The 238,183-nt window shown below is 36.5% G+C and overlaps 5 protein-coding genes across 13 annotated transcripts; 3 read left to right on the forward strand and 2 right to left on the reverse strand.

The window, feature by feature from the left end:
* Positions 1 to 2,718: 2,718 nt before the first annotated feature.
* On the reverse strand, positions 2,719 to 19,555 carry LOC140153269 (N-alpha-acetyltransferase 20-like). Its single transcript, XM_072175972.1, has 6 exons — positions 19,409 to 19,555; positions 16,071 to 16,095; positions 13,681 to 13,771; positions 12,717 to 12,852; positions 5,218 to 5,354; positions 2,719 to 4,142 (listed from the first exon to the last, which is right to left on the reverse strand). The coding sequence occupies exons 1-6, from the start codon at positions 19,459 to 19,461 to the stop codon at positions 4,057 to 4,059; spliced, it is 528 nt and encodes a 175-aa protein (XP_072032073.1). The 5' UTR covers positions 19,462 to 19,555; the 3' UTR covers positions 2,719 to 4,056.
* Positions 19,556 to 23,675: 4,120 nt separating this feature from the next.
* Positions 23,676 to 29,053, forward strand: LOC140151888 (uncharacterized). The gene is made up of 5 exons (XM_072174206.1): positions 23,676 to 24,001; positions 24,586 to 24,763; positions 25,329 to 25,663; positions 25,928 to 26,101; positions 28,462 to 29,053. Exons 3-5 carry the CDS (start codon positions 25,523 to 25,525, stop codon positions 28,489 to 28,491), a joined length of 345 nt encoding a protein of 114 aa, XP_072030307.1. The 5' UTR covers positions 23,676 to 24,001; positions 24,586 to 24,763; positions 25,329 to 25,522; the 3' UTR covers positions 28,492 to 29,053.
* An 8,095-nt stretch (positions 29,054 to 37,148) lies between these two features.
* Positions 37,149 to 64,808, forward strand: LOC140153267 (dihydroxyacetone phosphate acyltransferase-like). The gene is made up of 14 exons (XM_072175970.1): positions 37,149 to 37,362; positions 38,362 to 38,538; positions 44,407 to 44,536; positions 45,432 to 45,635; positions 48,286 to 48,437; positions 49,566 to 49,696; positions 57,656 to 57,879; positions 58,574 to 58,846; positions 60,575 to 60,654; positions 61,351 to 61,491; positions 62,075 to 62,180; positions 62,622 to 62,715; positions 63,762 to 63,859; positions 64,446 to 64,808. The coding sequence occupies exons 1-14, from the start codon at positions 37,192 to 37,194 to the stop codon at positions 64,523 to 64,525; spliced, it is 2,061 nt and encodes a 686-aa protein (XP_072032071.1). The 5' UTR covers positions 37,149 to 37,191; the 3' UTR covers positions 64,526 to 64,808.
* Positions 64,809 to 89,813: 25,005 nt separating this feature from the next.
* LOC140153254 (forkhead box protein N3-like) lies at positions 89,814 to 188,924 on the forward strand. 9 transcript variants are annotated; one of them, XM_072175952.1, is made up of 8 exons: positions 89,814 to 89,942; positions 135,694 to 136,309; positions 154,405 to 154,562; positions 156,910 to 156,971; positions 172,875 to 172,961; positions 178,144 to 178,212; positions 179,174 to 179,342; positions 180,565 to 188,924. In XM_072175952.1, exons 2-8 carry the CDS (start codon positions 135,713 to 135,715, stop codon positions 181,019 to 181,021), a joined length of 1,599 nt encoding a protein of 532 aa, XP_072032053.1. In that variant the 5' UTR covers positions 89,814 to 89,942; positions 135,694 to 135,712; the 3' UTR covers positions 181,022 to 188,924. The 9 variants fall into 9 exon arrangements, with proteins under 9 accessions (XP_072032053.1, XP_072032054.1, XP_072032050.1 ...); XM_072175953.1 differs by lacking the exon at positions 89,814 to 89,942 and adding an exon at positions 98,872 to 98,954; XM_072175949.1 differs by lacking the exon at positions 89,814 to 89,942 and adding an exon at positions 106,632 to 106,833.
* Positions 188,925 to 194,916: 5,992 nt separating this feature from the next.
* LOC140153257 (serine/threonine-protein phosphatase PP1-beta catalytic subunit) lies at positions 194,917 to 229,114 on the reverse strand. Its single transcript, XM_072175957.1, has 8 exons — positions 228,979 to 229,114; positions 224,760 to 224,891; positions 214,269 to 214,499; positions 213,384 to 213,488; positions 207,963 to 208,034; positions 202,908 to 203,059; positions 200,021 to 200,155; positions 194,917 to 199,413 (listed from the first exon to the last, which is right to left on the reverse strand). Exons 1-8 carry the CDS (start codon positions 229,025 to 229,027, stop codon positions 199,315 to 199,317), a joined length of 975 nt encoding a protein of 324 aa, XP_072032058.1. The 5' UTR covers positions 229,028 to 229,114; the 3' UTR covers positions 194,917 to 199,314.
* Between the last annotated feature and the right edge of the window lie 9,069 nt (positions 229,115 to 238,183).

A 238,183-nucleotide genomic window follows, 5' to 3' on the forward strand; every position in this document is an offset into this window, starting at 1 on the left:
CCACTAAGTAATTAGGCATATTGCATTTTCACAGATAAGCTCGTATTGTATTGTATTGTGGGAAGTAATTTTTGTCAAATCGACTTCCGGAGGACAAATCCATGAGCTCAATTGAATCTTCAGTATCATTGTAGCAGGTTAGTTGGGTATGAATTAGAGAATAAAGTTTTTTTTTTTTGAGCGTCTACTGTAATATCATGGAGAATTGGCAGGTTCAATATTTTGAACAGTGGTTTACTGATTGGGTGTGGATACTGCATTTCCTGTTATTTCTTAATTAAACTTGCTTCAAAAAGGAGGATAGACAAGCTTGCATGAGTTTATCTATTTTCTGCAATCTACACATTTGAAAGACCTCTTTATGTGTGCTTCCATGGCTGATACCTGGGGAGAGTAGCACACACCAGGTACCATAAAAGTTATTGCACTGGTAGATGAGTATGGAAGTCTCACATGCTAAGACGAGTGAGCATGGGAATTCGCTGGCATAGTACATGTTAGAATATGACTGTTGCTACTTTAACTGGGTCACACTTTCTTTGTTACGAAATACTGATCAAAATGATCACAACACAATGCCCATAGTATATCATAATTCGGAATAGGTGTATAATGAGCCTAGGCTTGAACCAGTACCAGTGGATACTAATGTGCATTATGCCAGCGAATACCAATTTTTTAATGCTCGCTAAGTGGGTCCCGAGAAACTCAATCCTATCAGAAGTGTCTTTTGAAAATTTGTGAACATGTCACATCAAAAGGGAAAGTGTAATAAATAATGAGTAACTTCATGAGTAGAAATTTTTTCAGCTTCATTTTGAAACAACACTTCGACTGCTCAGCGCCAGAAGTGGTTAAGTGCAATAGCTGCCATGTGTAGATGAGTACAATATATTGTTTAAATTGCCAATGAGTACAATATATTGTGCGAACACAAAAAATGTTTGTGTTTGTGTAAATTGCCTATTGCACTTAAGGGCTGGGGTATGAACGTTTGGACAGTATTTATTTTGGGACATTAGAGCACATCAGACATATCGAATTGCATTCTGAATACAAAGAATGTCATTCTGATATCAAATAATTTTGAATTTTTGAAATTCGCAATTTAATACACATTTTATGGCAAATCATTAAATATTGATATTTTTGATATTTAACAGTACTTGAAGTAAATCTGATGATTTATACTTAAAGTGTATGTAGGTGGGTTGAAAAGCCGACGATCAATTGAAAATTTTGACCTTTCGTATTGAAGATATGGATTTTTTTCCCCAAAACACCAAAAAAAATTAGGTCTTTTTGGGAAAAAAAATCCATATTTTCAATATGAAAGGTCAAAATTTTCAATTGACCGTCGGCTTTTCCTCCTGCTACATAGACTTTAAGAATATATCATTAGATTTATATAATTTACTTCGAGGACTGTTATATATCAAAAATTCGAAAAATATCAAATTTTTATAATTTGTCATAAAATTTGTATTATATTGTGATTTTCAAAAAATGAAAATTATTTGATATCAGAAAGACATGCTCCGTATTCAGAATACAATTCGATAGGTCTGAGGTGCTCTCATGTGCCACAAAAAATACTGTCGAAACGCAATAAACGCTCATTTTAGATCCCTTAACCACTTCTTGCACTGCACAGTCGACTTGTCAAAATTGATCAAGGCATTCAGATTTTACAAGTAAATATAAGTCATGATTTCTATTTTTTTCATGCATGATTTCATCATTAAAAAGCAGTTTACTGCCAAGTGTACACTTTTGGTGTGACTAGTCAGATTTTTTATCACACATACAATATAAAAATCTAGAAGTGGGCCAATATGAAATTCAGTTTTGCCTCCAAGATTGAAGAAGAGAATGTTGCTAGGAAAGAATTTCAATACTGGGATGTATTGTATACTGTTTTGTACATGTATGAAACAAATAAATTGCTATTTTACATTTGTAAATAATTGTATCTTGTGTGTTTATTACAATATAATGTAAAAGTTAATGTTAATTTAAACACTTCACACTTAAAAACGTATTCACAAATCAAATCCAATTTTTTTATAAAACAAACATTGATTTTATTTCATGTATTACCTTACAAAACGAAGTAAAGCATAAAAACAGCTTCCAGTTTTGTCATGAATCATGATCCATGTAAATTGTCATATACTATATTACACAATGCCGGTACTTGGTAGGATTTTTGCTTATTATTGGCACATTGAGAACAACAAGAAATTGGGCACAATGCTATTTTTAATAAGTTTTTGGATATATGTGACATGATCAAGGAGAATGAGTCACATGTCGACCCTCGTTGAAAATGAGTTTTGCATATTTTTCTAAAGAGGATATTCAGAGCTTTCAGAAACTGAAAACCCTGTCTTGATACAACTTTTCTTTGTAAAGTTACATCAATTGATCAGTCGCTGAGAACAATAAAAAAACAAAAGAATTTCAACACTTTCTTTGCCAATATCTCAAAATCAATATTAGCAACATCCGACTCATTTACCTTGATTGTGTCACATATTTGTGATGAATCTAAAAAGAACTGCGCAACATCATGGTAAATCCGCCATATTGGTTTGTTACGATAAGAGACCAAAATAATGTACAACCAGTATTTATTGGCAAAAGAAGCCTGATACTGAATGATAATTTCCATCTTTAAGCTAGAACGTTACTAATTATGCGCACCTTTTTGCAAGAATTTTGTAAACAAGCACACTTTTAATTCAAAATTACCAAGCAAAATAAGTTGTGCACTATTTTTTCCTTCATGAGCGACACAAAACATGGCAGAGTTTGTACTCAATTGGGTCTAATCTCTTTGAAAGTTCGCATGAATCGGTAGCAGTGTGAAAAGCAACAAGTTAGCCTATGAAGGTTTCTATGTAGTTCAAATATAACACATTCTAAGCAAATTCTGGTTTCAATATATGCCTAAAAATTATACTTTTTGATGGCTTAGCTTCAATACAGTGATATAGGGTCATTTTTGCCAGCAAAATAAGATTTCAATTTTGACATCCTTCAATGAAAACAAAACCTACCATCTTTCAGTTTCACAAGATCAATTCAAGGAGAAAGGTGAATATATTCTAAAAGGGAATTGCCTATGTACAGACTCTGTCAAAATGATTGGTATCCATCAGTTTTGATGGTTATTGAAAAGCCAGCTTCTTCTAAAGTTTGTTCGGCATATATAAGGCGGACAAAATAAGACTCATAACACCGTGTATTGATATAGAATGGCATGCACTCAGTTGGGCGCAATGCTTACGCTAGTTATGCGTTGCGTAATGCGTGACTGGTGCATGCCTAATATAAACCGAACAAACTTTAAATGCAACATAGGGTCTTCAACCAATAGCCAATAACTTTTTACATACAAATCATTTGGAAATCTTATGATGATTCAGCTGAGGTGTTGTCAAGTTTTGCTTAATTATGATTACAAAAACAGTTTTTTAGGGAGAGTAACATTTCGTGAGAGTAACATTTCACTTTCAACCCATTTAAAAGGAAGCTGTGGCATCATAGGGACACATATGGCGATGTCAACCCAATGAAATTGAAAATTACGAAGCCTTTGCTCCCGACTCGCATGGCTCAAGCTACGTTTCTACAAGAAAGTTTTTGTGTTATAGCTCACCTAAACCTAAATCTCACTTCCTTATTGTACTTGTTTCAAATTTGAGTGTTCAAATTTACTATAAAACTCAAAATACAAATAAAAGCACCTATACTATAATCACCTACAATTTCCCTGATGAATCCCTGACAATAGCTGCCATAAAGAGTGCTAATTAATGCATTATCATTCCAATTCACCTTGTCAGTAAATCCCATAAGCCATTGCGATTTAACCTTACACACGTCACAGCGATGCACACATCGTTACTGAGCATTTACCGTGCACAGAAACGATGGTCCATAAATAGCAAAGGCTTATGGGATTACTGAACAGATGGATACCGTGTATGCAAACTAAACAGATTCCAAGGCATATATGGCAGCTATTAACAAGAGTTCATCAGCTTAATGTCATTCAACGTCTTCAGGGCGCACAGGATCTTTGAGTGGTATCACCGATTTCTTGTCTTTGTCTCGACTTAATGCTAATCTCATGTCTGAAAAGAAAGCAAACAAAAGGAATATTTAATAGCTTAAATAATACAGCATCCATCTATTACTACCTGTTATAAAATGAACATGTCTGAATACCGCTATTCGCAATAAAGGCGCCGCTAGCGATGTAATCGTGATGTATCATGGGAAAATCGTGATGTATCATGGGAAAAGGTCGACATCAAGTCCAGCATAATCTGAATATTACCATGCTATTACATAGGAACACGTGACAACATTTTTAGTTTGTCAATATAACGGTATTACACGCAAATCGATAGAGAAAAAATTAATTGTGCACATTTCAAATCACATTATTAAGTATTATTGAGTATCGATTCGCGTGTAACACCTTTATTTTGACAAAATAAAAAAATATTGTCACGTGTTCCTATGTAATAGCATGGTAATATTCAGATTATGCCGGACTTGATGTCGACCTTTTCCCATGATACATCACGATTACATCGCAAACCGCTGGCGGCGCCTCTTATTGCGTAATAGCGAGAATTCTAATGAAATTTAGGGGTTATCACTACATGTACTATTTTAGCAAATCATTGACAAGGAGATCAAGGGTAGATTTCCAAAGATTTTGTGAAAATTATTTTGCAAAGTGCAATTGTAAACAATATCTTTACGGTTAGCAACTATTTTAAACTGTTGCGATTTGGTATTTCACAGCATCTTGCGAATGGTAGTGAGCTTTGGCAAAAATTGTATTGATCATTTCATAACAAGTGTGTAGAAGAATTCAAATATCAGATATACTTTTGTAGGGAGAGTGTGGCCTAATGGTTACGGTACTTGCCTTCAGTGCATGAGGTCCCGGGTTCAATGAATCATGAAAGTACTCCAACCTTCGGAGGGGACGTAGAGCTGTCGGTCCCGTGTACAGAGACCGATACCCGTATATGAATCTCGCAGCCAGTTTTGAAAAGAGTAGGATGTTAACCCCTGACTGTTCCCAACCTGCCTCGGTGTTCAAATGGACCCCATTGGAAATAAGCTTCAATAGAGGCTTGGGTTATCCAGGTTGTCAAAACCCGAACAAATCAAATCAAAAAAAGAACTTACCAAATGCATCTTCATCAGGATCTCCTGAATAATATTCTAGAACTCTTCTATATACAATGTATCCTAATGCTCTGTACATGTTGACTGCTATCTCATTGGAGACACGAACAAACAGGTCTACAAAGAAACACGATTTCCTGTAGAAAAAAACAAATGGTACAACATAGCAAATTAACACAATTCTGTGAATTCATTTCCCTTATCACAAACAAGTTATAGGAGTATTTCGTGATCCTAGCATCCTCTTTTTATGACATTTTTCAGCAGATATCCACGAAAAAAGCTTATTCCCAAAATTTCAGTTGATTCCAATTTTGATTTGCGAGTTATGCATGATTATGTGTATTAAACTGCTCCATGATAGACAATGTGTTGTAATTTTGTTCTGGTGTACCAGAATGAAATTCAAATTTCACAATATTTTTGCTGAATGAATTAATCTGCAAGAAATTTTTTGTACATAATCATTATGTAGCCAGAGATTTCCAGTGGTATAAAACTCTCGTCTTATGCCCTTACATTCATGCTTGGATAGCTCGCCTTATTCATGTATACCTGTGGCTAAAAATGAGCATAGCAGAGCAATCATATTACAGGGTGTCATAAAAAGTGGGTTCTAACGAATCGGATGATATTTTAAAATGTGTTTTCAACCATCATTCAGTGTTTACGAAAGCCACATCTTTCTATGCAGAAAACCAGAGCTCATTTGATACAACTGATTTGAAGATGTGGTTTTGGATGTATAAATGGTTGCTGGCTAGGATACATTTTGCAATTTTCTGTTGACTCAAGTTACACCATACTGTTTGATTGAACACGCAATGGAGAGTTTTTGGAAACTTACAATTATCTGTGGCTCAATTTTTTCAATTTTTTCAAGTGACCCATGGTTCTTGAAGGAAAGGTGTTACGGTTCTTGAGTTATGGGTAAAAATTTAAAAAAACTGTAAGGTCTCTATATTTTAGCCAATAACTTACGAACAGACCATCAAAATTTGAATGTCATTTTTTTAATTTTCTATGCGATACACTGCAAAATTGGTCCTGCAACCATTTTTACATTTGAGATAATATCTTTAAAACTGTTTCAACACATTTCGAAATATCACCACATTTGTTGAAACCCACTTTTTATGAGACACCCTGTACAAGCAAAAGGAAAGTTAAATGTTCAATAAGAAATATTCTCTAGACATTTGAGCATGTGTATGTTGAGATATCGGTCTGGTATGTCGCTAATTTAGGGTTGATTCAGTTACAAAAAGGAATCGAATAACGTCTTGATCTTGAATTTAGAGTGATTTATTTCAATGATCAACTTCTCTCATCCTCTCTCTCGTGTACCAATATCTTGAATGGTGGGATCGCACTGACAGGATCGGTGCGATCCAGCATTTATTTGGGGCGCCAAATCCTTCACCAAACAGATTAATCTGCACCCAATTACCATTAATCAGATAAAAAGAAATGAACCGGCAACACCAGGACATAACAGTGTTGTGCATCTATGCGTGATGATACTAGATAATACAGATAGAGATCTATATACAACTGATGGTTTCTAATGAACAAAAAACTACAGAAAAATTGCAAGGCCAATGTTCCAAAAGTTGCGCGATTAACTTTGGTTTCTATGGGGCAGGTAAGGATCAAAAGTTTCATAATATTGAATCGGGTCAATGTCAAGGGGAGGAAGTGGTGACAACAACTTCTTTGTTTCATATCATAATTTCACTTCTACTTTCACTTCATTTAGTCACTGTACTAAGGCATTTTCCCACATTCTCTAAGCATGTTGAAAAGAGCAATATTATGAAACTCATTTCTTCACAGAGATGTAGAGCTTGCAGCAGACATAAATCCGAGTCGGCCATCCACATATTCAGTCAGGAATACAGCCTCTAAAAATCTACACAGTATTTGAGGCTTAATTGGATTAACAATTCTACTACAGATATAGAAAAAAAGTACTAGCTGCAGCAACAATATGCATGTGAATAACTCTGCTACCAATGCAACAGACACATCCTTGCCAGTTTACATCTTGAATGTCTCTTACTGGGAACAAATTCTTGTTGCAATCCTTCAAGGATTGGTAGCTATCGCTGGACTTATTGGGAACTCCATCATAATTGCTGCAGTGGCTTTCTCAAAAAAACTCCAGACATCTACTAACGCATTTGTGATGAGTTTGAGTGTAGCTGATCTCTTGACATCCTTTACTCTTATCTGGTACACTGTTGGTACTCTTGGGAAAAATGAATGGCCAATACCTGGGGCCTACTGGATTTGTCAGATTACTGCTTTCATGATATTTGCCTCCTTAGAAACTAGCATGTGGACTATGGGTGCCATTGGTATTAATCGACTAATCCACATTGTCAAACCCATGTGGTACAAAAAGATATTTACATCCTGGAAGCTTGTTATTCTTGTGATGATACCATGGGTCATCCCTATAGCTGGTCTTTTTGTTGCTCTTGCAACAGGTGGTGTAATTTATGGGTATAACAAACCCATTTTAGCATGTGCTGACAGTAAAAATAAAGAGGAGACCATGATTGCTCTAACTGTACTTGGTTTACTACTCCCATTCCTCGCAATAGTTGGAAGTTACAGTTGGATCTATGTGTATGTCAAGAAACACTTTCGGGAACAAAAGCAACATTTGTCAAAGTTTTCTGCCACCTCTACGACTGCATCAGAACTATCAATCACTGAAGATGGCCATGATCCCAACAGTGCCATAGCAGTTTGCAGACGGAAAAAAATATCCAAAGAAGAGATCACAATAACCAAAAACCTCTTCGTTGTTGTAATTGGATTTTTCATCTGTTTTGCTCCATACTTCACCTTAAAGGCACTTCGCAGTTCTCTCAGCACCGAACATATCCAATTTTATCTCAAGGTTGGAATTTTTGCTAGCAGCGCCATTAATTTCATCATATATGCCAGCAAGCATCCTGATTTCAAAGTTGTACTGAGACATATGGTGAGGTGTTCTTATGCTGATATCCCACAACCATCGCCAATCCTGAAATACCTACTTTCAAGAAGGAACTAAACACCTGACTCAAGATTCCTCAATGAAATATCCATTTAAAAACACCTCCGATATTAGATGATGGATAGGTAGACCTGATAAGTTAAAATACCAGCTTCAAAATACTGTAAATATTGTATGTAAGTCTAGATCACCTATGAACAGAAAGTTTATGGCATTGCAAACATGGTGGTTCTTGAACCACAAGTAAAGTATCCATGGATATAGAAGCTAAATAAAATGGAGCAAGTTGAAATATTTACCGCTGTACAGCCACAAATGTAACATTTTACCTAAAAATTAGGTTTATTGGCTAAGATGAGATTTAAACCAATTAATTGCATTACCATTAATACCATACAACTTAAGGGGGGTACTACACCCCTGTCCAATTTTGTGCCTATTTTTGCATTTTTCTCAAAAATCATAGCGCATTGGTGACAAGTAAGATATGTATATTATAGGGGCAAGGACTACAACTACTGCACTGGAAATTTTATATCAGCACAGACAACAGTTGTGGAGTTACAGTCAAAAATGAGGGAAAACCAGTATTTGATCAATAAATCAATAACTACTTGCCTTGAGGTGCTGAATTTTCAGTGCAGTAGTTGTAGTCCTTGCCCCTATAATATACATATCTTAATTGTCACCAATGCGCTATAATTTTTGAGAAAAATGCAAAAATAGGCACAAAATTGGCCAGGGGTGTAGTACCCCCTTAAGTTTAGAAATAAGAAACTTGTGGTTCCCTGTATAAAACGCCTTCTTTAAATCTAAGAAAATTGAGCCTGTGACCATTGTTTATGTTATTTAGAATTTGATCCGCTGCATACAAAAGAGGAGTGTTAGTACAATGATTTTTCATAAAACCTGATTGATATGAATTCAAAATATTTTTACATGTGATAGGAAAGGACCAAAAGTTGTAGAGAAGTCTTCTAATTCGGCTAGCAAATAGCAGCTTTCATAATAGGCATCCCTTCAATATATTGTTAGTCAAAATTGGGTTTTGCCTGGTGTTTCGCTGAATGTTATAAATAAAATTTAAAAAATAATACTGAACCAGGTCAATGTCCTGGAAGTGAGCGAGACCCTGGGAGGAAGTGATGGCAACAACATGTTTTTTCACAGCTAAATTTCACTTCATTTAGTCACTGTACAAAGGCAATTTATGATATTCTCTACACATGTTTACATGAGCAATATTATTTTAACTCCATTGCTTCAGGGAGTTGTAGAGTTTGCAGCAAACATAAATCTGATTGAGCCATCCACAACTTAAGTCAGGAATACATCATCTAAAAGTAAGGCTAAATTGGATTAACATTGTACTGTCGATATAACAGCTGCAGCAGCAATAATTATGAATGTGAATAACACTGCTACCAATGCAACCGACTCATCCTTGCCAGTTTTCATCTTTAATGTCTCATACTGGGAACAAATTCTTCTTGCAGTCCTTCTAGGATTGGTGGCTACTGCTGGACTTATTGGGAACTCCATGATAATTGCTGCAGTGGCTTTCTCAAAAAAACTCCAGACATCTACTAATGCATTTGTGACAAGTTTGGGTGTAGCAGATCTGTTGACGTCCTGGACTCTTGTCTGGTATACTGTTGGCACTCTTGGCAAGGGTGAATGGCCAATACCAGGGGCCTACTGGATTTGTCAGTTTACTGCTTTTATGATATATCAATGCATAATAACCAGCATGTGGACTTTAGGTGCCATTGGTATAAATCGACTCATCTACATCTCAAAACCCATGTGGTACAGAAAGATCTTTACACCCTGGAAGCTTGTTATTCTTGTAGGAGTAACATGGGTTTTCCCTGCAGCTGGCCTTTTTATTGCTCTTGCAACTGGTGGTGTAACTTATGGGTATAACAAACCTGTCTTAGTATGTGCCGACAGTCAAAATAAAGCGGAGGCCACTCTTGCTCTAACTGTAGTTGGTTTCATACTCCCACTCGTAGCAATAGTTGGAAGTTACATTTGGATCTATGTGTATATCAAGAGACACTTTCGGGAACAAAGGCAACATTTGCCAAAGATTTCTGTCAGCTCTGTGACAGATAATTCACAGAAAAATTCTGCATCAGAACTTGCAATCACTGAAGAGGGCCATGATCCCAACAGGGCCATAGCAGTTCACAGACATAAAAAAATATCTAAACAAGAGATCACAATAACCAAAAACCTCTTCATTGTTGTAATTGGATTTTTCATCTGTTTTGCTCCATACTTCATCTTACTGGCATTGCGGAGTTCTATCAATACTGAACACGTCCGATTTTATCTCAAGGTTGGAATTTTTGTTAGCAGTGCCATTAATTTCATCATATATGCCAGCAAGCATCCAGATTTCAAAGTTGTACTTGGACATATGATGAGGTGTTCTTATGCTGATATCCCACAACCATCACCAATCCTGAAATACATTCTTTTAAGAAGGAACTAAAAACCGAACTCAAGATTGCTCAATGAAGTCCTTGGAAAGTTATAAACACTTCCTATTTGAGATGATGGGTATAAAAGTAGCAAGTCAAATTCTGCTTTCCAAAGAGCGTAAATATTGCATTTAAGGGGGTTCGAAACGATGTTTCTGGAAAACAGAAACTGAATTTAGAACCATTTGAATAGATTGAATAAGTTAAGCTAAATACACTGAGCAAAATATTTTGTTTGAAGGAAATCGGACATACGGTTGTCAAGATATACATGTTTTTAGTTTCTTTGTATTCTATTGTTTTTGCCAATATATTGATGAAGTTAATGAGGAAAATTGGCAAAATGTGCTCATGAATATTCATGTTTACCAAATATCTTATGAATAAACCTTCATACTACTTTTATTTTATATAATTTTGACATGAAACTTTGCCAATGTGTTTTTATGGCCTAAAACATTAACATGTGATTTTCCCGCCCATCTAATTTGCATATTTGCATAATTAATTAGCATTATAAGGCTAATTAATTATGCAAATATGCAAATTAGATGGGTGGGAAAATCACATGTTAAAGGTTTAGGTCATAGAGACACATTGGCAAAGTTTCAGGTCAAAATTTTAAAGGTAAAAGTAGTATGAAGGTTTATTCATTAAATATTGGCAAAATATTGGCAAAAATTAATATTAATGAGCACATTTTGCCAATTTTCCTCATTAACTTCATCAATATATTGGCAAAAACAATAGAATACAAAGAATCTTTCAACAGCAATATCTCAAAAACCGTTTGTCCGATTTGGCTCAAATTTTAGAATTAAGATTATTTTGCATATCTCTCTGCAACAAGTCTATTTTAACCTCAATCAGAGCAACTTGATTTTGCCTTTCGTACCACCTTAAGGACTCTCCCATGTACCCATCTGCTGGTAGGGAAGTTGTTTTTAAAAGGAACATCTACAGAAAATTATGACTAAAAGTGAGCGTGATAGTTATACATAATGTAATTTGCTCTTTTATACTTGAAAAAAGTTAACAAATTTTTAATTTAGAATGAGCCGGAGGTGGGTTAGAACCCGGGACCTTTGGGTCAGTGTTCTATTTACTAAACTAAAAATTTACTGAAACTAAGTAAATCTTTATAAAGGTAATGTGATGTACTAAGCTAAGTGTATGTAGCTGGGATGAAAAGCTGACAGATATACATGAAGATTCCTAAAAGACTGAAAAATCATAAGCTTTTAATAGCAGAAAAATATTCATATTTACTGACAACAGTCATAATTCTTAGCAAACCTGGCCGGAGATTCTTCATAATCATGGCTGTTAAATGTCAAAAATGGCCATTTTTAATAATTTGGGGCATGGTCAAATTGTTCATATTGCGTTTCTACCTCACATTGAAGCTTGTTCCAAAATAGTCTGATTCCAAAGTTTTGAGTTCCTTTAAACAGAACAAAACTGACGAGAATTGTTCAGCGTCTTTTTTGTCTGTACGCACATTATGCAATTTGCATATAACAAAATTTGTGTTGCACCTCGGTGCACTGTTCAGTATTAATTTGCATTGTTATGAGGCCCACCTATTTGGTAGTGATTAAACTGTGATATAGGTTGAATACCGTACTGAATAAACTCCCCAAGTTCAATCCACTTTCTCTTTATTATCACTCTGTGAAATCAAAATTTAATCCTAAGCATCAAGTTTCTACAGGAAACTTGATACAGGAAACTACAGGAAATCGCAGTGGTAAATGTTGCAAAATTACCCAATTTGTTATGAACCATTATTGGTTTCTATAGGGCAGGAAATGGTTTTAAGTTCCAGGTGAGAATCTTCAACCATTACAAAATCATCACATAGTACTGCTATGACCCAAGCTTGGTTGCAATACGATTTGAACTGTTCATTTGAAGCCAATTTAACCAAACATCTTTTTTTATCTTTGTTTTGAATGATTTCCATTTTCCCAAGTTAATCTATCTACAAACCTACTTACTTCTCAGAAATCTCTTCCAGAGCATGCATCATCTCTGCTGCCAAACCCAGTCTTCTGAACTCTGGTGCCACGGTAACTGCTGTCACATGACCATGCCACTGTTCCTGTGGTACTGAGCCCTCTGCTTTTCCCATGACTAGTAAAATAACAAATGAAAGTATAAGATGTTCAGATATCATATCTCAGTTCATGAAGTACTACCCTTTATCCTACCCTTTCTGCATAAACGGTCAATACAATTGGAGGTCCTGGGTTCAACTATCTGAAATTCCACCAAATGATTGCTTTTTGAAGCTCTTATACTTCCATCACATCTTAACTAACCTATAGACAAATCAGTCCACTTCTATGACTGGAGGTCAAAATATACACCTCAATTTGTAATCCTCCCCTCCAGAGTTTGTGGATAGACTGAGCCGGGTCATTTGTGGTTTTATTTTTTCAAAAAGATTTAAAAATAAATTGTATCTAGAAAGGGCAAAGTTAACATAGATTTTACGCATTTCTTTATTTTTAATAGATTATGAAGTGAACACAAATTACATATTTGCCCTTTGTAGATACAAAATTGCAATTTTTATTAAATCAACAACACCACAAATAATCCTAGCACTTGGCTCTAGGTCCAGTGACTCACCAGAAAAAAAACCTCTTAATATAGACATAGATAAATAGTCATGCACATAATTGCTGTAGATGACCTATGGACTAAATTGCTCACATACTCTGACTACAGCAGTTGTCTCAGCATACCAACAACCACAGCTCCCTGCAACAAGTATGCATCCACCCGTTACCATAATCGTAGTGTCAATCTTGAAAAACATAAGAGTTACGGTCAAGAAAGCCCCATTTGCAATAGCTGCTCTTTGTTCTGAACAAGTGCTTAACATACCAAATTCAACATCTGGCAGCTATTGTAAATGGGGGCCTTCTTGCACTCAACACCTCAACGTGTACTTACTGTATCCCATGATTTCTCCAGTTGGAGACTCGCACACCTGGAAATACTCGGGCCAATGAGCCAAATACTGCAGGTAAAATGGTACTCCATACTGGATGGACAACCAGGTCAAAGAAATTTTGAATAGTATGCTGGATACAACTTCATGTTTAATTTTGTAATAAACAGATTTGTACTCATTTTGTTCTCCAGACTCCCCTACAATTTGAATACCCCACCGCCATCACCACCATGTGGCGAAGTATGAGTTATTCGATTGGGAGCATCAAACCCACTTGAGGGGTACTGGCTGTTTGCAGCCATTTTTGATGGGATTTTTCACTTCAATTAGCTGCACATGGACCCCCCTGCCCCTATGGTGCTACACCATGGCGCCCTTCAATTTGAATGCCTAGATGCCTACATGTAGTCAGACAAGTAGAGCCTGGTCCACATCTACCAATGGTTATGCCATTTGCCATAATGGTGTGGGGCATGTCCCAAACTGGCCTGTGGTCAGTAGACTGTATGGTAATCAATTTTCTTTTACTTTGAACAAAAAAATCTAAATCATTTTAGTACAGTAATAATAAAATTCCCTTTAAAAGGGAAAGCCAGCCTCAATGTAGAAGAGGTCTTGTAATTAGTTTTGGTCAATGTGAAAGGCATTTTAGGATCACGCTTACATCTACATGACAGTCCACCAAACCATCAACGATGAGAACATGCACACTGAAACAGCAGAAAACATTAATTCCTAATCTCATGTCAACTCTTTTAATTCATTACATGTACTCCAAATTGTTCTGGTCTGTTTGTTTTGTTGTTGTTGTTGTTGTTGTTGTCGTTGGTTTTTTTTGTCTTTTCAGCTTTTTACCCACGATATCTCAATTTCCAATTTTGTAATACCAGAACTTACGAACTCAATATCTTCGCTTAGGAATGTCCGATTTCACTGCTTTCGATATATACACTGCGGTTTGAGTTAACTTACATGTACATTTTATTTTAAAATAACTTAATTAATTCGCAATGTATAGTTTAAGCCTACTATATTATAATAGATAGTGGCCAGCACATTTATAAAGGACTGGTTACTCACTACAATCTTCACTCTTAAACTGTGTTTTTCTGAATGTGCTGATCATGTTGATTGCTAGTCGGAAACTCCCTGCGAAGCTATGGACATGGCATCTTACATACTCCATTCTATAACAGTCTGCCTAGTGCCTTGTGTGTTTTCTCTTCAATCATTTTGTTGAATGTAATTTTATGAATCAAATAGTTATGTGTCATTTTATTTATAATAAAGAAGTTATTAAATTAATAAAGTAAGACAATTTATTTATCTATAAGTGCATGTCAAATGGGGTACATTGTTCAATACTATATGCATAAATTATGCCCATATTTATAATAAAGAAGTTATTAAATTAATAAAGTAAGACAATTTATTTATCTATAAGTGCATGTCAAATGGGGTACATTGTTCAATACTATATGCATAAATTATGCCCATATTATAGCTAGGCCCTAAAAACTTTATTTTGCATCGGATTTTTCCTGTTGAAAAGACAAAACTGATGTTTATGATAGCAACCATTTCATCAATAACATTTTGAGTCATTTTTATCCATAAAAGCGACACAGGATATGATAGATAACTACTTTCACATCAATATGGTCCATATGATCACAGATTGTTGAGAATCTGTGATATGATCCGAGGATATGATGAAGATTTTGATTCTATAGATCTGTTATCAACATGATATCACGCTGTTCAGTGGTCAAGGAGTAAGGACCCCGGTCAAGGACACTGATATGACATCATAGGTGATGTCAGATTTTCTTCTGCTGACCATATGATGCTATATATATTAACTATTATTGTTACATTTAGGCCTTTAAACTTTTAAAGTCATAATTAATTAGTTCAAACATAACTTTGGTAATACTCACTCGTTTTCGTTCGTTGAAGCGGCAAAACATACTTACTTTTCCTAACAAATCGAATTAAAATATTTTTAAAAAATTTAACCACAAAAAGTAAAAAAAAAAATCATTCCAATACCACTAAAATATAATCTCTTGAGTAAACTGACCCCAAACCTGAAACAGGTACCAGCCCGAATGGGCTGGCGAAAAACTAAAACCCAGTAGCTCCCACTTACCACTACTCTCTGAATCCCCTGGGACTCTATCCCTGCACCAAACTGGCAGCTAAAATTAAACTACTTTGCCCCCACTCCACAACACAATGAATGGACAAATGAAAGTGTCATCATTTTGTCTAATGTTATTACATGTATCTACAGGTGTTAATAGTTTATAATACCATCATTCAAATGTGAAAAAGTTGCACATTCATCATGAATTTTCACTGAAGGTTACTTATGTAAAAAGGATACAGTCTCAGTCAGTGGATCCAAATTTCTGGAAAATAATGAGATCAAATGAAAATGTTAAGATAATAAAAATTACCGGTAATAGCAAAAATGAATTTTAAAAATATATCCATTAGGCCCTTCGCACTTGATTATTAGTTTCCTATTAAAGATTTTGAAAAAGGGACGAGGTGACTTTTAATTATTAATTATCTTTTATTTTCTTTATTTAGTTTGAACTATTACAAGCAACCATTCACTGGTTTTGACTAGAGCGGGCATTTAATTATTTCACAACAATATTTGATTTTATAAATAAGTGAAGGTGGAGTTGTACTCTTTGTTCATTCATCATTATTGTTGAGTCAGAAAATGGCAAGTAGAAGTAGTTGAAAGTCATTTTAAAGGAGAAAATTAGAAATAAAAATAAAATAATTAATTATTTTGAGATTTTCAATTTTGGACGCGGGCGGTAAACAGGAAACTAATAATCAAGTGCGAAGGGCCTTATCCCGTACCGTACATGAAGACGTTAGTAGAAGTGCCCTCGGTTTCAGACATTTTTGCATGAATAAAATAGTCCAATATCTACATACCGGGTAGGCAGCCCTACAATTTCTTTATGTACCAAGGCGCTCTTCAATTATGCACTTCAATTTAGAAAAAAGTTACTACTGAGAATTGGGTATAGTGCAGCCTCAAGATTTACCCGGTACAGTCTTATGCATAATGTCCACATTTTGGGGTTTGTATGACCTTTTGTAGTCCTGCAACACTGTGCTCCCTTTTGTATTGTGGTTTTAAAACACTGCATTCCTATGTACCGCTGCAAGACTTCAGGTCTGTAGATGTCAATATGTTTATGATAAAGACTGAAGTCTTGCTGGCAGGACTAATACGCGTTTGACTAATATTTCCATAGTAATAATAAACGGTCTTATTAAAACGGTTTATTCAAAATCTCAGATTTTGACAAAACTACAGCACTTAAATTCTTGATTTTTGCAGTCCTGATATAGTTAACGACCAGAATAAACAAAATATTGAGGGTGTCCTCCGCAGCAAATGTTACAATATGGCTTTAACTTTCTGTGTGTATAGGACAATCACCTGAAGAACTTCAATATTTACTGTGGACACCACATCTAACTCAAGAAGTGTAGCTTCCAATTAGCTTCGTTTTCAAAAGCAAGAAATTAATGAAGCATGACAAGTGATGTGTAATAAAGCAATGTCCAGTTCAGAAACTGTATAAACAGAGCCGACTGATCACAACGGGTGATCATTAAACATCAAAAATGTTGCTAAAATTGTACTTTAGGCCTACATTCAACCTAATTGATTGTACCAACATAATTTTAGACTGTTCAGAATATTTAAAGCAACCTTTGCTCTAAAATATACAACCGATTCATCAAAATAACTTCCATCCAAATTTAAACATCCACAGAATATTTGAAAAAAAATGTCCCCGCTAATCTATCAAAAAGGTAGCTTAGGACACTATGCTTTGCATTGCTATACATGTAAGTTGATTTAATTCACAGAGCTCGATTTGTGTAAGCAACGTCCTGCTTGTTTTATCTAATCAAATAATTTTAATTTAAAAGCCTATTTGGTGATTTTCTCATTCAGAGAATTGTAAAAATTATCAAAATACTATTTGGCAAACTATCGCAATAAACACAAAAACATTCCCAACACGTAAAGCAGAAGTACGCTGTGGGCGACTTCTGGTGAAATTCGAACTCGGTGTAGAGAAAATCATCCAACAACATGTACATTGTAATGTATAAATAATAATATAAATAACCAGACTTATCACCAAAGCAATTAAGGCATCAAGGTGCTTTACAGAACAAGATTTAAAATTGACCTTAAAAAGAATGCAACAAAATCTACAAAACTTACACTACATGTACGGTACCGTCAGGGTCTTAGCTAGCCACCCGTCTGGCCGTCATTTTAGACGGGGAGTTTGCTCCTGGGACGGGCAAAATTAATGCCTTTGACAGGTGCTATATTATAAATTGTATGTTTTGAAAAGCTAATTGACCTTTTTAGTAGACCCAATTTGTAGAATAAGGCCATATCAGCACATATTTGAACTCTTTGAACCCCCAATGGGCTATAGACGGCTGGTAAATGTTTTAAAGGTCAAATTAGGACAGGCAATTTTATTCAAATGACGGGCAGCCCTCAATTTCTAGCTAAGACCCTGGGTACCGTACCAGTACCTTAAAAAGTATATCATTAAAAAGTATGCAAAAAGAACAAGCCTTACATTAAGCATGTCAAGACCAGGAGCCAAAAAAATTTTTTAAATAATTTTTACATGGTAGACCAATGCTTGAAAAAGAACATGATAAAATAGTCACCATAAACATAAACACCATACATGTACAAGAAAACGGCAATCAGAAAACACTTATGAACACTGATTAACCTAAACTAGTATGCCACGCTGCTCCCTATTTTTTTAAATTGAGCAATTTAGAGAATCTTGAGTTGCACGTATACATGTAGAATGATCTGCGTACTGTGCATTACTCGAGAACTTTAGCTTCGAATTTGCACACGATAGTTACGCATTCGATGCTAGAGTACTTTACCATGGTTTTTCGGTCGGACAGTGGTGCAATTTTTTACACCGGAGGTTATTTATTCTGTTAATGTTGAAATTTGGATGAAAGTTATTTCGATGCGTCAACTGTAGGCCTATCTTTTGAGCAAGATTTGCGTGTTTTGGATAGTCTAAAATTTAGCTGAAGTGTAATTTTAGCAACATTTTTGATGCAATCGCCTGTTGTGATCGGCTGTGTTTTTTTCTGAACTTCCATTGCTTTACACGGTGTCATGCTTCAGCGAATCTGACTAGATTTTTAATACAACAGTCTCTAGCCTAGAATGTGAAGCTATCGGTGAGCAAATTCTTGGCTAGAGTTCTCGAGCAAACTGTGCAATGTGCATGCGTAAAAAATACATAATATAATTTAGCGGTCAACCGTTGACATGTACTACCGTGATGTTGGAAAGTCGGAGCTAACAACAGTGCAAAGTTCATTCATAAATTTCCATTTGTTATGCTTGGGCATACATCGCCCAAGCGCTCAAGCAGCAGGCAATCAGAGATGTGGCTTTTCAACGGCGCAGTAAATAGTATGCGGCGCGATGTACGCATAAAATACGCTCTCATCAAAAGTTTACAGGAAAAGATTATAGCCCGGATTATAGTAGGCCTACATTTAATGAATCATGATGATGATGATAACAAAGTCGTTGAAATAGACTAGTAGTACCGTAGTACTAGTAGATATAAATAAGCTTATCAACAGACAAAACGAATTCATGGGAAAACTCACACATTGTTGAATTTGAATAAATCTTCACAAGTGAAAGGTCTAATCGTTGTCATTTTCGTCTGATTCAGAACTACTCTCTTTCATAAACGGGTCACTTTGGTTTAAAAAAACCTTTTCTCACATGCTATATACCGGGGCTATATACTGCAGCATGCACACAGGACTTCTCTTGTTGATATTCTACGACCTTTCACCTGCACCAATAATCAATTAAGCGTTTCTATAGATAGTTGGACTACCTCAATTTTTTGGGCAAGTTTTCAATATATTTTTTGATAATAATTTGATACTCTATAAAACACAATGGCTAAATTGGTTTTGTATTATTTGCGGACATTAAAGAACGTTGGTCAAGTTTTCAGCATTTATGTCAACAATTACATCCCAATTTAGTTACTATTTGTATTTTCCCCGAAAAAAACACATCTAATCGGGTACCTTTGTGATGCGGCAAACTGTGCAGTTACACAAGATTCGGGAAACGGGTTCCCGTTTGGAAATGACCAGGGGGGACAGAGGGGGAGGCACTCCCATATCGGCCTACGTGTTTAGGCCCTACGCGTTTATGTGTCACCTATTTTAGACTCAATCCCCATTGCAAAGGCTTATAGACATCTTGTCCCAACAAAAAAAATCCCATGGTAAATCAATGGCGTCCCATTTTACCCCAGCTGCGTTATCTTGACCCTGCTTCTTTACAGCAACAATTTTGCATGGGGTAAAATGGGACGTCTTAATAAAAAAATAATGAAGCCGGAGGCCGATGGGTAGGCCTACCATTTTTTTGTGAAACGTATTAGGCCTGACTCTTATTTATTTATTATTTATTAAAACCATATTTATACAGGGTTACCCTTCAGATAAATCTGCTATTACAGGGGCCCTGTGTCATGTCATAACTTGAATATGAGTACATAGGCCCGAGTAATTGGTAGAATTATCATCATATTAGAATGAAGTTAAAAACACAAACATCCAAATAGAACCATAATATCAAAATAGGCCTACATCAAATATCAAAAGTCATTAAAGTCATAAAAGTAAAAAACTTTGGCTAGTTATTTACACTTCTCTGCGTCATAAAATATAATGTAGGCCTAGGCCTATACATAAAATATAGCCTAATTAATAACACAAAACATCCAAACATATATCAAAATACATTAAATAATCATTAAAATTATAGTAAAGACCTTGGCTAGTTATTTACATATTCACTGGGTCATAAAACATAATTGGCCTTATGTAAAATAATTAATAACACTCAACATTCAAAATATAGAAGCATACATCAAAATAGGCCTAGGGGCCTACATCAATCTTTAAAAGTCATAAAACTTTGGCGCATTTACATTTTTCATAATAGGCCTATACATTTTACAAAATATTAAAAATTCAGAAATTATTGTGAAGTGCCCGTTTGAACAAGTTTAAGTTGTAATTTATTAACCTTAGGCCTATATGTTGTCTCGGGCATCTCATTCCACGCTGTAACACCTCTATAAATGAAAAGTTCTTTTTCCTGCATAGACCTCACGGAGCTTGACTTTGTTACGTAGGCGTGGTGGATGTTAACATAGGAAACTCTGGTGTCCCACAAGTTGCCCCCAGGATTTTGCCCCTTAGGTGGACCAATTTGCCCCACTTCCCCCTAGGCCTAATAGGCCTATGTAAAGATGTCCTTCTAGTAAAGGGTGTGAGTTACCAAACTGACAAATCCTAGTCAGGTCACTTTTTCATCCTTTTGAAAATCCTAGATGTGGTAGCATTCACAAGCATGCTTACACACCTTTGTATATGAGCCCCCCCGCGATCACCAGTGGATCGATGCACCCAGAACTAGGGTCAACGAAGATATCGCCCACCCCTATAATTTTGAGCAGACGACAAAATGCAACAACAATAAACAGCTGATTTCTTCGAAGAAAGCTTAAGCCGTGTTTTTCAAGATAATAAGAAACCAAAGTGAGTAGCATAAGTTATTGTAAATTGAACAGAGATGTTAAATGAAATGTCATTCAAATGTTGTATTTGTGGCGTTATCAGCTGCACACTGGCATGACTGACGCATGGACGTGATTGTAAAATCATGAAATCTGAAATTGCATTTCACTCACACAGTCTCAGTGCATGCAAATGCATGTGTATTTCTAATGCAGTAAAGTTTATTTTTTTAATAACTTCCGTGGTCGTGCGTATCGCGTACACTAGCGTAAATGCAAAAGCAATAAACAATCACGCTGATTGGCTGATCAACGCACTTGCCAACAAGCCGGCTGAACCATTGGTCTTCGGCGCGGCGCGTAGTAGGCGACCTTGTCCTTGTCACTTCTACGCGATCGCAATTCATCAGCGCGTACCCGGACCACGGAAGTTTAAAAACAACAACGGTAGTGGGGTTCTGTTTGGCTGATTCAATCATCTGATCATCATCATCAACAAACCCATAATTTATCTGTACTGTAGGTAATTAAAAATTTGCCTTCATCCTGCACCCGCATGCCGCATCCATGCATCATTCTAAATATATCAAATTAAAGCCCTTGAGTAAAAAAGCCAAAACCTTTTTTACAGGTGGCGCTAGATAGAAGATATGCCAATAACCTGCTGCCCCAGTTACTGCGCATATTAAACTGCAAGATTGGGAAAATTGAGGCAAGCAGCGTTATTATTAAAATCCTGCTTTTGAAGGGTTCCAGTGCCTAGAAAATCGATGATGAAATGAAAGTTATCTTCGGTGGTGATTGTGATATGTCACTGTTGCTTTTTGGAAAAGGAATTTTGATTTCATCACAGATTTTCTGGGCACTGTAACCCTTAAAATGGAACTTAATCATATACTCGGGGAGCTAGGACCACTTTCTGTGCACCCCCCACAGGACTAAACCAAACCAAATTTTTTAGGTTCCTAAGATGACCCTAAAACATAATCAGGATGTTCCCAAAAATGTAAACTGGTCAAGGTCAATAGGCCTCAATGGTAGGGCCTACTTGACCTATTTTGCTGTGTTACCTAGGTAACGAAGCATCCAAGATATTACAATCCTATTTTTATTTGATTTGTTTCATCGAAACGAACATTTTGACACCTCTTGTGGCAAAATCGGAGCACTTTCATGTTTTCAACCCCTATAGAGGCAAAAACGTGACCTTTGACCTTTTTAGTTATAGCTCAAGAACAATACGTCCTAGATAGGTCAAACTATACATTTTCTGAATCCTTGTGGCTAGGGGAATACATTGGAATGGTTTTTAACACAATTTGAGCAAGTTTAAAATTTTGACCCTATGCAAAGTTCGATGACCTTTTACCCCCCTTGGGACCAGTTTATATTTTTGGGAACATCCTGATTATGTTTTGGGGTCATCTCAGGAACCTAAAAAAGTTAGTTTGGTTTGGTCCTGTGGGGTGCACAGAAAGTGGTCCTAGCTCCCCGAGTAATACTACATGCCTCAATTTTCTCCATTTTGCTGGTTATGCGGTTACATTGTCATAGGCAGGTACTGACATCTAGCGCCTGTAAAAAAAGTAAACATACTTATGAGACCATTTTTGCACCAAAGTGTACATAAGAACCAGTGATTGCACTGACAAAATTTCATTGATATAGCTCTTTCACTTCTGGGCAATTTCAAAAACTTTTTGATACCCCTCGTACGTGGGTCAATGCTCCGATCCCCTTAATAATGGTCTCAATTTGTTTGTCTCTGACACTCTAAGTTTAGGCATGTTGTAACATTTCCTTAAAAAAATAGATTATCATTTTGCATAAAGTGCATGTTTTTGGCCCTTATTTCAACAAATTTGCCATATGAAAAATTGAAATTTTAATTTTTAGTTTCAACAAAAGTATTATAGGTTTGATCTATGTTTTATTTTACAGCATTGTGTTTCTGTGCTGTAATTTTCTGGAAATTGGGAGTAGGCCCTATGCATATATATGCTTAGACTCTAGCTCAAGGTAACAAGCTGCTTTCTGGTATGTACAAACCCTGTTCATACTTTCCAGAACATTTTGTGATTCATATTTCATCAAAATGATAACAAAAAATTACAAGTAACGTTAAAAAACATGATTTTTCTTCATTTTCCCTATACCCTGTGATCGCACATCCAGACCACCGGGCATTAACATTGTTTATGCCCGTCTCTAGAAAAATCATGTGCGCTGTTACATAGCGTGTATGTATAAACATGTGTTGATCCCACTTTTCTTTTTAATTCCCCTATTCATACCTAATTGGTTTTACTTTTTTATTCCAGGTTTTACAATTGTCCAAGGCCTACCACAAAGGGTCAATGAAGGAACATATTGGCATGAGTTTCATCAACGAAAAACGTAAAAAATTTGCCACAGCTTTAGAACGAGCTCGCCACACTTGTACCTCTAGTGTCGATGAATTCAACACAAGTTTGTCTTGTATATCAATAGATAGTCTGGATGCATTCTCTGACCCATTTAGTAGTGAGGTTAGCGAATGTGGAACTATTTTTGATGATGAAAGCTTTGGAAATTTGTTTGATCCAACAAGATGGTCATCTAGTCCTTCTGCGGTTGATTCATTACCAAGTACTCTTGAGCTTTGTGAATGGTATGTTGTACTTTTTGCTGTGGTTTGTTTATTATCGGGTTTTGAAGTGTGGAACAAATAGTTTCATTAATATCAATATAATATTACCATCATTTTCAATCCTTTTCAAAACTGATATGCATTTTCAAATGCTCAATCCACAAGGCCTGTGTTTTACAAGGTGGAACGTGCAGACACTAGAAAGATTACTTATCACACATTCAAAACCAAATGTGATGTGATCTAATGATAATAATTATTTGTAAACCTGCTACACCTGAGATATTAAGTAGGTTATTATATCGTATAATGATCAGTTCTTCATAATGTCTCTGACAATACTCCTATAAATCAGTTCTTCAAGTACCCCGAACCTGTGTACTCTTTTCTTAAGATCCTACTTTCAAAAACACACTGCAAACACACTGCAGCATCCTCAATACCATAAATATAGAAATGAAAGTTAAGTGCCACTGCCTCCCCAAACAAACAACTGCATACCTTTTGTTTAAAATGTTGGTTCTTTCTACCATACACACCTTCAAGACCTATGGTGGCAAACTGCTCATAGTGGATAACATAAACAGCATTATCTTACCTTATAGGGATCTTGAACAACATCATGAAGATCACTGGCAACCGCAGATAGAACAAAATTCTCTGGATCTATGCTGTGGGACAGATGACTTTTAGCTACAGCTGAAGATACATTGGATGTATTATCAAGAATTGTTTATGAAACTGACATTGAGAGAACTCAAGTGGACCTTATCGATATGATTGGTAAGTTAATACATATTCCTTTTTTTACACTATTCAAAATCATATCAGGCTAGCCCAAGGCCTAACCCTTCCCTGACCCTTACTCACAGACTTTATCTAACCCCAACCTTTACTGTTAGAGGGATGGTAGAGGAAGTCCATTAGATAAATTTGCATTTCCACCTTTCCTATACCATTTTTTCACCCTGATGTGGCAGTGACATCAGTACGTATTTCATTAGGTGCAGCTTCAAGTAGCTAGTGGATACTCAAAGTGCTGGCATATGCACGCACATGCTTAAAGATCATCTGGCATAGATGCGCGCGCTAAACAGCTGTCTCAACATGATGTCACTGCCACATCAGGATGAAAAATATTATAGTTTCCCCCCAGTTAGGACAAAAGAAAATCCACTTTTTTGGGCCATAATTGCACAATTTTAGGAAAATTTTCAGATTTTTCACCCAAAGTCCCACACCTAAACAAGTTCACTTCATTTCCCCATCCCCTTTTCATAGCCTTTGAAGGTGCTTTGTCAATTCATTTTATGCCAAAAGATTTCTTTTAACTTTTTTCTTTATGCAGATAATCGCCAAAGTACAACTGTGGAACATGCATCAGAATATCGCGATATCTCATTCTTCTATGACACAACTAAAGACATATTTACCATAGTGCCTACAGAAATTAAACCTACAACACCACATCCTAGTGACTAAAAAAAAGATACCTGGCTCTTTGATGGATCAGGAAATGAAGTAAAACATTCACCACATCTCATGTTGATCAGTCCAAAGACTAAGTGCTGTGTGATAGAAGAAACCAAGATTACACATCGTACTTCATATGTTTCAACTATTACTACCACACCAAAGTCATCAGTCATGAGAGAGATTGACACTAACTTGAAGGAAAACCAGGTATGAATTTGACTTTTTTGAAGGTAAAACTGAAAGCTACTAAAATTGCATTATTGTGGTGCCAATTTCATATGTACACAGCAAATTGTCTTGACAAAAGGACATTTTTTTTCCAATTCAACTATTTTGTGTCAACCACACCTAAAGTCTCATTCAAAGACAGAATTAAAAAGACTACCGTATTCATTCCATTAACCACCCAGGGCGCTTAACAAAGTCACAAAGTTCAATTTCAATTCAGGGTTTTATTTATTTTATTTTCAGACAAAGCAAAGGAAAAAGCAAAAGAAACACAAATTAACACCTGAAGATATTTTCATGAAGAGGGAACAGAACCGTTTGAGAAGCAAAGCGTATCGTGAAAGAAGAAAACTCCAGCTTAAAACTCTGCAAGAAGAAGTTATACTAGCAAGATTAGAAGCAGATATTGCAAAGAAGGTAAAGAGCATTTTTGTTTTTGAGAACTTGTTACCAATAGATTTTTGAACTCTAAGAAGTTGACAATAATAAATTATACCAAGTGGCAGTGGTGTAGCTATGGGGGAAGGGGCTGGCTGTATGCCTTTTTTGTACTTTTTAGCCTATTTTTGATAATTTTTTCAGCCAAGTTACCCCCCTCTTGAAAAGCTTTGAATATTGCCTTGCCCCCTTTCCCTTCTCCTGAAAATATCTTGGCTCATGATGCTACTGCCAAGTGGCCAGTACTCAGGAGAAAAAAAATGTGCTAACCAATGAGGATACAAACTTAGGCCCTTGGATTTCCAGTATACAAATGACAACTAAGCCATTGAGTGAGTAGTCAGAGGAGGGATGAAAGCCTGTAAAATAACCTTATAAGAAGGTCCTGTCAGTAAACACATTCTCACAAAATCTGTATAATAATATTTCACAATTTTACTTTTTGAGATTTTAATATAGCTGTCAAGATTAGAATAATCTTTAAAATGACAATTGGTTTTTGTACCTTGTACATAGTTTTGAAGATAATGGAACAATTTTGTTGAGTGTTCTCATTGTAATTCTGAAAAATTGAACATTGAAGAGACCAAACCTTATCATTTTGATTATACTAGCGGTTCCGTCTTTCGCGATCAGGGTCTTTCGCGGTTGGTAAATTTTGTTATATTTTGTGTACATGTAAATGTTTTATTTAATGTGATTATATGGTATGAGAGGAGATTATCATTTTGAACTTAGAAGTATAATATTTAGTATCTTTTCCATATAAATCAATGGCTTGAAATTGCAATTAGATCATGATCTAAGCAAGTCTTCTTGCCACCATATCATATCCACCGTGAGATGTCTTGCCCCTGTGGGATGCTGGTCGCTCTGCTATTTAAGATTTTTATGCATTTGTTTCTACAGTACTTTTTAGCCCATTTTGGACAAATTTGTTGTACCTTTTAGCTCATTTTTTATCATTTTAAGTTTGTCCCCCACCTTGAAATGTGTACCTTGCTGCCCCTGCCTCCTGCAAAAGTCCTGGCTACATCACTGAGCAGATGAACACAATTTTATTCACATCCCTCTTGGACCCTGTGGCCTGCTGGCTGATCTGATATTTTAGATTTCTATGCATTTGTTGTACTCTTTATTTGTTAGCCCATTTTGGATAAATTTGTCCTACTCGTTAGTCCATTTGTGACAACCCCCCCCCCCCCCATTAAATTTGCCTTCCGGCCCCCCCCCCTCCCTCTCTCTGAAAAAGTCCTGGCTACACCACTGTGCAGCTGAAACAATAATATTCACATTTCCTTACACTCTATTTCATATAAAGTTATGATTTTTTTTTTGGCAACCCTGATTAATTTGTCCTTCAAAAGTTTCACTTACAAACTAATTCAATAAACAAACACTCTACTGTTGACTATCCCAGTGGGTTCAGTTTGTATTTAAAGGTAGGACGTATGACCGTTCCAGGATTTGAAAATGACCCCTATTTCACAGGGAATCAAGGACATTTGCAGCAATTTTACCCCCTATTTTGCGCGAAATCAAGGACAATTTGCCCCCAAATACCTCCCCTATTTTTATCATTTTGAGGACGCATTTTCATTTCACCCCCTTATCACAAGGAATCAAAGACATTTTTCCGAAATATATACCCCTATTTCAAGGACGCTTTTGAATTTTACCCCCTATTTCACAGGGAAATGAGGACAATAACGAAAACTGTAGCAGTAAAACGCGGACGAAAGTCTTAGAAATACACCCTATTTTTCATTTCAAGAACAATTTTGCTCCAAAACACCCCTAATTTGGACAATCGCGAACAATTTTGTCCTCGAAAATTCCGCGGACATTTCTTGAAAAGTACCCCTAATTGGAACCATCATGCGTACACATTGTCAGTGAAGACTGAACCCACCGGGATTGACTATAGGTTCTCCATAAAAACACAGAATACATGCTAATGTTGATAAATTAGTTGAATAAACAATAGATGTTAATTGAGTTTCTACTGTGTCATGTAATAGTTGAGACTACAGGCATAATATCCTCACACCGATGACAGGATCAACATTAGTGTATTGTGTTGGCATGAAAAGTTGTAGCATGCAGGTGCTCTGGTAGTGGCTTTGAAACTAATTAACATAATTTGACACCATTAACGTAAACAAAAACAAAATTGGATGTTTTATTGGGGTGCGGACAACTTTACTCTACGCAATGCAAAAATCCGTTTTCCGAAATAATGTAAAACGTAGAAGTTTTTAGCCTTACCAAGTCGCCAAACTCAGTAATTTATTATAGATGGTGTTTTCTTCTTATTCTTCTTTGTATCCTCTTTTCAGCAAGCAAAGATGTCATCAAGAAGGCGATGAACAATATACTATTTGTGCTGAGGCTCAGGGATGCCATCTTAGTACTACAGTGGTAAGGGATGGGCTGCCTTCCAATCACACAATTGTTTTTGTTAAATGAATGCCTTCTACATTGGTACACTACATTTACAAAATGGTGAATCCCATGAGCAGATTTGATTAGAAACTCTGTGTTCTGTTTTACCTTTTATGTACTTTTATGGGTAATTCTTGTTTCTCTTATGGCTTATGTTAAGTCTTGATGTACGTATGTACGGCACATTGGCATATAAATTCTGTAGGGTCAGACATTGACCAGAAACTCCTCACTCTAAACACCAGCCATATCAGGAATGTACCGAACATTGATATCCTTCTGAACGGATGGATATTAGTGCACTATAAACAGTTGACAATAAATTCATTAGGCAGAGGTGCCCTATTTAGCGTAAGCTTTGGATATTTGATTATTTTCTTTATTTTCCATCCGACTTCTACAGGTGAAAAATCAATAAAATAATTAAATGTCCAAAGCTAACGTTCAATAGGGCACCTCAGCCTAATGTAGTACAGTATTGCCGAAAGTGGTAGATATAACCACATGATAACACAAATGCTTTTCAGTTGTGACCTTGGCATATGGCGGAGGCCATTCAACACCTGAGAGAAAAGATTGTGTGCGGTAAATATCAGTATCACTACAAGAACTGGATTATACGATGTGCAAACTCAATACTATAAGTTGAGTGTCCTGTTCTATTGTAATTATCATATTGGATTTATACAAACTACTTTGAAGCCAAAAATAATTGTAAACATGATTACTACAGGCTTAAGTTGACTTTTTTTATTCTAACCCATGGCAGTTTATTCATTTATCGAAACAATAGTGCAATTCTGAAAAGCTGTAAATACATTGACATAATATCACAATGAAACATATGGTGCAATTTCATAGACTTGTGCAGATAAAATGAAGTGAAGTATGTTATGTCTGCCAGATTTTGTATTCAAACTATATTTAGGAAGAAATATAAATCAAACTAAATATTTTTGTGAAAAACAGCATTTGCAACAGTAGAAATGTTAGTTCTGTGTTTAAAATTATTCCATAGTTGTTAGGGAAAGGAAGTTTATAATTATATTACTGGTAATGTTTATAAAGGTTCTTGAAGTTGAAATTATAACAATAATTTTGTTCAGTTATAACTAATTGCACTCCATCACCCTGTGCCCTTCTCCCTGGAGGGCTAGGTGGCTGCTTAATGCACACTCTTTGCACTATTTGAGGGCATTACAATCAGAAGAACTGAGCCAACCCACCCGACAAAGTAGTGCTAGCCTATTTTCTACCAGATTTCTTTAATATATATATATTCAAACTATATTTAGGAAGAAATATATACTGAATTAAATATTTTTGTAAAAAAATATCTTTTGCAACAGTAGAATGTTAGTTTTGGTATCTGCTCTAAAGGTTTATTCCATAGTTATTACGAAAAGCAAGTTTTTATATAGATGTTGATGTAGGCTACATAGCATTATTTGTAAGATAGGAACAAAAATTGTATTTCATATAATATTTGTGACCTAGTTGAATTGAGTAGTACTTTTTGTATAAAAATAAAGAACTGTGAGTATATATCTGAAACTTATGAAAGGTTTTTGTTATAACCATAATTTTGAAGTTATAACTAATTGTACTCCATCACCCCGGGCCCCTCGCTTTGGAGGGCTAGGTGGCTGCTTAATGCACGCTCTTTGGGCTATTCGAGGGCATTTCAATTGGAAGACTGAGCCCAACCCCCACACAAACCGGGACTTGAGAAATGTTTATTTTGCCCCCTGCCCCCACGAAAGCTGGCTATGCCCCTGATCAGTGGCTGCTTCGTGGCGTGCGCTATTCCAGCCTATTCACCAGCGAAGTGGTTACATAACTCCCTGGTAATGGTAGTACATGCCATAGACTTTGTGTTGTGATCATTTCGATCGTGATGCAGAATCCAAAGCGTGATCTATTTGACATAGTGATAATCGGATTACATGTAACACTTTGCTGGTGAATTCAATTCAAGAGCATCACAATCAGAGGAACTGAGCCAGTTCTCAGTTCTAGTGCAATGCTGAAAAATAATGAAAAACACAGTGCAATCATCATAGACTTATGCAGATAAAAATATCTGGAAGTAGTGCTAGCCTACCAGATTTTATTAATATATATAAGTATATTCAAACTATATTTAGGAAGAAATATATACTGAATTCAATATTTTTGTAAAAAACAGCATTTGCAACAGTGTTAGTTCTGGTAGCTACTTTAAAGGTTTATTCCATAGTTATTAAGAAAATCAAGTTTCTATATTGATGTTTGATGTACATGTTTATATCACTCATACATACATTCTAGACATTTCATTGCTTGATTACCATTTATCATTTTTACCATCAACCTCTCAGTGTGATAGTCTTTACCATCATAGTGCCTGCCGTAGTGCGCCTGCGCCAAGCCGTGCGCTGACTCTTAGACTCGCTGATTTAGTTATGGGGTGGATCCCAAAATGTGAAGTATATCATGGCAAAACATGGTGTTATGTTGATGAATAAATGTATTTCCTACCTTAAATAGTATTTTGGTAATAGAATTTATGTATGGGTGATATAAAACAAATATTAACTGTCTTAAATTCGTGTAATGGTCGAAATATAATCACTTGGTGAAAGATGTATCATTCCACTCGCCATTCTGGCTCATGGAATGGAACAATCCATCTTTCACCTCGTGATTATATTTCGACCATCACACTCATAGACAGTTAATATTTGTATAATAGCATTATTTTTTTTGTAAGATAGGAACAGCTGTTGATGTTTAAAAAATTGTATTTCATATAAAATATGTCACCTAGTTGAAATGAGTATGGTAGTATTTTTTATATACAAATAAGGAACTGTGAGTATATGAAACTTATGAAAGGTTTTTGAAGTTATAACAATAATTTTGAAGTTATGATTGTAGGAATCTTGAACCTGTTATGTGTTATTTTAACAGTTGACTAGTTTGCAAAACAGTGTTTAATTGTGCTTTTAAAGCATTAATAGTGTATTCATATTATTTGGTAGTATGTTTTTGCACTTTATGCAGAATAATACAGGCTTGAAAAAAATGGTATTCAGGATTTTATGACAAGCAGTGGTATGTTTGCTTTCTTTAAAACAATAGACATTTATATGTTAAAACAAAGCTGAACTGAGTAATGAAAGAGAAATAAAATCAGCAATAATTAACTATGTTCAAGACAGTTGTCTCATCTGAATCATTCAATGGTCGAAATTAGTGAAATATTGTTACATGCGAGACAGATAGAGGGATGGAGGAGGAGGAGAGAGAGGGGAAGGGGAGAGGGGGGGGCACAGACTGGTATGGTGGGCATTAATATGCAGTCTACAGTGCTCAAAATAAGCCAAAATCTTCAAGGGCCATTTGGGCTTGAAAATTGAAATCTAGGCCTAAACTCAAATTGTAACAGTTTAATGTTACACTGGTCCACATTAGTGTGACACTTCAAGTGTAAGACAATATTTATATTTGCAAATCAACAACACTGAAGTAATACCATGGATTGATGATGGAGTTGAGTCCATCTTACAAGTATATCAGCCATGGCCAGGGGACCCTAGTCTCGGTACCAGCCGGTTTGTAGTGACGGAGGAGCACAAACCGGCTGGTACCGAGACTAAGAGGACCCATGCATCTAATTTTGAGCATAGTGGCAGTCTAAATAGTTTGATAATCCATTATACCAAATCATTGGCCATGATAAACTTCATCTGTTCTTTTTTTCCCCATAAAATATCATATCAATTAAATAAGATATTGTATTGATGTGAGCACACTATGATTGGTTCAGATGATGTAATGGGTAGGCCTACTCCGGGAACTTGAGATTCCGCAAGTTAGCTCCTCCTAGTATTGTCCGGTGAATAGGTGTTTTCATTTTGCCCACCTGTAAATATCCATTCCCGATTTGTAAACACCCGGTACCCTTATCAATTAAAAAAAAGATGGCAAAATTTTAATCAACAAAGTTTTAAAAATTCATTAATTAGCCATCAGTTATTTCATTCACATATTCCCTGAAATACATTATGTAAACGCCAATTTAGCCTTTCTAATTAATGTTTACGCCCTCTGTTGGCGGTGTGTGCAAAATCAAGATGGATTCGACCCTGGTCTATTTACATTAATTTTACCATGAAAACACAACAGGTTTTACATCATTAAATCATCTTTAAATCATTTGTTATGAGTATCAAATGGAAGAAGATAACAATAACAAGATTCTACCAGCAAAAGATCAAAGGTGATGTCATATCAAGTTTTATAAAGGTGTTTCTCATGCGTCAATTTCATCACACGTAAAAGCCTTACGAGCCGTATCCATCCAGGTGGGGATTGTCGTCTGCTAGACCAGAACTTAAATTATGCCCTACACATTATATTCAATTTATTTCAGATTCACAATCGGCAGGTCAATTCAAGTCAAGCTAATTCAATCCGAGCTGTATGTCTTTTGCTTTAATAATAAAATGAAAAAATTTGATTGATAAGTTATGACCTAACTGGCTTGCTATAATGTGTCTTTCCAAACTGTTTGTTCTGTCTTGTTAATGACAAGTTATGGCCTTCTTGGCTTGCTATCATAAATGCCCCACTAAAGAATCTGCTCTGCTGCCCTCATATCCTGATTAGCACAACAAATGAGCCTATCCCGATTGGCGCTTGTGCTGAATCCTGAAAATCGTGCGATTGGTCCACACGCGAATCATCCGATGTTTGTAACTGTGCAGGGGAGTGTCGAGGTAGGGGAATTCTGCAGATAAATAACAAGGTAAGCTTACTGCTGTAAAATTAGAATTTAGCGGTCTGTACTAAAAACTTGTTGCGTACGGTAAGTGAAATAGACACTAAAGAACAATCGGTACCGTATACATGATTAGACTGCGGAACTCAGTCCTCAATGTTAGTCAGTCATTTATCTTTTGGTCGTTATATGACTATCATTTGAGGGACTGAGTTGTTATAATATATCTTCCGAGGTGCAATTTCAGACAATAGCTGGGGATTAGTGGGGCAGAGGTTATCTATTGAATCCTTTCATGACCACTGAAGCATAGTCAAGTCTGCCAAGGTCACTCGGCACAAATTGAAAGACCATGTGAACTCTCGACAAAAGAATGCATGCATGTCAGGTCATCGACACCAATTTGGTGTTTGTTATGCACCTCGAAATATGTACCTTAAAGTCTGTGTCTAATACATGATGTAGCTTCACTAGCTTTAGGTTTGAGAACTGAGTCTTTTATCTTGCTCGAGAAACACTAGCCACGAATTTGCTCACGGATGCCCTCGCATTCGTGGCTAGTGTCCCTTCGCCCGGAATATCGGTCGGTAAACAAATTACGTAAGCTTTAATACCGTTACGTAATGTCATTGTAATAACAATAGGCAATTCTGAAATACCCCCTAAATACCTCCTTGTACATAGCTTTACCTACCAATTGGTTACTATGCGTGTTGCTGACGTAATTCTCAGTTCTATGTGTCATTCCAGGTGCATTTAGGTAGATATTTCATCACTATTTCTAGAGAAATTGCTCCAATATTTTCCGGTGATCGGCTTGCTTCACCATTTTGTCACGAAGTAAGGTCAGAGAGATGCAGGTGGTGACGCGTGCATTCTCTAAATTCAGTAAATATCCTTTGTCAGCCGTGTAATTGAATGGGATTATTTTGAAATTTAAAAGCGCTTAAAATATCACAAACAAATAGGCCTATGTTAATAAATAATATTAATACAAGCTAAAACCGTTGGGGTTCGATAATGAACCCCACAAAACTAACCTTCAAATTAATTAAATACTATAAAATTTGATTTTACTGGGTGAGAGTCGCTCTGGCGTAATTACGCCCGTGTTGGTTAGGCTCCGATCACTCAGTGTGCCAATTTAATGGCGGCGTACCAGTGATCACGGCAGCTGCGAAATTCATTCCACTTGTGTGGAAAGTGCCATCATGTGCACGTATGGCTGAGCAGTTTTGCCGTCTCTTTCTACCATGCATGTCATTCGCCGCCTGACTGAGGGCACCAGTCTAAGGTCAGGTCACGTCATCAAGTAAGCTCACGTGATAAGATACTCTCATCTATAGAAGCTGTTAGCCTATGACCTCCCAGTCATTATTCATGAACATTTACCTGCGTCAAATGCTCCCACATGTTGAGGCTAAATTTCTACCATCTTTTCTTCGGCTGTGCAGTCAGCAAAAATCAGCTTATATTTGCTTCCAATTTTTAGGATCGTAAGTATCGAAAATGTAAAAAGGTGCGGCTCAATACATGCAATAGAATAAAGCTTATAGTGACACGCTTATGAAGTGTGTTTGTGAACTATGAAGCATGTTTACGTCTCGGTACAATTTTATGCATCGGACTATGCACAAGGATTTCATAGCAGCCATCTCTAACGCAAATCAAAGATTTGCATTAGAGTATATGCTCGAACAACTTTTATCTAAATTATTGCATTTCAACAAACAAATTTAAAATTAACTCAATGTCAATGATAAGTAATCTTTTTAGTTTTACTCAAAAGATGCATTTAACTCATCAAAATAACTTTTATCCAGATTTCATCATTGACAAAATAAACATCCGTTGCAAAATATGTCAACGCTGTCGCTGACCAACCGAAAAATAATGGCAACGTAGACTAGTCCAGCACCCGGGGGCCGGGTCTAGCATCGAATGCATTTAACTATAGTATATCACTATATAAATGATGACCGAAATTGTCAAGATTGTGTGCAAATTGAAATTCGAAGCTCACAATTGAATAAACATAGCTTTCAACAGCTGTACACGTGGCAACTGTGACCATATATCGCATATTTCAAATAAATTACAACATGAACGTATGACCTAAAATAAATTATATTATAGAAAAATTAACAAATTTGTGTACATCGTGGAACATTCAACTACGCTTGTTACTCCGCGACTAATCATGCTATATACACGAGCGTACAACGCTACAGCCTACTCTACCAGCCCTCGAATTAAGGATCTGAAGGGGCACAGCAACTTTTTTAGGGCAAGTAGGTAATTTGCCTTGGATTTTCACTGAAAAGGCAAGGCAGCACGGCAGTTTGTAAAATTTCAAGAGGGCATCATGGCAACTGTTGAAAATTTGAGAAGGGCACCAAGGCAATTTCTCAAAAGTGAAGAAAACACACTCAAACAGTCTGATAGATGATTTTATGATGAAGGGGCGGGGCAGGGCAGGGCACCGACGGCAACTTCATTAGAGGGCACGGCGAGTGACTGCCTTGGGTAATGGACATATTTTGAGGGCATTACGGCAATGGGGATGGGCACCCACGGCAAAATTGCCATGGTTGCTGTGGGTTAATTCAAGGGCTGTACTCTACGCGTCCATATGCGAGGTTATCTGCGTACAATGTCAGCTTACTACGCACATAGTTCCAGTAACTGTAACTGTAACCATAGGCCTACTCTCAGGTCCGTAGATGTCATTATGTTTATGATAAAGACTGAAGTCTTGCTGGCAAGACTAACTACGCACAGCCACGCAAAGAGTATGTTCCACGATGTACACAAATTACATGTAAATAGTTTTTCTATACGAGTGTGTTAAGGGGGTACTTCACCCCTGGCCAATTTTGTGCCTATTTTTGCATTTTTCTCAAAAATTATATCGCATTGGTGACAAGTAAGATATATGTATATTATAGGGGCAAAAACTACAACTACTGCACTGAAAATTCAGCAACTCAAGGCAAGCAGTTATTGATTTATTGATCAAATATTGGTTTTCCCTCATTTTTGACTGTAACTCCACAACTGTTGTCTGTGCTGAAATAAAATTTCCAGTGCAGTAGTTGTAGTCCTTGCCCCTATAATATACATATCTTACTGGTCATCAATGCTCGTATCATTTTTTAGAAAAATGCAAAAATAGGCACAAAATTGGGCAGGGGTGTAGTACCCCCTTAATGGTTGGATTCACTTCTGCTTTACACATACAAAGGTGCAAATTTAAAACAAACTCATATTGACTATAAAAACATTTGAATATCGCATTCCCGGGTGCCAAAATTGTCTATACCATTCAGCAAATTACTTCAGCAGTGGCCATCTGCCCTGTCTGATTATCACATAAAACGAACACGGACGTACGTTGCTATGCAGCTTGACCAGCGAATAAGGTGCCGATGTGCAGATGACATGATTCAATTAGCCAATCAGAATCCCACTTCCGTATATGCCATAAACTGTGCCAAATTTACAGACCCGCTTAAGTTCTCTGCTGAAAACTATATACATGTAGTACAATGACGTCCACTCCCAGTATACAATGAAGGCTGACGACAAGAAAAGATGACACCGGAAGGGTATCACCATCATCATATTACATTATCGTGATGATTATCAAATAAAAACACTGCCAGTATCATTAGGAATTGGTCATATTTACAAGAAATATTTATGTGTTCTTTTTGCAATACTGGGAAAGGGGTGACATTGTATGTTATACATACGTTTCAAAGAATTTGATTCAAAATCAGGTCACCTTCCTTTAATATTATTAATTAGTTCTTATTTTTTTCATTCCATATATAAGCTACAAGAAAATCTACTCAGGATGGAGGGGTATGACGATATACTGGCCCCTAGACGTCAGGGCCTTGATATTTCATTTGCTCTCCAGAAGAAGGAAGACTTACCAGAGTACAAGTATGTCCATCATCAACTGCCAAAACAGTTCAAGGAAGAAGTGCTGAAATCACAAAGATTAAGACACACTATTGACCAGGTATGTCTGGAAAGTCAATATTCATGGCTTTTTTGATATCTTCAATTGAGCACAAACACACACATTTTCAATAAAAAATGCCAGGATTTTGTTCTTATGGGAAGACATCGAATATGACAGATTTGAGCCTATTTAAATTCCAAATTTTCCCAGTAAGGAATTAACATTTAATTCCCTTATTTGTACAGGCATAGTAATTTATGTATGACTTCTGTTGTTCAATTGAGGATGCTAGTTCTAAAATAAAAGGGGGTTAAGTCACATTGAGTGCATTTTTCATTTTTAGATACCATATTTGTCCGAGTATAGTCCCACGTTCGAGTATAGTCCCCCCCCCCATTTTTCGAAAAATTCCAGAAAAAAAAAAATTGAAATCATTAATATGACAGAGGATGACATGAATACAAATTATCAATTTTCATATTAAAAACACAAAATATAATGCAATTTTTTTTAGGTCAACCATGAATGATCCTAGCATTTAGGTCTAGGTCCAGGGACACTCCAAAACCGAAAAAATAACTTTAAATTTTTTTTTTGTTTATATTCGAGTATAATCCCACCCCCAATTTTGAAAAAATTTTCACCTAAAAAACGGGTGGACTATACTCGGACGAATACGGTAAATGGCAAAGAAGGCTGATATGTCCAGGTACTTTCAATACAAGGTGGTAGATGATGTTTCAGTGCTCGACCACATTATTTCAGTATGAAACTTGCAGAGGGTGTAAATAACTCCCTTGTAGCAGAAACTGACACTAGCTCCATTTTCATGATTTTGTGACACGTAACCCTCTTTTAGAACTAGTATCTTCAATTGTTTATCATCCTTATAATACATGAACTTGACATAGCATTTTATTAAAGGCTTGATGAGGCGTGGACTGTAACCCATTTCCTCAAATTTAGCTGGAATCAGTTTGAGATAACTACCTACAATACATAGTTTGTGTATATTTTGTTATTTAATTCACCTGGTCTCAAATTTGATTGTTCTAGGTTTCATCAGAATCGGGTCGTAGTAAAGAGGAGCTGATGGAAGAAGCAAAGCAGATCGTAGAAGAGATGGGCCATGCATTCACAATGAAAAACATACGTGTACTGGGATACTTATTCCCCAAAGTATATAGAAGATTATATGATCATATTTACATCAACAGAGAAGGCATAGATAAGGTAAATATAGATAATGTTCAGGATGTTTTGTGCTCATATCCCTAATCCCAGGGTTGATTTGGGTGGAGGTGTTGTGTGTGTTACCTGTCACCATCCCCTTCTTCATTCTTTTTGAGTTTCATAACTAATTTGCCACATTCAAGTTTAAACTCAAATTTAATTAGCAAGCTTCATATATATCATTTTCTCAGTAGTATTGCAGTCATTTGAAAATATTTTTGTTAAATATTATTGTTTTATTAGCCCATCTTAATTTAATAGTTCATCTGAATCATCTCTAAGCCCTTCCCAGGTTAGGGCCGTCCATAATTTTCGCCATTTTCACTTACGTACAAAGCGTACATACGTAAGAGGGAGGGAGGGGGTAAAAATCCTGGGCATGTGTACGTAACAAAAATGGCGATTTATTTGAGCAAAAATTATGGCATTTTCCAATATTTTATTCATAATTTACAACTAATTGACCTAAAATTGTTTAATTCGTTTTAACAATTTCTATAATTAATAACATGCCATGCAAACAATAATTTTCTCTTTAATTTTGAGTCTAATATGCACAGTTGTCCTATTTTACATTATGCTTCATTTATTTCATTTATTTCATTTATTTCATATCAAAAAACTTACAAAAATAGTATTTTGTATATGCGCTAGGATCAATGGCAGCAAAGGCTCTAGTGCGGATTGTTACTGTTGCGACCAAAGACATGAAACCCATAGTTTAATTGCAAGAACATACACCAAACATGTCAAAGGGATGTCCCCCTGCCCATCCCCCTATTATGATGTGATCCCGGGGGTTCTTAGTGGAAAAGAGAGGATGTTCAGCAGATTTTGGAGTGCATTAGTAATTAAGTTTAGATTCGGGCTGCATTTTAAGCTATATTTTAATTTATTGATGGCTTTCGTTTTCATGAAAATATGGTTTTAAAGGGAAGTTTTTTTCAGCATTTCTCAACTTATCTGTAAAAACATAAATCCAAAACCAACTGTCATCATGGAACACTAATATAACCCTAACCCTAAACCTAACCAAACCTTTAACTTAAGAGGACTTGTCCAGGAAAATAGACTTATTTTTCAAATTTGTGGCAAAACGCAAAATCATCAATTTTCTTCATATTGTGTCAATTAATGATACTTTAGGGTGATGTATCAAAATAACATTTATAGTGACACCAGCTTCTTGTTGCCATGGAAAGCGGCTAATTGTTCTTTTCCCCTTAAATTGAGTGATTTTGGCAAAATTATGTGTAAAATTTTCTGTCAATTCGATATCATTCTGGAAGAAAGTTAGAGCGGGTTCATTCAAGTTGGTGAGGGTAGAATTTAGGTCCAGGTCTTGTCTGTGTTTCAGGACCTAAATGGGAACTAAGGGCCTTTTGATTTGGGAGATACCACTTTTTCTAAGAGGGGTGTTTTTATTATTTTAAAAAGTACATAAAACCTGTATGGTTGAAAGCGGTTGTAAGTATCATGCCAACGCTTCCAATTCAACAAACTTTTGTCTCCTGGAAGATTAAAGTATGCTTTAAGAATTTATAGAAAAAATGGTTTGGGAAATCATCTGTATGCTCACAGTGTTTCTAGAAATTTCCCTATTTTTACAATCTCTTATTTGTCTATTTAGCCTATATTTGTAATATTAGCATTGGGAAAATTACAATTATTGGAGATTGTAAGCCTAATGTATTGCAAATATAACTATGAGATTACAGAAATATCAAAATGCTGAAAATACAGTGTTTCTATAGTATTTTGGTTTTAATCATTCATTTTTAGTTCAAGAAAAATTAGTTCAGGGATAATCTTACTAGTAGAGACCCATTTTGCATAACAAAGTATTTTGGTAGCATTTAACAATTTATAAAATATTAATGAATAACAACTTCTCCAAAAAAGCAGTGTTTCTATTTTAAAAAATTGGAAAATTGCATTTTAAGTATTTTTATTATTATTATTTTTTATTATTATTATTATTATTATTATTATTATTGTTGTTGTTGTTGTTGTTGTTGTTGTTGTTGTTGTTGTTGTTGTTGTTGTTGTTGTTGTTGTTGTTGTTGTTAGTGTTATTATTATTATTATCATTATCATTATCATTATCATTATCATTATCATTATCATTATCATTATTATTATCATTATAATTATTATTATTACATTAATTGAATTCGGAAAAAAAAATCATTTTAATTTACCAACAGAAATAATGTAACCCCCTAATTTTTGATACCATTATATTTGATACCAATGTATAGCTATGGGTCTCCTCTACACAGTAATACCAAAAATAAGTACAAATATTCCCCACACAATGTTGCTATGATGTCATAATGTGAGGGTGCCCATGAAAATTTGGGAAATTCTGCCCATGTACAAAAGTATATACGGTAGGAAAAATTGATTTTGGGCTAAAAATTATACAAAAATTTAATTTTCAGTGAATATTCTCCTCAATATAAAAGGAAAAGACACACTATTCGCGAAATGAAAATCATTGATTTTACTGTACAAACCAATGGGTGCCTCACCAACCCCACTCTTTAGTCATCTTTGACGATCGGTTCTACCCGGGTTCTACCCGGGTAAGAACATTTTATCACTAAAATGAGCGCAAAGGATGGATCTACGACTAGCTTAGGTCGTTTGGGCGCAGGCACATGTGTTTTTTATGACGGATAAAAAATGTTAGGAGAGGGGTTGTTTTTTCAGTAGTTCTAGCTATAGGGTTAAATCGGTTTTAGTAGATAAACGGTCAAAAACTAAAGGTAGATAATTGGTATTTAATTCAAACCTTGAGTGTTTTACTCAAAACATTTTATATTTCAAGAACATAATAACAAAAGTTTTATGAACATTCGGTAGCCTACCCTTGAAGGGAGCACACCATTAAATCAATGCGCCATTTGTGTAACCCTAATGAGTTCCGGTAAAATACAAAACCTTTTTGAGATATTTGGGCTGCCCTTTATACAAATAATCAGAGAGAGTAGCATTATATTATATCTCAAATAAAGTGTAAAGCCTATGCATGAATTTAAGTCGCCAAAAAAGTTGCATTTTTATAATTATCGAGAAAATAGGTCCGCGAAATAGTCTTGAGAGCATATCAAAAACAGTGAGGCGCTGTTTAGTGCCTCGTACCTGGAAAACGAGGTGGAACTTCAGGCTACCCATACATTGAATCATATGTTAAACTTTCATCGATTTGCAATCGACTGGTTGTCATAAAATATCTCAAAAGGTGTCCAAAAGGCCTCAAAACGAGCAAAGAAGACCGGAATTTTTACACATATTTCAAGGGGGGGGGGGGATTAAGCCTATGAGAAACTGATATAGAACTTTTAACTGTAGATATTGTAAATACAATCCAAATATTATTATAATAATGTCAATTTTAGTTGTATGCAGCTATTCATGACAAGTCAATAGGGTCAGTCCATCTCAAATCACCTAATGGGTTGGCTGGTCACCCTCTCAGATTTTGTTTAAAATCACTTATATCATAGCCCTATGTGCCAAATGAACACGTTTCAAACGGTAGGTCTCTACTCCTTGTCGTTTCCGAGAACCGGCCTATTGAAAATTGGGTCAGACCCCCCCCTTTTTGGGCACGTGTGTCGCGACATTAGTTTTCTTCCGAGTTTAGGTATCCATATCTTCCCCTAGGGGTAAACTACAGGGCTACAAATTGGAATCTAGGGTGTCTTTGACCCAAATAACCAGATTCTGGACTCATAAACAATGTATCTCACCCCATTTGCTGATATAGACATATAAAAATGCATGTTCGTGCTGGCCACATGACTAATTCCTGTTTTGACCCCCCTCCTCTTATCCTAGATGTCAGACATCATCTATTTTGCCTTTAGTAGGCAATATAGGTTCAGGTGTGACCCCCTATAGCAGGGTAGACCACTCATTGGCTTAATAAAAATTTCACAGGGGCTCAAAGATGACTCCTCAGCCAAAAGACCCCCCGTTCGTGACCCCATTTGACCTTGTGTGAAATAATCCACCATAACCAAACTCACACAAATTCAAAATACTTGCATGATGTTCCTCTGTACCAAAAATCTTAGTGGTGTCAAGCCATCTTCATGGTTAAATTAGTGTTTGAATCTCTCATTGAAATACACAGTAAATTGATGAACTTTGCATTCTGGGAATTACAACATTACTGTGTATTTCAATGCGATCTCCAAACAGTCATTTAACCATGAAGATGGCTTGACACCACTTTGATTTCTGGTACAGAGGAACATCATAGAAGTATTTTGAATATGTGTGAGTTTGATTATGGTGGCTCATTCCACATAATAAAATTTGGGTTGGTATTTAGGACAATTTTGTGTGTATTTCAATGGGAAGTGGACAAATTGCGTCAAAAACATCAAATATTCAACGAGCCATAACTCTGAAACAACAAGGAGTTGAGACCTACCGTTTGAAATGTGTTCATTTGACCCATAGGTGTATGATATAAGTGATTTTAAAGAAAATCTGAGAGGGTGACCAGCCAACCTTTTCTGAAAATTAGGTGAGTTGATATGGAGCGACTCAATATCAAAGTGCGGTTTATTATTTATAGTTCATCATGAACACCATCAGTGTTGCAAGCATCGTTTAACTTTTTACAGATGTAGTACATTTTTTGCCAAAATGGCAACACTTACCTCTGGAATGGCAACTCTGCTATTTTTTTTATATAAATACATTATACAAAGTACACTAAACTATTGTACACGATAATAGTACAATTTTATACAAGTATTCTATGCGAGAATCAGCTTTATGATGCACCTAAATCCATTTACAAAATTGAAAGTATGCAACATTTTCTGGCAACACCCGTTTACCACATGATTTTCCCCAAACTAATTTCTTCCATTTTCAATGTAACAATGTCCCATCAAGTCAACCCTAAAATGACAAATCAAATGAAGCGTTACCATACGGGGTATGAAGCCCAGAAGTTAGGTCTAAATGGGAATATTCAAAATTATCAAAAACACCCCTATTTAAAATAAATGGTATAGCCCAATTCTGACCCCATTCTAATTTGTTATGCAATGTATTTGCTACTAAGCCTTCCATCTATATCGGAAAATTATAAGAAAATATTAAGAAATTTTATGTGTGAGGTACAATTACTCTAATAAAAGGGTATTTTACTGCTCGAAAGTGTGACAATTGGTTAAATTGGCTAATAATGGATAAAATGTCCGTTACTATGGCAACAAGATATAAATTGTCAAAATAAAACCACCAGTGTTTATATGAGACAAAGGCCTCTTACCACTCAACTTATAAGGAAAATCTATTTTTGGCCGTTGCCACCCAAAAGTCGAATTTCCTGGACAAGTCCTCTTAAACTCTAACCACAACCCCAACCCATCTCAATTTTGCTATTAGTAGTAGGCCTACTCTTGGAAATCCTTCGCCATTTTATTTGTACGTAACTCGAGGGAGGGAGGGGGGTAAAAAGTTACGTACGCTTTGTACGTAAGTGAAAATGGCGAAAATTATCGACGGCCCCTTAAAAGACCACCTTTTCATCTCTCACAGAAGTTTCACTGTAGTCAAGATGAAGAATATTTGTTGAGATTTATGATTTAGGCTATTTTGACGTCTGGCGATCTCAGATGTGAGATTTGCGTGTGGTGGATTTGGAAAAAAAAACCATCAAAAAAAACCTGGATAACACGCAAAAAGTGGATGATTTTGCTAATGTGTGCGTGGGCTTTGAGCCGAACTATTAAATTAAGATGGCCTTATTATTATATTTTATTCTTAATTATAATTTATTTTGTTTCATTGCACTAATATTAAAGTTGACTGGTTTTGTTGTTTATTTCATTTCAGTTGCATAATTGCATGAAGGAGACGCCAGTTATCTTGTTACCCAGTCATCGGTCCTACATTGATTTTCTCTTGATGTCATATATTATGTATCATTATGACTTGCCAATGCCATATATTGCTGCTGGTGCAGGTATGTAGAAGGCATGTAGATCTATGTGACATCAAAACTTGTATCTCACATGACCATGGTTGTTGTTGATTACTTTGAAGTATTACTGTATTAAAATACAGTTGCCCAAGTAATTTAATAATATTACAAGCGGCAGCTTTTTGCGGGTTACATTTTACAGCTCAACTCTTTATGAATCTATCATAAATTGATTTTCTTTGAAAAGAAAAACCTTGATTGAAGGAAAATCAATTTCTGACAGATTTATAAGATTATTGGCTTTTCATAAATCTTAATGGAAATGATCTGCATTATTTGCTCAAGTGTTTGAAAGTCATAAGGAGTCAAAGATCAAATAAGGATAGAACTTGGTACGCAGGGCGCAGCTTTTTGCGGGTTACATTTTACAGCTCAACTCTTTATGAATCTATCATAAATTGATTTTCTTTGAAAAGAAATAACTTCAATTGAAGGATTTCAAATCAATTTCTGACTGATTTATATTAAAGATTATTGGCTTTTCATAATACTTGATGGAAATGATCTGCATTATTTGCGCAACTGTTTGAAAGTCATAAGGGGTCAAAGATCAAATAAGGATGGAACTTAGTGGAAATGATCAATATTAATATACCAAAATTTACAAGGTCATTTCAAGGTTAATATGGATTATCAATGCTCGACTTTGGTAACATACTACATGTATGTAAGATTTTCAGGAATTTGTAATGAATGCAAATTTGTTTAACTTGAAATTTCAAACATGGTTATTAAAGTGTGGGTAAATGAATAAATTTCAGATCATCTCATTGCAAACAATAATAAAAAGTTTACAATGTTCTTTGCCAACATTTGCTGTCATATTTACCAACTTGACTTCAAATTTCATTTCATCAATTTGGGTTTCTTTTGCCAGATTTTATGGCCATGAAATTTGTAGGAACTATACTCCGCAAAGCAGGTGCTTTTTTCATGAGACGGTCCTTCGGATCAGACCAGCTCTACTGGTCTATTTTCACTGAATATGTGCAAGGGATGATCATAAGCGGACAATCGCCCATAGAATTCTTCTTGGAAGGAACAAGGAGTCGAACTGGGAAATTTCTTCCACCAAAATTAGGTAAGCTTAATGAATTGTCAAAGACCATTTGCTATTTAAGAGTAACATGTTCCGAGAATCCACATACTCCTGGTTTCAAATTCTGTTCGAAAAACTTCAAAGCTATGCTATTTTTTTATCTTGGTGAGTAACCAATGACATCAAGGTGCTGAGGCAGCTGTTTGTGCACATATATGTGCTTCATAAACTTTACATGCATGTCTATGCCAGTTGTCATCACTTCAAGCGAAGGCTTGTGATATGAATGTGTTGATAATTTTAAATGCTTGGGTGTTGTAATTGATCATCAATTAAAATGGCATAAGCAAGTTAATAATGTTGTTCGAATTTTTGTTCGTAAACTTGCTTTGTTACGTCGTGTTAAACCATATCTTAATGTTGATACTTTAAATGTTCTTTATAAAAGTATGGTTCAACCTCACTTTGATTATTGTAGCTTAGCATGGTATGGTCGTTTTAAAGAAGATTGTCATAGACTTGATGTAATACAAAAGCGATGTCTGCGAGTGATCTTAGGTGTTAATTACTACACTCCATCTAATTATATGTTTCAAGAGCTACGGTGGTCACGGCTATCAGATCTTAATGATTATTTCAAAGCTCTAATGATTTATAAATGTCTTAATGGTCTTGCTCCACAGTATTTAAATAATATGTTCAATTATGTGCGTGACAATCACGATCGTGTTACGAGGCAAGCTGCAGCTGATTTGCTAGCTCTTCCACCTATTGTTCATGGTACTGACATTGAGTCTTTTAAATTTTCGTTTAGCTATAGTGGCGTTAAGTTGTGGAATAATATTGACCCGCCTACTAGAAATGCTGTTAATGTTCAGTCGTTTAAGACAATGTATAAAAGTAGCCATCTGAAGTAGATTGCATATTCGCATGATTTGATGTTTTTAAAAGTTGTATATACCTATGATTATATGAAATTACGTGCCATAATTGTTTGTATATCTAAATGTGTTTTTATGTATTATAAGGTTTCTGAATGCTTGTCAGGAAGAAACCAATTTACTTAAGCAGAGAAAGGTTATCGCCCTTTTGGCGACCTCAAAAAAGGTCATCTTGCTTCGACCCGGTGAGATTGTCATATGACCTGTTTGGCGCGTGTGGGCTCGTGTAGGTTGGTCCAATCATATTGCGTGTGCTGGTCGGGTCGTTGTGTGGACCAATGGGGACAGGCCTTTCAAAGAAAGGTCGGCTCGGGTTGTCTCCTAAAAATCACATCACATTCAGATTTCATCCGATAAGGATCCAAAATATTTATTTTCCCACCCGCCACTCCCAAAAATTGGTGTTTTGTCATGCTCGGATCTCGTGTTCATTTTTTTAAAGAATGGGCAAGTTTAGAAGTGGCGACAGTGGTTCATGAGGAAGTTTTCGCATAACATTTCAACAATGTGAGCGAAAAAATAGCATCTTGTAATTAATAAAAATTATTCTTTACAAAGGACAAGCGCTTATATTTGTGTTAAAAGGAGTAAAATGGTAATTAAAGCTACAATTATTTTCTCATCTTCCTTAAACAAGACATTAATTATAGTAGGCTTCTTTCGTTAGGTTTTCCTACAATGACGCTTGGGAGTCTTGTCGAAAGCTCCAACCATTGCATAGAAATATTTTTGTGTCTACTTAATGTGCAGTTTAAGAATTTGAGAGGAAAATGATGTAGCAAAAATCAAATAATTTATATTAAAAATAGCCATATAAGGCGTACATGATGGAATAAGATGAAAAATAGTAAATTACAAATGTTTATTTTATACATGTATTCATTTATTAATAATATTTTTCTAAATATAGACAACTTGGTCTTCAAGGATGCTCGGGAAAACTTCTCATGAGCTCCAGCCAGTTGCAAGGATGATCGTGAAAACTTCTCGCGACCTCCAAGAAATATTCAATTAATTAATATGCTTCTAAGGCTTCAGCTTTTTGCTTATTTTGCTTTGCTTGTAAGCAGGTTCCCTTACAGCTTCTAGCGTAAATCACCCTAGTCACACATATGCATCACTTTTAGGCAACTCGTCTGGGAGGATTTTGGGCAGCTTTTCCCCCATTATTGTCTCATCATCATGTGTTTTGTGCCATCTATTAATATGCTTATTGCTTGCTTGCTGAAGCCTTAGACAATTTTGCTTGATAATGTTGTATTAAATATCTTTAAATGCTTATTCATTGATGATGTATTTGATTAGCATAAGCAAAATAAATGCGATCCTATTGGATGGCTGATATGTGTGGCAAATGTGATTTCCGTTTGGTTTTTCCTTTCTCTGTCTATGGGTAATTACTATATTTAATATGAGTGTCTTTTAATATTGATGTAACTTAATTGTATATTGCAGGGCCCCGGTTAGAACAGCTTTAAGCTGATTCGGGCATACCCTGGGTAAAGATAATAAATAATAAATAATAATAAATTGAATGAAATGCACACTGACATCACTGATGCGCTAATGACAATCTTTTTCAGTTATGACTTTTCAGTTATGACTTTCAAAACATGCATTTTCACAGTGTGGACAATATTGTCAGCTCTGAATTCAGAACTGTAGAAATCATGAAAGATTCCCCTTGCAATATTCTGCTGTACCTGAGTTTGAATTATTATCATTGTTGTTATGCTTTCTCCCTACTTCAGGTTTATTACGTGTCGTGGTAGAACCCTTTCTGAATGGCAAATTATGGGATGTCAACCTGGTACCGGTCAGTATGACTTATGACAGGACATTAGAAGAGTTGCTCTATTCAAGGGAGATGCTGGGAATCCCGAAACCAAAGGAATCAACATCAGTAAGTCATGGCTGCATGCATCATCATGGTATTAATTAATGTCTGGATGACCCAAATATTTTCCGAAAGAGTTTTGGTAGAGATATTCTATTTAAAATGTTTTACATATTGTAGATTGTCACAGTGTAAGCTAATAAACAAGTTTTTTAACTTCAAAAACTGCTTTGTTAACCACTGAAAGCTGATTTTGGAATGCACTTTGTGCTTCTTTGTCAATATTTTTGCGTGCTTAAATATGTGTATGTTATGGGATTTATAATATTTACATTGAAAAATGGGATGTGTGGGAAGGTTTGGGTGTGTTCATACATACAAATTATATGTATGAACACAGGTTAACCTTCCCACACATCCCACACATCAATGAAACTAAAAATATTGCAAGTCTTCATTTGAAAACATGCTTTCTATTGTCCAAACAATGATGTTTTTCAGCACCCAGGTAAAACTAACACCTGTACATATCATCTGGTTTGATCTCAACATATATTGACTGATAGGAAGATAACATTGACATTGCAAAATTCAGTGATAACAAGATTGCTCAATCAATGTTATTGGAAGGTTACACAACTTTTTGGTCTAGTCTGTGTAAATACTTACCATGCTTACAGGTAAATTAAGTAATTCTTGGCCAAGCTCGAACATACCTGCTGCGTCAATGTAGCGTATTAAGTGTATACGCAATTATGTAAGGCATGTGTATGCTTTCTTCTGTACCGCGCTATGTGCGTGTATGTTTATCGTGGTTCAAACTTGGCCAAGAATTACTTAATTTACCTATAAGTGGAGGAGACTTAGCATGTCGGTACTTAAAAAACCGTGAATCAATTGTCATGCTAGTTGAAAGAATTGTAAACAGTTTGTGAAAAGTCTGCTGCTGCATGCAACGACCAGTTTCATAAATTAAACTAAAGATCTACATTGTATTGTAAAAAATGCCAATTCATGAATGTTATTCACTGCCACAATGAATTTTTGGAAAATAGTTACTTCACCTGAATTACATATGTTAAAGATGAATTATTGTTGATCAGCGTAAAACTGATCATGTGGCCGATTCATTCTGTCAATACCGGAACATTGATCTTTATCTTGGTAACATTTTGCTTTGTGTTTTTTTATCAGGGTCTCATCAAAGCCAGAAGTATCCTGAATGACAACTATGGCAACATCACTGTGCACTTTGGTGAACCCATTTCATTAAGAAAACTGAGCACGGGCAGATTAGATAGATCCATACATAATCTAAAGCCAAGGTGAGGAGCACAGGCAAAATGTGTGTGCAATGTACATATGTATATCCGAATATTTGACATTCTAAAGTACAGGGTTATCAATGACAATGACTCAAAAGGTGTATGAACTTTTTTTGCCTTATTCAGAGTTCCCAGCCACTCATGGAAAATGAAAGTCCATTTTGGGACAACTTAGAGAATTTGAGAAAACAGCCAATACCAGGGAAAACTCAGGAATTTGAGTGGCTCAAGTTGTATAATTTTTGCATACACATGTCTAGCATATATAGTATATGACTCCAGCATATTCAGTTATAAAATGAGTTTATATTTCATACTATTGGAAAGAATTCTCATTTCTCCTTCTGTAGGTAGTCGTTTGAAACAGTCATGCCCTGATACAACCATTGATAAAGTGGAAATATTTGTGATGGAATTTTGGAATTTGTCACGGAAAACTCAGGGAATTTGTTTTCGTGAAATGCTTGGAACCCTGCTATGTTTTGGTGGATACTTGGATACTTATCATTAGGAAATTGAAATGTTGCAGTTAATTTCTCTATGCATAATCTATCACTTCACAAGGCAGAAACTAATAGTGTGTCTCATTTCAAGATGATAGTAACACCATGTTGGATTTTGCAGTGGTAGATCCAAATCAGTGCGTTTGTACGGTTGATTAACCAGTGTACAGACAAATCACCCTTCTATGTGTGTGTATATGCCCCATTGGATTAGGTTAGCGTGCGCGATTCATATCTGCCACTGTGAAATCCAACATGGCGTTACTCTCAACTTGAGACGAGATGGATTATAGGAGCACTAAGCCCCTTGTCAATCTTCATTTGAACCACTACTTCTACTTTTAAATATAACATTTAGACTCAGTACACCGGTCGATCTTACCGTTTCCGATGTTGATTAAGATACTTCTTGCATCGATCCCGAGATGCGGAAAAAACCAATAGTCATTTTGTCCCACATAAATGAATAAATAACAAAAACCCCGATCCCCGGTGGACTCACCCAAAAGGTGACGTCACACCATATGATAATCCCTTATTCTCCTTGGTCTCCGACTGACACAGGCGTGCCTATCGATTGTTCATAGCACTGTGTATCAATTTCTCGACCGAGGCGAGATATCTGGTTGTAGTTTCACACCTTAGGTAAAACCAAACCGGTATTGTTCGGCTGAGGATAGTTTTGACGGCATTTTCTGGCGAAAAAGTGACAAAAACGATCCAAAACTTAGCTACATATCGTGCCTCCGTTTGTATCACGGGACACACGAGCAATTCAAAATGGCCGCTCGTTGGCGCCATTCATTTTGTTTCCCACGTAAAACAACCATTGCAGCCTGTAAGTTACAATAGATGTTTGTACATACACATTGTATTTCATGTACGGTAGGTTATTGTTGCTATGTTAGGGTGATTACTCTATCGTTATGTCTTCATTACCGTCCAATAAAGACGAGTTAATCAGATATTCATACGGTGGGGATTGGTAGGGACCCGTCTGACATTTTAGTAATAAAGTTAGCCAGTCCTTACTTTTACCACTAACGTTAGCGACCAGCCTCCGTGCTCAGGTTTGCTTACTGGGCTTGAGTCGGCGTGTTGGGGGGGTAGTGCCCCCTCCCTTTCTCCTCGCCGCCTCGGCCCTGTCGGGCTTGCCCTTCCCTGGTGACGGAGGCGGGACCCACACCGCTCTGTTTCACCCACAGGGAGTGCTCACGATCTTCTAGATGTCTTTCTTTTGCTTAGGACTCTCCGAGTTCCAGCTTGCGATTGGGATAGGCTCCGCCATCGCCATAAGACGAAGAAGAAATCTACCAAGGGCACTGGTAAGGTCGTCACGGTGGATTCTGCTGTGACAGCCCCTATGGGTCATGGCAGGTCTGCTTAAGGGGCTCCGGTCCCCGGACAAGCAGGCGGTTCCTTCGGGACTGCTAAGCGCGTCCAAAGGCTCAGCAGCCAGCGAAAGCACTGACTATACGTCGGAGCAAAGTAGCAGGCAGCAGAGCGGTAACCACCAGCGAAAACCCTAGCGGGTTTTGCAGCAGGAGGATACCAGTCGACACGGTAGATTCTGCTGTGACAGCCCCTATGGGTCATGGCAGGTCTGCTTAAGGGGCTCCGGTCCCCGGACAAGCAGGCGGTTCCTTCGGGACTGCTAGCGCGTCCAAAGGCTCAGCAGCCAGCGAAAGCACTGACTATACGTCGGAGCAAAGTAGCAGGCAGCAGAGCGGTAACCACCAGCGAAAACCCTAGCGGGTTTTGTAGCAGGAGGATACCAGCCCTCTAGCGAAAATCCTCACGGGTTTTAGCAGGCGGACACCCGTCTGTTGCAGGCATGTCTCACGGGCTCAAACAGCCACAGTAGTAGCCAGCGACGGGCAGCATGCAAGGGTACCCGGGCTTGCCTGGGTTGAACCCTAGCATGCATGGGTTCAACAGAGACGATACGCGGCTAACGCTGTGGGTGTAGTCTTAGCAGAACCAACTGGGGTTGTCACTGCGGCAGCGTTCCATGGCGGGACCGCCGAGTGATACCCTGGGCCCTAGAATAGCTGCTGGCTGTCCACAGGGACTGGCTGGCGATTATTCAGGGGTTGGGCTCGCAGTCTCTCACGGGACAGCGACCCAGGTGCATTCGGTGGCAGCTACAAAGGCGAGCTACGGCTTGACTTCAGTGGTAGCCGCTATGCACCCGCCCATAGCTGCCGTGAGTGGTCCGCCACACACAGCGACCTTGGGCGAAGCTCTAGAGGGTACAGTGAGTAGCTTGAACAGCCTAGCTGATCAACAACCCACTTATGTCCTCGAGAGCCAGCGGGCGTGGGTGATCCATTACCGTCAATGGGTCAATTACCCTCTCTTGATCGATCACTGTCAAATCAACAGGGCATAGCTCCATTGATTGGCGCTGCCTATTCAGGTGGCGAGGTGATTGATCGGGGTATCTGCGCTCAGCTACCCGTGGTACTAGGCAAGCTCCCTCTAGCCAAGGGACAGCCGGTATAGCGGGTACCCATACACATGGCTTGATCCTTGCGGGGAGCGCAGTGAGGCATGGGTACAGTGGTACACAGCCGGGAGCCCTCACGGGCACCTACGCTAGTACCGGCGCCGGTACCACGCCAGCACACAGCTTGATCCCCAAACAGGGGAGCGCGGTGTGGCGAGGGTACAGCGGTCCACAGTTGGGAACCCTCACGGGTACCCACGCTGATACCGCACCGGTACCGCAGCACCCGCCTTAGTCGCCACAGTCTCTGTGGCAACAAGGGGGGGGAGGCGGTGCTGGTACTGCAGTACCATGGGGTTACCCTGGTGGCGGATCCTTTCAGGGTCAGCTGCCGGCGGGTATGCCCCGTGGTAGCCGCCGGAGGGAGTTTGTTCAACGGCCTAGTACCGTGGCAAGTGTCGCCTAGCGATGGCCACGCAGTACCAACATCAGCTGTTGACCAGGCCAGCCGGCATGGGGCTAACCCAGATCTTGATCAGGGTAGGCCCGTGCTGCTAAGCGCTTAGGACGACGGCTGCGAGAGCATGCGGACCCAGTGGTGCCATGGCGGATACCTCAGGGTCTTGCGGGAGTACTCCCTCTTCTGCTGGCAGGTAGTCGGCGAGCCACACAGTGGTTATGCCTTCTTACCCGCTTTCAGATGCCCGTCCTCAGTTACCGTCATCATCGGAGCACGCCAATCACGGATACTGTGGGCGAGGAAAGAGTCGGAAGCTGAGTACGGTAGTGACATCACTACAGTCTCCTTCCCCGCTGCCCGCTGAGGGGAGCAACAGCACTGATCTTCCTCCGGACACCCCTAAGGGGGGGAGTCCATGGAGGAGGACCAGGGATCCTTTCAGTAGGATGCTCAGCTGCTGCTTCCTCACAGGGGCGCCTGCACTCTCATTCCCGGCAAACCTCACGGGTAGATATCGTAGGGCTGTCGAGCTCAGTAGAGCTATGGCGCGCGTGCTTGCTGCGCTTCCTCTGCGTGTAGCGCGGGAGGACCACGAGACCTACCTGAGGGGATCCGAGAGGGACCCAGATGTCGTCAAGCGTATCACGCTCAGACAACATCTGAGCTCTTCCGCGAGGTGAGCCTATTAGCGGTGCTAACAGCTAGCCTCAACGAGAGCTCCATGGGCCTAGCCCATAGGGTGTCCACTCAGCGCCGGGGAGGGGCCTGCCACTCCAATCGCTCAGCGATGGAAAGGCAGGGTCCTTTTTCTCTTTGGATGCTTCTGCGCCACGGTGGAGGACCGTGCAAAGAAGCTACCAACGAGGAGCACTCTGAAGAGGTCGGAAACTGCCCTTACCATGGGTAGGAGCTCCGACTTCAGCAGGCCGTGCACCACCAACAGTACCCGAGCCCACTACCTCTGCAGCACCCATTTCTGGGAGGCGCAAGGGCAGCACAGGAACAGCTGGCAAGCCCGAAGAAGAGCAAGCGCTCTTCCAAGGGAAGCTAGGCAGAGCATTCCTGGGGGCTCAGCAGTTTTTCCACAGGGGATCTCCCAGTGGACTGACCGCTTATGGCTTTCACCCAGAGGTGGGAAACCATCTCTTTGGCGCCTGGGTATGGTCAGTGGTGAGTGGGGGTTACAGACTGGCAACCCAGTCTCCCCACATTCGTCTGCACATTTCAGAGGTCCACAGTAGTGCCGTCAGGCGGCCCCCAGCGTCGGGCACTACTGACAGGGATCACACAGCTTCTCACGAAGCGGGCGATTGTCCCGGTCTACCCCGTTCTACGGGTGATCTTGGAGCCATTGGCTCCAAGGAAGACCGGCGACGGGAGCCCCATCCGGAACCGCAGGCTGTTGAACACGTTCTTCAGGCCCAAGAGGTTCAGAATGGGGACTCTCGCCTCGGTGCTAGCCTGCTCCATCAGGGGCATGGGAACAGCATCGCTAGATCTCTCGGACGCCTATCTGCATATGCCAATCGCCTCTCAAGATCGGAGGCATCTGCGCTTCTAGGTACAGGATCAAAATTACCAGTTTTGATACCAGCCATCCGGCCTGTCCATCTCTCCCAGGGTGTTTAACACTCTTGGTCAGAGCGGTGGCAGCGTACCTGAAGCACAGGGGTGTCAACATCAGTTGCTACCTGGACGTTTGGCTCATATACGGACGCACTCCACTGAAGACTACGGGTCTCATGGGGTTGATAGTCCGTGGGGTGCGGGACCCTGGATTTTTTGATCAGCTCAAAAAAGTCCAGCGTGGTCCCGCCGCAAACACCACTATTTGTAGGGGCCCAGATCACCCTCACGGAGGGGTTCGCGGTGCTCTCACCCGAGCGGGTGGCGAACATGGTGCGGTGTGCCTGACCCTTGGCCGAGTCTCGGGCAAAACCCGCTGTGGCATGGATGAAGGTGGTAGGCCTAATGGCCAGTATGGTAGACCTCGTACTGTACTGCCGTTTCTCGTTAGGCTTACCCAACTACACCTTCTAGCCTGCTTGCAGGCCCAGTCGTCACCAATATCCCTCGCGGTTCCGTTGTCGGAGATCGCGCGAGAGAACTCTGGTGGTGGACCCATCAGCCCAATTTGACCCAGGGTGTCAGGTTTCCTGCACCCCGGTATATCACGTAGTGGCGACCATAGCGTCAAAAGCGGGGCTGGGGGTCCACATCCTGGAGACTCCGTCTCGGGCCTATGGGGGCCATAGAGACAGAGTTTCACATCAACCTCCCTCGCTTACGAGGAGGTGATCGTGGAATCACATACCGTTGTCCTGACGGATAACACAACCGTGGTAGCCTACCCCAACAGACAAGGGGACTCCGGGCCACCACGATTGAGCCTGCATGCACGACACCTGATAGGGTGGTGCAAGTTCAGGCAGATTACGATGAGAGCGATACACATCGCAGGGGCCACCGGCATCGTGGCGCGCAATCTGTCACGAGGAAGGAGGGCGGGACCCGCTGAGTGGTCCCTTGCTCCGCAGGTCGCTCAGAGCGATCTTCAAGGGATGTACCACCCCTCGAAAGATCTGTTCGCATCTCATCGCAATCATCCACTGCCGGTGTACTGCTCAAGGGTCGCGGACCCCAAGCATTCACCGTGGGCGCTCTGTCCATAGACTGGGGAGGATGACAGCTTATGCAGTCCCTCCGATCTCACTACTCATGAGGGTGGTGGCCAAGATCGGGTGGGAAGACTGCATTGTCATTCTGCTAGCGGCAAGGCGCTGGCACTCCCAGTACCAGATCTACTCCGGATGCCCGGAGCGGAGGTACCAGTCTATCACTAGAGCACCTGCAGTTAGCTGCATGGCCCTTACCAGGGAACACGCAGCGGAGGATACTTTTCATCAGAAGCTGTTTTTCTCATCGCCGGGGCTAGGCGGAAGTCTACCCTCCGCACGTATAGCCAGAGTCTGGCTCCATACTACGCTTGGTGCAATGAGACAAATAGCTCTCCCTAGAACCTCTGTGCTGCTAGTTCGGAGTTTCTGACAGAAAAGTTCCAAGCAAGACTTCAGCGGGCCACTGGGGCCAACTATAAGTCAGCTGTCCTCTCCATTCACCGAGGTTTGAGGCGGGTCGACTATCATAGCCGATGGTTACCTTATTAGTCTACGCCTCGACGGTATGTTCAGCAGTGTCTACCAAAAGGAAAGTGATCCTCCTAAGGGATCCCAACACAGTCTTAGATTACTTTAAGGGTCACCCTTTTGACCTTCCGTCCAAAAGCGGCGCTTAAATACGTAACTCTCAAGATGGCTTTCGGTTTGGCGTTGGCTTCGGGGCGGCGGTGCTGAGTTGCACACGGTCTCGAGGTTAGCTTCCGTGTTCACAAACACTGGAGCGACACTGTTTCGGCGCTCTGTTCTCGTGACTACGAAAGGGCGCGGTGCATACCGACATTCGTCCCTCTCCAATCCCCAGGGTTGGGCAAGGTTCGGCTGAAGCCAAAGATAGGCCGGGGTGTCCGATACGGCGCTGCAGCACTATTTCTTCCGAACACAAGCCTTGCGAGGACTCACGACCGCATTCATCACCCTTACAGAGCCTTTCGGTCCAGCCGCTGTCGCGATGGCTGGTCCAGGTGTTAGTGGGGTCCGGGGGATCGCGAAGGTTTGGCGTCTCACGACCCACTCGACACGAGCTATCTCATCATCTTGGGTATACCGTTCGGTTGTCCCTTGAGGAGATCTAGCAGGCGGTGTCCCGGAAGCCACCTTCGCCCTTCTCTACGATACTTCCGTTTACGTTAGTAATCAGAGACAGGCGGGAGGTTTACCGGGACATTGTTGGCGATCATAATACGGTGGTGTACGGGTACCAGGTTTTCAGACTATACAGAATACTCAGCATGGTAAGAACCAGTGTCGCTATTCTTAACCACCAAACTTATTAAGTAAGGAGGTTTATGTCTGTGATCGCGTGGTCTTTTTTGTTTCCGACCGTTGGGGAAAATATTTTCTGACCTCGCGAAAACCATCGTTACCGCTCCCGATCCCTGATCAGATGCTGACCAATCTTGTACCTCCATCCGTCGGTTACTTGCTAGATCGATCTTTCAGATGTTGATGCAAGAAGTATCTTAATCAACATCGAAGCGGTAAGATCGACCGGTGTACTGAGTCTAGTCCCAAACAAAAATGTTTGGTAGACTCATAACGGTGCGATCTTACCTTTCGATATTGATTATCCCGAGACCCCGCCACCCTACAAGTTTGGTCCGGTAGGGGATCCCAAGTCGGATAAGGGGCGATCATATGGTGTGGCGTCACCTTTTGGGTGAGTCCACCGGGGATCGGGGGTTTTGTTATTTATTCATTTATGTGGGACAAAATGACTATTGGTTTTTCCGCATCTCGGGATCGATGCAAGAAGTATCTTAATCAACATCGGAAAGGTAAGATCGCACGGTTATGAGTCTACCAAACATTTTTGTTTGGGACTAATTAGTAGCATCTGTTGATTGTCTGGAAATGCTTCCCTTGTGACAGGTTCATATTTTCTTTGAGCGATGAAGAGCAAGAGTTTGTACGTGACATGGCCTACACCACACAGCTCCAGCAGATTAAATACATGGTGGTATCACCATGGATACTGTGTGCATCTCTCATCATGCAGAAAACACAGCAAGGTATTAGCTTTGATGAGCTATGCAAGGATGCTGAGTGGCTCAAAGGTGTTGTGGTTAGCATAGGAGCACATGTCTACTGGCCTAGTAAGTGTGTTAGGAGATTTTAAATGCTACTATACATTGTTTGACTTATTTGTGTTTTTCTTGCTATGCATGATGCAAAGTGCGACTAATGTAGATGCTGCGTCTACCTATATGCATGCCATTCTATATCAATCCAAGGTTATGAGTTTTTCCATGTATCAAACAAATTATGATGTGCCTGAAATCCATCCACCTCAGTTCTTGAGACAAGAAAGATACAGAACTTGCACTAAAACTTCAGGTAAACTTTTCAAAAACAGCAGAGGACAAACAGCTCTATACATTTCAATAGTAATCTTGGTCTGTATTTCATTTGATGTGTGTGTGAAATACATGAAGATACTGAAATTTTTATGTGTTCCAAAAAGACAAGTTCCAAAAGACACAGGTCCATGCATACTCTGTGATCTATATATTTGAAATTCTGTGCAAATATATTGATATGATCTGTCATGTTGTTAATAAGTAACAAGAAGTCCAGTAAGGTATGAATGCAGAGTGAGAGATCTAAGAAATCAAACTCAGAAGTTGCCCAATAATAAGAGTGATCTCTGTGCTGCTGAATGATGTTGCCCTTTCTTTTCACACACCCCTGTCAAAAAAAGTAAAATTACAAGATTTGTGCTAAAACTCTTCAAGTAGATCAAGTAGACCTTGGTCATAACATTAATAATTTATATTTACCCCACTACAGCTGGCAGGTCTGTGCAGTCAATCATCAAGTCAGCCCTACAGGTTCACCATCCCATTGCAAGAGTCACCAAACAGAAGCAAGTGGTTCTGTCCTTACCATCTAATCCCCTTGGTAACACAGAAGCAACTACACAGATGAGAAGCAAAGCAGAAGTAATGGAAGATGCTACCATTTACCTAGCATTGGCATCGTATCGCAATCAGCTCATACCACCCATCATACAGGCTGCTGTTGTTGCCACGGCGTTTGGTGGGTTTGGAAAAACAAGCAGAGGTAGGTTTGTTCAATGGCACTAATTTGTAGCGATGACACACAGCACACGTAAATCGGTGCTGCTATTCTGTAACATGTAAAAACTTGCTCTCGGAGAATTGCCCTAGTTCCATTAATACTTGAAATATTTTGCTAGAATTTAATGCTAGTGTAGTTAAAAGTATGTTTTAACTAAATATTAATTCAAATTTTGAATAAAAGCTTGGAAAAGTTCCGTAAATAAATTGTGAATTTAGTGGTTTGAAAATCGCGATTGTTGAAATTACCACAAATGGCGACCTGTGCACATTTCCGGGTCTCGCATTGCATTGTGGGGGTAAAGCATCGGAAATAATCTAGAAACGTTAGCGTAAGCAATATATTCCCCAAAATGACAAAAAAAATGGTGAAAAAAGCTTTAAAATTAGCCAAATGGCTTGGAATTGTGCCATTTTTAGTGTAATTTTACTTATTTTGACTTTGTGAGCCATTTTTAAGCTTAACCCCCTGATGATCTTTGATGATTGTGATTTTTAGACATATTGGAAGGTCCTCTTTGCAATGATATCAAACACATGGGGCTACGGCATTACGCATTTTTCCGCATGTAGGGTTAATGTTGGCAGGTTGAGAGCATTTTGAAGGCTTTTTACAGATTTTACATAGTGCTCTATGGGAAAAGTATAGTGTAGAATAGCCTATGAACTTAAACACACCTTGTATGCTAATTATAAGATAAAGATAGCATTAATTAAATATTTCAATTTTAAATCATTTATTAATTTTATAATTACATAAATAAATAGTTTTCTTCTTCTAGAAGACTAGATAATTATTTTTAAAATCATAAAATAACGAACAAATAAAGGAATTTCCCAGTACAAAAATTGCATATATAGTGAATTCGCTTAATTAGCAATTAATTAGCATATTTAATCAAGATTAATACCTTAAACATCTTTTTAGGGTTATTTCATGTAAACATTAAACAAACTTAGCTAAAAAATACAATTTGACTTTAATTTTTATAAAATTAGTAAAATACTTCATCCGACAGACAAATTCGTTAACTTTGAATATTTAATTAGCGCTAATTAGCATACCCATCATTAATTTTAAAATCCTGTTACTTCATTATGTCCGCAACATCATAAGCTTCAAAATGAGGGGTAACTTGATATGTCTAGCATGTGTGACATCACTATAATTTGTTTTCAAGATATTTATAAGCTGTTGATTTGATGTCATATCATCCAAGATTTATAGGAATGATTGATTTTCCAATTTGCCACTAGTCCGCCTTCCTGATAGCAAACAAATATGTGCACATTAATAGTTGAACAAATTGATCACAGTTACAATTAATGCATTTTTTTCTTTAGTTGTTTTAATTACTATTTCTATCATGATAATATTTAGCCAATACTTCCAAAAATATGTAGAAATGTTATTCTCATTCTTTTGGGATGTTTTATACATTATGTGTCTTGGAAAAAAGTGTAATTGATTCAGCCAATAGTTTAGAAATTATTATCTTATTAGATTAGAGGCTATTTTTGTTTGTGAGCGTTATGAAAAAAAAAAAAAAACGAAGTCAAGAATAACATATTTGAAAGAATAAAATGTTTGTCCTCTGGGTGATTTCCAACACCTGCAGACATTTTCTTCAGTTCTTCAAATAATGAGCATTTTCATCTTTGCTGTCATCATTAGTTATTTTAGGATTTGTTGTCTCACTCTTCATTTCAGATGACTTATTCAGCAACTATCAGTTCCTTGTGAAACTTCTATCATTTGAATTCACATTCCATCCTGCAACAACAAAAGAAGTAAGTCAGAAGTTTTTTTATAGAATATCAATGACATTAACTGTTATTTGTTTATTGAAATCAAAAGTTGATCAATCATTTTGAGAAGGACCTACTTGCTTGTCTCAAATGAATCCTACGTAGTCAGTCAAAATGTTAAAACAGATATGGGAGTTGAAGTCTAATTGTTCAAAATGTTTACCTTGTTAGCACTATAGTATAACTGTTTTCAAATCAAAGTTTTCTGAAGACAGCTGTCATTTGTTTTTGATGACCCTAATTTATAATTATATTCCAAGTCATCATGCAGTTGTTGGATGCAGCACTTACGATAGTTATGCTTTGTGTACCGGTAATGCATGTCACTGGCGAGCGCTTATATGAATTTACGCAAGCGTAATGATGCTCATGTACGCTTTATTATGCTGTGTATGCACTTGTTGCATGGGACCTGGCTTTCCTAAATTTTCTTATGTTGATTTGAAAAGGTCTCTTCTAACAACAAATTTAAATCTTTTATGACATTGTTGTGTAGGCATTGCCAATCATACTATCTGCATATGTCATGTGTGTAGTAAAACATGAACTCTTATTTTAATTTACCAATCAGATTGTTATATCTGAGAAACTTTGTGTTCCATATTTTTCCAAAAGCTTTTTCCATGTCACCAAAAAGATTGAGGTATAGCTAAAGGTATTTGTTTCTGTCTCTGACAGGATTTCAGAATCATGTTGAGAAAGTTTGAGACCAATTTCATAGTGACTGGTTCAGATGCAGCAATAGAAATCACTCAACAAGGCCGCAGCACCATGTCGTTCTTGGCACAAGTATTACAGCCTTTCCTACTTGGATACTGGGTAAGTAGGTGCTCTCTATTTGCATATAAAACTTGAGGGAGTTAGCACGGAGAAATGATCTGAATAGAGTGGTTATATAGTTATGTGTATCATTTGTGACCTGCTAGCATAGCGTGAAGTCACAAGTTTGTAGTTTCAAGACGTCCTGGCTGCTGTTGTTTGTTTCCAACATACCTGTTCAAGCCAAAAGTATGTCTGTATCCTTTGTGAATGGGGACACAATGGCTATTCACGAAGGACATACTACTGGCTTGGGACGTTTTGTGGTAGCAGGTCACATTTGAACATTCATTTGGCATAATTATTTTATGCAGGGTGCATGTTCTGTTCATTTCAACATTCAGAAGGCAGGATTTAGAAGGCAAGATGGGGGTATTTTTTTAGAGAATATATGGTAGGTTACTACCTAATTATTTTTATTTGTAATGTGTTGATCTAAGTATTTTATGCATCAGCCATGAAATGATTTAGCCGTTTCATGGTGATGGTCCTAAACAAGATGCTTTCTATTGTATCCAAACTGAAATAGTATAACAACAGTCCAATGACTCTCATTATGATACTCTCATATATTTCTCAACAGTTTGTGTGTCATTATCTAATGAATGTCCCTGATGTTATGGAGCCACTGACAAGGGCAAGACTGGGCAAGGACATCCAGTCTGCAGTTGTGGGATGTATTGCTGATGGTAAGCAGTAGAAGTTCCAAATCATTGTGTTGTCCATTTCAAATAAATGTTGGTATTTATACACCGCCTTTCACATGTGCACATGTACCAAAGCGCTTTAAAGCACAACACCAAGAACACAACACGATGGCACCGCCGGGGCTCAAACTCGTATTCCACAAGGCAGAGCTTGTACCGCTGCACCAAATGATGTCATATCGTTAAGATATTTACACAGGCGATATGTTGTTATGTGAAATGGAAAATGATTTGTAGAATAATATATTAATAATGTCAATGTCATAAAAGCATTTAAAGAAACTTGACAGTTGGAGCAGGAACTGTTAGATTGTAAAGGAGTCTATATAATTTCTGACACCCTAATCAAATCTTCAGAATATGATGTTTGTATACTGCCTCATTGCAAAATTCTCACCGACTATTTACCATTATTAATTTCAGGTGATCTATTTGAATATGATCTGCTCTCCTTGAACCTGTTAGGCAATGCTATCAACGCAGTCGTTGAATTCAGAGGATTGAACAGAGTGAGAAGGTTAGTATTACTGTAAAGATATGTTTATTTTGAGCTATGAGAACACACCCATATGCAAAGACCTGTTGGAGTGCCCAATTTGGCGCAGTTTATGGCGAAAATATGAAGTCGGGTTCTAATTATTGGCTAATTGAATCACGTCATCATCACATCAGCACATCATTTACCGCTCAATCTGTGTAGCATCACGTGACGCATGCATGACCTAGTTCTTTTTATGTGATTGGTTGGCAGCAGTGCAAAAGGTCTTTGCAAAAGCTTGTAGTTTGTCCTAATTTTGTCCCCTGTCCCAAGTATGTAAATGAAAAGATTTATGCTCTCAAATTTGGATTTGTTAGGTCCAAAATTTCAAATAAGATCTTATCCGGTCATATTATACGAGTAGATGTTTACTGATTTGTTACATTTACTTCTATGTGATCAATAATCAATCATAGGGCTTTTGCTGTGCGCTTTTACAACCAAATTGTAAAATTGCGAGTGGAACAGGCTTCGACTCATAATTTGAAGGTTGCAGGTTAAAGCCCCGGCAACATCATTGTGTTGTGCTCGTGAGTAAGGCACTTTATCTCGATTACTCTTCTCCACCCAGGTGTATAAATGGGTACAGGCATTCTTAAATGCTGGGAAGGTAACAGACTTGCTGTAGAGGAGGTGTGGCGATCCCCCACAGCAACGTTTCACAGTGGAGTCTGGCTTAATGGCTAACAAAAGACAAAAGAGAGATGGGTACTCTGTCCTGTAAAAAAAATGCAGGTTTGACTCCTTTACTTTACCTTACAACCAAATTGAAGCATTCTGCAAAGAGGTGATTCCATTAACATTGCATCCCAAGCAGCCAAACCGAAGCATATATGCAAGGGAATCATTGCTCAAAATTCTACTTGGGGAGTTGATTATACACAGCTCTTTTTATTGGAGTGTTTGTAAAATTTTAGCTGACAGTTTTTCAATTTCAAATGCATGAACTTATTATTGTGTGTCATAGCCCACAGTGCTCTTTATATATACACTAACTTGCACTTGCATAATTTGTATTATTACAGTACCATTCCCAGTATCACTCCAAACAATGGCAATGGGACACATAAGGAAGTTCTTGGTTTGGATCAGAAAGAAGTAGGAAGAATAGCAGCAAGGATAGGTAAGGTGGCATCTCTTTTTAGTTAATAGATTACAGGATCTTGTACCTCTCTGTCCCCATGAGAAGAAGATAAATGCCCACATTTGGACCTTACTTTTTCGACCAAATGATGTTAATGAATAATGATGATATAATGACAACAACGATGAAGAGGTGGGGACTCTAGCATTAGCACATTTGGCAAGGGTATCTGTGCATCACCATTATTATATTTGGCACCATTCTCTTTTGAAGCATGTGACTGTGCCATGCTTGTTATATTCTGTGTTTAAAGTGTTATCCAAAAACTATGCACTATTTCACTTCAAGCTTATGCACTACATTGTACATTACTTCAAGCTCTTCACCATACCATTTTGCTGTAACTGGTACTTCATATGTTATCTGTTTCACCTTAATAAAGTAATGTGGAGAACAATGAAAATGCGCCTGAACAAGATTTGAATGGTGGTATTATTATCAATATTGTTATTATTAGGGACATGACAACAATTGATATTTTTTTACCATTAAATTAATTTTAGTCATCACATTATGACTTAATTGATATTCTGTCATATTTGTTTTGTGTTTTGTTCCAATGCAGGTGAATTTGTTCAACTTCCTGTCAAGCTCTTGTCCAGGCCACTGATGATTGAAAAGGCAAGACAAACAGCCAAGTTGTAAAAGATTAGAAGAGGTAGGATGGAATCCAAATGAGATGACATGAGTGATTTCAAATTTCCTTTAACCATTACAAATGGTTGGTCTTATGATGAGACGTAGACCCTGTTTTCACGAAGAGAAGTACACTTCAATTCAATTGCGATATTGAATTCAAATTCTGACATAGGTTTAAGCTTTTTGACAGCGTGTTTATACCTTAACAAAGAATGATAGTTGACTTGAAAATAAAAGTGAATTCAACTTTTATGCCCTTACTTCATTATCCTCCATTAAGCATTATGCATTCAACTTTGTGTTAGTTTACACTGAAAATTCTAAATTGAAGTTGTGTTTAAATCCATGTCATCAGAAGTTGAGTTCTGAAGTCGAGGTCAAAATGCGGTGACCCTGTTTACACCCAAATGAAGTGAAAATTCTAATTCAACTGAAGTCAACTTCAGGCTCTGTGTAAATGGTGTCTTATTTATGAATGGGTATGCATCACAGGGGTGCAATTTAGTCATACTGTATGTGAGTTTTGTCAAGTTACTAAAGGTAGGATTTTTGTAACATTAGAATCAGTGTTAATTTTCACTAAAAAATTCATCATTTAGATTTGCTGATTCTCACCATTGTTTTTAATATGCAGAAAACAAATTATGTATATAAATTTGTATGGACAATGGAATACCACACTTAGTATGTTGAACCTATTACTTGGTCAAAATGCACTGACAGGCATAAAGCCACACACCTTAAATTTATATTTGAAGGCTTTATTTCAAAATAACTACTACAACATTTTTCAAAAACAGGTGTGCTAAATCATTTCCCACCACTTGATTGAAGTATTGAACCTATGTTTCCAAGGAAACGCAGCCATTTGAAGTAAGCAGTAAGTAGGCCTTTTCAGCAGGTGATCAGAAATCTTAGGGAATTAGTTCAGAAAGATTTCTTGTGCAGGAAACAAATACACCTCAATCGATCACTCACCAGCGATACATTGTATTGAAAGCAGTATCAACCACATGGTAGAATACGCATTCAAATTGATATAAATTGATTGGTTGAATGTTTTGATGGTCATGCATGATCAATGTTTTTCGTAAAAGTCCTGAAAAGGTCTATTGCAGAAGATTAGGCTGAACATTTGTGACCCATCATATCAAAACAGGACAGTTATTTTCAAAAACACAATTATTAAAGAACTTCTTTTTCACTTTCAAATGACATCTCACACACTGATGTTGGATGTGCAATATTGATTTTATGTAACATATATATTTCAAATTCCATAAATTTGCAACAACTGCCACATTTCGATGTGATGGGTCACATTATAGTATTTTGTGCTTTTTCTGTTCATAAATTGAATATACTGTTCTGTCAACAACAACAAAATCATGCCAGCATTTGGATATTTTTGATACTTAAACAAAATCATGTAGAGTGGAAGAAAAGTCTTTCATGACCATAATTGTTTATTTTATTTTAAAAGTTAGTGTTCTTTGTATTCTTTCTAACATTTGTGTAATTTATATGATGTAATTTAAGGAAATTATGTGATGCCTTGAGTGACTAAGGCAAATATTTCAATTCTTCTTGATGTGCAATTAGTAAAAAGAGTCTGTATCAAAAACCTGAGCAAACTGTTCATAAATCACATTTTCGATGCAAACTCTAAGCAGGACTATGGAGATTGCGATGCATTGAAGATGTTGAGACTTTACAAATTTACTTATGTGGTATTACGTGTTTGGTATTATGTGAAAGTTACATGTCAACTTACTATGCCATATTTTGTTGTTCTTAATGAAATTATTCTCTGTGAACAAGGCAACTCTTAACAGTAAATTGTATTAGAATTTATTGAAAGGCTGACCTGTTGGTTAGTTTTAAGAAGTCAGTTTTAATGTTTAGATATTTTTATAACTGAAATTTAACTGTCATTGTGAGTGATTATTTCCAAAGACATGTCAGTCTAGTCTCCACTTTATCAGAACATTAAAAAAGAGGGTGACAGACTAGTTTGCCTTAAATTAAATACTCACTTTGGTGAATACAGTGTTTTTAGTTATATTGAACTGTTTATAAAGTTCACTCTTTATTCAGTCAATTTTGATTAACAACTTTGCTTAGTTTGATTGTACATTTTGATATTTTGGTCAAGCTTATGACAACTTTGCAATACCGTATTTCGTCAAATAGTCGCCCCCCCCTCAAATAAATGACCCCCACCACTTTTTTCAACCAAGATGTTTCAAAAATACTGATATTTCCATGCTATCTTGTGTAGTAAGCTTACCAAGTTGCCCACATGGTCGATAATAGCGTCACTTTTTGGCAAAAATCTGGATTGGCAACCCGGAAGTGAACCAGAAGTCAGTGTTTCTAGTTCATAGTTCATCATTTTAGCGTGAGTTTTAAGTTTACCTAATGATTTTAACGGGAATTATCGTTCTAAAATTGACTTTGAATAATCACCCCGCCCCCTTGGGAAAATGTAACGCCCCCGGGGGCGTTTATTTGACGATATACGATAATTTATGTTCTTATATATTAGTACAAGAAAAGCAAGTATATTTTAAGATATGAAACTGAATAATGATATGATCAATGTGATTGTTGAAATTTTGTTGCTTGCTTTTATTCAGATAAATATATTATGTGATGAAAAGGAGAAGTTTCTGTTTCATTTGCTTTATTAATTTTATGTGATGAAAATGTTATGTTTCTCTTTCATTTCTCTTACTGCTCTATTCATTTTGTTGGAGTTCTCAACTTTTTAAGACAATTTTTTTTGTTCTTAAATATTTCTGAATTAAAGACCTTATAATTCGAAGTATCACATTGAAAAGGAACTTGTTTTGCATTATGTTGCACCAAATATCATTAACAAGTTTGCAACAATGGCTAACAATGTTATTTTCACTGTTGCCATGATGGCATGATCAAATTTGTGCTATTCCAGTTGAAATTTATAGACTCCCTATGGAAGACAATCTTCCATTCACACAGGGAGAGTGAATGTGAAATCTACACCCCCTCTGTAGGAGATTAAGGTCTTGTCTTTCATAAGGGTGTATGGATTTCAACTGGAATATCTCAATATGCAGCAGAACAATATAACATGTGCATTAGTGCTAATGGCAGAGTTGTATTTCATTTCAAGATGTTCATCATCAAAACATACTTGCTCTTCGTTGAAAACTAGAGTGGATAATGTTAAGAATCAGGTGAGTGTAAATGTAAATGAGATAAGAGCTATAATTGTAAAGTACTTTTGGTATTTTTTGGTTAGATATGAGGCTCATACAGCAAAATGTGTCTGTTCAATTTATGAATTGAGACTAACAGGGCCTCAGATTTGACGAGAATCACAGAATCGATTCTCGTAATGATTCTCGTAACATTTTTTGAGAGAATCAACTTCTTTCATTGAATCATGCAGAAAGTAAATCGACTCGGATGTTTTTTGATTCTCGCAAACTGGCACAAAATTGAGGCCCTGCTTGATTTAGAGTTCTGGATGAAATGCGAGATTAAAGTATTTGCTTAGAGCTGATACACAATTAATGATGCCTCATATTATGATATCAGCTGCAGCGAGCAGTCAATTTAGGGAGGCACAATGTTAGATCAATGAGTAATGAAGTCTGTCTCAACGCTGAAGTGGACATTGGTATTCATTTTCCGATTTTGTTTTCAATTCTTAAAAAGGATCATATTTCCACACATTTCATTGAAAACTGCTGACAAGCACAATATATGTCGAAATCAGTTTAAAATACATAAAAAATATGAATTTATACATAAAGCATGATTATTTGTAATAAAAACAGTTTGGCTTCATATAACACAACAACCAAATGCACACTACCATAAATTTTCATCTGCTCATCAGCTTTGAAACAAATATTTTTTTATTTGGCCTTATACAGTAGATATGAATAAATTTGATAATACTGGTAGACCAGAATAGTGGAAAAAAATGCTCTGAAGCAACAAGAATATGTTAACCAAATGAAGTTTGTTTGTTTTGAGATACATTTTGCTAACCAGTGAGTTATGTGTTTTAGATTTGACAGCATTACCATGGTAGCCTTACCAACCCCTTTCCCAAAAAATTATTTAGATACATTAAAACACAAGACCTGTGGAACTGTCAATGTAATTTATTGTTCTCTATACTGTATTATGCCCCATAAATTTGATAATACTGGTAGACCAGAATAGTGGAAAAAATGCTCTGAAGCAACAAGAATATGTAAACCAAATGAAGTTTTTTGAGATACATTTTGGTAACCAGTGAGTTATGTGTTTTAGATTTGAATGGCAATCAGTATGTGCTCAAGACGAAGGTCAGTATGTACACATTATGTTAGAATTAGTAACATACCGTATTCGTCGAATAAACGCCCCCGGGGGCGTTACATTTTCCAAAGGGGGGGGGGCGTTTATTAGAGGTCATTTGTAGCACGAAAATTCCCGTAAAAATCATTAGGTAAGCTTAAAAGTCACGCTAAAATGACGAACTATGACCTTTTGACACTGACTTTTGGTTCACTTCGGGTTCGGATGCCGATTTTTCGCCATTTATTGCTGCTACTCGCGACCATGTGAGCAACTTAGTAAGCTTACTACACAAGAAAGCATGGAAATATCGAATTTTGAAACATCTTGGTTGAAAAAAGTGGTGGGGGCGTTTATTTGAGGGGGCCGACTATTTGATGAAATACGGTAATAAACATTAACATATTTCACAAATTGTGCTCTTGCAATTTTGCTTGATATAAAATAACATTGTCATCATCAGAGAATAAGAGGATGGAATACTTAATTTAATAATTGCCATTACTCACACATTTATACGTACATGGAAGCTACATATCCTGTTATGATGAAGCTAATGAATCAAATATCAAAAACAACAAAACCCTAGAGTATACAGAAAATGGAAATGATGATCAAATCGAATTGGAATTATTATGTATATTTTTGCTACATATCACAACATTTGCTTTTTCAAATATGTATTTCGATGTTTCATTATAATATTTAACTATTTAATTGGTGTACTTTATTTTGATACATGGTGATACATCATGGAAAAATCATTAAAAGATTTAAAAATAAAAGACAAATTATCACATGACATGTGTGCTTGACTGGAAATGTTGAGTGTGATAGAAGTTTCGTTATCTTTCTCACTCATGTTTTATAATAATCCTATATCTCTTGCCAGATTGAAGACAAGGGCATATGAAATTTATGTAATGATTTGAAAACATTCACATGGGGGATATTTTGAATAATTTCCAATAACATAATATCAAATTAACAGACTCCTGCTTGAGATAATTGATTGTCAGCATTTACAATATATCCTATGGAGTATGTCAAAGAATTGCATTTCTGTAGGTCTAGTGGCTCTTGCTAAAAACCAAAAGATGCTTAACTATTTTTGTCTATTTTCCCCATATGTCAAGAACCAGAATATTTGAATTTTTTTTTTTTTAACTTTTTAATGTGATGGTTGCACCTTAAGGGATTTTGGTATAATGATGACATTTCTTGTGAAAGAAAAAAGGGACTTGATACATACAGTACATTTATGGGTCACAGATATGTCGATAGACAGTTTTCCAAAAAAAATAACAAGCATAATCTTCACACAAATTTTTAGACCTTGTGGGGATAAAATAGTAAGACCGATGTGATGGATAATGAATGAAATATGATTATATTGATGTATGTTGTAATTTTTTCATAATCATATGACAATCATGCTTGATAAATCTTGTCACTTACAGAATGTACATTTCACAATTGACAATTTTAATAAATCTTAATAAATATAAAAGTGTTCATTAGTGATTAATGAAAAAGAAACTAAGCAATTAATTGTATGATTTTTTTTTTAAAGAGGTTTGTATAGATGGCTCTTGAAAACTGATTCTTACTAACAAATTGTTGTGAAGGTGTATTAGTATGCAAATATTGAATGTTTATGAGTACAATGGTAAGAATATATTTAATGAGGTGAAATAATGGACTGGTCCATTCACCGAGTTTCCAGAACAAAATATACTTTCTATTGAACAAATAAAACATTCAACATTTGTTTTATACACCTCGAATATAAATCCTTTCTTCCACTTAATCACCAGGAAAACAAATAAATTAAAAAAAATATCTAAACTATATTTATTTTAGAAGCATTATACCTACATCTGTAATTGGCAAGTCGAGGGGATTATCGCTTGCTCTACACTTGTGTTTGACAGCATTACCATGGTAGCCTTACCAACCCCTTTCGCAAAAAATTATTTAGATACATTAAAACACAAGACCTGTGGAACTGTCAATGTAATTTTATATTGTTCTCTATACTGTATTATGCCCCATTATGTTCCTTTTCAAAAGGCTGCTGGGAAAAATATCTTAAGCAACTGTGTTCTTTAGTTTCAAAAACTTTCAAAAACTTTCAAATCACTTGGTGTAACATGTAAGGAAGACTATTATAAAGTACTTATGAATGTGAAGAGTATCTAGAGTATCATACCATGTTCTGTGACATTCTCATACCCAACATTATCAATCTTCGTACACAAACATTAATGTGGTATTATACATCATGCAATTTCCCATTATAGATAAATATCACGTTCATGTTGCATGCTTTTCTCTACTGTCTGTATCTACAACACACATCAGATGAGTACCACTTGACCATTGATTCTAATGCTCTTCATATTGAATTCTGAATTTACTTGTGTTTTTACTCAAGTACTTCAATTGTGGTTGTTAATTTTTTTGCGTGGAATATTTTCGTATTTTATCAGTTTCACACACGTTTACTTGTTTTGACTTTCAAATTTCTTACAGACCTACTGTTTAAGAAGGTCAGTTGTATCAAATTCAGCAGGATTGGGATACATTTTAAATACTAAAAGTGTTTTATTAGGGCTTGGGTTTATGTAGGGTTAGCGTTTAGCAGGGCCATAGCCAGGGAAGGGAAGAGGAACCTTTGTCCCATTCCCAAGGGAAAAAACCCTCAAATCCACCCAAAAATAACCCAAAACCCTAAAATTCTGCCCAAATTGGCCTAAGATCACCCGTAATTTCTCCCAAATCCATCACAATCCTCACAGAATCCCCTCCCCAATTTTGCATGGCATACCAAAAGCCCACTTTTTCAACAACAACAAAAAAAAAACGCCAAAGAAAGTCACTTTTCCCAAAATCCGCCTCCCCAAAATAATTCCTAGCTATGGGCCTAGTGTGTAATGTGTCTAGTGTAGGTGAAGAGCTGGGGTTCTTGAATTTACTTACAAGATATTGCTTGGAATCAAATTTTTGAGTTTCAAACTTGTGAAATTGCACATGATAAAGCACGAGAGTGAATGTGTAAAATTTCCTTAGCTAGCACAGCAGTTAACCACTCTAGTACTAGCCTGACTGCCCCATCTGCAAGCCTCCATAGCATCAGATCAAGTGAAGAGGTAACAGAGGCACTTGATGGACTACTTGAGGTGAAACTGCCATGGCAATGAGGAGGATGCCCACTTTGGCATAATATTCATCATAGTCAAATTTGAACAAGATGAATGAATGTCAATGATTTTGCTGCTTTTTACTGTTTATCCTCAATTAGGCTGCTTCTATTTGGTTCAGTTGCTGCACGTATTTGTCAGAAATATGTTGAGAGAATAATCTTGAACAAAAATATTATTGAGACTTGTTTGTTTTCGGTACCATGTGTATAAAGTGATGCCAAATGTACACTGCACACATGGTAAAATTAACCACATTTCCTAAGTTTTTTGAAATCATAAATTCTCCATTATACTAGACAATTTTTACTGTGTAAACAAATATATATTTTGCTTTCATGTATTCATTTTTAATGGTTCAGTTCAGCTTACTGCATAAATCCTACATCATGTAATTGAGGTATGATGAATTGCTAATTGTTGTGGACATCGCTATCTGCATGGGCATGAAGGAGGCAAAGATTTTTTGGCAGGCCAAGAGGGGGGTTAGCAATTTTTGGCAGGCAAAACAGGAGTAAGATTTATTTGGCATGTTAGAGGGGGGAAAGCATTTTTTTGCAGGTCATTTTGAAATTTCCCCCACAGATAATTATTATTATAATTATAATTATTGCACAGCCCCTAATACAATACCTACCATGAAAGCTTGGTATTCATGATTGTCTTACATCTTTCAGAAGATCTTCAGGGTCAATGGAGCAGGGAATGGATCCACAAAAGGCTGGTTAAATTAATGTCCATATTGAAAAAAGCAATTGTATATCATAACATGATCAAATGCCCCAGGGAAGCTTGAGCCATTTTTTGAAGGGTCGCCTTTTAGAAATCCTGCACCCCCTTCACTCTTCACCCCACCCACCCACTGTGCACCCACCCAAAGAAAGGATGTAGGAAACAAAATTGTGCTATGCCCAAGGATGATCAATGGTATTGAACGCACGAATGATTCATTATTTTGTCTCATGTTGTTTGAACTTAGCAACCCCACACACCCAGACAAACAAGAACCTAGACCTATGACTTTGGTTCGCGTAGTGAAGTCAACACTATTTTGACAAGGACGCAACTCTGACGCAAAACAGGCTGACACAATTGCGTCTACGGAACATGTTGCATTTGACGCGGGCGATAACGGCGCAGTAAACACGCAAACGCGCGCATCAGAATGTAAGCGATATTTCTCCTCGCCTAGTAACCCCGTCAATCCGTCAATATCACCTTGGATACGGGGCTTCACCTCCCGCTGTGTTAAGGGATGGGCAGTTATAGGTCTAGGTGGTATGTCTATGCCCATACAAAGGCAGTGAGCCCTCTATTTGCACGTGGCTGTTATCCTCACACAAGTTATATTTTGTAATGATCAGTCAATTACTTGTGCAGGCATGAAATTCATAAGCTATTCCCCCCATCAGCAAACATAAATACACATTCTGTTTACATTGCATTATTCTGCTGGACTAACAGCCCTGTAAAAACACAGATGGGCAATTCCATGTTAAAATGACATTTTTTCAAAAATATGAACTTTGCAATTGGCAATGATTGATGATATATTTTGATTATACACCCTTTCAAGTTTACAAAAAAGAAATTTTCAAATGAATATCAGCTGCAGTATTTTTTTTCATTGATTTGAAGGATTTCATGTATTTTCCTACATTTTGTTAATAGCAGATAGTCAAAAGTAATTAATTTTTTTTCTCATTAATATATGGAACAAAAACAATTCTTTTTTTTTTTTTTTGTTGTTTGATACATAATTTGTCAAAATAAAAAATAAAAAATTAGGAAGCTGTGTTGGTAATGGTCAGGATGGCATGGCAAGTTGTATAATGTTAAGCATGTAACGCGAGTCACAAAAAGAACAACTTTTTAATGCAGTAAAAAATCTAAAGGGTTATAAATGTTCCTTTCATTTTCCTCCTGGTTTGGGTCATAACTCATAATTATTTCATAAGGTTTTTGGTTTGCTACAATTGTACCACCAGAGACAGACTATTCAAAATGGTAACGCGAGTCACAATGTAACGCGAGTCACGATATTGTAACGCGAGTCACACATATTATACAGCTCTCTATACAGTAGGGCTAGAAAATAATCCATAAATAATCACTAAAACTTCTCCCTCCCACTTTTACCCTCCCCAGGACTCATAATTATTGTACATTTGTACATCACTTAAAACAAATTACAGGACTGGAAATCGTTTTTGTCCCCATCTGTGAATTCAAATTTACAATTTGACTTTCCATTATAAACACCCATTATAAACACCCACTGCCACCATTCCACCCCAGTTTCTCCACCTAACCCCAGAACAGAAGGTCATGTTTAAAGTTGAATTCCACAATATAAATTAAATAGAGCATGTTTAGAGCTTTCAAATTGGGCTGTGTTATCAAATAGTGAGTTTAACAGTCACGTAACGTAACGCGAGTCACACACTAAGTTGGCCATTTTAAAAATACCAAACTCAAATGTACTTAATGTTTGCTTCTGTAGTACAGCTGCAGTAAAAGGTAGCCTAATTACCTAGTGGTATCAACTTTTGTGTGCAGCTTCTTGTTTGAGGAGAAATATTGAAAAAGTAAAAGCTCAATTTGGAAGGGGTAATTTTAGTAACAAAAGTCACAACCACATTTTTGCCAATAAATGTTACATCGTTACATAGAGTTATTCACAAATTACAAGTTTACGTGATTTGATACATGTAAAGAGAAGATGAATAAATCAAGTCTGGGAATGTGTTCCACATTGATCAGCAACAGCCTTTTATATTTTGCTACTAGGGGCTCTGCAATAAGCAGACCTCCCCTCTCAGCCTGCCATAAATTGCTTGATCCTCTTCTCAGTCTGCCAAAAAATCCTTACCCCTCTTTGCACATATATGGAAAATTTTTAGGAACCCATTTTGCAAACCTTAAATGGTCTATATCAGTTTTGCATATATACACCAGGCACAAAAAGAAACTCGTCAGTTATAGTCACCCTTGCTGTTCAACAACTTGATAATTTTGCATTATTCTGAAATATACATTTTGTTAGTTGGATTTTGCTTTCTCGTTTGACATCCTGTTCATGAAAATCTAGCAAGAATTGACCAAGATATGTGCCTCCAAACCCCAAAATCGAAAGTTGCAATTTTAACGATTCAATTGTGCCTGTTACAGTGTGTGCTTTATTGATCGGCCCGTGGTGCTTGTGTACAACACAACGATGCATCCCATTGAAAATCGTTGAAATTGCAACTTTGGGGTTTGAGAGTTTGGAGGCGCATGTCGTGGTCAATTCTTGTTCAATTTTTACGAACAGGGTGTCAAGTGAGAAAGCAAAAGTCCAATTAACAAAATGTATATTTCAGAATAATCCAAAATGATCAGGTTGTTGAACAGCAAGGATGACTATAACTGACAAGTTTCTTTTTGTGCCTGGTGTACTATGAATGTTTCCATACAGTTTTTCAATGCATTTTATGTAATAAATGTATATGAAAATTGTATTCTTATTCAAATTGCCAGTTTTTTTAAATTTCCATCATTAGCCCCCATTACCACCACACCACCACCCCACCCCAGAGGAGAGGGTCCTTTTTAATGCTGAATTACAGTATTTTTATAGTGCTAAAGTAAAACTGACCACAATGGAAATGAAATTGAGCATGTTTAAAGCTTTCAAAGTGGGACCATGTAATCAAAATAGTGAGCGTAACGCGAGTCACGTAACGCGAGTCACGCACCAATTTAGCTAAAGTTGGCCATTTTAAAAATACCAATCTCAAATATACTTGATGTTTGTTTCTGTAATACAGCTGAGATATAAGGTAATTACTTAGTGGTATAAACTTTTGTCTGCAGCTGTTTGTTTGAGGAGAAATATTGAACAAGTAAAAGCCTAATTTTGAAGGTGTAATTTTTCGTAACGCGAGTCACAATCACATTTTTTGCTATAATTGTTTCATCTTGTTATTTACAAAATTAAAGTTTATGTGATTTGATACATTGGGTCAGTAAGTACATGTGGAGAGAAGATGAATAAACCAACTCCTTGTTCAATTGTATTTATATGACATTGAATGTGCTGATTTTATCAAAAATGTAACGCGAGTAACATGGAATTGCCCAGATACTCATTTTATGAAACTAACAGACAAGATAAATGTTGTCTTTCAAGTCCACATGATGAGATATGATGCTTCATATAGCAAATCAGGCAATGTAGCTAGCAAGGAGGATATTTTAGGGGCTGTACAATAATTATGAGCCCTGGGGAGGGTAAAATGGGGGGGGGGGGCAAGACAAGAACAATTTTTGGTGAGCCAAGAGGGGGGGGAGAGATTTTTGGCACACATTCATGGGGCACCTTTTAAATAAAATGCTCTAAAAAGGCTTAGGAAAACAGTACGGAAACACTACATTTATGCAAATTTTCCTGCTGGCTGTGCTCACGACATATATCTAAACCATTTAAAGTTTACAAATTGGGATCCACAAAATTTTAGCCCCCCCCCCCCCTCAAGGGGCTCATAATTAGTGCACAGCCCCTTAAACAGCAAGTTCAACAACATTATTTTTAAATGTTCAGAGGCTCCGGAAGATTTTTAATATAGGGGGCATCTATACGAAATGCTGAAGGTGGTAGGTGCTGGAGGGGGTGTTTGTGTGGAAGCTCTTGAATGAATTATACCCTAAAATTATGAATCTTACCTTAAATTATTGGTGGGGGCCTGGGGCACTCCTCCAGTTCTGGAGCAACTTGTCACTTTTTTTTTTCATATTTGAGTTTTTATATATTTGGTACATGTATAAAATTTGCAGTTCAAATCCAATTGCAACCAAACTTGAGCCAAAAGCTGCATTATGGGAACTTTCATGTAATAGTGGTGTTCAAGGTCACATACTGAGGTCAAAGGTGATTCGAGGGCTTGTCAAATTGGCTGAAAATGAACAAAAGTGTTTCACAAAAATTTAAAAAAAGTTCACTTGAATATTTACTGTATGTGGTGTTCACTACCCATATCTTCGGACAACCTATCTGGGACCGCCGTCGTACCCTGATGTGACGTGACGTGACGTGATGTCATGTGATGTGACGCAAGTGCACATTTCATTGCGCTCAGCTTCAAATCATTAGCGTTTGCTCAAAATGCTGGCGTATACACATGCGTAAAGATGTTGCATAGATGCGTGTGCGACACAGCTGCCTCAACGCATTGATGTCACTGCCACATTAGGGTGATAAATTGTATAACAAAGATGTAAAAAACTTGATTTGGTTGATTTTTTTATGATTTTCTGATTGAGCAAATACCTGAATAAGCCTTTATTTAAAGGGAAAAGCAGGAACATTTTAAGAGGTTAAATTTATTGAAATTAATATTTTGTAAGCTCAATATGCTAAAAAAGGGCAAATGGTAAACATGAAAACTATCCTGTAAACACAAACCTGAACATTCGAGAAAAAAATATGTGGCCCTCTAAAAAGCAGGCCATAGGTCCACCCTGGCCCTGATGTAACAATGAAATTATGGTCACTTGTCAAGTACAAAAACAGAAATTGTCAGGATTTGTTCACTTAAAATAGCAAAAATAAGGACATGGAGTTCACCAGGGAATTCAGTTTTGGTGTGTACTGTTTCTGCTCAATTAAACCTGTGACAACAATAATGAACTTCGTGGGATTCACCTATTTATTCCAGTGAATAAACAATATATTCCATGTTTACTCTAAAATGATGAAAATATTCAAACCAATTCCTAAATCTCTTGTTTTAGAGTTAGGGTTATGGTTTATATTTTCACTATTTTTCAGGATATGGATGTTAACAAATTGGTTTTTTTTAATGCATTAAAATTTGAGGTGTCTATGAACTATATGTAACATTGACAATGGGCAGGAAAGACCTCCTATATGCTGGTGGCCCTTGAACATGTTTAAAACACAACTGCCTAGAGTCGAGGTACATTTTGCTTTACGTTTTGCTTTAAACATAAGAGGTTTTTCTGCCCAAAGACGAGTCTTGCTACAATAGTTTTACAATATTTTGATTAAAGATATATGATTGCAGATGAAAATCTGTCAGTCAAAATTTTATCTGGAAATGTGCACTTGTTATGAGTAGTAACAGACAGTAGCTATATCATGTATTTGTTGCAAAACATAGTGTTGCCATGACAACTGGATACAAGTTCTTGATTAATACATCAGTAATTTTATTTGAAGAAAAGTCAACTCATCACAGTGTAATGGTGTTTTTTTGATGACAGGTTGCATATTCAGTTCAGCTATTCTCTTCCTCCTAGGATCTAATATGGAGCACATAATTATTGTAATGCTTAATGGATTTTAAGCAAGGATCATCGTATATATGGTCCCTGTTTTAACTAGAAAGTATCTCAACTTCTTAGACATCTTTCTTCAGAAGTTAAAACTGAATTTCAAAAATAATAATAAATTGAAGCAGCCTCAAAAAAGGAAGCGGGAGGGGACAAGAAACATGTTTATTTTTTACTCATCCTTATCATTGAATGTGAACCTGAACTTTGCTCTGAACTTGTTTATTCCAGGTTGTCCCAGATGTGTTAATTGTTGTCATGGGTACCATTTTAACAGACGGTCTAATTATCATAATTATTGATAAAAGTAATGATCTTCCTAAAAGGCACAGGACTTGTTTGCACTGGATGAAGTACACTTGCAAATTGTCAATAAATTTCCTGATCACACAACCTTGTAAAGTGTATTGAACTATTTATTCTTTTTTTTAAATATATCAAAAGAATGATCACATACTTGTTGAACAGTCTTTATAGATTAACACATAGTTGATAAAATCTAATCTATTATTAGCATTTCAGAGGATAGTGAGTATTCATGCATTTGAGAGGTTTATATGGATCATCTTCCATGTATGGACGGAGAGCTATAAAGCAGCTCTGATTTGGGGTTTTAAGACCACTTGAGTTTGATTTTGTATTGAACTTACCCCCACTAAGGGATTTAAAAAGATTCATCTATTGTTGGGATATTTTTGGCATTGGTGTTAAATCCCATTGACAATGACTATTGTCAAAGATTTATCTATTTATGGGATATTTTCAGCAGTGGTGTTATAAATCCCATTGACAATGACTATTGTCTGATTTGAGATGGGGGAAAATCCTCTAAAACTATTGATGACCTATTTTGGGCATTGATGTTAAATCCAGGGATGAGGTTCTTCCTAGAATTAGAGGAATTCCTCCTTTTTTAGTTTTTCTTCCCTGTACAAAAGTATAGGAAACTCATTAATTTTCTTCCTTTTTGGTGCTTTTCCTCTTTTTGATTGAACCTCCATCTCATGTCTGAAATTGTCGAATATGAGATAGATAGCAGCAGCAGGAATAAGAAAATCTGTGGAACTAGGACATTCAAGCAGATATGATGGGGTAAAGAATAGATTTATTGTCATTTACCCTAAATATCAAGCTATATCAGATCAAGAAAAAGTGGGACATTTTGCTAAATCCATGTTGTCTGTTTGGTACAGTTGGTGAATAGTGTCAATTTTCTTGTAGGCATTGTATTAACCCGACAAAGACGGACCGATGTTTCCATAACCTGGCATACTTATTCCTGACATAGGTTTCTCACCCATTTTTTTTCTGACATACTTCCTCATCATTCTTTATGCCAGTGCACCAGATTCTTAAAGAGGTTTGAAGTTATGTCCTAAGGTGTGATGGGCACCTCTCAACAAATTTTGTGCCTGATTAGCGATACCGCATATGTCCAATTTGCTTATTGGGATGTGTATTGAAGCAAGTAAAATGCTTTGATTGAACTCAACCTAGAATACTGTCATGCAGTTTTTCAAGAACATTCATGATGAGCTATGATGGGCCCACATGCACAGCCGGGGCTGTTTCATGAAGTACACTGTACACACGCTTGACCAAAAATGAAAAGGATAGTATTTCTAAATAGGACAGATTAACTTATTTATTTTTTCAGTCTAAATGTTTGTCAATTTCCCCTCGGAAAGGATGGGGAGTCGTCTTTAACAAAAACTCCAATAATAATTACTTTTCTTCATTTTTGGTGCTTTTCCTCTTTTTTGATTGAACCTCCATCTCATGTCTGAAATCGTATTGTCGAATATGAGATGGATAGCAGCAGCAGGAATAAGAAAATCTGTGGAACTAGGACATTCAAGCAGATATGATGGGGTAAAGAATAGATTTATTGTCATTTACCCTAAATATCAAGCTATATCAGATCAAGAAAAAGTGGGACATTTTGCTAAATCCATGTTGTCTGTTTGGTACAGTTGGTGAATAGTGTCAATTTTCTTGAAGGCATTGTATTAACCCGACAAAGCCGGACCGATGTTTCCCTAACCTGGCATACTTTATTCCTAACATAGGTTTCTCACACATTTTACTGACATACTTCCTCATCATTCTTTATGCCAGTGCACCAGATTCTTAAAGAGGTTTGAAGTTATGTCCTAAGGTGTGATGGGCACCTCTCAACAAATTTTGTGCCTGATTAGCGATACCGCATATGTCCAATTTGCTTATTGGGATGTGTATTGAAGCAAGTAAAATGCTTTGATTGAACTCAACCTAGAATGCTGTCATGCAGTTTTTCAAGAACATTCATGATGAGCTATTCCCTGTACAAAAGTATAGGAGACTCATTAATTTCTTCCTTTTTGGTGCTTTTCCTCTTTTTTGATTGAACCTCCATCTCATGTCTGAAATCGTATTACAATTGTCGAATATGAGATAGATAGCAGCAGCAGGAATAAGAAAATCTGTGGAACTAGGACATTCAAGCAGATATGATGGGGGTAAAGAATAGATTTATTGTCATTTACCCTAAATATCAAGCTATATCAGATCAAGAAAAAGTGGGACATTTTGCCATGTTGTCTGTTTGGTACAGTTGGTGAATAGTGTCAATTTTCTTGAAGGCATTGTATTAACCCGACAAAGACGGACCGATGTTTCCCTAACCTGGCATACTTATTCCTAACATAGGTTTCTCACACATTTTTCTGACATACTTCCTCATCATTCTTTATGCCAGTGCACCAGATTCTTAAAGAGGTTTGAAGTTATGTCCTAAGGTGTGATGGGCACCTCGCAACAAATTTTGTGCCTGATTAGCGATACCGCATATGTCCAATTTGCTTATTAGGATGTGTATTGAAGCAAGTAAAATGCTTTGATTGAACTCAACCTAGAATGCTGCCATGCAGTTTTTCAAGAACATTCATGATGAGCTATGATGGGGCCACATGCACAGCCGGGGCTGTATCAAGAAGTACGCTGCACACACACTTGACCAAAAATGAAAAGGATAGTTTTTCTAAATAGGAAAGATTAACTTATTTATTTTTTCAGTCTAAATTTTTGTAAATGTGAGTCCAAAAGGGCAATTTTTTGTGTGTGAAGAACATGCTTATACTTATAAGGAGCAAATTTGTTTCAATTTTTCTTGTCAGGGGGTTGTGATGCTACAAAAAGGTTCAGGCTTGGCAGTTGGCACCAAGGAAAACAAAATTTCAGCACAATAAAAAATAATGTAAATAAGGCAACAGAGTGCACATTTAGCATATGTGCTCCAAGAACTTTGGATGAGCACTGTGAATTTTGTAAAAGAGAAACTGAACAGCATCAATAATTCCTGTCTTTTGCATCAATCAGTAGATATGTCTGCTGACTGTCTTTGAATGAGATTGAAAAAAAAATGGCAACCTGACAACTATAACAAGAAATGTCTTTAAAAAGACAACGCCATGGATGAAGATCATGTTTCATAATTTTGCATTGCAAGTACTTGGAAAGCTAGTAAATTTGAATGTTTGGCACAACTAACGGGTGCGAAATATTGGCATTTATTGGTAAATGCCACCAATGACATACTAGGAAATACTCAAAATTTTCATGTCGAAAGCTAAATTGGAAAATGTGTGCTAAATTGGTCTTCATTTAATTCATACTTGTAACAAACGGCTCAATTGAAATCACATCCTTTGAGTTTTACAACAATCCAACAATCTATATTCAGATAACCTTAAGAATGTTTGCTGCTTAATTAAGGGATTTCATATCAACCACATTTCATGACAATCCAATTATCTATTATCAGTAACTGTTAACCTTGATATTGAAGCATGGTAATTAATTTCAGATATACTTATTCGCAATGTATAGTTTACTGGTAGTTACAATCACATCATAAGGCCACTAACAGTCAATTTTGAGTTTCCCGTCACATAATTTCTGAAAACAAGTGAGGTAACTTTTTCATTATTCATTATTCTTCTGCCTTTCGTTATATGACTAACACGAATGTAAAATGTGTTGTTATTTGCCACTCACTCACTTGAAGATGGATGTTTAGCCCTAATGAGATTCAAAAGTATATTAAAAATAGTCACAATAATGAATTCAAATGAGGGTCAGAAAATGAAGTGAGGCCGTGACGGGAAACTCAAAATCGACTTTCATTGGCCTAATCAAAAAGACTGATTTCTCAATCCCAGGGATTCCCTGTTGCTCTACACGTACCAAAAAAGTTATAAAACCAAAGCCACTATCTACCCCAATTACTGGTACCCCCACCCCTCGACGATTAGTGTCACTCCCAACATCAATTAGTGTTGGTAGTAGTGCACTATTTATACCCAGCTCTGGTCAGATCAGGAAATGGTCAGATAATGCTCATTATTATTGTTTAATTAGTGGTCACACTTTACTTGTCAATGCTTGTTGACAGCTTATCAGTAGTCAGATCAGCAGGGGTGCAATTGTATCCTTTTTCATAGAGCAAAATTGTTCAAAATGTTCTAAAAACCTTATTTCTGAACGGATTTTAATCGTTAACAAAGCAAAATGTATGTTTAATATATTAATTATTTCATTAATAGCAATTTCCTAAGTTTCCATCCATAAATAACCACAGAGCATTATCTGTTTACAAAATAAGTGTTTATTTTCAATTAGCCATCTTATCAGTAAAACTGATAGGAGGCCAAATTATAGTCAAAAAACAGATTCTTTGTCTGGTAGTCCCGGCAACCCAGTCTATATGTGGCTAGTTGTAAACATACACAACACAAACCGACTGTGAAGGAGCCTATATGCACGTAAACAACTTTCTAGTACATGTATAATAAAATCCGTTTTTGAGTATAATAAAGAAAGTCATGCATTGGCAACATGAAGGAAATACCTTTTGCTAACTTGGTAAAATGCATACTCGTAGCCCAATCTTGTACATCATAGCACCCAGTTTGGGTTTGTAGTTTCGAAATGTTGCAATTAAACATAAGTTCTTTCAAATATGAAACGCTAAAACACAAATCTAGAACAAACAATCATTATATTTAGAAAGATATAGCAAACTTTCCATGATAGAGATTGGACCCAAGACAAAGTACACCCAAATTAGGTGACAATTCGGAATTAAGCCATGGCTGGAAAAAAAAAAAAAGGAAAAAATAAAAACCTTAGCATTGTACCATAATGGAATTTATATGCTGCAGCTGGGAATATTCTTGGGCTACTTCAGTGATCATAGCACTGCAACAGCATTGTTTTGTGCAATTTCGTTGTCTTCTGGCAAATTCAGACAAATTATGAACCTTCAGAGTGCAGGAAGTATTCTTTTCATTATGCTTCAGGATTTTGACCCCTTTCAGGGCTACCAATATTGATTATTTGCTGATGGCTGGTGGCCAATTTGTAGTTTGATCAAGCAAAATGACTCATTTGATAAGCAAAATCAAATTTAATTTTTTCGCCAGCCCATTCGGGCTGGTACCTGTTTCAGGTTTGGGGTCAGTTTACTCAAGAGATTATATTTTAGTGGTATTGGAATGATTTTTTTTTTTTTTTACTTTTTGTGGTTAAATTTTTTTTTAAATATTTTAATTCGATTTGTTAGGAAAAGTAAGTATGTTTTGCCGTTTCAACGAATGAAAACGAGTGAGTATTACCAAAGTTATGTTTGAACTAATTAATTATGACTTTAAAAGTTTAAAGGCCTAAATGTAACAATAATAGTTAATATATATAGCATCATATGGTCAGCAGAAGAAAATCTGACATCACCTATGATGTCATATCAGTGTCCTTGACCGGGGTCCTTACTCCTTGACCACTGAACAGCGTGATATCATGTTGATAACAGATCTATAGAATCAAAATCTTCATCATATCCCGGATCATATCACAGATTCTCAACAATCTGTGATCATATGGACCATATTGATGTGAAAGTAGTTATCTATCATATCCTGTGTCGTTTTATGGATAAAAATGACTCAAAATGTTATTGATGAAATGGTTGCTATCATAAACATCAGTTTTGTCTTTTCAACGGGAAAAATCCGATGCAAAATAAAGTTTAGGGCCTAGCTATAATATGGGCATAATTTATGCATATAGTATTGAACAATGTACCCCATTTGACATGCACTTATAGATAAATAAATTGTCTTACTTTATTAATTTAATAACTTTTTATTATAAATAAAATGACACATAACTATTTGATTCATAAAATTACATTCAACAAAATGATTGAAGAGAAAACACACAAGGCACTAGGCAGACTGTTATAGAATGGAGTATGTAAGATGCCATGTCCATAGCTTCGCAGGAGTTTCCGACTAGCAATCAACATGATCAGCACATTCAGAAAAACACAGTTTAAGAGTGAAGATTGTAGTGAGTAACCAGTCCTTTATAAATGTGCTGGCCACTATCTATTATAATATAGTAGGCTTAAACTATACATTGCGAATTAATTAAGTTATTTTAAAATAAAATGTACATGTAAGTTAACTCAAACCGCAGTGTATATATCGAAAGCAGTGAAATCGGACATTCCTAAGCGAAGATATTGAGTTCGTAAGTTCTGGTATTACAAAATTGGAAATTGAGATATCGTGGGTAAAAAGCTGAAAAGACAAAAAAAACCAACAACAACAACAACAACAAAACAAACAGACCAGAACAATTTGGAGTACATGTAATGAATTAAAAGAGTTGACATGAGATTAGGAATTAATGTTTTCTGCTGTTTCAGTGTGCATGTTCTCATCGTTGATGGTTTGGTGGACTGTCATGTAGATGTAAGCGTGATCCTAAAAATGCCTTTCACATTGACCAAAACTAATTACAAGACCTCTTCTACATTGAGGCTGGCTTTCCTTTTAAAGGGAATTTTATTACAGGCATTGATCGGCTGAACACTCCATCAGAAAGTGGTTGCTGCATGATCATTGTTGAAACTAAGGGGTTAGTGGGGACAGAGAGCCCCCATCCCCTCACTATATTTCTGGAGAAGTTGTGACTGAGGGAATGAAATTAATGATAAATCAGGCCTTAGTTTGATCCTCTCTGTTACATTGCCATTATGAATTTATAATAAAGAATTTGCATAAATCAGAATGAGCAAAATATTTCAATTCAATTTACAAGAGATTCTTGAATTGCAAAGAAGTAGAGGCTTGTAATTATGTTTATGTCATAATGTTGTTAACTACTGAATTAAAAAAGAGTATCAAAAAAACATCAGATTGTGCAGTATAAGAGGCCTAAAAAAGTTTTGAAAGCTAAGATTTATGCGTATTGCAAATTATGTAATTGGGTGATTATTTGTTGGTGTGCGGGTTTACTGTGATATGACTTTTGGCAACACTGATTAGTTGAATTCTTTTTGCTCCACTTGTCATGTCATATTTGTTCATCTTGTGACTATGCTCCTCCGGAGTGATGATGTCATTTAATGGGTCATTGCTCTATTTCTGTCTACCATTGTTTCATGTCTCATCATTTATTCTCCTCAAATCAGTGATGATGAAGAAGAAATAGAAACAAATACACAAGTAGAAAATGAGCTTTTAAGAGGCTGTCAAAACAGAATAGATCACGGTGATATGCACACAGTCTTGATTTTATTTCTCAGTTTTTACTCTATCAGACACTAATAATGTCATTATCACATCAATTTCTTTTTCAGTATGATTTTGAGAGAGTCTGGCATGAAGCATGGAGCTTTATATGGCATGAAGTGATAGATTTATTTTTATTTTTGAGGTTTGTTTTTGATTTCGGAGAGGTTGCCAGTGCTAATGGTGCTACCAGAACATCCTTATTTACCAGGGGCACGGAGGGGCCAAAAATAATCTCATGGGTGGGGATGGGGGCACTCGGCATACACATACATTATAGACCCTGGAAAATGTGTATGCATAACCAATTTGTTTTACGACACCCCCTAAACAAGTTTACTGTATCAGCCTTCCTCACCCAGTACCAATTATTATGCAAATTTTGACATTTCGTATTGAAAATTTTTAGGTCTCTTTTTTTTGGGAGGGGGGTGTATATCTTCATTACAAAAGGTCAAAATTTTCATATGATGGACTGCTTTTTTACATACACTTTAACATTAGTTTATAAAGTTTACTTCAAGCACTGTTAAATATAAAAAATATCAATTTTTGATAATTTGCCAAAAAAATTGTATTATATTGCGAATTAAAAAAAAAATCAAAATTATTTCATATCAAATATTTACTCAACTCTAGCAACAATAATGCTCAAAAAGTGGGCAAATTCATTAATGCGCGTGGTGCTTTGGGACAAACTAATAAATTAAGATGACCTAATAGACTTCAATCATTATTCCATCTTCAGTAGATAGCAAATACCTGTACCTGTTGACTACACATCCAAATAAACTACCCCATGTGATTACTGAATGTATGGTCAATCCCTGTGTGATTCGGGGTGGGAGTAGTCCGACGAATAGGACCTGGTTTTTTTCTCAGTTACCAACTATCACTGCTCAGGCTCTGATTGCTCAAGAAAGATTGACCGCGAAAGTCCAGTGACCACGCCGCCCGAAACTTTCGGGCGGCGCGGTCACTGGACTTTCGCGATTCGTCTTCCTTGCGCCATTGATATGAGATAGTGGTCATAGTCTGAGGTGAATATTGTCTGGGAAATAAGAAAAAAAGGTCCTACACGTCGGACTAGGTGGGAGTGGGATGTGTGTGCATGGGGGTGTTTGTACAAATGATGAGAAAAATGTCAATGTGAACAATGCTACGTATATCTATCATGCCCAAGACGCAATTAAAGGGGCATTTCATGATCCACAGCCACTTTTCACCAAAAAAGTTGAGATTATAGCACTGGAATCATCTGGCTACATAATGTGTATGTTCAAAAAAAAAATCCTTGCAGATTAATTCGTTTAGCAAAAGTGTTGTCAAATTTGTATAAATTTTTTTACCTTGTTGATGTATATACTATAGTAATAGTATAATACCTCTGTTGATTTATTGAAATTGCAACTATTATGAAGAACTACAATTTATCCCATTAAATTCTATTCTGAATAATGCACTAAAGTACAAAAATAGATAGTTGTATAAATCATAATTGATATTGCATTCAAATGCAGCTGTTAGCACTATGCCATTAAACTAGCTATTAAGCTGCATGAGAGTCTTGCAATTTTGCAAGAATTTTTGTTATTCAATGAATTTGCATGTTTTCGTTTATAGTAAAATGATATATCCACAAAGAACCTTTCATACATCATTTTTTACGGCAAAATACAAAAATACTGTACATCCATTAAGCATCCTCACAGTTGCAACAAATTGTTTTCTTCAGAAACAGTTTTTTAGTTGTTCTCCCTAAAATAGACCATAGCGGACATTCAACATCCACAAAAATAATATATATATATTCTAAAAGGTGTGTTTACTTCAAAATGTGAAGATTCCCATGAACTTGTCTTTGAGCAAGTTAATAAAAATTGTGTATTTGCTATAAATTACAAAATAAGCCTCGGTGGACAAGATCAGGTCACTACTAATATTCAGATCTCAGATTAATGAAAGTTGTGAATGTTGGCTTTAGGCGATTAAAAAAAACACCTCAGACTTGCCAAGTAGGTCGGTCAGTCAGTTAATCACCACAAGTTTTAAAAATCTGAACATTTTTGGAAACATTTTAAATATTTTCTGAATAAAAAAAAAATTATGTCAAAGTCAATCCTCTTCTGCCAAAAAATGGATGTTTTTAATTTCGAACAGCTGAAAAAATAAAATTTAAAAAATCCCAAAAATGCAACATCTGGAGCTATCTGGGCGGCCGATCCTGTAGAACAGGGTTGGTGTTTTTTCCATTGGCGTAGATCCCAGGGGATGGGGGGATAAATCCCCCCCCCCCCCCAATATTTTAACAGGGGGATCATCCATACAATGTTGATGCGTGTGGGGGTTGTGTGTGTGTGGGTTTCTGACCAAATTAGCAAATTAACCTCATATTTGGCCATTTTAGCCCCAAACGTGCCAATTTTTCTGCACTTCGCGTGAATTTATTCCACTTTTCACCCATATTTCACCAATTAAGCTTCAACACGGCAAATTTGTTTGTGCGCTTCACGTGCATTTATACCATAAACTTATTCTGTTGCCAAAAGGTGCTGGATTCAAAATACTTCAAGAAATTTTTCCAACCCCATCCCCCCAAAAAAAAAAAGAAATCTACGCCACTGTTTTTTTCCGTCACCTTAGATAAAATATATGCCCAGAGGTTTCTTTAGTGGGAAGGTGGATATGGGGAGTCAGGGTGCATTTTCAGGCTATTGAGTTAGATTTGTGTAAATTTCAAAAAAATGGTTTAGAAAATTGGATGCTTTTTTACATTTTTCTCCAACAAAATGGAGAAATTGTTAATCTTTCATTGTTTACAGCAGATTTTGCCAAAACAATTCCAGATTTGTAAATTTACCTTAATTTTGAACAGAAATAATTCAAAATCCAGAAAATTGTCTCTTTTATTATCAAACTTTGTATATTTTTTGCACATCCCTGCCCAATCCAAATCAAGATTAGGCTTTGTTCTTGTAAATGTTCTTAAGATAATAAAGTGCATTTTTCTCAGAAGTGTATCAATATGATTAAAATCTGTATGTTTAATACTAGACCACTTCAATAAAAATATCATTATTATTTTGTTAAAATCTATAATAAATGATGGGTAAAGCAAGCAAACATACAGTATATAAATGATCACGCACATGTGCATAGAGTCGCTGTATTATTACACAAATATTGGTTGGTATAAGGTAGCGGCAATAATCTATCACACCGGATATAGGAAATGAACGATAAGTGTACACAAGATTGACAAATATACATATGCTAGTGCTGGATTTATTGTTTACGTGTGTCTCTTCGCTAACTACCATGCTCCTGCAGCTGTCGAAAGAAATAGAAATGGATAGATTGAATTTTTGGACCGTGTTGTGCGGGGGATCAATATAAAAAATGCATAGTCCATTTTTAGTCAATAATTAAACATGTAGAGGATATGAGGTTGTCAGATTTACAAATCCATCTGTTGTGAAAATAAATTTAGCAAAAAATATTAATATTTTTTACGGTAAATTCATGTTGAGTTTGCTAAAAGTTACTTTTAATGCCACTTTTTGAGATAAATTTAGAAATTAATAAGTCGAAACAACAGGAAATGAAGTTTATTTTTAAGTCGTAGAAATCTGATATCTTCCACTCTGTCTGAAAAGCCCATTTTTTTCTCATCCCAATCTGTTGTTACTCACGGTCACCATAGCAACCGCTATGATGGCGTAATGAAATCGAGCTGCAATTTTGCTTATGGAGGAGAGGAGAGAGATGCTGGTGCAATGTGCACGGCAGCAGCGGCGACAATCAATCTGGCGTGTTGTGCATTGATTTTTTAAAGCAATATTACGGCTGCAAATGTGTGCAAATGTTTGTAACTTGAGAATGGCTGAATGGATAAACATCATCAGAGTTATTGCAATGAGTATGATGCATGAGGTAAGGAACAGCTTCCTTTTTTTGATTAAAAACTAAACAAGGATATAACATATTTGTCTAAATTTGTCTCTGTCAATCCAATCTTAACATTGAGCATGCTCGTCCAAATCCAATGGGGGTTAAAGATAACACTGGAATCAGAAATTGAATATAATGTGTATATTGACAAGTGTAATGTTTATGCTGCATTGCAGCAATAAAAAGCTTCATTCTTCAGTTTTTAAGCTTCTTTTTATGTAACATCTTTGTCATGCTTCTATTTTTTGTATCGCATGATACCTGGGATGTACTTCCATGAGAGAGGTACGGTTTTCACATCTTATTGGGGTGCATGGATAGAAAATGGTTGAACCAGACATACACCTCATGTGATATGCAGCTGCATGTTGAATGTGTTGAAGTCAGTTACTAATGTCTTTGATCTTTGTGTTTGGCCAAAACATCACTTGTCAAGTTAAAGACTGGTACCATTTTGGCAAAAAAAAAAAGGATGACAAGAGTCATGTTCTTATAAAAGGATTCATTTTTAATGATGCATAAGAACACACACATTGATACCTCAAATTCAGGTGTGACAGTGATGTTTGAACATTACAAGTATTGCCTGCAAACACAAATCATTTCGATGCATTTGATGTGACTAAATTGCAGTTCAAAAAATGAAAATGAACATTTCAAGTGAGCGTGCTTTATGCATTTTTGTATTATTCTGTAAAGTTTTGAAATCTAGTGTTTTTTATAAAAATTTAATTTAAATTTCACTTCAAAATATGGTTTGGTAAATTTGTGTCCTGATTACCATAGACTGCACACCACATGACAATATTGTATATCATACCATAATTTATAAATTAAAATATTGCACCTTTCAAATGTCAATACATAGAGCTTCAGGTGTTAGAAGGTTTGAGAAGAGGCAATAATTTTATTAGTTATAAATTGAATTTGTAATTGAATTGAATTAGTAAAGAATTTTCTTGGTCTATAATACTTCAGGCTGATAATAATGATTCTTAATAAATAAAGACCCCAGGGTTTATGTTTTGTAAGTCAATTATGAAATCATTCAGTATGTGACAGGCATTCAGTCAGTTGAATCAAATAATCAACTTTAAAAAAAAGTGAAATATAATAACCTAAATGACAGCCATAAAATCTAATATAAGATCTTCTTTGTAGTCTTTAAAAATATATTTTCCCCCATGCATCACACAGAGTATATACTCAATGTGAGTTCAGTAAAAAAAATACAAATCATATGACCAACGAAAGAAGGAAAGATTTGTATAATATTGAAGTCCATCTTCAGCAGACTTGTGCACAGATTAGAAAGATCATTTTGATTTCAATGCATGCACCCATCTAAACTCAATACAATAAAAAAAATTCAGATATTTTATTTTTGAGTTTACAATATAAAGAACCATCAATATCAAAAGTATGTTATTTGATTTATAAAGAAATAAATCCCTTGTATGAATAATTTAAACAAATTCCCTACAAATCCTGGTTATGCCATGTCATCAATAATTTTTCAAATTTCTGTTTTTGCAATCACAACTGATGTATTTTCATTTGTTGAAATTATCCCTAATGCCAAGTTCAATATTTCATATAGACAGGTTTCTATCTTTGTTGCCAAATCTACTGGAATAATGATTTTGTCTGTTTTTTTACATGGACATTATATAGTCTCGGTTGCTAAATGTGTGATAACAAAAGAAATCTGTGTACAGTGTCGTCATGGTAACACTATGCATTTAGTTTGATGACAAGGGTTCGGTAATGGACTAGACAAAAAGGCTCAGGTTTCACCATTACAAAATGCAGTTCTGAATTATTTGTCGTTTCTGGCAGGGTATGAAGTATCATAAAGAGTGAAAGGGCAAAAAATTGATGTGGGCTCATGGCATGCTTTATGATGACACATGTTATGTGTTAAATTATTGCCAGTCATTGATTCACCTTATGCAGGGATAAAATCAAATGGTGGAGGGGGTGGGGTTAACCCTCGGTTTCGGAAGTGAAGGCAATACATGTATGTAGAGTTCAGGAGAATCTGCGATTGCGGAAAATGATATGCAATGTTTCTTAGCACCAGGCCCCGTCGGAACCGCTGCGGCATGTGAGGCCATGGCCGCACCGCTTTTCAGCCTAAAAAAATTTTTTTTAATGTCATAGTTTAGTTCTATTGACATACTGTTAGAATTGTATATTGATTTTCAAAAGTTCTCTGGCTTTAAAGAGGCGTTGCCCTCTTAGACCCTCATGAGGGGCTCTGCTCCTTCAAACCTGCTGGGGTTTCATGCACGAAAAAAATTGGGTCAACCTTTTCGGGCTGTTAATGAAGGGGCGGCAAAATTGAATTTTCTTCAGCCCCCGGGGTAGGAGCGGCCACGGTATGCCACTGGTTTCACCCTAGATCCCCACTTTTGGCTGCACCACTTTAAAATTTGTTTTATATATTTCTTTAACACACCTGATGGCAGCTCCCATACGTATGTCATATTCGCAATTCATAGCAGCTAGGTTTGTGTAAGGTCCCAGTTTCAAAGTTAACCCCATGCAAAATGCAAAACAAAACCAGAAAGAAATGTTACCAAGTTACATAAATATCAAAAAATCCATGTTACTAGTAGTGCTTTAATATAGAAATGAAAGCTTAATACAAAATATACACTTTCCCCATTTTTATTTTGTGTGAATCAACTATATATTGAAGAAAAAATTAACAGGCGACTGAAAATCCCCATTTAATATTCTCTGCAAAATTACTTGATTTAGATCAAATTTGGAGGGATAAAAAATTGTGGCTATAGTCAAAATCATGTATGATATAGGCCTAATCATCAAGAGTTATATGATGACATCACTTGTATTCACCATGTTTCACCACAAATCAAGGTAATTTCATCTTATTTCCATCAACTTTGTTAACTTATTTTTGATGAGTAAGCTTCCAAATTAAAATGGTGAAAACACCAATTAAATCAAATTTTCCATCTCGTCAATGTGTGTAGCATTATTACTAATTTTCATGCACAAGTGCACATTGCAAAACACAGGCTTAGTAATTGTCATTTATTTTCATAGACCATTTTCACCAAATCATACAGATGGAAGCTCTCATGTGTGGAAAATGGCAACTTATCTGATGCCATCATCACCATGGCAACTGGTGTCACGGTGATGAATCTCTACCAAGCCACAGCTTGTATACTTGAAAATGAACAAAAATGTATGTGTTTCTCATTAAGGTAAATTACAAGCGGAAATTATTAGTACCAAATCTATATCCTTACATTTACATGATATTGATGAATGAGACACAAAAAAAAGGATCTTATTGAAAAATATCACTTAGATAATATGAAACTTTTCCATACTTACTTTAATAAAGGTATAAACAAGAAGAGTCCTTAAAAAGGACAACGTTCCGCTATGGCCTACTGGTATTGAAAATAAATCAAAATCTACTCTTTCTTGACTCATGGAAACGATTAACATTGATATAATTTAGCTGAACTACTTGCATGGGGGTGTAGAAACACACAATAAAGCAGTTGTTAAATGGCATGTTGTGGGACCGTTGCACTGGCGTAACAAACAAGTGTTAGAATCCATTAGTTGCTATGACAACGCATTACCTAGCCCAGTTAGGACAACGACCTTATGAACTTGAGGAGGTGTTTTTAGCTGAATGCATATCCAGTATAGAGAACCAGAGGGAGAACTGTCTATGCTGAATGCTGGCTTAGAATTAGTAGAATTAAATTTGATATATTCTGTGGAAGACTTGAAATCTGGAACTTTCAAGAATTATCTTATAGTGAACGGTGTTAATGAAACTTTTGATATATCATGGTTTAAATGATTTACAAACTAAGTATCTTAGAATATTTACTTCAATCTTCATTCATAAAAATACTGTAGTGCATGTATGCAGTTTACTATGCCTAGATCCTTGAGCTCCCACCAAAGGGCAGTGCACTCACTGTTCATTTAGGGCAAGTTCGTGAAAGTAAATACACATAAATCATTACCAGTTTATAAATTTAGCCTAATCTCTGCAAGGTAAAGTTACAAAATTTAAATGGTAAAAAATATTAGTTGGCTTTGGGTATGAGAGTATTGTATTTCTGTCATTACTTTGCTGTCACATCCCAAGATCCAATAACGTTAATACAGATTAAGAGTCAGTGAACTGAGAACTCGGCCATTGTGATGTAAAACAGCAGAACCAATGAGATGCCTTCTTACATACTAAACTGAGGTGATTGTCTCTGCTACATCTCCTGGCCTCCATGCACTTTCATGACTATTAAACCAAGCAACTATTTGACAACCTAGTGTACGAGAGGCAGCATTTTACCTCTTTACAGTCTCTTTCTCATACATATAATTCACGCTTCAAGCAAGTTTTACAAACAGGATATGATGAGAACTGGTACTGGGTGTTTTGATCAATCTGAGCATATCGTTCCTGCGGAACAAAAAAGGATGGATTGATGATGAACTATCACTGAGATATGAACTCTAATAGCAATTGAATATGAAAAACTAGTCAGTGTATAAATCATTGGATTTATTAATGGTAGTGATAGGGATAATCACAAATGGCTATGTTTTAGCATGTTTACCCCTGTATACTGACAGACATCGGTCTGAAAGAAATGGATCAATTTTGTTTTACCCCATTATTGCCTCCAGGTTTTCCTGAGTGCGCATATATGTGACTCCTCCTCCAGGCTCTACCATTATGAAATAAGATATTAAAATCCCATTGCTTTTATTTTTTCTTTCTCTCCCCCGCTTTCTCAAAAACATGATTTTGATGCTTTATAAATATAAAAATATTAATTGTGGTGAATATAATTCTAGTGGCAAATTTCAAACCTAAAAACAATCAATATGATTGACAAGATTAAACTATTAAGAATTAATCAATTAAATTATGCGCACACGGTTAATGTGATTCATGTGTTCAAATGGTGGTGGTGGAAGAGGGGAACGATGACAGAGAAATCTAAAATTTAACATCTATTAACATGCATCTATGCACCATAGGCAATAATTGTTAAGAACATCATGAATTTTCCATTTGCGATTCCAAATTATCATCACATTGGGGAAAAAGTGAGATGTAAAAAAGCTGATGCAGGTTGCACGGAGCCTTGGGTGGCTACATAAATTATCAACTTCTTGTTTTTCTTCCAAAAGAATACTTTCTTAAGACAGATGAAATAATTATGTGTATATTTTTAGTGGTGTTGGAATGTTAATTTGTCATGGGTGCTCACTATTTGGGTTACACATACCGGTAATTTTTTTTACATGTAAATCATGTACATTTGATATCTGGTGCATTTATATCACTGTTTTATCATTACTTTCCTTTTGTTTTGAATAAACAGAAACACAAAACCATCAAACTGAAATGAAATAAAACAGATTCATACAGGGTTTTATATATACCGTGTGTCGAAAGTCCGTTCCGCCTATATTCCGACTTTCCATGGAGCGTAGCATCAATATGGAAGTACCCCCTCTGTTTATTTGCCTTTGGGCTACTAGCTGCAATGAATCCAAAGGCGCATTGCAAAGAAAAAAATATGTCGGCCGTTGTTCTAGATTTTTAGAGCTAATTTTGTATGTATTGACAGATTCAAAGGTCTGCAAACCTCGGATTTCAATAGAAAAACAACAATAACCGAAGTTTGCATACCTTCGGAGGTTATCGACCATAAAGAGACAACAACTTCAAATAAATTGCTAAGTGACATTTTAATTAATCTAAAACAATAACCAGTAACAAATTAACATCAAATTAATTGTGTAAGTTTAATGTAAAGCATGTTAAAATGGTTTTCTTATGGGGGAGGAACAGACTTATGACACACGGTATATATAGAGGCCCTGCACGAAATTATTGATTGGCTCCAAACAAAGGATTTGAACTGGTGTCCTTCACCGTATTTATGGCGGAGTACAGTCCATTCAATCAAATGTTGTCATCAACCTATTTGATCGTAGTGCAGGGTTATGTGTGTGAGACGAACTGTCACGGTAGATTGCAATCATGCTTTTGTTGAATGCATTTGAGTAGTCCCCCATATTTACGGGATGATACGTCACATGCAAGGCCTCTATAGCTGCAAAATATTGAAATGTATGTTGACATATAAATGCTATTTACTCTTATGATTTAATTCATCACCCATCTTGGATGTATTGCATCCCGCATCCCCCTCCCCCATATGATCCCCCAAGCAGAATTTTCTCAGTCTTCTCACAGGCTGGGTTCTAGGTTCTCCCCATATCCCATCCCCCTCCCCTAGCAGGATTTTCTCAGTCAGGCTGGGTTCTACGTTTTTCAATGCGCATCAAGCAGTGGATCAAAATATACTGTGTACAAAATGTATCCAAGCACAAAAGAAATATCTTGAAGACACTCAATCTAAATCACCAAATAAGGTAATCAATAGATGGATAATTTTGTGTATTTTGATACCTCATTTGAAACGATGCAACTTTATTCCGCCAAGTTATACCGAATTGATTGGAAGGGAGAGCATTTTTAAAAGTGACAAATTTGGGCCATTTCCTCCTTCTGGGTGATTCCTATTGGCTATTCTAATGGGCTCATTATAGTGTCACATCAACACTCACTTGTCATGCTCATAATTAGGGTGTTTTGAGAGAAAAGTCTAATGTAAATTTTGTCATTTTCGAAATGCTCTCAAATTTATTTAAAGGAGGATTTCATGATCATAGCATCCTCTTTTTATGATATTTTTCAGTACATATCCACGAAAAAAGCCTATTCCCAAAATTTCAGTTGATTCCGATTTTATGCGTTCATGAGTTATGCATGATTATGTGTATTATTACACTGCTCCATATACAATGCGTTTTAATTTCGTTCTGGTGCACCAAAACGAAATTCAAATTTCACGATATCTTTGCAAAACGAATTTATCTGCAAGAAATATTTTGTACATAAACATTATGTAGCCAGAGGTTTCCAGTGATATAAAAAATCTCAACTTTTTTTGAGAAAAGTGGGAGGATGAGGCTGTGGATCACGAAATGCCCCTTTAAATAGGTATGCCAAATGAGGTATCAAAATTGAAAATAAGCAGAACAAAATTCTCCATCTATTGACTACCTCATTTGGTAATTTAGGTTTACATAATTATATTATCTATAAGATATTGCTTTTGTTTTAAGTGGACACTTTTTGTGCGCAGTTAGAGTATAGATCATGTGAATATCACAATTCAGTGTTTACCCCCAGCCAGGGTGGGTGCAGGGTGCGATGCACCCCCAATTTGCAAAAGTATTCAAAAAGTCCCAAAATTTAAGAATTTGCAAGGCAGCATAGCGAGCCAAAACAAATCAGATTTTTTAAAGCTTTTTTGGTCAAAAAAGGAGAAGAAAGTCAACTTTTCACAAAATTTCCCCCGACCCTTTGGAAATAAGTCCATTTTTTCAAAATCAGTACCCCACCACAAAAAATTCTGGCTATGGGCCTTCCCCCAGCACCACTCCACCTCTTCTTCCAATGAGATAGTGTATGCTTAGTGGCATAGGCTGCTCCAAGGTATCACCTGATTGCTTTGATTTTGAAACCCTTTTAAAATAAATTTTGTGCAAGTGAACCCCATCAAGCTTATTTCCATAATATGCGAAAATTTGACTACAAAAGTCAAAGACATGTATCAGATCATCAGCCTTAATTTCAACATGTTCAAGTGATGGTGTCGCAAACAGCCATTCAATAATGAGCCTGGTCTGGTACATGTATATTGGTCAGATGAATGAAGGCAAAGAGGCAGGAGCAAGGTCTCTACAGAGGTTTAAATCCCCAAACATTCAGTGCATAATATGCAAGTATAATGCGCCAGTTCATCTCTATAGAATTTTGGTGCATCATATAATGCATTTATATAAAAAAGGCCCAATTTTAGCAAAATCATTTGTTACTGAGGATGGCAAATTCTCTGTCATCAAATCTCATTTTCACTGCTTATATTAATTAGACGTACATTGTACAACTTGAAATGAACACTGAACCACGTACAATATGTAATGCAGCTGCAGTGCAAGTATTACAAAATATATAACACATATTATTTTGTGAATGGTATATAAATATGAGCTATGGCTGACTGGATTTAAGAACTATCAGTACCCCACCTACCCAGACCATCCTCACAGTTTTTTGGGTTTTCTCTGACAAGACAAAATATAGACAAAGTAATACTTGCACAAATTAAGTTTACCCTTAAAACTACTGCCCATCTTGTAAACTTGACTTTCAAATTAATTGCGGACTTGTACTTTAAAATAGCATTTTTGAAGTGCAATTAAGTGTTCTAAATGCTTGCTATAGACCTATAATACAATTTGCTATCAGTGAACATGCTACTGATGGTCTAGTAATGCATCCAAAATGGCTGTAATGAATAGAATACCATTGATTTTTGCTAGCATAGTTTCAAGATTTTGCCCCAATAGTCAAGCTGCCATAAGTTTGTGGTCGAAATATGCCCCAAAGTGGTGCACTGCAATGATCATTTCGGGATAGGATGTATATATGAATAGGAACGGGTATTAAGCTCGCAAATTCTATGTTATTTGCGCTTTTTTATAGAACTCGTTGTAAGTCATCTTCAGTAGACAGCACTACGGTGCAGTGGTATACAGGCGACTGCATGCCAGAGGGGTAGTTTGGATGATATCTAGTTGGGATTCTCGAGTCACGCATCTTTCGTTGCTAGTAGAAAATGAAAATAACCCAAATGGGTGATGATGAGAGGTTTTGAGGAGTACCAAGAGAGACTGCGCCCACAGCAAGATTGATGAGTTACCATGGTAATATGAATATTGATGAGTTGATGCACTACTCATAGCACATATAGATTAAGGATTTGATTTGGACTGAATCGGATGTTGGCATCAGACAATATGGCTGAACAACTGATGCATCAGCAGCATCTGAAACATGGGGTAAGTGCATTAACTGACATTAAAAACAACTCAGTTTTTGATCAGATTTGGCAGGTAGACTTTATTGCTGTATAAAATAACACTTTCATATCTTGCTGTCATCATGTATCTTTCAAAATATTTTTCATGATGGGTGACATTGAATTGTGCAGTTTATCATTTTTGTCAGGAGAAAACATGATTGTTTTCAAGAAACATGTGGATGTAACTTCTATTGATGTCACCACATGATTGTTAATCACATTAAAGCCATAATGTGTGATTTGCTCCACAGCAACACCCTCAATTTTTTTGAATTTCTACTTTTTGCACCATTGTAATGGTCATTGGTGTACATAAATGCCCTGTGAAAGACTAAGCCTGAAGTGCTTTAATTACAGTAAAATTTAACAATTATAATAAAACCGGAGATCTTCGGTTTTATTCTGAGCTCATGGATTGAGTGCTGGATAGCATGCCATATCATTGAATCAGTGATGTACCGTATAAACTGTATGCATATCGCTATTCGTCGTACGTCTTGTTTGTACATCCCATCAGGTGCGTGAAACTCTGCCAATAATCATGGTAATAATACGATCGGCAAGATTATACAAGCAATATAGGCGCTGTCCGTCTTGATGCATAAACTGTGTGTATATCGCTATTCGTCTTACGTCTTACATCCCATCAGCTGCGTGAAGCTCCTGATAATCATGATAATAATACAATGATTACGATCATTGAGATGATACACGCATTGTAGACGCTGGAATAAAATAGCAATTTTATTTGTTTTACGGTACCTCATTTGTTTGGCTCGAAATTAAAAGGTGACCATGTGATCAGTAGCTCATATCAGTGAAAACTAACATTTAAAGGGACCATTGAAAGAAAATATGATTTGGTATCAAAATAAAGCCCATAAAATATAGAATCAATATCTAAAACAATTGAAGAACTAACTATTTTAGAAATAAAATACAATGAAAACAACGTACCGGTACTCGATTTACCCCCTTCCGACGCTACATCGCGCGTCAATTATCAAAAGTAGAAAATTGGGCGCTTTCCTGATGACGTCATTGTGGTTACGCGTTTTGTGTTGCGTTGACATTTTTGCCGGGATAATTTGACAACAGCGATCGCGATCTAAATATCAGATGCAATAATCATGGTAATACAACCACTTATAATTATTTAAAGGTCAAGTAAAAACAAAATTCCAGTTGATTGTCCACATGTTATCAAAAAGAGGAAGTGGAGGGCCTTTTTATTTATCATTTATTAGTTATTTTTTACAATGCAAATGGTTCATTTAGGCCTATGTATTATTCCCGGACATTACTAGTTGTGTAATTTGTAGAGGAGGAGGATAGGATCGAGGCTCTTGTTATTTGATGGTTCTCTGAGGAGATGATTAAAACAAAGCCTCTAAATTGAAATGCTTATTGGACAGAAGTAAATCTAAACTATTGATAATATTATTAACTTTTGAAACTTATAATAAAGAAAATACCATTGAACATTTCAGACTCCCTCAATTACAATGCCATGCGAAAGGAAGCGGGCGGGCGGGGACGATCAATTGGTTTTTTTAAATCATCATCAAGCATGCAGCTTCCTATTTTACTTATTCATAAATTCAACCCCCCGGTCAACATGACCAAGATATGATTCCGATGACTTTATGTAGGCCCTACATGGCATATATAAAACCATAAAACTAATTATGAGTATGCCTAGGCCTATGATAAAGTGCGATGTTGAGGGAATATCGCCAAGATTTGTCATAATACATAAATTGCCGATGATGTGCCGGCGCGAGCACCTCCCATGGGTATTATTATTATAGGCCTATATATTTTTTTCCGTAGGACCTACCATAAAAAATATTCAAGAGATGATTATTTTTTCCAAAACCTGACAATTGGTATAAAAAAAAGCTTTTTCTTCCATAAGTTAACTTTCAAAAGTGCTTATTTTCATACCCCAAACAATGCAAAGTAGGCCTAGGCCCTTTTATTTTGCAAATTTATTCCCCTAGTATGCCTACCATGTGTTATACGGGAGACTTGCCAATATTATTTGAGCCGTTGGCACTGGGGCAGTAGCTGAACGACAGATGAAGAAGTTGGTTCAGAAGAACATGACATGCAAGCTGTTCTTGACATAAATTACGAGGAGCGCCTACAAACATACATAGGTCTTCAAAAAGCCTATTATGCTACAAACATCAAATGGGAAATATTATAGGCCTACACTTATTTTAATCCATGGATGGTTAGGACCGGGGTAGGCCTAGGCTATGCGAAATTTTCTTTTCTAAAAGCGAAATATTCAGCCAGGCGCTGTATTTTACAAGATTTACCCAATCAACATTTAACTTTGTAACTGTAGGCCTACCTTTGATAAAACGCTCGGACACTTTGCACTTTCAAGTATCAGTGGAGTTGAGATTGGATTAGGCCTATAAGCATTTCCATAACGTAAACTAAAGGCTGACAGTAAATATTGTTCATATGATTGTTTGGAGTGGCCTTTATATGTTCCTCTCGTGGTTCTTTATCTTCAAATTTGTTTCTCATTTTTCATAGGCTTTTTCGGCTTTTATATAATAACGCCTTTTCCCAGATCTCGGAGGGTTCAAAGCGCTGTAATTTCGCTGCCATAGTAGGCCTACAATCAGATCGCATCATCTAGGCTGGATGCTGCCGAACCTGTCGCAAATCTAGCCGCACTTCGATTGTAACATCCACCAATTATCTTTTCAGCTCCCCAAATTTCATTGGGTGAAGGAAGTTTTTGATAACCAAACAACTAATCACTGATTTTTGAGAAGCAGGAGGAAACTGGAGATTCCGAAGAAAACCTGCGGGATCGAGATAAACCAAGTTCACATGAGTCTTTGGGCCGCGCGCCAGGGGCTTGAAGTTGAACCCGGAACCTCAGTAGTGGTGCAAGGCGAGGAAACAACTGCGCCAACTCGCTCTCCCGAGCCTGACTTTTGTTTTGAACCTGGTCCCATAAGTGTCTCTCTACACGGAGCGATTTTTTTAAATAGATTTTTCAATTATTTTAGACTTTGGAATGATTGATGAATTTTTCATACATAGGCCTATAAATAAGTTTATTAGAGAACAAGGGCCACTTCCAAGTCTTTTTGTGGTAGGGCCTACTCTAGGGGGGTTTATCCCTCAGAATCTCACATTTGAAAAAAAAAAAGTGCGTCATCGTTTCCTCGAGCACTGTTGGAAAAGACCGAAAACTGCAGACAATGCTGATTTTACACTGAAAAAAACCACCTCCCTCATTAATTCATGAAAATCCTCTGGACGAGAACCAAAATATTAATTTTATACGGCCTAACCTAGGCCGCACGCCCGGGAGGTAGGCTAATTAGGCCTAAAGAAATTAAGTCATGGGCTAACCCGAAACATCATTGCCTTCTCTTTCCTATCCTCACCAGGTATTTCAGAGGAAATATAAGTAAAGAGTTGATATATCAGAATGCCTCAGTCAAAACAAATGATACTCTCTTGCAAACGCCGAGCCGCTAGCACTGACAGCTTTGACTTGGTCAATATGAAGGCCTAGGCCTAACTTACTTATGTTTCCCCGTTGTTGGCCAATTTTGTAGGCCTAGCTAGAATTTATATATAGGCCTATCATAGAAGTCATTGTAGCTTTGTAATTTATATTATAATATCCTTTTTAATAAAAAATTATACTTGTTAGGCCTAAAAGGCACATAAAAGTTCATTGCTGTAAACACGTTAATGCGTTGGTTTGGACCAAGTCTGGACTATGCAGTGTTGCCATGCAGCGGAAAGGATAACCACTTTGACGTCACAGGGGTTGCCACGTATCTCTGCACATATGAATTAGGCGAACGACGCGACATTGGCGCTTTGTCTTTATTTGCTGATTTGGGGGGTAAAATAAAGGAAAATTGCGTTTATCATTTTAGAAATGGATTCTATATGTTATTAGCTTTATTTTGATACCAAATATGTTTTTCTTTCAATGGTCCCTTTAAATAGGAATCTTATTTTTATGCAAATCACATATCACACATTATTGTTTTAAAACACAACTATTAAAATGGAGTCTGTTCCTGTTATTGATGTTTATCAATTTTAGAGAGCAAACATTAGATTTAAACCTTTTTCTTCAAATGTCAGATGGTACAGGTCCCAAAGATGCATAGATTCCAAAGATCTCTGAATTTCAGTGGCGGCACCAGGAATATTTTTCGGGGAGCATGGGGGGCAAAGTGAATTTCAGGGGGAGGCAAAATGTAATTTTGGGTTTGACTGGGGAAGAGTTCTCATAATTCGGAGACTGGCGGACTTTGGAAGCTGACAATGTACAGGTAAAAGGGGGTCTTTCAGAGCTGAACGTTAAAAATCAAGGTCTTTCTTGGCTTTCTGATTGAAAATCATCTGGAAAAGCCAGAAATATGAGAAATGAGCAATTTAGGGCCCTGGAGGGGTATATTATTCTGTAAGCCAGATGTGTGATTGTACCCCTCCCGGGTACTGGATGCAAGTTAGGTATATATTCCACACTTTTATTGTTCCCAATGGTTTTTGCTCTAAAAGCACTTTATTCTGAATGGTCTTTGATCCAAACTGTCATTTTTTAGAACTGGCTCAATTCCTTGGACTACGAGGCAGCAAAGCGGTCGAGAGGGAGCGGGTGAAGAGCGCCCAGCACTTCAGAGCACTATTTCGAGTGGGTACTGGTCACCGCACTGGGTCCAGGGCTATCATTTCTCAAAAAGGTCTTTATTGACAAGCATACATTTACTCTGAAAGGTTTGTGCTCCACAAAGGGTCATTCTTTGAAAATCTCATTCGGTAGAGTTTTGCTTGTGGAGTAATATCCAAAATATCTAAAATATCCAAATTATCTAAAATATCTAAATTATCTAAAATATCCAAATTATCCAACTAGGCCCAGTGGCGTAGATTTCTTTTTGGCATTGGGGGGAATGGGGTTGGAAAAAATTTCTTTAGTATAGGGATTCCAGCACCTTTTGGCGGCAGAATAAGTTAATGGTACAAATGCACGCAAAGTGTGCTAAAAATTTTGCCATATTGAACCTAAACTGATGAAAATTGGTGCAAAAGTTGAATATATTTGTGCAAAGTGCCCAAAAATTGGCACTTTTAGAGCTAAAATGGCCAAATATGAGGTTAATTTGGTCAGAAACACACATACAGGTGTCAACTTTGGGGGGATGATTGTATGTACCATCTCCCCCTGACAAAATATTTTTTTTGGGGTTTTTTCCAATGACCCGGCCCCCCATAGGATCTACACCTATGACTTAGGCCTATGAATATCCAAATGATCTGAAACTCCAAATTATCCTGACTAGCGGGACACCCGCGCTACGCGCGGGTCCCCGCTAGGTGAGTAAATGGGAGCGTTCACTAAAACAGGAGGAATTACTGAACAGGTAGAATCATTGAAAAGGCAAATTTTATTTTTCTGAACCTGACCCTCCTTAAGCCTACGTTTCTGTTTTAACTTCTTTCTTTCTTTTTAGTTTCTTCTACATGGGCCGATAAGTTACCCACATACTCGTACAGTCTGTTTGTCCTCATTTTGTTTTCTTTTTTATTTATAGTAGGCCTACCTCTTCATGTTGTTTGTACTTTTTAACACACATCTTTTTTTTTACGCTACGGTCGTTCACCCGTAATATCATTCATTACGTGTCTCTGCGTCGTTTACGCGTGCCATGGCGTAGTGCTGCGTTACTCAGCTGGTATCGCTGCGCTTACTGCTGTACAACTTGAAGATTAGATACGCCCGTGCGACGCGCAGGGCTAGCTTAGTAACTGACTCCTTTTTTGTTTACCTAGTATAGCAACGCCACATTTTCACTGATTTTGAGGCCAATTCTTGACCGTTTTCAACCAAATTTTAGCATTACCGTCTCCGTATATTCCTCGATCTCCCGTATGAATTTGGTGACATTTGGATCGAAACTGACGGAGCCTTTATGTGCATACATAGATAGATAGATACAACATTCCCCTATTTATAGTAAGATTAGGCAAAATATCTAAATTATCCTTAGCCGTAATAATATCCAAATTATCTAAAATATCCAAATTATCCAACTAGGCCTATGAATATCCAAATGATCTGAAACTCCTTATCCTGATTAGCCTTAATAATATGCAAAATATCCAAATGATCCTAAATATCAGTACTAATATCCAAATTATCTAAAATATCCAAACTATCTAAAATATCTAAATTACCCTAAATAGCCGTACTAATATCCAAATTATCTAAAATATCCAAAATTATCTAAAATATCTAAATGATCTGATATATCCAAACAGCTAAATAATATCAAAAATATCTAAAATATCCAAATTATCCTAAATAGCCGTAATAATATCCAAATTGTTTAAAATTTCCAAATTAGCAATGGCAAGTGGACTACAGAGAAGTCTAACAGTGACTAGATTTTTTTTCGGTGGATGGAGGGGGTTTGGGGGTAAAAAGTGAATTTCAGGGGAGGTGCAAAAATTAACAAATTTTTGAAAAATTGTCGCAAAAAGTGGAATTTTTTACTGGGGGCATGGGGGCCGGGCATGGGGGTACCAGTTCTGACTGAGAGGTATTTTCACCTATGGGGCCACCACTGCGCTCCCAAGAACCCCTCCCCACCTTTTCAGCTTGTTTTAATTCCTTTTTTTTTGCATCTGAACATTTTACATGTTGAATATATTTTACAGTCATGCATTCAACTTTTAGTAAAATCAGTTCCCAAGACATCACGTCCCCTTTTTTGAAATAAAGGAAAGCTTACCAGTAGGTCCAATCGGTAAAAGAACGGTGAACTGTGTACTGAGTGTCAAAGCAAGGCGCGCCAGTTCGCCTTTGTCTCAAACCCTTTGTTACTCAATAAAGTTTTTACCTTTCATACTTGTCATTTATCGGTAATTGAGTATTTTGTTCTGTCTGTGTTATTGACGCGACTAATCCACTTGCATTGGACTTCAATTGAGAAATCGATGACTTATTGCAACGAATCAATAAAGTCTACTTTTCTTATTGTTTGTTTACATCTGTCATTTTATTTTCTACCACGTGTATATTTTTTTTTTTTTTTTTTCTTTTTTTGAACCATATCACCATTTCCCTCTGTCAATCTCATTGAACAAACCAATCTAAAACACAAAACATCTAATATGAAATCTTTTCAAAAAGAGATAAAAAGCATAAATCTTAAAATTTAACCATCCCGCTATGATACTTGTGTGTACAAAGGATATACCACCATCATGACGAACGCTGACCCAGTCACCACATGGAACTCACCGACCTCCGACATTCTGCAATCTGATTGGTTGCTAGTACGCTATAATTGGGAATTCCATTGAGTGAACATACTCACCAAGACCTATGTAATAATATAACTTTTTTAATATTTTGTTGCAACAAAAATACAATATGACATAAAATGTATAACAACATTACACAAAATAAGTTTAATCACTGATACAGATGTAAATATAACACCAAAAGTCTCATAAAAGTGATGAAATTGTCCCTAGTAGGTATGTTTTCAGAGGGAGAAATGTTAGCCATGGCGACCAGGAACAGCCGTAAAAGCGTCGGGGATATCCCCGGAAGTGGTCCAATTATTGTACACAGTGCACATGGTCGTCGTAGCCTTTGTAATAGCTGTATGTACACACATGGTATGTGAAGGCAAAAGAACCAGCACACATACAATATTCTCCCATACGTCACACACTGCATGAGGTATTTCTCAATCTGGTCTCTGCATTACACGTGAATTTTGCTGACGTTTTGCACTATTTCATCTGTTTGGACTCCATTTATTTCGTTTTTGACTCAGGAACACGTAAGTTTACAATACAATGTAATGTTTATATTTTTTCTAGGCTCAGTTTAAAGTGTGTAATTTGGGTTTCATTTGAACATGAACTAACTAGCTAACAACTTTATAAATATTAAACAGCAATAACATTTGGCATGAACAAAAACAGTATACACTCATTTTAAGCTTATCTTAAAATTTTTCATACATTAGATTTTAGAAACCACAATATGATTGAAAGATTTATGCATAGTAGACATCATGGACCATGGCATGGGATATATACTAAATTTGGCCAGTAAAATTGAGTATGTCCACTCTTTTAAAGGGGCATTTCGTGATCCACAGCCTCATCCCCCCACTTTTCCAAAAAAAAGTTGAGATGTTTACACCACTGGATACCTCTGGCTACATAATGTTTATGTACCAAATATTTCTTGCAGATTAATTCGTTTAGCAAAAATATCGCAAATTTGAATTTCGTTCTGGTGCACCAGAACGAAATTACAACACATTGTCTATGGAGCAGTGTAATACACATAATCATGCATAACTCGCATAACGCATAAAATCGGAATCAACTGAAATTTTGGAAATAAGCTTTTTTCGTGGATATCTACTGAAAAATGTCATAAAAAGAGGATGCTAGGATCACGAAATCCTCCTTTAACCTTCACTGACCTTGCAATTTTGCATGTGCATAATTATATTTTTATTGTCAAGAACATGGGGGGGGGCTGGGTATGGAGAGTTTTCTGGAAAATCAGCATATTTTTGGCACATAACAAAACAAGGGTGGGAGGCTGCATCTTCCCTCCCTTGTTTTGTTTTGTTTACTGCCATAATTGTACGGTACATTTTTAAGCTAGGGGCAACAGGGGTACCGGGGCCAGGGGGCAAAATGTCCAAATAATCCTGCTGACCCGCAACTAAAAATTAAATGACTTTACAGAGCACACATAAATTTGCAATTTTAATTCCATTAAAAATGGACCAAAATGAGAACAACTGTGGCCTAAAACCGGGCCAAAAAGGAAGATGCACATTAAACTTTTTGTCATTTTTGGCTCATTATTTCGAGCCATTAGGGAAACTTGCCCCCTTCAGACCTCCGGTCGATATACCGTATGCCTCTTGTGGGCTAGCCCCAACAAGTCAGCGGTCCAGATCTGGCTGCGGACTACCTATTATGACAACCCCCAAGTTTTATTTGGGTATGTTTTGAGGGCTTGATTAATGAGCGCCCACCCCTTTAAAAAATTGCTATCAACGTTGGTTCAGGACTAGGAGGATTAAGTACATGTTCAATTTGACTTTAGGCTCTGTTTTCAATTTTATACCAGGAAAAAGGCGCATTGTGATTTTCATGTATTCACACATCTATCCAAGTAATTTTAAAATTGGAGCTCGTTCACACAAAACCTTAAGTCGACTCGAGTCAAATTTGAACTCAACTTTGTTTGTGTGAAAACAGGGTCACCATGTTTTGAACTAATGATGACCCAGAGCAACTTTTGTCAAATTCAAACTCTGCTTCAAACTGGACTGTGAATGAATGTTGCAAGTAGATGTTGAGCTCATAATACGATGCATGAGCAAGTGACTAATGCAAAAGTTGAATTCACAATTTGTTTTGATGTCAATCAAGTCAATGTAAACACCATCAACAAATAATTTATGCTAATCCTTACAGTTGCAATCTGAATTTGATGTCGCATTTGAAGTTGATTTCTCTCCGTAAATAGGGTCATTGTATTGGGAATGCCCAAACAACGGATCATAAGAACCTTCTACATTTTCACATTGACACATCACAAGAGTACCGCATGTACTTTTTGATGGCACATCCATTTTTCCTAATAAAATACCATCAGAATTGTACAACAATCCAACATATGTCGGAAATGCACATGTATTGGAAAGGAAACTGATAATGAGCAGCCATCAAAAATTCAAAATATTGAATTCAATCAAACTCACTATGATGATGAACACCTGGGCTGGCTGGAGTAAAGTGCTTGAAACAGCAGTGTTTTGTCACTGAAGATGATACAGGGATGAATGGATTGGATGGGAGAGCTGGCCATTAGCTGTATTGCCACTGAGCCATGTAATAATTTATATATTTATAGGTCTAATGGTCTAATTTTAGAAGAGTGAAGTGGCCCATTTATGGATCAATATTTTGGCACAAGATGGAGTACTTGAAAGAACCTGAAGAGTCTCATTAGGTTAGAGGATGTATATAAATGTATCACTCTGCCAGTTGTATAGAGCAATTACACCAAATTACCATCTACAGTGTATCCTCATGTCCCATCAGGATCCATGAAGGAATGAATTGTAAAAAAATAACTGGACCTGATTGTTATTACTAGTGATTATTGTGTGATATGTGGACAGCAGCATTCAATCCGTCTTGAAAGTGGAGGGGGGGGCAGGCAATTGGCTTGAATTGCCAAAAAGTGTCTGAATAACAAAATGTTGGCAGGACTTGTTCCCCCAAGATTGACACTTATAAGTTATACATTGATGAGAAATCTTTATTAACATCAACAAGGGGACAGGAGGGGTATATATGTGCACATTGTCCCGGTAAAGTCAACTCGAGTGTTGTTCTATCCCCTGGTGGAAATGTTAAGCAAAAACCAGGTGCGCTTCACAGTAGCCATAGTCTGTGACCCTCGCCCTAATAGCAAGAGCATGAGGCTAGCCCAAAGCATGAGACTGCAGGGCCTCAGATTCGACGAGAATCACTGAATCGCTTCTCGTAATGATTCTTGTAACATTTGTTGCAAGAATCAATTTCTTTCATTGAATCATACAGTAAGTGAAGCGACTTGGATGGTTTTTGATTCTCGCAAACTGGCACGAAATTTAGGCCCTGGACTGACACTATCTCTCTGCTGGATAGTAACTGATGCAACTAAAATTATAAATAAAAGCATGAAAAGTAGTGCTACTTGAGTCCTTAGTCAAAATATGGTTGTTTTTTTGGAAGAGCATTAATTCTACTAAATGACATTGATTGTTGAATTGTTGAGAACTTGAAAATAAACAAAAATCAAACTGATGTGACCACACACATGCAATTTGCAAAAAGCTGAGGAAATGGCATTCTTTTTATAGGAATCCTTCCTTGTTTATTTATGAATCTTGAGGATCCCAACTCTGCAATGGCTAAAAGTACACAGCTGTGCCAATCAGCTGTGTATGCGTTACCATGGTAACCAATGCTTGCTGTCCTGCTCAGGCTGTTGATGTTCATTCTATATTCCAGGGTAGTTGACCATAAGGTATACATGGTGGTCAATTTTTGTTGTCATGGTTGCTGATCATTTTTAATTTTTCAAATTAGTTGAAGGCTTGATTAATAGTTTTGAAATAATGTAATTTTTGTAAAGATTTTATAGAGCTGACGTAAATTTGTCAATGCTTTACTAATTATTGTATCCAAATGTGCTATATTTTACACTAATTGACGTAGGATTTTGTAGGAAAAGCACAAGTTGTAAGGCACATTATCCATATTCATTTTAAATATTTCCATTTAAGTAAATTTGCTGTCTGGAACTGAAGAAGACGAGCAAAACATTCCAGGTTATTTTTCAGGAACTCAGCTGCAGTGCTGGCAACAGCAAGGAGAAGAGTCAACAACAACTTACCATTGTAGAAATATTGTGATGGATAATTGATTATTCTAAGAATGACAAAGCCACACAAATCCTTGTCACCATTTTGTTTGCAATTTTGTGGCCAAATTCTTCTAAATAAATTGTTCAAATAAGCTTATACCTCCTAGAGTCTAAAAGTGAGCCTTTGTTTCACAATAAATCCCCAATCTTATCTGGATATTTAGAATGTAAATGGATTTATATCTGAGTACACAAAGCAGAGTAAATGTATAATTGATGAGCTGTTTGCACATCCCTGGCTTCCAGGAGAGTTCAGGGGTACTCAAAATTGAAGTGCTTTTATTCTCCATGAAGTAAAATGGGTGGCCCTCGTATTGATTTGGTTGTTCGTTTGAACTTGAGCTTCTCTTTGGCTTCCTTGTTTACTTGCTGTTCAAAACTTGGACATTTTGTATGATAAATAGTTGCCAGGCTGTAGATTGATGTTTTGATGAGTCTGCATTTAAATACGCGATGTTTTGGATCTACATTGTAGTCATCTGACATTCATGAGTGTAAAGCAAAAAAAAAAATTAAATTCACCTAAATTTTCATATTTTTACTCACCTTACACAACTGGTTTAATCATTGGACTCGCAAAATGATGTTTTGTGGGGGAAATTGCAATATGATGTATATCAAATTATCGTACTGCATGTTTCTACTGGGGAAAGGTTGTGCAGTTTAGTTTAGAGTGTTGTTACCAGTTGATGTTCTCAGTGGAAACACGAGTGATGCGGCACGGTGTGGACACCTTAAAAAGGGACATCTCACCCCGGGATCTCACTCAGATATTCTCTCCACCCATTCTTTGGGCACATATCTCACCCCCTGGCATAATCTGCTAATTCCAACAGGCAGGCTGTTACACAAACCTTGTCTATATTTTCCTTTCTACTTATGAAGCTTATTCTCTATTGAGCTGGTTGAAATGTATAGACTTGACAAATATACACATTGTGTACACCTAGTAATATATAAATGAGTCTGTCAACAATTGCAAACATATGTGGTACAATAATCTTTCATCAGGATTATGCTGCAAGATAAAGTTTCTATCTTTCTGTATCAACACCATTAGGCACATTTTAGAATCAACAATCAAGGTTGTGGTTGCTATAGCAACAAAACAAACACTGAAAATGTGTTAATTTTGTCGCATATTTCAAATAATAGTGAAGATTAGGATTTATTTCATTCAGGAGATGAGATTTAAGCACCCAATAGTATGAATAGCACATTGCATTGTACTAAACATTTACTGATCCATCCAGGATTAGGTAATAATTCCCAGAAGCTGATTCTTGCAATAAATTGAAAGGATTGGGAAGCCTGAAGCCATAAAATGGAATCATTGAAGTCATCCAAAGATGGAATGTGACCAAACAGTCTCTATTGTTATTTCAATCAGTGGGAACAGTGATTTAGTTACCATGGTGACTAAGTATTGAAGTTAAAATGAAAGAATTATAAGAAACCATGAAGAATTATGCTGTTGAAACAAGAGAAGATGAGATTGTCCTATTCTCTGTAAAACATTAGGAAGTCCAGGAAATGGAGTGAAGAGGAGTCATTTCTGGGGTTTGGCCTATCATTCATCCTCCATGCTTAGTTTTAACTTATTCAATTCTGATGAGTCCACAGGATAATGGGGGGGGTGTCAAACAAGTTTTGTCTGTCAAAAGAGGGGGGTCAAAAAGTTTAGCGGTCCATCAAGGGGAGGGGTCAAAAAAGTTCAAGGTAAACCAGCCCCCCATCGCTTAGCATGATAGTTTTAGAGTGTGCTGTATCATGAAAGCCTTTGTCTCACGACAATGATCTGAAACAAAGATGAAGTGAACAATGTGACTTGACATTGGTCTGTTAAATGAAAAAATATCAAATCTGAAATTTCAGAAATTTGATTTCCACAAAGTTAGGGATGGACGCGGCGAAGTTTTGTGGGTTTTTTATTGCTGCCGAAAGCGGCAAGTTTTTTGGGTTTTTTTTTCATGCGTTTACACAGTTAGGTGGGGAAAGTTGTTTTTGTTTAGTGTTGGTGGGGAAAGTTTTTTTTTTTTTTGCTCATGTAGTGGGTGAAGTTTTTTTTTTCCAAAAACTTCCTACTCCCACCCTGAGAATCTAATGGTGCGTCCCTTACCAATAGGTGTCAAATTAAAGTTCATTTAGTACAATCAAACATTGAGTATCTTTGGTACAATAAAATAAAGTCATCTGTCTACACCATAGCGCACAGGTAGCTATTATAAATTACGAAAATCATAAGTCCTCATAAATTGTACATTGCCTACATTTATTTGTCTAGCAGGGTATTTTTTTGGCAGCAGCTGCTAGTTCATGTTAAGTCAGCTTGTCTTAATTTTCATGTTCACTGGTTCAGGGTCAGCCCTTTGGGGTCTGGATCAATAACACTATCCTCCCACTCTGTGCCATTTACATGGTCAACTGTAAATTTAGAACTTGGTAAATCTTTGCACAATACTTTAAAACCAATTATCACTCTCACTGATAAACTCAATATTTGCATTTCATAATCATGATATCATCTGCCCCAAGATTTTATGGAGATGTGCACAGTCACTGCCCATGTTATTTTTGCGCAGAAAAGGTAAAGAAACAACCCAAAATGTTTTGAGACTGTTTTTGCTAACTTCACTCTTGTTGTGTAGCCATGCTGTATGCAACCCTTGTGTACTGTTTCCATAGCAACCATTTCCCATGCTATCCATAGCCTTTGATCCTACCCAGGGTTCATTGCTCTATTGGCCCATGTACATTCCATTAGGAAACCTTCAGCAGAAGATTACTGCCCAATGTTGGATAAGCATGAGGGATAAAGTGGTGAGTACATAGAGGGTACATTTAATAGGTCATTTAAATGCCAAAGTTGTAAACAACAATGTTGTTTTACTAATGTGTACAGCAAAATAAATATGATATGTGAAGTTAGATTACGGTACTTTTAAATTTAACTACTAGTCTGACTTGATGGAATAAGCAAGTTGTTATAAATTTATTATGGTCATCAGCTCATCACACAACATTTTACAGATTCAGGACCTGATGCCCCGGCCATTTTTAATACATCTCACTCATGTTTTAAAAGAAACAATGAAATGCACATATCTTATGGGACACTTGGTATTAGTTGTGAGGGGGGGTGTGATGTGCAAGTTCGCCGAGTTGCGAGTGGAAGTTGGTAATGCAGGAAGAACATAGTTTGGTCAGGGTGGTAGCGCAGTGTTTAGTTCATTACTATTGATGATGGCACTTATATCATATCAGGAAATTGTAGGCGCTGGGATTGTATGATAAGATAACCACCTGTTCTGCTATGACCAGTTTTCTTGGTGAGTTTCTTCAGATGGGTGGTATACAACACAGGACCTCTATCTTGATCCTAGAGTGAGTGAAAGGTTAGCAATGGTTTGAAGGCAAGTTGCTGTGGTGCTGACATATCCATAGGATGAGGGCTTTTGACCTGTGTGGATTTGTTTCCCATGTGTGAGCTGGTTTTTGGGAAGAATGCAAGGTTGTTGGACAAGGAGAGACTTATCAAGCTTAGAATCAGATTGTTTTGTGAAAGTGAGTTGGATCAGACAAGGAGCCCTGAATTATAGTATACATTAGTGCAGTATGAGTCGTTGATGTTGTAACACATGGCATCATGGTTTTGCTGGTGCTATACTATGTTTCTGTAAGTATTGTTTCTTCTGTATGCTAGCACTGGCTTAGTGTCGGTGGTCATTGGGTACCTTAGATAGTCCAGTAGAGTGGCCGTAAGGACAATCACTGGTCACTTTTGCGGTAGGTCATGCTCTGCATGCATGAGCTGTTCGAGGGGCGTTGTGGTCCGTGAACTGAGCTAGTTTAATAGCATTATGCTTTTAAACTTGCATTGGTCTGAGCTGCCACATGGGCCACTCATTAAGTTGATATTTGATGATGTGTTTGTGTAGCGCCTACAATGTTCATATTAGAATAAAGTAGGCGTAATGCAGTGATAATATAATTCAAATTCAGTTCATGAATGATGATGGCAGTCATCATTGAAATTACAACTTTTGTTCAGTAAGGCGATGTTGGATGGTCACCTCTTGAGCGGGCTTAGTGAGGACATATGCCTACATGCCTACAGCACAGGTTAAATATATGTAGGTGGACGAAAGGTTTGTCATGTTTGCACTGTGTCTCGGCTGAATAGTACAAAAGCGTGCCGAAGATTTAAAATCCTACAAATTGTAAATTGACTTAATTCAATCATACTACAAATGCTAATAAAAAGCTGTGGTGAGTATGTATCCGACATACCTCCAAGTGTTGGTTCTTGGTATTAAACATAAAACTGATCCATTGTAATCTATTATTATGGGGAAACAATATTTCATTTAAATCCAATCGATAAACATTACGATATGAATCAAGTCAATAGATATCCCACGTAAGAAATTTTGGAATGTTTATCAATATGTTTGTAGAAAATATTTAGGAAATTGTATGATTCTGATTAGAAATACCTCAAAGATGAGTGTTGAAAGGTGAACACGCTATTTTGATGAATGTTGGAGGAGTGAGTGAGCAAAGTTGATTTGATTTGATTATAGGAGTACATGAACACCAAGTCTAGACTGCAATGTGTGAGATTACGATGGATGGATAGCTGGGCCTCATATTTTATCTAAAAGCCTCATGTTTTGTATGTCTTATTTGATATGATTATGAGTAGTAATACGACTTATTTCATTACTTTTATAGAAAGTATGGTAAAGTACTGATCAGAAAGATACAAGTTCATTTGTCTTCTTGGTATCTCAATCCAAGTTGCTGACTTGGCATAAATAACATTTATGATTATGATGCATAGATTGTCTTATTTCGTTTCAATATAAGTTAGGGCCTATGTCTTATTTACAAGCTTAAATCGTCAGTTGAAAACAAGTAGATTATTCAGTCACCAAACTAACAACTGCTGTGACTGATAGGCCTATAGTTTCGTCACTATGTAGGCCCAAGAAAGGCGGGGACAAAGGAAAATGGTGAATTTCCCCTGAAGCTTACTAATGATTCCCTTTTGAGTAGAAAAAGCCAGTTGTATGTTGTTTGAATTATTTTTTTAAAGATCTTCCTTGAAGCACATAATGTGATACATTTATTCACACTTGACCTGATCCTGAAAGGCAACCAATTAAAGTTTATGATTTCTCCAGAAGTTTATGCATTTTTCCAGGACTTTTGGAGCTGTTGATATGGTTGCCATGGCAATAGCTCTAGGAAGATGCCCTGTTGGGTGGTAAAGGTCAAGTTTGGGGCTTGGAAAGTTCATGTGACTTGGATCTAGGCCACATGTGTTTTTTTAACTTCAAGCAATGGCATCATATGATCTTGTATGCGAAATTTGGCTGAGAATGAATCAAATCAAATATTGGGCTATTCCAGTTGAAATCCAAACCCCCAATGGAAGACATGATCTTACTATCCCACACATGGGGTGTATATTTCAAATGGAGTCACCCATACATGTACATTTCCTGTGTGGAAGATTAGTGATGTCTACCAGGGGGTGTATATGGATTTCAACTGGAATAGCCCAATGCATGCAGCCATAAAACTGAAACAGTGCGGAATTGCACATGACAACAACTTGACTGCATGCATTTCATTTATCCCAATATTTGAGTTTGGTAAGAGGAATCAAGGTCTTTTGATTGCATTGAAAACATTTAGGCCTATTTAATCTATTGATAATGATAGGGTCAACAATTTGCATTTGTCTTTCTTATTGTGACCCATCACTTCCAGTATTGACCACAATTTCCTTTTTAATTGGTGCCATGTTTTACAGGGTATTTATTTATTGTAATACAGTAGCTGCATTTTATTATCATTTGAGATATCAAGGAGGGCAGCCTCTTCATGTCTACTGATATGACTTTATTGTCTAAATTGACTCTTTCCTGCCAGTATGCCTTTGTGTCCTTGTCAGATTTGATGATAGGGCAGGATGTTGTTGATTGTCACCATGGTAATGAAGCCAGGTGTTGCCGTGGCAACAGATCAGGCTGAAAAGAAAGGGCACAGTTGACATACTGGGCTTTGATTTTGTAGAACTTTGCATTAATTCAGCCTAGGATTATGCCCGGGGTTCATAAATTATCAAAATTGAGGAAGTAATGGTGGTGACTGTCTTTCAAATCTTCATGTTTATTATAAACCTGTGTGAGCATATATTTGAAATATTAAAAATCGAGTTCTCAATTATGTGGTACAGTTTAATTAAACCTTGCTGATTTGAATTTGATATTCGCAATCAAATGTGCTGAGATTTTGTTTCTTGATCTACCATTAATGAGAACGAAATAATAAGCCTGACTGCCAATGCAGTAATTTACCAAATTGGAGTATGGTAATAACTAATAAAATATTAATAACATAGCTGGATGCTGTGTTGATGGATCGTTGGCGACTATCGATGCTCATCTTATGCCCTGACATAGAACTCATTATATTTTGCTTGTGTTTGGTTGTACCAAATTATAATTATTCAGTATATTGTAACTTGGTTTATGATGGATAGATTGAACTTGCATTCAATGAATATTGGTTTGTCATAATTTCCTATTCTTTAAAGAACGTTTAGAAAATATGTTGAAATTCGTTGGGTGCATTTGACGGATGTCAAACCCGGGGTGCATTACACAGTGACGGATGTCAATTGCAAATTTATCAAAAATGGGCATCGGGGAATTGTATTGGGCATAGATTAGGCCAAAAAAAATAATTGTTTGTTTGTCCTCCACAGCTTTGAAAGAGGGCGTGCTGGCGAGGCGGATTTTTTTTTTTTTTAATTTTTTTTTTCGGATTTGGCATATTTCTGGACCTTGCTAGAGCTAAATGCTACAATCATTCATGGTGAATTAAAAAACCAACATTTTGTTTCTTTAATATGCAGTTAAAGTTATAATTTGTGTTCATGTCATAGTCTTTTAATGATTTGGTGGCCTTTTTTTCATTTTCAACCATGAAAGATCTAAGCATTTAGCTCTAGCTAGGTCCAGAGATACTCCAAATCTGGAAAAAAATTGAATTTTACTTATTTTTATTAAAAAAAAATTGAAAAAAAAAAAAAATATTGGTCAGGCCTTCATCTGAGGAGCGGGCGGTGGAGGACAAACATGCAACTTTTTTTTTTTGGCCTTATCAACTTGCCATTAATGTTCAGCAATTCATGTGTCTATTAATTTTAAAAGTAAGCCTTTGAAAGTTATTTTCAAAATGTTAAAATGTTGTAAAATCATACATCTCACATACGTAATAGATTGCCAAAGTTACCGTCACTACTGATTGCGTAATTTTTTTTAAATCCATCATCCGTCATTTTGCTGTAAAGTGTAGATCCATCACTACATGTATGTGCACCCAACGAATTATGTCTCATGTTAAAGTGATAAACTGCATGTATATGGTGCCGAAACAAATAATGTTGCAATGTTATGTTAGCACATTTATACATGTATGTTGCTTTAAAACATCAGGTACACATGTATTTTAGAAATAGAATGATTGAATAGAAATAGGAATACAGTAAATAGCAAGGTAGTTTACTTAAGGATATATTTGACAGTATTTGAGTGGGATGGGCTGTGTGTATTCTTGAATCATCCTTAGGGAAGAAGAGCTAATGCAAGAGATAGGGAAAATGGCTTAATCAGAAACTATTTCTATCACCTCTCAAAAGACTTTAATTTAATTTATGTCTCCAGCCGCTATGCCAAAGTGGCTAAGCTGCTAATCATTACTCTTAATAATTAAATCTTGCATTTGACGGACATTTCATTAATTACAGATTTGCATAATAATGAACATTATTGCTTAGGAGCATTTTTTTGCCAGCCGACGAAGCGACCAATTTTGATCCTCGGAGTGCCCAGCCGATCCAATTTCCTCCACTGCAGATTCGGCATTGATTTCATCAGATTCAGAACCCAATTCCATTTCCTATGATATTGTCATGTTCAGTGAATTGGAAGCTATTGCCGCTGACATCTTGTTAAAATCCTACATGTATACTATACTCTTATTGTCAGCCTTGCCTTATTATGCTACATCAGTGAGCCATAGAGTGCAACTATAGGTCACCGAGAATATTTTTTTATCTGTCCTCAATTTCAAGAGATACTGCACCATGATCCAGAAATTGGTTTCAAAATCACATTCAGGGTCTCAATTCTTGATTAAATGATTTCAGGTCCCCATTCTGAATATCCTCTGTCACTCAGCAGTCAAATCTTCAACTTCAATTATTTGATATATCTTGCATGTTTTCGTCATCTTTTTGTGGTAGATAGATCCACAGATTCCTTCTTTAAATCTGTGCTAGATCGCACAAGGAGGAGCTGTTCAAGTACAGAATATATTGCCCTGCACTACAAGCAGGTTGCACTCATCACCTGTGCACATGTCTGCAATCATAGATTGAATACAATACCGTTCTTTTCAAAGATGTGCGAGTGATCAGCATTATATCATGGTTCAATGCAGAGGTACCGTGTGAACCTACTAGTGCAGTGCAATATTATATTCAAAAATTGTAACCTTTTGCTATCAATGGTACTTGGTAGTTAATCCGGTTACATCATCACTCTTTTGCAAATTGACTCTGAAATGCTTCTTTAATGTTGTTGACTATTTGAACCAGAAAAGATTCAAGTTACCAATAAATAGCCATGTATATATAATCAGAAGCTTATAAGTAAGGTTTTTTAATTCCTTTGTTCTGGTAAAAAAATACAATTTATATTGATTTTAGAGCATTAATTGATTGAAATTAAAAATCTTAATCTCATAGGAAGCCAGTTTGCATAAAAGACACATTAATTGAAATGTGAATTAAAAAGACCATGAATTATACAGACAAGATTATTAATTGCTCATTTTTATTAATTAACCAGGTGCATATTCAATGAGATGTTTTATTTAAATTCGATCTGGGGGAATTGGTATGGGCATTGCATCCATTGCAATATTCGTTAACCTGTTTGGTTTGGCATTTGGGACAGTCCATCTCAAATCACCTAATGGGTTGGCTGGTCACCCTCTCAGATTTTGTTTAAAATCACTTATATCATAGCCCTATGTGCCAAATGAACACATTTCAAACGGTAGGTCTCTACTCCTTGTCGTTTCCAAGAACCAGTCAACCAGCTTATTGAATATTGGGTCAGACCCCCCCCCTTTTTGCTCAAGCGCATCGTGACGTTAATTTTCTTCCGAGTTTAAACAATTTGAAGCCAAAATTTGCAGCCCTACAATAAGCAGAACTACTAAGTTCTATCCAGAGAGGAAATATACATCCTGCATTTCCATCTTTTTTTACAGAATCCCTACTAATTAAAACAGTGACTGGATAGCACCACTCCAGAGATTTGCCAAGTTTAAGTTTATCTCTACTGCATAATACAATTGTCTATTCCCACTGGTTAACTTATTACCTCAATATCTGCAGAAAAAGAAGGGGAAAATAAGTGTTTGCGGCTTGTCTGATGGTGGAGATTTGTATAATCATGGTCAACTTAAATTACTTAAATGGTTGTTAAATTGTTTAAGTATTGGTGCCCAATTTCTCTTGATCATCCCTGTTTAGGTTGAAACAATATTTTTTCGAAATCCTGAAAAATTTCATTTAAAAAAAAAATGAATGACAAAATTTTGCAATTTTTTTTCTCATTCATTGTGCTTTTTAACAAGCATAATGAAATCTATAAATCACATATATATTATGAAAATCAATATATACTGATATTCCAAATCTGCTCATTTTCATGAATCTAACCCTCTTTGCACAAATGACATCAAATATTCATGATACTGAGGCATTTGTTACAATAAACGCTGACTCTAAACTATAAACAAATAAAAACACATTTTGGCTGTCAGGCCACTAGGGAAAACAAACTTTGATTTTTAAAGCCTAATACAAGCGTGGTGTATTCAACAACAGTATAGTAAACAAGACACATGAATACTGAACATGTCATGCTTCTATATTAGTTACTGTTGGATGCTTAGCTTGAAGGGAGCAAAAAGCTTGTATGCCCTCCCTGTCCACAAAAAATGGATGTCTGCGAGAGTTTGTCGTCATGACAGCTGCCATGTTGTTGTATCCAATACGTTATTTTCCATATCCACCGCTGTACACATGTGCATGATCATAGCTTGCCGCTGAAGGCGGTACTTGGGTCGTTGCCCGGTTTGAAAAGGCGGGATGCTGGGACTTTAATTTGTTTCTGGCATTTTCGGGGGAGCAATTCAGCAAGTCTCTTCAGTAGCTCCTGGATTGGCCGACTTCTATACAAAAAAATGTGACATGGTACACATCAATTGATGGTTTTTTGTGTGAATATTAATTTTGAGACTGCTCTGTATGAAGTCATGAATTCAAAATGGTGTCACACATTATGCTGGGTTTTTTGCTGAATAGCATTGCTAAAATATATATGATTGTGAGCAGACTCAAAGGATCATACATAAACACCTCCACACAGGCGCAGACACACCCCCACATGTAATCGCGCAAACGTGGACGCCAAAGCAAACGCAGCCGTCTGAATACGTACTCAATCGTCATACCGAGGACACCCTGAACATCCCCAACCCTCTCCACCTTTACATATAAACACATTCACCCACATAAGAAGCTTTACAGTATATAAAATAAATATTTACATCTTAAGTTTATGTTTATGGGGGGTCCCAAATATGTTGGGGTCATAATTTTTTTATTTACAAAACAGGGGGAATCATAAAATTATCAAGGGCTTGTGACTAAATCTCAAAAATTGTTAATGGCTTATTTCGGACAAGTAGGCCAATAAATAGGTGCCTGGTGTGCTAAGACAAAAATAACCACCCACTTAACAGTAAGGCTTAAACCATTTGCAGGTACTAATTTAGGGAAGTGGCCAATTCCTGGGATGGTATGTCTTTTTGAGGGCTGTTCTGTTCTGTAACACATTACACATTTTGTAATAGATAGGAAGTTCCTTGATGATATGCTATGTACTGTCAGCCTACTGCCTGCATGTAGTTTAGCGACTATAGATAGCACTGTGCCATCTTTATTTGGCTAGTATGAGTTAGCTGCATAGGTCATGATATAGGGAAGTAGCTAGTTTTGTCTTCCTGAAACATAAACAGTTGCTTCTCACTCTATCTACATACATATATTGCACTGTTATGAATGTGCAAGTGATTTGTATTTATCAATTATCTGAAATGGGATTTACCATGGAACTACTAATAGCACAAAAAATGATGAGAATGGATGTTTATGAAGGTTTGAGCAATATTTTATCATGTTTATCATTAATGTTGTGAGTAGGATCATGCAAATTTATACTATCAAGATCTTGAAATGAAAGTAAGTAAGCTTATGTCATACCTCCATGCTTATATTAATGATACAATTATTATGCGCTAGCTATGCATGATGATTAAATCAACCTAAGCCGTAATGGAAAGTGAATTTAAGAACTCTTCAGCAACTTGTCAATCATTACCTGATACATTTCCACGCTAAGTCAGGTCAACCAAACTCAAGCGTAAAATTTGTGGCAACTTATTTTAGCATGATATTATTGTTGTCAGTAGGTCTTATAATCTGTGTGACGCTATACGATTCATGCCGATTTCCTTTTACATCAGTACAGACGTAGGTATCGTGGCAATGTTACCATGCAACGGTACCCTCACCTGACCCATATAACGCTGACACCACCCTGTGGTTTTCCCTATCAAGTTCTGTAAGCTTACTGAAAGGGTGATATCGGATTAGCTCGGCTTATGTCACTTGTCACACGCAAGCACGATGCGTACAGGGCATTAAAAAATTTCATGTTCAAATAGGCAAATTGGAACATGTTGACCATGAAGATATGCATGCCGGGTTAACCCAAGTTGTGATGTGTGTATGAATCGGTTACCATCTAATGGTTGTTGGGTATACAGCCTAAGTGTAATCTTCACTGCCGTACACCCAATCAACTTAACGTTGCTCAAACATTGACAAAACAGGAAATGGAAACCACTTTTTTCTGCTTTTAGCGTGTTTAGTTTTAATGCCGCTAGCAAGAAAGATTTCCCCTTCTACACAGCATGGACCATGGTACTTCACAAGCTTTGCAAGGGAGTCTGTTTTTTTTCTGGGAAAATCTGGTTATCACTTGTCAGGGGTTGGCAGCCACAGTTGTATGTTGGATATTGCTTTATTCCTGGGTTTTAAATGGTGTAGAAAAGATGAAAATCTGGACTTGGAAAGTAGTCAATAAAAGTGGTTCATTTTGACACTAGAAAATAGCACTTATATCTTTGGCACTCATCAACAGTGTACTGCATTTCTGGTCAACGGGACACTTTTGTGTCAACAACAGCTATGTACACCCTTCAAGAGTTGTAACCTGAAGCCCAACCTGGCCTAATGTAGACCTGAGTCCCTATTGAAACCTTTACCATCTCTGGTCTATCAAAAGGAAGCAGGCCCAGTATTAGACCTACACAATACAATCATATCTGTATAGCAACACATTATGCTAAAAACAGAAGATATTAGACAAATCATACTCCTTCAAATGGGCGAGCTGTCAGGTGTGCTATAAATTGCACTTGTGAAGAAGCTAAGGCTCTGACAGATTTGTAAGGTGAGCTATAAATCGCACTCAGGTAGGCGATTTAAGTTGTGCCCTGCATGTGGGTTTGCATACCTTAAACTCAAAGCCCGACTTATTTTAAATCATGACTTTAGTTAATGCAATTGATTATGCATTTTGCCTAATGTAAATGAGGTATATTTGTAAACCATTTGCAATGTTATTTTTATTATGCCTGTTGTTGAACTTAAAAATGTGGTCAAATGTTTGTGGCCTTGCATAGCTATTAAGGTGAAAAGCTAAGCGTAAATTTTACTGAAAATAAAACAGTCCATATTTTTTTGGCCAAAGTGTATTGATTTTAACTGCAATTTTTGGGGGAAAAAATTAGAACCTCTTCAAAATATTAGTACATGTTTTTGTGCACACACACACAAAAATTTAGCTTTCACACAAAAAAAATTTAGCCTCTTAGTAGCAGAAAATAAAATAACTAAAACTTAAAATTCTGACTGACCGTTTCTACTTTGAAAGTCTGTCTGCCTGTAGAATAGGGTATCACCTATTGTGTACTAGATTGAATGGAATGCATGAGATATGATTTTGATAAAACCTCGTTATATGATATCTACTGTCTAATAACAACAGCAGTCCTTGATTTACCAATTTAACCTAATTGATTCAAACGATTATATGTACGCTTATTGTCCACTGTGATTGAAAAGTATAATTGTATGCACACAAAATGTTCGTTTATGAGATTAAAAGTGCCTGTGGCTGTATATATTCCGTTGTGTGAGTGTAATTTAGTATGCGGAGTTTGGGCGGTTGAGATGCGTGCTTTTCTCTCATGATATATGATTTCCAATCAAGGCATAACATGGGCAAAGCAAATAAGCTTTATGCTTATGATAACACATAGGATATTTCTTGTGCTGATAGAATTGAGATGAGTTTCCATGCCAACACAAGATAGAGGAGATTTTCGTGATCAAAAGTTGCTGGTATGATTATTATGTTGTTTATTTCTGAATTTGCATATGATTTTGTTTGTGGGGAATTGTGTCCATGGATCATTTTATACCAAAGACTTTGCACATTTTTAAGCAATACTTCAACAAAAATATAGCTTATTTTGAATGGCGTAAAGCATTCTAATTCATTTGCTTTGAGTTGGACAATAGAACCAACATCTCCACTACTGCAATTCCCGAGAAGATGTGTACAATCAGATAGAGTTTCAGGGGGCTTCCAGCATCAGCTGCTCGCAAAGATCTGGTTGAGCTGCAGCAATTCCTAATCTTCTTTCACCATGTTCACCACACCAGGAACAAGTTGTTAAGGTTACTATGGGAACGAATAGACCAATCATAGAGAGCGATCTATTGGTGCATTGGCTTGCCACAGTGTACAGTACATGAAGTGGAAGTAGGTGTTGAGGCGTAGAGGTGCCGATGACTCAACGTGAGCCAGCGAGAGTGACTGAGCCAAGCACTAGTGGATTCTCAGTGTGTGCGATGAGTCGCGTGGCTGCACATATGTTAGTAGGGATCCTTTCGAAGTCTGCCAAGCACTTTGACATTACACAGGAGAATAATTTGGACTACATACAGTGTGCACTTGGCTAAACTATGGAATATCTTGGATATTATACTCATTTGGAATTTATATGATAACTCATGTGGTGGCATTGACTTGCATTAAAAAAAACCACTTGAAATGGCTATTTATGTGAGTATAACAGTCGGTAATATCCTTGCACAGAGTTTTTTAAAATAAGGCAACATTAATTGTTTATGTATGTTTGTGTCTGGGTAAAAATAATAAAATGTATTTTTGCAAATTGCAGGAAGAGATAATTTCCCAGCGAGCTTAAACAAGACCTAAGACAGTCAATGTACATACAATCAGAGAACCATTGTCTCTGTAAACTGTAATCATGTACAACAAGACTGAATCGCAATGTTTCAGGTAGAAAGATGTGGCGGGAATACTTTGCGATTGTGTGTTTTTTAAACATAATTTAGGCCATTATGTTAGTAAACTTTGATACTGGCAGGTACAAAATTGTACAATGTGAACAAAAACGGTTCAATTTTTCTTACTTAGCGATGGAAATTATGTAGTGACGTATGGTTGAAGTCATGAATTTGAATCAAACTATCATGTGTGTTATTCATTGGGCCAGCCAAATGCATCAATCGTGGATGTGGGTTGCCATATTCATGTCATATGTAGCTGAATATTCATTAAACTTGAACCATATTGACATGTGGGTCCATCCATCCAGCCAGAGCATACGGTGATAATGCAGTAAACAAGAGCAGTACCATGATCTCCATAACGATGATGATGATACTGATGATTGTCATGATCGTATTACACTCTACAAACTTGAACCAATATATAATATGGTTTATATTATGATGGTGGTAGAGATGCTGTCATCTAATTATTAGGTGTTGAAGTAGAAGTCAAATCCGTAATTCGTTTACAAGCATATAGGTAGAATGTGTCAAGTGTATCTCATGCTTGATGTGAAATATTTTATAAGCTTCTCAAAGGAACAAAACATAGTTAGTTTCAACCAGGGCTTCCAAAAATAGAATCTACATCAAACTTCAACATTGCGAGAATGCTTGTTTGTTGTTGTTTGTTTGTTTTTGCTAATTTATTGAAAATTCAGTGTTGCACTGACCCAGGATATGTGCACTGACTATTAAAGGAGTCAAGTCAGATTGGTATTGGTAATCAAGTTGGATTCATATTGAATCATCAGATTGAACCCATGATCGATATTCCAGCAACCATGGCAACTGAACACAATCCGTGCAAGGTCTTCGGTGCTAGTATATTAGCAACATATGTTTATTTCTTTTCTTTACTTTTTTAAATAAGACAATTTATCCCATTTGCAAATTTGTAGGATAAATTATCTTTTGTAAAAGTAGAAACAAATCTAGTAATCATTTGGTGAGATGTTTGCACAAGTTTTTCCTTTGATAAAAATCATTATTTTTGTCTAGCTCAAAAATAAAATAAATCTTTGCAGATGTGTAGCATATCCTCACAGGTATACAGTGTTCATCAACTCGTTATTCTGTACTTAGAGCCTAGAAAGCTAGGTCTGTGTAGCACAGCCACTGTGCTGTATTCTTGATACCTATGATGATCCAAGACTCTGATACCTATGATGACCCAAGATATTCCACCAATAGTGCTCGCTTCGCTCACTATTCGTGAGGTGTAGCGATTTGGGAACGGAGCTAGTTCTAGGGTCTGTTCCGTGTATAGGCCTACATATCTGAAAATGTTAAAATCACATGTCTTGTAAAACCAGACACAATTTCAACCTACCATGTAATTTTATGATAGCTCTGTGCTGAAAATGCAATTCTGTTTCTGAAGTACATCTTGGAGTGTCCCCAGGAGGCTAATTTGTCCTGCAGTATAACAAATTAGCTAATATGGTGAACTTTGGTCCCTGTCTTAAGTGTACACTAATTGAAGCTGCTTGGAGCATTTGAAGTAGCTCTTGCTTACATTTCAGTCTCAAATATTGCATACAATGGTACATGTACACATGTGATTGCCAGGATTGTAATTTAAAATAAATGTCAAATTCAACGAGTTATGATGTACGGTATGATTGATGGCATTCATATGCAGCTGGTGCCACACTGTTGCTTTCAATTAAACATACAATTTGATTTAAAAACATATTTTTGCCTTCATAAATGAGATCACAGTAAAAATACATGTTAGTTGGGTTAGAAATATCGTGATCTTGATTCAAATTTGAAGGCTTTTCCCAAAATATGCAAATTTGATTGCCCTAAAAAAAAAATCCTGTGTACGGGCCTGTTCTCAGTTCATCTTGTGTGTAATAATATGAAAGCATTTAAATATTTTTGCATTCATCCGTCATCTTTTTTTGAATGAAAAATATGGGAAAAGTAATTTTTCCTTACTGCAGATCATTTGTGACATGATCTGATCTACTCGGACCAAAGTCAAAAATTGTAGAAGCTCCTGGCATACTTGGTTCTGAACTTTTGATGTGTGCATTTTCTTAAGTTTTGTATTGTTTTTAGCCAAAATCTCAATTTCATCATTGCCAACCTTGGTCTGATTGGATCAGATCATGTCACAATTAAAAATTGTATTTTTATAGTCAGAACCCTGAAATTTGTATGTCAACCCCCTGAATTGGCACATCATTAAAAGCAAAGTCGGATATTTTTGATACCCTGTTTATCTATTCTATTCAGATAGTATCAAGTACTCTGCAAGAGCACTCATCAGAACTTAATTTAATGCACTATAAAATCTTGCCGCTTGATCTCAGAACTTACAAAGCGCTTCACTGCAGGCTTAATGGCAGATAATTCAACTAGATACATCATTATTATTTGGATAGAATTGAATGATCATTGCAACGTTTTGTAATTCGTCAGTCTAGTTAGTAATTCATTGAATCGCAATATGGTGTTCTGTGGAAAAGAGAATAATCTAGTAAGATGGGAAAATTCAATTGTGAGATATTTTCAAGTGGCTATAATTCACTTTCATTGCACACTATTACAGAATTGCCACACAATTTGTAGGAAATAAAAACACTTATGTAAAATGGATGCTTATATTCATCAGCCTAGTTCATTGTATTCGCCACTTGCACGGTTCCGCCATTATGCACTATATGCGGGGAGAGCCTCGAACTGGCAGCATCCATGAAAGGAAGAATTACGTAACCTTACACAGAATGTTATGACTGGTTCAATTCCCATTCATGTATGCTGCCAGTTCGAGGCTCTCCCTGCACATAGTGCATAATGGCGGAACCGTGCAAGTGGCGAATAGCAATATGATGGTGTATGAAGATTGAGTAAAAAACATTGGGAGATATTCACTTTCATCCCACACTGGTAACTGGAATTGGTAGTAATGTCGGTAACTTTGTGTTGCGATCATTTTGATCGTGGTGCACAACTCAAAAGGGTGATCTGGACATAGTGATATTGATAATTATAATAGGATTACATAATTATAACTAGGGATAACCATCAAAATTTCATGTTGACCCTATTGCTACAAAAGATTGTTTTCTGAGTAGAACTAATCAACAGAAGTATTTTGGTGGTTAAATGGTCAAAATCGGCCAAAAACTTTTCGAATTATGAATTATCAAAGTTTCCCATTCTGACCGGTCATTGAGCGAAATAAAATGACAAGGTCCAAAAATAGCAGTTGGGAGCAAAATTGGCATAAGCATATATATTTACCTTTATATATTTCTTTATTTTAACATATTTGCAAACATGAAACAAGCATATTGTGAAAGTATCAAAGGGGTTTCTTATGAAATGGCACTGAACTAGTCACTGGCATAACTTATTTTTTCAAACCAAGGCATTGAAATCATGCATTTAGAGGACATTTGCCAAAAATCATCCAAGATAGCCGATATGGCACAAAATCAAAATTGCACTAAGTAGGTGAACTTTTTTTCACAACCAAGAATTTCAATGTTATTGGGTTTAATATGACCAATTAGTAGGTGTATGTAAACAAAATCTTAAGTTTTGAAGGTCATTGACTCATTCACAACAATAGAGATTATCCTCATCATGCTCATGTGTATTCCTGTAGTATTCCTCATTCAAACCAAAGTAGCACTCAATACATTATGAGTATCTTTGTTCAAACCAATTCAATGCTTGACCTCGGAGTTACCTGCATGACTATCGCGGGCTATTTTGAAACAGTTATGGTTGCACATTCAGGTACTTCTTTTGAAAGTCCTAAACAAGGTATAGCCAGCAGCAAGTTGTAGATGTTATAGGCCTAAATATAAGAAAAGCGTTTAGGGTTAAGATCAGGTGAACAATACATCGAATGAGCACGAAACTTCACATTTATGTTCAGAAAGGTGTCTTCTTAACATGATTTGAAAGGAATATAAAAATTCCAAAGGAAGCTGGTGATTTAATTTGTAACTCGAGATCTACTTGTTCAATTTTTTAACCTTTTTACAGAGGGTATGATAGAGGTATTACTGGCAACTCTGCCAAATTACAGCTCAGTAGGCCACGTTTTTCACCTGATCTTACTGATTTGAATATTTTGTGCCATTCTTGAGCAGTGCTAAACTCAGCCACTGGCAATTAAAGCGCACTGTGGCGATGGACCAATTTTGACTCGCACTTACAGAAAAACAAAATAAGTTATGTTGCTGTAATTTGCAAGATAGTTACAAAATATAATTGGCAGTAACTTCCCCAAATTTTACAGAAAAATATTGAAAAATAAAAAAGAATGAGATCAATTTAGAAATGTATGTGCAAGCAGTGCACAGTTGAGCTCCCTGCATGTCTATGGGAGTGTTCTAATCAAGTTGATGGTTCATTGGTCATCCCTATTATAACATTTCACTGGTGAATTGCCCCACATTATGTTGTTATGTAAAATGGATGTTTGTGAAATAGGTAGATATTGCAAGAGCTATATACAGAGTGTCACAATTTCCTCTAACAACAATAACTAAACCTTTTAGCTTGTGACACTGGAGGATTATATAAACCTTGGCCAATTTACATGACAATGAAGGAATTAAAAGTGAAAATAACTTGATATTTGAAAGACCAATAATATGTTATTTGCCAAACTTTCATGGAATAACATGGAATTAACACATCAATGAAACCAAGAAATACATCAAACCTGTCCCCTAGGCTATGCCATAGTTACACAATATCCTTGTATTAAAAAGATATTTACCAGCCAAAAATACTGATTATGAAATGGTTTTACAGTGACTAGATATCATATGACTTCTTTCTTCACCATAACATTATGATTTGCATACAAACATCCCACTTTTCATTTTAAGGCAAGTGGGATGGCAGCTCAGCTGGAACCGTATTTTTCAGTTTTAAGCATTTAAAGGCAGGTAAACTGATTGACAGCCTCATCCCCCACTTTACCCCATCAAAATGCAGATTTCAGTATCAGGTGAAAGCTCATATTTTTCTCATTAACATTTGAAATTAGGCATTCCAAATAGGTATATTTCCAAAGAAATCATCAAAAAACTGTTGAATTAGCTGTGGTATGTAAACATGTTCTTTTTGCATGAATGCTTGAAAGTGCAAGGCCTTCTAGAGATAGGTCATGATGCTCTCCTTTGATCCACCTCAAAGCCACTCTCTACTTTAAATCCTGTTTATCCTTGATACAATGCAATTTTGTTTTCATGGATTTGTTGGTTTCTTGGAAAAATGCTAGTATGCAATACAGAGTTATTAAAAGTCAACAGTAAACCTGATAATATTATTGATTTTATTTTTGTTTCACTGTAAATCTGAAAGCAAGAAAGCAGTGTTGAAATCAAAACAGGAAGAGATGCATTACAGGTACAAAGTGTTCAGGATTGGCAACATTAGAGCAAATATGTATGTATTGGAATCCAAGGATTGACAGTGCTTACTCAGTCATTATTGTGCTCTCAAAAACAAGGGGATGATTCTAAAATCGTCACAAAACAAGAATTGGCCTTTGAAACACTGGATTGGATATACATGTATAATGTATTCATAAATTGATGTAAACAAGTCATTTGTAACTAAGACCAATTTACTTGCTCGCTCGCTCATTCACTCGTCTACTCAGATCATGCAGATAGAGCCTTCTTAAACAAACTGCTCCATTTTAATATCTTGAGCTCTAACTTTACAGAGAAATGTGCAATAATTCATAATTACAGAGATTTGAAATTAAACTTTTGTTAAAATATTACTTCAATGGCATTAAATGAAACAAAATATTTCGTAGAATTACTATCATGATGTTTATATAGACTTAAAATACACAAAGATATTATCTAAGTCAATAATATGACTATGACTCTTGTATATAAATTTTATTAATATTGATAATCTTGTGGGCAAACTTGTTGCTTGCTCTTGACCGGAAGGGCTTGGTCTCATTCACTCATTGTATAAATCATCATTGTTATCATTCATTTATCAAGAGACCTGTGGTAAACTTGAAACTGGTCATTATGTAACATTGGTGTCCTAATTGGTCCAGCCTTCATCGGGTTTGCGTATATTTGAAGCCCTGGTATGAAAAATCCATCTATCCTGTCAATCTGGTATCTAAAATAAAAAATTCCTTTAAAAAGGGATGTGCTGGGGCAAGTTGATCACAATGAGTAAGTAATATCACATTTCTTCTATAAAATTGTCAAACCTCTTTTGAAATGTATAGATTGGGGTATGGTGCTATGAGGTTCCTGTTTAGGGTTAGAGGATAAGAGCTACACATGCATGTGCATGTATTTACTGATAAAAAAATATAATGCTGATCAATTGGAAATATAGATACTTGAAATGGAGCTATGAATATTTGTGGCAAAAATGATTATTGTAAAGCTTTTAGAATCCAATCTCATCCCTGTATAAGACAGCTAAGAAGGGTGAGCATCCTATTTGCTCTATTATTATAGTCCTCTACATCTTAACCTCAAGTTTGATAAAGACAGGTACATATTTTATGTTGTCACTCGTCCCCCCTTGATCATGAGTAGTTTTTGACAAAGACAAAGGACTGCCACAGTGCCAGTTCTTGAAGTATGATCTGTTTGATAATGTGTTGGAAATAATAACATTGAAAAGAAGCTATGTCTCAAAGTAATGTCTTCTCATGACTCATTTAGCTTAATCACATCACATTCGTTTAGTATCATCAATGCACCTGTTCTATAGGCTGTGGGCTCTGCAAAGACAAGACCAAATTCATCAGCAAAGTAACAAACTGCTACATACATTGGAGTAGATGGTTTGATTACTTTGAGCTATTTTGCGTAAAGGAAATTACAAATGTTTCCTGAATGTGCAACCACAAACACAAATGTTTCCCTTGGTTTGACCAACAGATTGGAATAAAAGGCTAGACTGACCAAAAACTGTTCAATATCTTCTCACTTTATTTGTGACACCTTTTCCCTCCCATCCATGTCCCAGGTTTGGCAGATGGTGGCTAAATATGGAGCAGTTGCTGGACCCAGCTATAAATTATTAAACATCCCCAATCCATTGATTTTGATTGATTTATTGGTTCGTGGTACATTGCCTTTGATTTAGGCCAATACTTTATAGGATAGATTCTTTTGTTATATGATCAGATTTTAGGGCCTTGAAATTTAATGGCTGACGATATTAAGGTAGGTTGGAGGGGAGCATGACATAGCGGGGTATGCCCTCAAATATCGAGACAAATAAAGCAGACACACAAGAGGAATAGTATGGGTTCTATCTTAGGACTTGATATGGTGTAGTTTCTGCCCCTCATGCATAATTGTTCTCATAAGGGGAGAAAGCACCCAAAAAATTAATGGCCTTTTCTAAAGAACCACAAGACCTATCGAAATATAAATACTGGCTTCCTTGACGCATTTCCAATCAGAATAGAATAATTATTAAAAAGTACACTGCCTGTTTTTTGGTTAAATGGCTAAAATTGGACAAATATGGCTCCTGGCATCCCGCTTGCCTTAACCAGCAATGTATGGAAATCAATCAGTTCAATTATTTAAAGCATATTATTAAAATACAATGGATAATTTTGATTTCAGGTTTTAATATGGAATTCTAGAGAATTCAGCCAAGCTATAAATAATGTTTGTACATTGTAGCTGAAGAATAATTGACTGCAATAAACCCAAACCACTCCTAAATTAAATGAACCTTTCTAGTGGAGGTTCTTGAAGAATATGGTGTAATTGCTTTATATCTTTGGAAAGATTCTTCTTGCATGACCATTCTAATTTTACAATCTCGATTGAAACTCTAATTTGTGGAATTAGAGTAATAACATTTATTTGTGTTTGATTGCATAGTTAATTTGAGGCTTAAGATTCTTTGGTTATATTTTCTTTAGCAAAGATGTGCAGTATTGAAGGTATTGAGAAGTTAAGATTGCAGATGATTAAACCCAAGAGCTAAACAGCTTGCTTTGAGTGGTGAATCTTCAATAAAAATGGTTATTTCTGTAAATCCTGTCCTTGAGTTCCCAAATGGTCAGAAAAATGTTTGGCCTGCAGGTAGAAATGTTGGTTAAATATATTGTGTGTATATAAAAAAGCAGATTAGAAACAGAGGTGGAAGTCAATGGTGTCTAAGCTTGAATTGAATAATCGGGGGAACCTGGTTCAACTTATGAGAAATGTTCTTTGTACATATGTACAAAGAGGGCATCCTTTTAAAGAGCTGTATTTTGTTACACACACAAAAAAAGAGCTTTTGAGGTCAATGAATTTGATTCAGAAATACTGTATTGAAAATTGAATAGAAACTCTAATACAGGTTGAATAATGATTATTTATAAATCAACTCACATAATTGAATATTTGTTTACACGTTAATTGTTTTTTGTTAGTTCAGTTAGTTTAAACAAAGCATGCATTTTGATCGCTCAATTAAAGAACGAGCCCACCTGAAAACCATATGGCCCACAGGTAAAGACTCCAACTGAAGGCAGGCAGCATGTCCTTTTTGGCTTGCATCCCCTAGGCAACTGTTGTCGTAACCAAGCTTACTGGCCAGTTGCCAAGGCAACTTTATATGATCAGTAGAGTATGACTAAATTGGGGTGCCATCTGGTTGCTTCAGATCAGTGTGTTCTGTTTGCCCTCGTGGCATATTCAGTCAAAATCATACTCTTATTTTTTCATTCAAATGAGTTTTTTTTTTTTTAAACACGGAAATCAAACTATCTTTTAGTGTGCATGAAGGTCAAAAAGGTTTATTTAACTTAATTCTTGAAAATTAAAATGTTTAAACAAATAAGTTGGAGGACACCAAAATATTATCAGGTTGACACAGCGGAAAATCTGAACTGGCCGGCATTCCATAGCCCTTTTGTGTGGGAGTCTTTTCCATTTTGGTCTATTGAACAAGTACTATTAAAGCTTCAAATGCTTTGATTGTGATTTCACAAAGCGGTCACCATGACAACGTTTGACCCTAACTGTTTGCCAGTTCACAGTTGTTTAAAAGAAAACTTTGCTATAGACTTTTCTTTCTTCCTTTCTGGGACATTAGGTAGGAAATATCAATTAGTATCAAGACACTACACTCGAGATAGTCTCAGATAGGATTGTGTAATGCAATATGAGTGGTACATTTAAATTTCATTTGACATAGAAGATATTACCAAGATTACAAAATGTGATAAACTGTTGGTCGATGTCATAACAGGAAAATGTATTAAAGAGTATGTGAAGAAGTCGCAAGTTTGATCAAAAGTTTCAAAACTTGCATGCAAAACCGTGAGCAATAAAAGCATGTGCATGGGTTCAAATCATGTACTGTCATTCCAGTTTATACATGGATTTCAAAATGTTAAACTGGGTGTGCATGTACACATGGTGTACTGTATGTCTGTCTTTATTATTCCGTTTTCATAATGGCTGGAATCAGCTGATCATAATAATTATATGGAAATTGATAATTAAAGTACTATTTGTTTTGTGCACATACTGTGTGGTGTACAATGTATATATCAGTTCCACAACTAAAATTGTAAAGTGGACTTTGTATTTGCAAGAATGGAAACTGATAGTCTGATAGCAACAGATAAAAACTTTGAACTTTCTTTAGATTAAAATTATTATTAATTAGGCAGAGAGAGCCATGAACATGATCACCAGCCATGACAGTCCATTCTTCACCTACATCGGAAGAATGATTTAGGACCCTATAGATACCTAAAACTAATGAACTATGGCAATCTAACTTTTCCCATGATATTAACTCCTGCATGGTGATGTAAAGACATGAATTAAATGTGTACCATATTCCATTTGGGGGTAACAATTTCCATGTTAATTTATTTTTAAAGCTGAATAAAAACTAAACGAAACTTATATTATTTTTACATATCAAAGTAAAAAGTTTCTTACATTTGTCATAAATACTGATAACATCCTTTACAGCCATGATAACATTTACTAACCTATTTGCATAATTTACCAGGTTAATTATAAGCTGTCCATAATTAACAAAAGACCAGTAAATCTTTTCATAATAACCTTGCTTTTTTCACAGCTCCTGACTAAATTATTCTCAGCAAACTATTTTTCTGAAAAGAATGTGGCCTTAAAAATAGATTTTCACAAATCCCAATACAATCCCTAGCCTAGTAATGTAAAGCTATGATTCAGTGATTGCCATTGCACCAGTCAAGTCATGTGACCTCTATATTTGAATCTGGCGGCGATGAGTATTATTGGAAGTCATTCATATGGAAATTAAGGCTCGGCCTGGTGGGCAGATTAAAGTTTGGTAAGTGTGGAGTCTCTAGAAGTGTACATACGCAGCACACATGTGTATAATATTCTTGATTCAAATGAAGAACATTGTCTATAAATATGGTGTGTCATTATCAGATAATGGTGAGTAGTATCAATTCAAAAATTGTCCTTTATCACACTTTTGTGTGCCAAATATGATTGTTGAGATAAGTTGTACTAATATAGTGTTGTATGTGTTTTTTTCTTGCCTATACAGGTGGTAGGTAGCCACCACAATGCCACCCAATCGTAAGTCAGAGCTGGAGTTGTCGAGTAAGCAAGCAGTCCTGGGACTGAGCAACAGCTACCCCAACGACACAACTTTATCCCGTGCTCTCCAAGAAGTCAAAATGGAAATAGACATGGACACGGAACTGAACCTAGACCAATTCAGCAGCAGCTGTTTCGGCGCTCTGAAGATGGAAAAAAGTGCAATAGAAGATGATGATCTGAGACCCCTGAGTTGGTTACATAGTACCGACTTACTCAGGGATCTAGATCTAGATGATGAGGATGATGATGGACAATCCACAGAGAATGAAGACAATGGTGATGGCATGATGAATCAATACAGTAACTTATCAGCCAATCAGGGTGATCCAATGGATCCAAAACGACACATCAACAGTAAACCACCTTTCTCATTTAGCTGCTTAATTTTCATGGCTATAGAGGACTGTATACACAAACGTCTTCCAGTCAAAGACATTTACCAGTGGATTCAGGACCACTTTCCTTACTTCCGCACTGCACCCACGGGATGGAAGAACTCTGTTAGACACAACTTGTCACTAAATAAATGCTTCCGAAAAGTGGACAAAATGAAAGGACAGGTAAGAAAAAGCATTGGCTCTGTGTGTGTTTGTCTTGTCTTGTTAGTTTTGCATCACTAACAGATTTTCATTTTAACAAATTAAGATCATGCAAAAAATTCGGTCTATTTATGGGAAAGGTGATGCAATTAGAATATATCAATATATAACATCACACTGTGTGCATTGCTGCTCTAAAAAGGATGGATTGTAAGCTAGTTTTCTATGTAGCTCAAAACTTGTTCACATTTATGTGAAATTCAATACATCATCATTTCTACAAGGGCTTTAAAAAACTTCTTGAAACGTGGTGTTTTCAGACCAAACGGCTTCTTGTAAAGCGTCCTGAGGCTACGTTTGTTAATATAAAATGGCCTCCATTTTAAATTTGTGTTCACTCGCTTTTCATAGCAACTTTTTGGCATTGGTTGGGACAATAGGTAAATGGTAAAGTGGTGCAGCTGCATAGCCGTTACCATGGCAACTGTCAGCCATAATGCCAGCCATTGGGCCACTCCCTATTGTTCTGCCAGGCAAATCACAAGAGTTCAACAGAAAATGGGAACATCAAAATAGGGAATGGGTATAGTGAGTTCGAATCTTTTCAAACCACATGGTTGGCTGTATGTTTTGCAAAAAAGTTTAGATAAAAATTCCATTCAAATACCATCTTTTTGATATAAATCAAATGTACTAGTAGTGAGACTTAAGGTGTTTGTGTTGGTTGAATTATGATTTGAGATTGAAAACTCTTTGGAACACTAGAAATTAATTCCTACCTCAAAATTTTCTGATAGCAATAGCATGCAATATTTCATCAGCATGTACGTATGGTGCACTTGCTCTTATGAAAGATGCAGTGCTATCTGAAAGTTCTAAGGTAGGAATACAAATGTTCTTGGAAAACTCTTGTATCATCCAATTTCAGAAATGTCATGCACTGCACACAATCCATAACTTTTGTTAAAATACAGTACTCTAAAGCACTATCATTAATTAATGATAGGTGTTTGTCAATTGGTGTTACAGATGGGTTTACTTCATGGCAGCATTTGCTGTTTAAGTTTTCTGTAAAAAAGTTGTATCATCCAGTTAATATCAGGGAGTTATATTATGTAACCATTGCTGGCGAACTGGCGACATTCTATCTATAGAAACCTTTAATATTCAAATGAGATGTTATGGAATTTTGCATCTCCTTGGTATCCAAGGTAACGATATTTGTGGAGGGATTTGGTCTAAATAGTTTTCTTAATCTTTGGTTATAGAATAGAATCTCATTACAAACTGACCCACCTAGCTTGATATGGACTTATTGTTATAGGTAAGAATAGATTTAAAGAATTACAGTGAATTAAATACACTGTGATGTGTTTGCTCAAACTGAACGGATGCAAAGATACAGATTTACAGGGATCGAGATGATTTGTTCTGGTACAGTAGATGGACAAATAAATAGTGAGGGTTGTTTATCTGATTTAAAGGGGGTAACCCTATTGGTTTTGGATATGGATTGTCTTTAAAATTACATAATAATATCAAATATCTCCCCTTTATGCTGCTTTGTGAAAAACGAGAGCATTTTCAGCGTAAATGTGAATAAATAGCCAAATTTGCAATCCAATACCTTGTATACGTGAATTGCATTCTGGGTAGGCATGCAACAACAACAATTCCCGTTCGTATGACAAATAATAACATGCTGCAATGCCCGGCCCGTATTGAACGGAAAATATTTTTTTTTTTTTGTTTTTTTTGTTTTTTCGCACCGTTTCAGAAAAAAAGGAAACAAAATATATTTCCCCTTGCAATATGTACATTTCAAATGAATATAAAAAGTTTGGGTTAAAATGGAGAGGAAAAAACCTTCCGATACCGGGTTTTGAACCGGTACCTCTCGGGTAAAAGAACGGTGGCGCTAGCCAATTGAGCTATTTCACCAACTGAAATAATCAAGGAATTGTTTTAATTATATACGGCGGACCGTCTCCTCAGCACTTTAAGCGTAGTCTCCTACACAGCCAGTTTGCGTCGGTCTGACACTCGTCGATCCTCGTGATAGCCACATACAGTCTGGCCGCGAGACTACACTTAGCGTAGTTCGCTTTTTCTCTTCCCATGATCGAAGAAATTTTTATTGTTTACAAACTGGTAACCTGTAAAAACCGCTGTGATTCATGATTTCTCGAAATACATCGACTTGGAGCGTCAAATTTCAGGATAGTAATGAGAAAAATAGTATCTATTATGTGATACCAAAACCTCATCAACAATGAAAAAATCGGGGATGATGCTGTCGATCGGGTTACGGACCTTTAAAGCTGCAATTTATTATTGCAAAATATCTTAATACCAATTTCATTAAGCATGCTCTTAGGATCATTGTATTCAAATTTGTTACACTCTTTCTACCAGAAATACATGTAAAGTATCCTGTTGTATATTTGAATCAATTTTTATTGTAGACCATAAAATAGACATATTCCTATCTGATTTCCATGTAGGTTGTATGCTGTGGTTGATGGATTCCGTTAAATTTTACCTCAATAAGGCGACAGAAAAAATAATCCAGTTCTATAGGCTTGACCGAACCAGCTTTTGTTTATTATTGGGATTATTGTCAAGCTGTTTTTGGCCAAAATGGATTGATTTTAACAATCTTTTTGAAAAAAATTCAGAAAATTTTAATAATAGTATATTTTTCAAGCTTTTTCTATATTTTTCAAGCCTTAGTTGATTTTTTAGGGTCATTCATCCAGAAAAAAAACTAAAAATACTGACCAACTTGGTAATTCTGTCTGCTTGTAGAAAAGGATTTTCTTTTCATTGGCAAAGCAATAAAATGTATTCACCTAAACTTGAATACTAATTAATCATTTGCATATCAATTTTTGATAACGAAAACTAGTCTGCCAAGCGATTGATCAAGGGTAAAGTTTAACTTCAAAGCTTCCTTTTTCAGTTTTTCATATCATATAACAAACAAATATATGCCACAAAATATGATAAATTGCTATTGTAAAATGACCTTTGATTGCAATGAGAATAGACATACCAAGTTGTGAAATTGAAATATTTAATCAGCGCAAAAGGTCATCACTTGTTGATCCAATTTAAAGAAAATGGTTAAATAAATAGACAAATAGTCGTCATGGAAATCAAAAATGTGAAGAAAGGTCAAACTCATTAACCGATATATATTAAATAACTAATAAGAAATGAAGATTTATAATCACCAAAAAAATAAACTTCCAACCAACAATAATATTACAAATTTACAACCAATGATACTATTCATTTCATTTATTTTATTTTATCTTTGTTCCTGTGTTTGTTTATTTTTGTTTTGTTTTTTATCATGAGCATTGAACTTGATATAATGATAAAATGTGTGTAACAAATGTTGTCTAGCTTCACAACTGTTAATGTGTACTGTAATTAAATGAACTGTAATTTAGAAATTTAACTAAATTTTGGAATCTACTCTTTCATCAGTACATTACAACTTTAATACAAGTTCAGAATTTTGAGTTGAAAGACAGTACTTTATTATCAAGGTTATGGTGAGGTTTTCCACACGCTGATTTTACAGGCATGAGAATTTTCAAACTTTTGCCTGAATTCAGGCTATTTTGTTGTCCAAATTTACGCATTTTATTTTCAGCCTGTTTTGGGCCTTTTAAGACCAAATTCACACGCTTTTTCAGGCAGTTTACAAAAAAAGCCATTCTCAAACCTGCATATAAGAAACAGATCAAGCTTGTTTTTAAATAGCCAAGTTCAAAGTCTGCCCATCTATCTTTAAGTACGTACAATTGCACATTGGATGAAATACTTCAATTCTAAACTAAAATTTAGTACATGTATGCCAGCCAGTCAAATATAGATCAGCCATCTACTGAAGATGAGCTTTGAGCGCATTGCCCTGTGTACTGTTTCAGATCTCACACCACCAAATCAGAGTCCCATAGAGATATGTGCTAAATTTGCCTTAAGAAAACGTCATTTTTTCTTCACAGGAGCGACTCAGTTTTAAGCGACAGCTATGATGGTTGAAATCAGCCCTTGCCTGATCCCTCTGGTTGGGAAAAAATATAGGTTGACCGTCATTATTTTTTACGACTGGCCCTCAAAGTCTCACGATGTCTGGGAATTTCCTATTTTTCAGGCAAAACCATGCCGGTGTTTCTGTAAAGAAAAGGCTGCTTAAAATCATTAAAAGTTATTCGATCTCTCCCATCTGTGGTACACTTGCAGGAATTAATATTACCAATCATGACCAATCCAAATTTGGCTAAAATTATGCAAATTTCTGCTCATTTTAATGCTTAAATTCAGAATCAATGGGTTTTTCTGAGAAGTGAAATTCAAGGGCGCACAACCATATATACTATTTGGTGGTGTGAAATCTGAATGATGCAACATGTTTCTGATTATCCTTAATTTCAGACTATTTTAATCTAATTAACTTATTTTTAGCATAATTTGAGCAAGAAGCTGGTTAAATTTTTTTTTCAAGCAGAATCATTGTGTCTGTGACATCTGCTATCTACTGAAGATAGCATTGTGATTACCATGTTAAAAATTCACCAAGACTTAGGCTTTCAGCAATTTACAGTCAAGAGGGACAAGTAACCAGGCAGACACACAAAAACAAAGTAGAACATGACCACAATGTCTGAATTATAAGTGTTGAATTATATGGCCTATTAGTGAAATCTTAAGTCTACCCCCCCATAAGCTTACCTGATCCATGGACACATTTTATGAGCTCCAACCAGTGCCCTAGCCCACGTGCCACCATATACTGATGTCTTCTACATCTGGCACTGAGTCATTGCATACCATCATGATTGTAAACATTACCTGGGTTACCAGTAGTGGAATCATAAGCTTAGCCTACCCCCCTCCACCCAACACACAAACCGTAAGCTTACCTGATCCAGGCGCCTATTTCATGAGTTCGACCAGTACCCTAGCACCATACTGCAATGTCTTCTCTATCTGGCACTGAGTCATTGCATGCCATTGATGATGTAAGCTTAAAAATATTATGATTACATTGCAAGGGCCTAAGTCACTCTCTGAAATGGAATCTTTCACTCAAACACACATTTTGGGTCATAAACTCACCTTAGCACTGGTATATTAGTAGCAAATGTTGCAGTTCTCTTCAATTTTAGCCTTTAATTACATAAATTCAGTCAATGCACTTCTTCGGTGAATCCAAACACGAATTAGGCACAGGGCTAACTTGCTCAATCAAAAGTTGAGACTCACACACACAGCTCCATGAATGATGCAACATGTTTCTGATTATCCTTAATTTCAGACTATTTTAATCTAATTAACTTATTTTTAGCATAATTTGAGCAAGAAGCTGGTTAAATTTTTTTTTCAAGCAGAATCATTGTGTCTGTGACATCTGCTATCTACTGAAGATAGCATTGTGATTACCATGTTAAAAATTCACCAAGACTTAGGCTTTCAGCAATTTACAGTCAAGAGGGACAAGTAACCAGGCAGACACACAAAAACAAAGTAGAACATGACCACAATGTCTGAATTATAAGTGTTGAATTATATGGCCTATTAGTGAAATCTTAAGTCTACCCCCCCCATAAGCTTACCTGATCCATGGACACATTTTATGAGCTCCAACCAGTGCCCTAGCCCACGTGCCACCATATACTGATGTCTTCTACATCTGGCACTGAGTCATTGCATACCATCATGATTGTAAACATTACCTGGGTTACCAGTAGTGGAATCATAAGCTTAGCCTACCCCCCCTCCACCCAACACACAAACCGTAAGCTTACCTGATCCAGGCGCCTATTTCATGAGTTCCGACCAGTACCCTAGCACCATACTGCAATGTCTTCTCTATCTGGCACTGAGTCATTGCATGCCATTGATGATGTAAGCTTAAAAATATTATGATTACATTGCAAGGGCCTAAGTCACTCTGAAATGGAATCTTTCACTCAAACACACATTTTGGGTCATAAACTCACCTTAGCACTGGTATATTAGTAGCAAATGTTGCAGTTCTCTTCAATTTTAGCCTTTAATTACATAAATTCAGTCAATGCACTTCTTCGGTGAATCCAAACACGAATTAGGCACAGGGCTAACTTGCTCAATCAAAAGTTGAGACTCACACACACAGCTCCATTCAGATCTCACACCACCAAATCAGAGTCCCATAGAGATATGTGCTAAATTTGCCTTAAGAAAGCGTCATTTTTTCTTTACAGGAGCGACTCAGTTTTAAGCGACAGCTATGATGGTTGAAATCAGCCCTTGCCTGATCCCTCTGGTTGGGAAAAAATATAGGTTGACCGTCATTATTTTTTACGACTGGCCCTCAAAGTCTCACGATGTCTGGGAATTTCCTATTTTTCAGGCAAAACCATGCCGGTGTTTCTGTAAAGAAAAGGCTGCTTAAAATCATTAAAAGTTATTCGATCTCTCCCATCTGTGGTACACTTGCAGGAATTAATATTACCAATCATGACCAATCCAAATTTGGCTAAAATTATGCAAATTTCTGCTCATTTTAATGCTTAAATTCAGAATCAATGGGTTTTTCTGAGAAGTGAAATTCAAGGCGCACAACCATATATACTATTTGGTGGTGTGAAATCTGAATGATGCAACATGTTTCTGATTATCCTTAATTTCAGACTATTTTAATCTAATTAACTTATTTTTAGCATAATTTGAGCAAGAAGCTGGTTAAATTTTTTTTTCAAGCAGAATCATTGTGTCTGTGACATCTGCTATCTACTGAAGATAGCATTGTGATTACCATGTTAAAAATTCACCAAGACTTAGGCTTTCAGCAATTTACAGTCAAGAGGGACAAGTAACCAGGCAGACACACAAAAACAAAGTAGAACATGACCACAATGTCTGAATTATAAGTGTTGAATTATATGGCCTATTAGTGAAATCTTAAGTCTACCCCCCCATAAGCTTACCTGATCCATGGACACATTTTATGAGCTCCAACCAGTGCCCTAGCCCACGTGCCACCATATACTGATGTCTTCTACATCTGGCACTGAGTCATTGCATACCATCATGATTGTAAACATTACCTGGGTTACCAGTAGTGGAATCATAAGCTTAGCCTACCCCCCCCTCCACCCAACACACAAACCGTAAGCTTACCTGATCCAGGCGCCTATTTCATGAGTTCCGACCAGTACCCTAGCACCATACTGCAATGTCTTCTCTATCTGGCACTGAGTCATTGCATGCCATTGATGATGTAAGCTTAAAAAATATTATGATTACATTGCAAGGGCCTAAGTCACTCTACGAAATGGAATCTTTCACTCAAACACACATTTTGGGTCATAAACTCACCTTAGCACTGGTATATTAGTAGCAAATGTTGCAGTTCTCTTCAATTTTAGCCTTTAATTACATAAATTCAGTCAATGCACTTCTTCGGTGAATCCAAACACGAATTAGGCACAGGGCTAACTTGCTCAATCAAAAGTTGAGACTCACACACACAGCTCCATTCAGATCTCACACCACCAAATCAGAGTCCCATAGAGATATGTGCTAAATTTGCCTTAAGAAAACGTCATTTTTTTCTTCACAGGAGCGACTCAGTTTTAAGCGACAGCTATGATGGTTGAAATCAGCCCTTGCCTGATCCCTCTGGTTGGGAAAAAATATAGGTTGACCGTCATTATTTTTTACGACTGGCCCTCAAAGTCTACGATGTCTGGGAATTTCCTATTTTTCAGGCAAAACCATGCCGGTGTTTCTGTAAAGAAAAGGCTGCTTAAAATCATTAAAAGTTATTCGATCTCTCCCATCTGTGGTACACTTGCAGGAATTAATATTACCAATCATGACCAATCCAAATTTGGCTAAAATTATGCAAATTTCTGCTCATTTTAATGCTTAAATTCAGAATCAATGGGTTTTTCTGAGAAGTGAAATTCAAGGGCGCACAACCATATATACTATTTGGTGGTGTGAAATCATAATGTGTGTACATGGAGTAGTATCAAGAGACACGCTTGCAAGCTGCATGTAGATAGATAGATAGATGGCTTAGTCCGGCACTCATCTCAATTGAAACCTGAGATGACGTTCTTCCACATTCTTACAATCTAGACGAACAAGATGATATTTTGTAATTTGTCATAGGGGAAAAAGAAAAGGCCTGCAGGGTGTACATCTTTTGGAGACCGACCTGGGTGATCTGCACGTATGCAGATTAATGAAAGGGGGAAAGGGAGATTGATCAAATGATACAGTTTTTTTTACGAAATTAGAAATATGGATTTTGACAAGCTGGAGGTGTGATCTGGTTTTAGAAAATTATGCACCCAGGCTGACATTGTTAGATTATCAAGTTTTTAAAAGAAGATCAAGTGATTTTAATGTGTTAAGTTTTCAAGTTTTATCAAGAGAATACAATTCTTTTTTGTTGAACATGAAAACTAAATAGACAAAAAATGTTGTAGACAAGTGTATTGAATGAATGGTAGGACGGAATTCCCTTACTGTGGGCCTTCAGCTTTCAGTCACCATGCATTCATCCCACATGCTTATTCACCTGCCTATAGGTAGCATTCTTTTCTTATGCTTTAGTGTTTGCCACAAGTTAGAATAACATGACCTAAGTTTACTTCCAGACTGCCAACAAAATAAGGTGAGACACCAATCTAAGCTAAATTGTGCACCCTCAAAAGGTTGTTCATGCATGCTGTATGTTTTGTTTACCACTTTTTATCGACAAATAGGTGAAATTGTCTGATTTTTCGGTATTTTCATACCACATTACTTTTCTGCCAAAATGATTTTGGGCCGGTTTCAAGTTACCTTGTGTACAGCGTGATATTTGAATTGAAGTGAGGGATGAAGTGTGAATAGGAAAGGTTTGGATGGGTTGTAATTGAAACACCACACACAAGCACCGGTTTGTGAGTGCCAAAATAAAGAAAGGAAATCAAATACCCATTGTCAACAAAAAACGCTAGGATATGTGTTCGGTAAATGAACTTGATAAAAGCAATGTGACCTTTTAAAAATACTATTAGTATGAATTGGCTGGGTGGCATTATTTCCGTTTATTGGCAGTGTCATCTGTTGTGTACAGTCATTTATTAATTATTTGTCCTGTTGAATGTATATGAATCTCTCAATTTTTGTCAACTTTTGTTGAGTTTGAATATATGGTTTTTGCTATATCATGGTTATAGGTTCATGGCATCAAATCAAGCGAAACACTCAGGCCTGCATTCTTTGGGAAACAAGGGCAAGGCTGGTTGTTTAATAAGGCAAATGAAGCCAGCTCTAAATAAGCAACGCAAAACTAGCATGCATCTCTTGTTTTGTTTTGGCAGTCAAGGTGTGTTTAATATACAGACCCATGGAAACTGAAGGAAAATATTGTGCCAATACAGAAATGGGGTGACCAAAACAACCTCAATTCTAATTGCATTCCCAGAGGCCCAAGTTCAACAATAATAGATTGTGACTGAATTTAGCTTACCTCCAGCAGAAGTAAAGTCCGTAAGTCCATCTGCTAAGGCCAGTACCTGGAGGCAGCACCCCCTATCTATAAAGGTTGACTTTTTGCTATTTTTTTAAATAAAAAGGTCCGAATTAAAGGGGGAGAAAAATTTACTAAAGGCCCACTTTTTGGTGATATGGTGTGCAAAAAGTAAAGAAAGGGTAATCCCGAACTCCAAAATCAATACGGGCCTATATCTACAAATCTAAACAAATGTATAGTTTACAGGGCAAATTGTTGGGGATAGTGATGTCAAAATTGTTGGTGATTGTATCAGTGACAAATTCATATCATTTCAGTTGCTGAGTTACAGCACTTCCCATTGAAGTTCCCAGAAAAAACATACAGGAAAAGAGTATGCTGTAAGAATGGGGAACTTTAAAAGATCATCGAATCAGGTAGATAAATATGTGGTAAGGTAAAAGTGTTTTCTTTCTCAAAGTTGTTGGCCTACGCAGGAAACGCAGGAATTATTGGCTCAGTGGAATGGAACAGACAGTGCAGAAGGAAATCCAGTCCCAATTACCTGAACTCTATGCATGCTTATGCAGTACACTGATATAAATTTTAGAGTACAATTAAATGCAGTAAATTCTATGATCAAAGTTTCATAAACCTGTGAAAATAAAAATACTTTAACATAGAACCTAGATACATGTATGATAGTACACACTGAAGGTATGTGAAAATACAATACATTTCAATATAAACTCAAGTTTGATCACATCAATCAACCTGTTCTACACCTCACCATAATATATTAATTTTACAGATTTGTGTAAATACAGAAAGAAGTGCTTAAATCATCATCTAAACTCATGCAATCATCTCACATATCTTGTCATCTGTCGGGATGAAGTAGCAAAGTCTCATCACTATGGAGATGCTTCCAGCTGTATCTACTGGTTGGAAGTGGTTGCTAGGTAACAGCTGTGCTTAGCAACTAGATAACTCAGCTGGGTCAAGACAGGGCCCCTTTGGCTACTGGATGACTGGGCTACACTTTTTATCAAAGGCAATCAAATAAAACCATTAGTATCCATGGAAACCATTGGGTCAGATGGGGACACCAAATTGAAGTTGGAACAAAGATTGTTTGACGAAGGCAAACCAAATTGATAAGAACTTGGCTCGGGGAACAAAGTTATCTTATTTGTCATGTATAGAAGTGCCTGCCGGCGCGGTGGTTTGCGATGAGTGCAGGGCAGTTGTGTGAGGCGAGCACTTCAAAAGATGTTCATTTCGACTCACGGTAATACCGGGATACAGGGCTGACACATAATCAATTCATGTGGAATATAAAATGTTGAATACGTTGCTAGCAGTCAATTTCAATGTGGAAGAAAATTTTGTCTGAAATTGTCCACATGTGTAATAGAAGCTTCACCTGTAGGGTTAACCTGAATCCTATTGATATAGATATGTCTTTCTATTCCCATTATTTACACATTTGAGATGTTACCTATCAGCAAAATATGTCTGTTGATTTGTCACACAGGCTTCTGATTGCCCAAATAATTATATCGACACTATTTTCATGAGGGGATTTTCATGCCAAAATAGTTCTGCATTCAATTAAATGTTTCTATTTTAATGATTTTACAGAGATGACTGTATTCATGATATGAAGCTGCTCATCCATTAAATTAACCATTCGTTTTTATGTGCAGCAGAAAAGGATTGAAGTACATTCTACAGCTGTTTGCACAATGTGCTTAAACCCAACTTCCAAAACTGTCTTTATTATTTCATAATTGTATGCATACAAATCTACCCACAAACATGTTCACATTTTTAACCGCAATCAGGCTAGAATTAGAGGAGGGCACTAATTTGGTTTATGCAGCAGACCTTTCAACTTGAAATGTATCTGCCCTACATGACTACACATACAAATAAGCCCATAGCAATTATCACATTCATGTTCAAAACTGATATGATTATTATTCTAAGCAAACGAAACAAGCAAAACATGAAGCAGAATTTGGGGAAACTGCATAGAACTTAGCAATCCAGCATAAAGACTGCAGTGTATGAAGATGAAGGACTATATCGCAGATATACATGCATGTGATCAAAAAGTGAGTTAAGTCATCTAGAGTTATAAAAGACCCATAACGCCCTGTGAACATCACAGTTGGAAATGACAGAGCTGAGCCTGGGTTGCTAGGAAGGGAAAGCATGTGTCCATCTTCAGCCGTATTGTGGACCTTATATTAGTACTATCATCCATTAGTAGCCAGATTTGTAGTCGCCAGTTGCGATGATCCACTTTGAATATTACAAAATGAAGACGTTAAAATTACAAACGAGTTAGGGATGTCTAAGAGGAATGATGTCAAAATTCAGAGTTACGTCATATTTGGTAATGCTTCATTTGGCATGGCATCAATGAAGTCATGGTCAGATTACCTAAGTACCCATGGTCAAATAGTCAGGTAAAGGTACTACGTGGGAAACTTGGATCATTGACAGTCAAAATTTGAAAGAATCATACCAATTACTTCTTTGATGATCCATTGTACCAAAGATTTTCATTGTTCTACAAAATATAAGAGAATGAAAAAAGTTCAAATTTCTAATTGATTGGCATATTTGGTCAATAGATTGTTCATGTGATGTGTTTATCGCAAAGAAAAGGTTATTTCTGGGCTTTAAAAAATCCCAAATCATCCCTTTTGGTAATATTGGTATACCGCATGACACAAACTTACATCGGTGGGTAATATTCTGATGAGGCCCATTTAAATGTGACCTACGTATGTGACATGTTAATGAATAGTATGAACTCACACCATAGCTGGCTGTATTCAGTCACAGGATGTTTGGGTTGCTGGTTTCACTGGTGCTCACTTCCTTTTGCTATTATTTTCTTTGTGTCCACATAATCAATAGCATAAGATTTTGGAAATTTTAAGATTTGAAACTGAAAATGGTCCGGATTTTAAAGACAAACCACCACCAAAATTTAACACCAAGTCCTCCCCATAAATAAACTTCAGATATGGCGAGCACCATAGACTCACTGAGGTGAGCACACTGATTATGACATTTTTTGTGGAAATCAGCATTGCTCCATGCTTGTAAAATCTTAAGATATTGTTCCTATTTGAACGTAACTTAGTATAGGTATTACAATGTATGTATGTATTGAAGGTCCTTACAGTCTTCAGATGGCCTTTATTTCAACTTTAGGTTATATTAGAGTCTTTATGTTTCATTGAACTGGTCTTATTTTAAAAAGTAGTCACCCTGAGGAAGCAGAAAACTACTGTCAGGCCCTGTAACCTTATCAAATCATGTGCTTAATTAAGGAGAAAACAATGTAATTAGGCTGTTAATTATAGAAGGAAGTTGTTGAACTTTTTAGCTTTTGGCTTCGGTGTTTTGTCGCTGCTGTTTTATGCCATAAATTGCAAGTATAAATTTTTTAATTTGCACATTAGATTATTTAAATTATTCTAATTTTTACAATTCCATTAACAATTAATTGTCCAACAATTATACAATTTACCTTTTGTCATTTATACTAGAGATGAATAAAGAGCATATGTTTCCATTAGTTGTCCAGTAGGCAAAGGTGTAGGGAGTGTTTCAGATCCATTAAAGATTTAAGCACTTAGAAGTTATAAGTCACCAAAATGGTGATTCTTAATTTTGCACACTATTGAATATGTGTTTTACTTTTAGGTTTAGGATTAGGGTTAGGGTGTTTGTAACTATCACAGCCAGTAACAGCTAGAAATGTTCCAAGTGTAAGAGACTGATATTATTAATCTCATACAAAATTATGGTTCTTCCCTGACATATGGCTGTGTTTTAAGTTAGCACTTGATAAGCACAAAAATGACAAAATGCAGGTGCTTTTCATACAGATAATTTTTACTTCAAATGAATTACTTGTAGACCAGATGCACGGATGGATTTCAATTTTTAGCAAATGCATGGTGTACAACATGCTTTTTACGTATAGGCCCTATATATTGAATGTACAATTAGTAATATCAATTCCATCTTATGCCAAATATAAACCATTGGAATGTCAGATGAACATTTAAGTGATTAGTAGACTCATCTTATATTTAAAGTAGTTCGAGTTTTTACCGTTGTGAGCATAGTGAAATGCCAAACAAAGTAATGACATGCATTTGATTAATTTATCCTTTTTTCTTCGCTGGCAGTGCGTGTCTGTAATTGCTGTAATTGCGAGGCAGGTATTTTCCAAATAAAGTAAGTTAGAGCTAGCTGCCATCAAACTCACTGTTCCTTCATTAAGTTTAAATTTAAGCACCCATTAAGACTACTTCACGGTTCTTTCTGGAATCGGATTCCTCGCCTCGCTTTATAAGCTTAGCTCGCAATTGAAGCTTGGCGCAGGAAGTTGTTTGGATTGGTTGTCATGACAACAGAGAAGTAAGTGCATAGTGATTTGTTATTAGCAGTAAGGACAATTGGATTTAATGCTTACTGCATTTGATGCCTGTTTTCGGTTGATAGGTTTCTAGGTTTTAAAAACTAAAGACAATATTATTGATTATTTTAAAAGTTTAACATGCCTTTCTGTGTTGGATCATTCCCGATATGGGTGTGGTTTTTAATCCATTTTTGAAGATTAAGATCTTTGTTTGAGGGTCAATCTTTGAAACTCCAAATCTGATTTATTCCTGTAGATTGGCTGTTTATTTCTAGCCCATTGCACCGCATCATGGATAGCGAGCGAGTTAACTTGCTTAGTGGTAATTTGGTCCTATGGACAGACCAAGAAAAAGAAATGAGTGCTCTTAGAATGGAGGGAGCATTGATCGGTGCAAGGAGGGATCAATACTATAGTATTATCCATGGTTTGGCAAGTTTTTTTCATGTGTACTTGGCTGGATACTTGATATATTTAGGGAAGTGGGGGAATGGCGAAGGCAGGTTAATCACAAAAAGTGCGATCTCTGCAGACAGATAAAAGAGGGTCGGAATGCAATCGCAGATCCTGGAAATAATGGACCATGTTGTTAGCGAACTCTTCAGTAAAACTAAAATCAAACACAAACCAAGCAAAAAATTTAAATAACTTTTTGGCAAAAGTGATGTATTGCTGATAGGCAGAAGTGATGTTTTGCTGCATGCTTCTGAACAATCCTTACTTCCATACTATTAAGCTGTTAATAATAATGATATTTTATTTGAATTAAGTTACAAAATACAAAATAACAGTACATTTATGTACTTAACATTTCTTACACATGACAAAAGCAAGTAATTCAGGATGAGTGAATGGGCTTAAAGTCCAAACACAGAAGTGCCCACTCATCCTGCACATGAATGCATAGTTAAGTACATAAAGCTACATTAAGTAATATAAAACCATTTTGAAATCCTGAAACAATATACATAAAATTCAGGCATTTGGAAATACATAAGCCAAAACATGTAATACCACAAAATCATTTAAGCATATTCAAGTAAAAAAGATTTAATACAAGGTTATTATATAAAACCGGTTGCAATTCAGAGGGAATTCCATTTCAAAGATATGGAAGGGAAACTAACTTAGAATTAAAGGTAGATGAAGTTTTTGCAGTTTGGTGAATTATCCAAAATACTTCTTTGAACCAGATTACCAAAAGAAGCAGGCCCAAATGTATAATTCTGTGTTTACGTTGCAAGTAATTTGTCGGGTAAGTTTATTATTATTTTGTTCATATTTTGATACATGTCTGAAGACTGGCGTCAGTATTGTATTCTCAGGCCAATATTTTGTATTCTCAGGCAGATATTGCCTTTTAGCAACTTGTCTGAGTATCCTGGTAGATGAAGATGAATCATGAATCCTCCCCATCCATGTTAGGATCAGTTTGTGTGCTCATAAATGGGCAATTTGCCGGAATGGCCTGCATGCCAGTTTGTGTCTTTTTGAGTGTGTAACTCAATTACAAGCGGCTGGTTCACACAAAAATGGATCATGTATGCGGAGGAAATTTGATTTGTGTGTTAAAACGCTGTGATTGCCACCAATTCCTCATTATATAGTCATTGGAGTAGAATAAGAAAGGGCCGCTGTGTTTACGGCTCTATGCACGGGGATTATACAGAGATATTTAGAATATGATATTAAATCATAAGTAGTATTTGTTTTAGCTTTCTAACAAGGCCAAGGATACGCTTAAATGGCTGCTTGAATATCATAAGAATTTGATTAGTAATAAAATGTAAATTAGCATTCAGTGGAGATGGAAAGACAGAATTCCAAAATACCGTCTGTATATTATCTACCATTGGTCCGAGTATAGTCCCATGTTCGAGTATAATCCCACCCCAAAAAAAAAAAAAAAATTTCAGAATTTTTTTTTTTTTTTTTTTAAAAAAATTCCCTGGACCTAGACTTAGATTCTATGTTCATTCATGGTTGACCTAAAAAAAAAAATTAAAAAAAATTTCAAGATATTTTGTATTTTTAATATAAAATTGATAATTTATATTCATGTCATACTCTAATAATGATTTCAAAATGCATTGAATTTGAATGCATTTTGAAATCATTAATAGAGTATGACATGAAAACAAAGTATCAATTTTCATATTAAAAACACAAAACATCGTGCAAATTTTTTTAAATTTTTTTTTTTATGTCAACCATGAATGATCCTAGCATCTAGGTCTAGGTCCAGGGACACTCCAAAACCGAAAACTTTAAAAAAAAAAAAAAACAAAAATTTTTTTTTTTTTTTTTTTTAAATTGAGTATAATCCCACCCCCAATTGTGAAAAATTTTCACATAAAAAACGGGTGGGACTATACTCGGACCAATACGGTAATTAGTTCCAAGCATTATCTGCAGTAGGCCTACAGCAGCACTGTTGAAGGCATGCTGAAATACATAATAAATGTCTTCATTGGGAATTTGTGATGCAAAACAAGGGCCATCACAGGATGATGCTACAACTTGAATGGTAAAGGAAAGGTCACAATAATTGAAACGCAATCCTAGATCAATTTCCTTTGAATGTTCATTTTGTAATTTGATCAAGTACACGAAAACATGGACCAACCCCGGGGACCAACGACAACACAAAATTTGATGTGAAAAATTCTTAGTTCATTTGTATACCTGGATGTGAACATCCAGGATCATTTGTGCATATTTAAATTATTAGGTTATTTAGTGCTCCACACACATACCAGGGGCGGATCCAGGAATTTTTGATCAACAACGAAAAAATGGTGTTAAGGGGTTACCCCTCGAAAACTCAACGTTTTGGCCCATTGTTTGCTGCTCATGGCGAATTTGTTCATTTTTTAAATTTCTTTCATTTTTTGTATTTTAAGTTGGGCCGGCGCCCTTTGCAAGGCAAAAAATAGAGGGGGCGTGCGCCCCCCCCTAAATCCGCCCTGCATACACTACTTGATCCTATACATTTAAATAAACTCTCCACACATTCAGGTAATTATTATCCTAGAACTAAAGCTTTCACATGTACACACGTGCACATTGTGCACAATTAATTGCTAGATGTTGCTTTAAACTAGCTATTGTTCAGTGCTCTTTGCCAAGGCTAATTGCAGCAGCATTCCAATTACCAATTGAGATCAAAGCATGCACCAGGATAATTATTGTTTCTCAACTGAAACTAATTTTAACCATTAATGCATCTCTGCATTGCACAGATTGTGAATTGTTAGTTTGTTGGTTTCTATGACAACTCCAGGGGTTTCTGTTGAAGAGTTTGCCATATCCCTTAGTAAATATGGCGATCCATAGTAGCGCTTTCTTCCATTGTCGTTTATAACAACATTTCAAGTTGTTAGTCAACCATCTTTTAGTGTTTTTGTTCTCTATTGTTCTTGATAATAAACTTGTTTACGAATTACTGTGATAGTATAATGAGAATAGAAATGACAAGATGGCGGTATGATGTTGTGGTTGCTATGGTGATTGACTCATCTGGAAATTGAGGAGGAAATAGATACCTCTGGGAGGATTGTTGAACAAAATTATATACGAGAAATATTTAAATAATTTGACACAAAAAATGAAATTTATTTTTGAAGTAACAGGCTGATCAAAAGAAGGGGATGGATAACTTTTATTTTAGTGTACTGTTATTATATGCAAGAGTCATAATTGAAGATAATTTATTTGTAAAGAGTGTATTCATAACAAGTATTTTCTATTCTTTTATTTCAGAATATATTTGTTCAGCAAATTATCTTACTACAAACCTTATAGTGGCAATTCTGGCGTGATAATTAAATTATTTTTTACTTCAATGATTTCTAGTTTTTAATTCCAGTTCAAGCAAGCTTACTAGTTTGATCTGATATAATTTGCGGTCACTGACTTCAGTACTGATGGGTGTATGCAATATTTTACTCAAAATGTAGATGATGCATCCTTCATGGAATGTCTGATTTAACACATATACATGTATACAAGTATATATATGTACGTACTTTGTCTGTGTATTTATTTGGTTGAAATTTATTTGGTCAGAAATTATAATTAATTGTATGTTTCTGTTATTCCTATAGTCACTTTTTTTTCTCATTTTGTACACTTTTTTTTTTTCATCCACAGACTTTAGGCAAAGGTTCTCTGTGGTGTGTGGATCCAGAATATAGACCTAACCTTTTACAAGCCCTCAGGAAGACACCGTACCACCCATACCACCATGTATTGCCATATACACCACACCATGTAATGCATGTAGGCGGACCTCTTTCCAATATCCAGTGGTAAGTTTTATTGCATGGTTAAATGTTTATGTGTTTGTTATAAGGGTACATGGGGTTCTTCTCCCACTCCACTCACTATTTATTTCTGCTCTCTCTTCTTCCCCCCTCCACTCTTTGTCATGCCTCCTTCTCCCTGTGTGCATTCCATTTCTTGCCCTCTACCTTTGCTCTTGCTCTCATCCTCTTGGTTCACGTCTCCTTTTTGCTCTTGCCATCTTGCTCCTTTCTCTCTTTGCTCTTGTCTCTATTTGCCCATTGCCCTCTCTCCCTCTACGCTCCCTCCCTCCGCCCTCCCTCTGCTCGTGCTCTTGCCCTCTCTCTCTCTCTCTGCTGTTGCTCCTCTTTGATCTTGCTTTTAAACCTCTTCTCTATCATCGCTTGCCCTCTCTCTCTCTATGTCTATGTGTGTCTCTCACTCGCTTCCCAATATTCTTGTTTTTGCTGTCACCATGGTGATTTTGCAAAGAGATCCACAACAAGTTGATGCATAAAAGCGAGTAAGAATATTTCCCCGGAGGCAGCATATCTTGGACGATTTATCCAGAGATGAGTTTAAGAAAGGAAAGCATGAATAAAACATTTCATTAATATAGAATTGCCTGTGTTTTTTGTGTGTGTGGTGTAACCTTATATGACAACTCCATTATGGTACATTATGCGCACTTATTAACTAGGACTATAGATGCAACCAAGATGAAGATGTGAAAAAAAATTGATGTTTATTATAGCTCTCATCATAGAAGCTTGTTAGAATCAGATTTATTGCAAGACAGACTTTACAAGTTGCAAACTTGTCATTTTTGTCTGATGTTTTGACAAAAGGTTATTTTTGATATCAAAACTTGAATTGCATACGTTATTCTGTAGGTCCTCACTTAAATAACCCTGTCAAAATAAATGTACTAAGCAAATGTGTTTTCTATTATTACAAAATATCATATAGCTTTATCACTTGATAAGATCAGAACAATTTGACTGTTTTATCTTGTCTTGAGAGATGTATGTCGTTCTTATCAAGCAATGAAAATATCACAAATGTACATTCATTGATGACAATGTTATGGGAGAATTTTCGATCAATGCCATGAGCCATTTCAACAGACCTAGGAATTTTTTATGCTATAGCATGCAAGTATGTTTCAGTATAGCGCAGCCACTGCCAGCAGGGCCATTTATTTTATTTTTGCATTTTGTTTTTAATATTGGTTGTACATAAAGGCTGAACATCATTATTCAGTGCAGTATGCATGAAAATTGGTCAATGTCTTCCACTCCATGGCTGGCATGCACCAGCAGTTAAAAACATCCCCGGAAATACTGCAATTTGCGCCCATTAGGTATCAAGTGGCTTCATGTCTACCTGTCGAATTGTATGAGAAGTCAACTTCATTTCCGAGGTGATATTTGTTTCTAAAATACTGCTGTGTCTGCATGACTGCTTTAGCTTTGCTCACAGCTTTAGTATATGTCGCTTTTGTCACTAAACCTTTTTGTTTCACTGGGTGGTTTTTAGAGTGCTGCTGTTAAAAAGATAATTTAAGGTAACTTGACAAGAATACAATCCTTAATGTAGAATTCTAGATGGAATAGTTCATCTCAGTAGGGATATACAGTGTCATGCCACTTGTTGTTAATGTGATTGGAATAGTAATTTGTGTGCTTCGTGATTAACAATTCCAAGTTCACTTTTGCGTCTCAATAAAGTTGTTTTCGTTCCTAAAATAGTGTCAAAATTGGGATTTAGAGATGGCAAAATGCAAATCTGGCATTTCATCTGATCTCCCTGTGTCCTCCATGGTCCTGTGCATCATCTAAATTAGATGGCAAAGACCAAGTGCAGTCTGTTGCCTAGCAACCTAGACAGATTACATCACCATGGCGATAAGTTGCTCATCTCGCCTGCGGGCAGATGATGAGGAGAAGTAGAGGATGTGTGGTTGCCGGTTTGGCATTCCTGTTGCCACATACACAAAGCAAAGGGGGCCCCAGCTTAGCTGAAATTGATGAGCTGGGGAAGTGAATGTTTTTCGAAGGTAATCAACAGCACAAATCATGCCAAACAAGTAGTGAATACAATGTGGATGGTGCAGAGATATGCATGACTTCCTACTACAGAATTTAGTTATTACCTACTGTTGGTGATCAATCATAGGAGAGAATAAGTGCCAACATCATTGTCATTTTAAAATAAAATGAACTGTTACTGACCTTAGTTTCAACTCTAACCATGGCGTTTGTTTTTATTATTATTATTATTAATGTGCAATCCATCAATTGAACTATATAGGTGCACATTTTCTAACACTAATAACTTTGTTTTGAATTGTTTCCTTTCTTTGCATTGTAGTCACCCCAACAATAGACTTCCAACAGTTCTATCAGCATATAACAATGGCTTTCCAATACCAGGTACGTATCAGACATGTCCAAGTTACTGTGGAGGAGAGTGCAACGATTGCAAGTTGCAATGAAAGACATCTTATTGACCTTTTACATGGTTGTCACAAAATGAGGTTCTACCAACCATGTCTACTGCCAAAATGTGTGATGTGTGTGTGCACATGCCTTTCATATGCAGCTCAATTCTGCGTACTCTTTGTAAATGCCTTCTGGTGCACAGCTAGAAAAGCTCAAAATGCACTTTTTGTGCATGCATTTGCTGGGAGAACCTCATTTCGAAATCAAGATGGCAGATCTGTGCAAAGGGCCAATAATATGTGGCAGCACATAACAACGTTTCACCATAATTTCACTAAACCTGCCCATAAATGCTCAAAGGACAATTTGACTCTTGGGTAAAATTTCCAAGAGTCAAAATGATTTTTTAAGAGTGAAATGTTGTACTGCAAGCAATGTGTGACCATACCATAAGGGATCAAACACCTAAGAGTAGAATGACTGTGTTCCCGCTCAAAAAAAACCCCAACAAGTCTCCAGGCCCACACCAAGCCAGCTTATTTCTTTCATAAAGGTGTGGAAATTAGCAAATAATCACAATTTTGACCAATGACTAAGGCCAGGTATGGGAAGCCTAACTGTACACTCCACTTAGATCAAACCAGCAGTACTCTTGATGCTAATGACAGGAAAACACTTACAGATGTCTGCCAGTCAATAGTTATTATTGTTCTGACCTGATAAATTGGAGCACTTTCCTTTCAGACAAGGTGTGAAAAAGGAGAAAATATATATTAAAAAAACAAAAAAATAATAAGTTCAGTTGTTCGAGCTTTGCACTTTGCAGCTCCTAAATGTAGGATGCAAATATACAAATAATAATATACCATCCACTCTAGCTTTTTGTGACAAAGACCCTTTACACATCATTAATGAATTCCATCTGTAATAATCACAAGGATGCTGAAAGTTAACAAAATATGACATTGAAATGATCTATTATCAATAGATAGCGCTTCATCTGTTACCACTTTGAGACACTCTAGCCTCACTTCCTAAGTCACATTACAATAACCTACATTTATTACAACTGACATGTTACAGTTGACCCCATGGTGTAGAGAATGTAGGCTAGTTTTATACTGTGGCAAAGCAGTGTAAAAGAAATCTTCCCTCGAAGTTTCACCCTTAGCCTGCAAAGAAATCATCTTTTGTCTTTCCTGGCTTGTTTCTTAGCAATGTTCTTTAGGAGTCCATTATCTTCATAGCTACTCATTTTCCTGTTCAACCAGGGAGCTTCATGGGTGACTTGCTGGGATGAGACTCTACATAAATGTTTAAATATCCCCATAGAGCTCCCACAAGACAAGAACACACTTTAATGTGTAGTACATTGTATAGATCGGTTAGTTGCCACATGTGTAATAAACAAGAACCTATATCATGAAGCAGATTTTGTTTAAGAAGTCAATCAAGTTTTTTTTTGCACATCAGCTTTAAACTCTTGAAATGAATGGCTAGAATCCATTCCTTTTCAGATATCCGGATGAAAAGCGTCAGTTTTATACTTTTAAAACTTTATCTACAGCTCATAGTTTTGTATCTAAAGGCAGCTTTCCAAACAAAAGCTTTTTAGGAATTCCTTCCCTGAGGTTTCATGTCTACAAATTGCTCTTCCATCTCCTGTTGCTACTCACATTGAAAACATCTTTGACCTGTGGGCAGAGATGATGGCAGGGGAATAGCAACTGATAGCAATGTGATTCACTTTGTAAAAAGTAGGGTTGAATTGGGATGTTTATTCAGCCTAGGTGTATTACCTACAAAACTCTGTAAATCACTTGAGTAGTATAGGAACTCGTATCACGTACATGACAGCCTGAAATATCTCTTTGTCCCAGAATATGGGGGGAAAAGAGAGCTTGAGTGAGCGAGAGAAATCAAGAATCATCTCATTCATTGATCAATGAAATCCTCGGTGGATTCTGGCAGTTATTCGGAGTAAAATATGGCCCATTTCTTCTGCCGATTTTGTTTGTTTTGACAAAAGCAGGTGATGTTTGGCGATGACATCAGTGAGTAGTGTTGAGTAACCATGGTAACAAGTTCAAGACAAAAGGCAGAACTTGCAGATGGATGGAGTGAGTTTGAATACATGGCAGATAGGTTTACATGATATGTACATACATGCAGTTTTCAGTCGCAACTTTACTTGATATTACATAGTACCAGAGAAAAGCTGACACTTGGGTTCATCTATATTTTATTCCTGTCTGTTTATAGAAATAAGATCTGAAACATGTGCCACATGCAAGTCTATTATGTGCTGTCATGGAATTGTGAACAATGGCATGCTAGACAGCATGTATGAGATAACTCGAACAGCTCCCAATATTTCATTAATATTCAAAATTATGGTACCTGCAACCAAATCAATATCAAAGATTGCATTATTTTTGTAATTTGATCATATTCTTTGCAATAATGCTTTATACTTCAATATAACCAGATTTCATTTCTACATAATGTGATTATTTATTAATTTACAAAAAATAAATGCATAGAGTGAGTTGTGCAATATTTTTCATATAAAATTAATTAGTTCATGTTTTACTCATAAATCATAAATTAGCCATTTTCATATTAATAATTAAAATGAACTCAGTTTGTCTCTGCAACCTTTTCTGGCTACACCGTATATTGCTATTTGAACTTGGTCTCGTCTAAGGTCGGCTGGTCGTGTGTCTCGGCAGCAGCCGGTGATTAGGTTGTCTATTGTCAAACGGTCAGTAATCAGATATGGAGAAGTACACAGTCACACTTGGTGAATTGATTTTCTCATCAAGCGCACAATGCCACCGTTCAATTACTCCAATCAGTGGCTCACTGCTCCCAATGGCCGGCCTTGTCGTTGTTTTGCATGTTGCACAGATTTCTTTCCTCTCCTCCATAAAGAATTTTCTGGGTGATTAGGCACATTGTTATCGTCTAATTGGATCAAGGAAAGTAATAGCGGCAAATAAGTCCGACAATTCAATTGATGAAGGAATAATTTGCGCTAGTGAGATTTACACATTTGTAATAATTTGCTGCAATCACCTGTGCTGGTTTGGAAGTATGGATTCCTTTCATATGTAAGAATTGAGGATGATAAGCTGCTGGCAAGATAGATATGAAAATGATGGAAAATAGAGAGAAATTCAGTCTAAATGTAGGTCTAGGGTCTTTCTGAACTGGAGAGACGAGACACTGAATAAATTATCGACAAAATTGGAATTAAATGGTTTATTCCCCTCAGAGTATATTTTTAATTTAACTTTTTCTTGTCTTGTATTTTGGATAAAACAAATAAAAATTAATCTGGCAAATTTTAAATGGGATGCTGTAAGACGAAGCCACTTGCTTTAATTGAACAGGCCTCAATATTATGCCTAAGGCTTTCCTTGCCTAGACTAGAGCAAATAAGGGTGGAAAATTTAAAGCGTTCCGCATTACCGTACAAAATATTTGTAAATCTCAGATTTTTAATTAAAAATCAAAATCAGCTTTCTCAGTGAGAGCTAAAGGAGTCTGTGTATTATTCTTCCATGTATTACATTTTGTAGTCTGCTGTTAAATTATTAAATATAGCCTAATACTAGAATTTGGAATGCTTTTTTTATATTTGATTATCTCAGTGTCATTCTTTTAGTAATTTATTCTAAATAATGCTATTAGATTTATTACAAAAATGAAGGTTTATCCTGTAAAAGGAGGATGTGAGCCTGTGCTCGCTGTCCATCATTGCAGCAGGCAGGCAGGCATCACTAGGGCATGGCCTGAGGGTAAGAGATGCCCTGACATTGTCAGAGTATTAGAATGTAAACAAGCACTGTTGACACATCTTGTTGAGGACCTTTGTGTCCCAGGCTACTTGACCTGACCATGTCCTCAATCTATAACACTTCCAATATTGTGAGAGTTGAAATAAAATAATTGATTCAAGCACATTTGTTGAGGTGTTTAATTTAGGCATTATTTTGCACGTAGTGGTATGTTGTTCTATTTGCTAATTGAGTTTTTAATATTTGCAAAGGATTGGTTTATTTAAAACTTAATTTGGCTCAGGTGGACACTTGAGTACATTGTAAACTATGGTAAATAAGCTAAATATTTTAATTTAGTAACTTTTTAGCGGGTTTGCTATGGGACAAGTTTGGAACTGTCAAGCTTTCGTCAGGAGTAGCTCTGACTTCTTCAGGACAAAGTACCTAAGAATGAGACATTTAGGCCATCCCTTTGCCTACTGATGGCTTTGAAAAGAGTCGTTCACTGAAGACCGCCCCTTGTCAAGAGAGAACAAGCAGACCTCAACATCTGCAAATGTTAACTTACACCACTGACCATTGAGGTCAATTTTTAAGCTATAGCTGTTGGATGGAGGATAATCAACTGTGTAATTGGCACTGTGACCAGTTTGGCACACTGTATAATAGAGGGATCAAGATGAGATGGGACCAAGATGGGATCTTGGGGAACACATCAAATCAGCAGTGAACCTGTGTTCATAATATGCTTTATTGAAACAGTGTCTCCTGACTATACTATACTGTTGTAGTTGATCCAGTCAATGGGTAGTTGGAAATAGCAAATTCAAGGTCATTGCATACAGTTGGTCAGTTCATGGTTAGTTTTGCGATAGACCATCTAATAACTATCTATGGTTTTGCTTGTCTGTATGGTGTTGGATCGAGCCAGAGCATGCATTGTCATCAATGTCATGGTTGGTGTGTACGATCGGCATGCAGTATATAAAATGAAGATGACTTCTGGTATTTGACCTAGCAAGTCCATTTCTGTGCCCGGACAAAGTCCAATGGTCGATGCTGTTGACTGATCACGCAGCCCAACTTGTTTCATTTCAATGTAGAAGAACAAGTGGACACTGGACATATAAATGTAATTACATGACTTTAATAATTACATACACAGTGTCCAATGATATATGTGTGTGCATTTCAATTTCAGACATGGTTACAGCAAATATTGCTACATTGATTGATCCCAATGATTTACTCACCAATAATGTGAATTGATAGGAAACAGGTCAAGTGTTGAACACACACACACACACAAACTAACACTAGGATCCACAACATGCTCATCTATCAAGGCACAGTTCTTTAACTCCAATACATTTGCACATTCATTGAATGACCTTTGAAAATTTGGGTACAAAAACTCATACTCTGCAAATTGAGGTCAAATTTTGCACTATGATTGTTTAATTGAGGTTATTGAACGATGCCATTGGGATGAGGCCATTGTAGTCCATAGTGTAAAGTCAAAATATGAATTCAATGGTTTATATACAAGAAGGTCCTATCTGTAATAGCTGCCCTAAAGCCATTTGACAAATTTCTACATTCTACATTGTATACATTTCAAAATGTTACACATGGCAGCTATGACGGGCCCTAAACCTTCGAAATGTTGACATATTGAAATGCTAGAACCCAAGATACTGTGTAAATGTTAGGTACTGGATTTCAAGATGAGTTAATTAGGAGTCACTCGGTAAACATTCGCCTTGTCTTCAAAAGTTGATAATGATTCTTTAGGTATGATAGATGTTATGATTTGGTCTGATAACAACTACTTCAAAAAAACAAGGCAGATTTTGAGTAGTATATTCCGGGAGTTAATTATTTAGTATTATTCAGATCCAATGTTGCTCTATAGAACAACTTCATCGATTCGCCCAAAATTCACAAGCGATACAATTGTGGAAAACAAAGCTTTTTCGTGGTAGACAAATAATATTCACAAATATTAATGGGCACAAAATGATGGGCATCACAGGGGCGGATTTAGAGGGGGGCGTGCCCCCTCTAATTTTTGCAGAGCGGCGTCTGACTCTGTATTTTTGCAGAACGGCGCCTGACTTTGTGTGGGCGCCGAGCCGCCACTGCCGTGGGGGTGGCTCGGCGCCCCCAGTATTGAAAATTCCTGGATCCGCCCCTGCATCATTACCTTTTCTTGAAATTACCGCAATTGTTTTCAATGCAATTTTGTTAATTGCTACAAACATTTGTGTATAATATAGTAAATATTCTAGTGATTAAAGTAACCATCTAAATATGCTCTGCATCAAATTGAGTTAGTGGAGTCTTTTCTAGCCATAATGAGGTATGTAAAGACAATAATCATAACACAAATACATAGCAATGCTAATCGGCAAATTGTCTATGCTAGGCGCTCACTTAGAGTCTCCAGTCAGTATTAATTTTTAAAGATGCAAAGCCAACATTCATATAGTTTCTTCAGTTTATAATTCGCGAAAATTATTCAATTTGAATTAAGTTCCAACTTACGCTTGCATAAATTCACATAGCAAGCGCCAGTCCCCAGACATGCACTACACAACACGCAACTAGATTAAATGCTGCGCCAAATGTTTGTACACCATTCTATATCAGTACACAATTTTATGAGTCTCATTTTTTCGCCAATTATAAGCTGCACAAACTATAGAAGATAATACTGTATGGTTGAAATGATGTAATTAGAATGGAAAAATGAGATTAAGGAACAAAATGAATATTTGCACTGCTTTCCTGATCTGCTTGATGAGTTATACCTAGTGCAAATTCATTTCAGGAAATACCAAATTCACAGATCAGGAGCAAAACAAATTGAAGAGAAAAGTTGCTTGTTATTCAGATGACTTTTGGGACCACTTCCTTCTACATTTGGTGTGGTAGATTACTTGTTTCGGGGTTTTTTTTTGCAGGGAGAGTTCCTTATTTCCCCCCACATGTTTTGTCATACCTACATTTTTCCTGTTCGTGTGGGTGTATGGGTTGTTGCACATTTCACCGACCTGAATAAATGACATGAATGTAGTGGCTTAGGATTTCATCACGTAATATCACATATCAAGGTTTGGTGCATGGAAAACATTTGGGAGTATCATTTGCGAAGTAGGCTGGGGTACGTTTAAGGTCGTAGGTCAGAAAATTTATATTTTTTGTCATGGCATATTTAGCAACCCAAACCGGGACCCAAACACGTCAGTTCTGCATTAGATGATCCATCAATTTCATTCAGGAAAGATAGATGGTTTAAGCTACAGGCCTACGTGTACGCATTTCAAAATATATGATTTGATTTCAATTTGAATTCCTTCATGTATGGCTTGTCTGAAAATTAACTTCTAGGAACATTTTAACTACTTAGCTAGCTATTGTAACTAGGATAACAATCATATTAGGGCATATAAATACATTCCACCTGATATTATATGGAATCAAATAGGCCTGTTAACATTAATGTTACAAATGTATTGAAATGTATATTGAACTTGAAATAACAAATGTGGATAACTTAATAATGTAGTTGCATGTCAGGTTGAAACCCACAAGGGTCCACAGGTGCATTTAACCTTTGAAACCGAATTTATTGTTGTGGCTCGCAATTGGTGCTTTGGGGGTTGCAGTTGAATTTCCCCCAAATGAAAAGTGGCAAGTGTTCTACTCGTGCATTTTGTTGGCTTAATTATCTATAACCAGCCATGAAATTGTACTATTGTAATGTTTTGTGGACGTGTGTTAATTAAGTAGGCCATTAATTGCTGTCCCCAAATGTCTGCTGGAGTAGAATTCAGTTTCACAGATCAATCTAGTCTGGATGGATAGCGACAGCAAGTTCTGATTTGAAATAAAATTAATGACAACAAATATTGAATTCATGTTTAAAACATAAAATCTAGTGAATTTCTTTGTGATTGAGTAGCGAGTTTCAGAGTAAAAGTACACAATTGTACGTCATTCATAAATTTTCTTGTATTTTATGTACAGGCCAAATGTCAAACTTTCATAAAATCCTGGGTAGTACTTGTAAAAGTTGAGACTCGCAACCCGATGAAATGTAATAAATTGTGGTATTCAAAATAAATACAAGATATAGGCCTACACATGCATTGTAAATGATATCAAAATATTGACTGTGTGTGAATACCAGGAAAATCTGCTAATTATAATTCCTGTTTTAGTTTTGTTCCTAAATTTAGTTTAAATGGCAAAGTTGAATCCAATTTTAACTTGTAGTAATAGTAACATTAACCATGCAATTGGGCACCCATGTGCTCTCCTTAAGGAAAGCAGAGGGAAGACAGCATGGTATCATCCTCCTGCCTGCACAGTGCTTAGCAACAGTCACCATGGCAACTGCTTACATATAACTAAAGTTGCTCCTCCCTGATGAGTACCACTGCAGGGGGAACGTACTTACTACTCTTCAGGATGACACTAACCCGTGGCATAAAGCGTGGCATAAAAAGCGGCAATGCTATTAGGCAAATTACTTGCACTATTTCCCAGATGACAAAATTGGTGTTATCAAGAAAAACATTTTTGATTCTATTATGTTAAGACAGAGACGGGAGCGAGCCACGGCTTGATGAGGTTCCGTCTGCCAGATAAATTGACTTACGCTAATTGATTTGCGTGATGGTGATACGGTTTGAAGTGAACGAACTAGAGTAAAATATTTATGCACATCAGCTGAAATTAGATATATTTTTTTGGTTATGGAACTTTTAGTTTCTATGTAACACTAATAGGTGACATAAATAAGTTCACATTTGATGGCTTAAAGCGGTGAGTAATATGATGAATTAGGTAATTTCCTTCTACTGAAGTTGAAATCCCTCAATGATAAAATTCTGCTTGATTTTAATATTAATATTGATTAAGCGTAAGCCTGCAAAGTAATTGTCACGTTTCATGGACTCTGCTACCATGGTAAATGGTGTGTGCGTAGGGGCGAATACATGCTTGCAACAAGCGCAAAGACTGTTGACATACAGGCATATTCGTGTGTATTTAAGAGGCAATAGTTATGCACATTGCTGTATACTTGAATCCGTTATTTAATACTCAAACGTGATCAATCTTGGGGTATGTACATATTTGTCTGATCGTTCTCCCTGCATTTGTGGTTCTGGATTATCTACAACGTGCCTGATGGGTTTATTTTTTGCTACAGCTGCATGTCATTTGTTATCAGGAGTAAGTCTATGAGAGAACTAGAGATAAAGATGATATAGGTTTAGACAAGATACACCCTTAAAACACATGACATCATCCACTTCAAGAAACGCTTGTACTTGAAGCACAGTTCATATTAGATGCTTGCTCTTTTATGGTTGTTGAAAGGTCATGACCCATTCATTGATGAATATTTTGGGGGATGCAATTATCGTTATAGGATCAAGATTTGTTCAGAAAAATTATTTTACAAAGGATTTTATACACGTAACGCTATGGAATACTTAAAATGGTTTGTAATATTGGCCATTTTGTTTATTTAAACCAATTTTCTCCATTCTTTTTTGGCAAATAATTTACAGACAAATCATTCATATTTAGTATAATTTCACTAAAATCTTTTTACCAAGGAGTGTAGTTATATATGTATTTTAATGTAAGGCAGGACCAAATTGATAAGTCAACAAAATGACCAAAATACACAGAAATCAACCAAAATAACACAAAGGTGGGACTGGGAGGAAGCATGTCATGTCATGGGATTTGCTCTCCATACAGACCTGGTCGCTGCCTTGCAGCAGGCAGACACTCAAGTGATGCAATGGCAGATTCTCTGACCCAGGTAATATTAAGAGCTTCCCAAGTCAATAGCTTGCATCTCTTGAGTTGAAATACTATTCCCAAGCTCACTTCACCTTCGTGGACGTGTGAAAGCTGATCCGGCCACCGCATCCCTTTGGGCATCCCTTACCATATATAGACTATGCTTATGTTTCTTCTATTATCTCTCCCAGTCCCGTGCTCTGTTGTGGGCTTGATTTATTAACAAAACCAAAAATTCTGATGCTGGTTGGAAAAGAGAACATAATTTCATATAGCGGCCTTAGATGCAGTATATAATAAGATTTGTGTGTAATTTACGCAAAGTACAAGTCCATGAATATTTCTTATCTTGTATTGTAAAAATATATCTTGATTGATGTGTAATGTGTTGGTGCATTGTCAGAGACAGAGTCTGATTGATGTGTAATGTGTTGGTGCATTGTCAGAGACAGAGTCTGTCCTGTACTGACACAAGGATGAAGATTCACCCGCACATTAGTCGATGACTTAAACTTGACATACTTGGCATTGGTGGCATTCTAGGGTAAGCGTTCTACGTTTCCAAGGCACTGAGAATTGTTGTTTATAGCAACTACATGAGGGAGGGTTTAGCAGCGTTTGATTGTGTGGTGCAAATTGTTCAGCCATGTTCAAATTAGTAGTGAGTGCCACAGGCGAATGAATGGTGTAAAAGTCAAACGAAATTGCACTACTGCTCAGCTGTTTGTTAAAACTTTCACGTTTGAAGTCTCCGCAATAGAATTCCGCCATATTGAATAAATGATAATCTACATTGTACACTATTTAGAAAAAAGTGGAATTGCTAATGGAGTGACTTTTAAACATATGAATATTTTTCATCTGAAACTGTAGCATTTTGAATTTTAAGTGAGCCATGCATGGTAATGAAACATTAAATTGACTTTAGGTTTGTGTGTATGATTTTTAAAATTGGTTGACTCATACATTTCTTGTCAGCCACTTCAATTTTTACATGAAAAAGTTGGCTGCTAGCATTAGGCAATAATGGAAAACATTTCTGAAATTAAATTTCTGTGGTACGCTTTGAAAATAGGATCGAGGGGATTTAAAAGTGTAAGCTTACGGTAAAAAGAAGATAAAGGTTGTTCACTCTTTGAATCGGAACGAAGCTTGTAATGAAATAATCTTCTCAAAGGTATTTTCCACGTCTTGTGTCGTTCTGTCTGACATTAATTTGAACTATTTGATTGTGCTTGAACAAGAATATAGAGATAAGTGCATATATTTGCAGGTTACATCCTTCTGTACCCAAGGACCCAGGTCCCTGGTGATAGGAGGAGGAGGGAGAGTAGGAGGATGGTAATTGTCCCTGGTGAGAGGAGGGGAGAGAGTAGGGAGATGGTAGCTGTCCCTGGTGATAGGAGGAGTATGAGGATGGTAGCTGTCCCTGGTGAGAGGAGGGGAGAGAGTAGGGAGATGGTAGCTGTCCCTGGTGATAGGAGAAGGGGGGAGAATAGGAGTGTGGTAGTTGTCCCTGGTGATAGGAGGAAAGAGAGAGAGAGAGAGAGAGTAGGAGAATGGTAGCTGTCCCTGGTGATAGGAGGAGTAGGAGGATGGTAGCTGTCCCTGGTGATAGGAGGGAGAGAGTAGGGAGATGGTAGCTGTCCCTGGTGATAGGAGAAGGGGGAGAATAGGAGTGTGGTAGCTGTCCCTGGTGATAGGAGGAAAGAGAGAGAGAGAGAGTAGGAGAATGGTAGCTGTCCATGGTGATAGGAGGATACAGTCTGTCCACTTAGAAGTACAAACCAAATCTGTGGCATCGGGGTCGATGCTTGCGCCACACGCGAGCGCCACGTGACGCGTAAAGAGCGTGATGCACAAATCGCGCAGCAGTTGGCGCGTCAAAGAAGCATTGCACTGAAATAATTATTCTCATACCTCCAGATACCGAGGTCTATTTACTTTGTACTTCTATGTGGACAGACTATAGAGAGAGAGAGAGTAGGAGAGTGGTAGCTGTGTCCCTGGGTGATAGGAAAAAAGAGAGAGAGAGTAGGAGAATGGTAGCTGTCCCTGGGTGATAGGAGGAAAGAGATAGAGTAGGAGAGTGGCAGCTGTCCCTGGGTGATAGGAGGAAAGAGAGTATAAGGATGGTAGATGTCCCTGGGTGATAGGAGGAAAGAGAGAGAGAGAGTAGGAGAATGGTAGCTGTCCCTGGGTGATAGGAGGAAAGAGATAGAGTAGGAGAGTGGTAGCTGTCCATGGTGATAGGAGGACAGAGAGTATAAGGGTGGTAGCTGTCCCTGGTGATAGGAGGAAAGAGCAGGGTGGTTGCATACACTCAAACTACAATATCTTGCAGTATAGTAGGGCAACATGAATATACCATTATAAACATTAAAGGAATAAAGTACAGTGTCTAAGAACGCAAACTCTCAGTACCAAGATCATGTAGATAAAAGATGCACTTTGAGTGAAATCTCTATCATGTTCTGAGGTAGACATTATACCTCTGCTAGCATTTCACAGATCATCCCTTAGTAAATTAGTCTGTCTCCCTTGCAATATGAGAAAAATGTTGTTGCCAGTTAGTATTGTTTTCCTACTGATTGCTGTAAACCTGCTCTGGAGAGATGGAGGGAAATTAATTTGAGATATGTTTCAAGTCATTTAGTAATCCCCCTGCGCGACAAATGAAATTTGAGCTCGCAAAAATACAATGATGAGTTTTTTTCATATTTTCCCCTCACTGCTGTGGCAACTTTTATTTAAAGAAAATGAAATTTGACTACCTTTTATGAAACACTCTGATTACAGTAGTCTTGAGATGCCAAGTCAAGAATCAAATATGGAAAAAGTAGATGGAAAGATGGTTTTAATTGCAATTTACTTTATATGGGTTCTTATTAAGCTCTGTGCTGCTTACAAATTACAACAGATATAATGATTGTATGCACTTCTGTAGGCCCCATTGGCTTGTTTATTTTGACCCCTTAAAATGGTTCCCAACATTCTGAATATTAAAATAATGATAATGATATTTTTGTCAGAATGTAATATTGAGTTTGATAAAAAGTTACTAAAGAAAAAGAAATGCTGATGTAGATTAAATGTACAATGACTTTGCAATTGTTTCATCGTAAGTGTGCATGTATACAGCAAGCATTACGTGTTAGCATAGTTGACGATGCAAGAATCCAGATACAGTTTCTATTATCATGCCTGTTCCCTCCAGTAGGCAATATGATACAAAAGCAGCGTTATTTTGGGGGGAAGTGAGTGTTTTGTATTTCAAAATCATAAGTTCTTGTCTTCTGAATCTACAATCTTGTGTTATGAGACGCACGACTCCCAAGGGCCTTCAGCTGCCATTCCATTGCCGCTAGAACAAGGCATCGTTTTCCCGAGATGCTAATATTTTTGGCTCGAGGGGGGTGTTTTTACAATTGCTCTCTGATCATTCTGCGTGCTGTTTACAAGACGGCTAAATAAAGATGGAAACATGTGTTTTGTAAGGAGCATGCAGGCAGCTAGGCAACCCTTCATTGCCTTTAAGGGCCTACATGTAGTACATTCAGCAGAAGCAATGCATACCAAAAGATAATATGATGGGCCATGAATATTTGCTTGCCATATTTTTTACCAGTTCTGCTGTTTTTGTAATGATCTGAGGATTTTTAAAGCTTGAATATATTACTTAAAAGTAATCAGGCCTGAGAATTTGCAGTCAAAATACTGGAACCAGACTTTTGTAATGTCAAAATTCTCAAAATTTTATTTATTTTCATCCCATTTTCAGGTATTTTTGTCAAATTTTATGCGCTCTTCCAGCTTTTTTATTAAAAACAATTTCCAGACTTTTTCATGAACGTGTATTCTCATACCCAAATAATGTACTATATAATTTACTAAATCTCAAGAAAATGGTAAATTCCCTCTTTATAAAGATAGATTCACATGAAGAAATTTTGTGTGAGAATCATGATATTTTCACAATACTTTTACAATAGGCACCAAATTACAACAACACTAATTCTATTAAAGAGTTGTGCAAGTCCCTGGTGCGAGCCTAGACTGGACCAATTTGCTGTTTGCATGTTTACCAAAAATATATATCTTCTTCATAAGGCAAATTTTGTGAGAGGTGTTATGATGCAGATTCATATATGGATGAGCCTGTTACCATGGTTTCATACAAAGAGCTTACTCAAAAATGCAAGGAGCATCTGTGTTCACGACAGCCTGAGATGACAGCGCATGAGGACACTTCCCCAAGAGAGGGAACGATGTAATAATTTTAACCCTATCAACCATAATCCAGGTCCAGATAGTAGAGCAATAATGTTGTAGGAGTGCATGTGTGCATGGACGGATATTGATACCCTGATCAAGAGAATGCACTGCAAAGTGTGAAATAAAATGATGGCAATTGCATTCATCAATGTCCACGTATTTAAGGTTGCAGTGTATGTCAAGTGTGATAAAGCCACCTGGTGCATTTTTTTCATAAGGGAGAGATCCTGAGACAATTGAGGGATGGGGAGTTGGCAATACTTTAAAGTGTCTGATTCATCCATTAAAAGAAAACCATTTGATTCCTATAATACAAGGCTATCTGTTTTCATCAAAAGCGGACACTGTGGGCAGATTTAGGCACATTTTCAGATTATTGCTGTTGTTTTCCCATTTCCAAGTCATTGGGTTGTCAACTCAAATTTATCTCAAAAAAATGATATGACTCGCTATATGTATGTGTGCCTCCGCACCCCGATGAATGCCCTGATGTGATAAATAGCGGGAAAGATAATTGTGGATGGAAATTTGTGAGAGACATCTTTCATGATGTCATGTTTAATTTAGAATGAAGAATTGCGGATGAGAGCCTGGTGAATAAGAGAAGGGACAGAATAATGAAAGACGGAGAGGAAAAAAATTGATAATGCAAAGAGGTTGATGACTTGTAAATTTGGAGAGAGTATCAGAACTCCAGAAAAATATGCAAAGTCTGTGCCATTAACGTTCGGTATTCTATCCCCACATATTCAATATTTGATGGATCTTGCCTCGGTGGGATATACGTTCTTGGTTGCCATGGTAACTTAACAAACTCAACATCTTAGCTGCTTGTGGGTGATGAGCGGGTTTTTTCATTTTGAGTTTGCTTCTTTATGCTGTTGTTATCACCGATTTTATTATGCCCATCAGGAGATGATACAGTGAACCTTCGGGGGGAAACTGGACAATATTTTAAGCCAAATCATATTGACTTGCCCGAGATAAGGTGCATAATGCCAATAGTTTGACTGTTGCGGTAAATATTTTGACCAATTTAGTCAGGAGAGGGCTCTTAAATTTCTCTGAATTGTATTACCAGAGCTAACTTCAGGTTTCATTCAACAGCAAACATTACAAAGAATACATATTTACTTTAGTATGTTTTAATATAGTGTGACTATTTTGATTAATTTCCTGCAATAGCGTAGAACTGAATGTGATTGTATACTTTAAAATGCTACTGAAAAACCATGCATGCATCTAGAATAATGGTGAATAAACTCAAGTTCTTTTGAGATCTGGAAAGATAGTTTGTCACAGCTGACCTAATATTAATAACCTTACAGAGTTCATTGATATGACCTGCAGGTAACAAAGCCACATCACATTTTGTGTAGCAAATTTCAAAAACTATTACGATCAACTCCCAAGTTAAGGATGATGTACCAACATTAATGAAGCTCACAGCATATACTATGGACCACAATGACCTCATCCTAATGGCATAGTACAATAACCTTAATTATACAATCATAGTGTAAAATTTGACCTCAACTTGCAGAGTATGAGTTTTTGTACCCAAATTTTAAAAGGTCATTCAAAAAAATGTACAAATGTATTGGGGTTTTAAGAACTGTGGCCTGATAGATGAGCATGTTGTGAATCCTAGTGATATCGAGTTGAACTTTGACAAATGGCTTATGGGACAGTGATTAATTGCCATAGCAACACAAAGCTGTAGCATCTGGAAGCGCTCTCACATTGCATGATAGCAGACAGACTTTAATACTGTTGATGTATATAATAAAGTACTTGACAAACAATCATTGTTTTCCCATAACGAACTAGACAAAGAACTCTAATGTGGTAATCATGTGTTAACCATCTTGAGATTCCCAAATATATCCATGATAAATCATTTCTGATTGAAGCTATTAATATATACTCATCTTGGGAAACATGAAAACTATTATGCTAACTTTCTTTGCTAATGTTTAGTTTTATTTCTTGTATTGTTTTCTCACAGGTCACATCCCACTGGTTGAGAGGCTACTGAATGGACAGCAAGGATACATCCCACCTTCAAATAATGGCGGCGGCGGCGTTAGCAATGGTAAGTTGCAGGAGGAAACCACGCAGCAAAGTTAAGAAGAGAAATAGGTAGTACTTTGGTACTTAGAAATTACCTGAACTCATTTGCTTTAAGCAAAATATTCTAGGCTTCATGTTCAGCAAGGTATTTTTAAGAATTTTTCTTGTTGCAACTCATTCAAAAGTACGTTGAGAATTCACTGACCTGACCTCCCAAAATAACCCGCTTTTCGGTCATGTATCAATAATTTAGCATTCAAACATTGGATTATTGTTGTGGTTTTCTTAAGTGTTACACCTTACAAGATGTTTAGCTGGATATCCACATAATAAACTGCAATACATTGCTTAATAGGTACGTGTAACCATGGTAACAACCTTAATTTGTTCAGCATGCATCTGAAGGGATCTCTACCAGTCTGCATTTCTAATGTAATTACCAAGTTATTTTAAAATAAAATGTACATGTAAGTTAACTCAAACCGCAGTGTATATATCGAAAGCAGTGAAATCGGACATTCCTAAGCGAAGATATTGAGTTCGTAAGTTCTGGTATTACAAAATTGGAAATTGAGATATCGTGGGTAAAAAGCTGAAAAGACAAAAAACCCAACGACAACAACAACAACAACAACAACAAAACAAACAGACCAGAACAATTTGGAGTACATGTAATGAATTAAAAGAGTTGACATGAGATTAGGAATTAATGTTTTCTGCTGTTTCAGTGTGCATGTTCTCATCGTTGATGGTTTGGTGGACTGTCATGTAGATGTAAGCGTGATCCTAAAAATGCCTTTCACATTGACCAAAACTAATTACAAGACCTCTTCTACATTGAGGCTGGCTTTCCCTTTTAAAGGGAATTTTATTAAACCCAAGTTTCCTTGGCCTTATCTGTCTGGGTGCACAAGATAAGAACTAGTTGTACATGCGCTCAATATCATCACATTTCCCACAAACAAATATGATAGTCTGCTTTTGAGATCAATCACTAAAATAAGAGCGTTCATACTGGCTAATCCCCCAAGGATGAAGTTCAGTCACCCCTGTATGTGTGTATGAACAGATAAACCAAAATCATGATATGGGGTATCATGATTCATAATCAAATATCCCCAGGTCCGTTTCGTAGTATTTAGAAAGAATATAGATGACTGAACTGTGCCTTTAAAGTGAGGCGGGCTTGTTTGAATTTGAATCCCTCTGTCTGGGTCACATACTGCATCATTTTACTCATCATTTCTATCATAATATGGAAGTCACTGTTCATTCTTAATTAACTTGAGAGCACAGACTCTATTTCTTTGGTTGGCTGCACTAGGTTCTCAATCATGCTCATGCATCATGACACAGTTCTTTAAACCCGATATGCTTGTAGGTTCATAGAATGACCTTTGAATATTTGTGTACTAAAACTCATATTCTGCAACATGAGGTCAAATTTGGAGGTAGGATTATTAAATGAGGGTTATTGAACTGTGCATTGGAGATGAGGCCATTTTGACTTATACGCAGTGTTGGTTGATGAGTTGTATCATGCTTGGAAGAAGATCAGTGCCAAGATGCACACTAACCTGAATGGACCATCTGATGCATGCTTGCACTGTCCTCGCAGGTCAGGCGTATAGGGTGTGCGTTTGCATCTTTTGAGTGATGCACAGTGGCATCTTGCAATCAATATTTAGGTGCTAACTTCCCTGCATCGTGCCACTGTCAGGTAACCGTGCTGACTGGCGAGCCTAGCTAGCGAGTTTCTTGTTTGGATAGAGTGTTGCGTTGAGGAATTCCAATAATATGCAAATACATGCTGGTTTGTCTCTCACTCTTTTGCTTGCCTCTTCCTGAGTACAAATTTTAACACTCTGGCGATTTGAGGGCAACACATCTGCTCCTGTAGGAAATGATTGAAAATGGAATTGAAAATGAGTCATTCTAGAACAATATTATCACCTCTGAAGTGGTTCACTAAATTGAAAGTAGTGGTGAATGGATTTAACTTATGGTGAGATCAAGGATGAGGTTAGCGTTATGGTTAGGATTAGAGTCATGGAATAACACTTTAAAATAAAACCTGACGAAACATAAAATGAGGTGTTGTAGCAGAGATATGAAATTCAATGTGGATACCAATATACCAACAGAGATTTACATCTGACTAATAGGCATAACTCAAACACCCAATAAAACGAGGACATTTGTGCAAAGTTGTCCAAAAGAAGTAATAGGATGCTAATTTGTTGCTTGTTTTCATTACAGTGATGTTTTGCGGTTACGTTGATTAAGTGCAGGAGGCAGTGGTCATATGAGTATGGGATGGTTATATTCTATTACACTTTCATGATACAGAGTTGATCATCCTCTCACTAACGAGGCTAATCAATGACAAAGTCGGTGCACACTAGTCCCAGCTTGATTACAGTTTCCTATCTGCATAAACAGCCCAAGAAGAAAATTGAGAAACATGGGCTCAGGCAGAAGTGAATTAGTTGCCATGGGGACGGGAGGCAGTTACCATGCCAACTTATGCTCGGCGGAGTCGTTGGTGTCGTTTGCTTGGATTGGCCACTTTGAATGAGGAGGGGAAAAAAGTGGTGATGAGGTGCAGGGTATTATGTGCAGCCCAGGAGAGATGAAATTGATGTTGTTTCATTATGCAACCAAGTGATATTTCATTATATCGGGTTGCATAATTACTTTCTGATGAAGCTTTCTCAAATTGTTTGTTAATTCCACCTGGAGTGTGATTTCAAACAGCAAAGAATAACTTGCGTTCAAAGGCTATAGTTTGCATGCATTGTAAGCGTTTCACACATGATTGACCTCCCAATCTGTATCATTGAACTGATTAACCAATTGCTTATTAAATCCCCTCAAATGCCTGTCTATTTTCAGTCTTAAATGTATCATCAGCTGCTGTGCTTAAGGTGCCTAGGGAAGATTCAATTCTGGCACATATTTCCAAACGATGAGACATTTTCGGTATAGTGGTTTTAGCATTGATCAGTGGAGAAGAAAACAAATGACATGATATTTTTGTTGTTTCTAGATGAATGCTACAAATGGGAAAAGTACAGAGCGCCATGATGTAGAGATTTTGCGATAATCAGCCAAGGCGGTGGGTAATCATGGGGGAATGATAAAACATCGCCCCTGGCAAGCCCAATGATTACAAGCCACAATTATGTAAAGGGCCGTTTAATCAAGTATGGGGTTGGCCTTCCTTCGCTGTACTTTCATTCTTCAATTGGACTAGCTTGGATAAGAAGCCATGATCCACTAGCTCTGGTTAGAGTTGATCCCAGGCATACTTGCAGGGCATTGGCTTTAAATAAATTGCTGGATTTATTCAGAATGGTTGAGCCATACGGTGTTCTTTTATATGAGGTATATAAAGAGCAATACCATTGAGCAAATTGGTGAGGGCAAAGGGGGATTTATTTTGCTGGTTATTGCAATGAAATTTGGTAAGAAAGGTAAACAGTGAGCAGATTGGTTATGAAAATACAGCTCAGGTGATTGGATTCATATATAGGGCAAATAATATTTATTTTGATCGCCCAGCAAACACTTTTTCTTGGTTGAATGGTACTTGTGTGAAAAGAACAAAAAGTGGTACATATGTTATACAATGCATGATATTTCGATGCTATAATATCACAGTTATCTAATAACTTAGTTATCCATGTAGAATTAAGCCGCCAAAAATAAAAACTGTTTTCTTTACCGAAAACGAAGCATTTGAACTTAATATGGTACATCTGGAAAATAAATATAAATGTTCGCTTGAGCACAATCTTTATGTCTTTAATCGTTATGAATGCACATGTGTACACATTTCAACACTGCATTGTTAGTGTAGTAACTTGAGCATCACAACTTCATAGCCTCCTGCTAGTTCTACTATATAGGGCAGAAGTTTTCCAAATTTGAAATTTCCTCTACAGTCCAAACATAACTTGACTCGGTAATTTGTGTAACTGACTCATGCCCATATTAGTCATGAAGAGTTTTTATGTCGGTGGAAGCCTAAGATAGTCAAACCCCTTCATGAAGTCTCCTTGCTTGTAATTGCATCAAAGTCATACAAGCTTGCTATTTCCCATTGGATGCAATGGCGGCAGTGTTTCCATGGCAACCTGATGAGTGTACAGTCAAGTAGCTAAAATAAGGTTGTTGTTGTCGGTTATTACTTAAGTTTACTTTTTTTGTTGGTTTTCAATTCTACAGAATATATATTTCAGGTCAGGTTTGATTTCTTTAAGCACTTGTTTATGAATACCTCCTATATTACATAGCCTCAATTCCAACTTATGGTTTATTCAAATCTTGCAATATATTTGTTGTACTAAAAGCATTTAAAGTTCTGTGTTCTTAATTACCATTTTAATTCTTGACGACCGTGTTTATCATTACTAAAATTTCAAACTATATGTGAACAATACTAGTGGGTAAAATGATGAAAGCTAGATCAACAGTGCATTTTGACATTGTGTACAACATAGGTGCTTCGTTTCCTCGTTGCATTTGCATGTAAACATGATTTATGCACTAAAGGTCAGAGGTCGCCACATCATTGTTTGTTTATCACTTACGGCTGACAAAAGGTCATTATTAACATTGTATTTCAGTCACGTTCCTATTAAGCTAATTGTAGATGCACATCATGTTTCAAGTGTTATAGATCATAATAAGGTTACACTTTAGGTGTGCTCTATAAACATGATAAATGATTTCTGAAGTAATGTGTTGGTGTGATTTACTGTCACACTCAGAAGTTGTTTGTTGACAAGACATTCTATTTATGTTGCTATGGTATTCTGTTTATTTAAAATACCAATTCTGGCATTGCCTGGACAACATGTCAACAAGACACAACTTTGTAGTCCACCCTTGACCCTTCTCCTTCCCATACATTTCCATCTAAATAACCCTAGTAGCTATGCTGCAGAGAGTAAATGTGGGAGTTGGACTCTAAGTGCCCCTACACCCCCTTCCCTGTGCTCCCTTCAGCAGCAAAATATTTACAAATATGGGGGTTGGTTTCCAACTTGCACTACCCCCTTCATGTGCTTTCTCTTCCCCCTCCCACACAGTGTCTACAAATTTGAAAACATGCCTACAACATTATCTGAATTCAAAAGATATCCTCAGAGTCCCTTTAATGATGAATGTTTAAACTCTGGTTGTTTTTGTCACTACAGAAACTGAAGTGGATGCTGCAGCCACCATGATGATGTTCAGAACACCACCGGAGAAACGCGTCTCTGAACGTAAGTGTACTACTGTACATTTTTTTCAAGTAGAATACTACTGCCTGAAAACAATTGAGAGTGAAATAATTCTAACAGATTGAAGTGCTGTGTTGCACCTAGCTTTTGAATTAATTTCCTACCATCAATGGGATAAAGGAATGATTGAGAACGAAAAGAGTGGAGAGGAATTCTGATTTCATGGTACAACTCGGGGGAGTGAGGGAAAGAAGACCCTATCTGCAATAGCTGCCAGATGTTATCTTTTTAGGTTGCGTACAATATATAATGCAGATATTGTCAAATGTCTCTAAGGCAGCTATTGCAGATAAGACTGTGGCCTTACACCAAGGATGTAGAACGATTGAAATTATGATCAAAAGAAGAGAAAATATTTTCCGGAAAAGTGACAAGTATAACTAGTCCACATTTAAGGCTAATTGAGTTATTTTTATGCTATTCACAAACCAGAAGTATGTGTCTTGTACTAATTGATGTTCTACTTGAGGGTCTCTGACATTGTTAACATGAAAAGTTACGAAAAAATGCTCTTAGCGAGATTTCCCATCTGCAGCCTGCCAACCCACTAATATTGAGTCACCTGTTATATATAACACATCTAGGAAGTTACATAAAATATCAGAAATAAAAAGCAAAATCAAGTTGATGCTGCAAAGTTTTGAACTTATATTGCGGGGTATGTTATTAGCCCTGTTAGGTAAGATCATTTTTAGAACATTTAAGTGGTTGTTGCCTTTGAGTGTAGTGATACTTAGTATATAGATCAAGATGGTTTTCAAAGCCTTCAGATGGTCTTTCTAGATTTCTATAATTAGGAGAAATGCCCTTTCCAGTTGGGGGTAGGGTTATGTCTATTACAATTTGTGTCCTTTTGCTTAAACTGTGGGGATATGCTGATCTTAATGTATGTGTAAAAGTTAATAATTCTTTAGTAAATTGTTGTAACTTGATATTTTCACAGATGCAAGACTAAAGCGTGAATCGTGTCCGGTTCAAACCATAAACGGTGGCGGTTTCCAGGCACACGCACCATTACAGCCGAGACCAGCTCAACCAGTAGGAAGACCGACACTGTCCGACCTAGCGGAAACGGCACTGGCTGTTACTGGTAGTATCCATAACAAACCAAGGTGGGTGTTTGGAGCTCGGTGTAAGCTTAATTATTGTGTGCATAATGATAGCAAACAATTCTGACATCTTGTTCCTGTGTTGTTCATAGCGATAAGTAGAGTGGATATTTTGGATTTTTTAATGTTTTTGTTTATAGAATAACACTTGCATGATGCAAATGAAATTAATACAGTATCAGGATTCAGCAACATAATTTTGCTTTTGTGTTTTGGCAAGAACACATTAGTGATTTCCATGTGTATCTGTATCTACCATTATAACATTTTACCCAAAAAATCCACATCTATCTGCATCTTGCACGAAAACATTTTACAAAAAGGAAAGTGCTTTTAAAGAGTCGGGAAGTGAAACCCAATACCCACACATGTTGTCAGTTTTAATATCAAATGTGCCTGTACACATGAGCCAAGCTTATTAATGGATTTTTGAAGGGGAATTCAGCATTAATTTATTCTAATTCTGGCTGCTTAATCAGTGCAGTGCATTCCTGCATGTATCTTACCATTTACAAATGGTTGTGTATACAGTCATTAAATGATGAAATAAACATAAAATATTGAACTAGTCAAGCAAGTGTGACGGTTGACGGTTCAGCATGGCAGACACCCAATTATCAATGCCGTAACGCTGAGAGTATAATCTTCACGGATGAACAAACAAAAATCATGCCATAATTGCAAAGGGAAAAATGGTCACAATTTATATAGTTTTATATTGTATAAAATACAATCTCGCCATGACAACATGGTGTCTGTCTTCAGGAGTAGTCTATAGCATGATGTTGCCATGGAAACATACTGACACTTTGCCAACATTAGCTAGGTGTTGCCATGGCAATGCAATGACTCTTTTTGCTGATGGGGTCTTTTTTCTGCTATATTTCAATGGTTGTTGTCAGTGTGTTATTCAATATAGAAGGAAATGAAAGATGCGAACCACTTAGGAAAATTAATGAATCAGAAACTCTCTCTCAGCTTGTTCAATTATGTATTGGCAAAGACATCAATAAAGCTTATTTTTGTCAGTGATTGTTGAACAAATAGAAATGGTCAAAAATGTCGGCTTTGATTGAGGTGTTTTGCATTTGCAAAAGTGTTTATTGTATAGATTTTGAACTAAATAACAAAAATCAATATATTTTTAGCGTGTAATTAAGTTTGTTATTCCAGTGTTGTAATAAAAAGTAACAACTTGATTTTCAATATTAATTTGATGTTACAGGGTTGCAACAACTCCGCTTAGTAAAGCTGCACTTCAAAGCAAATGCACACCTCAGCCCATCGCATCTGAAGACCACACATATAGTCTGAGCACGTGTCTGAAGAAGGCACCAGATACCAATGGCATGTCTGACGATGATCCCGTAGACTGCGACATGAGTGACATGAGCGAAGAGGACTTTTCCGACGAGGACATGGACCAGGATCCAGAGTCTCGGCGTCTCGGTGACAGCGGCTACGTTCCATACTCTGATGAAGAAGAGTTCAATAGAAAAAATGGGAAAAAGACTTTGAAGGTACAACTTCCCATCAAGAAGCGCCCTCCAAGGGATAAGGCAGGAGACTATAATGATCTGGCAGAAGGTGCAGATGCACTGCTTAATTTAGCTGGTATTAAAACTGAAATGGTACCCTTGAGGTCAATAAGTCCAGAGGCAATATCGCCTGCATCAAGATGATACTGGTATCATCTAACAAACTGATTGGAAGACTTGATACTAGTCATGGAAAAGTTTTCAATTCCATATTGATTGGATGAGGAGAGAGAGAGAGGAACCACAGCAATACAGAACAGTTGGAAAAGGTGGTCAGATGTACCATCTCACAATGCGTTATTTGAGGAAGTTTCAGGAACATTATCCATAACAAGTTGTGTACAGTTATGACATGAATATCATCTGTGATACCTGAAACTGTAAAGCGCAATGCAGTGAACTGTAAACAAACAGTTATTGTACTCTATTTTTTTTCATATTAAATAGCGTCGTGAGATGTACACCTACTAACGAAGCTAAATGGCTGCAAAATTGTTGCTGCATCGGGCTAGATCAACGGGATTGAATTGATGCAATGTTAATACCACCGCTAAATCAACTCAACTTTGGCTTAGAGAGCAAGGGGATAGATAGTGTCAAGAAGCAGAGGCAGTTTGATACCAAGTACAAACTTGTCGTGTGGATTTTTAAGAAGAGAGTTGATATAGAACAAAATTTGGCTGACAGTAAAAAACTCTTGCCAATTTAGATGAACAAGTAACTCATTTAATGAACAACATCATGTAAGAGTAGTTTATAGAAACAAATATAGTCTTTTAACATTATAACTTTAGCATCGAACAACTGACAGGGGCTTAGAGCCCACATAATCATTGTGTATAATTTGTAAATTATTATAATTATTATTACGAACAACAGACCAGTGCTTCCAGAATTTTTCCCCACACTCATTTCTAACCTTCTTAAGTATCATGTGTTGTACAAAGATGTATTTTCAATATATTTGTTTTAATTGGGTGTTTATTGTAGACAATGCACAGTTCTATTATACCGCAAACTTAAAAAAAATAATTGCAGCAATTTTATAGACAATTCATGTTGGTTAAGTTTCCGTTTATTTTCATAAAATTGTTTTTGCCAAAAAGGTGGCAAACTCGAGCGTAAAATAATTGTCATTTTCTACTTACATTTCGCTGAACTATTTTACTAAAAATGCTGCATACCATATCTTAAAAGCTTTTCTTTTTTCAACTTGAAACCAGAAAACCCAATCAAGGAGACAAGATTAATGAAGCTTACTAGAGGTGTTTCATTTCAAACCTTTCTCACACATTCGGCTGTTACAGTTGAAATCCATATACCCACTATGGAAGACATTACCTTAATATCCCACACAGGGAGTGTAGATTTCAAATGGAGTCACAAATAATTTCAAGTAACCCCTTTTGAAATTCAAACTCCCTGTGTCAAAGATTAAGGCCATGTCTTCCATAGAGGGTGTATGGGTTTCAAATGGAATAGCCCTTTGGATCAATCAATGGCATTGCACTTTATAATCTTGCATATCCTATCAAACAGATATGCACATTGTCGTTGGGCAGGTAAAACCTCCTATGTGTCATTGGCCCCTGAACATGTTTAAAGCAAAACCTCCCATGTAACCACTTGGTAGTATTGTTTTAAACATGTTCAAGGGCCACAATTACAGGAGGTTTTTCCTGCCCAACGACGACATGGTATAGTGCATCACACCATGGTAACACAAGGTTTAGAAATGAACACCACAATTAAAATGCAGTTCTTCCATTTTTGCAAATTCTAGATGTAGTTGAAACATTTTACAAAACAGTAAAATTAGCGTATTTCCTCCAAATCATGCAACTTTTAAACAACAGTATCAGTGTGTTTTGTTTTGTGACAGTACCATGTTGCCACTTGGTGAAATTATAGTATAACCTCAAATCCCTTGGAAGTTGTGGGGTTTGAATGATCATTCCAATGTTCCTTACAACATGCCGAACATGTTTATGAGATTAACCAAGGACACACAATCCTGCAACTTCTTTGGGGCTTGCGTTTTTAAAATGCAGTAATTTTTGCTTTTTGTTTTTAAATTTTGCGACAGTAATATATTTTATATTTTATGTGCAACTCAACTAAGGTTTAACCAAAAAAAAAAGGTTTTATCTTAATCTTACAGATTTAAAGTTTTTTGGAAAAAATCAGTAAAATATGTTGGTGCTTGGGTTTCCTACAGCTACAGGTGTTTATTTGTGGAATTTATAGTATGATTTTAATAGTAAAACAAATTACAGTAAACAATTCTTGCCAACAATGCAGGATAATTATTGTTATTCAAGGGGAATTACTGGTGCTGGAAATGCCTATTTTCCTAGTCATTTTAGCTGTGGAAATGTGTTTAACATTATATTTCTTTCTCTCGGTGAAGTCTGTATAAAAGCAAAATAGATTTATAGTCAGAGGAAACAATTTCTAACAGGTTAAGATGCTTCTATACTTGTGAAAATTAAAAAAAGACACTTAATAATCATACTAGGGACTACAGTTTGCTTTTGTACAGCCTTTGTTAACTCTTTGCACCTCACAGTTGATAGCAATGCCCTCTTCTTTTGCAGTATTAGAATGATAATACAAATACTGAGCTATCTGGGGGAAGATCAGAACATTTACAGAGTGTCCCAAAAAAGGATTACATAGAGAATAGTCATGTGCTAAAGTTGTAAATCATGATTGAATGTATCTCCTCGGGTATAAATTATTTAATATGTCATACGATAATAATGTTCCAACAGAAATTGCCTCATTTGATTTGTTTTAAATCCTTCAATAAAGTAGTAATTTTTGATTCTTTACAATTTTAAAACTGTTTAAAGCAAAATATAGCAACTCATTATGAAACAAACCCATGTATACACTTTCAGAAGCCTATTTGAGGTGTACACACTGAAATAAAAGAGGAGTAATGTTAACAACAGTTATTGTTAATTTTTTTTAATTTTTTTTTGAGCAAGGCAAATTATACAAACACTACAGGATAAAAGAATTATGTTTTACAAGAAAATAGGTCAAATTATTTCAAATTTCTGCATGTAATCATTTTTTGGACACCCTGTATTTTCAGAGAAGTATGGTTATGGTTCTCAGCTATTTGTTTCATGTAACAAAAACTTATAGTACATTTATATTGTTTTAATTATACAAATGTCTTTTTAATTATTTTCTTAATGTAACAGCAATTTAATCAAACACTTAAAATGAGTAAGTGTTGGATTAAATGTATCTCTTATTTTTCCATTATAGTGTAGCAATTAGTTAACTTTTAATAGTCATTTTTAGTACCGGTAGACAGATTGGTAGGCACGCACAAAATATGTCTACACAATGTTTATATGTCTGTCTACTTTCTACATGTTATATATATGTTTAGTATGCATCAAGAGTATGCATATTTTGCAGAACACGGGGCTATACAACAGTAAAATATTATTCCCCTTATTGCCACATTGTATTTATGTATGTATAAAATTGCCATTGTACAAATTTCATTTTGGCTAGCTACCTCTCTGAGTCTTAGCATGTATGTATACCACACTTGGGGCAGGTTATTATTTTTTTCCCTTGATTATCACCGTTTATGTAAATTTTCTATTAATTTAAGACATGTACATGTAAATATCGTCATCCATTCCCAATTTTTATTTTTTATGTTTCATCTATGTCTAGGCAAAATTAAAGATGTTTAGGGATATGTGTAATTTTAACTCTAATTGTTGTTATTAGTACATGTAGCTAGACATAAATGTGTATTTGTAGCATGTTAAAGGTAGCAAAGTTTTGTGCATTTATTTTTGTTTCTATCAACTGAGACTAAAGTTTGTTCGGCTTATAATAGGCGAAATAAATGAGACTCGGCATTGTGTATTGATATAGAATGGCATGCACGCAGTCAGGCGCAGTACTTGCGTGTTGCGTAATGTGTGACTGGCACAAGTTTATTTGAATTTACACAAGCAAATTTATTGACGAACGCATTAACAAAAACAAATAATATTCACCGATTATAAGCCGAACAAACCATTTGCCAGTCTTGGCTATCACAAGCATGGGGTGAAAATCTTAAACTGATGAAACGGGGGAGTTCATTCACAAAAGTTTACGCGGTATGGAGTATAGAAATGAGAAATGCTGTGATAAGTGCTGGTGCATTTGCCTCACAAAATTGGAAATAAGATTTTTGCCAAATGTTCTATGTGATTGAAGTAGTAATGCCACGTTCAGATTTTGCTACCAATGTCTACATGATACAATGTTATTAGGTGTAGAAAAGATGCTGTGCATCATGGGTAATTGCACCTCTTCCACAAACTATAGGATGATAAATGTAATAACTTGTAACTTGAGTAAGAGACTGTAAATACTGACAGATTGAAGGGAAATAGATAGTAACCCAAGGGCAGTAATGCTGTATTGCAACTGTTTGCAATGCAGTGGATGTGGTTTGTCATGTAGGTATTGAGAAGTAAAACACAAGTTATAAAGAATATGGTAAAGAGAAGAGTAGTGAAAGAAACCATATCCCAAAAGTTGTATCAAAGCTGTCAATGCTTAGGCATCACATTGACTTTGGTCCTATAGTGCTATTGATGTCCCTTTAGATACCAATGGTTCTTTATATTGTACCCAGGAGATGTAATAAGTTTTTTAAAGTATAATAATGAACATTTGCATAGTGTTGTCACTTTTTATTTAAAAAAGAAAAAATTACAGCAGTATATGCGAATGTTCAGGGTATGATAGAAAGAGCCATCAGTGCTTGTTGGGCACTTCATTAGAGCTAGTTTCTCCACATGACTACTGGTGAAATATCACTTGGGCCATCTACATAATGTCCTGTGGTCATTCTTGATACTTGTTGTGGATGTAGCACTCTAATCGATGTGACGGCATTTCTGTTTGAAAGAAACTTGACGATGTCATGAAGAACTAGACCAAAGTGATGTGTTGTTATTTGTAAACAGTAACAGGCAATCGTATCAAGCCTAGTCTAAAACAGGAAGTGGTTACATTATGAACAAAATATTGATAAATAATGAGACAGTATAAGATCAAAAAATTCCAAAATGATCAAACATGATAAAGAAATAATTTCTAAAAATATCACAATTTCATATCCTTTATTGTCTGCAAAGAAATGTTGTAACATACATGATAGATTGCCATCAGTCACAGCAAGGTAACTGAAGTGATTCAAACTAGGCCAATTGGAAAGTGGATTGTCATCTTTTTGCAGGGTTATCTTTAATTTCATTCAGTTGCGGCAAGGTAACTGAACTGATTCAAACTAGGCCAGATGGAAAGTCAAGTGCAAAGATGTTGTGATTACTGCTGAAACTAGGAACAAAATATTTTGTAATTTAATTAGAGTTTTTATATCATTATTAAAATGGTTACAGTAAGGAAAACCTTTTAGCAATCAAACAACAAAGTAAACCTCAATTGATCAAAGAATTGAACAACATTATTGTGTTGATCAACAAATATTTAAGATTATAAATAATTATTTGATGCTCTTAGCGATGAGAGAAATCACACAAATGATACAATTATAAATAATTATGAGCAAAATGAACCAATTTAAGACATGAACAAGTATTTAAATTTTTAGTGCCAAGTTAGACTTGTAATATGCTGGTATTATTTTTGGAATTTGAGGACAAGATATGTTGATTTCAGCTTAGTGCCATGCAACATTTAGTCTGTGTTCACAAATTATTTTGTCTTGCAATCCCCAGGAGGTAACCATCACTAGGATCCACAACATGCTCATCTATCAGGGTGCAGTTCTTTAACCCCAATACATTTGTATATTCATTGAATGACCTTTGAAAATTGGGATACAAAAACTCGTACTCTGCAACTTGAGGGCAAGTTGTGCACTACGATTGTTTAATTGAGGTTATTGAACTATGCCATTGGGATGAGGCCATTGTGGTTCATAGTGCATGTGCAAAAATGTGTACATTGATTTGCAAAATTCTGTTGTGCAATCAGCTGTTGTCATAGCAACTTGTTGTGTGAAAAAATTGACACAGATTGTTTTAAGGGAGCTTTATGCCCCAATGTGTGGAGGTGAAGTTCGATGAGATCAATTATTTTGTTTGAGCACAGATTTAATCTTGCAATTACTACTTAGTTCAAGTTGAGAGTCAATTGCTAGCAATATATATTTAAAGTTGCCCAGTATTGGTACTTTCGGCACTAAAAGATAATACTTGTTTTGTTGGGACCGAATGCAGTTACACATTGCGAGAGCTGAAATTGGAAGTTGGCTCAAAATTATAAATTTGTTAGGTTTTTTAATATAATGTACTTAAATAAGGTCATAATCAGAAATCGTAAAAATCAATTTTAATGATTAGGCTGCTTTATTTCAAGTACTTTGCTATATTTATAGTGTACATAAATTGAATATAGAACAGGCCAATCAATAAATATTTCATTTAAATTATTTAAATCATACTCAATGTACTGTAATTCAATTTTGCTTATATTCCTGATTAGTTCTCGTGAACAGCCCATTTTTTTATCGCAGCTCTGTGTAGAATACCAAAAAAGTACTTGGTAATTAAGTTTAATAAATATTGCGGATGAGTCTGTCCAAATATTTTGTTTTTGATTGTATTTTTTTAATAACCTTTTTAGAATGTTTTAGTAAGCTTAAAATTAAAAGAAGCTTTTAGCAGGAACAACTCCATTCCAATAATATATATTTAGTATTATTATATTTCATACCATTTTAATGGATTATTTAAGATGAATAGTATTATTGATACATTAGCATAAAATATTTGCAGCGGTGTCAATTTTAAAATGTTCACAGACAGAATGTTAAAGGAATGTAGTAAATAAAGTTATCATGGTTATTATCAAATCCAGAGAGCTATCATGTACTGTACCAGCATGTTTTAAAATTTGCATTACTGTTAACATATGATGATTGTGATAATGACATTAATATTAATAATAATAATAGTAATACATACTCATATTTATTGAAAATTGGAAATCAGTTGCCTTTAAAAAAATGGAAAATCATTTATTGCATCTACGTACTTGCATTTCTTTACTTTTTCTTTAAATGAAATAATGAAATAATAGCATTATGATTATATTGTTCAGAATTCATATAAAAATGTTCAATATTGAATTCAACAATATGGGTTTGGTGAAAAATGGAGGCTTGAAATATTGTAACACGTAAAAATTGTTCAAATTCAAGTAATAGTGTGTTCAAATTTATGATTGGCTGAGAGACAGACTTGCGAGTTAAGTAGTAACACCCATAAGCCAGTAATAAGCCAATCATATAACATTTGTGTAGCTTAGATTGACAGGTGGCATTGCTGTGATATTAAGATGGCCATTAATTGTAATAGTTTGGATAGAGGTTACCTGAAGAGTGTTAAAAAGTTTACATTACCATTAATTGAGATGGGGCATCATAATTATTGAGGGATTATTGCAAGAAAGCCCTATTTGCAACAGCTGCCGTATAGAGATTTTACAATATCTGCATTCTATATTGTATACATATAAAGATATGACACCTGGCAGCTATTGCAGATAAGGCCTTCTTGCACTATACCCCTAGTATGTATTGTGTATGCACTGTTTCAGTCAGCATTCACTTACACAGTACATGTAGTAACTGCAGTGCACTGTGTCAATTTTATTTGTGTTAACTCCTAACTGAAATGCAACAATTGTTTCTTCCACTGAGTGTTTGTATTTTGGGCTTGTACATGTTTCTAGTCGGTGGATAGAGGTACATGTGAATTGCATATTTATTCGTATTTGCAATTTTGAATAATACAATTTGTGTCAGTTCTTTGAAATTGCATTGAAAATTTTGTCAATATCATGTGTCCATAATTATACAACTATGAATGCAAGGTGTACAGAGTTTACAACACCCAATCACAGACCTGTTAGATTTAGAAATCAAATTTGAAAAAAAAAAATCAAATTTAGAAATCAAATTTCAAAAAATCTGGATTATCAATGCAATGATGCAATCATCATTGCATTAGTTCAAAACCATTGATGTTCTCTGCAACTAACATATCTCTCAAGGAGATTTAATCGTCATATATCAGACATTCATGGTATGGAAATAGATGAAAAAGTCAGTTGCCATAGGAACTATTAACGCTCACAAATATTATAATCCCAAGATCCAAGGCAAGGTTGCAAAGATTACCAATAATGTTTAGTTTTGATTTGGTGGAACAAACCTGTAATATCCTTGCATTCATCTACTAAGAGGTTGTCAGTATTGAAGGTCAAAATGTTCAGCCATCCTGGTTATAAGATGATTACCATTAAAAGTAGCAACTCAAATAGAAGAGTAACTCAAGTAGGATACAAATAATACTGGATATTGCAGCAACTTTTGCTCAGTAATAGAGGGTTGTTTGTGTTTTACTACAGATATACAGAGCAGCAGTAATGCTATGTGTAAGTGTACGATTCACTAAGCTTAACCCCATGAGAACTACTTGCCGATTGGCTAAAAAGAAGTTTTCATTATCAATTGGCCCAATCAGCAACATTGTTAGAATAATTTCACTACACAAAAAAATTGGGGTCAATTATTTACAAAGCTCCATTCTGATTGGTGATTCAAGTGAAAATATCATGTAATTGACCAATCAGAGGCAATGTTAGATCGGTAGGTAGTGCTCAGGGGGTTAACTTATAATACTGATTAGTAAAAGCTTGTCAATATTTTCAATTCTAAATATCTTTCTCATCTTTTAATGACAGAATATGCCTATCTTCATGATATATTTCTGGGTTCACTACTTTCCCAGTATATTCTGTCATCAAAAGCAAAAGAAATACAAAAAAATGTTTCCGTTGTTAGTGAAAATGTCACAGATTGATAATATCAGTATGTCCGGAAAGTCTTTGCAATGGAAACAAAAACGTTGATGTGTGCATGATTAGAGCGCACACTCCACCAATTCAATGTGTGTGCGCCTTGTCTATCAGCGCATTGGTATCGTCTTGCTTCTTTGCAAAGCATTCTGGGAATTTATACAAAACATGACTTGTGTGAACAATCGATCAAAACCAATATATGGTCACTGTACTTTATATACTCTACAGAAATGTAAACCAGATACTGCCAGCCTCTTCTCCTAACATAATATTGATCATAACTTGTATTATTTTTACTTCTGAATATTTTATTTCTTTAACAAGCACAGTAAGTCAAAATATGACAGTAATTGTAACATTTTGGGCCACTGTAGAATCAATAATTGTTGTGTATATAACAACTCAAGATAGTGTAACTGCTAGGTATATGGTGAAGAAGTTCTTTGTTACCAATCCCTAATAGTTTAATAAAAGTTACAAAAGAATTTTATATGAGTGTGATTTTGTTTATCAATTTCAGTGTTTTATTTGTTTGTTTATTCATACATTCAGGAGATCTTTTTTTTCACAGAAAGTATAAACTGATATTTATACCATTTTTCACCCTGATGTGGCAGTGACGTTAGTGCGCATTTCATTGGGCGCAGCCTCAAATCGCTAGCATTTGCACACGCTTAAAGACGCCGCATAGATGCACGAGCGAAACAGCTGCTTCAATAGTTGTTATCAATGTCACATTAGGGTGAAAAATGGTATAGTAATTTTGTGGGGAGATCCATTGAATTTTTTAGAAAACCAGATTTTATTTATGTGGCACCATATAATGTGGCATTGGAAAAGGTGCATCAAATTTGATTGCAATAAAATGGGAGAAGAATATCAGGATTCCTACATTTTCTCATCAACCCTGCTGCTATAGTGAACTCAAAACGGATAGTATGTGTTGGTCTGTGACAGGGTTTGGGCTGCCACAGAACTCATAACAGATGGTATGTTGTTCTGTGATAGGAGTTGCATTATTACACTCAGGAATCGTTAAATGTATACCCTTACCAAAGTGAACAGGTAATTAAATCTTCACTAGGCTGTTGCAAGTTTGAACAGCCAGTAGCTTAGCTGCTACATGCTTGGAACAGCTATAATTTAGCCTTCACATTTTTGAACAGCTAGTTTAGCTATAGCTGTTCGATTTTTGAACTTGGCTTATAGCTGTTAGCCAGTTATAGCCTTCACTTCACTGAAGGCTAGCGAAGTCTTGTCAAATATTGCTGCGAAGCCAAAAGCAGCATTTATTGGTTGAATGCGATCTGGCTAAGTAATGACTTACACAAACAGTAAGGCAGAGAGAGCACAGATATGATATGTAGAAACTTGCCTGCAGTGGTGTATCTAGGGAGGGGCAAGGGGAAGCTGCACCTTTACACCCCCCCAGCTGCCCTGATATGTAAGATTTTTAGCCCTTTTCTGTACTTTTTGCCCCCTTAAAAGTTGACTTGCCCACCCTCTGAAAAAGTGCTGGCTACACCACTGCTTGCCTGACTCGGGATCGGTAAAAGAATTTCCCTATGAATTTATGGAAGAAAAACTCTACAGAATCAGATTCAAAAGATCTGTTTTCGGTTGATTCAAAATAACATACATTACCTGTTGTTATTCTCAGACCCAGTGCAGGGTCTACATTTATAGCATTAAAGAGAGAAATAGCATGTATCTATCAAACCACAAGACCTACGTGCATTCGCTACCTGCATGGTTCCACCATTATGCACTTTGTGCGGGGAGAGCCTTGAACTGGTAGCATACATGAATGGGAATTGAACCAGTCATATAACATTCTGTGTAAGGTTATGTAATTCTTCCTTTCATGTATGTTGCCTGTTCGAGGCTCTCCCCGCACACTGTGCAAGTAGCGAATGTTAGCAATTCTAAAAGTTAGTGACATGATCCCTGCTTTGGACTAGATCAGGCTTACAATATATCCAGGGTACAAAATGTATATACAGCTATATCATAAGTAACATTTCTAACACTGCTGTTAATCAGGTTTTTGATTTTGGAATGCTGTGGGTGCTTTGTAACATGGAATAAAGATATGTAACTTTTATGTGACAAAAATTAATATCATAATAAGACTCAAATTTAATTAACTTAAGGGATCTAAAATGAGCGTTTATTGTGTTTCGACAGTATTTTTTGTGGGACATGAGAGCACCTCAGACCTATCGAATTGCATTCTGAATCTGAAGCATGTCTTTCTGATATCAAATAATTTTCATTTTTGAAAATCACAATATAATACAAATTTTATGACAAATTATAAAAATTTGATATTTTTCAAATTTTGATATATAACAGTCCTCGAAGTAAATTATATAAATCTAATGATATATTCTTAAAGTGTATGTAGCAGGGAGGAAAAGCCGACGGTCAATTGAAAATTTTGACCTTTCATATTGAAGATATGGATTTTTTCCCAAAAAGACCTAATTTTTTTTAGTGTTTTGGGAAAAAATCCATATCTTCAATACTTAAAGGTCAAAATTTTCAATTGATCGTCGGCTTTTTCATCCCACCTACATACACTTTAAGTATAAATCATCAGATTTATAAAGTTTACTTCAAGTACTGTTAAATATCAAAAATATCAATTTTTAATGATTTGCCATAAAATGTGTATTAAATTGCTAATTTCAAAAATCAAAATTATTTGATATCAGAATGACATTCTTCGTATTCAGAATGCAATTCGATATGTCTGATGTGCTCTAATGTCCCAAAATAAATACTGTCCAAACGTTCATACCCCAGCCCTTAAGTGAGAAACCTTTTGGGTATAAGGGTATTGCATCACCCAGAAGGGCAATGCTATATAGAATTTAGTTTCTGAGTAGCCTTGCCTTGGAAAGCCTGAACAAAATATTAACAGGAATGCCTTTTTTGGCCAGTGTAGGCTAATAAGATGCATGCTGGCCCAGATAGCTTTGATAAACAAAGCAAGAAATGGGAGAATATAGCAAGGAAAAGAGAAAGGAGAGAAGGCCACTCCCAAACACAATTGTATAAACATAGCTCTTACTTTGTGAGGAAGGAAATTGGAATTCCAATCTCCAGCCCGGATACAAAGGCTGGGCTCAATCGATCCAATTTTATATCAGCATTGATATCAGCATTGGTATAAATAACTGAAAGTGCATGTAGCTGGCAGGAAAAGCTGTCCATCATTTGAAAATGTTGACCTCTCTTATAGAAGATATACATTTTTTTACCCAAAACACCTTAAATTGCGTTCTTTTTGGGAAAAAATGTATTATCTTCAATACTAACCAACCCAGATTTTGAACGAATTGGGAATTTTTTTTTCCTGTACAAATGAATGCCGACCAAAATTTTGAAAAATTTCGGGAACAAGTTTTTTTGGTATTTTCCCAAGTCGCAAAATATTGACAGATTTGGGGTCATTTAAATTTTTTTTTTTAAAGCCTGACTGACCTACCCTACTTGAAAGGTCCATCTGCCCATAGAACAGGGTTTCTTTTTTTTTTGTCGCTTTAAGGGAAGGGGTATGAACGTTTGGACAGTATTTATTGTGGGACATTAGAGCACATCAGACATATCGAATTGCATTCTGAATACTGAAGAATGGCCTTCTGATATCAAATCATTTTGATTTTTTGAAATTAGCAATGTAATACACATTTTATGGCAAATGACTAAACATTGATATTTTTGATATTTAACAGTACTCAAAGTAAACTTTATAAATCTGATGATTTCTACCTAAAGTGTATGTAGGTGGGATGAAAAGCTGACGATCAATTGAAAATTTTGACCTTTCAGTATTGAAAATATTGATTTTTTTCCCAAAACACCAAAAACAATTGGGTCTTTGTGGGGAAAAAATCCATATCTTCAATATGAAAGGTCACAATTTTTAATTGATCGTCAGCTTTTCCTCCCAGCTACATACACTTTAAGACTATATCATTAAATTTATAAAATTTACTGCGAGGACTGTTATATCTCCAAAATGTGAAAAATCTCAAATTTTAATAATTTGTCATAAAATTTGTATTATATCGTGAATTTCATAAAATGAAAATTATTTGATATCAGAAAGACATTCTTCGTATTCAGAATGCAATTCGATAGGTCTGATGTGCTCTCATGTCCCACAAAAAATGCTGTCGAAACGGTCAAAACGCTCATTCCAGTTCCCTTAAGGACATTTATTTTTTGAGGACAAGGTTTGTTTTTTTATTAATGAAAATTATATTATGACATACACACCCCAATGCTACAATCTAAATACTGAATGGAAACATACAATAGCGCCCTCAATGGCCACTCTCTAGATGTGCATGTAAACATACATGTCATTAAAAATGAGCATTTTGTTTTTCATAAGAGGTATGTCATGCAATAGTTCACTATAAGACCTTGTCCTTAAATTACAAAATTTGTGCTTTGAATTAAAATGTTTGCTTGCAACAAAGGCACTCTATCATGGTGGCGCTCTTCACATATGACAGACAGGGTCCAGCTTGGCCATTACGGGAGTTAGTCAAGGGAATATCAAACATAGGCTTTCAGAAATGCTGTTATAATATAGTTTAATATTAATGCATCATAGTCTCTCGGTCTGGGTCCACTTCTCACATCTGTCAAAGTGGACACCCACTGGTGGACACCCTTGCAAAATCCCTATTGTTTTGTACAGACTAGAACTAGCCCCATTCACAAACCGTGACGCCTCTCAAACAGTGAGTATAACAGAACAGAAAATACCAATTATAACTTTTACAACTTCAGCAAACAGTCATGGCAGTGCTGAATTCAGTTTCATGAGAACACTGCACAAATAATAAGCTTCCAACTAAACACACATGAAACCTTAGTGTGGTCTTGATCGCTGAGGCTCATGCTATTTGAGGGGGTACATAGCATTCTAAAACTGAAGTTATTGAATTTGTCAGCAGATTTGAGATGGTAGTGGGATGAAACTTCACTGATAATCAGCGTTAGAAAGAGAAAGTGCTGTCAGCATTCTGACTAATGAAAACATAAAATGATAGGTAAATTCAGCGCTATGCAATAAAACACAGTAAATCCAATACTTCAATCGTATGTGAAATACCACACACATTTATTATACAACTGCTATTATAATCAAATATTAATCTTAAAACTAGGCAGGTTATATGTTTCATTGTCTTCTAGAAACAAAAAAAAAATCACAATTTGTTTACTACATTATACAACTCAAATACCATAAATAATATATCCGCTAATATAAACAACAACTCAAAATAAAAGTTGAACAAAAGACTGCTGCATTTAGTTGTTGAGTTCTGCGTAAAAAGACCATTGGAAATTAATTTTCTTTACTTCTAACTTGTAGTAGTAAACTAGTGCCTATTTCATATGTATTGCTTTAGGCAACATGGAGAGAAAGAAGCACAGCATTTTATGTACAAATCTGTATGTAAAACCACCAAAATATTAAGTGTTCCTAGAAGATAAGATGACCAAATCTAGAAACACTGATCTGCAACATCAAAAACACTTCAAATAATGCTGCTGACTGTGTTTGAAATTGTCCCGAATGAGAAATGCGAACACATTTGCATATATTTCATATTATATAAGTCCAATTGATCACGTTTGGCTAGATCTACTCTGTGTTTATAACTATACATGGAAAGAGATACAGAACTTGAAAATCAAGGCACCAAAGTTTGTATCGTCTTCAACAAAAATGTTATAGGAACAAGCACCTAATTATTGTGTATGATTTATTCTCAGCAAGCATTAGTCAGCATAATTGTATTTCAAACTTTCTTAGTCACAGAAGAGTTACAAAACATTTTTAAGGACTCAAAAGTCACATCAACTGCTCAAAACAAGCCCATTATTAAAAACATGGAAACATTCACAAAAATAAAATATATGAACATGGCTCAGCAGATGCAAAACAAAATGACATACACTTGATTAAGACCTTCAACCAAACAGAAAATTATATACAATTAAAATTATACAAACATTGGTCTTTTCAACAATTGTAACCATACCACTGATCATACATTATACCTGTCATCATAAAACTTTAGGGATATGGGCTGCCATTCCATAGTTATTGCAAGTCATGTTTTGAAAAATGGGGTTGGAAGACAGCAAAACCAAAACATGGATGAATATCATCATTGAGGTCAATGTAGTTGACAGACAGAAAGTACCCTAATTGATCGATAAAGCATGTGTTGTGGAGATGTTGAACAGTTCTCAAATGCAGCAAATTATTATGACAAAGAGTTGTACTTCAATATAGGGTATGAGCAAGTTTCACACTGTTAGATTTTATTTACACGGCAGCCATTTTAAATATCAGCATATTATGTTCAACATTTCCACACCATCCTGGGCTGTGGCTGTATTCAAGTACAATGTGCCACATGTAGTAACATAGCATTGTTTTCAAAAGGCACACTCTAGTTGCTATCTAGAAACACTGATTCTTGATCGATGATCTGAACTGTTTTCCCATAGTAACGAAAAACAATCCAGCTCCTGATCATTTTCAATCCCTAGTCCCTAGCAACTGAGGCATAATTTCAGCTTATGACATCCATATCAAATACTTGCATGACACCTTTTATACTTGAAATCAGCCACATGGTGATCAACTATGAAAGGTACATCCCCCAAACTGACATTGAAATCAATGAATCATCCTGAAGCATTAACGTCAAACAAAATCTTTGGAATCATATGAAGCACTGTGAAGCAGGGTTGTTAAAGAAGCTTGTTAATATTGGGTCATGCCAGAACAGCACACATTATGATTTGTACAATGAAAATCAGTGTGTTCCTTCAATCGTGCACGATTCACATGCATCGACGATTGTATTACCCATATACCGTATTGTTCCTGATAAACACCTGTGCTCTTATAAACGCCCGCCATGTCACGGTCAACCGACAGTAATTCCAGTAGTAAGAGTAAAAGGTATGATAAATTCATTTACTATACAGAAGCAATCTGCTCTCCATACAGCAACTACCAAAAATAGATTTTATCCTTAGTGACTTAATGAGAACACAGAAGTATGTCATAACACTGATGGATAATGCAGCTGTATGCTGTATAATGGTCCAATGGCTTTTACACCACTTGGCTCTCTTAACACAGCGGATAAACCCAAGGCCTCTTTACACAGTATCATCTTGCATGTGCTTTTCCATTGCAACAATGCACAATTTACCTGTTCTCCTTTCTTTGCAATTCCCACTGAAATGATTAGCTTTATTCTGTTGCTTTGCCTTTTGCTCCAAGACATCAGCCAGAAATACAAAGCTATTTTTCATCAGAGAACATAAAAACTGTTTGGAGTATATCCAAAAAATGCATGCAAGACTTCAGAGTATAAACCGTCTCTGTGATTATCAGGTGACTGCACTGTTTGAAGTCCACAGCCTCTAACAGTGGCAACTCTATCAACTACCTTCATTATATTCACTAGTTACGATGCACATGAGTGTTTTCCGTGGATGTTATAAGTACAAAACAGGCGAATGTCCCATTTTTGGAAAATGCAGAGTGTAGCATTTATTAGGAGCAATACGGTATCACAGTGACTTCTTCTGATTTACAGACAGATGTTATGAAACAATATCCCCTGCATTATACAACTGGACATATTTCTATAATTTCACCTCATTTAAATAAACAATGTAAATAATAAGCTGCTATGTAACGACTAAATATGACCCATCTTCCAGAAAATCAATTATGAACTTGATTTAAAATTACAACATAACAGATAGCCCATTGTTTTAATTTTAGGGCTTCCACTTCAATAATACTGAATCCATTTCATCTCGATAAAAATAGAAAATCTTTTCTACTATAACTATTATAATAGTCTATTCTATATTTTAAATTTGCCAAACATTTTTTTTTCTTCTTCAATCCTATGAATTTCAGCTATTCATAACTTTAGTAGTTCCATCTTCGACTGTCTAGTCATGAAAATAAATAAAAAAAGCATAATTTTGTTTAGGTTTTATCGGTTTAATATCAAAACGGTGGTATCCATTCATTTCAAAAGCAAGTTCTTGTCTACTTTCATATTCAAGAAAAAAAAAAAGTAGTATTTCCTATCTCTTAAAAAAAACATATTTTGCAACATAATGTACAAACATAACCTATACTTAAAAAATACACCTTTTTTTCAAGCAAGACTAATCTTTGAAGTGGTGGTTCTACAAGACAACAAGTTTGCTAGCTATTTCCGAATCAACCAAACCCATTCCTAACGTTACCACAACAAAAAGTGTGAGAAATATTTGGCTGAGCACCATGTAGTTAATGTATGCAATCTACACTCAGTATAGTTACATTCTCTGTGTAAGCCTACATATTTGTCATTAAGAAACCTTAAAAAAGATTCTATATATCTTTTTCATGTCACAGTTGGCACAATAATTTTGTAACAATTATTGTGTGACAGTTACTCTTACTAAACTACTTACTGAAATAGCATAAAGTATCTTGTAAATCCACCAAGTACGGAACTGTAACATGGCAGGTGAGCGCGCCATACATCCACAATACAGTCTCAATCCTCTATGCACAGTTTTCCAGCGCTCATCTATCATGTATGACCAAATTGATCATGCAAGATCATTCTAAATATTATCATACATACAGATGACACTAAGCTAAGGCTGTGAGGATAACTTGAGCTTGTAGTGAATGTACAATTGCTCACCTGCCAGACATGTCTATGATCTCACACTCTGAGTTGGCCTAATCCTAGTTGAGTCACTCTTGAGTTGGACTACTCGCAAGTTGGCCTACTCTGAGTTGACATAATCTGTAGTGCTGATATGCTCTTGTCAGAGTTTGCCTACTCTGGGTTGACATACTCTTGAGTTGGACTACTCTGGACTGGCCTACTCATTGAGATGAAAATGATATCATGCATTATGCTATCACTTTACCCTCCCATTTAAAACAACAAATAATTAAAAAAAATATGGAAATGGATGTAATGAGATACATTTATCTAAACTAGGGACACTCAAATTTGCGTATATTGTGTGTTACGGGTCCCCACATAAATAAGGACTAATTCCTGATATCGCTATTCTGTCTTGGTCTCAAAAAAAGTAATTAAAGATGGCAAACAATCCTGGGAAATACAACACACAGCAGAGCTTGAAAAGAAGAGAGTAGAAAGATGTTGCTGCTATAGCCCACTCAGTGAACTGGATTAGTTCAATTCAAACTGGATCAATCGGAATAAGTCATTTGCAATGATCACATCATTACATTAGAAAGTTGGTTGTGACTATATACAATTAGACTTGTCACGTCTTTGATATCAAAATTAAATGGGTTCATTTCATTTATATAAAATCTAGCATTTTCCAGTTTGCTATACACATAACACCTTTCACTGAATGAGATATAACTGCAACATAAATTGATATGCCATAATGTTGCTTTGTTATTTCTTTTTGGCTGGCCCTTTAGGTGGCGTGACTGGCCGGCCAGAGTTGAGTCCACCATACTGGTACTTGGCTTTCTTTTCTGAAGGTTTCAAGATCTGAAATGAAGCAAATAGAGAACAAACAGTCAGCACACATGCTTTTAAATTTCCTATAAACAAATCAAAGTGGTGATTTCACTATGATGTGTAAATCAGTGTAATGATCAAACCCATTAGTCGATTTTGAGACAAATAGTAAGTTGCAGACTTGTACTCTAGTTCAATACTCCTACTCGAGTATGAGTATGACAATTTTGGTACTTGTACTCCTACTCAGAAGTATGTACTCTTACTTCTGGCAAAGTACTCACACTACAAGTCGTAAGTTGTGACGCTTAAAATACAATAGAAATTTGTGAAATCAACCCCAGTAATCATGAGATCTTACACTCAACAGCAATTCTCTGTTGAATTTAGAAAACTGTGTTGAAAACTGTGCAAAATCATGTCCAGTATATGAGGTGCAAGGCATCTCTGTACTTGGGAATTCTGGGGGCAAAGTCTAAGAGATGAAATATGAAAGCTAAATTGCATCCACAAATGAGTATATTACCGGATGCATTTTGTGGAATTCAAGGAAAACGATGATAAATGACTCACAACATCATGCAAAGGCCTTAATCACTTTGAAGATCCTCAGAATACATTCTGTTTTTTCACTCACCTGGAAGGAACACATAAGGGTTTCATCTACACTCATCATGCCACCGGCATTATCAAACTCGCCGCAGTAGTTAGGAGCTGAAAACAATGTCACCAATTGTCGTTTGGCAAAGAATTCATACCCATCCTCCACTACCTGCAATCACACAATGAGCACATGGACAAAATGTTAGTACAGCAATAAGATCAACACCAATAACAACAACTTTTAGCTGATATTCTTAAAAGAGATCAGTTTTAGTCCTGGATTAATGCTGAATTCACACTTGACTTTTGACCAATGTAGTAGAGCGTTTTTCGTAACAAAACAGTAAGTAATCTACCATGCTGGTCAAAAATCACCTGCTCCTGGCTCAGCAGCTGTGTGTGTACTGAGCTAAAAAGCTTACCGACTTATTAGCTAGCTACAATCTTGTTCAAATTTGTTGGATCACTTGATGATGGCTGTAAGGTTCAATGCCAGTTAGACAAAGGGGGAAAGACATACTAAGGCCTCTCTCTCACCCTCCTTGAGGGGGACATATACTGTAGCACAATCATATTCAACTTGATACAGTACACACTCAACATGAGTAAAGGGGCAGGTGGTAAAGGGGGGGGGGTGAGGAATATGTGAAATGTGCCAAGTTTTCCAACATTTTCATGCAAGATTGTAAATATGATAGAGGTTTTTTTCAAGGAGATTTAAGTAAGCAAATTTTGGTAAGTTTATTATGTCTGATGTGGGAAATAAGGCCTTTTTGATTATACTATTTGAATAAAGGACATAATATTACATGTGTGAATGGCAGTCTTCCATTTTGTATCCAATAAGTATTGGATACTAACCAATTCTTACTTTTTGTGCTAAAATGTGCAATCTAGTATAATCCAGTTCATTGGCCAACCAGCAAAAATTGCTCATCACTGGCGATTAAACGGTAAAATCTACTTCATACATAACCCACTTCAACTTGTCTCAGCTGGCTGTGCAATCGAGTGAATTAGCACTATAGATAGAGGTCCCATGAGTCTTTTGGTACTTAACGTATCATAACATAGCCACTCATAATTTGTCATAACAACATCACAAGTGCCAGTGGTGCTACATGTGGTTAACACTTGTGATTTCAGGGAAACAAGGGCAAATAAGGACATGTCAGTACTTGGATTTTCTGCCAATGGGATTTTATTTTGCTGTTGACGTTCATTTGGTTAAGAAAAACAAACCAAAAATGCTCATGGCGACCGTAAGTAATTGTCACTTTGGGTCATCTTCACTTGTCTCGGTTGTCTGAACAATTTTGCACACTGCAGAAATTGATGGGGAATTTCAAAATGCTTTGAATGAAATAAAGATTTGATTGATTGTTTTCTAATCTTAAGAATAGAAGTCTGTTGATTTTTTTGCCACAGAACTAAATTACATGTGTCACAGTGCATACAGAAACAATAGATTATGAGAATGGTTGCGTTTTGAAATGCGGGTCAAACAGTGACTTTTTGTTCACACTACAATTGATCAGATCAGACCCGGGTTTGACCTGGGTTGTAACCTGCTCCTTCCTAGATTGAAAATAAAAATGGATCTGGGCAGATTTTGCGATAATAATTTATACACAATATTTGCTTTATTAAGGGGTGGGGTATGAACCTTTGAACAGTATTTATTGTGGGACATTAGAACACATCAGACATATCGAATTGCATTCTGAATACGAAGAATGTCCTTCTGATATCAAATAATTTGGATTTTTTGAAATTCGCAATGTAATACACATTTTATGGCAAATGATTAAAAATTTATATTTTTGATATTTAACAGTACTCGAAGTAAACTTTATGAATCCGATAATATGTACTTAAAGTGTATGTAGGTGGGATGAAAGCCGATGATCAATTGAAAATTTTGACCTTTCATATTGAAGATATGGATTTTTCCCCAAAACACCAAAAATTAGGTCTTTTGGGGAAAAATCCATATCTTCAATATGAAAGGTCAAAATTTTCAATTGATCCTCGGCTTTTCCTCCCAGCTACATACACTTTAAGAATATATCATTAGATTTATAAAATTTACTTCAAGGACTGTTATCAAAAATGTGAAAAATATCAAATTTTAATAATTTGTCATAAAATTTGTATTATATCGTGAATTTCAAAAATGAAAATTATTTGATATCAGAAAGACATTCTTCGATTCAGAATGCAATTCCATATGTCTGATGTGCTCTCATGTCTCACAAAATAAACTGTTGAAATGCTCAAAACGCTCATTCCAGATCCCTTAAACACCCTTCTGTGATATTTATTTTTGTGCAGGGTTCAGTTTTTGCCGGCAAAAACCTGTTTTTGCCATTGCCTGTGACAAAAACAGGGTTTTGCCAGTTTTTGCCCGGTTTAAACCGGCAAATATGGCAAAAACTTGCATATATAGTAACTCAAATATTAAAAAGTAACACAGAAAGCTCATAAAACAGTAGCACACAACTTTTAATGAATCATTCAACATATTTTTGTCTCATCAAGTCCTTAAAATGAAAAAGTTTTGAATTTGATATATGCCACATTTTGGTTAAATGCACTTGAGCAATGAAAATGCATACCTTTAATTTCTTAATATGTTACTTATAATTACAAAATCTGGCCTTGTTACACTCAGGAAATTATTTTTGTAACTTAATAATTTGTTTTGAGATGAAAAAAATGAACAATAAATCACTTTTTTAGTGTTTGCCATTTTTGCCAGCAAAAACTGGCAATTTACCTGTAGCAAATTGTATTTAATGGGAATTCATGGAAAAAAAGACTATATAATAATAAATCACTCCCTTCTGGAAAATGTAAGACTTCCAGGCATTTAACAGAGCAGATAATGTACTGTACAGTATTCAAGAATTTTCCCCTACCTGATGTGCTCTACATATGAGATCTAGATCATGTCTGTTGAGGAATTTGCCGACAATATCCATACCAAATGTGAAGGACACACCCCGATCATTCTCACCCCAGCCAGATACATCTTTGTCTGGATCTGACCACAGCAAATCACACAGTAACCCTGTAAACAAACAAAGAACAAACAAAAATATTGGTGTTGTTATAAAATTTAATGGGTAGCTGTAATGAATGCAATATTTCTAACAAACTTAAGCAGCTTGTAAGCTTAAAGTTTACAGGGTAATCATTCGACAAGATAATTTCCATGCTTGGTTGTTTTATGTTGTGTGTATAAAAGCCTGATTGACACTCCTGAAGATAATTCTGTGAATGCAGAATTTTCATACACATACATGAGCTTGAATTTAGGCTTTGGAGATTAATAAAAACAATCAATTTTGATTATGTTTTTTAATCAATTATTTTTTATATATCAAATATCGCATGACTGTAATAAGTTGAGCATCATTGGTTGAATAGAATCCCACAATTAGACATTGTTGTCTAATTTTAAGTGGATAAAGATGTCTAACAAAGTGGATAAAGATGTCTAACAATTATTTCATTTGTTGTTCTGGTTGTAGTTTCAGGTATTAATCATCTATAAAGATGCAACTCTTTTATAAAACCCACATATCTGTTGAAAACATTGCTTTGAAAAAATCTACTTGCTTAGAAAAATAATCAATTATTTTTGATGAAATCAAAATGGCGATACTTTGATTACAGTGTTTTAAAGAATTATCTATCTATACTAATAAAATAATGAGCGGTCTCTCTCTATCTGTCTGTCTATCTGTCTATCTATCTGTCTGTCCGGCTATGCGTTTCGCCGTGCTTCGACGCATCGCGCTGAAATTTCGCATATAGGTAGGTATTGGGAAAAGCATGTCGGCCATGTGGTTTTGAAGGTCATCGGAGGTCAAGGTCAAAGGTCAAAATTTCAAACTTTGTCCGATCGGGCCCAAACTTGGTGGGTGGAATCCTTGATAGGAGGGGACTATAATGCATGAAATAAAATCGAGGTCAACCGAGGTCAAAGGTCATTACGGAGGGGTCAAATTTCAAACTTTGTCCGACCGGGCTCAAACTTGGTGGGTCGAAACCTTCGTATGAGGGGAGCATGAAAAACATTATATGGAGGTCATCCTAGGTCAAAGGTCAAAGGTCATGGATTTCAAACTTTGTCCTATAGGGTTCAAACTTGGTGGGTGCAATCCTTGATACGAGGGGAATATATGCGCAAAACAAAATTGAGGTCAACCGAGGTCAAAGGTCATGTAGGGGCTAAATTTAAACTTTGCCCTATTGGGCTTAAACTTGATAGGTGGAATCCTTTGTATCACTGAGGGAGCATGAAAAATTGCACCAAGGTCATCCGAGTTCAAAGGTCATCTGGGGTCAAACAGTATCGCTATCATGCCAGTGCTCTCACAGCATCTGGGCTCTCACAGCCGCAGGTGCACTATAGTACTAATAAAATAATAAGCGGTCTCTATCTGTCTATCTGTGTATCTGTGTATCTATCTATCTGTCTGTCCGGCTATGCGTTTACGCGCGCCGCACTTGACGCATCGGGCTGAAATTGTGGATATAGGTAGGTATTGGGAAAAGCATGTCGGCCATGTGGTTTTGAGGGTCATCGGAGGTCAAGGTCAAAGGTCAAAATTTCAAACTTTGTCCGATCGGGCCCAAATTTGGTGGGTGGAATCCTTGATAGGAGGGGAATATAATGCGTGAAATAAAATCGAGGTCAACCGAGGTCAAAGGTCATTACGGAGGGGTCAAATTTCAAACTTTGTCCGATCGGGCACAAACTTGGTGGGTCGAAACCTTCGTATGAGGGAAGCATGAAAAACATTATATGGAGGTCATCCGAGGTCAAAGGTCAAAGGTCATGGATTTCAAACTTTGTCCTATCGGGCTCAAAATTGGTGGGTGGAATCCTTGATGCGAGGGGAATATATGCACAATAACATTGAGGTCAACCAAGGTCAAAGGTCATGTAGGGGCTAAATTTAAACTTGATAGGTGGAATCCTTTGTATGAGGGGGCCATGAAAAAAAATACACCAAGGTCATCTGGGGTCAAACAGAAATGCTATCATGCCAGTGCTCTCACAGCATCAGGGCTCTCATAGCTGCAGGTGCACTAGTACTAATAAAATAATAAGCGGTCTCTATCTGTCTGTCTATCTATCTGTCTGTCTATCTATCTGTCTGTCCGGCTATACGTTTCGCCGTGCTTCGACGCATCACGCTGAAATTTCGCATATAGATAGGTATCGGGAAAAGCATGTTGGCCATGTGGTTTTGAAGGTCATCGGAGGTCAAGGTCAAAGGTCAAAATTTCAAACTTTGTCCGATCGGGCCCAAACTTGGTGGGTGGAATCCTTGATAGGAGGGGAATATAATGCTTGAAATAAAATCGAGGTCAACCGAGGTCAAAGGTCATTACGGAGGGTCAAATTTCAAACTTTGTCCGATCGGGCTCAAACTTGGTGGGTGAAACCTTCGTATGAGGGGAGCATGAAAAACATTATATGGAGGTCATCCGAGGTCAAAGGTCATGGATTTCAAACTTTGTCCTATCGGGTTCAAACTTGGTGGGTGCAATCATTGATCTGAGGGGAATATATGCGCAAAATAAAATTGAGGTAAACCGAGGTCAAAGGTCATGTAGGGGCTAAATTTCAACTTTGCCCTATTGGCCTTAAACTTGATAGGTGGAATCCTTTGTATGACTGAGGGGAGCATGAAAAAAATTGCACCAAGGTCATCCGAGTTCAAAGGTCATCTGGGGTCAAACAGTATCGCTATCATGCCAGTGCTCTCACAGCATCTGGGCTCTCACAGCCGCAGGTGCACTAGTTTTTGATTAATTAAAATATCGCCCACACATGCCTCTGCTATAACAAATCTTATCGTGAAATAATTTTGCATGCTACATGGTCTAAAAATGTATTTGCATTTAAATGCAAAAAATAGGAAACTGTATTTCTTGTACTGGAATGATGTCAAACTAAATTACACATTCTTTCTGAAAAAGAACACCACTGTCCTTTGAATTTGGTGTGTTTCTGGATTTATAATAATGTAATCTGCAATGCCTCATTAGCTTGTGTTGGGTCACAAGTGACAAAAGGCAAGCTATCTCTGCAGCATGTCATTCCTCACTGTATATTAACATTACGATTTCTCATTGCCAGATGTATTATATTACGGTGTCGTCTGCTATGTCATAGTCTGCTTAGATACAAACATGAAATAATAGAGATTTGGAAGAACTGCCAATGAATGCAATGGTGAAACTTTTGTTACAAAATATCTTATGCAGCTTGGCAATTTCCAAGTTGTGAACAATTTGATGCAACAATTGTACAAATATTTGTATGTGAGAAAAAATTCTGAAAATAAAAATTTAAATTATTCATACCTTGACTTACAATTTGCTTTTTCAAATGAAACATGAACATTGAGAAAATATTTAGGCTTATTTGCTTTGGAAAAACATCTGCCTGGTGTGCTTAATGTAATACGTCAATATAAATATTTTATTTTCCACATCCGTTTTCCCTTTTCTGTCCAATTTCTATAACTGCAATTTGATATTTAAATATTGACACCCCAATAACCATGTCATGTGAAGATATCTGCAACCAACCATATCTCACTTCAACATCCAGCATCCCCAACCTCCTGGGATCTCCACATCTCAGGTTAAGCAGCTTGTACTTTTTCTAGCATGCGTCATGTATGTCATAAGTTTACTTTGCTCCATGACATTTGACATTTAAGACTTTCAACCTAAGTAGACGGCACACTGAGACAGCCAGCTAGACCTCATGTCAATGCATGCAAGAAGTTCAAAGTACAATATGATTCCAATGCATACTAACTTGATTAGTACATTGTATTCCCTTGGGATAGATATTCACAAGTTAGATATGATCAGGAAATTGAATTGATTTTGAAATATAGCTAACGCTAATTGTTCATCTCCTTTTGAATGTTATTAACGGTGGAAATGCTTATAAAACCAGGATCTTCAGGGAAAGCTACCAAGCTTACAAGCACATTAATTATTGTCATTAGATTTTCTTAAATATAACTTGATTATCATATATGGCCATATAAAATTAACTTTTTGGTTCTCTTCCCTGCTCGCATCATTTAATGGAGTTGGTCTACATGGTTTTTTTTATTCTGTTTCAATTTTCAAGCATAACTTGTAATTTTAAAGCTCCAGCAATTCATTATGATAAAAAGGTTCATAAGGCAACATGAATCACTTTTAAAGAAAACTACACTCAGAACCTCAAAGAAAAAGTACCTCGTAATTTTTGAAGAAAGCATTGACAAGGATTAATACAACCGCAAGCAATGCCAATTTTGCATTGAAAAATACTCCAGACAGGAACCAAAAAGTTAATTTTATGCAACCTTATATGTAACATGGATAACATCTTCTGCTTAAAAAATAATATTATATTTCAAAAGTAAAGAAAACCATATTGTAGGACTGGGAGATAACATGATGAACACATGCAACAAAGCTGATCATTCTGAAGGTCAACTTTAGAGCAACATTTTAGAAAATCAAATTAATGATTATCTAAACAGAACCCCTCGATGTCTGGACTGAGATGCCTAGGGCAGCCAGCACATCTCAATCATGTTTTGCCATGAAACATTTATGAAATCATTAGCTTCTTGTAACACTTCATGAATGAATCCAGATGTTAAGGTTCCCTTTAATTTTTTTTAATTTTTTTTTAGTTTGGACATCTGTCATGAAAAATTAAAGCATGTTCAAGTTTAGTTTTTAGAAATCTTCTCATCAAATCTTATCTTTTAATAAGGGACATTCACAGATTTTGAATTTTAAAATTGTTGCACATTTTTTTGTTTTATTGGTTTACGAATGTAGCAAGGTTGAGGAAAAATTCATTTTGGCATGTCGCATTGTCCATATTGATATTTGAACTAACTTCTTTTAATCCCTACCAAATATTAGCATATTACCTGTTTCTGGCACATCTGTAGGCCTCATGATTCTTCTAATTTGTTCCATGGACTGTAAATCTGGTGATAAACCTGGAGTGTAAAGAAAAACAAAACCCAAAATAGATTATACACAGTGAAGTAGTTGTTTCAATTTGTTTGAAAGCATTAGTTTGACAAGTAGATCATGATTCAGCTATCAACTACATCATTTCGACCAAATACCTCATACTTTTCAATCTAGAGCCATTTTCCAACTGTATAGGCCTACCTTATTATGATTCACCCTGTATACATCATGATACATGTAAATTTTAAGTACCATATTCGTCAGAGTATAGTCCCATGTTCGAGTATAGTCCCACCCCCATTTTTCAGAAATTGTCGTAAAAAAAAAAAAAAAAAAAAAATATATATATTTTTTAAAAGTTTTTTTGGTTTTGGAGTGTCCCTGGACCTAGACCTAGATGCTAGGATTATTCATGGTTGACCTAAAAAAAAAATTTCAAGATGTTTTGTATTTTTAATATGAAAATTGATCATTTGTATTCATGTCATACTCTATTAATGATTTCAAAATGCATTAAAATTCAATGCATTTTGAAATCATTAATAGAGTATGACATGAATACAAATTATCAATTTTCATATTAAAAATACAAAACATATTGAAAGATAAAAAAAAAATACAAAACATCTTGAAATTCTTTATTTTTTATTTTTAGGTCAACCATGAATGATCCTAGCATCTAGGTCTAGGTCCAGGGACACTCAAAAACCGAAAAAATAAATAAATTTGAAATTCGAGTATAATCCCACCCCCCAATTGTGAAAAATGTTCACCTAAAAAACGGGTGGGACTATAGACCACTTGACATGTGACGTCATTGCCCAGCAGTATTCGCACGCATTATGGTACTTTCCATTGTTCTTTGCCCTGCTGTGTGCGTGCGCATCGTAGTCTGCTCAGGGCATGTGTATTTTAAATCTCCCACCACATTTCATATAGTACAAGAAAGCCATTGAACAGTGAAGCGGTTCGTTCGGGCATATCGACAGACCAATCCCTCGCCTTTGTTGATAAACAATGATGTAAAGTGGTCTATACTCGGACCAATACAGTAATATGGCTTTTTACACATGTCATAACCATATTTAAAATTTAAATTAAAGATCAGAGGACTGTTTGGCTCATTTAGATCATTAGCAATGAGCATTTTTGAAAATGTAAAATAATTTGAAATGTATTAATATGGGTACTCTTCACCATGTGGTGCTTTTCATTACCATAATAAAACAATGTTGGCATCTGGTGCTTGTTATTTCAATTTCATTAAAATTTTGTACTACTCTGCCTGTAAGTTCACTGGTAAAGGAATGGCTTCCTCGAGGCGGTTTTAGTAAAATCAAATTTTTTTCTCACAAACTGCTTATTTTTGCATGAATTTGGTATGCTACATGTAGTTGGATTCTTTGCACCATTTCCTTTCTGAAAATATATACTTATAATTTTTACATAATTTTTTCATAATTTTTTTACATAATTTTTACATAATTATTACATAATTTTTATATAATTTTTACTTTTACACGAAAGAAGAACGCAACTTCATATATACTTTATATACTCATTGTTACCTTTAGAGATATAATCAATATCCAAATTATTGCCTCGAAGAAGGCATGCAGGCTATAGCATTCTAAATAGAATTCTAAATGTAGACTTCTAAATATTCTCCTATCAAGTGGAAATTAGATGGAACAATGAAATGATACGACTTTAACCAAAATATTTGGACTATTTACAAATAACAGATTAAAACAAATACACTATCAGTCATGACAACCATATTTTGTTTCAATACAACAATTGGTTTAAATATAGATGATGCATCCTTGTTTTATCAAAGTCCAGAAACAGAGTCCACTTTTGTTGTTATCTGAATTTAGTCTGTTTATTATTCGTCATCAATATCATCGCAAATAATTCAAATAGTAATCAACAAAATTGCTATTATTTTGTGAATTTATTTGTAATAATTATGCCAAATAAATACAGCCCCTATATTTGAATTATTTATATTTGATTGCACTCTTGACCTGCATTTGTCACGATTCACATTATTTTTATTACTCTGAAGTGTTGTTCTGTAGCAGTTCTCTGGTAATACAAACATGTATTTCCATAAAACAGGAACTTCTGTGGTGATATTGTTTCATTTTAAGTGTTACATTCACAACCCACATTATTAAATTGACAATATGTAAAGCTCAATTAATGCCAGAAACTATAGTAAACTAATAATTTGTTAATGAGCCATATGAACAAACTTACTTTCCTAGACTACATATAACTTCACAATATCTTCCAAATGGTTTTATAGTTATAGTTTAGGGTTCAGGAGGTAGTAGCAAATTTTTGTTGGGGTACAAAATTTCCACAGCTCTGAAAAAAGCCAGTCAGTTGCTAGTTACATTGCAGCCCAGAACCAAAAAATTGCAGCCAAGAACAAATCGTCACTGCGGCGAACAGAAAATGTAGTAGAAAAACACCTGGGAATGTTGCACTTTAGTTTACACTGGCCTTTGGGTGTAATGGGTATTGTAATATAATCTAATAATTAACTCCTAAATTTGTGCTAAATTCCATCATGTGCAACAGCTATACAACAAGTAACATGTTCATATCATAGCAATAATCATTATTGCCTTCAACCCTCTGTATTTATTTGCCCTGTGTCTCATCTTCTAGAATCTATGGTCTCATAAATAATGTCTTGTGTACAAATATGTTATCATAAGTACTTGCTAAACATGTCATAGTAATAGTTATAGCTAGGAGTTTGTACTAGTACATCATATAAAACTTTTCATATATGGGAAAGGCCTTCTCTATGGATATGTATATATATATACATCTGACAGAAGGCTAATTTTGTTGTAAATATCTTAAACATGGTGTGCACCATTCACCAATACTAAAAATCCAGAAGCACCCTGCTATAAAGCGATTGGGAAGTCCTGGCTGACACAAGTTATACTCTCAAACCCAAAGATACACATTCCTAAAATTCACCTGTTGGGTATACACTATACATACATGCACATAATTGTATAAGTAATTGCATTTAAGTAATAAATCAATACGGAGAACCTTATCTCAAAAATTTAACATATTTCAACCAAATTTAAAGAAGGCTACAACAACTACCTCTACCTGCATGATGGCCCAAGGCAAATCATTTGGGGGGGGGGGGGAATTAATATGTTGGATAACTGCATGACTGTGACCATCTGAGGACTTAAAGCAAGTCCTTTATCCAACTTGACAGTAAACTTTCAAATAAAAAATCATCTAATCAATGACTATAACATGTATGTATATAGTACGGTCTACATTTTGACAAACTTTAACAACATAATGACAGTTTGCCAATGTTTCAAAACACTGCAAGCAGTATCACTTTTGTAAATCACAGACATCTCCAGCATTAGAGAAAAGTACCATCTATATTTCATGTGTACAAAAACCCAATCATGTGCAAATGTATAAACATTTCCAAACCAATACATTAACTTTCTACACAAATCTAAAGTATCCTTTGAATTTTTACATGCAAATACAGGTCATTACTTAAAACCAAACTAACAAACAAACAAACAAACACTTGAGCCAGATCCCACCAAACCAAAGTCTGAAATGTCAAAGGCAGGTAATATTGCTGGAGTCAATTACAAAGTTTGTCGTCGTCTCTGACTCATAATCACTCATCCATAGTTTATCTATAACCTGTTTTGATATCTATGACCTATTCAACAATCACACAATTCACAGATACACTGTTATCCATTAGAGGACAATATCTTTTTTATGAAGTGTTTATTTTGAATAACCAATCAACCAGCTAAATGCAACAACTCTTTTCTTTTCAATACTATGCCCTAAAAATGTGAATGGGTTCATCAGCATAGAGGCCATGCAGCCAAAAGTGCTCTATAACAGTTTCGTAGGACAGATGTTTCAAATGGACCAATCATGTATCAGAATGTTAAGAAGAGTCAAATTTGTAACCTGTGCATTCTATTCTGTTTCCATGACAATGTTTACGCTATAGAAGGATTTTTGTCATTTTTACTCAAAAATGTCACATTTTACCTAAAAATGTCACATTGTAACTAGCTATTTCTTAAAAAACTAAATGGAGTGGAAACTTCATATTTGGTGTGCAGAACACATGACACATGGATATTTAATGTCTATGAACAAAAATATCACTTTATTCCATATATTTGATTTATGGGTGAAAACACCATTTTTTGGTGATTTTTATGCAGTGTGGCTTGAGCAATTGCTTGAGCCTGGTCCCATTGGGACCTAAGCGTGTATCTGACCGGATTGACAGGTTAAACTATACATTGTAGAACAGAAGATATGGACATATTACTACTATCCAGTATCTTGCAAAGACCTTTTGCACTGGCCGACCACTTAGACTGATCATGGGGTGGTCACAACTGCATCAAGCAATGCTATGCAGCTTGTTTGGCGAATGAAGTGCCAACGTGATGATGACATGATTCAATTAGCCAATCAGAACCGCGCTTCCTGTTTATACTGTAAACAACACCGAATCGAACAGTGGAAAGGATCTTTGCAAAATGCTGCAATAATCTATTTACAATGATCCAACAACTAACATCCATAAATTAATTACCATCATTTGGAAATGAGAAGTATTATTTTTTCAATAAATAATTTCCTGATCATAAGATCCTAATTGTGACTCATCATTGTGTGCTACTTCATCACTACTTCTTGTCCATGTGAAAATATCTTATATAATAAATCCCTATGGGTTCTTGTGAGGTCAAATAGAAGTAGTGTGTTTAAAATATCAGTGTCATGGGAGAACATTAGAAACTGAATTACATGTGATTTGATCACTCCAAAAAACAAGCTGGCGATCATGCCTTTTCAACTGTGGGGATACGCTTCTGGATCGGTTTTCCCTATTACCGTCCGAGGTCAAGAAAATATCACCACCTTCAAGAATCTTCTTAGGACCCACCTCTTTCCCACTTTATAGCTCCTTTACTGTCTTCTTCTTTTTTAGCATTTTGCCTACTTTGTAAAAGGTGCTTTATAAGTCTCATTGTTTATGTTTATGTTTTATGTAAGGACAAAATGCAACATTCACTCCAATGTCAAATATTATCATGAAAACCAAAATGTGCTGTAACATATATTCTTTGAGCTTATTAGTATTATTAAATAACAATAACAATACTAATAATAATGATACCATAAGAATAATATAATAATAATCAGGATTGTAAATAAAGGTCACAACTAAACTGAAAGATGACAACAAATTACAGCAAAAATATCAACAATAACAACAAAAAAAGAAGAAGAGAAAAACACCCTTGGTATCAACCTACCTCCATGACAACAGAAGATCTTCTCATCTACGATAGCTGCTATTGGCAAGCAATTGAAACAATCAGTAAATGTTTTCCACAACTTGATATTATACCTTCTTTTACCTGGAAATAACAAAAATAATAATTGTTGATTAGTAGATCTATACAGAAGTTAGGTACATGATTTTTGGTTTCAATTTTGAAAATTGAGTCTACACAGCAAATACACATCTCAAAACGAGATTCCACCCATAGTTTTGGAGCACAAGTTTGCAGGGAGGACCTCGTTTTGGTAGCAAGATGGCGGATCCATGCAAAGGGTGAATTGCATTGCTTGCCAAATATTAAGAAATCGGCCCTCATTAACGGGTGATATTGTATCTCTTTAGTTTATGGTAACCACATCACTGGTCAATTGTTTACATATCAGATGTTTTCAACTATAACTTGGCTTTGTGAAGAGATTCATTAGGTTTGTAGATAATTATAATTTGGAGTTTTCATATTACAAAACCAAACTTTTGACACTGACCTGACAGTTTATGTCTTGGACAACATACTTCTTAAGATTCGTAAGAGAGGTCCTGCCGTCATGAACAGAGATGAGGGAGCCTACCATTTAAGTCATGTGTATGACCCCTCCTCAAGACCGCGCCCCCTAGGGAAGGAGCAGTGTTACCAACAGCAAAGAGGATGATGAGATACCAATCACTCTGAAGAAGTATGTCCTCCAAGACATACAAAACTGTCAGGTCAGTGTCAAAATTTTGGTTTTGTAATATGAAAACTCCGAATTATAACTTGGCATATTGACATCGGGTTAAGTTATGTATTGTATACATGGCAAAGAAATCAAAGAAAACAAACAAACAAACAAACAAACAAACAAACAAACATACTTACATTCATCATAGAACCCATAGATTCGGTTGATACTGGCACATTCGTGATTACCTCGAAGTAAGAAAAAGTTTTCTGGATATTTGATCTTATAGGCTAAGAGGAGACAGATAGTTTCCAGTGATTGTTTACCCCTGTCTACATAATCACCCAGGAAGAGATAGTTGGATTCTGGTGGGAAGCCCCCATATTCAAACAACCTTAAAAGATCTGTGTACTGCCCATGTATGTCACCTGCAAAAATAGCAAAACACAAAATTAGAAATTAAGAAAACTGTACTTCAGGGGTTTGAGTTTTGACAATTGTAAAATCCCAACCAGTCAAGGATCAATGGTCAGTAGCAAACATGCTGACAACTTTATGCGTTCAATGCTCGCGCTAGTGGCGCTACACGCTTGCAGTTTGGATGTTGAGATCTGTACTATTTTGACAATAATACAGGAAGGCTCTGGGGAGAGGGGAGGATACTTATTGGGTCATTTTTGGTCACATGGTGTGTTCTCCCTACCCCCCCCCTACCACTGCCACTGTGTTTATAATTTGAAGGTAAGAAGAAATAGTTCCATAACATTCTAAAACTGTAAACTAGAGCTTTTAAGGATTTAGGTGAATTTTGGTATTTTAGTCGCCATTTTGAGGTGACACATGCATACAAAATATTCTTTACAACTACACCACATTTACATGAACCTCAAAAAGTACTCCCTTCAAAGTTTAAAAACTACTTCCCTATCACAATAATAACATTTCTATGAATATTATTTGCAACTGGCACTGATGTGCTGGCAACTGTCACTTAGATAGATAAGAAAATGTTGGACTTCCTGCACTATCAGTCTATTAAAAACATTGTGACGTCCGTAGTCAGTATCTTGTAATGTTATGATTCTTTGTGTGCCTATAGTATGTTGTTGTTCCAAATAATTTATATTTTCTTATGTTTTCATTTTTATCTTTTTGATAATTTTAGTTTGCATTTAGATTTTGTTATGCTTTCTACACTAAGTACATACATGTACATGTATGTATAACACATACAACAAGGCATACATATGTATGTCAAATGAGTTGCTGTTTTTACAAGCCGACGACGGATGTCGGCTTGTGCTGTCTCTTCTCAATTCTTCTTTCTTACAAGCCGACGACGAATGTCGGCTTGTTCTGTCTCTTCTCAATTCTTCTTTCTTTCTTCTTTCCTCTGGCAACCGCAATCAACTGCATGTAGCTCCGCAAGGGATTGACAGATTTCAACCAAAGTTGACCCAAATGACCATTGGGCTAGGCCAAACCTTCCATTTGACTTTGACCTCGCTGTGACCTTTGACCTAGCTATAATGGTCAAAAATGTGATTTCAAAAAAATGCTACTCCTTCCACAAATTTCATGCGATGAGGACATGGTTATATCATGTGACTCGACTTTAGTCGGTGTCTATAGGGTGTGCTCAGATAAGGGGTCAAAGGTCATTAAGGGGTCATTTCCGGTCAAAGTCTAAAAAATATTCAAAAATTCACTGTCTTTACAAATTACATAGCAGAGAGTCGCCATTAGCACACATGCATTGCTACTAGCCAGGGTCTTTAGGATGCCTACAGTTTCGGGGTCAAAGGTCATTAGGGGTTACTTCGGTCAAAACCAAAATTATCAAAAATGTTCAAAAAATTTTGTCTCAAAATGTAGACAGACCAGAGTAATATAACCATCATACATGAATCAGTGTTACCTGATGTATGTATGGTATTTTTATTTTGGGGGTCAAAGGTCATTAAGGGGTCACTTCCAGTTTTTAGCTAAATAACTTAAAGAATTTTTATCTCAACAACTAAACATAGTAGAATTTTTTAATTAAAATTGGAACAATGCATTTTGTCGGTGTATATAAGGTTTTTTTTTCATTGAGGTCAAAGGTCATTAAGGTGGTCAAAAGGTCAATCAAAAATTTAAAAAAAATCAAAATCCATGTATAAGTTCCGATTAAGCTGAAATTCACCAGGAATATTTCTTATGACATCCTAAGCACAATGCAAGAGCAGTTGACCCCATCCGTAACCCAGGGGTCAAGTTATAGGGGTCAAATTGCGGCTTGTATTCAGCGTCTGTTGACTCTAGTTACAAGCCGACGACGAATGTCGGCTTGTTCGTTCCCTTCTCAATTCTTCTTCTTCTTTCTTTCTTTCTTCTTTCCTCTGGCAACCGCAATCAACTGCATGTAGCTCCGCATGGGATTGACAGATTTCAACCAAAGTTGACCCAAATGACCATTGAGCTAGGCCAAACCTTCCATTTGACTTTGACCTCGCTGTGACCTTTGACCTAGCTATAATGGTCAAAAATGTGATTTCACAAAAAATGCTACTCCTTCCACAAATTTCATGCGATGAGGACATGGTTATACCATGTGACTCGACTTTAGTCGGTGTCTATAGGGTGTGCTCAGATAAGGGGTCAAAGGTCATTAAGGGGTCATTTCTGGTCAAAGTCTAAAAAATATTCAAAAATTCACTGTCTTTACAAATTACATAGCAGAGAGTCGCCATTAGCACACATGCATTGCTACTAGCCAGGGTCTTTAGGATGCCTACAGTTTCGGGGTCAAAGGTCATTAAGGGGTTACTTCCGGTCAAAAACCAAAATTATCAAAAATGTTCAAAAAATTTTGTCTCAAAATGTAGACAGACCAGAGTAATATAACCATCATACATGAATCAGTGTTACCTGATGTATGTATGGTATTTTATTTTGGGGGTCAAAGGTCATTAAGGGGTCACTTCCAGTTTTAGCTAAATAACTTAAAGAATTTTATCTCAACAACTAAACATAGTAGAATTTTTTAATTAAAAGTTGAACAATGCATTTTGTCGGTGTATATAAGGTTTTTTTTTCATTGAGGTCAAAGGTCATTAAGGGGGTCAAAAGGTCAATCAAAATTAAAAAAAAAATCAAAATCCATGTATAAGTTCGATTAAGCTGAAATTCACCAGGAATATTTCTTATGACATCCTAAGCACAATGCAAGAGCAGTTGACCCCATCCGTAACCCAGGGGTCAAGTTATAGGGTCAAATTGCGGCTTGTATTCAGCGTCTGTTGACTCTAGTTACAAACCCGGACGACGGATGTCGGCTTGTTCTGTCTCTTCTCAATTCTTCTTCTTTCTTTCTTCTTCTGGCAACTCGTGACATTTTGCGTGACTTGCCACGTTTCGCCCTAGCTCTCTTATGCTTCGACAGATTTCAACCATAGTTGAGCCAAATGACCACTGGACTAGGCCAAACCTTCCATTTGACTTTGACCTTGCTGTGACCTTTGACCTAGCTATAATGGTCAAAAATGTGATTTCACAAAAAATGCTACTCCTTCCACAAATTTCATGCAATGATCATGTGACTCATGCATATGAATCAACATGTGGCAGTGCTTAAAACTTCCTAAAAAGAACTGAGGTCAAAGGTCATTAAGGGGGTCATTTCCGGTCTAAAAGCTAAAAATATTCAAAAAATCACTGTCTTTACAAATTATATAGCAGAGAGTCGCCATTAGCACACATGCATTGCTACTAGCCAGGGTCTTTAGGATGCCTACAGTTTTGGGGTCAAAGGTCATTAAGGGGTTACTTCCGGTCAAAAACCAAAAGTTCAAAAATTTTTATCTCAAAATGTAAACAGACCAGAGTAATATAACCATCATACATGAATCAGTGTTACCTGATGTATGCATAGTATTTTTATTTTGGGGGTCAAAGGTCATTAAGGGGTCACTTCCTGTTTTTAACTAAATAACTTCAAGAATTTTTATCTCGACAACTGAACATAGTAGAATTTTTAAATTAAAATTAGAACAATGCATTTTGTCTGTGTACATAGGTTTTTTTTTTCATTGAGGTCAAAGGTCATTAAGGGGTCAAAAGGTCAATCAAAATTTAAAAAAATCAAAATCCATGTTTAAGTTCGATTAAGCTGAAATTCACCAGGAATATTTCTTATGACATCCTAAGCACAATGCAAGAGCAGTTGACCCCATCCGTAACCCAGGGGTCAAGTTATAGGGGTCAAATTGCGGCTTGTATTCAGCGTCTGTTGACTCTAGTTCTTACAAGCCGACGTCAAACGTCGGCTTGTGCTGTCTCTTCTCAATTCTTCTTTCTTCTTCTTTCTTCTTTCTTCTTCTGGCAACCGCAATCAACTGCATGTAGCTCCATAGCGGATTGACAGATTTCAACCAAAGTTGACCCAAATGACCATTGGGCTAGGCCAAACCTTCCATTTGACTTTGACCTCGCTGTGACCTTTGACCTAGCTATAATGGTCAAAAATGTGATTTCACAAAAAATGCTACTCCTTCCACAAATTACATGCAATGATCATGTGACTCATGCATATGAATCAACATGTGGCAGTGCTTAAAACTTCCTAAAAAGATTGAGGTCAAAGGTCATTAAGGTGTCATTTCCGGTAAAAGTATGAAAAATTTGTAAAAATATTCAAAAAATCACTGTCTTTACAAATTATATAGCAGAGAGTCGCCATTAGCACACGTGCATTACTACTAGCCAGGGTCTTTAGGATGCCTACAGTTTTAGGGTCAAAGGTCATTAAGGGGTTACTTCCGGTCAAAAACGAAAATTATCAAAAATGTTTAAAAAAATTTTATCTCAAAATGTAAACAGACCAGAATAATATAACCAACATACATGAATAAGTGTTCCCTGATGTATGCATGGTATTTTTTATTTTGGGGGTCAAAGGTCATTAAGGGGTCACTTCCTGTTTTTAGCTGAATAACTTCAAGAATTTTTATCTCGAGAACTAAACATGTTAGAATTTTTAAATTAAAATTGGAACAATGCATTTTGTCGGTGTACACAAGGTTTTTTTTTCATTGAGGTCAAAGGTCATTAAGGGGGTCAAAAGGTCAATCAAAAATTTTAAAAAATCAAAATCCATGTATAAGTTCCGATTAAGCTGAAATTGACCAGGAATATTTCTTATGACATCCTAAGCACAATGCAAGAGCAGTTGACCCCATCCGTAACCCAGGGGTCAAGTTATAGGGGTCAAATTGCGGCTTGTATTCAGCGTCTGTTGACTCTAGTTTCTTTCTTTCTTCTTTCTTCTGGCAACCGCAATCAACTGCATGTAGCTCCGCAAGGGATTGACAGATTTCAACCAAAGTTGACCCAAATGACCATTGGGCTAGGCCAAACCTTCCATTTGACTTTGACCTCGCTGTGACCTTTGACCTAGCTATAATGGTCAAAAATGTGATTTCACAAAAAATGCTACTCCTTCCACAAATTTCATGCAATGATCATGTGACTCATGCATATGAATCAACATGTGGCAGTGCTTAAAACTTCCTAAAAAGAATTGAGGTCAAAGGTCATTAAGGGGTCATTTCCGGTCTGAAAGCTAAAATATTCAAAAAATCACTGTCTTTACAAATTATATAGCAGAGAGTCGCCATTAGCACACATGCATTGCTACTAGCCAGGGTCTTTAGGATGCCTACAGTTTTGGGGTCAAAGGTCATTAAGGGGTTACTTCCGGTCAAAAACCAAAAAGTTCAAACAATTTTTATCTCAAAATGTAAACAGACCAGAGTAATATAACCATCATACATGAATCAGTGTTACCTGATGTATGCATATTATTTTTATTTTGGGGTCAAAAGGTCATTAAGGGGTCACTTCCTGTTTTTAACTAAATAACTTCAAGAATTTTATCTCGACAACTAAACATAGTAGAATTTTTAATTAAAACTGGAACAATGCATTTTGTCGGTGTACATAAGGTTTTTTTTTCCATTGAGGTCAAAGGTCATTAAGGGGTCAAAAGGTCAATCAAAATTTTCAAAAATCAAAATCCATGTATAAGTTCGATTAAGCTGAAATTCACCAGGAATATTTCTTATGACATCCTAAGCACAATGCAAGAGCAGTTGACCCCATCCGTGACCCAGGGGTCAAGTTATAGGGGTCAAATCGCGGCTTGTATTCAGCGTCTGTTGACTCTAGTTTTAGTTTGTTTTTTATTAATTATTATTAATTCATTGCCTGTTGCATTTGTTTTATTGTCTGCTTGCTTTTTAATATGCAAAGTGGTATGGTCATGTGGTCAGTTTGAACTCCTAACACCTTTGACATTTACATTGTATCATGTACAAAGTCATCTGGTCCATTTTATCTAACTGAAGCCATTTTCAAACTTCAGTCAAATTACAAAATGAATTACGTTGTACCAAAAAAAAATTAAATATGTGGCGCAAATGGCATCTATAAAAACATTAAAATATAATAACAATGACAAAATTGTATCATATCATTATATCACAACATACACACAAAATGAAAATGCATACTGAGTGAACTACTGATAGTCTGCCTTAAACATTTTAACATACCAGAGATAGCGCCCATAGCTACCATTGCATGTCAGATCATTATCATACTAGATAATACTTTTATTTATAGACAACAAAGCTCATCCTAACTGAATATATTAGTACAGGTCTAGAAATTAGGCTAGAATCCAAAAATCCAGTTATAGCAGAGATTCTCCTAAATTTAGTTTGTTGAATCTGAAGATATTCTTATAGATTTGAGCCTATACACTTAGAAGTAAATGGGAATAATCAAAAGATTCTTGTAAATGCTGTTGCCAGACTCAAAATGAATTATCGCAAGGTATGGAACAAAACTCTACCCCTACTGTAATTAATTTACATTTCAACAGGTTTATTGGGAATGAGCTATTGCCTATTTGCCTAATATGATCTACCGTATTCATTCCAATAAGAGCCCAGGGCGCTTAACAAAGTCATTTTGGGTGGGCGCTTATTTTTTTACCTTGTTTACCTAATTTTTTCATAAGGGGCATGTATTAGAGACGAATTTACGTATGTTATAAAAGGGTCCTGAGACCGTTTGTTCTAATAGCTTTTCTGATGCAGAAAAAGTATTGTCAAGTTTACGCAGGAATTGTAGTCCTGCAGATATTTTACTGTATCGACATCTATCTGTCACTTCAACATATATTGATACCCTTTAGCAAAATGAAAATACCCTGGGTGGGCGCTTACTGGGCATGGGCGCTTGGGCGCTTACTGGGCATGGGCGCTTGGAACGAATATGGTACTTGTTTCTGATAAAAAATTGTGTAACTATCTGTAAAATTGTGATTTTGTTTAACAGAACGTCTACAGACCTGTGCCTTTCGCTGAAGCTTTTGCAATTCACCTACAAAAGTTGTCATTATGAATTTATCACGATAATGATATCAACCACATTTCTTTGATTGATAGTGTTATCGTGTTATCAACTAAATTTGTTTTGCCAGCCATCCAAACATAGTATTGTTTTCACAACAATATAAAACTTGAACCGTATGCCTACATATAATTTTACTTGCCATATTCACTTATTCAGCCTAATTGGGCCTAAAAAATTGTTTGACTGACATAACATAAAAAAAATTAGGGTAGGTTGGTAGGCATTTTTTTTACACATCATGACATGCTTTTTAAACTGTAAATTGCGTATAAAAGCCTTGGAACTTTTTTTTTTTTTTTAATTTTAATTTTTTTAAATAATTTTTTCAAAGTCTAGGGTCGGGCCTACTTTTAGAGTCGGTTGGGTTACGCCAATCAAACAATTTTTTTAGGCCTTAGCAACACTCCCCTAATAAGCATTCCCTACAGAATTGTTCAAGTAAGGGATGCACCATTACACTTCAAGGGGGCTAGGAAGTTTTGAAAAAAAAAACTTCCCCCACTACATGAAAAAAAAAAAAAAAACTTTCCCCACCAACACTAAAAAAAAAAAAAACCTTCCTCACCTAACTGTGTATAAATGCATGAAATTAAAAAAAAAAAAACTTGCCGCATTCGACAGCGTAATTTTTATTTTTTTCCCTGACCCCTAACTTCCTAAACCCCCCTTGATGTCTAATGAAAGTGCGTCCCTAAGAGATCCCTTTTCAAAGAGCCTGTATAACTAAATTATGTCTAAACAAGATCACCATCTAACCTTCCCGCTTAGGATTTGATGGTTTTGACTTCAGGTATGTATAACCCCTTCTCCACCTCCCCCCCCCCCAAGTGACCTACTTTAAGTGCCTATGCACTTGTTAGGTAGAGTCCAATTAACGCTGTCAGTTATTGTGGACTTGAAATTCACCTTGTCATGCCCTGTGTTCAATTGGAGAATTTCCTGAATTTGACATTGAGAAGTCTGGCTCAATCCATACATGTTTTGATTATATTGATAGGGTTGAAACAAATGCACATGAAAAGAAAAGAAAAATGCTGTCTTTTTCAGACATGAGGTTCAATTTGGGAAAAAACATTGTATGTTTGATAAAAATTAGAAATCACAGTGATCTCAGGTTTGTAGCTTACTTATTGATTTTAATCATTATGATTTTTTTAAATTATCTATGAATGATGTTGTATGCAGCACTTTGCACTTCAATCAGGCACACATTCACAAACACCTCCTTTTAGTACAATGTAGTCTCAAATAAAGCAGAAATTGGACTGTAAAGCACAATTATGCCTGGTGGACACAAATAATGTAAAAAATGAAAACATTTGCATGAAAAAATCATTCAACCATTTCCTTAATTTCAAGTGAACCAGCAAGAATACACTGTTTTGATCCATTGTAGGCCTATTAAACATGTAGACCACAGACCTTGGATTACAAATAAGGAGTACAATTCAAGTCAACCTGTTTCAATATACTAACCAAATATTTACGCTTCAAAACTTCAAAGAAATTAATCTGACCTATTTACGTACTTCCAATGGTACTCATGCTACTGAAAACAAGCTTCAGTTCAACATGTCTTACTGACTGCCAGTCAAGAAACCATGCATATCATTATGAATTATTATCCAATGTACACTGTACACACAGCACAAAATACACTTAATGAAACTTTTGCAAAATATCTGATGTCTTGATGGGTAAAAAGAAGTTTATTTTTTGCATGCATGCATACACACACCTACCTAGTACCTGTGTGTTACATAATTGCACAAATTTATATACTTCCACTAAAACAATATCTGACCTTAACAACAACAACTGGTACTAACTGTTGGCTCATAACTTGGCTGTAGTTTTGACAATCATTTTCCTGTTTCCTGCGAGTGTATTTTTTGAAGAGGGGTAAGGTGACTGGTAACCCCATGGAAAATAATGTTTATCTCTTACTGTTGTTGTTATATACTTATATAATGCAAATTAGTATGCAAAGTAGAGATTTAAGAGCTCATAACCATACTTATACATGGATTCAGGCATAAGTGCCTAGCAACAGTTTGCCAAAGCACTTGTGATTTTTTGACCATTCAAGGATCAAGCAGAGATTTTCTTTTCAAAATATTGGCCTAACTGCTTCAACAAATTTAACAAGCATAACTTTATAATAGCTCATGTTTATTTCAATATTTCCATAATCTATGGCCCATCCCTGGCTAGCTCTCTAGCCACCCACTGTCTGCGTTCATATTCTTGCACAAGGGAAGAAGTATGTCTACTTCATCCTTCCTTCATGTTTTAAAAATATAAAATCTTGTCTATGTTAGATGTTTATCTTGTATAGTTTGCTATTTCGGTCCATAAATGTTAATTTTGATCAGATTTATACAGTGTTTAGGCTGAATAATAAATCTCTGATTGTATATTTTTGTTTGAAAATTGTACAAGCTCTTATAATGCAGTGGAAAACCTGAAGAGAGGTAAACTTTACAATCATCTATAATTAAGAAATTCTTTATTTACACATGAGAGTAGCTAAGAAATTCTAAAACATCACCATCAGGATGACATTAATGAAACTTTTTGAACATCAGGGTCTGAAATTTGTTACATATTGAGAATTTGTTTGGATTCTGGCAAAAGAACTTTTCAAGAAACCCATAGTGGAACATATTTTTTGTGTAATTCTTAAATGAATGTCCAATATGTTGAACTTGGGTCAACAAGAGGTGGGGCATTGGATACATTCAGCCAAAGTGTATTATTGTGTCCAACAAGGGATCTGCATAAATTTATTAAAGAATTTCTGCAACTGTTGAATCTTGGGAAATTGTAGTGTAATGAATCAATTATACAGCGGCTGTGCGTAGTTTGCAAAACAGCAAGCGACTGCAATTATACAATATTCATGCATTCCACATATTTTTCTATTAGTTTTTCTGATTGGCTATGTGGTTCTAAGAATGTATGAAAACAAAATAAAAAATACTTTGACACACAGGGCCTAGATTTCGTGCCAGTTTGCGAGAATCAAAAACCATCCGAGTCGCTTCACTTACTGCATGATTCAATGAAAGAAATTGATTCTTACATTAAAATGTTACGAGAATCATTACGAGAATCATTCTTGTCAAATCTGAGGCCATGACACAGAATCTGTATTCTTCTGACTTGATGAGTGATGGGAAACAAGACTTTGACACACAGGACACCATTTTCATACAATATCTTACCGCAAATTTTAAGTGGTGCTTCTAATTCCAGTAGGATTGGTTGACTGAGAAAAATTTCTCTTGATTTAACACATAGACCTCTTACTTCAGCATCTGTTAGATTTACACTTACACCAGGCTTTCGACCTCGCACTGAAAAAGACAAAGTGACAAAATAATGTGATGATTACTGGTCCAACTGATGGTTATGAAAACACTATTTGTTCCTCTACCAATGTATAGCGATGCAACATCTTTCACATACATAGGCCTAAATGCAGCATGCGATATTGGTAGTAAAATAGATGCTTGCCCTATTCACTTGATTTCATAATTTACTATAACGCTAAACATGGTTTTTGGCCATCAGAAATGAAATGAGGAACGAAAAAGGAGAGAAGATGAACACATATTTGACTTGGCACCCCCGGGATTCGAACCTTAGACCCCTCGGGTGCCACACACAAGATCACCGACTTGTAGGGGGTTTGGCTGGCCCTGGCCAGCGATTCCCTGGGTAATGACTTTTAAGGCTGATATGCATGCGCACTGGTTTTCATTGTAAGATTTTATAGAGTTAGGGTTATTCATGCCTCAATGAAGGAAAATATAGGCCTATTAACTCTAAAGCTAAACGTGGTTTTTGGCTATTGGAAAGGAAAGGAGGAACAAAAAAGGAGAGAAGATGAACACATTTTTGACTTGGTACCCCTGGGATTCGAACCGTAGACCCTTCGGGTGCCACACACAAGATCACCAGCTATGGGGGTTTGGCAGAGCTACCAACGTTTTAGTGGACAAGGGGCAGATCGCTTGAATAGCTGTTTTCAGAGCCACTGAATCTTGTAGGAAATTAGAACCATTATGGCACCTATATGTACTATAACAGGTCTTTGTATTGCAGAGCCACTATTCTCTTGAATCTCTTCAGTAGATAATGGTAATCTACTATATCATTGGGCAAGGGACATCCCACTATGATATACTTTGTTGACAAGGGGTAGTCTGCGTATACATGCAAACTTTCAATGTAGTTTTGTCCTGAAGAGATCAGAGCTAATTGTGATAAAAACTTGACAGTGTTATACTTGTCAAACGACAAATCTGTTGAAACCCTCATTAGTATGAATACCACCATAAAAGCATAGCTTGCAACATAAAAAAAGGACCTGAACAAGAGATTATTTTTCATAATTTATTATAGAGAATAACATTTACATAAATCTTTAAAATATCATCAGAAAAATGGAAGGAAATAGTCAAATATTTGCATCAAACTGAGATGCGATGCGATGCAATAATGGCAACCAGATTTACCAGAAGCCATGTAAAATTGTATTGCCTGTTGCCCAATACATCAACATACGTACGGAAGCACAAAAATATTGTGGGACGCACATTTCCCGACCTGGTTTTACAGTTGTGCGTCCAATCGGACGCAGAGCTTTTGAAGGCTAGCGGGAGCCTTGTTATGTGTATTACACTGCTCCATAAGCCACTGTTGTAATTTCGTTCTGGTACACCAGAACATAATTCAAATTTAACTAATTACATGTAATCTGCAAGAAATTTTTGTATAGCAGTATGTTGCCAGAGGTTTCCAGTGGTATAAAAATCTCAACTTTTTTTGCGAAAAGTGGGGGATGAGGCCGTGGATCATGAAATACCCTTTTAAGGTGGTACTACACCCCTTGATAAATTAGTGACTATTTTTGCATTTTTCTCAAAAACTAATAAAACACTGGTAACAAAAGTTATGTATATTATAGGGGCAAGGAATCCAGTTACTACACTGAAATTTCAGTGACTCAAGACAAGTAGTTATTGACTTATTGATCAAATATTGGTTTCCCCTCATTTTTGACTGTAACTCCACAACTGTTGTCTGTGCTGAAATAAAATAACAGGCAAGTGTACAATGATTCCTACAGTACGGGTTGCTTCGGGCCACATATAATAAGCTGATACCATGCATTGGCTTTTGCGTTGGCTTTTGCATTGGCTTCGCTCGCTATTCGAGAGGCATCGCGGTTTGTGGGACAGGGCTAGTTCTACTTCATACAAATGTGTGTGTGTTGTTTTGCAACTTTATACAATGATTGACCATTTATCTTGATCATTGGGCAAAAGAATGATAGGTCACGCCTGCATCATGTGATGCTACGCAGCTTGTTCGGTCAATGAGGTGCCAATATAATGATGACTTAGTGGTTCAATTTATAGCCAATCATAAACCTACTTCCTGTTTCTGCTGCAAACAGCGCTAAATCGGGCAGTGCGAAAGGGCCTTTGCCAAATTCTTTGTGTGCATAACAAGTTTAGGTGCATGGTAAAATCCTGAAGTATGTATAAAACATGATTCCAGTTAGTGTTACGACTTGTGTTTTATCTATAGAGCAAAATGCCAAGTTGCATTAAGTTGCAACATTGTTATTATAATTCGCCGTAGAAGTGATGATGCAGGAATAACTACCATAGCGATATGTAAAAACAATTTTGAATATATAGCATTAAGTATGTTCACGTGGTACTTCTGCATTGAAATATAGCAAATTAGCATACAATGTACATGTCAAAGAACACAGATAAAGACCTGGACCATTCATGATCAATATACGTAGAATATTCATCATGCTGATCACTTGCACCTGCAGATTAGTATCTTTGAAAAGAGCGGTATTGTTTTCAATCTAAGATTGCAGAGATGATGAGTGCAACCTGCTTGTTGTAGTGCAGGGCAATATATATATTCAAAAATTGTTTTCATTCATTATTGCTATGGTACGGTAGTTAATCCTGTTACATCATCACTTTTACGGCGAATGTATTTTAAACATCAGAACCATTTCACCCGTAGATCCAAGATCATCATCAAACTACTACATTCTGACAATAATGACAAGTGGCTTACATGTAGTACTAGCTCAGAGTCAGACCCACTATTTTTCCAGTCTTGGTGAGTCGATCAGTAAACATCAACACATTCAGTGACAGCCTTTTGTGCGTGTAATTCCAATTGCGCATATTCATCATGCAGCTTCTTTAATTAAACACAAAATGCACATGTATGGTACATGCGTACATCCATGAATCTGTATGAAATGTGCCCTGACCAAACCGACTCACCGAGAGGAAAAATTATCATATAAATAGTAAAGTTAATTTTTTATTACTTCCTTGGTCCAAGCTGTGCGCCAAGCGTGGACATTCTACAGGATTTTTTTTATGGGTAGACAACCTATGTACACAGTACAGTTGTATCGCGCCCATCTTGTCCTCTTGAACCTAGAGGGTTGAGTGCAGATGTCAGAACCGGGGATGATCCCCCTTCTCTTTTCGAATAGCTCTGACACTTTAACGTGCACAGGGATGAATCCTCCTGAACACGGGACCAACGGCTTTACGTGACTTCCGAATCACGGACGTCGCACATACACTACCTATATCTGCACATGCGAAAGCAGTGTATCAGGGCAAGAAGAAATTCTTCAATTAAATTCTGAAATTAAATTACTGAACTTAATTGAAGGATTCCCGACCATATAGGAACTTTTTGGGAGGGAAGAAAATTTTCAACTAAGGCAAGCCCAAGGCTCGAACCCTCGTCGATCATATCTCCCGGCCGGCAGCGCAACGCCTTAACCGCTCGGCCATCTCGCCCTCTACAAGGAAGCGTACACACACAAGAAATAAACAATCACGCTGATTGGCTGATCAACGCACTTGACAACAAGCCGGTTGACCCATTGGTCGTCGGCGAGGCGCGAAATAGGCGATCTTGTCACTTCTACGCGATTGCAATTCAACAGCGCGTACCCGGACCACGGAAGTAATAAAAAATTAACTTTAGTACAAAATTCTTTATTCAACGAACTTGGACAAAAGTTTTGATGATAAGCTTAAGTTTTTAAACTCATTTCAATTCAAGCAACTTCCTAATGACTTTAGATTCCAACCCCCAACACCCTTCGCATAATGAGTCACTTCTTCTTTGAGAATGGCAAGGCATTTTATTATAGGCAATACATTATAAATACTGTGTGACTCAGTCTCTAAAATCAAAATACATTCATTGCATGATTGTGAAAAAGAATTAGTGACCGACGGTTTAGTGCCTATTCACTGCTCGTATTTCTCGTTACCCATTTACCCGATGACACTGGTTTTACGTTCGATATATTCTGACATTCCTTTTCCACACCAGATTCTACTAAAACACAACAACAATTACGGGAATTACCTTCAAGAAGTCGAGTGATTATACTATCGACATCGAGATCGTCCGCCATGTTGACAGTCAGCCACCAGCCAGCAGTGAGTGAACCCGGAGAATGACGTCACTCGGATGCCTCAGTTTCTTATTTGGCTTCCACAACAGGACCGACACCCACCTATGGAAAGCCATTTGTTCCATTATATCAAAACTTCCTACTTCCGCATTGCAAGTACTGTGAGCGATAGTAGACATTATTTATTTAACGAGTAAAATTATTGAGCCACCCTTTTTTTGCGTACAGAGGGCCGGGAGGATTTTATTTTATCATAATAAAAATAACTATTTATTAAAGAAATCAAAGATATCTTGCAAATTTGCAGCGTAATGAATACCCGGGTAATTGACGTAATTTTAACCAATGAATACAAATATTTCATAGGCCTATGGAAAGGTTTGGCTACAAAACGATTCTTACTTCACAAACACTTGTAAGGTGGGGGGGCCTGATGCAAAAAATTTTATCACAAAATTTTTCGGCCTCCCCTTAACAGACCTCAAAAATTTCAGCCCCCCCCCTTCCTGGCCCCCCTTTTGCCATGAAAATTATCGGTCAACCCCATAGAAAAGCGTATAATTAATTTTCATTTTTTTCAGGCCCCCCCCCTTAGGAGGGCCAAAACATTTTCAGCACCCCCCTTTTTTTTTTTTTTTGCATCAGGCCCCTCTAACAAGTGTTTGTGAACGGTCCCTAAAACCATCTATGCACAGTTTCCACCTCGATACACCTGAGCAAAGTGTTCCCTTCATCCAATCAGAAAATCTTTTATATCAAACGAAAACACTTCCTCTTAAAAACACTTTTCATTACATCATCAGATACGGTAACGCAAGTCAATGTTTATAACAAGGCGAATGTGGTCAATCTGTGAACGACCTATCCAAGCACAATTTTTGCCCAAAATGTGGGTTTTAAAAGTCAAAACTTCAATTTTTCAGATTTTATGTCACTATTAAATGAAAGAGCTATATTGTCATATAGCTTCATTTCAATGAGCAATGGCCAATTCTAAGTAACATGTTTAAATTGCATGCAAACACCCGATATTGTGCATTTATCCTCGGCTTTTGGCATTTAGGACGTACCTACTCCTGATATGCAGGGCCCGAAAAACGTGCCCTCGAAAGGCTTCATGGACTGTCATTTCACAAATTTTCGGCTTTTTCAACTGTTAAACTTAAATTTTACACAGCAATAGTGCCAAAGTGGTCCACCAAATCGCTTCAATTAGGTCTTCATAATTGCACAATTTTCCAAGGAACATCCCCTGCGTACTTCTCCGTAGTCCACTTGCCCATTGTGCATATTCTGGCTATTGCATTTAAGCTTAAAACTCTGATTTAATTAATTTGTGCACAATTGATAGATTTTCACATCTGATCTTTAGTTCAGTCACCGTACTCCCCGCTCTGTTTGTTAGCTTCCCAAGTGTGGGCCTTAGCGAATAAACTGGTAGATTCCAAAATCAGAATTGTTCAGTATTAAAGTGAGCCGTTATTCAAGATATGTTGCATTCAATAACATAAGTATACTTACTTTTACTGTCACTAATTATATAAACTCTTTATGACCATTTTACTATTAATTATAATACACATCAGTAAAATTTTGAGCTCCAATAGGATGCGTTCATCATTATTAATAATAACATATTTTTATTTAAATCAAAATTCGACTATGGCATAGTCTACCTGCGTAGTGGATAAACAAATAGCCGCTTTCACTTCTGCTTTCGATATTTTGCCAATTTATGTTTGACACAATTTATAGGCCTACCATAATTAGGAAAACTTGCCGTCCACGAAAGGCTTCATGGACTACTCATTTCACAATTTTTGGCTGTTTTAAACTTACACATTCACAGTGCCAAAATGGTCCACCAAATCGCTTCAATTAGGTCTTCATTTTGCAAAAGAGTCTTACTTCTCAGGGGGCATTTTTTATATTTATTATGACTAGCGGGACACCCGCGCTACGCGCGGGTCCCCGCTAGGTGAGTAAATGGGAGCGTTCACTAAAACGGGAGGAATTACTGAACAGGTAGAATCATTGAAAAGGTAAATTTCATTTATCTGAGTCTGACCCTCGTTAAGCCTAAGTTTCCATTTTAGTTTCTTTCTTTCTTTTTAGTTTCTTCTACATGGGCCAATTTTGTTCTATTTTTTAAAAACATTTTGCCGCTAAGCTTGCAAATTTCCGTTACCATGTTTTTTATTTACTCAATCCCGTTCCCATTATTTTCTAAATCTGTCCTTTCTTACATTTCCCTGTTGACTTCATTTTTTATTTGCTGCTTAGCTTGTGATTTCCCGTTTTCATGTTATTTATTTAGTTCTTTCCTAAGTTTAATAGCTTTTTTTTATTTAAATCATCTAATTTTATTAGATTTTATTATTCTTTCCTTCTTTAGCCTATTTTATTCCCATTTTCATTTTCTTACTGTGACTAACTATAGGCTAACCCACATACTCGTAGGCCTACCTGTTTGTCCTCATTTTGTTTTCTTTTTTAATTACAGTAGGCCTGCCTCTTCATGTTGTTTGTACTTTTCACATCTTTTCCCCGTATTTATTACGCCTACGGTCGGTCGTTCACCCGTATTATCATTCATTGCGAGACTCTGCGTCGTTTACGCGCGACATGGCGTAGTGCTGCGTTACCCGCGCGCTATCGCTGCGCTACGCGAGCGGCTTGGCATTAGATACGCCCGTACGACGCGCACGGGCTAGCTTGACAACTGACTCCCTTTTTTGTTTACCCAGCATAGCAACGTACCACATTTTCACTGATTTTGAGGCCAATTCTTGACCGTTTTCAACCAAATAAAGTTTAAACACGTTCCCGTATATTCATCGATCTCCCGTATGAATTTGGCGACATTTGGATCGAAACTGACGGAGCCTTTCCATGATACATAGATAGTTACATACAACATTTCCCATATTTATAGTAAGACTAGCGGGACACCCGCGCTACGCGCGGGTCCCCGCTAGATGAGTAAATGGGAGCGTTCACTAAAACAGGAGGAATTACTGAACAGGTAGAATCATTGAAAAGGTAAATTTTATTTATCTGAACCTCACCATCTTTAAGCCTACGTTTCCATTTTAACTTCTTTCTTTCTTTTTAGTTTTTTCTACATGGGCCAATTTTGTTCCATTAAAAAAAAAATTCTGCTGCTAAGCTTCCGATTTTCCATTACCATGTTTTTTTATTTATTCAACCCCGTTCCCGTTATTTTCTAAATCTGTCCTTTCTTACATTTCCATTTTATCTTCTATTTTATTTGCTGCATAGCTTGTGATTTCCCGTTTTCATGTTATTTATTTAATTCTGTCCTCAGTTTAATAGCTTTTTTATTTAAACTTCCTGATTTTATTATAGCTTTCTTTCCCCTTACATTTCCTGAAAAGTTTCTTTCTTTCCTTCTTTAGCCTATTTTATTCCCGGTTTCATTTTGTGACTTAGTATAACCCACATACTCGTACAGCCTGTTTGTCCTCATTTTGTTTTCTTTTTTATTTATAGTAGGCCTACCTCTTCATGTTGTTTGTACTTTTTAACACACATCTGTTTCCCGTATTTATTACGCTACGGTCGTTCACCCGTAATATCATTCATTACGTGACTCTGCGTCGTTTACGCGTGCCATGGCGTAGTGCTGCGTTACCCGCGCGGTATCGCTGCGCTATGCGAGCGGCTTGGCATTAGATACGCCCGTGCGACGCGCAGGCCTAGCTTAGTAACTGACTCCTCTTTTTGTTTACCTTGGATAGCAACGGACCACATTTTCACTGATTTTGAGGCCAATTCTTGACCGTTTTCAACCAAATAAATTTTAAACACGTTCCCGTATATTCCTCGATCTCCCGTATGAATTTGGCGCCATTTGGATCGAAACTGACGGAGCCTTTATAGGCATACATAGATAGATACATAGATACATAGATACATACAACATTTCCCTATCTTAATACTAATTATGGCGTGTCCGTCCGTCTCTCTGTCCGCGCGCTATCGCGTGCGCGTGGCTCGCTAACGCGTGCTCGCGGTGCGTATAACGCCAGCTCGCGGTGCGTATCGCGCTATCGCATAGTGCGCGGAGTACCGACGGGCGCAGTGCGAGCATCGGAAAGCATTACAGTGACTAACAGCATCTCATCGGACCAATAGGCCTATTTTAAAGACATGATTAACATAAAAATCATCAGTTATGGTAAGGCCTATGTAACCCGTTTGCGTTCACATTTCTCCCGATTGAATTGACGGCCTACATCCAGACACTACTAAAATTTTGGGGTATTTTTTGGGTCCTCCGATGTGGTTGCAGGACAGGGTTTGGAAGAGGCGAACGATGGGTTTTCAGATTATAGGTTGCGAAGTAAGCGTCACAGCTACAAAACAGAGTTGATAGTTGTGTCTTAATCATTGAGAGACGTATATGGTATAGTAGTTTGAAAGGTCAGGGCAAGTATTATAGGTAACGGGCGTTGGGTAATTAGAGATAGGCCTATCACGAGAACCGCCTAACCCGAGAACCGCGAAATCTAGTTTATAGTAAGATTATACAAATGCGCATGAAGCGGGGACCAGCTAACCATTGATGATCCTAGACTAATTCCAATCAGCCGTCTACACTTCGCATGTACTGTGTATGCTTCGTAGTGACGACTGATTATCTTACAGGCCATATCATGACGGACTTCTGAAAACTATTCAATGCGACTTTGGTTGTGCGCCGTAGCGCGACTGACTAGCGGCGCCCGTGTACCGCGTCGCTGTACCGCGCCGCTGTGACAAGATCGCGCTCGGAACTTCTAAAAACAACAAACTCGGTCAAAAGGTCAATTTGGACACAACTGCGCATGCTCTATGCCACAGGAATCCTGTTGCAAAATCCGTCACTTTTTTTCCACGTAGTTTTCTCAGTCGTCAATCCAGACGGTTGACGACTGAGGGCAGCAGTCTATGATGATCCGCCATTATGCACTATATGCGGGAGAGCCTCGAACTGGCAGCATACATGAAAGGAAGAATTACGTAACCTTACACAGAATGTTATATGACTGGTTCAATTCCCATTCATGTATGCTGCCAGTTCGAGGCTCTCCCGCACATAGTGCATAATGGCGGAACCGTGCAAGTGGCGAATACACTTCCAAACACTCAATCATGTGGCCTAGATTTTATTGGACATGTGACAGAATAAGTTTATGATTATACAAGTACACTGCAAGATTCTCATCTGTGTGACGCCGATGTCACATCAATGTCACTGCATCGGAAACTACACCTCGGTTTTCCATATCGCCGGTCCGAAATAGCCGGGTAGCCAGCCTCCTAGGTTTCTACAGAGTGACTTCGCGGCGCGGTGACTTCGCAGGAGAGTCACACCGGTGTGACTACGCAACTGGGCCTGGGTGCTCGTTTTGGGTTGCCGGTTTTGCTTTTAGGCCTATTGCCATATTTTTTATATTCTCTTGATTTATTCAAATAATATTCTTTATTTCTTGCTTTTTTTAGGGGATTTGGGAGGGGAAATTGAAACTGGACTTTAAAAATAAGGGAAATATTAGATGAGTAAAATAAATTTGTTAATAAAAGAAATAAACATGATCAGTAAACAAAGTATAATTCAATAAACTAATATTATGATGAATAAAATACATTTTTGTTAATTGGTGATTAATTGAATAACTAAATAAATAACAAATTAAGAAATAAATAAGCAGGAAGAAACCAATAAACGAAGAATGGAAGAAACAAAGAAACACTTCGAAAGAAAACAACTTGAGAAAAATTGCAAATAAAGAAGTTAAAAGTAGGAATATTATAAGAAGCATGTAGGCCTATTGATGAATTAAAATATTAAATGTGTAAAATAAATAATTATAACAATAATAATTCATAACAAGCATTAATATTTGCGTGATAAAAAATAAGACACAATTTCAAACAAACACTGCAATAGGCCTATATTGATGTGACACCGATTTATAGGCATAATTTGATAACGTAAAAAAATCAACATGAAAAACAAATCAAACTAATAGGCCTATAAAAACACCATTTTGAAAAACGGAAAAAGAAAATAGCACAAGCCAAAGTTTTGCATAAACTTACGGCAGTAAAAGTATAACTTTGCAGTAGACCTTTCAGGAAAGTGACAAGAAGTAAAACAAAATGCATGCTAGGCCTATAAATCAATTTTAAATATACATGTAACAGAAAAATTCTTGCTTCAAATAAGTTTTGGCAAATCAAAATGTATAAATTGAAAATGCTAGGCTTATAATAGGCATAGGCCTACTTTGCGAACTTCGGCTGAAAATCTCTTTTAAAACATTTAAAAACACAATTCGTTTTTAAATAAAAACAGTTTCAATAGGCCTATATAACGTTATCATGCAAAATATGAAAAAATAGGCCTAATTTGATAGCAAAACATGTCATCTAACCACTGAAGTAAACAAAGCAATGATATAAGTTTTGTGGGAAAACAAGCAAACAAATAAACAAAATAAAAACGTTTGAAATGAAACAAACAAATAAACCAAGAACAAGAACTGCAAATAACACACACAGTTGATGAGATTATTAAACAGGCAGCACGAAAAGAATTAAAATATTATAAAAGAGAACAATAAATAAATGAAACAAAATGAATCGGAAGTCTCACAGTTGAAATATAATTATAAATGATAAAGAATGCAAAAACACGATAAAAAAAAACACCACAAAGACGGCAGTAGCCTACAGCCACGGACCCACTGTACAACATGCATCAATCAATTAATTATAAAACCAACTCATTCCATTCATGAGCGTACCAGCAGTAAACAAGCATGGTACGCGTATTTGTCATCATCAGCGCGTATTTGGTAGATATACGCGCGCGTCCCCAGAGTGTTCTAACTCATAACAGGGTTCGGTCAACGACCTTTTGGCAGCGTAGTCACCTTGAAGTTCACCGACTGGGCACCGAGCAGGCGACGCATGGGACACTGGCTACGGAAGTCACTTTGATGTGACTACAAGATGTGGACCACTGTCGGAATCTAGTCGGTGGTGTACATCATGAGTCGCCGATGCGGCATCGAGCAGGTAACACATCGGAGGCTAGCAGTTGTAGTCACTACGTGTTGACACTGCTGCATAGTACCCTACTGCCTTGTTTCCGATGTAGTCACTCTCCTGTAGTGACTCTGTCGGCCACCATAGAGTAGGTTATTCTGGAGTGACGGTGGTAGTGACTTCAGAGTTCCAGTGCCATGTAGTCACTCTGTCGCCAGGAATTTTGCAGTGTACAAATGCGCATGAAGCGGGGGCCCTGGGCCAGGCCAAAATTCGGAGGCCCCCAAACTAACCGTGAGGAAGGCATGTGCAATGAAGTGGCCAAGTTTTGGTTATAACATAGATGTCCTATTAGGCCTATACAATAAAATCGGTTTTATTAAGACATTTAATTTCAGACAAATGAGAGTGAATTTTGCTATGTAAATGGCTAGTGCGCGCGAAGCGTGCAAAATTTTGCAATGTTAGCATATTTTGGTCCAAAAAATTTCGAACTGAAAAGAAACATGCATATGGCCAAATTGGGGGCCCCCAAATTGAGGGGGCCTTTGGCCCGGGCCCATCTGGCATCCGGCCCTGATGAAGCGTGAGAACATTTATGATATTTTTTGTTGAAGATAAATATTAAACATATGGTGCAAAAGTGGAACAAATCCATGCGAAGACCGAGGGCAAAAAAAGAAACCTTTGTCAGAAACCAACATACAGGTCACTAACATAATTGGGGGGGTGATTGCATAGACCATTCCCCTTATCAAAATATAAGTGGGGCTCGGTTTATCCCCCACCCCTACATCTCCTGGGGTTATACGCATATGCCCCGGGTATGCACTCCACAGAAATAATGTGGCCATATTTTGTTGAAATTTGTCATGGCGAATTTCGAAAATCAAAAATTATTTCAGTGATATCTGATATCAGAAGGATCCTCTTATTCAGAATGCAATTTGGTGTGTCTGATGTGCTGTCATGTCCCACATGCCGCAAAAAACGGAAATTTACGTAATTTGTTGCCTCAAAACTGGGGGAGGGGCATTTTTTCCCCTTGCCCCTCATAGCGCCGCCACTGAACGTGGGTGACTGAGGCCAACATAACAAGGAAATTAATTGATGAAAACGGATGGATGGATGAAAGCGTCAATAAAAGAAGAAATTTATGCAAAAGTCAGCAAAACAAACAAATGGGTGAAAAAGACATCATCCTGACATGAAAATGTCAACAGCAGGGGCTCAAGATGTTATTTTTTTTGGGGGGTGGGGCATGGTACCTGGCTCAAATTATTGGTGGGGGCAATGTTACTTTTCTATAGCCGGTTCCGGAGCCACTGGTACAGCCAAAGGGATCAAAAAGGTCAAGTATAACATAGCGGATGAAAACGAATGGATGAAAGCGTCAACAAAACAATAGGGTTCATAAAAGTCAAAATAAATAGCCTATATGGAAAAAGTCAACAAACCAAGAAATAGATGAAAAGGTCAAGTTCACAAGAAATGGTGAAAACGACAAAAAGTCATTAAAATGGGTAAAAATGGCTTTTAAAAGAAAATGGATGAAAAGGTTAACATAACAAATTTTTGAAAATGATGAAAATGGAAGAAAATTTAATGAACCATTGAAAAAATGGGATCAAATGGATGACAAAGTCAAACAAGAAAATCGTTGAAACAAATAATAGGGATCACAAACGGTCAAGCAAAACGTGAAAATTGATGTAAACTCAGAAAAACAAGATATTAAAATAAAGGGATCAAAAAAGTAAGGTAAAACATCATACATATGTTTTTATCGATATACTTACTACCATTGGCCCAAAGTTCAGCGAGGCTTCGATCGATTTCATCATCCATCCAGGGTTGAGGACTGTTGCCATATTAAAACAACGAAACAGGTGCCCAGTGTTTTCAGGAATTGCATCGTGTTTTCTGTTTCAATAATTAAGGGGCCAATAATAAGCCCTTGGTGTGGGAGTGTAATTGCAAGGGGACAAGAAATTTTTGGCCAGCTAAAAGGGGAGGGGGGAAGCAATTTTTACCAAAAATATTCCGAAAATACCATGACGCCCGGACTCATTATCCAGCATTCATTGGATTGGAGCA

This window comes from Amphiura filiformis, chromosome 5, assembly GCF_039555335.1.
Source record: "Amphiura filiformis chromosome 5, Afil_fr2py, whole genome shotgun sequence".
Lineage (NCBI taxonomy): Eukaryota > Metazoa > Echinodermata > Ophiuroidea > Amphilepidida > Amphiuridae > Amphiura > Amphiura filiformis.

What these genes read in the sequence shown, in the direction of transcription:
- LOC140153269 (XM_072175972.1), bottom strand. Translation starts at nt 19,461, where the DNA reads ATGACAACGATTAGACCTTTCACTTGTGAAGATTTATTCAAATTCAAC. An exon ending in TGGATCCACTGACTGAGACT is followed by an intron (nt 13,772 to 16,070) that starts GTATCCTTTTTA and finishes TTGTCCATCCAG; the next exon opens with TATGGAGTACCATTTTACCT. An exon ending in CTGGAAGAGATTTCTGAGAA is followed by an intron (nt 5,355 to 12,716) that starts GTAAGTAGGTTT and finishes TTTTTTCTACAG; the next exon opens with GAAATCGTGTTTCTTTGTAG.
- LOC140151888 (XM_072174206.1), top strand. Translation starts at nt 25,523, where the DNA reads ATGTTGATCAGTCCAAAGACTAAGTGCTGTGTGATAGAAGAAACCAAG. An exon ending in CTAACTTGAAGGAAAACCAG is followed by an intron (nt 25,664 to 25,927) that starts GTATGAATTTGA and finishes TTTTATTTTCAG; the next exon opens with ACAAAGCAAAGGAAAAAGCA. An exon ending in AAGCAGATATTGCAAAGAAG is followed by an intron (nt 26,102 to 28,461) that starts GTAAAGAGCATT and finishes TCCTCTTTTCAG; the next exon opens with CAAGCAAAGATGTCATCAAG.
- LOC140153267 (XM_072175970.1), top strand. Translation starts at nt 37,192, where the DNA reads ATGGAGGGGTATGACGATATACTGGCCCCTAGACGTCAGGGCCTTGAT. An exon ending in ATCCTGCAACAACAAAAGAA is followed by an intron (nt 60,655 to 61,350) that starts GTAAGTCAGAAG and finishes TGTCTCTGACAG; the next exon opens with GATTTCAGAATCATGTTGAG. An exon ending in TGTGGGATGTATTGCTGATG is followed by an intron (nt 62,181 to 62,621) that starts GTAAGCAGTAGA and finishes TATTAATTTCAG; the next exon opens with GTGATCTATTTGAATATGAT.
- LOC140153254 (XM_072175952.1), top strand. Translation starts at nt 135,713, where the DNA reads ATGCCACCCAATCGTAAGTCAGAGCTGGAGTTGTCGAGTAAGCAAGCA. An exon ending in CCTCTTTCCAATATCCAGTG is followed by an intron (nt 154,563 to 156,909) that starts GTAAGTTTTATT and finishes TTTGCATTGTAG; the next exon opens with TCACCCCAACAATAGACTTC. An exon ending in GGAGAAACGCGTCTCTGAAC is followed by an intron (nt 178,213 to 179,173) that starts GTAAGTGTACTA and finishes ATATTTTCACAG; the next exon opens with ATGCAAGACTAAAGCGTGAA.
- LOC140153257 (XM_072175957.1), bottom strand. Translation starts at nt 229,027, where the DNA reads ATGGCGGACGATCTCGATGTCGATAGTATAATCACTCGACTTCTTGAA. An exon ending in AATCACTCGACTTCTTGAAG is followed by an intron (nt 224,892 to 228,978) that starts GTAATTCCCGTA and finishes TGTCTTTTTCAG; the next exon opens with TGCGAGGTCGAAAGCCTGGT. An exon ending in AGCACCACTTAAAATTTGCG is followed by an intron (nt 214,500 to 224,759) that starts GTAAGATATTGT and finishes CTATTTTTGCAG; the next exon opens with GTGACATACATGGGCAGTAC.